This window comes from Rhinolophus sinicus, chromosome 13, assembly GCF_057876585.1.
Source record: "Rhinolophus sinicus isolate RSI-liver-muscle chromosome 13, RSI-T2T, whole genome shotgun sequence".
NCBI classification, from domain to species: domain Eukaryota; kingdom Metazoa; phylum Chordata; class Mammalia; order Chiroptera; family Rhinolophidae; genus Rhinolophus; species Rhinolophus sinicus.
Window position 1 is genome coordinate 8020595 of NC_142513.1, and position 243793 is coordinate 8264387.

At 44.2% G+C, this 243793-nt stretch overlaps 2 protein-coding genes across 3 annotated transcripts; both read left to right on the forward strand.

Annotated features, from left to right (window-relative positions):
* The first annotated feature begins 97185 nt into the window (after window positions 1–97185).
* On the forward strand, window positions 97186–113013 carry SALL4 (spalt like transcription factor 4). Its single transcript, XM_019726109.3, has 4 exons — window positions 97186–97442; window positions 105835–108168; window positions 108975–109252; window positions 110964–113013. The coding sequence occupies exons 1-4, from the start codon at window positions 97313–97315 to the stop codon at window positions 111381–111383; spliced, it is 3162 nt and encodes a 1053-aa protein (XP_019581668.2). The 5' UTR covers window positions 97186–97312; the 3' UTR covers window positions 111384–113013.
* Window positions 113014–120413: 7400 nt separating this feature from the next.
* On the forward strand, window positions 120414–236031 carry ATP9A (ATPase phospholipid transporting 9A). 2 transcript variants are annotated; one of them, XM_074318096.2, is made up of 28 exons: window positions 120414–120765; window positions 138189–138333; window positions 139430–139543; window positions 146990–147098; window positions 158685–158743; window positions 160051–160102; window positions 161725–161819; window positions 165195–165275; window positions 166033–166108; window positions 172689–172765; window positions 174350–174510; window positions 176457–176599; window positions 177615–177727; window positions 187234–187446; window positions 203389–203550; window positions 211262–211354; window positions 212594–212677; window positions 213731–213901; window positions 216330–216428; window positions 218518–218607; window positions 218716–218860; window positions 219689–219753; window positions 222513–222668; window positions 225772–225836; window positions 227260–227368; window positions 228280–228337; window positions 230014–230217; window positions 231608–236031. In XM_074318096.2, the coding sequence occupies exons 1-28, from the start codon at window positions 120479–120481 to the stop codon at window positions 231742–231744; spliced, it is 3363 nt and encodes a 1120-aa protein (XP_074174197.2). In that variant the 5' UTR covers window positions 120414–120478; the 3' UTR covers window positions 231745–236031. The 2 variants fall into 2 exon arrangements, with proteins under 2 accessions (XP_074174197.2, XP_019581635.2); XM_019726076.3 differs by lacking the exon at window positions 120414–120765 and adding an exon at window positions 126334–126381.
* Window positions 236032–243793: the final 7762 nt, after the last annotated feature.

The window sequence follows — 243793 nt, forward strand, 5'->3', positions numbered from 1 at the left end:
TTCCATCCACCTTTCTGAGCTCTCTTCTCAGAGAAGAAAAATCTCGTCTTGGCAGGAGAAGGTGGTTCTCTCCAATTCTTTCTCCATGCCTCCTGCCGCCTTCTTGTAGAGGCTACACATCTGATGTGTATAGTTCACGTCTCTGTACCCTTTGGGAGGTTTCTTCTCCATTTCCAGGCAGTGTCTTTACTCCGCAACTGATTTTCTCAGACGCTGCCCTACGTGCGTGCTCTTGGTGTAACCCAGGCAGCATCTGAAGTTGCAGCCACAGCTTCCGACTCTCACTCTTGAGCTGTGAATTTTCAGGCTGTGAAGGCGAGGCCAACTCATTTTGAAGACTTTTTATCTGTCCTGTGAATGCTCCGTTCATTTGATTTTCTTCACACAGTTTTCTGGATGTTTCTTTTTTTTTTTTTCCTTCTACATTCCTCTCACAGGACACTTTTGAGTTAGCTGCAAAAATGAGACCCTTCAGATCAGCCTCCAGCATATAGACGGGGCGATGTCTACTTCCCACACATCTCTTTTCCTTGGCTCCCTGGCTGCCAGCCTCTCGACAGGATCCTCTGTACGGAATTCAGGCGAATGTATAGCCTTCGGCGTGGTTTCAGTCAGAGAATGTATTGGCTCCCTTTATCGTTCAGGATCTGTTGCATTCGTGTGTTTGAGTGTTTCAGCAAATCATTTGGCCCCTCAGCTCCTGCGTTCTTTGCTTCCGTCCCTCAGTTTCTCGGGGGAGCAGTTCTAGACTTTTCTGAAGACGAATGCCTTCATTCAAGCCATCCTTTATTTGGACGGTGTTGAACATTGTTCTGCAATATTTTCCAGATGGTCACTTGGGAATGGTGGCATTCTGGTGTCTTTCCAAATGACCATATGTCTTCATGAAAGCGACCCATTATAGACCCATAAAATGAAAGTTGAGGGGGCTTACTTTCCTGTTCTTTTTCAAGGAAGTCTTCCATGTCCTCAAGTGATGACCTGCTCAGACTTTGATTCAGTGTCACTAAGCACAGGTTCTGTGACAGGGGCACACTGGCCTCCCCGCAGGGCATTCGAGGGCTTTGTAGACTCGCGTCGTCTGTCTAGTCTTCTCCCGGACTCTTCCACAGACTTCGTTCCGGGCAGAACACCTTCTCACCAGCTCTTTTCTTCTTAAAGTATGTTGGCTCTTTACTATAAAATTCACCACAGCAGCCCAGAGCAGAACCTCGCAGGAAAACCCAAGAGATCTGGGACTCGTCTCAAAGTTTCAGACACCAGCATCAGGGACATGTCACAGTTGCCCCAAGACCAGCTGGGAAGACGTTTTGGTGGCATGCGGCAGGCCCTCCCTGGATCTCCGGGCACCATAGCTCTGCTTCTGATCACCTGTGTCCTCTGGGCCGCACCCGACCGCCCGGAACCCTGCATGGTGCTCTGTGCCTAACACAAACACGTGCCAGGTAACCGGGCAAACGTCACTAGGGCTGGGGGAGGAGGAGGGCAGCTGGCTTCTAGAGAACAGTGCTGACTGCGCACAGAGGACGTGATAGTACCTGTACAGTACATCTGGGAAGTGGAAAGGGCTGTTTGCAGCCTGGAGCGTATGGGGCCATACAGCAAACCTGTGGGTTCAAAGCAGTGCCATACGATACCCCTTCTCTGCACATGCGCTGCCAGAGCTGAGTGGTCAGGGCCTCACCCCTGCATGAGGCTATCTCCTGATTTCAAGTTTCCTTTTGCCACAGGGAGGCTGATCCTGTCTACAAAGGTCCCAAGGGTCTCCCTCCTCTAAGACTCCTTCCTCTGTCCTTATGTTTGGTCAATGTTTGGGAAGGAACAGAGGACCAACGGGTCTCCCCAAATGGACTGAGAGACCTGGATTCAATGGTGAGAACTCAGGAGAAATCTATGACAGCTGGCAGGTCTTAGAAGCCCATGGATTTTCTGTGGAGCCGGTGTGACCCCATTCAAACGAGGGGTTCCTGGATGGGGGTGACTGAGGGAGCCAGGCTCCTTCCCAAATGTGTCCCTGCCATCCTCAGCTCGTGTCCCCCAGGGTTGCCCTCGGGACCGTCTCCCACCCACTGAGTCATCACCGGTACTTCTGCAGAGGCAGGGGTCCTTGTTTTGGTTAGCTTTGCCACCTTTTGCTTTTTCAAACCCAAACTCCCTCCCCTAGTGTCTGTCCAGAGTCAGGTTCAGAGCTGCCTGGCCCAGTCCCCAGGAGTCTGCCATGAGCCGCCAGTGGAGGGTTTAAGCAGAAGAGTGACAGCATCTGACTGATGTTTAGAACAAGTGCGGAGGAGGGATGGAGGGTGTCGAAAATGGAAGCAGAGGAAGGGGTTTGGAGACCATTGCGGTTAGTGGTCTAGGTCCAGGTCGACAGTGGCAAGCCTAAGGAGGTGGCCACAGCGTTTGAGTCTAGGGACTGAATTCAGGATTATGGAAGGTGCATGTGGCGTATAGGTGACACTTGACAACGGTGTCATGACTGTTCAGTTTCTGGGTAGTTTCCCAACCGTGTGATAACTGGTGTGATCTGTCCCCGCCTCGCCAGCCAGTCTCCTGAAAGGATCCCCGTGGCCTTTGGGGTGCATTTCTTCCCAGCACTTGGCCCACACTGTCTGTGCCAGAGTCCCTGAGAGGCCGAGCGGAGCAGTTCAGAGAAGAGGGGCTGGAAGCCAGGATGCCTGGAGGGCAATGCGCCCATCCTGTGTCGGCCGGCTCTCTTCAGTCTCAGTTTTCCCATCTGTGAAATAATTGGGCTGGTGGCAAGGTACTCGTACTTCGTAAACTTGTAGGATGATTTTTTTTTTTTTTTTTAGTTGAATAGGTCATATATTCATATGTTACAAATTCAGAAAGTGCAAAATAAAAAAAGTAAATTTTTCTTTCTCCACTGCCCCCCCCAGCCACCCAGTTCCCCTCCCTGAAGCCAATTGGTTTATCACTTTGTTGTGTATCCTTCTAGAGCAATTCCTTGCATACATAGGAAATAAATATGTATAAAATCTTAAAAATGATAACTACAACGACACCAGTTTGTACCGTGCTTTTTTACTCACCTGTACATGATAGAGGACATCCATATGAGCTTATTAAATGCTTTCTTGTGCTTTTTGATGGCTGCATAATATTCTCCAGTGTGATTATTCCACAATTTCTTTGACCAGTCATCTAATGATGGACAGGCAAATTGGCAATATTTGCTAAAAATAATCCATGTATATTTGACTTTTGATCCAGCTATTCCATTTCTAGAAATTGACTCAACAGATGGTCTCACTGTTGTGAAAAATTCAGTATGTTTATAATCTGTCGTAATATGTATTATGTAATTAAATACATGGTACATTTTTAAACATTTCAAAGAAAAGGAGTCTGAGATGACAGACTATTCGGTTTGGAGACTATTGCTTAAACTGCACACTGTTTAAGAAATAATCCAGATTTGAAAACCAGCTTTAAGATTTCCTGGATAAGCCACTTTCCCTCTCTAGGGCTCAGTTTGTTCATCTATAGAATGGGCACAATAGTCATGCCCACCTCACAGGGTCACAGTAGGGGTTAAATATTAAGCATTCAATAAATGGTAGCTGTTATTATACTTACTGTTATGATTGTTACTACTTTAATCTTTGTTTTGGATCAAGTATATCTGGTAGGTTCTCAGATTTGGCAGAGTCAGAACCCTGAAATGAGGAAATCACTGTTGCACAACTTCCTCGAACATCAGAAATCCTCACCTTTTCTCTGGAAATATGAGTGTGTGTAACATGTCACATGTTCACAGGCTCCGGGTTTTTGAGCTGCAGTGTACCTCCACGTTTCCTAAGAGGTCAAATGACCTCCAGATTTCATTTAAGTTTTCTATTATTCTCTTCTGAATGGGACAATGGAGCTCTTGTTTGAACAGCTTTGGTGAGCCCAAAGGAAAAATTGGTCATTATAGAGGAGCACAAAAGATTCGCTTTCCATACATTAGTTTGTCAATTGCTTTCTTACTGCAAAGTTGGGTAAGAGTGTATAGACCATGGAGGAGAAAAGAAAAAGATCATTTTGTGTCCATGGTTGGATGTCAATATTTGACAGGAATAGATGGAATTTCATATCCCATCTTTGCAAAAATAAAGTCCGTGCGAGTAAGAAATCCTGCTAAGTTGCCCATCTCCCTTGCACTGGCTTTCAGCCGTTACTGTGCTGGGTCTGGTTATGTTTGTTAGGTTACAGGAAGATGGAACGGAGAGAGAGTTCAAGGAATTGACTTTGTTAAAATGTTAGCTATCACTCTTGTCCCTTCAACCTAAAACATACACAACCAAATGAATACCCCCGTGGATTAAAGCTGGAAAGCACCACTGGTGAAAAGCTCCACTGGTAAAAAAAAAAGAGTGGCATTTTCTAATAGGCTCAAGTATACAGGTTTTGGCTTTATCAACTTTTATATCAAAAAGAACGAGTCATCAAAACTTGTGGTTTTATATTAGGATTTTGTGTTGATATTAAAAAGAAAACGGGGGAAAAAAAGCTGACAGATGTCTTCTCTCTTTTTAGAAAATAATTGTTCAAATTAATCCACTTTAAATGGTGACTGAAATTCTATAATATATTAGGCAGAAATGTTTGATTGGGGCTTTAGCTTAAAAATTAAAAAGCTATAAAAATAAGTTCCTTTTGTATTATTTTTAACCAAATGCAACTCTGCATTAATTCCAAGGACGTACTTAAGAAGGAGTAAAGTGTTCTTTTGTTTTGGAGTTGGCTAATTTTCCTGACGAAATTGGCTAGTCTGGCAGGATATTTACTCTATATTCTAGTTTGTGCTAGATCGTAAAGACGGTCAGTTTTGAAAAACACGAGTATACAAGTATTTAAAAAGAATTATTCAGATGCTTAATTAATGTTTCCAAGGGACTCTTGTGATCCTTTATATTGAAACTGTTCTCTTTCTCTCTCTTTTTTAAACTTTATGATGGAAATTTTCAAATATCTACAAAAGTAGACAGGCAAGTATATGAATCCCCAAGAACTCCTCAGATTCAATAATTACTAATTCATGTCAATCTTACTGTATATAACCCCCCCAATTTCCACCCCAACCCCCATATTACTTAAAACAAACCCCAGACATCATAGCATTTGATCTATACACATTTCAAGATGTATCTCTAAAAGAAAAGGACTATTTCCACTATAGAACCACAACACCATTATTACATAATAATTCCTTAGCATCATCAAATATCCAGTCAGTGTTCAAATGCCTGTCTCAGAAATGTCATAATTATTTTTTACAGTTTGCTTAATTTGAAACAGGATCCAAATAAGGTCCAAAAATTTGCAATTTTAGCTTTCTTGTGATCTACGAGTCCTCCCTTTATCCCTTTTTTTATTCTTGGGTTGTATTTATCGGGAAAACAAAAAACAAACTTTATCGTCGTTATCCCTGTTGAGTTCTCCCACACGGCCAGATCGTCATCTTTAAGTGGCTTTGCCAATAAGCGGAGTGGCTCCCAAGCATGACTTTCACAGACTTCATGAAATCTGGCATTTTTTGTAAGATCTGCATTTTTACACTGCAAGCGATTAAACCTTGGTTTCAAAAACCTTACCTAAAATAGGGACACACGCAATATGTGTTTTTTGTTTTTTTTTAACTTTTATTTATTTGTTAAGTGTGTTTTTCCAGGACCCATCAGCTCCAAATCAAGTAGTTGTTTCAATCTAGTTGTGGAGGGTGCAGCTCACAGTGACCCATGTGGGGATCGAACCCGCAACCTTTTTGTTAAGAGCACTGCACTCTAACCAACTGAGCTAACCGGCCGCTCTCCTCAATATGTGTTTTCATTTTATGATAGATTTTGCTTCTCAATCCAAGTACCGTCCCTACTGTGGAGACCTGATTAATAAACACTTGAAAATTCCCCTCACTCCCTCCCCACCGTGAAAAAAGACTGGATGAAAATGGACCAAAATATTCTCTATCTTTGCAGGTGGGTTCCCGGGTAGAGTCTTAGTCAGACTGTCCTATATTTTTCAAATTTTCTTCAGTGAACCTGCATTAACTTTATCATTGGTATTTTATAATGAAATTTTTTTGGTTTGTACAGATGGGAGGGAATCAACTCTTTGTCACTTTAAATGGATTTAATCCTTAATAAGAAACTGAACCCAAGAAACTGAGGTCAAGTCAGGGCGTGATCTTTCTAAACTTGAAGGTTCCTTAATACTTTTATCAAATGCCACTAATTTCATCAGGAATCTTCGTTTTAACTGCCATTTGAATCCAAATACAACGGGGAAAAGTTCACCTTTTCTGTGTTTGTGCATGTGTGTTTGTACGTGCGCGTGCATGTCAATTTTGAAATCATCACCTTACTGCAGGGCATCTTACTTTCATTACATCTTATGATTGCTACCATCCTCATACACGGGGAATGACTGAGTTCCCAAGAAACGAGACAAGAATAGCTTTCTGTGCATTGACTCTAGCTTTCCGTTGATTCTCTTTATAAAATCAAGCGTTAGGTTCTCTTAAAGGAAATCAAATGATTTTCAGTGCGACCTTAGAGAAATCCTGGCCTTTGAGACCACACACCCAGGTTAGAACCCCACTGTCACAAATTACATGATGTTGGCCACACACGTCACCTCGCTGAGCCCCAGGGTCTTCTGGAACATTGTTGTTCTGGATGAAGGTCAAAGAGTTTTAAATAGAAAGGGCTCAGGGCTGGATGTGGTTGGGGACATCAAGGTACTTCTTTTGATACTGTTTTCATAATAAGCCCTCACTTTATACTTAAATCGTCAGTGTGTTTGGAGTAGCTTGTGGGAGGGTTGAGTGATTAAAGAGCAATAGAAAAAAGGGGAACATGTTGTGAAGTCCTTCCAAGATACCCCTGATGCCATCACTGATCTGGAGACAATTAAGTGGGATGATGGGTACAAACTGACGGACACGTGATGATAACCAGTAGCTATCGGTATCGATTATTATTTTACGGCACATTACATATTCCTGCACATACAAATTAAGAATGTCGCGTGCAAATTTGAATGGAGGTATGTATAAATTGTTTTGGATGAGTTAAAAATTCATGTGGTTCAAAACAAAACAAAAATACGCAAGATACAGAAAGGGATGAAGGCTCCCTGCCAACTAACGTCTCTAGAAACACCAATTCTGCCAATCTCTTATTGGTGCTTCCAGAGATATTTTATATATGTGCAATCTAATAGATAGATGTATTATTTCTCTTTAATATAGAAATGGTAGCATGTACTATAATTTCTGCACAGACAAGTAATATGCCTTGAAGTTCATTTCATATCAGCACATAAACAGTCTCTTCGTTCTTGTGCAGATGACCAAAATTTATTTAGCCCGTTCCCTACTGATGGCCACTTAGGTTGTTTCCAATCTTTTGCTATTACAAAGTATGCTCATCGACGGACACTTTTTACATAAGGGATTAGAGTTTTTTACACATGTGTCAGTATGTCTGTAAAATTCCTAGAAGTAGAGTTACTGGTTCAAAGGGCATACGTGCTTGTAAATTTGATAGCTGATAGGTAGGTAGGTAGACAGATAACTGATAGATAGATAGATAGATAGATAGATAGATAGATAGATAGATAGATAGACAAGACAGATAGATAATAGATAATGAGACTGGCTGTTTCACTGACCTCTTGCCCATGCAGTATGTTATCCAACTCTTTGATCATTTGTCATCTAATGGGTAAAAAAAAAACACAAAACACAATATCTCAGTATAGTTTATTTTGCATGAGAAAGACTGACCACTGCTCTTAGGTTTAAAACCCATTGGTATTTTCTTTACTGTGAACTATCATCTATATATCCTTTGTCAGTTTTTCTGTCAAATTCTTGGCCTGTTTCTTATTGATTTGTTGGGACACTTTGAATATTAGCGAAATTCATGCTTTGTTACATGAGTTGCAGTTTCCACCCCTCCCCCCCAGATTCTTGTCTCACTTATGATAGTTTTTGCCAAATGAATCTTTGTATTTCAGAGTTTCTGAGTTACGTGTCTTAGTGAAAAACACCTCCCCCACTCCGAGGTTATTTTAATATCCTCTGATAAGTTTCTTCTAGTGCTTTTACTTTTTTTTTCTTTTTTACATTTCAGCTTCTGATTCATTTTGAATTTATCCTGCGGTATGATTCGAAGTATAGCTCCCATTTCCTATTTTTTCTAGACAGCCACTAAGTGATCCCATTCCCATTTATTGTATAATTCATCTTTCTACCTACTGATTTGAAAGGCAATCTTTATCACATATCAAATTCCAAATTGTACTTGGGTTTATTATATAGGATTTTTAAAGACTATCCTATAAACTAATATGGCCAAGCAGGGGCATCTGTATGTGTGTACTTTGTTTAATTCACTGATTTAAAACTGCAAAGGAAAACAGTGACTACTTAACCAAATCAGAATACTTTGGAATAAGAAGTCTTTCCTATTAATTTTAGATGTACTGCGTGTGTGTATGCGTACATACCCCCATGGTGGTCTCATTTCTCTCGCCAAGTCATTGGCAACTTTGACCAGCAAGACATGAATGGGAAGCCTGCTGACAAGACTTCTGGGAAGGTTTCCCCATCCTTAAAGAAGGATGAAAGGCAGGGACTTTCCTTTTTGCCCCTGGTTATCACCCTCTCCCTGTGACTCCTACAACTCTGCAGCCATCGTGGGGACATTATGGGAGGCAGCCCGAGAAAACAAGCTGAGAATGAGGGAGTAGAAAGAAGACGAAAAAGAAGAAGAAGAAAAACCTGGCTCCCAAATTAACTAACTAAATCACCACCCCTGGAGACATCCTAATACCAAACTCCTTGATAGATGGTTAATCAATGACCTTATTGTTCAAACCCTGCTGAGTTGGGTTTTCCGTTATTTGCAGCTAAACTGTCCTAACATTCCAGCTTTCCCAAGATACTGAAAAATCTAGAACTTTCGCTTCTCCTTTGCCCAGTTGAACAGACCCTATCCTCTCTTTGAAGTCACTGAGTGTAGAGCTGGGTGAAAAGAGAACTTCGTTAAACTCAATAGGTCAAATAAAATGATAGAAACACAGGGTCTCATTGGTATTGTGCTTTAGCAGACTGTGGCTTCTCGGAGAAAAAGCTATTTGTTTCCCTAAACAATATATCCCTACATCCTCCCTGCTCCTAATATATAATTTTATTATTTTTTTCTTATTACTTGAAAGATGATTTTTTTTTTTAAGAAAATAGGTTAGAAATCACTCCAAGTGTCTTAGAGCAGAAACAGGAAATTACTCTAAGATTTTAGAAAGTTAAAACTAACAGGACCTTTTGAGATTCTCTAGAGTTGTGGTTTCAACCTTGCAATACATTGAAATCATCTGGGGAATTAAAAAAAAAAAAAATGCTACTGGCTGGGTCCCATCCCCAGGGATTCTGACTTTATTGTTCCAGGATGTAGCCTGAACATCAGGATTTTTAAAAGCCTCTCGGGTGTATACCATTTTATATTTATTTTATAATATTTTTCCTCAAGTTTTTATTTTGGAAAAATTTTAATTGCATGAAGAGTAAAATGAGCTTCACTTAGATTCACCGATGGCTGACGTTCGGCCAGATTTGCTTTGACTAATTCACCTTTATGATTCATTGTAGTAACTTCTATCCACGTTAGTATATTTATAACAACAACAACAACAAAAAGGAATCACAGTCAATAAACTAAAATTCTTGTCTTATGGCTTTTTCTCCTCCCCCAAAACATTTTTTTTAACGGGTAACATATTTGCACCTTTCAAAATTTAAAAAGCATAGAAGGGTGTACAGTGATAGTACTTCCTGCTGTCCTGCTCCAGCCATACTGCTCTCTTCCCTGGGAGAAACCAGCCTAATTATTTCTTGTGTGTTATTCTGGAGATATCTTATGCTCTAGTCTTCCATCTGGAGCTAAATTTGGCCAGATCACATGTACTTTTCTAAGGCCAGATGACTTATTCGCATTGTTATCCTCCCAAAGCACCTCTTTCTTTAAAAACAAAAACAAAAAACAATTTTCAATGAAAAGAATTCCTTGCTGGTGGTTAAAAATTAATCAACTGCAGAAGGGCTAATAATGAAAAGCAAGACTGCCTGGCCCCGCCCCCAGGCCCATTTTTCTGAGGAAACCACTTTTAACTCTTTCTGGTTGTCGTTTTTCTAGCTCTTATTCCTGAAATCTTAACGTTAGATTTACACCCCTGGTTGTGGAGTACCGACTGAGGAATTTAATCTCTTGATGTCCTGCTAAAGGCAAAAGCTCCGCTGTCTGGAGTCCTTACTTCCCCTTTCTCCCTCCCCCACCCCCACCAGAGATAGAGGTGTATCACTGTTTTTTGTTTGTTCCTAAAGATTTTTCGTGTTTTTGTGTGTTTTTTTCAGAAAGATACAAGGTAACTATTTGCTGGTAGCTTAGGAGCTAGGGATGATTAGTATGTTGAATGAAAAGCAGTCCTCTTTCAAATGTTTACCATCTACCAAAATGCTTTGGGGGAAAAGAATCACCTCTTCTCATGCTTAAATAATTTAGATAAGTACGTTGTCTGGTGGAGCTATGGTAGTAACAAACCAAATCTCAGCCGATTCTTTTTTCCTCCGGGGCTTGAGGGATGACCCTCTTGGGTTATCATTACGTGTGGATTTATACCACGGGCTTTTGTGTTCTTATAGCCCAACAGATCAAGGTCCAAGAAGTTGTTATTGTAGTCTTAAACCATATCTTTATTCATTCATTCAACAAGCACCAGGAAGAGCCAGGAGCTTGCAATCTCAGGATAAGGACGATTCAGCTGTTTAATGAGTACAGGGTTTTATTTTGAAGTGATGAAATGATTTGGAATGAGATAGGGATGGTGGTTGCAGCACATGGTAAATGCACGGAATACCCCTGAATTGTTCACTCGAAATTGGTTAATTTTATGTGGTGTACATCTCTCCTCAGTGGATCCAAAGGGGGGCGAGGTGTTCCATGGTCAGATAGGTTAGAGAAACGTTCCATTATGTAGCCCTCAGGACTATACCCTGCGTCAATCTTAGCAAAGTATCGGAGATGTTGTGCAGCCAAGTTGTGTCACCAGGGTGTTCAAGTTACTATCCTTTTGGAAACCACTTTGGGAAACACTTTTAAGGAAATTTGTTTATTGACATGGAAAAGATGTTCATGATGATTTAGTGCACAGAGTAGTCACAATGATCACTTTTTTGTGTGAAAATATGGAAGTATATTTAGGTGTAGAAAGTACACTGAAGTGATGTATACCTACAGTCACAAATTTATTTTTGTTTGTTTATCTGTGTTTTAAATTTTGTCTACAAGAGTATCTGTTATTTGTGCAGTTATTTTTTTTTTTTAGAAAAGAAAAGAACCTTCCCTTTATATATTTCACTTTTGCCCTGTCCAACCTACAAAAATTCCTGATTTGTGTCCTGGCATTGTTACAGACTTTAGAAATTGGGCTATGTATTCATTAACATAACAGACAGACTGAAATTCCCGGATGTGAACACAGCTTCTGACTCTGGTTCTTTAAAGAAGCATGAATCTGCCGGTGCCACTGTTTTCCATTCTCTGCAGTGGATTCAGCTCTTAAGTTGTTATAGATAGTGATTAATTAACAATTGCCTCGTCCACGTAAAATCATTGGCTCTGAGCAGCCCAGTCGGTGCAAGGAGACACATTTAAAGAAGCAAATAAGGCAACAAAAATTTAATTTACAAAGAAGTCTTATCTTTTTTCCTTATCTAAAAAATATTAAAGAGGGCTCAGTGCAAAACTAGGAGCATTAAAGTGTCCCTTTTCTTTTCTCCAAGCTCATTCGTAGTTCTGATATTCACGTAATCCCTGTAGCTGCTATAACAAATTATCACAAATGTAGTGGCTTAAAACCACACTAATTTATTCTCTTATGGTTCTGGAGACCAGAAGTCCAAAATTAGTCTCACTGGACCAATGTCAAGGTGTTGACAGGGTTGGTTCCTTCTGGAGTCTCTAACAGAAAATCCTTTTCCTTTTCTAGCTTCTGTAGGGCACCCACATCGCTTACCTCCTGGGATCTTCCTCCCATCACCCAATCCCTCCATTCTGTTGCTACATCTCCTACCTCCTCCTAGGACCTGCCACCTCCCTCTTATAAGGACCCCTGTGATTATATTGGGTCCACCCGGATAAACCAGAATAATCTTTGATGATCTAAAGATCCTTCATTTTAGCACATCTGCAGAGTCCCTTGGGCCATGTCAGGTGGGATACTCCCAGGTTTCCGGGATTAGGATGGGGACATCTTTGGGGGTGGAGGCAGCATCACTCAGCATACCACAGTCCCTACACGTTCCCTGGAGCCGCCTGCTCTGCCAAGCCCTGTACATGTCTTCTCTTTCCTCCCCCGTGCTCCAGGGAGACTTCTGCTCTTAGCGACTTGTCTTGCCCTGCACTGTTCCTAGCAGAGGACTTGGCATCTGGAGGTCTGCCTTCCACCCCATTCTCCCTTCTCCTAGTGCTCACAGCCCACGGCGGGGCCTGGTTGTTCTCTTGATCCGGCTGCTTTTCTTGTAGGAAATCCTGATTGCTGTAGTAATTCAGGTTATCTGGTGCTCTGTGATTCAACGCCTCCTCCACATGTGATGCTGACCTTTCCCTATGTATTGGTTAATAATCCAAAGGCAGAAGTATATTTGTGACATTACAAATCATTTTACTGATGACGACGATGAGGATGTCTTACGTTTCCATCCTGAAGCAACGCAAAGCAGTAGTGGAGCCAGATACTGAAGCTACACTCTCTGGGTTTGAAGCCCAGCCCCCCAACTTACCAGCTGCAGGACCCCCCTTAACCTCTCAATGCCTCAGTTTCCTCACCTGCTAAAAGAGAATCAGAAAATATCTACCCAATTGCATTGTTGTTTTGAGGAATAAATAAGATAAAGGATGTAATGTGTCTGGCACATAGTAGGTCCACAGCATATTTTCATTTCCTTCCCCTTAGAGGTCAGGCAAGGCATATCAGGCCAAGCTTTCCCCTACAGTGTTTGCAGCCAATTCCTAACAATGAGATAATAAATGGTCTTTATTTCCATGTTCACTGATGAAAGGACTCATGATTTAACCAAAGGAGTAAGCAGTGAGTGGAGAACTTGTCTAGAGCAAAAATTAAGTACGTATACACACACACACACACACACGGATACATATATATGAATATATATGTATGTGTGTATAAGTTTGGGGGGAAAAACTCAGAAAAGCACAATGAATGAAAATACACTATTAAAAGCGATGCATAGCACAATTTTTTTTAAAGTTATGTACTAAAAACTACCCCCCTGCCCCACTCAAAGCTTCCATCTAATGATAATGACTATTAGCACTTTGGCAGCCTGCAGTCACATGCGTCTCTGAGCATATGTGGACCATTTCTCTGGATGCCTTCCGTGTATACATTCTGCTCTGCCATCTGCCGCTTTGCATTTCAACAGTATGTCAGGGACATCTATTTTACTAATCACTTGACTTTGTTTTTCCTCTTTCTTATTTCATTTTCAAACTAATAAATGCCCTTTTTAAACTTTTTATTTTGAAGCAGTTATAGATCACAAGAAGTGTAGAAATAGTACAGGCAGGTCCCCTGTACCCACCCCGCTACGTCCCCCAATGGTGGTATGTCACCATGCCACATTAGCAAAACCAGGAAATGGACATTGGCATAATACAGTGAAGAAAACGCTAGACCTTACTCAGATTTTACCAGTCTTTACCTGCATCCGTGTTTCGGTCTTCAATATGCTTTGATGTGTAGATCTATGACATTTTATCTCTACGTGCCCTTTTTAATAAGCGCCATCAATACAGAAATATCAAATGCAGCATATTCCAACCCACTGTGATGTTTGGGATCTTTTCCCCCAGGTAATTTTCTCTGTGTATATGCTGGGGTTTTTTGTTTTGTTTTGTTTTTAAACAACCACAACGAAAAGGATCTTCTCAGGTTGTACATGATTTTATCATGTGTCTTTTTAAAAAAGCTGTGGACATTTTTCCGTGGAACCAATTGCGATCTGCTGCAGTGGGAATGTTTTTAGGATAAAACATCTGTATTATAGCTGTTGACACTCCATGGGAGTAGAAACCCAGTTTATGCCCAAGCTCAGAATCTCTTTGGAAAACATGACGTGCTCCAACTGTCAGAATTCCAGAACCTGAGCCCTGGCGGTTCCGGAGCTGGGACCATGCCCCCTCCCTGGCACAGAGGAGAGGAAATGCTTCCTCTTGGAGAGGGCAGGCGCCCTTGTTCATCTCTCACTGCCCTGGCAGTGTGTTGCTGCCACACCTACTCAGGCCTGAATTACTGTTAACATTTACTAAACATTTTTATGAGACCTTCACCTTAACAACTTCCAGTGCAATCATTCTGCCCTCCCCCCGCACTTGCCTTCCCCCACAACAGGGCACCTCATTTCGGGTTTGATGTGAACGGTTCCATTTCTGCTTTTATGCATTTGGCATAAACATTTCTTGCAGCTCATAAACACCTTGGTCATTTTACCAGTGTCATGAAAGATGTTTATGACCCAAATATGAAAACTTTGTGAGAATTAGCGTGTAGGCAAACAGGTTTACGTTATTCTTGGAAAGAATTATCTTCTAAAAGAAGACCCAAAACAGGCAGGGCTGGTTTGTGGAAATACATTTATGTTGGCATACCTATGTTTAAAATTCTAAAGATTGTCTATGACTCAAACTCTTACTGCTTTTCAGTAATGGGCGGGCCCTGTGGTTTCTAATGGTTATCAGCTTCCTGTTTGGGTGTTTTTATAGCATTATTATGTTGCAAAGTGAATGAGGCAAAATAAAGTAGGAAAAGAGATGTTGGACCAGGAGGTTAATAAAAATCCATTTTGTCACTCGACAGCCTCCCCCCACCACAGCTTCCTTTTCCAGGACCTTCTGAGTCTCTTTGTATTGACAGATGCCATTGCTCATTTACGATGTGATAATAAAAACCTTCAGCCTTACTCAGTGTTATTCTTTTCCTCCCCTGACAGGAGGGAACCAAATGGCTTGTAGTCGCCTCAGCAGGCATTTTTTCATTAAAGATGATAACTTTACAGGGAACAACATTCAAAAGACGTTACAGAAAAGTAACAACATTTGGTCAGGGAAGGGAAGACCTGTGGAAACATACTAATCACTCAGATGGACCCAGAAAGAGTTGTGTTTGTAAAATGACCCAGATTTTACACAAATGAAGACTATCTAACAAACATAGATGGGTACTGAAGTACATAGATGAGCCTGAACTGCAAACGACAACATCATGGGTAGCTAATATTAAATATAGGCTCTGCTTATTTTTACAATGGTGTTACATGCATAAAAATACATTTAAGCCATAAGTGCCTAACTCATATCAATTTGTAATTCATCTTCTAGTGTCTTACCCAAAAACATTTTCTTCAATTTTTAATCATTAATCTATCCTTGGTATTTGACTCTGAAGAGAATTTGAAATGCTATTTGAAGGTCCCATAGGTTTTTATTCCAAAAATTTACATTTACAAATTTTTTTTGCTATCAATCATTTTTGAACTTGAAGTTTTTAGCCAGCAGAGCTACATATGGCTTTTTTCTTAAAATGTATTATTATTAGTGTTTCTTTGTCACTGGTTCGAACCATATATTAATTAAACCCACTAGTTTCAATCGAAGCCATATTAGATAGTTGTGACTCAAATTGTTCCATCCTATATATGTCATAGACCATAAATGAGAATTGTTGGTAGATGACAGATATCTTTAAAAGAATGGAAACAGATTGATCTGCTGTGTTTTAACATTAACCCTCTAGAGTCTAGATGGAAATATTTTTATAGACCACCAATTCTCATGTATCCTTCCTGAAATGTCCTATCTTCAAATTAATCTGTGTTAAATATGAGGCATGTTCTTGGTTTCAAAGCACGGAAGTGATGGATTATATTGTACATATTCTGTCATTTGTGCTTTTTTAAATTTTTTATTTATTTATTTTTTATTTTTTAAATTTTTTATAGACATTTCAGTACGTATACATCAACTTCAGTCTTTTAAAAAATATGTTGGCTTCTATTATTTGGTAACACTAAAAATCATGCATAAAATGATGGAGCATGTATTGTGTGCCCATCCTCATTGTAAACCCTGCCTGAGCATTAGCTCATTTAGCCCTCACCATTAACCAGTAAGCATTCTTAATATTCTTGTGTTCCACAGATGGGGAAATTGAGGAACTCAGCAGTTAAGTGGCTGAGATGTAATTAACAACAGCCCTACTCACGGAAAGGCTGTTTCCAGGTTTTTCTATCACTGCAGTGGTGAGTGTCCTTGTGCGTCTATTTTTACACTCCTGTTATTATTTTTTGTAGGCTTAAATGCCAGGTGTGGAGTTTGCTGTGCCTAAGGCCAGGAGCCTTTTTCATACTGAAAAGTATTGCTGCCAAATTGTTTAGGCTTCGTATGTATTTGTTCTTCCTGTTGGGTCAGGCTGGTTTCAGCTGAAGTCATCATTTCTTTACATAGTGGGTGGATGGATGGATGGATGGATGGATGGATGGATGGATGGATGGTCAGATAGATAGAAACTGTTTTCTAAGGGTCTTTGAATGAATAGCATTTTAGGCTAGTTCTTCCCCCACGCCCACTTCCACCCGCACCCAATGTAGAGGCTGGATAAAGGATTGAGATCATTTTCCTAAATTTGTGGGGAAACTATTTGCAGGGTACGAATCTCAGCTCTTTCTCATTTGATCCCCACTTCGTTAGCACGTTCCAGAAACTTCTAAAATTCATTTATTTTGTTTTAGATTTTATGTTTGTGGGTTTTTTGGTCATAAATTCATTCTGAGTGGCAACCCACACATGCTACGTGGTGAGTCCCAGCTGTGGCCCACAGTGGGAACAAGGAGAGACTCCCTAAGTTTTACGCAGGCGTTGTTCCCCGGAAAAGCCCCTGGTGAACACCGTTCCTGGTTCTCCCCTTTCACAGTGAGCCCAGAGCAGAGGTAAACCGCTTTTACTTCAAAAAACCAGATTGATCTGAAACAAAACAGGGCCTTCGAAATTCACAGTTCAACGCTCATAAAATCGGATAGTGAGAAGGGAGGCTGTGAGTCTCTGCGCACCTTCATACTCAGTGAGACAGAAAGTCACTTTAGCAATTCCTGATGTCTTGTGGGCAGACTTGTCATCTGTGAGCTGGGAGATCAAAGGCTCAGCTCCAGGACAGGAAATGGGGAGAATTAGTGTCCTACTAGGAGCCTCTCACTCCTTGGTAAGCCTGACGGTTCTTATGAGCATGAGCTATTTGGCTCGTAATTTGGGGTTTCATTAAGGACATATCCACACTTGAATAAGGGGAAATGGAAGTTTGCAGTTTCTTTTGAAGTCCAGCTGTTAGAATGAGTCGTGATTCAGAACTGTCCATGTTTGCAAAACTCATAGCTCAAGGCCTGGCACACACAGTAAACCCTTGGTAACATTGTCCATTATTTTTATGATCAACACATCTTGATGGCAACATTATCTGCATGATTCAAATAAATTCATCTTCTCCTGCCTTTACGGAATGTTTTGGAAATTTCTAGAATGGAGACTGGTACACTGAAGAGCTCAACAAATTTTTACTGTGTGAGCCATATAAACACTACTGGTTCATTATCCTGGTGAGAAGCTGGGGATAGCCGACACTATTTGCCTAAGGTGGGATTTGAACCCAGGTCTTTAGAAGTTTGTCCTGCCTTTACTCTTCTCCACTCCTAAATCAACATGGCTGAGCAATTGAATTAGCTGAGATTTCTGTACCCTTTTTCTGAAACCAGTGAGTAGACGAGATTGTTCTTCATGTGCTATTATTGATAGCCAAGCTTAGCCCCCAATTCTGACGCTATAGCCGTGTGATCTGAGTAAGTAACTTTATCTGTCTAAGCCTTACGATCCCCATATGCAAAATGGAGATTATGTTATGCACATTTTGGATCCGTATAGGATTCAATAAAAATAACATCTGTAAAAAATCTCTATCCTATCGGATATGAAGACACAGCTCTCTCTATAGGTCACCAGGCCCCCCAAAGATGTACCCGTCCTAAGCCCCAGAACCTGTGACTATATTGCATAGCAAAAGGGAATTAAGATAGCAAATAGAATTAAGGTTGCTACTCAGCTGACCTTGAGATGGGGAGATTATCTTGGATTTTTGCAGTGGGCCCAACGCAACCCTGGGAGTGTGTTTGTTAGTTTAGTATATACCAGAGTTCAGCAAATTTTTTTGTGTAAAGGACCAGATAGTAAATATTTTAGGCATTGTAGGCCAAGAGGCAATGTCCTCAACTCCTCAAACAACATTCTTGCCAAAAGACTGAATAGTCTTTATTTACCCTTTACATTTCAAACTGTAAAAACCATTCTGAGCTAACAGGCTGTAGCAGAACCACCGGGGGCCTGATTTGGCCAGTGAGCTCCAGTTTGCTGACTCCTGGTATATACATCTACGCATGTATGTCTTTTATTTCCAAGAAGAGGCTAATGCTGTATATATAGGTTTTAATCCATTTTTAAAACTTACCACTTGTTATGAATATTTCCTTAGAATAAGTTATTTAACAATTCCATTTTTATAATTGCATATTTTCTCATAAGAAATGTGTACAGTGTTCGTTTTTATCTCTCTCTGTTTTTTCAAACTACTGTACATATCGTGATGCTGAAACCTTTGAACATAAAGCTTTGTCCATATCTCTGATTATTTCTGAGAATCAGTTCCCAGAAGTAGAATTACTTCTACTTCTAAAAGGATACTTTTAGATTAAAGCCTTTGAAAAGGTTAGTGGAATGAGAGGTGATTTTGGCAAAGAGAACAAAATCTTCCTATGGAGAGAAATGTAGAGGGAAAGAACTAGTCGACAAGGGTTCTGGCTCAGGAGACAGCACCAGGTTCAAATCCTGGCCCTGCCACCTACTCTGTGTGACCTGGTGCCTGCTGCTTAACCTCTCTGGGTCTCAGTTTCCTCATCTGTAAAAGGGGGATAAAAATAGAATGCACCTTCCTGGCTAAATGAGATCATACACACGCCTGGCCAATAGCAACTGCTTAATAAATAATGGCTTTGATTGTGATTATTACCACAGCTGCTGCTGATCTCTAGCAAGACCCTGAGAGGAATTTGGATCTATAGTATATTTCACTGACAGCACTCCGATTTTAACTCTAAATTAAAATTTAAAAAACACACACACAAAAAACAAAACATCCAACAATACCCCTGCTACTAATTCCTAGGGACCTTCCAGTGTCAGCAAGCCCATTACGTACTAGGTTTGTCCATATACCAAGTTCTAGTCCTGTGCCTTTGGGAGTCTGGACAAGTTGCCTAACAACTTGTGAATCTGTGCCTCAGTTTCCCCATTATTTAAACTGGAGATGATCGTGTCTCCTCCGACTCACTCATAAGAATAAAATGAAATCATTAGTTTGGAGTGCAACTAAAGAAAACAAGTCGTGCAACTAAAGAAAACAAGCACAGGAAGTACAGGCCCATCAGCGCCAGACAGATTTTTGGAATTCAAACTGTTTCCATTTAGAAAGGTGATACATGCATATACCATATATTTGTAGGGGTCTGGAACAGCAACCTGTCATCAAACACACTGATATTTCTGCAGCAAGAAAGTATAAATATTCACACAAATAGTCACCAATAGGAATCCCAGATATTTCCTTAATCCAGCGGTGGCCGACATCCCCAGCTATCGCTTACACTCGTCAATACCTGAAGTTCCAGGACTTCTGAGACCCACCACTAGATAGTCACTACGTGAATTCATGAGGAAACACATGTGTTACTAGGTCACAAAATATTAGAAATACTTTGATAACTGTATTTCAATATAACTGATTTCCTCTGTGTTTTAATTTGCTGAAGTGAAAACATAACTCTGAGAGAGGGTCCATGGGTTTCCTCAGAAATTCCAAGGGTCCCAGGGCCCAGAAAACATTGAGAAGGCCTGGCAGAGAGCTGTGCCTAACAACTGCGCCCAAAGGATTTAACTGCACATGCGTTGACAAAAAGAGCGGAAGTGGGACCTAAAGGCATTATTGGTCGTGGGATAATGGCTGATTTCTTTCTCTGTATGCATGATGGCATTTCTGAAATCGCGTACAGTGAACTTGTATGATTGAACCATTTGGGAGGGAACACAGCAATTTAAAGACACAGAGAGCGTTTTCTTGAGGCTTGTAAGACATCCCTACCGGATATCAGTTACCACTCAGCCACTGATACAGGAAACCCAAAATTAAAGCGAATGCTGTGATCTGACTTTAAGTGAGTGAATGAGAGCCAGTTGATCACATTTCTCCCACTTTAACCTTGAAAGAACAAAAGGTCCTGTCCTCCCTACCAGATGGCAAGTGATCGATGGGAGAACCCAAACCACAGGTGCCGTGGATATGCCCCCACCAGGAGAGAGGGTCCTATTTTTACCCTGATTCGACTCTACCAGTTCACAGAAACAACTACGGCTGAAGCAAAGATGGCTAAAGAGAACGTCTTCCTCTTGATGGTGTCCTGGGAATAAGCACGGTGAGCCCAGGGTGACTTTCATTCTTCACCTCACACTTGGATCTCAAGCATCGTTCAGTTCTCTTTGGCAGTTACTGTGGTCTTGGCTTAGTCAAACAGGATGCTGAGCACCGGTGAGAATGGGTGTGCGTCCTCTCCCCAGCCGGTGGGTACAAAGAAGGACACGAATGCAGTGGGGAGAGAGGAGAGGTCTGAAGGAGGAGCAGGGAGCCGGATTGGGGTGATGTAGTAAAGGTGCTTAGTATAAGGCCTGGCTCATAATAAATACCAAGCTGATTATTACCTCCTCACAGTCACGCCCTGTGTGACCCACAGAAGACTGAGAAATGACAGTGTGTGAATTCCCAGACGAGGTCACAGGAGATGTTGTAGCTTCTGCATTGCCCTCTCTTGGACCACCTGCTCTGAGGGAAGCCTGCTGCCATGGCCTGAGGACACACAGCAGCTCGGTGGAGATGCTTACAGGGAGAGGAACTCAGCCTCTTGCCAACACCCGGAGCCAACTCACCAATCACGTGTATATTCCACCTTGGAAATACATTGACCAGACCCAGTCAAGCCTTCAGCAGATGTAACCCTGGCCAACAACTTATCTGCACCTTCATCCAGTTAAGCCATTCCTGAATTCCTGGGAGCCCCACTAATGTTTTTAAAGAAAAGTCTTGGCAGAAACACAGCCAGTTTGGAACGAGCAGAGAACAGTAGAAGTGGAAGGAGGCCTTTGAACCCTCAGGCTTCTACAAGCAAGAAGCAGGCTGTGAAACTACTCAGCAGCAAACAGGAGCTACCTTTCATGAGGAAAGAAGAATGACTCAGAGGATAGACCCGCGGGTCCAGAGGGTAGATCCAAGAGATTTGGTCACTCACTCGAGGCCACAGAGCTAAGAAGAGATAGGGCCAGGTTTTAAACCGAAGCAGTCTGGTCCTGCAGTCCATGCTCTTCCCCTCTGCAGTATCTGCAGTATGCCATATCGCGGATGGATGGATGGATGGGTGGGTGGATGGATGGATGGATGGATGGATGGATGGATGGATGGATGGATGGATGGATGGATAGGTGAATGGGTGGGTCGGTGGGTAGATGGATGGATGGATGGATGGATGGATGGACGGACGGACGGACGGACGGACGGATGGATAAATAGTATAATTTTGGTTCTCTGCATTAATATTTTTAAATAGAAAGTGGTGATCATGTAAATACACATAGGGTCAGAATTCCAGACACCCTGACCAAGCATAGGCTTGATGACCCCCATTGCAGTTGCCTCAAGGAATGGTGCAGCCTCTGATCTCGAGCCTTTTCTTTGAACACAAAGAAAAATGTTCAGGAAGGTGTGAACGATAAGGAAGGACAATCACCTTACTGCACCAGGTGTAGAGGTTTGTACCCCACACCCTGGAGTGTGTCTGCCTCCTCAGCCTTTGTCTTGTGCATCAGTCTTATTTTCTTTCTTCTTTTTGTTTTTCTTATGCAGTTAGTTATAATCTGCATGATCATTGTAGGAAAATCAGCACTGACCAAGAAGCAAAAAGAAAACAAAGATTGCCACCAAGAAATAGTCCCTGCTGCATTGTTGGTTTTCCTTTCTGTTTTGTTTTGTCTTTGAAATGTGCATTATAGTTGCATGATTTGTTACCAAGGATCCAGTTGGGTTGTGAACATTTTATTGAGAAGCCTTCAGCTTCTTTTTTTCCAGAGAGATTCCTACACCTTATAGACATTTAATTTCTTCTTTCTTCCTATAATCAAGTTAAATACACAACAGCATGTTTTCACCCCTAGGTAGGTTCCAAAGAGGATTAAATGGAAATATCTCCTTTCAAATCTTCACAGTCTTTTGTTCTGCTACCAAAAGTATTGCCTGCCACAGCATCTATGCAATATAAGCATAACTAATTCAAAAGTAGATTTACTTAGTCAACCATTTGTTTGGATTACATGACAAATGGCTGACTGATAATTTTCCCCTGTATTGACTAGATGGTTGGTGCTGGAGTTCTTTTTTCCCTACCAAATTGACAATTTGTTTTGAAGTTGTGTGGACACTGACTAACCACTTCATCTCGGGGAAAACTCAGTTAATGATGGATCTTTACAGATAGCCACAGACTGTGTGTATGTTTATGCTTGCTACTCTGCTTTCTATAGTGAGATATTTGGAACTGATATGAGTGCTTTAAAGGTTTGCCCTGAATTCACTGTTAACCATTACATTTTTTAACTTAAAAACTGATTCTTACTGGGTTTATCTTTGCCTTAAAAAAAGAGATTCAAGCTTGGTTAAAAAAAAAGAGAGGAAAGAGTACAGAAATACACAATGTAGAGATCTTCTCTCAGCCGCCCCCCCAGCCCCGCCCCCATTAATTAGTGTTACCATCATTTATTTAGATGTTTTACATTGTGACCTACTGAAACCATTTCTGCAGCAGCGGGGTGGGGGAACTATATTGCAACTAAACTAGAATAGCAGCATGTTAAAGTTGGTTATTTCGAGATGATGGGATTATGGGTGATTGTTTTTCTATTTCCCATTTTCTATAACAAGTGCATGACTTGTGTGTTTTTTTTTTAAGTTATAAAGAAGGTAAATGGGTTCCAAAACTCAATTTAATTCATTATATGCATGTGTTTGTTGTTGTTTGTGTGTGAACCAACTAAGGACCATAAAAGACCAGCAAACTGCAATTGTGAAATGTACACCGAGCTTCCGGTCTCACCTTCATGAGATTTTGCCTTCTTCCCCTTCTCCCCCACCTCTGCCTTCTTTATTTTTTAAATGGCATTATTAGTTGCCATACTTTCTGGAAGATCTTAAAGCATCAAAATCCTGCTTGAAAAATTGACAATCCAGAAACTGAGGAATGCAAACCCTGCAAAATCTATCACTTTCCCCAGAATACCACATTTTGCTGTGGTAGCAGCCCCTCCTGAAAACGTCAGTTAAATAAACACTCCACAAAGGTCAGATTTGAAGGATCAGCTCAGGTACCAACTAATTTGTTTATTTCTGATGGCTTGTGATGAAAATTAATAATGGCAACACATAATTTTTTGAAGGCTCGCTATTTTCCAGGCACCCAGATAAGAACCCTACCTCCTTTACACTCAAAATTACCATGTGCAGCAGTAGCTCTACTATTAATACTTCCTGGCTGTGAGACCTTTAGCAAGTTACTTCACCTCTCTGTGGTTCTGGCTCCTTACCTATAAAATAGGGACAATCATAGCATGTACCTCGTAGGATTGTTGGGGGCTTAAATGAATTAATATATTCAAAGCACCTAGAACATTGCTGGACACATTGTAAACACTCAGTGAACTTAGCTATGATTGAGTTTATTATTCCCATCTGAGAGATGGGAGACTGAGACGTAAAGATCTGAAGTAATGTGCTCAAGATCACACAGGTAGGCAGGGCTGGATCCTCCTTCTGGCCTGCCTTACTCCATCATTCAGGGAATTAACTGAGCAAGAGTCAGCACACCTTTTATGTAAAGGGCCAGATAATATTGTAAAGGCTTTGCAGAACCAACTGTCTTTAACATAACTACTCAACTCCACCTTGGCAATGCAAAAGCAGCCATAGACAATACATCAAGGAATGGGCTTGGCTGCTTACCAATAAAACTTTATTTACAAAAGCAAGTGGAGGGCCAGGTTTGGCCCATGTGCCTTAGGAGTCTACAGTGTTCATTGAGTTCCAGGCTTTAGCTGCTCTGGAAAGAATCACTTTTATGGCATGAATTTCTTTCTGCTTCTGCCATGTTCGAATTTTACATCAGCAGAGTGAAGGTTTCATGAATACTCAGGGAATGCAATATCAGGCTGGTAACTATTAACTTGACTTGTCTCCCTTAGAAAACAAATTCATTGCTGTTTCTTTTTGACTCTACAGGGAAATATATAGACATGCATTCTATACATTTTCATTAAAGCATGTGTTTAAAAACAATACTGCTATAATAAGTTAGGCAATGCTATGTTGATTGACAGGGCTAACCCATCAGCCTGCTAACCTCAAATAAACAGAGATAGGTCAGACATTAGATTTTTTTAATCAATATGGCCTTTTCTTGGCAATGTTTAATTCCACCCATCTGTGTCAGCTCTTCAAGTTCCTCTCGAATGAAAATTGTCAGCACCAAGTTTCTTTGTCAATACCCATAACCATGGGTTCTTTTTCCCGCGGGTGAGTTTTGGCAAGTATAAGAATAGAGCCAATCTTAGAAGCGCTTTTGATTTTTTTGGTGTTTTAAGATACTAAGTTTGTTTTGAAATTTGAGTCTGTCCCAGTTAATGGTGAACCCCAGATCTGAGTGATAAGCTGGAATGTTTGATTCTATGCTAAGGCATTTCATTGTATGGAAGCCTGTAGACTGTTGTATCCATGGACTTTGGTTCTTCATCAGTGAAATTCCTTCCTCAAAAGGGAAATGAATTTGATGTCTGTGTGTCACAGGCTTTCATGACCCACACAGTCTTCCCAACTTCAATATTAAGGTATAGCTTCAAGTAGTAAGTTTCAGAGGGCGATTAGAAATCTTGGAAGAAAGGCAAAGAGAAAAAAAACACAAAACTATGGTTATACTTTTACTTTCTCAATTCCTCTCCTTTATGGATGACTCCACCTAGGAAGTTAGCTATTCACAGCACAGATAATACAGCACAGATAATACAGTGAAATGTGATCACTGGAACTAACAGCAGTGGTTTAACTGGTGAATCAGCCTCATCTCTTATCTCTAAACTCACCTTCCTTCTCCTATTTTGAAAACTAAACAGAGGATTTTTGAGAAGTTGGGTGGGTCCCTGGGGGCATTCTAATATCTGTGTTCTGGAAGAATCACTGTCAGGGTAAAATGAAGGATGAAAAAGAGAACAGCCACCAGGAGCTATCACTGGGACATCACGGGAGCCACTCAGCTGTGTCTTCATGTTCACAAAGGATCTAAAAGGTGGACTTTTGACATTATTTTCAAATGAAGTGATACTCAGAGAAAAACACTCGCCAGACTGAAGGGAGACAATGTTTCTTAAACACTTTTTCCCCAAAAAAATATGCCTGTGTCCTTTTAATCACTCTCATTCATAATACAAATGAATACAGAGGGCGCCAAAAGAAATGTATACACATTTTAAGAAAGGAAAAGAAACTATTAAAATTATGCTGATGGAACCACTTTGAGCACATCTTGTCACTGCAGAAGTCAAACGTGACTTGTATTCATCTTTTGTTTTCGGTATATATTGAGTATTACAATTTTAATACAATTTTTTCCTTTCTTAACTTCTTTTGACACCCTCAGTATATACAGAATATATGTTATATATAATTATACAAGTATTTATATATAGATTATAATTATAGATATAGAATATTCTGTATGATATATATACAGCTAATATCATATATTCTGTATACAATTTATGCAAAATGTATATATGCTATTCTGTGTATATATAAAATGTTTGTATACAGAGAATCTCAAAAAAAAAAAAAAAGAATGTAATTTGTGTTCCTGATAGCTGCTGATGATACGCGTTAAGTGCCGGGGTGGATTATTATGAAAGAAACAGCTGATTTTTGAAAATGTGACGTTAATTGCTAACATTGAAAACGTGGGTGCACTCACATAAGAATTCAGATCATTGGTTCTTTTGACTAATCAGAAGGTCTGACCATACTGGGCCAAGGACAGGTGACCCCTGTTGGCAGGACTGAACTTTCTCCTTGGCCACTCCCACTTCTCACATTGCAGAGAAGGAAGCAGAAGCCCCTGGAGGGCCATGTAGAGTCACCCAATAAAATGTATCGGACAACCACTATGCATCAAATACAGGAGTCGCAAGAACAGATCGTAGAAGATGAAATAGATAGTAAGCAAGTGGGCAGACATTAATCCCTCAACAAATATTGATTGAGCCCCACCATGTGCTCAGCACTATTCTAGCAAGAGATAGAGCAGTGAATGAGGCAAAGTGCCTGATCTCCTGGAGCCCACAATGGGAGGTGAGGGAAGGGAGAGAGACAATACACAAAATAATCTGAGTAAAACATAGCATCTGTCAGATAGCAGTAAAAGCTGTGGATTAAAAACAGTAAAGAAGGGAACCACAATTGATGGTAGGGGTTGCCATTTTATTTCCAGAGGTCAGCAAAGGTCACAGAGAAGGTGACTTGAAGGAAGAACAGAACAGGGAGAGAGGGAAGGAGGCATGGAAATGTCTGGAGGAAGGTGTTCCAGGTTGAGGGAACAGCCAGTGCAAAGGCTCAGAGGTGGAATCATGCCTGGGGACCCGTGGAGCCGGGCGGCCAGGATGGCTAGAGGAGCTAGCAAGGGTGGGGGTGGGGGAGCTGAGGTCAGGGAGGTCGTGGGGATCCAGACTTCTGACTTGAGCAGATCGGCATGTCATCTGACTTGCGTTTTCCCAGGATCCCTCTGCCCACTCTATGTAGAACAGTACATGGGCAGAAGGTCCCAGGAGAGCAGCTAGTAGCCACCACGGTCCCCAGAATAGGAGCAGGATGAGAGCAGTGGGGAGAGAGAGAGAATGGTCAGACTCTGAATGCATTTTAGGGTTGGAAATGGATGGGTCGATTGCATGGGGACAGCAGAAAAAGAAAGGAGTAAGGAAGTGCTCTGTTTTTTTGCCAAGTGGCAGGATAGAGTTGCCATGAAGCACACTGGAGAATCCTGTAAGAATAGCAGGGTGAGGGAGACCGGGAGTTCGGTTTTGAACGTGGTACGTGGGAGAGCCTCTCTGGCCTAAGTGGAGAGGTCCAGAGGGCAGTGGCTGTTTGAACCTGGAGTTCGGTGACAGGTGGGAGCTGTTGCGTTGTTGGTGGATGGTTGATGTTTAAAGCCCTAGAGGCTGAATGAGATCATGAACAGAGGGAGTGTCAACAGAGAAGAGAGCCAGTGCCAGGACTGAGCTCTGGGCACTGCAGCGTGAAAAGGGTGGGAAAATGAGGGAGAGCAGGAGAGATTAAGGAGGGACCTGCAAACTGGGGGGAAAACCAGGCAAATGTGATGTCCTGGAAACACAGAATGTGTTTCAAGGAGGACGAATTGTGTTGAATGCTGCTCGTAGGATAAGAAAGATGATCTGGAATTGATCATTGAATTTAACAAGGTGGAGAGTCTCTAGTGTCTGGTTTCATCTCCCGTCAGTTAACAAAATAATTCATTCATTCATTCATTCACTCAAAATATATCAAAAGCTGTGGTAACCAGGCTCCAAAATGGTCCCCAGTGATTCTTCCCTCCATACTGAAGAGGGCAGACCTATTAGCCAATTGGATGTTGCAGAAAGGAAGGTGTGTGACTTCTAAGATTAGGTCATAAAAGTCCTGTGTCTGGAATTAGATGGTGATGGTGTTTGTACAATTTGGTGAATATACTAAAAATAAATACTGAATTTTATCCTTTAAAAAGGTGAATCTTATGGTATGTGAAGTTATCTTCATAAAAGAAGAAAATTATGTATATATGTGAAAAAAGAAACTGAAATGATGTGAATCAGATCAGTCATATGAGTTACATGTGAATAAAATGAGTTATTCTACTTTAAAAAAAAAAAAGACATAGTGACAACCAGCCTGTTCTCTCCCCTCCCCTCTCTCAGTCTCTCTCATATCATCCTCCCCCACCACACTTCTCCTGTTTTCCTTGGTCTCCCCACTACCAACCCCCACTCCCTTCTCTGCCATGGCCAATCCAGCTCTGCGGAAAACGGGAACACAGTTGAGCCTCACTAGTCACAATATGAGAAAAAGCTAAAACGACTGGAGCTCGCATTTATGGAGAATTTTCTTCGACATGCTACCTATCCATATATATTTACAGATATAAACTACCGCATGTGTGTAGTTGTGTACATGTATATCCTTAAAGCAACCCAATGAGGTAGGCACTGCTGTTAGCCCCATTGTATAAATGAAGAATGAAGGTACAGAAAAGGTAATGAACGTGGCCAAGGTCAAGGTAGAGGAAGCCTGGGTTTGGACCCCGACAACCACGTTCCTCATTTCACCAGCTTAGCCACTATGCAATCCATGAAAGGGTTATAAACAGGTGAGGGGCATCATTAGAAAGCTTTTTAAAGACGGGCGCCTTTGATCCAAAATACGTATGCCTCTGGGAATATCTCAAGCCACTGATTCTTCTGATTTTATGTTCTTTAATAGTAAAATATGGCAGCAACAAAAGTATCAGTATTGCAGTTCTTAAAAATAGCACCATATACAAGGATATTAAAATCTCCTAAAGTGGCTTTGCAATGAGTCATTGCTAATTACCAATAAAATTTAAAAGGAGAGGAGGGTGGCTGTTTGAGTAAACACTGTCCTAGACACCGGGTGTGTTGGGGAAAGGTTTGGAATTCCACAGAAGTCTTTTCAGCGTAGCTGTACAAGAAAAGGGAGCCCTTGGCCTGCTATGTTATGTTTGATCATGCCCTCCTGTTAATAAGCTGGCAAGGCTCCTATTGGCCAGGCTCCTGGCCATGCTGTAAAAAAGCATTGTCCCCAGAACATATTTAAATTTCAAATGCATGCCTAATAAACCCAAGCCCAGGGCTGACGAAATTCTCTGCATAACTCGAGGGGTGATTTCATTTCATTCTATCTCTTTGGAGTTCTGCAGTGGGTTTTGTCCACTGCCCCTTACCCCTAAGCCTGTCTGTCTCTCTGCAATCTGCTAGTGGCAATTAGCCTAAAAGATGTACCTCTGTGCTCTGGTTTGGTTTAAAAAGACATTAATCTTGGTTATGGGGAATACTCTATGCTAATGTGTGTTTTATTTTCAGCAAGTCTTATTGATCTGCACTTTCCATTCTTCCTTATTAATGTCCAGCAGCCTAACTTTTAAAGGGTCAAATTTCAAAGAGACTGCATCCTCTCCTTAGGATGTACCCCCTCTGTCGCCCCCCTCAGATTTCTGGAAACACAAGTAGAATAGCTGGCCCCTGATCCATATTCATGCATTGAGTCCTGAGAGCGTCCTGTGCTTCAAGGGCCCTCAGTGAAGCCCTGGATGCTAGGGTGCCCCAAGGAGAATTTCTTAAGGTCACTGTAAAGATTTTTATAGACCGCTGGGGGGGAGGGGGGGGTCCAAATCACTTCTTCAGAATTTGAGAATCTCTATCTCCTGCTTTGCGACTGCCTAAACTTAACATTTCAATAGTTGCCTAATCCCAGCGGTGTTCTGCTATTTATGGAAATTCTAAATATAGTCCTTTCAGTGGCTATTGCTAAAGATAGCAACAGAGACTTAAACGCAAAAAGATCGTTCCAACCTGTGAAATTACCTTTTTAAAATCATTCTTATTTTGGAATGATTTTAACTTTACAGAAAAAGTACAAGGATAGTATTAAGAGTTCCCACATACTCTTCGTCCATTTCCCCCTCATTTTAACCTGTGAGGTAAAGACGGCTTAAAGGAGACTACTAAGTGATGATACGAGTGACTCACTGATAAATCAAGTACCGGGAGAGGAGTTCTTCAAGACTGAAACTGGTCTCTTTTAAATCCTTCCTACGCACATGAGGAAACCGAGGCCCAGAAGGGGAGTGGCTTGTGCCCCATCGCTGCCAGGCCCAGTGCTTCATCACTACTCCCCCTCCCCCGGTAGCCCCTCCGCACTGACGCTCACCTCTATCAGAGCCATGGCGTGGGTCCTGGGTGGTCCTGAGCATCCTTCCAGGTGATGATGGATGCTGTTATGGGCTTGAGATCATTCTGGTCCATGAGACATGAGAGCAAATCTGCCAGGGGCTTTGGGCGCGTTTTCCTCCTTCTAAATGAAGGACACAGGCATCAGTATTGGGCAGGATCAATCCACCATGGCACCCCCACGCAAAGGAGTGCCACACAGCCACGAACAAGAGCAAGGAACACCTATTTCTCTATCCCACTACAGAGGGAGCGCCAAGGCATGTTGTGAGGTGATAAAAACCTAGGAAAAGTGTATATAGTATGCTAGTATGCTACTGTCTATCTAAGAATGGGGGAGGGTTACAAATTCATATAGATATTTGCCTATATTAAAAAATAAATAACGGAAAGATGAACCAAAAACTGTTTAAAAAAAAGAAAGCTAATTACCACTAGGGAGAAAAAAGAACAGAGAAGTTAGGCCAGAACCTTCTCCAGAAACTACTTTGTTTGGTAAATTTTATTTTGGTCCTACCTAAGTATCTTACGTAGTAAAAACTTAAATTCACCTTTTAAAAAAGCAATACCTAAAATTTAAAAACCAAATGAACCTAAGAACATATTTCCTTGGTAGCATAACTACACAAAGAGGAAAGATTTTAAGGGACTTAAAACACAATAATTTGACTATATATTCTTGGTGGGATATATATGCTCTAAGAACAAAAAAAACTACAAAAAATGAACTCCTGTGGGAGTAGGGCCTTTGAACAATATTTTTCCAAATTTATTCCTGTACCCTAATCTCAAATTTTGCCATATATGTATAACACATGTACAATTATTGACTCAATATTTTCCTTTCAAGCAACTCATTTTTTTTCCTCTTAGCCTAATCTTATGCAATTATCTTCTTAAAATTATAGTCTTGATAAGCTAGTTATGTATTCTTCTAAAATGAATGAATATAAATGTGTAACTAATACAATTCAAATCTTCATCTATGTATGTTTGCAAATCACCCTGTGGACAGCCAGAGGTGTGTGTACCACGTTTTGACAAAATTCCATAGCATCGTATTTCAAAGCTAAGATTTTAGATTTTTTTCATTATTGGCTCCGTGTACATATATCCATTCTAGGAGTCTTAACGCCATATGAGAGTTGTGCAACCACCACCACATTCATGATACAGAATAGTTCTGTCAGCCCCCAAAATTCCCCCCTGCTGCCCCTTTGTAGGCCTCGCCTCTGCATAGCCCACAGTCTCCTACTGTTGGGTCATCAGGTTGTTCTCTTGTTTTCTCTTTGATGATTAACTTGTTTCCTTTGAGTATTGTTGTGTTTGAAGCCCTCTGGGATAGCTTCAGATTAATCAATCTGGTGTTTCTATGCACTTAGAGAAATACCCAGACAGACGTAACTTATTTGGCTTTCCTTCTACTTTAATTCTCTGTCTCCTTCAAGATTTTATGTATTTATAAGGAGGTCATGGTTTCTGTTGTTTCTGAGCACAATTCAACAAAGACAAATGGTACAAACATTTCAAAGATGGAGTATCTCATATCTAATACACAACAGATCCAACTGGGGCTGGGAATTCTCTGTTCCACTCCCTCAGGCCTTCTCCATCCTCTTGTGGGAGGCGGTCCAGCCCTTATACTAACAATACCTCCCAGAACAGGTGCCACTTCTTCACTAGCCTGTGCCCATGACAGACATCACTAATCAACTACTGCACTCTTCAACTGATCCCTGATATGCCTCAGAGCCCTTCTCAACCCAGCTTTCCAGGCAGTTGGTCAGAGTTACCGCACCAGATGACATGTATTTGCTGTCCTCACTCAGTCTCAGGTTGAGGTTGAAATCGTGTCTCCATCTTGCTCATCAGTCTTCAGTCCTCAGACCTGAGTTCACTTATCTCCAACTTGTAGACCCAACTCCAGTCTTTGCTTAGGGCTGGAAAGAGGGTGTGACCATAAATGAGTAGCATGAAGTAGTTCTTTTGGGTGATGGAAGTGTTCTGTAGCCTGATTCTCGTCATGGTTCCACAAATTGATCCATGTGTTAAAAACATATCAACTTGTACACCCCCAAAAAGAAAAGTCAATGTATAAAATGCTAACACAAGTGAGAGTGGGTGCTGTTATTACAGAGGTGCCTCTGATCCACTCTAATGTGTAAACAAACAAAAAGTAGTGAACCTAGTTCCCACTTGGGTATTGCACCTCATTCGGCAGGTCGACAGGTGTATGTCTTATACATCAGTGAACTTATGTCCTGACAATGCTAAGGCTGGAAAGTATTGGTCAAGGGCAACGCGTACTGTCTGACTTGGAGCTTTCCTATTTTGATCACAGGTGTCTTCATTTCTTGGCAAGCAGGGCCCTTCATAGCAGGGTAGCTATTAACTGCGTGGGGACCTGAGAACTTTCTCCGTGCCTGCGTCATTGCTCTCAAACTCTGCTCATACAAGCCTCTTCACTCCTCGACTGCCTCTGGAACTTGGACCACCCGTGTGCTAGGTGAGCCACCTTTCTCCCTTTCTCCTTGCTTTTTCTGGTCTAAATCCTACCCATCCTTCCACATCCCTTTCCACCCCTGGCCAACCCAGAAGAAAAGATGACTCCCATTCGAATTCACATAGCACCTGTTCTGGTCTGGGCCAGGAAGCCTTTCTGGAAATGGACTAAATCAAGGCTATGCAGGGTCAGTTCTTGGGGGGAGAATGGGCCTCCCAAATCAGACTCCTTGGGGGTGCAGCCCAACCATCAGCATTGGCACAAACTCTCCATGTGAGTTTTGCATTTGCTAAGAAACACTAAATTTTGAGAACCACTGGCCTAAAACACTGGTTCTCATCCTGACTGCACATAACAGGGTGCTGTACATTACAAGTGGGGGTGGGCCTGACAGTCTTCATTTCTAACAAGCGCCCACGCAATGCAGGTGCTGGCCAGTGGCCCGCACAAAGCAATGCAGGTGCTGGCCAGTGGACGCCAGCTTCTGAGCCGCATCAACCCACCAGGTTCCCCCGATCATGTCCTGCGAAGTCAAAAAGGAAGTCCTGCCAGCATTACCTTGAATATATCCAAAGTCTGACCACTTCTCACTCCTCCACCACCCTAATCCTCACCATCATCCATCACTTACCTGGATGACAACTGGTATATCCCCACTTCCGTGCTTCTCTACTAACGATTGTTTTCTGTATAGCAGCCAGAGTAACCATCTTAAACTTTGGCTCAGATCATATAGTGTCATTCTATGCTCAACTTCCATAAGTGGTCCTACATAATCTACAGCGCCCCCCTCTCCCATCTTTCTGACCTGATTTCCTACTGTTCTCTCTTTCCAGCCGTGCTGACCTGAACCCCAAACATATCCCTGCCACAGGACCTTTGCACATGTTCTCCTCTCTACCTTGAAAGCTGTTCCCTAAATCCACATTGCTTGTTCCCCCACTTCATGCAGGTCTCTGCTCAGCCAAGGAGAATTTCCTGACCATCCTATTTAATTAGCAGTCACCCTCCTGCCATCCCTCGCCTCATATTCTGTAACAGATTATCCCAAAACTTAATGGCTGAAACCACAATAATGATTTATTATCTCATTTGGTTTCTGTGGGCCAACAATTCAGAAAGGCACAACAGGGACAGCTTACCTCTGTGCACACGGATTGGGACCTCAGCTGAAAGACAAAATGGCTAAGGACTGAGATCGTCTAACAGCACGTGAGCGCATGTGCTGGCTGTCACCTAAGAGCATAGCTGAGGCTTTCACCTGCAATCCTCAAGCATGACTTCTCCATGGGGCCTGGGCTTCCTCCCAATATGGTGGCCAGATTCCAAGGGCAAGGGTCCCAAGAGATAGAAAGAGGACCAGGCAGAAACTGTATCCAAACTGTATCCACATTGTATCACTCTGCCACATGATTTTTGTTAGATATGGCACTAAATCTAGCCCACACTTGAGGAGGAATTAGACTTCATTCTCTGAAGGGAGGAGGGTCGAGGAATTTGCAGGAATATTTTATTTTTTATTTTATTTTATTTTTTTATAAATTGTATTGGGGAATATTGGGGAACAGTGTGTTTCTCCAGGGCCCATCAGCTCCAAGTAGTTGTCCTTCAATCTACTTGTGGAGGGTGCAGCTCACTGGCCCATGTGGGAATCGAACCGGCAACCCTGTTGTTCAGAGCTCGTGCTCTAACCAACTGAGCCATGGGACATCCTGCAGACCTATTTTAAATGAAAGCCCCACATTCTTCCTTCCTTACCTTGCTTTATTTTTTTCTTAGAGCTGTCTCACTTCCTGACATGTTATGTATCTATGTCTATGTGTGTTTGTTCTCTTTTTTCCCCCTGTCCAAATGTCAGCTCCTTGGGAACAGGGTCAGTATCTGCTCTGATCCGTCTCCTACCCGCTTTGCTCAAGACCATACCTCATACATAATAGATACTCAATATATATCTTTTTGAGTGAGTAATTTACCATGTAGTCATACCTACTTGATTTGGAAAACAAACTGTTTGCTGGAAATCCAAAGAATTTACATGAGGGGAAAAAACATTCTGCTAACAGAGAAGGAGACCCGACAGGCTTAATAAAACTGTGCTCTGTGAGGGAGAATGAGGAATGGCTAATGGAGACGTATGTGTCTAGGTGTCTACCTCATGGAATTATTCCTGATCTGTTGTTCAAGTGAGAGACTCTGGCTTTCCCAAGTGGGCTGCTTGTTCCCAAAGGGGAAGGCCTGCATCTTCTTTTCTTGGTGTTCCCCACAGAATGCAGCATACTTAAAAATACCTAGCTGAGAGACACCAGGTATGATGGAATAATAATAACAGCTATTGTTTATTGACTGTGTGCTGGGTGGCAGGAACTGTGTTAAACATTTGATGTGCATTGCCTCTTAATCTTCAAAAAGAATTGCATCCGTTTTATGATGAAGACACTGAGAATTAGAGAGATAAAGAACGGGTCTAACACATGGAGGGGATTCAGTCAGTACCTGTAGAATGATTAGATTCCTGTTACCTGGTTATGCCTCTACATTGTGTACACCTGACCACTATATACTATGTAGAGATATATCATTGAGTCTATAATTTGGAGGTAAATAAATTTCTCATTTGACCTTAGGCTGCCAGCTCTGGATAAGCTACATCCAAACCAAAGCAGAGGAAGGCACATCACCCAGAGATACTGAAATGGAGACAGGTAGAATCCCTTGGCTGTTGAGGTGTCTTCTACTGGCGTTGGGTAAGTCTGTTTTACTATACATTAACACTGGGTGACGAAGGGAACATTTTTGGGATTTTATGCAAGGAAGAAGGATGCCTGTGTCTATATGATTCTATGAGAATGGCGGCCACTGAAGTTGTGCAATAAATTGCTCTTGTCTTCCCAGAAAGGTTTTTCTTCCATGGCCACCCTGCTTCCTTTGGGGAACTTCCTTCCCACTCGTGGGATTATAGGGAACCTGCCAATCAGGGTGCCTTATTGTATATGCCCCCACCCACTCACCATAGAGCAGCCAATCAGAGAACTCTTTCCACCCATCTACTATTAATACTGCCTCCCTGATTGGTTCAGAGATGAACAAGGGATTACTCTAAGCTAATCAGAGCATTCCTTGGGACTCCTCAGCCAGAGTTAGCATGGAGAATAAATTTACCTTTAAAGTTAAGGAAAATGCCTCGAATCAAGTACCTTTACATTTATGTTATCCTCACCTCCTCTGTTCAAGATAGAGTTGGTCTCCTTAATTACATCTATCTTAAAGGGAAAGAGAGATTTCTGTTCCTTCCCCTAATGGCCATCCTTACAGAGGTGATCCACGTGTATCAGATACTGGACTTTTGGATGGAGAGGCGCTGACAATTGTAAGGGGAAAAAAAGTATTGGCCTCCTTCCTTTATATTTAGAGGGGTTTTTTTAAACAAAAATATCTTGGTTGTATATTGGTACCGATAAAGACCATGTTTAAATTTGGACGCTGAATTCCTGGTAATGAAAGGTTTGAATCATCCGCTCATGCTTTCATGTCTGTTGCACAGCGATTCTATGCTAATCATTGTGATAAGCACTGGGGATCGAACAGGGAGAAGACACACTGTCCTGGGGCTTTCAACCCACCAGCACAGCAGAATATTAGAGGTCAGCTCTTCCTTACCATGAGCTATGAAAATTATTTTCTAAACTCATCTACCAAGAGCCTCCTTGGTACCCTGGTAGCCCCAGCTCAGTGGCTTCAAACCTGGCAGCCCCATCCTCTTCCTCAGGGTACTTGAAATTCTGATAAATCCTCCAGAAGATTCTCTCAGATTTATCCTTCAACCTTGTTACCTGTTTGTTCAGCTTGCAGTAATATGAAATTTCAGAATTTGATTTTGTTTTGTGGGGTTTATTTTTTTAATTCAAATTCATTGTGTTCCTGATATAAAAATTCCAATATTGTGTGACTATTAAATATTGTTTCACTATTGAAAGTGAAATTGTACAGCATGTCCCAGAGAAAGCCACTATTACTAGTTTGGTATATTTTCCATCAGACTTTCAAAAATGTATAAATTAACATATATTATTTTAAGGGAATCATAGTCTTCACGTTATTTTCCACTCACCTTTTTTTTAAGTAATACATTCTAGATGTGTGCTATTTAGTACTGGGCTTCATGTGAGTATTTAAATTTAAATAAATAAAAAATTAAATAAAACTAAACTTTCAGTTCTTCAGTTGCACTTACCACATTTGCAGTGCGACATGTGGCTAGGGGCTACCATATTGGGCAGGCATAGGACATTTCCATTATCACAGAAAATTCTATTGGAAAGCACTGTTCTAGATAAATTTCTGTGTATGTGAACTTTCTACTTTTTTTTTACCCTCCCATCTTTTGTTCTTTATATGGATATACAACAACATACTTAATCATGTCTACTGATAAACATTGAGTTTGTTTCCAATAGTGTGCAGTTGCAAACAACACTGCAAGGCACATCCTCATACATAAAACCTGGGTTCCTTGTACCAAAGCTCTGCAGAATTAAGTCCAAGAGGTGTTGTTACTCAATCAAAAGCTATGAAAGTATTCACATTTTTGTTTTAAAATAAAACCTTTGTTCTCTAGGAGCTGAGACTGAAAGTAAATGTTCATATTAGTTAATTTGTCTGATTACATGTCAATATAGGGTAAGAGAAAGGAAAATGGTCTGTGGCTTGGGTAATTGGGTAGTTTAATATCCAGAAATCATAGCAGTACAATTTGTGATGCTGCATCTTAAGTGGAAGTTGCATCTTTAGTTTTGAAGCCAGTGTGGAAAGCAAACGATACACGTAGTCAAAAAACTACCCTCAAAAAATCCCTTAAACTGAAAATAAAATACAGTGCTTGTGTGCATTATAATAGAACTTAAAAACAGAAGGCCAAAGTGAGAGGCAACAAGCATTTATTTACTTGAGATCAAAAGGAATGGCTATTCAGGAAGCACTGATACAGGCAGAAACCCAAATAGTGCTCCAATTAGGAGACAAAGGCAAGCGGTATTTACAAGAAAGGAAAGGTGAACAATTACATCAATAGAAAGTAGGCATTTCTATTGGTGCAGATAAATTAACATAGAAATGCTAATTCTAAACAAATGTTTTTAATTTTTAGTCCAGTAGCCATCACTCCGGTAGTCATAATATCTGCTTTCTTACTACCGTGCTTCCCTGAAAATAAGATTGGGTCTTACATTAAGTTGTGCTCCAAAAGACGCATTAGGGCTTATGTACAAGGGATGTCACCCTGAAAAATCTGCTAGGGCTTATTTTCCAGTTAGGTCTTATTTTCAGGGAAACACGGTATCTTTGCAAACAGTTCTTTGGGACACAATGTTGCTTTAGACCCAGCCCAAAGGTTATTTTGCCTGTTTTAATCTTCCAAAGGTTTGAGACATGAGATATGCCAGGCAGTTCCTCCAGGGTGGCAGCTCCGAGTCCATTTTAAAGTGGCTCTATTTATATGACTTTTTGACATACGTTCTCCTAATAAGTCTGACATAGTCTCTCATTCCTCTATAGCAGGAAGCGCTGAGTGTTTGATGGGCCAAGAGCCAAATGAGGAAGTGGCCTAACTTCGGGTATCAGTTTTCTCATCCACAAAATATGTAGGTTGAAACTCCCAACACCTTTTCAACCAAAATGAGCTATGACTCTAAGAAAATACTGGCCAGACAACAAGCAGTTAGTGACTGCCTCTGAGAAACAAATGTAACACCATAAAAACCAGACATATAGAGAAAGTAAATAGTCGTTCACTCACGAAATGTTGACGAATCCAGTATTTTAACACAATGCTTCTCAAGCCACTCACTATTTAAAAATACTCAAATAGATGGTACCTATGCGGATTTCTACTTCTCTCTTCTAGCTGTGATAGAGTAACAGGGACTGGATTTATCTTCGTTTTTTAATTTAAAAACTGCACTAACTTTGTGAAGCCTACATTTTCAGACATTGGGCAATAGGAAGGTCATGACTGGGTTGTCTAAGAAAAAGGGAACAAATTAGATGAACCTTATGATTGCTGGATTTCTGCCTGGAGGCTCGTGCAAGAATGCAGAATATAGAGGATAGCCTGCACAGCATAGCTGTCTCGGTAAGTTAAGAAGACAGATATTGGAGTTCAGAAAATCTGAGGTGACTGGGAGTTGTTGGACAGAATTCCGGAAAGGAACAACACAGAAAAAAGAACTACAGTAACAAAAAGAAACAAAAGAAAAAAGAACTACTGTAAACTATAGCAGCGTCCCCTTCATTCTTTGTTGAATACTCAGATGTGTGTGCATAGGGCGATATTCCACAACATTGGGCAAACAGTGACTGAGAAGATACAAGTTGAACAATTCTAAGATCTCAGGGCTGGAAATTTTTCAAGTTCCTACCAGCCCGACAGGAGAGTTCTCATTGATCACTCAGGATATGTAGCAGATACCACAAAAGGGCCACATCGTCAAAGTGTGGCTAACCTATGCCTAGATATACCTAGGCTATTCTAGTTCCATCCTAACAAAGCTTAAAGGATCTCGCTGAACTGCAGGTACCTTAATTGCGTGCTAGAACAAAGTCCAACACTCTTTGGAGGAAGACAACAAAATGCAGATATTTAATAATCTAAAAACACCATGTGCTGCACCTAATAAAAAATTACTAGACAAACCAATAAACAGGAAAATATGACCCATAACAGGAAAAATATCAGTCAATAGAAACAGACCCAGAATTGAAGAGATGATGGAATTTGCAGATAAGGGCATTAAAACAACTATTATAACTCTGTTCAGATATTTAAAGGAATACATGAACAGTGAGGAAAGAAATGCAAGATTAGAAAAGCAACTAAATGGAACTGCTGGTGATGAAAAATATAACATCTGAAGTGGAAAGTTCATTGGATGATGTTAACAGTACATTAGTCGCTGCAGAAGAAAAGCTCAGTGAACATGAAGATAGTTTTTATAGTAATAAAGGACAGAAAAAAGATTGAAAAACATGAATAGAGTCACAGTGACCTCTGGGACTATATCAAGTTGTCCAACGTATGTGTAATTGCAGTCTCAGAATAAGAGGAGAGAATGGGGAACAGAAAAAATATCTGAAGAAATTATGGCCAAAATTTTTCAAAATTTGATGAGCATTCTCAATTCACAGGAGCAAGAAACTAAATGAACCCAAAGGAAGGTAAAAATAAAACCACACCAAGATACATCATAATTAAATTTTGAAAATCAATGACTAAGAGAAAAATCTTAAAACCACCCAGAAAACAACAACAAAAAGACTCATTGAATATACAGAAAGAAAAATAAGAATTATATTTTTTGTCAGATATTATGAAAACCGTACATAGTGGAACAACTACTTTAAAGTGCTGAAACTATCAACCTAAAATTCAATGCCCAGTATAAATATCTTTAAAAAATAAATGCAAAATATTCTTTCAAACAAACAAAACTGAGAGAATTTGTCACCAGCAGAATGCACTGCAAGGAATGATAAAGAACATTTCTCAAATGGAAGGAAAATGATACCAGATAGACAATTGGATGTACACAAAGGAACAAAGAATGCTGAAAGTAGTAAATACGTGGATAAATATAAAATACTTCTTTTCCCTCCACTCTATTTTTAATGTTCTTAAAAGATAATTGAAATACAGCATGGAAGGGGGTAGGGAAGAAATGTTACAGTGGAGAAACCTCACAAACACAACCTCAGCCAAGTGATAAGTTATGTTGATAGAATGTACCCTTGATATGATGTGATGAGAATGGCTTTATCTCCATGGTCTTCCTCCTACAAACATATAACATCAGACAAATCCCAATTGAGGACATTCTGCAATACACCTAACCAGTACTCCTCAAAACTGTCAAAGTCAAAAAACATGCACAGTCTGAGAAACTATGACAGCCAAGTGGAGTTTAAGGAGACATGACAACTAAATGTCATATGGTATCCTGGATAGGGGTCCTGGTACAGAAGAAGGACATTAGATAATAACTAAAGAAATCTTGATAAAATAGGCACTTTCGTTAATAATAGTGTCTCAATATTGATTCATTAATTTTAATAAATGTACCATCCTAATGTAAGATTTTCATAATAGGGAAACAGGATGTGAGATGAATGGGAATGCTCAGTACAATCTTCACACTTTTTCTGTGAACCTAAAACTGTCCTAAAATTGAGTTCATTTTTTATAATCAACTGTTTAAAGCAAAAATAACAAAATAGTTTAGGATCTATAACATAAATAATAGTAAAACTTATGACAAATATAGCCCAAAAGACATGAAAGAGAAATGGAACAATTTTGCTATAAGGTTTTTAGATTACATATGAAGTGTTTTACGTAATATCATTTGATGGTAGACTGTGATAAGGGAAAGATGCATATTATAGGCCCGAGAGCAACCAAAAAAATAAATAAAAAGATATAGCTAATAATCCAAGAGTAGAAATAAAATGGAATCCTAAAGAATAACTCAATCCAAAAGGAGGCAAGGAAAAGAAACAAAGAAACAAAGATGAGACAATAGACAACAAGGAGCAAGATGGTAGATTTAACTCTGACCATATCAAATATTATTATAAGTGTAAATGACCTAAACATCCCAACTTAAAAGTCAGAGGTTCTCAGGCTGCATAAAAAGGCAAGACCCACCTATATGCTGTCTCCAAGAAACCCACTTTAAATATAAAGATATAGATAAAAAAGTGAAGAATTGAAAGAGATACACCCTGCAAATACTAAGCATAGTAAAGTGGAGTGGCTATCCTAACAGCCGACGAAGTAGACTTCAGTACAAGAAATATTACCAGGGATAAAATGGGACATTGCAAAATGAAAATGGGATCAGTTCACCAAATGTTATAATCCCAAATACGTATGTCCTTAAAAATAGAGCTAAAAGAATTATACATGCACATGGTATGGAACTCCAAACAAGCAAAAATACGAATTGTTTGACACATGGACTGGGAGTTAGTCTGGGGGATAAATTCCTATAAGTTGAATGCTGGGTCAAAGTACATACTGATTTAAAATTAGATGAATACTGCCAAATTGCTTTCAATGGGAGATGGTCAAGTAAAGGAACGATTGCAGTGAACAATAACCTAATAAAAATAATAGCTAAGATGTTTTTTTGGCACCAACTGTGTGCCGGGCTATTCCCATTGATTAACTTTTTACTCTTATCAGAGAGGCACTCTGCTTCTTTCCTATTTTATAGAAAACTGCTGGAACGAGGACTATAAAAGGAACTGGGGATGCAGGGAAGGCAGACACTGCAAGTTATAATTCTCACAAATCCTGGAAATCTTCACTTACAAACATTTTAATTTTTCCCGCGTGGTTGGGGAGCTAAAAATGGAGACTAGAGTAGTCAATTCATCTTCCATGTTTCCCTCTCTTCCGTATACTAATTTTTTGGCTTTGCTATTGGAGCTCCAGAGGCCGGAAGCTGCCTTGCAATTAAGTTTTCTTAATGGACTTTGACATGTGAATTTCATATAGTTTTCACATCCTAAAATAATCTTCCTCTGATTGTTTCTCAGCCATTTAGCCAGAAAAAAAGCACTTCACTTTTGTGTGTGTGTGTGAGTGTGTGTGCTACACGCAAATTGAACACTGCACCCTTCCCTTTCAAAGATTTTCAACCACCTTCGCACCCCCCACTCTACCCCCACCCAGCTTAACTTGTTTCCCTTCCATTGTGAAAAGAAAATTGCATGAATGCAGAAGCTGAGACTCATGGATTTTTGTTTCTCCTCAAGGTGCTTACCTAAGATGAGCTTTGTGGTTGGAATGCAAACAGCCATCAAAAGGAATCTCAATCGCATTAGAGAAGGATAAGTAGTTATCAGATGGTTGGACTGATTGGGCGGTTAAGTATTTTCTTAAGGAAGCCACTTTCAATATTGCCATCAGAGGGGCTTCATCAACGGGTTCTGGCCTGCTAACTTTTGCTTTCCGTATACTAATTTTTTCCCCCAATCACAGCCAACGCAAGTTTTGATTAACAAAATTAAAGGGCTGGGAAATCTTCCTATTTTGTTGCCCACCAAGGCAAGGCAATCCACAAATCACTGAATGTGATAACCAGTGTAATCACGGGGTCATCTGTTTTCTAAAATGAGGGTATGGGACAAAAATACGGTTACCGGGAGGTTTTCTTCCAAGATTGCAACCTGCCATTTCCGAATGTAAAATTCCAAGGCAGATTGAGAGCCAGTGGTAATGGAGGCATCGAAAATGAAAATTCTGTGGACTTAAAAAAAAAAAAAAAAGTCACAACTGACCCCCAAAGCATACTAACCATTTTTAATCAACTTTTTTCTTTCTTTCTGGCTAAACACATTCTCAGCATTTGAAAAAGCCTGTTTACTGGGCAAGTTGTAATATTCATCCAAATCATAAAAATGACAGGATTTAAAAAGCCAGATGCCAAACCCATGAGAAAGAGCTGTTTAATAGGACTTTCTGGCAGAGGAGCCCCGCCCAGGGAGATTTCATATCAGTGGTAGGTTGAGGGGAAATCCTGACTCCAGTTATAAAGCAGACAAAAATCCCTTGAATCGTTTCAGTACATCCATCTTCTCGGGCCAAATTGTGTTCTTTCTCCTCTCTCTTCCCTTCCCCCTCCCACATTTCCATAAACAATATGACTGTAGGCTGAGTCTCTTGGTCAGCAAATAAAGGCAGAGAGCTAAGTAAATTTGCTTCCCAGCAATTATTTTTGTGAGGTCACGGAGTTAAGCATTAAAAGAATCGTACTGCAGCCAGGGGTATTCAGTAACTGTGTGATTTGTACTGCAAAACTGACAGAAGAACTCAGCTGCGCTTTTACTCTCATACCCACAGACATCATTGGCCACTGGGCCTTTGTTCCCTAAATTCATCTAAGAGGAATCTTTCACGTGAACGCCCCTGCATTACAGATAATCCCCTCCTGCACTCAGCTTCCCAAAGAGAGGCCATTCGGTCATTTGGTCTGAGTCTACACCTGCAAATTATCAGGATAATTATGATCTTTAAAAGAAAAAGTGAAGGAAACTAGAAAGAACAAAGGGAAAAAAATAAAGAAAAATCCATCAATATCTTTAGTCTCCAGAGTGGGAATTAGAAATTTTTTTCTGTAAAGGGACAAAGAGTGAATATTTTCAGCTTTGCAGATCCCAGGGTTTCTGGGCTGACAGTACCCAACTCGGTGTTATGGAATGAAAGCAGCCACAGACAACACTTACGTAAATGATGGTGGCAACAGCGTCCCAGTAAAACTTCCTTTATGGACACCGAAATGTGAATTTATATAATTCGCATGTGTCATAAAAAGATTATTCTTTTGATTGTTTCCTGACTGTCTAAAAATGTAAAACCAGTTCTTAGCTTAAGGGCACATTTGGCCTGGGGGATTGTAGTTTGCGAACCCTTGATCTAGAACACGCTGGCCTTGGAAACACTTTTCGGTTAGAATGATGTGTGGATCCTATTTGATGGGTCTTGCTACACTCACAAGGAAGGATGAGCTTGAAAACAAAGCTGGGCAATGATTTCTGGGTTGTAATATTCTATTCCAGATATAATGAGGAATTTAAGCCAGGAAATTGGACTTCATGCCACAGACGCTGAAAAATTCTCATCGAGCTTCTAATTGCAAATGAACCATCCAAATCTTAGGACATTGAACATTCTGGTCAAACAGAGAAAACTGTCACCCAAGTACCTTCCTGTAAGACATTGGCACTATTGACATTTGGGGCCAGGTCCAGTGCATTCTAGGATGTTTAGCAGCATCCCTGGCTCCCACCCATTAGATGCTAGTTGCATCCCCCCAAGTGGGGACAACTGAAAATGTGTCCAGAAATTGCCAAATCACCCTCAGTTAAGAATCACGGATGTAGGGGCGGTCAGTTGGCTCAGTTGGTTAGAGCACAGTGCTAATAACACCAATGTCGCCAGTTCGATGCCCACATGGGCCAGGGAGCTGCACCCTCCACAACTAGATTGAAAACAACGACTTGACTTGGAGCTGATGGGTCCTGGAAGAACACACTGTTCCCCAATATTCCCCAATAAAATGTTTTTTAAAAAAGAAAAGATTCCATTTAAAAAACAAAAAAAAGAATCACTGATCTAAATCTGCTCTGTCAATAGAACCCTCTGTGATAATGGATATGTTGTATCTCTGGGCTGTCTGCTAATTATTAGCCACTGTGGATACTGTGTGCTTGAAATGTGCTAGTGCCCCTGAGCAGCTGAATTTTTCATTTTATTTAAGTTGAATTACTTGAAAGTTAAATTTAAGTAGCCACATATGGCTCGTGGCTACCATATTGGATAGCACTGCTTTAAATCAGATCTACCACCACCCACCCCCTAAATGGAGGACAGGAGAGAAACACAACTTTGTGTTAAGAGCAGGGATTACAGTCAGCCACCAATTCTGACATTCATGCATGTATTCAGTTAACAAACTTTTATTGAGCACCTACTATGTGCCTGGCACTGTGCTGAGGACACATAGATAGATAAACAAGAGCAATAAATCCGTGTCCTTATGGGGCTTTCATCCTAGTGGTGAGGAGAAAACAAATATAAATTTAAATGAAATAGTTACAAGTCATGATCAGGGCTCTCTGCAATAAAAAAGCCAGTTGGAACAAGTTCTTTAAATCAGATATCTGGTCGATGGCTCTGTGAAACAATATTTAAATTTAAATTGCGATGTGAATTGCTTAATACAGTACACACTGCCTGGAATAAAATAAAGGCTTAATGAATGTTAGCTGCACTTTCTCTTAAAATCCAACATTTTACCTTTCACAACCTTTTCCTTTTGCGACATTACCTTTCACCACACTTGCCAGGCAGTCTTCTAATCTTCACAATGTTACATCTGTTACCCCATTCTACAGAGGAGGACAACAGAGGCGCGTGACCTTGTTCAACGTTGCACATTTAGGACGTGAGAGAGCTGGGATTAGAACCCGGGTAGCCAAGTGGAATCCGTGCCTGCTGTTATATGGACATGAGCAACTCATTTGAATTTTCCAGAGCACTGGGGGATCAAAATATACTAGCATCAGTTTTTAAAGAGCCAGGCCTTACAAACTAGAGGAAGGGAGATACTAAGATGTGCTTTCCTGTCCTGGGGAAGAAGGACTTAGGCATTTTTCATTCTTGATTGAAATCTAACCAATGAGAATTCTTTGACTATTATAAGTAGTCTTGGGTGTGTGAAATCTCTGCTTTCTAGGTGCTATGAAAAACACTGCCGTCGCTTCATAGTTCCTAGTGAAATATGAGGCAGCTGCAAATTAGTGAGAAATTTTAACTCACGTTTCTGCAGCTATAGCACTGAAGCCTTGGCAGTCAGAATTAGGAGGCTGCCTACCTTGTTGGACTACATTCACTCATGCCAAGGTGGTTTTCAAAAGAGGTGACCCTTATCATTCCAGAATTATGTATTTTAGCTGACCCCCTAACGTGTATTTGTAACCCCCAATCAGTACCCTGGTTCTTTCTTGGTCATATGCAGAGTGGTACATAAACCCACATGTGCTCTGCCGTCTGGTTTCAGCTCTCCGGTCGTAAGCAAGTGTCCTTTTCTGGGTGTATTTAGTGCCATGTTTCTCACATCTTTGTGCTTTCTGTTGGTGATTTCATTGTTTAAAATGGTCCCTTAGGATAGTGTGGAAATGTTGGCGACTGTTCAAGTGCAAGAAGGAGGAGATATGCCTTAGAGGGAAAATATATTTTGGGGAGAAGCTTCCCCCAAAAAACCAGTATCCATTAGCAGTCATTCCCCATCCCCCTCTCCTTCTAGCTTCTGGCAACACTAATCTAATTTCTGTCTCTGTGGATCTGCTTATTCTGGACATTTCATGTAAATGGAATCCTGCAGCGTGTGGTCCTTTGTGTCTGGCTTCTTTCACTGAATATGTTTTCAAGGTTCATCCATGTTGTAATATGTCAGTACTTCATAGCTTTTTGTTTGTTTGCTTATCGGTTTCTCTTTTTTTGTTTTTGTTTGTGGGTTTTTTTATGAGGTCTGACAATTATGTTCATGAACTTGCCACCATGTGCTTCCATTGGCAGCACTGTACAAACAGCTCGGTAAGGTGTTATAACCTTGGTCTATCAGTGTCTCACAGCTGTGTTTGTGTCGATATGTGGCGGTGTCTTGCTGAGTGGCGTTCATTATTGTTGTTGCGTGTTTTTATGTGCCATCATGAGAATGTTCGAGCTTGAATTAGAGCAACAAACAAACATTAAATTTCTTGTTAAACTTGGCAAGAGTGGAAGTGAAATCAGGGATGTGTTAGTCTAAGTTTATGGGGATAATGCCGTGAAGAAAACGGCAGTGTACAAATGGATTAAATGTTTTTCTGAGGGAAGAGAATGTGTCACTGATGAAGAGAGGTCAGGGCGGCCAGTAACGAGCAGAACTGATGAAAACATTGCAAAAGTTCACTGAATTATGTGTCTAAATTGTTGGCAGACTGTGAGAAGCATAGCAGACCCAGTAAACATCGATAGACAAACAGGAAAATCTTAACTGAAAATCTTGGCATGAGAAAGGTGTGTGCAAAAATGGTCCTGAAGGAGCTTTTGCATCATGACAATACACCAGTTCACACTGCACTGTCTGTGAAGGAGTTTTTAGTCAGTAAACATCCTCCCTACTCACTTGATCTGGCCCCCAGTGACTTCTTTCTTTACCTGAAGATAAAGGAAATATTGAAAGGAAGACATTTTGATAACTTTCAGGACATCGAGGATAATACAATGACAGCTCTGACAGCAATTCCAGAACAAGAGCTCCATAATGGCTTTGAAGGGTGGACTAGTTGCTGGCGTCCATGCATAGCTTCCCAAGGGGAGTACTTCGAAGGTGACCATAGTGATATTCAGCAATGAGATATGTATCACTTTTTCTAGGGTAAGTTCGTAAACTTAATTGTCGGACCTCATATCCATAAGTAGATAGACGTTTGGGTTGTTTCCACTTTTCGGCCATTAGGAATAGTGTACAACATTCATGTACAACATTTTGTGTAGACATATGTTTTTAATTCTTTTGACTGTATACCTGGGAGTAAAATTTCTGAGTCAATGGAAATTCTTTTTAATATTTTGAAGAACTGCCAAACTGTTTTCCAAAGTGACTTCACCATGTTACATTCCTACCAGCAATGTATGAGCGTTGCAATTTCTTTATATCTTTTCAACACTTGCTACTGTCTTTTTTTATTTTTTTTTTTATTGTGGCCACCTTAGAGGATATCATATGGTATCTCAGTGCAGTTTTGATTTGTATTTCCTAATGGCTAATGATGTTGAGCTTCTTTTCATGTGCTTATTGGCCATTTATATATCTTCTTTGGAGAAATGTCTATTCAAATTTTTGCCTTTTTAAATTAGGTTATTTGTCTTGAAAACAATAAAGTTAGCTTATAAGGGTTCTTTATATATTTTGGATATGAGTCCCTTATCAGATATATGATTTGCAAATGTTTTAAGGCAAAATGTTAAACAGGCAGTGAATTGATCAATTCGCGATTTACAAAGATGATTTGTAGAGGTTCGTTCATCCTTAGCTACCGTGTTTCCCCGAAAATAAGACCTAGCCAGACAATCAGCTCTAATGTGTCTTTTGGAGCAAAAATTAATATAAGACCAATCCTGTCTTACTATAATAGAAGACCAGGTCTTATGTAATATAATGTAATATAAGACTGGGTCTTATATTAATTTTTGCTCCAAAAGACGCATTAGAGCTGATTGTCTGGCTAGGTCTTATTTTCGGGGAAACATGGTATTTACCAAGGGATAAAGTTGATAATGGTACCCATAGCTATTTTGTACGTTCAGCTCATCAACTAGGAATGGTACAGTTTTTAAGAATATTAGTGGTGGCTAGAAAAATGATACATTTACAGGTATATAAGTCACCATGTGTTACACACTATCTTAAGCATTTTACATGTTTTAAACTCATTTAATCCATCTGTAATCGCTCTCGTCCCTCCAATTTTATAGATGCAAAAACTAAGGTATAGAGGATTTGTGTATGTTGCCCAAGGTCACACAGCTAGTAATTGATGAAGCCCAGTCTTGAACCCAGGCTTCTAGCTCTCAAGTCTGAGGGTTGAACCACAGCACTGCAGTGAGTTTCGTGGACAGCTGGGGATCTTTCTTCTCATCTGAAATCTCTTTCCTAGTTTGTGACCCAAGGTAGATGCTCAGCCTCATCATTTTACGATGGGGTTGTTCCCAGTGCCTTTTTCTTCTAAAAAATCCGAGGTGTTTTGGTCACATCTCTCTTGACAAGGAATTTAGGGATGGCTTTACAGCTCACAATCTCATTTACATCATCCCAGGAAGGCAGCTTGACATTGAGTGATTTGGGATACAGTTTTTACATTTCCATGTTCCTGGGTTCAAATCCCAGCTCTGCCCCTTGGAGGCTGTGTGACCGTGGGTCAATCACATAGCCCCTCTGAGGCCCAGGCTCACCTGTTACGTGAGTGTGTTAATAACTGTCCCCATTTTATAGGGTAATTTCGAAGTTAAGTGACATAATACATCCACAGCACCTTGTTCATAGTTTACACCTAATTAAATGTCAATTACAACAAAAATCAATAATACTAATTTAATAATCAGCGACATAGGTATTATTGGTTTCATTTTACTAACAAGGATATTTGGGATCAGTGACGATGAGTGACAGGATGGACTCAGGACTATTACTAAGTGTCAGGACAGGACTTTTACTCTGGCCCTCTAACAGCAAGTCTTGTGGGAGTTTTCTCCTATAATATCTCCCCAGAGGACCTAGGAATCAAACATAGATTTCATGTATGAATTACGTATTCAGCCGGATTCGGAAAAAACGTAAAATCTTGTATGACAAAATATATATTTGTACACTTTTCTTTTTCTTTATATTTTACTAAAGGGAAATATAAATATGTATTTGCAAGTTAAATATAACTTGTATTCCATTCAAAGGAACTATGAAAATCAAATAGGGAGCATGTAAAATGCTATTACAACTTAATAGCGGTGAAAAAACAACAATTTAAGATTCAATTATAAGATTTTTATTGAGAGATAATTGACATATAATATTATACGACTGACAATTATATAGGTCTGACAATTTTGCGAACTTGTTGCAATGATGTTGCTAACCTTTCTTGATATCAGAGGGATTATTCATTATGAATTTGTACCAACTGGACAAACAGTTAACCAAGTTTACTATTTGGAAGTGCTGAAAAGGGTGTGTGAAAAAGTTAGATGACCCGAACTTTTCGCCAACAATTCATGGCTATTGCATCATGACAATGCACCAGCTCACACAGCACTGTCTGTGAGGGAGTTTTTAGCCAGTAAACAAATAACTGTATTGGAACAACCTCCCTACTCACCTGCTCTGGCCCCCAATGACTTCTTTCTTTACCTGAAGATAAAAGAAATATTGACAGGACGATATCTTGATGGCATTCAGGACATCAAGGGTAATACAATGACAGCTCTGATGGCCATTCCAGAAAAAGAGTTCCAAAATTGCTTTGAAGGGTGGACTGGGCACTGGCATCAATGCATAGCTTCCCAAGGGGAGTACTTCGAAGGTGACCATAGTGATATTCAGCAATGAGATATGTAGCACTTTTTCTAGGATGAGTTCACAAACTTAATTGTCAGACCTCGTATACGTTTAAGGAATATAATGTACTTATTTCTACATTTATATATTGTAATATGACTACCACCATACCTTTAGCTAATGCTTCTATCAGGTCACTTAATTATCATTCCTTTTTTGTGTGCACAGGACATTTAAGATCTAGGTCTTAGCAATTTAGAAGTGTTGCTGTTGACAATTATGAGGGACAATTTTGAAGGGTTATTGACCAATTATGACTGAATTTAATAAAGTCAGGGAGGGTCAATATATATTGTGACATATGGGTTTTTGTTTAAAAACAGAAAAGGTATGAAGGACTAAATTATTTCCTTTTTTCTTCAAATTCTAGATCCCAAAATGAAACCTGAGGTTATCTGTCCCCATCAGAGGCTGATTTGTTTTCATCACTGATAGGTAGCATGTCTTTCGGGGGGGAAAAAAAAACCCTTCAGCCTTAAATGAGGTCTATTGCAGGAAGAATGCTGACTGATTAGTAAAATACCACTGTGTTTATTTGTTGAGGGACTCTTCTCCCTGCTGAGCAGCAAAAGTTGTTGCCTTTTTTTTTCCCTCTAGCAACATCACTGTTAAATTCCTCATCAGTCAGGAGAGACATATGAACATTTCATCTCTAGGAGCTTTCCGTCCATACTTCAGGGAAAATGGCATTCTTGACGGGTGGACCCGCCAGAGTTTCTCAGAGGCGAGCAGCTTGACGAGAAAAAGCCTCTCAGACATTTAATAAGGTTTAATTCCGTTTGTGGCTGAAGCAGCTTGGGCGTGTAAATTGCAGGAAGCGGCCTTAGAACTAAAGATGCCCCCTCAGAAGCTTTGTCAGGAAGGGGTGGTATCAGGGATCATAAATTGCCCTGTGGCTTTTCAGGAGTTTCTGGCTCCCAGGCCTCCTCCACAATAGGTTGCAGGATGACTCTTAACACCTCATTAAGGTTGTTGTTGTTGTTTTTTTTTTTTTTTCCCCAAATGTTAATAATAAAAAGGAACCCTAAACATGTGGCTCATTTTTATTCAGAATCCTCTCCTCTGGAATATATATATATATATATATATATATATATATATATATATATATATATATATATATATATATATATGTCATAAAATGGAAATGCAACAGAGAGCCCACATCTTGGGGAGACTCATTAAAATGTTCAGGTTGGCAGGAGTTCTGGGAAGTCAAAGCTGGGCCCCTGGGGTGGGAAATGGTCTTCCCCTCCTTGGAAAGGTGCCTTACTTCATCTCCAACTGTGAAATATTATTTTGAACATCTTCTTTCTGATCACAACACAGTTCTGCCACGGGGGCCTTTTCATGAGCTGTCTCTGCAGCCCTTTTATTTATTGTATAGTGCGTGGCATCTATTAGGGCCAAAACTAATTTTTTTTTCTTTTTTGTAATAAAGACAGGCCAGTGCTAAAAAGAGGAGTGTGTTCATAAAGTGCTCAGGACAGTGAGAAAAGTTGGTACATATGAGCCCTGGATGTTGTTTTTTGTTCCTGGAGACAATGGTGTGAGATAAGGCAGTTAGAAGTTAAACTTGGACCCCCCCCCCCCGCCCCCTGCCACTGGGGACCCACTCAGTCACTGCCCAGCTCTATGACCCTGGCATGGGACCGCTCCTCTCCGTGTCCTGCCTTCTAACCTGTTAACTAAGATCGTGCGTGGCAGTAGCTTCCTCTGAGACAGGTTCTCAAGACTGAAGGAAGGGAGGCCAGTAACATGTCTGGCTTGGGGCCCTCTATGAATGGTACTTAGTGCTCATTCATTCATTCATTCCACAAATATTTACTGGGCAACTATTTTGTGCCTAGCACTATTCCAGCATCAAACAGACACAAAGTCCGCCCTCCTGAGCTGACTTTGGTAATTGTTCTTCGAGGTACAGAAAAGCCAGGGCAAAGGGCATTCTGCTTCTTGCTGGCATTGGGCTATAGGTGAATCCCTCAAGCTCTGGGGTAAGGGGGTCCCTCAAGAAGCGTAGGCCTTATCTTGGCTTAGAACAGAATTTCTCAGCTTCAGCACTGTTGACATTTACGGATAATTCTTTGTTAGCAGAGAAGAGGGTTGCCCTGTGCATTGGAAAGTGTTCAGCCGCATCCCCTGGCCTCCAGCCACTAGATGCCGGTAGCACCAATCCCCCAAGTTGTGACAACCCAAAATGTCTCCAGACATCCACCCCTACCTGACAGCCACTGCTCTGGATGAATCTTTCAAGGTCTTCACACCTCAGTTTCCTCTCTGAGCTGGAATAAAAGTCTTATCTCTTTCACAGATAGTTAGATGTGAGAAGTAAATGAAAGGCCTTGCCTGGCACACGTAAGCCTCAATACAAGTGATGTATGAGCCCATATGGATGAGATCATGTCTCACCTCTGGAGAGGACCTGGGTGAAGGCAGCCCTTCCCTTTGGCCGCAGGTGCTCAGAACTCTGATATGCCCAGAATTTGGGGAAATCCCACCTCACCCACCCTGTTCTGAGTGCTCCCAGGCAGTGTGCCCAGCAGGACGGGGTTTCCACAGCCACGGCCGATGGACATCTGTGAGTCATTTATTGACCATCCTTCCAACTTGGCCTTTGCCAATGAAAAGGTCCAGACAGTTATAGAAAATTAGACTTGACTTTTTCACACGGAACCGCAGTTCAGCCACAAGTCCGAGCCTTCTTGGGGCGCGTTCCTACCCTCCTGGTGAATAAGGAAAGTAGGCTTGCTTCTGTGTGTGTTTTCATGGGAAGCATCCAAAAGCCCCAGAAATCCCCATTTGTGCAGGAGACAGATTAAGAAAGGACAGGAAGGAGAAAAAGAGCAGTTCAGAGCATGGGCTGTGGAGACACAGGCCTTGTCAAAATGTGTGACCTTGGGCCAGTCAGTTCAGCTTTCTGAGCCTCAATTCCATCGCCTGTCAGATAGGAATAATCATGATGCCAAGCCTATTTGGTTGTGAGGATTAAAGGAGAAAAAGCAAGGAAAGAGTGATCTTGCCTGACCCATGGTCGAGCCCGATAAATGGTAGCTAAATATGAAAAAAAAAGTCTGTTTTTCTACTGAGTCCCAGGTTTTTCTTGTCCCCAAGGTACAGAGGAAGTAGGATACCATTTCATCCAGGTTTGCTGGGGACTTTCCTGGGTTTAGCCCTGAACGTCTTGAGTCCCAGGAAATCCTACCATGCCAGGCGAACAGGGACAGTTGGCCACCGCCAAGAATGACTTTGGAAATGATTTTCTGGTTCAGTGTCCTGGGCAGAGAACCCAGTAGGGTTAAACTGTGACTATTTGGTGGTTTGGGAAAAGCTTTAAGGCCCTGGCCACATGGGCCGCTCCGGGAGAGGAGATGCTTTGTGAGTTTTGAGGGAAGGTTTACGAGCACTCTTCTTGAAGGTTTAATGGTCCCGGGTGATTTATCCTATCTGGAGAGTCATTGCTATAAGGAGAAAGCTGCTTCTCCGAGCTTCTGCTTTCCTTTACCATCAAACCTTTCATCTTCCCTGAGAGTTGTCTCCATCCTCCATAAATAACCTTATTACGGCCACACAAAGGCAGGGCCCCGGCTGCCTGCAAGACTGGACTTCTCAAATCATGGTTTCATAAACCAGTTTGACCAGAACATGAAATACTTCATAGGATCTACTGGGGATGTTTTAAATGGGTGGCAGGTCGGTGGAATGATAAGCTCAGAATCACACATGACCCGGTCTCGAAAGTGGCAGCCTAACAAAGGGAAATTGTCCACTAAATTATCTTCGCCGGGACATCTCTGAGTACGTAGAATACAAGAATGTCGTCCCATGATAAATATCCTATCAAATGTGGTGAGCAATAATAATGTCTGTTAGAACTTTCCACATTGATGGAAATATTCTAGACTCCGCACTGTCCAATATGGAAGCCGCAAGGGACTACTGGCTACTTGAAATGGTGCTCGTGTGAGTAAGGAACAAAGTTTTAAACATTATTTCATTTTCCTTAATTTAAATGTGAAAAGCCACATGTGACTGCTGGCTACCATATTGGACAGTGGAGTTTTAAAGTAATAAACAGAGATTTACAATAAAATATATCATTGTGAAGGCTGTGGTGATAATTTCCCTTTCTGGTCCCAGAAGGGAAGGGACCAACAATATCAGAGCAGTGGTCCTACACTCTCACAGTATGTGTGTCCTGGTCGTGTCAGAGTCACACATGACAGTCCGGGTCATTGGAGCCTGGCTTGTTCCTCAGCCCTGTGATGGTGAGCCAAAAGTTTGGATACTTAGAATGAATTAAACCACAGAGAAATTTTTGTTAATGAGTTCTAAAAACATCGACTGACAGAATGAATGCATCCTGTGTTAAAGATTGAAGAAAATATGCCAACAGTTAAAAGGTGTATAAAATGAAAAGTGAGTGATAATACATACCATCGCTACCTCCCCCGTCCTCACCACCACTCAGCTCGGAGTCCTCTTTCCTCACAACCACGCTCAACAACTTCCAGTAAATTATTCCAGGCCTTTTTCTCCACACAGTTTAAAAATGAGGTGTGTTTACGGTTTGTTTGTCTTACAAAGATGGGATTAAGTATGCATACTAATCTGTGTTTTGCTTAATTTTTATTGGGTAAGATGTATATGAAAACCTTTTTTGTTGCAAAGATATTAAAACAGAGTCCACTTCGAAGCCCTCCTTTCCCACTCCGTTCCTAGAAAAGCGGCTGACGTCATTCCGGAGTGTAGATCGTTCTCTCTGCCTTCATGCCCGTGTACATATACATAGCGTTACATTTTGGTGGATTTTTAAAACACGTAAGTTGGGTCAAACTGCATCTATTGTTCCCTCCCTCCCTTTTTTGGCCTGAACAAACTGCTGGTGGTACTCGGAGTATACGCAGTGTCTTACAACACTTACAGATTTCCTTACTGTGAATGGCATACCATGTTTCCCCGAAAATAAGACCTAACTGGAAAATAAGCCCTGGCATGATTTTTCAGGATGACATTCCCTGAACATAAGCCCTAATACGTCTTTTTGGAGCAAAAATTAATATAAGACCCGGTCTTATTTTGGGGGAAACACGGTAGTTTGTTTAGTATCTCTGTCAGTAATGGAGAGTGAGGTGGTTTCTAATTTATCATTACCAAAACAATGCTGTCATGCATACTTTCCACCTGTCATGCTGCATACATGGGGGATAGCCCTTACAGATATGCACCAAGGGTGGGGATGGCCAAGGTCATGGGATCCGCCTTCCATGCTGGATGGCATACTGGGTTCCCAATTTTTTTTTTCCTTCCCAGCACCTCAGAAGGTGACCTTATTTGGAAGTAGGGTCACTGCAGATGTAATTAGTTAAGATGAGGTCAGACTGGAGTAGGGTGGGCCCTTCACCCAGTGGCCGGTGCCCTTGTAAGAAGAGGAAAAGAGACACAGAGAAAGAGACTCGAGAAGAGAACACTACGTGAAGACAGAGGCAGAGAGGGGAGTGAGGCAGCTGGAAACCAAGGGACAACCAAGAGGGCCAGGAACCACCGGAAACTGGAGGAGACTCTTTCCTTAGAGTCTTCAGAGATCCTGGCCCTGCTGACACTGATTTTGGACTTCCAGCCCCCAGAACTGTGAAGGGATAAATCTCTGTCGTTTTAAACCACTTAGTCTGTGGTCATTTGTTGCGGCAGCCCCAGGAAACTAATATACCCTTAGCAAGATTCAATCAGTTGGCATTCCCACAACCCAGCATGTGAGAATTCCTGATACCCTCACCAACATTGAATGTTATCCCTCTCTTTTTTTTCTTTAAATATGCTTTTAGTTTTGGAATAATTTTAAATTACAGAAAAGTTGCAAAGAGGAGTACAGAGTTCCCATATGCCCTCCATTCAGCTTCTGATGTTAGCATACTGTGTTTCTCCCAGTATTTATTATAAGACCCAGTATATATTATATTATATTATATTATATTATATTATATTATATTATATTATATTATATTATATTATATTATATTATATTATATTATATTATATTATATTATACCTGGTCTTATATTATAGTAAAATAAGACTGGGTCTTATATTAATTTTTGCTCCAAAAGACGCATTAGAGCTGATTATCCAGCTAGTTCTTATTTTGGGGGAAACAGGATATTACCGAGGTGCCTTTGTCAAAACTAAGAAATCAGCATTGGTGCCTTTGTCAAAACTAAGAAATCAGCATAGAGACTTCATTTGGATGTCACCAGGTTTTCCATTATTGCCATTTTTCTGTTCTAAGATCCAACCCAGGAAACCACACGACACAAAACCTCCATTGTTTCATATATACTCATATGCAACAAAGTTTTAAAGTGTGAAAAATCACATTTTAGATGATCATTTTATGAACACCTATGTGTCTAATTTGAAAACTAAGATAAATAAATGGATTAATTCCTAGAAAAATGTAACTTGCCAAAATGCACTCAACCTGTAGAATGAGGGTTTTTAAAGAATTTAACAAGCTAAGATTTTTATGACAGAGCAAGTGGCCAACACGAGCCAAGGAAATTCCAATGGAAAAACAAGTAGAGAGAAATGTGCCCTGACAAATATTAAAGATCATTTTATAAATCTATAATTATAAAGACAATGCAATATTGGTGTAGGGAGACAACACAAGACCAGTAGAACAGAGTGAAGTGCTCAGAAACATAGCCAAGATGATATGGGAAATTATTATTATAATAAAATTTAATTTATTATTAAGTTAGTGTAGATCTGCAGAGAATGAGAGATATTCAATAAATGGTACAAGAGAAATAAAAATGTTCAGTCATAGGGAAAAACATAAAATTGGATCTCATCGTCATGTCATACATAAAAATCTATTCTAACAGTTGAATTTTATGGTGTGTGAATTATGTCTCAAAATCAAAATCTATTCCAGGTGATTAAAGACTTAAAAGTGAAAGGCAAATGTTTAGGATAAAATATAGGAAAATATTTTTATAAACGAGTTATGAAATTGTATCTTACATAAGGCACAAAAGGCAGAATAAAGGAAAAAAATTGATAAACACAGCTACATTAAAACACAACAAATTGATAATTACAACAACATCAGGAGACTTTCACAAAGAAACTGAAAAGATGAACTAGTATTTGGAAGAAGATTACAATGTTTACAGTTATTAGAAGATTGTCTAGAATACGTAAAAAAACTTCTACAAGTCAACAAGAAAGAAAAAAAAGAATTTAATAGAAAAATGAACAAAATACTTCAATGGACATTTCATAGAAGAGGAAACATGAATGCCCAATAAATGTATAAAGTAATGAACAACCTCACTAGTAATAAAGAAATGAAAATTAAAACCACCAGATTTGGGGGGAGGGGGGTGAAAAAGAGGAAAAAAAGAAAAATAAAGAAAATAAAAACACCAAATTGGCAAAAATTAATAAATTTGAGAGCATCAAATGTTGGTGAGGATGTAGGACAACCAAAACGTTTTCACACTGGTGGTGAAAAGTGTAATTGGTACAACCACTTTGAAAAACAATTTTGAAACATCAGCTAAAGCTGAAGATGCACATAGCATATGACCAAGTAATTCTACTCTTAGGTAGTGTACCCTAAAAATGTCTATATATGTACACCACGAGCCATGTACAAGGATGCTTCTGGCAACCATGTGAGAAATATCAAAAAATCTAGAACCAACACAAATGCCCCTTCATGAGAAAATGGGCAAATAAGTTATGTGAGAGTCATACATTAGAATACTATACAGCAGTGGAAATTAGCAGTGTTCCTGGATGAATCTCAGGAACATACAATTCAGCAAAAAACAGTAAGTACAAAAGAATGCATGTAGTATGTTTCCCAAAAAGTCTGCAAGAACTGAAAAAATAATAGCTTGAGGATGTGTATATGGGCAGTCATACCACAAAGAAAAGCAAGGCAACAATAGATCTAAAATTCAATATACCGATGGTGATGGAAGAGAGGCTGGGAGTAAGTTATGAAGGGTTCCATGGTAATATTTCATTTCTTCAGCAGGGTTGTGTGTAAATAAGGATCTGTAATGTAATTCTTTTTTTTTTTCCTAATTGGGGAATGTTGGGGAACAGTGTGTTTCTCCAGGGCCCATCAGCTCCAAGTCGTTGTCCTTCAATCTAGTTGTGGAGGGCGCAGCTCAGCTCCAAGTCCAGTTGCCGTTTTCAATCTTTAGTTGCCTGGGGCGCAGCCGCCATCCCATGTGGGAATTGAACTGGCAACCTTGTTGTTGAGAGCTCGGGCTCTAACCAACTGAGCCATCCGGCCACCCCTGTAATGTAATACTCATCATATAGAGTCTGACGATTACGTTCGCTAACTCATCCTAGAAAAAGTGCTATATGCCTCATTGCTGAAAATAGAGATTTCTCCCTCCTCCTTTAAAAAAAGAAAAGAAAGAAAGTGGTGCAGTGACTAAGAATACTGGTTTTAGCATCAGACAGGCTGACCTCACCCCCCACTGCTACTGTTCTTTGACCCTGGGCCCAGTGATTCTTTTTATGACGGGGCCAGCAAACTTTCTCTGCAAAGGTCCAGATAGCAAACATTTCAGCCTGTGTGGCCCACCGGGCCTCTGTCGCAACTACCGTGTTTCCCTGAAAATAAGACCTAGCCAGACAATCAGCTCTAATGCGTCTTTTGGAGCAAAAATTAATATAAGACCCAGTCTTATTTATATTATATTATATTATATTATATTATATTATATTATATTATATTATATTATATTATATTATATTATATTATATTATATTATATTATATTATGTAAGATGTGGTATTATATTATATTATACCCCATATTATATTATATTATATTATACCCGGTATTATATTATATTATATTATATTATACCCAGTCTTATAGTAAAATAAGATTAGATCTTATATTAATTTTTGCTCCAAAAGATGCATTAGAACTGATTGTCCAGCTAGGTCTTATTTTCAGGGAAAAACGGTATTCCATTCTGCCATTGTAACGCGAAAGCAGCCGCAAAACGGGTGTGGCTGTATTCCAATAAAATGTTACTTATGGACAGTGACATTTGAATTTCCTATTGTTTTCAGGGATCATGAAATATTATTCTTTGACTTTTTTCCCCCAACCATTTAAAAATGTAGAAACCCTTCTTAGCCCACAGGTCATACTAAACAGGTGATGGGCGGGATTTGGCCAAGGGTCTGTGGTCTGCCAACCCCTGAGCTTAGGCAGTCCCTCGGCCAGAGTCATGGATTGAGGGGTAGACGTGTGACCAAAGATGGTCAACCACAGGCAATCCTGGCATTTCTGTTGAAACCCTTGGGAAGGAGAAGCTCCTTCATGTCCTCCAGGATTGCTGAGCAACCTGCAAGCCTGATGCTCCAAGGGGTCTGCAAGGGGGTGGCCTGAATGAGCCAGGAAAGCAGGTCCAGGGACTAGGAGACGTCAGGACCCAGTGATACCGTGTCAGCCCCTGGATCCAGCCATACCTGCAGCCTAGTAGATTTTTTAAGTGGTACTTATTTTTCCTGTGGTTTAAAAAATTAACGTGAGATCTACCTCAATAATTTTTTTAAGTATACAATACAGTATCATTAACTATAAGTACCACATTGCATAGCTGCTCTCTAGATCTTGGTCATCTTGAATAACTGAAACTTTACACCCACCAAAGAGCAATTCCCAGTCCCCCTTCCCCAGCCCCTGGCAGCCACCATTATAGTCCTTATTTCTATGAGTTCAGCTACTCTAGAGACCGCCTAAAGTGAAATCAGGCAGTATTTGTCCCTTTGTGACTGGCTTATTTCACTTAGCATTTTGTCCTCAAAATTCATCCATGTTGTATATGCTAGGATGGCTTATTCTGTAAGGCTGGATAACAGTCTGTTGTATGCTATCCCATATTTTCTTTATCCAATCATCTACTGATGCACACTTAGGTAGCTTCTGCCTGTTGGCTACTGTGAATAATTCTGCCGTGAACATGGACTCTCTTTGGGATCCTGATTTCAATTCTTTTGGATTAATACCCAGCAGTGAGATTGCTGAATCATGTGGTAATTCAAACTTTAATTTTCTGAGGAGCAGCCATGCAGACTAGAGTTTTGAAGGGTGAGGGAAGTGGTTGTTGTTGGATTCTGAAGCCTGACTGTTTCTGTCACTTACAACCAAATCCACCATGTGACTCCGGGCAAGCAGGTTGACCCCTGTGAAGTTCAGGTTTCTTACATGCACAATATTGTGTGCTATGATGTTTTAGACACAGGGGAGGGAGCGGTGGACAATATAGAGAACCCCTGCCCTCAGGAGACACATTCTCTTTGAGAATATAAGTAGATTAAAGGAAAGGAAGTAAAATACACGGCAAATTTAATGAATAAGTGCTAACAAAAAAATTAAAGTAAGAAAGAGTTACAGGAAGCATTGGAGGGGAATACAGTTGTAGACAAGATGATCTGGGAAAGTCTCTAGAAGCTGAGTTTTGGGTAAAAACCTGCAGAAACTGAGGGGCAAGCCATGCAGATAACTGGGTAGAAAAGGACAACAAAGGCAGCAGGTGCAAAGGTCCTGAGGCTGGAGCATATTTGGAGGTTTCAAGGAACAGCCAGGAGTCCAGTGTGGTGGAATGGAGTGAACGAGAGTAAGAATATGAGGAATTGACATCAGAGAGGTCAGGGGAGCCAGATGAGGTAGCATCTTGTAGACCACCGTCCAGATTTTGGCTTTTATTCTGAGCGAGGTGGGAGCCATGGGAAGGTTTAGAGCAACGGACGGATGCAATCTCACTTAGGTTTTAACAGAATCCTTTTGGTTCCCTGTGGAGAACAGACTGTGGGGTATGAGATGGAAGCAGGGAGGCCAGTGAGAGCTGACTGCGACCTCCCAGTGAGAGGTGCTGGAGACAGTCCTACAGGGTTGTCATGAGTGGGTTAGTGCATCTTCCAGCCATCCCCCACTTTATAAACTTAAAAACCCCTTGATCTGTTTCTGCCACAACCAAAAACTAAACAAAACAGGCCCAATACCTTTCGTTCTGATACTTAATGACACTGCGTGGTCATTTCAAGCTTCTTTCTTAGTCTCTCTCAATAGACCTTGAGCTTCAGGAAGACAGGGCCAGTTGTCCAGGCCTGGCTAAGGGCCAAGATGAAAAATGACAGCTCCTTGGAGCTGAGGCAAGAGGTTGTGCATGAAATGCTTCTCTGCAATCAAACTGTTGCCAGGAGGGAGATCTAAGAGTCAGTTTCTCTGGAGAGTTCAAACAGCCCCCTACCCCACTGCTCCACCCTCCCCAAGAAACCCTGGAATTCCTTTCTGTGAGAGCTTTCCTTTGCAAATGCTGTGACTCCGAGGAGTCCTGTTTTCTCTGTAAATAAGGCAACAATCCTCAGTGTGGCTGCAGCTATAGCATCCCCATGCATACGGTATTTGGTGAAAAATGGAAGAGAGGGAGTTGGTGGAACGAAGGGAGGAAAAGAGATAGGAAGAAGCTCAGAGGAGCCTTTTTTGTTTTGAAGAGTGTGATAGACGGCCACCCTTGAACCCAAATTATGTTGTGTGTTTGTTTGGTGGGGGGGCATTTGACAAAAGGCTGCCTTTTGTCACTGACTGTGTTGATCAAGCCACGTTCATTCACTGAGCTCCTAGCCATCCAGAGCCCTGGAGGACCAGTGGGTATCACATGTCTTCTAAACAGTCCCCAGGGCTCGGACAGAAACTAAACACTTTCCCAGGTTTTCTCTCTCTATTTCCTTTAGAATCAAATAGTCCCTACAGCCAGAGACCTAATTTTGTCTTTCCATCTAACCTGGGGTCTCCACGAAGTCAGGGGTTACGTTGTATTTGTTTCTGTCATCTCAGCAATCTGGCATAGAGCATCAGGCAAGGGGGGCAGGGATAAGTGAGTCGGTAGATGAATGGATGATGGATAGATGGATGGATGAATGGAAGGACGGTTGAATGGACGGATGGATAGACGGATGGATGGATAAGTGTATGGACGGAAGGTAGGTAAGAAGGAAGGAAGGAATATTGTATTCTCTTTGCAAAAAGCGAAAACATTACAGATAAGGTTCAAATCCCCTTTGAAGACCTGCTTCCCAATTTCTTCTCCCCCAGTGGAAACCTCAGTCAATTTGGAATGTAGGTTTCCAGGACTTTTACAGTGCACATCCGTACATAGCCATGCATTTGTAAAGGATACACAGAATTGCTTTGTTTCCTGTGTTTTGTCTTGCAACTTGCTCTCCTCACGCAGTAATATATGTAGAGCTTCCAAAGTCATGTCGTATAGACCTCTTTTTCTTTAACTACGGTACGGCAGAATATTTCTATAGTTTGGATAGATCCCAGAGCTTAATTATTTAGTTCCCCGTTGATTGATATATAGTTGGTTGCCAATTTTTCTTACCGTTAATGCTACAGCCCTCATCCCTCTCCAGGTGCATATGGGTCATTCATTCATCAGTTATACGAAAGCCGTGTATGTGATACAGAGAAACCAACTAAATGAAAGCCCTGTGCTCATGGGACTTTAAATTTAGGAGTCTTTAGATTCTGTTGTATTTCTTCTCCATCAGTTTCGAGGTGACCCTGTGGAAAGAAGGAGGGATGCAGAACCAAATAGAACTCCTTTTAATCCCAGCATTTGACTACCAGCTCTGGAAGCTTGGGCAGAGTTACTTCTGTTTCAGAGTTTTGGCATGTCACCTGCACCCCTCCTAGGACTATTGTGGAGACTGACTTAATGAGTGTGTGTCTGGCACCTGCCACTTAGGGAACCCACAATAGATACAGATGGGCCACTGTTCAAATACAGTCTATCTCTTTCTATCGTCCCACAGGATCTGAGGCATCCCCCTTAGACTTTTCATGCTGTTAACTTTTCAAAAGTTAATTCTGGCAACTTCTCCCTAAAGTGACACTAAAATCACTAGCCAAATTTAAGAAAAATCTGAATATTTAGATAGCCCGCCAATTATAAACCAGCATTCTGTGGTGAAGCATGGCACTCAAGAGAGGACACTTCTAGGAGGCAAATTCTGACAAGATTTTGGGCTTTTCCCACTCACCCCACCCCGATAATTAATAGGAGCCAGGAAGAAGCCCCTGTATTTCTAAGTGCCGATTCCCGCTGTACTGGCACTCCAAACATCTGAAGGAAACAGTTTGTTAATTGCTGTCTAGACAGTTTATTGCGGCAATAAGATCAAAACCCAGAATGCTAAGGTTTGTGGTATGAATCATGCAGACTAAACAATTGTTTTATTGCATTTACAGAGAAGTTGATTTATAACGTCACTGGGTAATAAAATTCCTTCATGGTTTATCCGAAATAATTTTGCTCCTTTTACACCACTCTGTGATAAGTCCACCTCTCTGGGCTGTTGAAATGTGTTCTCTGTCACATCTGAACAGTTTCTTATCAGATGTCTTATTGTCATCAAGGGCCAGGGTTCATTCCATCCTGGCGGAGCCCTTGTGGGCACAGGGAGCCTGGCTGGGGTGGCCTTTACAACTCAGCTCTCATTGCTGCATCTGCTCACGCTAAAACGAGTGGGTAGTTCCTGAGCCCCACCGCCTTTTGTATTGTTTGTTGGCAAAGGCCAATTTGATGGCTTCCCCTTCAGGACCAGGTCCTGGCTGAAATGGACAGAGCTGACCCGTTCTTTCATGCCGCTGAGACCCTGGGGCTGACTTTCCCTCCTGCTTACAGCCCTTCTGAACCCTGATTGCCGGTGGAATTTGAAAGAAAGAAGGAACAGGCCAGCGTGCACACATCTATTACTTCCCCCAGTCCCCACAACTGTCCAGTGGAATGGAGCTGCCTCCATGAAACACGAGTTCAAAGCTCAGTAGTCTAAGTGTCTCACTCAAGGTCAAATGTTGGGAAATACTGGTTCTTCAGGCTCCAAGTCCAGTGCGCTTTTGTGCCAGAAGCCAAGTGACGTGAGAGATTAGCATCAAATAAACAATATCTTTCCTAAAGGGGCTGTGCCCATTTTGCTCCTCACTTTTTTCATCCCTGTGCCCTCTATAGTAAAATCATGGCAAGGGGCAGCTGGTCTCCAAACCCCGGAATCAAATGCTCATTGTTGAAATTGATGTGAGATTCATATAACAGAAAATTAACCTTTTTAAAGCGAACAATCTACAACTTTCACAGTGTTGTGTAACCATCACCTCGATCTACTATGAAAACATTTTCATTCCTTGAAAAGAAAACCCCGTACCCATTAGATAATTGCTCTGAATTCCCCCGTCCCACCAAAAACCCTGACAACCACCAATCCTGTCTCTGTGAATTTACCTGTTCTGGGTATTTCGTATAAGGGAATCATATAACACGTGACGTTTTTATGCCTGGCTTCTTTCACTTATGATAATGTTTTCGAGATTCATCCACATTGTAGCATGTATCAGCACTTCATTCCTTTTTCTGGCCGAATACTATTCCGTTGTATTTATATAGCTCACTTTGTTAATCCATTCATTAGTTGATGAGCATTTGGGTTATTTACAGTGTTGGGCTGTTATGAATCGTGCTGCGCTGCCCATGTGTGTACTGTATTTGAATCCCTGTTTTCAATTCTTTTGAGTCTATACCTAGAAGTGCAATTGCTGGATCATATACAAATTCACTGTTTAGCTTTTTGAGGAACCGCCACACTGTTTTTCATAGCAATTGCACCATTTTCCATTCCCCCCCAGCAGTGTACGAGGGTTCCAATTTTTCTACATCCTTACCAACACTTATTATTTTTCATTTGTGTGTTGTCTTGACGTATAGCTGTTTGACTGGGTATGAAGTGGTATCTCCTCCTGGTTTTGACTTCCAATTCCCTAGTGACTAATCATGTTGACCATCTTTTCATGTGCTTGCTGGCCATTTGTACATATTCTTTGGGAAAATGTCTGTTAAAATCCTTTGCCCACGTTTTGATTGGGTTATCTTTTTGGTGTTGAATTGTAGGCGTTCTTTATGTATTTTAGATACTAGACCCTATATCAGATATATGATTTGCAATTATTTTCTCACATTCTGTAGATTGTTTGTTCCCTTTCTTGATGATGTACATTGATGCCCCAAAGTTTTTAATTTTGAAGAAGTCCAATTTATCTATTTTTCTTTGTTTGCTCATGCTTTATTCTTTCTTTTATTGCTCGTGCTTTTTGTGCCTTAGGTATGAATCCATTGCCAAATCCAAGGTCGTGAAGATTTACCCCTATGTTTTCTCCTAAGATTGTTATGGTTTTAGCTCTTGTGATTAGGTCTCTGATCCATTTGGAATTAATTGTTGTATGTGTGAGGGGACGGTCCATTTGTTTCCCTATGAATATAGCCAGTTGTCGTAGCACAAATACTAAATTTTGTGGATACCATTCAAGTCTGATTTTCAAAGGCATCTCTGGAGCCTGAAAAGGTTTAAGAGCACCTCCTTTATTGCTCTAGGATTCAAAATTCCATTCTTCTCCACTACAGACAGGCCTGTGACATTTGCAGGCCAGTTTCACCACTCAAAGCCTTCATGGCCTTAAGCTATAAAAGGGGAATTACACTAATAGCGTAGGGTTTCTTTGAACACGCAATGAGAATGGATGTAAAGTGCTTGGTGTGATATGTGGGACACGTTGGACAAAGGTCGATTATTATTATCATTAATTATCTTATAATGGTTATTCAGTTCCTACCACTGTTATCAAGATGATGAGTTGAAAACACCTATGTCCTTTGAAATTCCAAACTCTGTTCCTTGCTAATAATATGGAGAGGAAGTCTGAATTATTTTCCTAAAGGGAATTCATTGGCTTTGGTTTTTTTTAGCAGTTTATATAATTGCAATGTACAAGGTCAAAGGGGAAGAAAAATTGAGTCCTGGACACCTTCAGAAATCATTTCTTCTCAACATCACGTATGCTCTCTCACCTTCCATGATGCAAGTGGATGCGACCAGTCTGGACACTGGTCTCTCTTGACCAGTGACCAGACTTCGCCAACCCTGGGCCCCTCTATATCCCCTGTTGCCAGCTCTGCCTTTGTCTTTAGATGCTCTGGAGAGCATGTTTGGGAAATAATATAAATGGTCAAAGTTTCAGAAACAAATGGAGAAAATCTTCAGGATCGAGAGCTAGGCAAAGGGTTCTTAGACTTGACACCAAAAGCACAATCCATAAAAGGACAAAGTGATAAATTGCACATCCTTGAAAGTAAAGGCTTTTGCTCTGTGAAAGACCTTATTAAGATGCTGAAAAAGACGAGCTGCAGCCTGTAGAAAATATTTGCAAATCATGTACCCGACCATGGAGCAATATCGTAGTGGTGGGATATAGAAAGAACTCTCAAAACTCAACAGCAACATACATATCCCCATTAGAAAATGGGCAAAAGACAGGAGAGTTCACCAAAGAGGATACACAAAGGGCAAACAAGCACATGAAAAGGGGTGCGACATCATTACCTATCAGAGAAATGCAAAATAAGATTGTAAGGAAATATCACACACCTGTTGGACTACCCCCTAAAAAAGATAGTAACGACACCGAGTGCCAGCGAGGGTAAGGAAAAGCTGGTTTACCCGTACAGTGTCAGTAGGAATGTCAAATGTGACAGCCTCCCAGAAAACAAGTATGGCCGCTTCTTGAAAAACGACATATGCACCTACCATCTAACCCAACAATCGCACCCCTGGTCGTTTAATCCCACAGAACTGAAAATGTAATGTTCACACACAAAACTGTACACGAATGTTTCCAGCAGCTCTGTTCACTATGGGCCCAAACTGGAAATAACACCGATGCTCTTCAACAGACGGATGGTTCAAGTGGGGTACGTGCACAGCATGGAGTACAACTCAGCAATAAAAAGAAACAAGCTGTTGATACACTCAACAGCCTGGATGGACTCCAGAGAATTACATGCAGGAAAAACGCCAATCCCAAAAGAGGACATACTGTATGATTTCATTCATGGGACATCCTTGAAATGACAAAACTATAGAAATAGAGAAGAGATGAGTGTTTCCGAGGGTGAGGGACAGCGCTGGGGGTGGGAAAGGGGGTTTGGCTATGAAAAGGCAAGGAAGGGATCCTGGTGGGAATGGGAGTATTTGTAGCTTAACTGTTTCAACGTCAACACCCTGGCTGGGATATTGTACTCCAGTTTTGTAAGATGTTACCGTTATAACTAGGAAAGGAATACATGGGCTCTGTCTGTATTCTTCTCACTGAATGTGAACCTACACATCTCAAAATTAGACGTTTAAATAAAACGATATACATATTATATTGAATCATATCCAATTGTTGTGTTTATATGTCAAAAATGGTCTAATATAGGCACTTTCACAGAGTTCGACCTAATTTTTTTTTCTCCACTCAACTGAATTGGTAGCATCTAGGACAGTTTGACAGCTTGCTTTTTCATTTCACTCTACCGCACATAGAATATTCCATATCAGTACAAACACAGCTGCCTCCAGCTGCAGAAATACAATGCCATATTACAGATGACCATAACTTATTTTGACAGCTACCTCTAATGGACATTTTGGTTGTTTCCATTATTTAGCTTTCACATACGATGTTGCAGTGTATTTCCTTGTACATACATCATTTGTCATGTGTTCAGCACTGAGTCTGTCTGATAAATCTCCAGCAGAATAATTGTTAGGGCAAAGGATATATACATCTTTTACTTTAGTAAATGTTGCCAAATGCCACCCCCGCCCCCAGGAGGTTGAACCAATTTAACTCCCACCTACCAAGGCCAGGTATGAGAAACACTGTTGCCCCACACCTTGCAAAAACAATGCTATCAGACTTGGATATCTGCTATTCTGATAAATGGGGAAAAAAAGGGTATCTTATAGTAATTTATATTTGCATTTTTCTTATAATGCCTAGGGATCAAGAATTCTTTCTTACACTGCCTGTGACCCTAATCTACAATATTCGTTTGCAATCTCCTAAAGAGATTTTGTTTTATATTTCTTTTTACCACATAGAGTATTTGCATGCAGGGTGTTTGCATACAGTGCAAGATTAAGAAATATTTGAAGATTAATTGCCACACCTGGAGAGAAGCCCCCACCCCCGCTAAGCCTCACCCTCACCTCCTCAGCCTACAATGGATAGAATGACAATGAGAAATCAGAAATGTGCTTTAAGATGACTAGCAAATGGCATTAGACAGCAGGTGGAGTCAGTTTGCAGTGTTGCATGAGCCAAAGAAAACCATAAAATTCATAAATGGCTACAAAATGTATCAGGCTAACCGGCACCCTGCGCTGAAGTGAACTTACCTTTTAGGCGTCTTTCGGTCCCAGGAGCAAAATAGTCTGTTGTCTACAAATCAATAATTGCACGCTTAATTTTTGAACATTTCACAAATTACCTGTATATTATAGATTATTTCATATATATGTATATTATATATAGTAGCATATACATAACAAAATGTAAAGGGTTGTTTATTTTCCCTGGTCATTTCACATGAACAATGAGACATTCATTGAAACATTTGTTAAATCAGTCATTGAAAAAGTATTTATATGAATTTACAAATCTCCAGGAGCAATGACAAAGACCCCTCTAACCCAATAACAGATACACAAGAAAATGGCAGAAGCTTCTTATTTGGAAAAGTGGGTGGGACTCAGGCTGATAAGAAGCCTTTCATGCGTTCATGAATGCTAACTGGGAAGATAGTTTGGAACATTGCAGATGTTTATTCCTTCTCTCTCTCTCTCTTCCTCCCACCTCCCCCCCTCCCACCTTGGGTACTCCTCGATAACCATCGTGGCCCTTGCAAACTTCTTTTATTAAGCCGTCCCATTGTATGCTAAGTTATGGTGAGCTCAGGACTGATCCCTTCACAAAAGTCCTTTGTTTGGGGATTCCCTCTATAAACTGGGGCTCAGTGAATTATGCTCCTTCTAGGGAGACTTCCTTAGCTGATTCTGTTTACCTAAGCAAGCAGTATTTTCTGTCTTGTTTTCCTTTCTTCTTTTTCTCAAGCATAATTCAGATCTCAGGGAAGCATGAGAAAGATAAGGAAATTGCTAGTAAACAGTAGGTATTTCTGGCTTCTATATTATGTAAATGATTGAGGTTTTTTTGTAATATGCATGTGCCTCTTTTTCAAAAATTCTATTTCCCGGGGTGGGACTGTGGGCTACCAGAGACCTGTTTCTCCCCGCTGCCCGCCCCCAGCCCTGAAGACAACATGATATGTTGATTTTGACCAATTTCCCTTGTCTGCTGTTCCTGTTCGCTTTCATTTTTATTTCATTTTATTTCAGGCGGGGGGGATGAAACCCGCTATTTCCTATTCACTTTTATCCTAGAATAAAATCTTTATATATATATTTTTAAATGGGACCATTGGGAGGGGGTGGTTTAAAAAGCAAAATTACAGGAATTTTTATTTTGGGTACTCTCAAGACAACTGGTGAGGCTTTTTAGAGAAGAGACTGAGCCACATAAAATGAGAGCTGCAAAGGACGAACTGGCAATAAAGAGAGCATTGGGGGATGTGTGCTTGTCCCCTTAGGATGGAGAATGTCCCCGGCCTTCCATGAAAAGCCGCCTTTTCATGGGAAACCCAGCCCCTGGGTTATTAGGTTCACAATGAGTTCCCCAGATGTAGTTCCCATGAGTAAGGATTCTCAGAGGAATAAAGAGAACCCTAGAGGCATCTGTTTGTTTTGTTTTGTTCTTGTTTCAGGAAAGTTTTGAATAGGTAATGCTTCCAAGTGGTTCGAAAATCACAAAGTATAACAAACAGAGAAAAGTCTCTTAACTGTTGCCCTGCAGCCACCTGTTTCCCTTCTTATAGTTGACCACTACTGGTTTATTTTGGATGCTATCTGGAGATACAGCGTGCATGCAGAAGCACGTACAAATAGATACTTCGTTGCCCTTCCCCCGCTTTTTACACAATGTTAACATAACTTGCAGATTGTTAGGCACGCCTTCCTCCTGGCCTGACCCATGGATTTTGGCCATTGTTCCACCTCAATACCTGTAGAGCTCATCAGTCTTTTCTATGGCTACATAGTGTTCCACTGTAAATGTACCTTAATCTAGTTAACCGTTCCCAATTGATGGGTGTGTTGGTTCTCTTTGATCTTTTGCTATTACAAGCAGTGCCCCCTTGGTGGACATCATTTCACACATGTGTGAGTAATTCTGAAGGGCGCATCTCTCCAAGTGGAATTGGTTGGTCAAAGAGTTTATGAGCCCATTTGTGGAGAGGAAGGACTTACGGTTTCCATGGTATTTACAAGGCTCGCTTTCCATGCCTTCAGTTTTACACTGCCTTCATATTTGAAGTTGAGATGCCCAAGTAATGCAGTAACAGGTTCTCCCTGTGGATGAAGCCAATAAATAAACAATCCAGAAGGATGTAGGGTAACATGTGAAAGTCCCCCTTGAATTCCCAACCCCCCAGCTGTCACCACCACGTTCTCTTTCTCAAAATTAACCACTGTGAGCAGTGAGGAGGGCATAGAATTCCAGACCTTTCTATGCATTTGATATTTCTATTCAGTCATCCCGTGGTATCCATAGGAGATTGGTTCCAGGAGCCTCCTTGGATACCAAAATCTTCGGAAGCTCAATTCCCTTAAATAGCGTGGGGTTTGCATATAACCTACACACATCTTCCCGCACACTTTAAACCAGCTCTAGATGACTTCTAATACCTACTACCATGTAAGTGCCATGTAAATAGTTGTTACACTGTGTTGTTTAGGGAATGAGGACAAGAAAAAAAAAGTCTGTACGAAAAGTCTGTACGTTCAGTCCAGGCGCACCATCTTAGGCCTAACCACACAGAACACGTCAGCAACAGTGTAACTTTTTTCCAAATATTTTCTTCCTGAGGTTGGTTGACTCCACAAATGTGGAACCTGAGGCTAAGGGGGGCCAACTAGACCTATTTCTGTGTCTGTCTAGGTGTATGCACAGATAGATATAATACACACACAGGTGTTTGTGTACAAAAGGTTACAGTAGTGTTGGTCAAACTTCTCTGGGCTGAAGTCCCCTGTGGATGTGTTAAAAGGCAAGTTCTGATTCAGTGTGTCTGGGATGGGGTCCGAGAGGCCTCATGTCTGACGAGCTCCCAGATGGTGACAGTGCTGCTGAGTCTGGGTGTTTTTTTGTTTGTTTGTTTTTGATTTGTTTTGTTTTGTTTTGACACACCTACTTACTGTTCGGCAACTCACTTTTTTTCCCCCAAGCCAGGTCATTTGGGAAGATGATGTGGATAAGGCCTTGCAAGCCTAATGTGTGGTGTGTACATATTGATACTATAAACGTTTTTGAAAGAAAAATCACTCTAATTGCTTTTCAACCTGGGAAGCCTCTGAGACCTTCCCCAGCGGATTAAATTGGATCAGTCGTGCTACCAGGGGCAGTTTTTCTTTGTTAATGAAATGAAGCCTCAAGTGACGTGAGCATTGTTTCTGTTCAGTTTATTAGCCTATCCTGGCGCGCGGCTGAGCCATAGTGTGTCTTGGGAGAATGTAACAGACTTGAGAGGAGAGGAGACCCTAGTTTCCCACCCTAATTCACTTCACTGGTCAAAAACAATGTTTCCATCGGGCGTTTGAATTAGCATAGAGAAAAACAAATAGGACCACAAAGTCCTTTCTTCAGTGTACAGAATAATTCTATGTCATTTCTCACCTGTGCAAAGGAGCGGAGGATGGTGTGAATTCAGGAAGGTCACCGGAAGTTCTCTGCAGGGTCTGTAGTTGCTCTGGTGGCTCGCACCGGAAGCCAGGGGTCCCTCGGTCCCCTGCTGGCCCCTCATTCACTCCATTACCAAATCTCCAGACTACATCTTGAATCCATTCATGTGTACCTCCATTGCACCCATCAACCCTCGCAGGCTGGACTTAAGGTCTTTCCCAAGGAGGCCTCCATCTTCTTCTCCAGCCTCACCACTGGTCCCTCCTCCCTGCTCAGCACCCTCCGTCACCACGGGCTTTGGTTCCTTTTACTCACCCAGCTACGCTCTTCCCTCTGCCTGGAATACTCTGCCTGCTCACTTCCCCCATTACCTCATCCTACAGGTTTCAGCTCAAAGGTCCCGTCCCCAGAGAAGTCCCCTTGGACTAACCCCAACTCTCCCAACAGCACCCTGGACCTCGTCTTCATACCAGTTACCCCAGAGTGTAGTGGTACCTCTCCACATATTTGAGAATGACTGTGTGATTGATATCCCTCTCCCTCCACTAGACCATGGGTTCCATGAGGACATGCATCGTGTCTACTTTTGTTTATGGTTGTATCCTGGTGCGAACCACAGGGCTCGGCGTGTAATAGGTAGTCAGCAATAATTTGGTGTTCAAAGGAAGGGAAGAAGGGAGAACTCAGGGCCTGTTGGCTGTTAATATTGTTGTTCACGTGGTGGCTGAATTGATTTGATGAAGATGCTAAAGGGCCAGGTGATGGATTGGGGCCGATTGGGTTGCGATCGTGGAAGGGGCCAGAAAGCTAAGCTAGAACCTATCTCTGCAGCTGAGTCAGAAGGTAGGATGGTGGGTAATAATGGTACTTCGGGGGTCCCCTGGGGTGACTGAGTCCTGTCAGGGCTGGCACCTGACAGGAAGAAAGAATAGCCCCTGCCTACTTTCAAGGCAGTATCTTGACCCCAGCCCACCTACAGAGAAGTAAGAGTCAACTAGATTTGACCAACCTTAAGGAACAGTGTGGAGTGGTAAAGGGCACCCAGTCCGGGGTCATTTGGTCCACCCCAAGTTTGAATCTGGTCTTGGTCAGATTCTTTGGGGGTGACCTCTCCCAAGTTACAGACTACCTATGACCTCAGTGTGGAAAGATGGTGATAATCAAGGGTCCCACCTCATGGGGTATTACAGAGATTAGGTTGGTCAATGCATCTATAGCATCAGGCATTGGTAAGCATCCAGGAAGCAGGATGTCCCATCCTGAGCCCCAGAGGACAACCTGGGGATGCAGAGTGAGAAATCAACCAAAGCAAGACTGCAGGTGAGGCCAGTTAGGAACTCCAAAGTGAAGGATGGGCAAAACCTTCTGTTTCTGATAGAACCGAGCAAGCACCCAATATTCAGCCCTACGATGTGAAGCCTTGATCATTTGTCCAGCTTTTCTTTTTTCCATTTATTTTTGTTCACTGCTATACCCTCAGGACCTGGCATGGTGTGGGGATGAGGAGGTGGCAAAGGGAGCGCCTTACATGTTGTGCCCGAGGCACCCTCCTTGCCTCACTCTGGTCCTGTCGCTGGCCTGGACATACGACAGGGGCTCAATAAATAGTTGTTGAGTGAACGGATCCAAATATGTGGAGACAACCAGACCTTTGAGTTAAACTTTCTCCCAGATGTTTTGACTTTAGGTTTGAGCAGCCTCAGGCTAACTTGGTGACAGTTTCTCTGACCCCTGTCTCCCAGGAAATAGACATTACGATCACCAAAACATTGGTGATAATTTCGATATTCAGCCTTTCTGGAGCCCTGCATCTCTGCCCTTTACAGTTCTTGCCAGAACGTTTGAAGGAGCCATTAGCTTTTAATGTGCCAAGACTGTGAAATAGGTTATTCCAGTAAGTGAGAGAAAGAGAGGGGAAAAGCTAACTGACTACTGTTGATGAAGATAATTTCCATATAGAAAAGGCAATAGAAGGACCTTCTTCTTCAATGTTTTAATCCTGCTCTGACCTGCTTGTCAGCTAATTTAATTCTACAATTGACCTTTACATCAAAAGCTTGTTATGCTGTTTTAAAACTTTGGGACATGTTGTCTTTGCATTCCTGAAGCTTTTTTTCATTTCCTATTGTTGATTTAACCTTTTTTTTATTGTATTGCATTTTTAAAAGCTTTTCAATGTACATCTCCACAGAAGTTTTTGTTTTTTTTAAATAATTCAAATTGTTGAATAGATAAGACATTCACATGATTCAAAACCTAGAAAGAATGGGCACAGTGGAAAGACTCCCCCCAACTTTTGTTCCTCCTTTACCCAGGTCCCCGCTAATTTCTTATGGATTCTTCCAGAATATCTCTAAGCAAATGCAAGTATGGATTATTCTTCCCCTCGTGTTTCTTTTAGATCTACAACAACATACTGTACACACGTTTTTAGGCAGCTCGTCTTTTTCCTCTTAATCATGTTCTCTTGATCATTTTGTATCATAGCCCAGAAGCGTCCTCATTCTTGGGGACAACACACTATATTCCATTGCATGAAGGAACCATAAACTCCACCCTCTACTGATGAATATTTATGCTGCTTCCGTCTTTTGCTATTTAGATGATATGTAATCTGCATCCCCAAAATGTTTTACATGTTTATGCAGACATATTTTATTCCCTCTTGTTTGTTTTCTGTTTTCTTATAATACAGTGCATGTTCATTGTAAAAAAAATAACTCGGGCAAGACAGATGCATATGCAGTGAATACCTCACATCTCTGCCTTGCCCCATTTCTTACTCTCTGGAGTCTTACATCACCATTGTTAACAGTTTGGTGGCTATTCTTCCAGACCTTTTTGCAGTCACACACAAATATATTCAAATGATTTCGGAATATTTTTGCCAACAATGTATCAAAAATACAAATTTTTTGGAACTTCCTTCTCAAATGTAGTAACTTACCTTGGGCATGCCCCCCTCCCCCCATCATTACCTACAGTTTTAGCTTTTCTTAAAGTTTGGTTTGATTTTTGGACAGCTGCATAGTATTCTAGACTATGACTGGAGCACACTTTCTCTAACCATTCTTCCAGCGATCAGGCCAAACTTTGAATGTAATTTATTGCATAAGGAATAAAACCTTCAGCATGCTGTGAAGGGTAAGTACAAGATGACAAAGGAGGAATTCCGTGCAGCCGTCATAAGGAAGCAGTCACAGGGAGTATCACATTGAGTGATCAAGCTGAAAATTATTAGGTTGGGGCAAAAGTCCTTGCGTTTTTTGCAATTTTTTTCAACCTTTTACGCTGCAGTGACTTTTGCACCGGCCTAAGACAATGACAGCGCCTTCACCAACAGGCCGAGGTTAGCATCACTAGTAAGACGACCCATCAACAACACGAAACCCTTGATAAGATGCGCTGAGAAAGACACATAGTAGTATGCTTGTCCCAAGTGCATAACCGCTTTTTAATCATGAGGAAATGTCGGGTAGTCTCAGACTAAAGGGGCATGTTACAAAATAACGGATGAGTATTGTTTAAAAGTGTCAAAGTCATGCAAAGATGGTAGACCTCGCACAGGTACAGTATGGGATTGTGCACTGGATCCTGAAACAGAAAGAAAGAAAATAAAAAAAAAACATCAGTGGGAAAACTGTTGAAATTTGAATAAAGTCTGTAGTTTAGTTAATAGTATTGTACCAACATTAATGTCCTTATGTTAATTTCCTGGTTTTAATAATTATAGGATGGTTATGTAAGATATAACAAGGGGCAATTGGTGAAAGGTAGAAAGGAATCTATAATATTTTGCAACACATTATTTGTATACATTAAACATACACAAAACAATGCTATTTATGGACATGCATACATATATGTATATTTAAAGATCTATAACACAAATAAAAGTAACTATATAGAAAACAGATTGGAAGGACTCATTTTAAATACACGATAATAGCTTTATGTGACAGAGAAGGAAATCAGCTTGGAGATGGAGATGAAGGGGGAAATTGTAAAATAATATTCAAAATAGTCCTGTATATTGATCCCATAGACATATTTACACATGTCTGAAATTACATGCACTCATACATGCATACAACAATTACACATAATACTCCCCAAAACACACACCCAAAGCATTCCTTATAATCACAAAATACTTAGGTGTAGGGTGAGGGTTCTGACCACACCAATCACTCCATTCATATGGGGAAATACTATGCAGCCATTAAAAAGAATGGACTCACTCTGTAGGTGAGGCTATGGAATAGACTCCAGAATACAGTGTTAAATGAAAAAAGCAAGAAGCAAGACAGTGCGTAAACAGAAAAGCATTTGTGTATGTGTACGTGTGTGTTTGCGGCCTAGACATAGACCTTCACTCTCTAAAGAGACACAAGGAAACTGATCCCAGACGGACCTGGAGGCGGAAGGTGGGACAGCTGGGGCAGAGAGAGAGGGAGAATTTCTTTTGCTGTCACACCCTTTTGAACCTTATAAATTTGCTAAGGCATTCATGTATTGAGGATATAAGTAAATGATTAATTTTAGAAAAGAGTCTTCTTGCACAAACCAATGAGGAAAGCATGACTGGAGCCATGTGCACGCTGGAGGCCCCTCAAAATAAATCCCAAGGTTTCGTGACAAAAGGCAGATGCGAATATCGGTGAGCATTTTCCTTCCTTCTCAGTAAAGAACGCCTTTGAAGAGCTGAGACTGTGAGGCCCGGCTCCAGCTCTAATGAGCTCTGGGAACTTCAACAAGGCATCCCACTCCTCGGAATCTCGGTTTCCGCATCTGTAAAATGGAGACAGCAGCGGTTTCGGGAGGATGAAACGAGGTGGTGCGTATGCAGCTTTTAGACCTGTGCCTGCACAAAACATGCCCCTAGTGACGCCACCTCTCCTCCTTCTTTTTACCACCTCTAAGTATTTCGACGTAAATGATTCCAGGAATCCAAAGCATTAAGGGTTAGAAGAAAGGAAAAAAACATATGCTTAATTCCAGAGATTGTGCAAGAATCTGCCAGTGGTGGGGCCGCCCCACGGCTCGCCCTCTTTGTCTCTGCCTCCTTTAAATAAAGACCTGGAGACTCTGGGTTTCTGCAGGCTGCACAAGTTGCCTAAAGCCACCGGGGCCAGGGCAAACTGGGCCATTTATTCTCCCTCTTTCAGCCTGTTCCTGTGTTTATACTACCCTGTTTAGTTTAATGCACATCCCAAGATTACCCCTAATACACATCCTCAGAAATGTTTATGGAAATTCTTTATAAGCAAACGGCTTTATTTCCCTTGAGTAGCTGCAGATACAAAGCAGTGGTCACTTTTTTTTAATTTTTATTATTGACAGGCTTAAACACCCCTCAATGCCCCCGACTCCCACCCTGAGTGGATCTGTTACCCCAGCCCACCCACGCTCACACCGTGGATGGATACTGCAGTTTTAAGGCACCAGTGCTTACCCACTCCGGGCCTGTCCTGGATTCCCAGCACCTAGCCATCTTTCCAAAGCAGGAATCCTGACAGCTGGTTCTTTCCTCTGCTGGTGGTTTTGTTCAGGTGGGGGGAGGAGGAGGGAGAAGAGAAGCGCCTATCATTTTGTATTTGTTTCCCCTCTCCCTCCCCACACAGTTCCTCGATGCCTCTCAAGTGCCTGGCTCTGTTCTAGTTCAGCAGTGAGCAAGGGAGTTCTCTACTGTCCGATAGAGAAATTGTATTCTAATGACAGAGGCAAACAATAGATAAACAAGTGCATAAATATGAAAATTCTGGAGACTGATAAGTGCTATGAGGACAATACTATAAAACGATGCAATTAAGAGTCAAGGGAGCACGAGAACCAACACAATCTAAGAGGAGTTCATGCTTGAGCAGAAACCCAAATGAAGTGGGGAGAAAGCCAAGGTTCTGGGAGGGGCTTTCCAGATGAAGGGAACAGCACGTGCAAAGGCCCTCAAGCTGGATCTGCTTGTTAGGTTGGAGGAAGTGCTGGAAGGCCCATGTGGCTGGAATGGAGTGACGTTGGAGAGGCAGGCAGAGACCAGCTCATGGGGGGCCTGCAAAGCCAGACCCAGGACTATAGATGTTGTTCTAATTTCAATAGAAAACCACCAGGAGCTTTAAGCAGGGAAAGACGTGTGATCTATGTTTTTGAAAGACCCCTTTGTAACTCTTGATGGTGGGTGTGAATTGGTCCAGCCACTATGGAAAACAATATGGAGTTTCCTGAAAAAAATTAAAACTGCATCTCCCATATGCTCCAGCAATTCCATTTCTGGGTGTTTACCCAAAGGATACGAAAATAGGATTTTGATGAGATATCTGCACTCCCGTGCTTATCAAAGCATTATTCACAGTAGCCAAGATATGGAAACAATACCCATCAACAGACGAATGGATAAAAAAAATGGAATACACAAATGGACTATTATTCAGGCCTGAGAAGGGAGGGTATCCTGTGATTTGGATGGACCTGGAGCACGTCATGCTAAGCAGTATAAGTCAGACAGAGAAACACATGTACTGTGTGCTATCACTCACAGGTGGAATCTAAAAAAGTCAAACCTGTAAAAAACAGAGAGTAAAATGGTGGTTACCAGGAAAGGAGGTGGATAAGATTGATGGTGTTTAAGGGCACACACTTGTAACAAGTTCTAAATAAACCACAGAGATCTAATGCATGGTATAATGAATACAGACAATAATAATATACTATATAATTATGTCATGTGCTACATATCACCACGATGGCAATCATAGTACAATATATAAATATCAAAGTAACACCTTACACTTAACAAACTAATAAATAAATGAATAAATTAATTAATTAAAAGATCCCTTGGGCTCCTATATAGAAGGTGATTTCCAGAGGAGAGAGTGAAAGAAGCAGGGAGACCAGTTAAGTAGTCACCGCTTTGTTCAAGAGATTGTCCGAAAGAACACGATGGTGGCTTGTTCTGAGATCTAACTAGTAGTGATGGAAAGAAGTGAATGGATTCAGAATACAGAGTGTCTTTGGTTGGATAACCAGTGGAGTGAGACTCAGTGATGGAGTGAAACGGGGAGGATGAGACGAGAGAATCATGAGTATCTTGAGCAACTGGGGTGTTAGGGTGCCATTTTCCGCAATGGTAAGATTGTTGGGGTGTTGGGTGCCATTTTTTTAATACATGTATTTTTAAATTACATTTATTGGGGTGGTGATGGTTAGTATAATTACATAGGTTTCAAGTGTACATTTCTTATAATACATCATCTATATATTACATAGTGTGCTCACCACCCAGAGTCAGTTCTCCTTCCATCACCATATATTTCACCCCCTTTACCCTCTTGTACCACCTCCCTCCCCTCTTACCCTCCAGTAACCACTAAACTGTTGTCTGTGTCTGTGAGCTTTTGTTTGTTTGTCTTGTTCCTTTGTTGCCTTCAGTTTTATATCCCATGTAAGAGTGAAGTCATGTGGTTTTCAGCTTTTTCTGACTCATTTTGCTTAGCGTAATAACCTCAAGATCCATCCATGTTGTCACAAATGGCACTATTTCATCTTTTCTTATGGCAGAGTAGCATTCCATTGTGTGTATACACCACATCTTTTTTATCCAATCATCTATCGAAGGACACTTTGGTTTCCACGACTTGGCCACTGTAAATAATACTGCAATGAATGAACGTCGGAGTACATATGTCTTTATGGATAAATGTTTTCAGGTTATTTTTTAGTAGACACTCAGGAGAGGGATTGCTGAGTTGTATGGTAATTCTATTCTTAAATTTTGGGGAACCTCCACACTGCCTTCCATTGTGGCTGCACCAATCTGCATTCCCACCAACAGTGTCTGAGGGTTCTTTTTCCTCCACGGCCTCTCCAGCACTTGTTATTATTTGCCTTGTTGATGATCGCCATTCTGCCTGGGGTGAGGTGATATCTCATTGTGGTTTTGATTTGCATTCCCCTAATAGCTAGTGAAGTTGAGCATTTTTCATATATCTGTTGGCCGTTTGTATGTCTTCTTGGTAGAAGTTTTTGTTCAGGTCCTTTGCCCATTTTTAAATGGGATTGTTTTTGTTGTTGAGTTATATGAATTCTTCATATATTTTGTTTGAATATTAGCCCCTTATTGGAGGTGTTGGGGGTGCCATTTTCCATGATGGGTAAGACTGGAAAAGGAGCCAATTGGGTGGGGGAAATTTGAGATGCCTATAGACATCCAAATGGAAATGGCATCTAAAAGTATAACACTGTTGCATTAACAGTGGTAAAAGCCTACACTTCTTCCACCTTTGTCACAGGCCAGGCACACTCTTGACACATTCTCCCACACATGATGTCATAGCATCCTCACCATCATCCTATGAAGTGATTATGGCCATATCATCTCCATGTTTCAGATGATGAAATAGGAACACTGAGCAGTTTACATAATTTGTCCAAGATGACCCAGCCTGGATTGAACTTGTGTACGTTGGGCTCTGTTACGGGTTAAATTATGTCCGCCCCCAGAAAGGTATGTGGTGGTCCTTCCTCCAGTGCTACAGAATGTGAGCCTATTTGGAAATAGAATCTTTACTGAAGTTATGAACTTAAAATGAGGTCATTAGGGTGAGCCCTGATCCAATATGACCGATGTCATTTTGAGGACATTTAGACAGAGACAGACATGATAGAAGGAAAACAATGCGAAGAGACACAGGGAGAAGATGGCCATCTACAAGCCAAGGAGAGAGGCCTGGAAGGGATCCTTCCCTCACAGCCCTCAGGAGGAACCAACCCTGCCGACACCTTGACCTTGGACTTCTGGCCTCTAGAACAGAGATGAGACATGCCTGTTGTTTATGCCACGCAGCTTGTTACAGCAGCCCCAGAAAACTTTAATGCCAGTTCCCTTAACTGCTCACCATGTTCCTGCTACAGCATGACTGCTTACTGAGTCGCAAATCTTTTGTGCTAAGATAGATGTTTTCTGGACACTCAAACTCACGTATAGCTTGCATCTCTAGTACCTCCCATGTAAAAGGCAGCTCACAGATAGTAACTATTTGTCCTGTGGCTACAACGTTGAACCTGTAAGGATTACCTTCCCACTGGGACAGGAAGCCACTGCAATATAAAGGCTCAAGCTCCTGTAAGGTTTTGATCTCTAACCATAACATGATACTAATACGTGGGTCCATTCAGGGCAAGAATTAGAAGGCTTAAACAGGTAACTGAGGAGAGGTGAATAGGTATTGACATAGATGCAGGCAGGGTGCAGAGAAACCAGAAGAAGTGGAGAAGCACCGTGGGGCGACCAACCTCAGGTGGCCCTTACCTCCTCTAGGTCTGAAAAAGCAATAGGAGGGAGTAGTTACCAGGACCTGGCAAAAGCTGTGGGAATGGGCCACCCCACAGGGGCTGTGTCCTGGCCAAACCATGGCCAACCAGGGAGTCAGTATCTCCAACCTCACTCTCCCCCAATCTCCCATCTCCAGCCCCTGCTCCCTATGGACTGAAGCCACCAAAAACCCACATGTCACGGGAGCCAGTAAATGCAGTCCCCACAGGTCAGCCTCCTGGGCTGAGAAAGGGGAAGCGAAAATGAACAGTGAATCCGGAAGAGCAAATAGAATATTCTGCACACTCAGGATGTCCACTGGCGAAACGACAGACCCCCGTTTCTTGAAAATCACCCTATCCCTGCTGGTTATTTATGTTGCTACCCTTTTTGCAAGAACCACATAAAATATTTTACATGCTTTTAAAACTCATAAATGTAATGAAGCCAAGATGTTTCAGCAAATGTACGTGACAGACAAATCCTGCCAAAGATCCTCCCTTAGCTGACGTCAGGACCAGAGGCACAGCTCATAACCCGCAGAGCTTTGGACATGGAAGCCAATAAACTCATCCCCTCACCCACGCGGCTTCCAAGATGTGCAAGCTGTCATTGGGTCTTGAGAATGTCTAATCCCTCATTCCCCGCCTGCCATCCATCGCTTGCAGATATGTACTGCTCTTTGAAAACTGTGTTTGGCCAGTTGGAAGTACATCAGTGAAGAAAGATTCCTATACTTTGTTTGGACATTCTGCAAACAACCTCTGATCCGAGGTGCCTGAGACCTTAATAAAACTGTGTGCGCCTGAAACGTGGATTGATAATCTCTAGGGGTTTAGTGTGAAAATCACTAAGAGCTTAGTGCAAAGCCTGGCGTGTGAAAAGAGTAGCGAATTTGAGTACACGCCATATGTCGAGCAAGGTTCTAGCCTTGTACATGGAATAGTCACATTCATTTTTCTAATAGATGTATAATGCATGTGTTACTGTCCCCATTTTACAGATTGGTAAGTGAAGCCCAGAGGGAGCAGAACCAACTTGACTGGGGCCACATAGATGACCAGTGGAGTCCAGGCAGTCTGATTCCAGAGAGCACTCTTTGCCTCTGTGCAATACCAAATCAGTAAAGGAAGGGTATTCTTGGAAAAATAATTTAGGGCATAGCATATGTGGAGGACGTGGGACTGGGTGGTCAATAAGTGGTGGATTGATGGTATACTTTGAACCTCAGTCTTCAGCTCTGGAGTTCAGGCTGAGAGCCACAGTTCTGAGGCATAAGTATGCCCAACGGCCATAGCTTGGGGTCCCTGCTAAGTGCCTGGCACTATACCAGACTGTGGGAGCGCAAGATTGGGTGAAAAGATGTGGCCCCTACTTAGGTGGCATCTGCATTCTTGAGAAGAAGAGAAGTTTTGGTCAAATGACCTCCCACATTAAAGCATAATTGTAATTGTGATAAATGCTAGGGAAGAGGGGGCCACCACTCCAAGGGCCACGTGTGAGGGAGCCAGATCTAATCGTGAAGGAAGGGGGACAGGAACTGAAGGCAAGTTGCCTGAGCAAGGGCTCAATTTGGAGTCACTGACAAGATTAGAGAAGACAGAGTCTTGGGCAGGGAAGTGCAAAGCTCCTGTGATATGGTGCAAGGTCTGAAAAGAAGCTGCTGGATAATTGGAGGTTGAAAGTGAGGACATCATGAATATTTGATGAGAGCTGTCACCTCCTCCCCTTTAAGAAGAACACGCAGGTTTGCACAAAAGTTCTAGGGTAGCAAAGGGTTCAAAGCAGACCTTAGACCTCAGGTTAAGAATCTGTTGCCTTAAAGAAGAACTTCATTTACATATATAAAGGGCTCAAAAGCTTTGACCAAGAAACAATTATCACAATAATTGTGATATTTAGTCACCTGACAAATTGAGCAACAAGCTTCCAATGGAGATTTTTTTTTTTCCAGACACGCCCAACAGACCCCAAGCAGAAACAGCAAAGGAATAAAATAGAGGCCAGTGGGGAGGAGAGAGAAGTGAGCTGGAGAATATTGGAAAACTAGCATAACAAAGGGATCTCTGAGTCCTGAAATCCTAGGAAGAGACTTTGTTTCCCCTACCTTGGGACACACTTAAAACCCCTTCTTGGAATGCTTCCCTTGGTTTTCTGGCTCAGAAACCAGAATCCTTGAGTGACTGCCCTAAGATTCTGCCTTACAGCCAAAGCAAGGCTTCCGTACTTGCTATATGGTTGATGAGTCCGGATATGCAGTGCGGCAGATTTGGGTTCAAATGCAGACTGTCATTGCCCCGCTGTGGGAAACTGGCAGGTCACTTTACCTTTCAGTGCCTTTGTTTTCTCACCTGTAAAATGGTAGCATAGGAGGTACCGCCCACCCTCTTCTTCCTCCTTTGTTGCTTATGCTGAGATTTTCTGATATTTCTGCCAAACCAGCCACTGCTAGTTCTTACCCCTCCTTGTCTGTCTTGCAGGGCTTTCCTTGTAACACTTGTCAAGACCCTCCCAAACTCCCTTGCCCAAACCCCAGATGCACAACCCCAACTAAACCCACTCTCCCTACCATATCTCACATGTCCTCAAATATCTAACTAGCTCTTCCCCACCCTGTCCCTACAATCCAAGGCTCCAGCTCACTCACTTACTCGTACAGGAAGGGGACGCCATCAGACGAGGACAACCCCAACTTGCCCAACCAAATAAATGAATCTGCTCATCCCTAGATTCATTCATTCATTCATTCATTCATTCATTCATTCATTCATTCATTCATTCCCAAACAATTCCTGATCACCTACTGTCTGCCTGGCACTATACTAGGAGGTGGGAATACAGCCAGGCTTAAACTGGACACGTTGAGCATGGCGCTTCAAGTCTAATGAGAGGGGACAGATGACAAAGATAAATGCGAAATGCATCATACAGCGCTGGCTCGTGCCATGCAGAGAGAGGAGAGCGGGACAAGGGCCTTCTGCTTATGGTCACGGGGACCTTGATGCAGGAGGACGCTGTGACCCATGGGATGCTCAGGGAAGATCTCTGGAAAAGGGACAGGAGTGTGGAGACGCGGTGAAGCAGAGACCGAGGCACGTGCATCTCTGCTGCCAAGTGTTCCAGGTAAAGGGGAAAGGGAGGCAGAGGCAGGCGGCTGGAGGACTTGAGGAAAAGCCGTGGGGCTGGTGGCGGAGCAGAGTGGACCGTCCGGGAGGCACTGCCCGCCCCGGAAGTTCTCTGGCTTCGCTCATTATCGGTCGCTTCTTTCCTTCTGTGGATGTCTTCCTTCTACCTAAGACCAGCCCCATCTCCCAGCCCCTCCTGCCATCTCAGTAGTTTCTCCCTCTCGAGTACTCAAGCGTTCCTTTTGAACTGTATCCTTCTCTCCAGCATTTCAAGTCTCTCCCGTCTTTAAAAAAGAACACCCTCCCTGCCCCTCATTCCCCTCCAGCTATTGTCTGTACTTTCCTTAATGGCCTCACTTATCAAAAGGCTCGTGCCACCATTTCCTCGTTTCCCCTCACTTCAGTCTCCACTCTCCATGGAAACAGTCCTTGCACGTGCAACCAAGAGCTCTCCCTGGCCCCCCAGCCCTTATCTCTAAATCCTCTAGGCATGTTCTCCAGCCTTTATCTCAATCTCGTGCAGCATCAAGATACTAAGGAGTGTGGGCGAGTCCTGCCTTCCCTCCAGAGAGCGCCCCTCCGTTAACCATTCCTCACCGTCCAGGCTCAGCCTCCTTTCTGTGACCACTGTCCCCTAGCACCCTCCAAGGCCTGCTTCCTCAGGGAGGCGTCTTGTCACACTGCTTACTGAATACTTTCTCTCCAGGCAGGTCGCTGCTCCTGCCGTTCCTAAGCCATCTACAAACCGGTGTCTCCCTAAGTTCTTTCTCCACACCAGGCTTTTAAGGTCCAACAGCCTTCTCAGAAAATCCAGTGGGGTTCCCTGTAGTGAGGCAAGCCCTGTTTAAAGGCTGGGATCCAGAAATGAAAGAAACAGCCCCCAAATCCCAGCTTCTGCGGTTCTCGTGGACAAGACAAATAACGTGCAAATAATACAATGGCCAGTATGACAATTATCTTCTATAAGAACAATAGGGCAGAGTAAATGGAGATAGTAATGATGGGGGTGCACTGTGGGTCTCAGTGCCTGGCACACAGTAGGTCTTCGGGAAATAGCGGTTGAACAAGGGCCATCGCTGTGGTGTTATAAGGAGAACTGTGAGGGACCGATACAGTACATGTGAAATGCTCATGCCTAGGAAAGGGGAGGTGCCCGGTGGTCCAGTGAAAAATATTGATTGACGGGATATGTAGTTTATATTTGTATAATAAGTGTTTATGAGAACATTTTATGTTTGTGATGCTATTTATCATGATTCTTGTGGTACTCTTACTTTCCTGAGTGGCAGCACACACACAATCTCCTCTGATCCTTTGAAGAGTTCTTTCAGTTGGGTCAAGAGAAAGCATTGTTCGCTTTGTTATGACTCAGGGCCCCTGGTGAAGGACGGTGGCTCCGAGAGGTCTTGTTGAAACCTGGGGAGGAGAGTAGCGCTCCAGGTTGCATGGCCCAGGTACATAAGAACTCAGGACTGGCAGCTGCTGAAACATTTTATGCCTTAATGTCCCCATGGGGAGTGGATCACCTAGAGCAGAGGTCCTCAGCCAGGAGTAATTTTGCCCCCATCTCCGGGGACATGTGGCAATGTCTGGAGATGTTTTGGTTGTGATACTGGGGTGGGGGTGGGGTGCTACTCGCATCTAGTGGGTGGAGGCCAGGGGTACTGCTAAACGTCCCACAATGCACAGGGCAGCCCTGCAGCAAAGAATTACGTGCCCCTAAATGTTGATAGAACCAAGGCTAAGAAACCCTGAGCTGGGGTTTAGATTTAGGATGGCAGGGGGTGGGCACAAAGCCCCTTTGAGAATCCAGGAAAATGCACCAAATTTGGCATACAGAGTCAGATGGCTCAGTAGTCCAGGGAACCTACTTGTGGATGACAAAACTAAGAGCCCTTGAATTCACGAAGGGCCTCAAGTTTACAGGTAACACGTTCAAAGTCTTGGCTACTATGTTGCAATAAAAAAGGCAGATTTTATGTTTTCCCAACAATTGAGCAATTCACTTCAACATGGATTATCCTCCTGTAACCAGTGAGACCTCGGGTCCAAAAACAAAAGAGAGGAAAAAGAAAAAAATGGCATTGAAGAAATGATTACCAGTAATAAAAGAAACACCAATCGCAAAGGAGACCAGTCTAAACCAGTTTTCAGCCTTTCTCAAAACCTGGATATGATTATTTAAGGACAAGAAGATAATTCACCCATAACTTCCATTGACAGGATAGGAGTATTTTCACTCCAGCCTGTTTGAGTGTTGGGCACACCAGTGGCTGTCACTGAATGAATGAATATCTGGTCATCTCCTGAGCATGCTGCATAATCTCATTTAATCCTCACACCATCCCTGGGAAGCAGGCACTCTGTTAGACACAGAGGCCTGGAGAGGTGCCAACCATTGCCCAGCTGCTAAGAGGTGGAACCTGTCTCTGAACCTTTGGATTCTCTGAACCTAATTCATTCATTCAATAGCTAATGTTTATCTAATACACACACACGTGCAGAGTTAATTTAATATATGTATGTACTGGGGGTGCCAAAAAAATGTATACACATGACTTATATTTATCTCTTGTTATCAGTATATATTGAGTATTACAATTTTAAAAAATGTTTTATTTATTTAAGTGTTTTTCCAGGACCCATCAGCTCCAAGTCAAGTAGTTGTTTCAATCTAGTTGTGGAGGACGTAGCTCACAGTGGCCCGCGTGGGGATTGAATCAGCAACCTTGGTGTTACTAGTAGCACCATGCGCTAACCAACTGAGCTAACCGGCCGCCCCCTCCGTCATCCTTTCTTTCTCCCTCAAACCATTCAGCTCTTTGGAGGCCCAGAATCCAGGTTGTCCCCTCCACACCCTGCCTCATCGCATCCTCTTCAGACCCCTGAGTGTCTGCCCCTCTGTTCAGACGATTTTGTTACCTGACTCAGTGTCTTGCTCACTGCTCGTGATTCTTGATGATTTCCATGTCTCTGAAGACGATCCTTTGGATTCCCTGGCTGCTCAATGCCTCGACTCCCTCTCCATTAGGCACCTAGTCCACACGCGTCTTAGCAAAATGCTCTTAGCCTGTGCTAAGACTATGAGGAGCGCTCATACTCCCCTCATTTCCAGGACAACATCGCCTCCACCACCTCAATTTCAAGCTCTCCCTCTGACCACTGCCAGTACTTTTCTGCTCAGTCCCTTTGGGACCCCAAGTCCACCAATTCCTTGACCTTCCCGCAGCCTCCACTTATACTGACTCTCATTGTTTCAGTCTCCTTCCCCCGCTGCCTCCCCTTCCCGGGCTTGGGTTCTCTGCTCCATCATTGTACTCCCTCACGTTCACCCTGAATGCCCTTTGTCTTTTCTTTCTCTGTTGACTTGCTTGGCCAAACCCCATTCTGGGTCAAGTCCAACTCTTAGCCCGTTCTGCACCTGCACCGGAACAGCTGAAGAAAGCTGGGAAAAAAACATACGACCATGCGAACTGGCTTCTTTAAATGTATGGCCACCTACGTGGACCCAGCCCCCATGCTACAGCATTTCCTTATCCATTCATTCTCCTTGTCTCCTGAAAGACTATTTCACCCCTTACTCTCCTCCAACACTCTTCCTTCCTTACTCTTATTTCTAGTTTTGGTGACATAATAGATGCAGCCAGTGGAGGACTTCCACACTCTCTCACACTAAACCTACTGACTTGTCTTGACAAGCACCCAAACACTGTCCTTCCCTGCTGTTCTGGATGAACTGTAAGTTACCATATCATAGGACAGCACCCCATCCCTTCCCACTTCTTAAGATCATTGTTCTGTAATTGTTCCTTTTCTTTCCGCCATGATCAATGACTCCTCTTCCCTTGGACCCTTTCTAGCATCCACACCTGCTGTAATAGCTCCCTGAAACTCTTATTCCCCCTGAAGCTCTCCTTCCCACCCCACTTGACCCCTCCCTCTCGTTAACCATGAAATATCTTCAAAAGAGTTGACACTACTTGCCACCTCCTTCCTTCCATTCTTTTTCAACCTTCTCCAATCAGCTTTTGCCCTTGTGACCCCACTGGAGTCTCTCTTGATGACCTGCCTTCTCTGTGTTGCCCAACCCAACAGTGAGGTCCCAGTGTTCGTCTTCCTTGAAACAGCAGCGTCCTGTTCAGAAAGTGGATCCCTCCCTCCCAATGAAATACTTTCCTGGGGTGGCTCTCTCTCTCCATCTTTCTGATTCACTAACTGCTCCTTCTCAGTCACCTTTGTAGGTTCCTCCTTAACTTCCTTCCTTTAAACTCCAAGTTCCCCAAGCCTCATTTTTGTTCTTGTTTCTCCCTTATCTTCCTTCACTCTCTAGCTGACCCCAACCAGTTCTGAGGCTTCAAATACCATCTCACGCTGATGTCACCATACTCCTGAACTTCAGACTGGTCTATCCAACTCCTGATGTGACTGTTCCACTCAAAGGTCAAAACTAACATCTCAAATATAACAAGTCACAGATGAGTAATGAAGCACCCTCATCACCAAATTGACTTCTCCCAGTCTTCCCTATTTCTGTACATGGCACTTGCATCCTTCTAGAAGCTCAGGTCAGAAATTTAGGAGCCATCCCTTTCTCACACCCATATCCGATCTGATAACAAGTCCTATCAGCCACACGATCACAGTATATTTCCCAATCCAAGCAGCTGTCCCACTCCACCACCTCCACCGTGGTCCATGCCTCCATCGTCGCCCTCCTGGCCCATTGCTGTAGCATCTTCCCTGCCCTTCCCAAATTCACCCTTCTCCCTTGAGCCACAGTCTAGCATAGCATTCAGAGTTCTTCTAAAACTTAAGGGAAATTACATTATTCCTCAGCTCAAATCCCTCCAACAGCTTTGCATCTCACTAGACAAATAGCAATGCTCTTTAAAAGATGGTAGGGGGTGGGGAGTAAACTGTCTTACTGCTGTTGTCTTAGCAGCCATGTTAAGATGAACCTTATCTAAATAATTCAAGTGTTAGATGTTTTTGGTGCAGGATGATTAAGACTTTCTTCAGCATTCTACTAGTCACCCCTTTGAGTTATTCTTTACATCTTTGATCTATCCTAGTAGTGATTTGGGTATCCATCTGATAAGATGCCACTGTGATATGACATTTAACATAAATGGAAGGAAGGAAGAGGTAACAACAGCTTTTATTTGCATTGCGAGCATTTGGGTTTTTCATCCTGAAATTCTCAGCCCCTAGCTCAAGGCTTGGCACATAGTGGATGAAATGACTCATTGAATGAATGAATGAATGAATGAATGAATGAATGAATGAATGAACGAACGAACAAATGAATGACCCAATAAACAAAATAACTGACCCCCAAACTATCATGTTTGTTGGGGTTTTACTTAATATTACGAGAAACCTTAGATAAATATTCTGCTATAGCCTGCGACAATTTGTATGATAATTATAGCTGTTTCCTGAACACCAATTATATGCCAGAGACTTGAGGCAAATCGTTTCTAATTTTCTCAGCAATGCCACAAATAGAGAGTAGTCTCCCCATTTACTGGGGAGGAAAACAAGGCATAGAGAAATTGAGTCAACCTGGAGGGAAATTGCAAAGGCAAGTCCCACACCCGGCTCTGTCTTAATGCGTTTGTCTAGGCTGCCGAATTTAAGAAATCAACTCTCAGATCACCTGGAGTGTGAAAAATGAATGAAAACTTTGTCATTCCCTGTGCTTAATTCTCATTCTGTTTCCTGAGTTTAATGCCTCCTCTTTTGGTGTCTTTATTTACTACCCTGCGTTTATCAGACCCCCTCCCCCCACACACACACTTATTTTTCGTCTTCAGCTTCTGCTGTCTTCAGCGTTTGTCTGCCCTCTTGGATTTCCCTCTTTCCCGCCATTTCGGTGCCTCATCTCAGTCTCTTTGTAATTCTGACCGGAGTAGGGCCAAGTCATTTGTTTATTTGGGAGTCTGAGCTGAGAAAAGAAGTTAAAATCTCTCCACACATTAAAACAAAGAAAAGAACATTTTATATTCCCTTTCACGGTCAAAAGATGATCCTTTCTTCCCCTTCACAAAATCCATTTAGGTGTTTATAGACCAGTTATCTTAACAATGACCGTCTTTTGCTTTTCTCTCTGTGCCAATTAACATTCTTAATTGCCTCACTCTAACTGTCTCACGTTTTGTGTGTAGGGTAGAGTTCTCTGACAAGTTTATTTTCAATTATAATTTATACTACAAAGATGGATAGATATTTATGACAGTAAACTCTCCTGTGTGCCGGGCTTTTAGCTCTTAACGGTTTGTTATAATAAAGAACGCTGTAGCGAATTTACAGAAGTGGCTTCTCAGTGATATTTTTTAAAGACAAAGTTCAGAATAGGCACTTTATTTGAGAGGGGGAGGCAGGATTTGTGTCTGGTAGATATCCAAAAAACGTTTACAAATTTAAAAAGCAAGAGAAAACTTTCAGGAAAGGTTGTGGGTGCCAATACAGAAATGTTTAAGTGAATCAGACCTGCTCAAAAGGGGAATGAAATGGAAGCAGAAAAATTGTTCAATCAATTGGACCTTCGACTTGTTTTTGAAAATCTATACATTTCTCCTGTACAATTACGAAATCTGTGAGCGTCCTGATAAGCGTCTTTATGAGCTGACCGATGCAGCTTGACCACTCACATCACTGAGGTTCACGTTTTGCATGAGAGCCCGCAAAATGGAATGAAGATGGTATTTGAAAAAAGCTCTTGCAGGGTTGTGAATTTGGGAAGCACCAACATTCATTTCAGAAAGACTCAGGACCTGAGTGAGACCTTAAGGAAAGAAATCCAAAATTTGGACCGGATGTTCACCGAAATATAATGTGTGCTAAAGACAAACAACTCAAATGTTTAACAGGCATTGGTTAAGTAAATTAGAAGTTCATACAAAGAGTGAAAAATTACAGGACACATTTATAATGTGTTTGTTTTAATGCGGTGGGAAAGGCTTTTATGGAATCCTGTTCAGTGAAATAAATAACTCCAAAATGTATTTTCAAATTGATCTCAGTTACGTAAAAGTTACGCTGTTCATGGAAGAAAGATTAGAAGAAAATTCACTAAAATGTGATCTTTCTTTAATCGGCAGAGGAAGCAGAGAAATTACTCAAATCAACCCAAGGAGTGAATATGAGATTGTGCAAGCTTTGAAGAAAGGGCCAGAAGGCAAGGCTTAGATTTAGTTTGGGGCCGTTAACAAAGCTCCCTTGGAGAAGATAAGAGGATTTAATTGTGATTTAGTACTTTATTTAAAAAAATAGGTTGATGCTAATATGGTCTTGAAATCATATTTCTGAAGCCCGGCACTATTGAAATTTTGGGTCAGATAAATCTTTGTTGTAGGAGGCCATCCTGGGTATTGTAGGATGTCAGCATGGTTCCTGGCCTTTACCTACTAGGTACCATTAGCACTTCTGAGTTGTGACAACCGAAAAAACAAAAAAAAACACGGCTCCAGACATTGCCAAATGTCCCCTGGTGGGGGCGGGGGCAAAATCACCCCCCCATGGAGAACCAGCGCTGTGGATTTAGAGTCAACATTCTCTACAGTGCACCAGAGCCCAGATTGACCTAAAAGCTGGTATGCATGGGCTTGAGTGAGCTAGTCAAGTGGCTGAGGGACGAAAAAGCCAGTGCCACCAACTTTTTCATGCCTAATCCATCTCATTGTCAACTGAATAACCCACATGAGAAATTCTTGTGTTCTGACAGTTCGTTCCTGCTTTCATGAGCTTGCTGGAGTATTATATTAATACTTTTTTTTTTTTTTTTAGTACATAGTTGTGGACTTCAATATATTAGTGGCAGCTGGGAAGATGAATTGGAGCTAGAAATTCTTCAATACCAATTTGGGATTGATACAATGGTGACAAGCAGAGATATCAAAGTGTGTGTGTGGGGGGGTTGCATCCGCTAAGTGGTGATTATTGCAATTAGCCAGATTTTGCAGTGATAAATCAGCCCCACAGAAGGGCTCTAGGCCAGGACTCTCAGAAAAGTGGACATTTGGCCCCATAATAAAGCATTCTCGGTGAATTACAAGCATGATTTCTGAAACAATTTTAGCTCAACTTCTAAATCTCTAGAACTTGAAGAGTTCCTTCCAGACATAAAGACTTCCATTTGAGGCAGGAAGAGATCAAATCGATGAAAGTCCGTGGCCTCCAATGGGTTGGTCCATGTTGAGAAGAAGGCTGCTCTTTATACTTCCCGAATCCAAACCTTACGTTTCCCAAATTAAAGCAGAAGTGGTTATCATGTTGGGCCACTTGGCCATTTCCTGGCATGAATAATTAGAGACCCAAAGGGGCAATCCTTTTGCAATGGCAGATCATGACTTATAGATACCAGCATGGCCACTTTAGTCTTTTCAAGCTTGAGATGCTGGGAATACCACATAGGAAATACCACTCACATAATTATGGCCCTTTCAATGATAGGGATAGCCATGTATTTAATTGTCTGCTTAAAAATAGTTTCATTTAGGTAGGCTTTACATATCATAAAATTCATGCACTGTAAGTGTACAGTTTAATGATTTTAAATAAACTTATATAGTTGGGCAACCACATAGTTTGTAATGGCCTTGTTTCTTCCCCCCAATTGTGGTAAAATACAGGTAACATAAAATTTTACCATCTTTATCAATTTTGAAGTGTCCTGTTTAGTGGTATTAAGTTCATTCGCCTTGTTGTGCAATCTCCAGAACTCTTTTCATCTGGTATAACTGAAACTCCATTCCCATTAAATAATAACTCCCCATTCTCCCCCCATCCAGGCTCTGGCAACCACCATTGTACTTTCTATCTATGAATTTGACTAATCTAGCTACCTCATATAAGTGGAATCATACAGCATTTGTCTTTTTGTGACTGGCTTATTTCAATTAGCCTAATGTCCCCAAAGTTTATCCATATTATAGCATATGTCAGAATTTCCTTCCTTGTCAAGGCTGAATAATATTCCATTGTATGGGTAGGCCCGATTTCATTTACTCATCTGTTGATGGACTCTGGGCTTCCTGTCACCTTTTGTTATTGTGAATAATGCTGCTGTGAACATGGGTGTACACATATCTCTTCATGTCCTTTCTTTCAATTCTTTTGTACATATACATATATTCAGAAGTGGAAATGCTGGATCATACCGTAATTCTATGTGTAATTTTTTGAGGAACGGCCATATTGTTTTCCATAATGGCTGCACCATTTTACATTCCCAAGAGCGGTAACTGCCTTCTAATACTTTATTTATATTCAGGCTCCCAAAGTCATTCACCACTGACTCACTCATTGTTATTTACTGTAACGTCTGTGTTCCTTACTGTGTGTGATGAAATGCTAGGGACACATTGGTGAAGGTGTCTGCCTTCGTGGAGCCCGCAGTGTGAAAAACAAGCAATACGGGGATATACAATTAAATTTGTAATTATGAATTTTGAACTGTGCTGTAAAAGGAAAGAACTGGCTTCTAGAAGATTCACACTTATAGGCAAAACCTCATTTGGATGAGGTAATGCCCAGTTTAGGAAGAACATTCCCTGCAGAATAGAGCAGAGGTGGGACTTTGTGGAAAGAGAAGATCTGCGTTCCACTGAGGTCACCATCCGTTAACTGAAAAGTTACTGAGTCGGTACAATTCAGCACGCATTTGTGAGTACTGGAAAGGTACTGACAGGAGATCCGAGCTTGTTTTCCCACCTGTGAAATGGGAATAAAAAAGGATTTTAATGAGGATAAAATGGGATTATGTATCCCAAATAGCCTTATAAACAGTAATGCCTTAGTGTTCAGAGACTGCTTGCTGAAAGATAAAACAAGAAGTGAATTTCTGCCTGGGGCAAAGAATGAGAATGACTGGATTATAGAAACCCAGTCACCTAACAAAAGGCACTAACAAGTTTAATATAATCCTTTACTCAGATCATTTATTTCCCCCAACTCTGGTCCCACCCAGATCTTTTGGTTGTTTAAGGAATATTAAATAATGATAAAAAAAATTACCTTTGATTAGGGACTTGTCTTCTACCCCTCCACCCTCAGCTTTGTTCTAGGATCCATCTTCACCTCCCACTTATTAGCTCCGGCTCGTAAATTGGAGGTAGGTTCAAAATGTGTACTGCATCTTTCTTTTCTTGATATGATATTCACCGGAGGGGTCCACTTGAGGAAAATCTCCCTTTGATTTTATGTATTTGTAGAACTGACGTCTACAAACCCTGGATTTTCTAGGACAGGCTTAATTTCACACGTTTTCGGTCACCACAATTTTTTCTTATTTAGCCATCTTGTCTACATTCAGCTACAGCTGGATGACAGGCAGGGGGGTGTGATAGGAAGAATTTTGGAGTCAGGCTTAGGGATTGACCACCAGCCCAGACACTTCCTAATTAAGTTACTTACCCATCTTTGAGCCTCAGTTTCCTCATTTTCAAAATGGACAATGCCCATCTCCCTGGGAAAGTCAAATGGGAACGTGTGCATTTAGTGAGTCTGTGGCACATACTAGGGGCTCCATCAATTATTATTATCATCACCACTTGGAGACTCAGTGGCACAATTTTATTACCTTGTTCTAAGTAGAAATGGTGAGTGTGTTTTAACTACTACCAACTACAATAAATAAATAAATATAAACAACTATATCTTAAATGAAGTTTTCCTTAAACCACTGATATTTCTTGAGTTGTAAACCTACTGTACATTCATATAGATTGGTAAATCACATCTCCTGCCACACTATCCTACACAGAAAAGGTGTTGTGAATATAAGCAGATTAGTCAGCAAAGCCGGCGTTAATTGGCCTTTTTACTCAGAATGAGAATTCTAAAGGCTTCCATATATTATTAAACTAAATTCTTGCCTTTCCAACTTTGGCTGTTGACTGTAATTCTACCTTTTTTTGCTTTAGGGGACTTACATAAAACAATGCACAACATTTTCAAACAGAGACTCAAAAAATTAGAGGTGAGCCTTCCTTTCTTCAAATAAGTTTTTATTGATGGCCTTGAATATCAAAAAGATCATCAAGCTGATTTATTTTCTGCCTTGGGTTGTCCAAACACCCAGGTGAACATGCTTATGGGCCCCGCATTGTATTTTGCTTACATTCCTGATGAGCTTACAAGAAACTTTTACAAGCTGGGAAGCTGATGAATAACTAATCAAGAAAATGCAATGCACAAATGTGGAGGAAGGGTTTATAGTTGCAGTCTCTTACAATAAAGTAAATGCCAAATAAACACGAATGCCCAGAGGCACCATGGAAACACCCATCAAAGACAAGGCTGAAGATTTCACATTTATTCAATACTTATTGAGCATTTACATTGTGCAAGGCAGGTAGTGGAATTAAATACATAGAGATTTACTGTTTAGCCGTGTATGCATATAATATACTCAAACACACAATTTTAGAAAATTCCAAATATCGCCATAGTGGGATGGTACAATTACTTTGAATTATACACCTTTTTCCATAATAAAGTCTGTATTGAAAAAAAAAAATTCCAATAATGTTTAGTTTAGTAGCAGCCAGTTACTCTGACACTGCCCATTGTGTTTCCATGGGATATGGAACAGCATTCTTAGTTGTAAAGTATGATGTTATCAGACATTTATGGCTCCCGTGGGGGAAAAATGCAATTGCTTGCTGTTTTGATACTATCTGACTGTACTCGCTTTTAATCTGCCCTTTCTATATTTAATATCCCATCATTTAAAAACAAACAAACAAAAGAACCAGAAAAACTCCCCCAAACAAAATCGAGCTCGAGTTGTAACAAAAAAACCCCAATCCTTGTGAATATGAATCCTGGGGGCTATTTAGCATTTAACGCAAATAAATCATGGTGAGGGGATAATCTGAAATTTTGCAAGTTCGAAGGCCAATTTTAGAGTTGAGATGGACCTAGAAGGTTGAATAAATCACCCTTTCCACTATTCTTCAGTCATCACGAATGTCAATATAAACACTTCAATCAAAATGAAGATGGAAGGGGACTCGGGTCACATCTCAGTTTTGTTTGTTTTTTGGTAGATGTAAATACTGAGCCAAACTATGCCACTGAGAAGACCTTCCTCTCAGGCTTGTGCGGATATCAACCTTACAAAAGTAATTTTTGGAGCACACTGCCAAATACGCTCGTTCCAAAACTTTTACGTTAAGTCCCTACTTTTTAATAAGTACACAATTCTTTTTCTTTTTCTCTCCAAGAATTCAAATAGCTGGGGCGAAGGATGTGTCGCCCCCCACCCCCACCCCCCCGCATTTCGTCCAGATTCAGCCAATCTGAGCCCGGATGCTAATTAGTTGCGCTCCCCCGACGAACACGCCTTTGTCGCAAGTAGGGCCGGACTACAAAGCCCAGAATGCCTCGCCCCTCCCTGATCAATGAGGGCTTATTTAAATGATCTCTGAGGTCTTGGACTCAGGCCAATCAGCTGTCAGGGCTCATGATAAATCGCAATGCATTATTGATAATAATAATTACTGGGACATGCGCGTTCCGGCCGAAGGGGGGTAAATTTCCAACTCCAGGAATTTGTGGCGGAGTGGGCAAATTACCGCAGCTCTCCCGGCGCCCCGATGCTCGCACCATGTCGAGGCGCAAGCAGGCGAAGCCCCAACACATCAACTCGGAGGAGGACCAGGGCGAGCAGCAGCCGCAGCAGCCGGCCCCAGAGTTTGCAGATGCGGCCCCAGGGGCGCCCACGGCGGGGGAACCGGGTGAGTGGGGCTGGGGGCGCACAGCCGGGGCGCGCAGTTTCCGGCATGTTCGCGGGACCCTCGAAGGCGCGGGCTTCGGGGAGCTAGCGGCTTCCAGTGCAGATTCTGGAACCGAGATCTGGGGACTCAGTTGCAGAGAAGAGAGGCAGCTTCATTCCCCGCCCCCCCGCCCTTGTTAATTTTACATTTTTATCGCTTTCCCTCACTTGTGTAAGTTTCACCCCCAGGTCTCTCCCTTCTTATTGTAAAGTTGACCCCCACCCTCTCCTCTGTCCCTCTCTTTCCTGAAAGGTTCCCTTCTCCTTGTCCTCTGCCCTTCTCTTAATTGGTTCCAATCCCCTCACTGGTAATCTCCCCCCCACTTGTAACTTAGGTTCCCCTCCTCCCTCCCTGGCGCCGCTTTTAAAAGAAAGACCCCGGGGGTCCCCACCCTTTCCCTCTCACCCCTTGGGGGCTTTTCTAGGAGGTTGGAGTAGCGGCGCACCCGTGGAAGACCCCCCCCGGGGGAGGGCGATCTGTTGCTCGCGCCCCTCCCTGGCCAAGGGGGGGGAGGGGGCGCGACCTCTCCCCACCCCCAGGATCTGGGGTGCCGGCCACCCGCGCTGCGGAGAGTATTGGAGGGTCCGAAAAGGTGGGGGAGAAGAGCCCAATATTTCCCTTTTTGAAAATTTCTTTTTTGGTTATCTCTTTTTCTTCCCGGGCTACGCTGCCTGCGGATCTTCGCCCTAACCTTTCGGGGCCTGACCTCCAGCCATCTTTGATTTCCGACTTCCTAAAATAACCGCGGCAAGCCGGAGGGGTGCGGGCCCCCAGGGGTCGGGGTCGCAGACGCACTGCATCCCGCTGGGGTGCACCGGCCTGGCATTTTGCATGACTTTTCTGGGGCGCCCGGCTTTCCACAAGCGCGCCTCGGGGGCCAGAGGGGAGAAGTCGAGCGAGGGCTGGGCGATTGCGGCCAGGGCGAACTCCCTGGGCTGACCCGGCCCACGTTTCCGCAGCCAGAGTCTCCCCGGTCCTGAGGAGTTCGGGACCCCAGGTCTCTCGGCCGGGAAAACTCCCCTCCTCCTAGTCACTTAACCGAGGAGGGCTTAGGAGCGAGTCGATTTCCCACTATCTCCCCTCTGTCCTGCCCGCCAAATTGTCGCCTGATAAATTTAGCGGAGGCATGGGGGGAGGGGGCGCTTTTAACCTCTTGGGCCTTGTTGGTCGCTTCCCTCCTCTCCCCGCCTGCTTTCTAATTTCTCAACCGTTGGCCGGAGTGTGTGCGGCCACCCCAGATACTCCAAGACAGAACTCTGATGGGAAGACGGCCGCTGCTTTTTGACTACTGTTCTTTTTTTCTTGGAGGGTTTTAATATATTTCCCAATTTTATAATAGGTTAATGTAAATCCCTACTTCCCCCAAAATAATCTTTTTCGAGGGCGAATTAAAGAGATGATGGGCCCGATGAGGGGGAAGGCTGTGCGTTTTCGGGACGTCTGATGGTCAGGGCAGCGCACATCCGAGGTCCCAGGAGGGTGGACTCTCTTTGTGCCTGGGGGGTGGGGTGGAGGGAGCGTGGAGAGTCTTCGTCGCCTGGCCCACCTGGAACAAAAGGGTTAACCCTCCTCCTGCCCGCTTCCTCCCGAGGGGAGGGGCGAGCTCCTGGCTCTGACCCCTCCCCTGGTCCTGCTCTGACCTCCTTTCCCCTTCCCCCTTCATTTTGGGTGGGCGCACACAAGTGGGACTTTAGGTGGTATTTGGCACCTTCACGGGGAGCTTGTTACGCGAAGGTGGGGGGCTTCTTAAATTAACGCTGGCTGGAGTTTGCAGTCAGTTAACCCTAGCTGGTTAGGGTCTCAGGCCTGGCAGTGCGCTCCCTCCACTATTTGGGGGTGGAGGGGGGGTTCGCTATTGATCGCTTGGGTTGGAGCGGACTGCGGAGTTGAGCGTGGGCGCCCCCTGGAGGCCCAGCTTGGATCCGCAACCTTTGCTGAGAGGCGGGTCCCCTGGCAGGTACCGGCTCACACCTGATGGGACGGGTTGTGGAGGGGAATGGAGAACGGTGGGCTGGGCCAAGGATGGGCGTCCCTGGGGACTCCAACCAGTTGCTTTCGCGATCCCTGCTGTGCTTGGTATAATATGCCATTGGCATTCTTGGAAAGAATTTCTCGATCATAGAATGTGTTTGCAGTCCCCAGTTGCCGCCATGGGACGGAAGGTAGTTTTCCCAAGCAGTACATTTTAACGGCTGCATTTCGAATTTGAGCAGCTTGTGTTTGTATGTGTGTATATAGGTATAGATAAGTAGATAAATATGTGTAATTCTTTTTAAATTAAGGTCGGCCGGTCTAATTTTGCAAAGCCAATTTGAGACACTTGTAAAGAAAATAGTTTTTGAGGGAGGAAAATGAAGTTTGGTGACCAATTAGTAGATCAAAAAATCTGCAGGTGGTCAGGGGACTCATAGAGGAAAATTAGCATTTTCTCCAAAGACTTTCAAATGCCCTTTGTGCTAAACTGGATTACAACCTCCAACGATTAAGGTTCCCAAGTTTCAAATAACTGCCTGGCCCAAGTTTCTTAACTGAAATGACCTACATTGGCTGTAAGGATTCTGAGAATAGGGCACTCGGGGAGCTCCCATTTTAATTGAGGGAGAGGGGAATTTGTTGATAGCGTTAGTTAATGTTTCAGGCCGACTTTTCTGTGTTTCGATCTGTTTCCCAAAGGCAGAGGGGCTAAAATTTGCCCACAGCCCCTTTTGTTCCGTTAAAAAGAAATTGCACAAGCCAAGATAGTTGGGCATTCAAGCAGAGCTCTCTGCTAGCTTCCTCACCGGTGGGGAGTTGGGGACCCATCTCGGGAGGCAGGAGATTGAGTTTGCACTTCCTCTTTTTAAATGAAGTAAGATTTTTGGTAAGATTTTAGAGTGAGATGTGCCTTCCAGTGTGGGTGTGTGTGAGTCAGCGGTGTAACCTTGAGACCCGCTTGGGTCTCTGAGCTTTGGGGTTTTGCTGGATACAGTGGAGATACAGTGTCCTGTTTAATTTCAACTATAGAAGAGGCCTCACTGTGTCCCGGGAACACGGTCACTAACTTATGTTGTTCAAAATAGCATTGTTTTTGTTTTTATTTACGTATTGTCTCAAGATGGGGCTGAACTGCCAATTGAGATAATTCTGCAGTTTTCTCTGTAGCTACTGTGTGCCAGAGACCAGGCAGGGGATCTTAAGGACATTATCTGTAATTCTCATTTGTACTCATTTTAGAATAAGCTGTAGCCCGGTGGTTCCCTTGTCCTGTTGGATTGTAGCCTTCCTCTGAATCCAAGGGGCTGTGTGTTGGGAGGAATTGGTTATGAGGCAGGATTTTGTCAGTTCCTTTGAGGGGGCTGGTTAAGTGATGGTCTCTCTTGCCTTTTAATTTTTTGAGATGTGCCTTTGGAGGCTTTAGGTGAAGAGGTCCCTGTGAAGCAAGTTGGAAATAAGGCAGTTTGTATTTGGTGCTGTGGCCTTTTTCCCCTTGGCGGGGGAGTCAAGAAGTTCCCTTTTTCATCACCCTTAACTTACCTGTTGTACTTTTGATTATTTTTGTAAAAGCATCTGAACAATTTTAAAAGCGTCTACATCTAGACAAGAGCTATACTTCTAGTCACCGCCTTTTTTATTTTTATTTTTTTTTAAATTAATTGAGTGTCTGTGTCAGGCTTTGTTCTGGGGGCTCTGAAGGAGGGCACAGAAGCTCCTGCCTGCTTGGAGTTTACAAATTTGCTTAAAAGATGAGATCCAGTTGAGGCACACACCTCAGCTATACAGCCTTCTTTAATTCTTTCATTCTTGTATTTTTTTATTCCCCCTTTTCAGTGGAGAATTTTGATCCTAGACTGGAAGAATTTTTTTTAGCTCCTTATTAAGTAGAAACTTAATTATTGCTCTAATTAGCCATCAGTGTATTGAGTTAAAGTCTTGTGACTTAAGTGTTTCTTGGATTGTGGAATCCAGGTGTAAAATTAAACTGGTAAAAAGGTGCTTGCTTTCAACTGGTTCAATACTTATGGAGGTCTCAATTTCCTTTTGTTTTTTTGGTAATTACCCTTTGGGTGGGGAGAGGGTAGAAATTGTTTAATTTAGATAATCTACTCATTATGGTTCTTTGTAATGTAGGAATTGGGAGGGGGGAGATAAACTTGAGTCCTAATGCTTTTCTCAAGATAAATTTTTTTTTTTAAAGCATTTCTCATCCCCAGAATTTGATTGGCCTCTGGTAGATGAGCTTTTCTTCCTATACAATGGAAAGGGTATTTTCTATCCATTTGGCAGTGATTGAATCTAAGACCCCTGCTGGGTTTACTGCATTCTTCCAACTTATTGGATAACTAGATGCTGGCAGATAACATTCCTAAAATTCGGGGTGGGGGTGGGGTAGGAGGGTGGAAGAACTAGTTGCTGTGTCATCCCCCTGAACTTTGCTTTTTTTCCTTTTGGGAAGGGTTCACTTAAGCATACCCAGCAATTGTTCATAAGAGAGTCCTCTCTTGGGCAAATACAGTTTCAGTATTTGCCAATGGTGGTCTGGATGTAGAAGTACTTTTTACTGCACAAGCAAACAGAGCTCCTGCTGTTTTAAGACTCAAGTGGGATGTGGCTGGTATGGTTTCGAGGCTACAGAAGAGGCAAGCCTGTGTATACAGTGAAGGCAAGCTGGTATTCAGGTTGTAAATCACTCCTGGGAACTGTTAGATCCTTCTAGAGCGGGGGAGCTTAACCTTTTTTGTGCCATACACCCCTTCTCAACAGAATGTACTTAGATGCATAAAATGAAATACATAAGAGATACCAAGAAAATAAATCGCATCGAGATACAGTTATCAAAAATGAAAAAGTTTGTGATAAAGTGACACGTGCTTTATGAACACCGGAAGATCCAGGTAACCTAGAATTTCCTGTAATGCAGCAGACAGATTAACATCGAAAGAAAATCTGCTTTCTATTGATGACAAGCTCACAGGTTCTGTGAATACCACTGTGGTATGTTGCTACACTCGTAATTAAATGTTAAATTTTAGTTCAGATTAGTGACAGTAAAGAACATTTTTTCCTAATTTCATGGACCCCAGTTTATGAATGTCAGCTTTAGAACCTGCATTTTCAATGAAGGAACATTGTCCCCCAGGAGGTGGAAACTTTCTTGGGGGAAGACAAAAACATGGATGTTACCGTAGCTTGTGGCCTCCCAAAGGACCACAGTGCATGAGCAGATACACAATATATTTGTGGCATTAAAATTTCATGGTGGTAGGGGGAGAGATTAGGAAAAAATGCCTTAAAAGCCTCCATAGGAGGAATGAATTGAAAACATGTTTGAGAAACTTTGCTCTCAAAGAAACAATGATAAATTAGGCCACTAATTTTAGTGTTCTTCTTAAATAGTATTTCAGAATACAATACCTGCTCTTCTGTTCTGGTTATCAATTACTTTGAGCTACTTGTTTCTGAGCCTCAGTTTCCAAATCTTCAAATTGGGAACAAAGACTTATTTGATCATGTGGCTGCAAAGATAATGAGTTAAGGTACCACGAGTCTGAAGTGTGTTTTGTTATTTGGAGGAGGTTGGTAGTTTTTCTTTGGACCCTTACAAAGTGGAATGGGCATTTTTACATGAGCTTTACTGGAGATTTCCAGAAGTAGAATGGCTAAGACAGACGGTGTAAACATGCTAATTAAAAAGAAACCATAGTACAAAAGTGTACACAGATTAAAGTTTCTCTTCCACCCCAACCCCCAGGCTCATGCTCCAATAGCTAGAGACTAGTCACAGTTTTTCTTATTTCAGAAGTTTCCCATGTACATAGTCACATTTTATCAGCAATATAAACGGGAGCACATTATATATACATCCTGTTCTCTCCCCTTTTTTCCCTCCTCCTGAAACAAACCGTGGGCAATTGTCTTATGGAGCAGCACAAAATGTAAATCTACTTTATTTTTGTAGGCTACAAGTGATCATCTTTTTCGTTCCTTTTTTTTTTTAACTTTTATTTATTTTAAGTGTTTTTCCAGGACCCGCCAGCTCCAAGTCAAGTAGGTGTTTCAATCTAGTTGTGGAGGGCGCAGCTCACTGGCCCATGTGGGGATGGAACCGGCAACCTTGTTGTTAAGAGCACCGCGCTGTAACCAACTGAGCTAACCGGCCCCTGCCCATAATCTTTTTTCTATACCCTAATTTACGCCATCGGAACCTTAATGATAAACCAAAGTGTATCCATTTTTATTTTTGCTGTTAATATGAGAAATGTATCCTTGTATTACAGAAAGTAAATTTCTAACAAGGGAATTGCTGGGTCAAAGGAGAACGGCACCAAGAGGACGTTGCCAGCTTGTCCTCTGGAGAAGTTGTATCTATTTATATGCACCTACTAATACCTGTGTTTCTCTCCCAAGACCAACTTTTTAAAAAGTTCAACTTTTTAAAGTTCTTGACACATAACTGCCTGAATTGCTTTTCCAGAAAGATTTTATGCCACTTAACACCCCCACCAGCGCAGCATTTCAAGTCTTGGGAAAGTGTACCCATAGATGGCTATCTATGAGTTCTGGGAATTGATGAATATTATTATCTTGATTCTTGAAAATAGCGACGGTTGCTGAGCTCCACCTGGAAGTACAGGGCTGCCTCACGTCCTAACTTAAAGTGACTTCTGGGCCTCCCAACAAGGTGGTAAAGGGTGTTCTAGTCTCCCCCCCCCCCCCCCAACCTGATTCCCCAGTCTTTCTTGTCCTGCGCTGGGGTTTCTGTGAGAGGAAAGATAGTTGCAGTCTCAACAGAAGAAACATAATAGGAAGTGTAAGAACAAAGGAAGAATTCAAACGGAGGTGCTGGGCGCTACATGCCTGGGTTTTAATAAATGTAGAATGTATATATGGGCAGTTAGAGGTGCCCAGTCAGAATACAGGAGGCTTACCTATTTGCCACGGGATTTCTAGCCCCAGCCTTGCGCACAGTAGGAGGTGAGAAATAGTTCAATGAATTAGTCATTCAATGACTGTTTTGTTCTCAGTAGCCCTAATGGTAGTTGCCCAGCTATGTAACCTTTAGAAATAGAAGAGGTGGAAAAACTGAGGTTCACTGAATACTAAGAGTTTCTACACCTTTCCGAGATCCTAGGATGGGTGCCAGGTACACGGTAGGCATGCAAGCGCTTAGCCCAGACAGCTGCCATACGAGGTTGTCACGGTTATGCACGTGGAACAGGAATTCGGAGGCTTAAGCCCACCACGTGAAATCGGTTACTGACAGGTGCACAGTGGATTGGCCCTAACTGGTTTTCTTGACCCTGGCAGGCCAGACCTTTGCAAAAATGCCCTATTTATTACCCGATCTGAAACTGGTAAAGATTAAAGTCAATTTACTAAGGCCAAGCTGCTGTGTAAATGTGAAAGAACCACTTTAGAAATAGAAGAGGTGGAAAGATCAAATCTGCTGATCTTCTCAAGAGAAAGACATTTTGTTTCAAGGTCAACCCCTCCTCAAACTCTCCCTGGACTTTTCAGTAAAAAAAAACCCATGGTTTTAGGAAGTGGAATCACCCAAGAAGAAATAGGGCAAAATATGTTAATTTGCTTTAAAAAGTAGTAATTTATTTGAGGGATGTGGATCCTTCCTGCCCCCCCACCCCCATTTGTACGTTTCAAACAGGTTCTGTTTTAAACAAAAACGGTTACATTTTACGAGCTATTCTACAGCCTGTTTCACCTAACTTCTGTTCACGTCAGGGCATACAGAAATTCTCCATAGTTTTGCACTGTGGGTGAACCAAGACTTAACTTTTTGCTGCTGTACATGTTTCTGTAAAAATTCCCCTTTGGCTGGCTTAAAAACAATAGAAATTGATCCTCTCGCTGTTTTTGAAGGCTAGTAGTACGGAGTCAAGGTGTCACCAGGATCGGTTCCTTCTGCAGGTTCTGAGGGAGAATCGGTCCCCTGCCTTCTTCCTGCCTTGTTGGTTCCTACCTTCCTTACGCCAGCAATCCTTAGTTTAGAGCCACGTTACTCCTTCCCATGGCCTCATTCTCTGTCTCAAATCTCCCTTTCGTTTTAAGGACAGCAGGCATTGGGTTTGGGTCCCACCCTAGTTATATTTGTAAAGGTCCTGTTCCAGATAAGGTCCCTGCACAGGTACTGGGGTTAGTACGTAGCCATATTTTTTTTGGGGGGGGGAATATTAGTTGACCCACACTACACAAGTGGCTAGTCCATCCAGACCCTTTGGATGCCTAGTTCCCTTACACATCTTCATTCTGCCTGCTGCACACTGACCCCCAAGACTGTGAGTAGTCGTGGTTCTTCCTGAGACATTGCCCCTCCAACCTTTTTTGGGCAGAGTGCTTAGCTTTTGCTTTCTTGTCACAGGTGCTCCAATGAACCACCCAGGCACTGGTGATGACGTGAATGGGGACCGAGCGATGGTAAAGAGGCCTCGTCGGGAGGAGACTCACGTCTGCGAGAAATGCTGTGCGGAGTTCTTCAGCTTCTCTGAGTTCTTAGAACACAAGAAAAATTGCACTAAAAATCCACCCGTCCTCATCATGAACGACAGTGAGGGGCCGGTGCCTTCCGATGACTTCTCCGGGGCTGTGCTGAGCCACCAGCCACATAGTCCAAGCAGTAAGGACAGTCACAGGGAGGAGGCCGGCAGCTCAGGGGACATGAAGGAGAAGCCAGGGGCGGAGTCTGTTCTGTACTTGAAGACGGAGACGGCCCTGCCGCCCACACCCCAGGACTTAAGCTATTTACCCAAAGGCAAAATGGCCACTACTAATGTCACTCTCCAAGCACTACGGGGCACCAAGGTGGCAGTGAATCAGCGGAGTGCGGACGCGTTGCCCGCCCCCTTGCCTGGTGCCAACAGCATCCCGTGGGTCCTGGAACAGATCCTGTGTCTGCAGCAGCAGCAGCTACAGCAGATCCAGCTCACCGAGCAGATTCGAATTCAGGTGAACATGTGGGCCTCCCACGCCCTCCACTCCGGCGTGGCGGGAGCTGACACCCTGAAGACATTAGGCAGCCACATGTCCCAGCAGGTTTCTGCGGCCGTGGCTTTGCTCAGCCAGAAAGCTGCTGGGAGCCAAGGGCTGTCTCTGGATGCCTTGAAACAAGCCAAGCTACCTCATGCAAACATCCCTCCCGCCACCAGCTCTGTGTCCCCAGGGCTGGTGTCCTTCGCTCTGAGGCCCGATGGGTCCAGGGGGCTTCCCACCCGCCTCCCAGGTGCTCTGCTACCTCAGGCCCCGGGCTCCGTGCTTTTCCAGAGCCCTTTCTCCACGGTGGCGATAGACCCATCCAAGAAAGGGAAAGGGAAGCCACCCAACGTCTCCCCGGTGGATGTGAAACCCAAAGACGAGGCCGCCCTCTACAGGCACAAGTGTAAGTACTGTAGCAAGGTTTTTGGGACTGATAGCTCCTTGCAGATCCACCTGCGCTCCCACACTGGAGAGAGACCCTTCGTGTGCTCTGTCTGTGGCCACCGGTTCACCACCAAGGGCAACCTCAAGGTGCACTTTCATCGACATCCCCAGGTGAAGGCAAACCCCCAGCTGTTTGCCGAGTTCCACGACAAAATGGCGGCAGGCAATGGCATTCCCTATGCACTCTCTGTACCTGTCCCCATAGATGAAGCGAGTCTCTCGTTAGACAGCAAACCTGTCCTGGTAACAGGGACCCCCCACGTAGGGCTACCTCAGAATCTCTCTTCAGGGACTAACCCCAAGGAACTCATGGGTGGCCCATTGCCCACCGACCTGCAGCCCGGGCCTTCTCCAGAAAGTGAGGATGGATCCATACTCTCTGGGGTGGGGCCAAACCATAATTCCCCAAGGGTTGGTGGCTTCCAAGGGAGAGGGACACCCGAGCCAGGGTCAGAGACCCTGAAGTTGCAGCAGTTGGTGGAGAACATTGACAAGGCCACCACCGACCCCAACGAATGTCTCATTTGCCATCGTGTCTTAAGCTGCCAGAGCTCCCTCAAAATGCATTACCGTACCCACACTGGGGAGAGGCCATTCCGGTGTAAGATCTGTGACCGAGCCTTCTCCACCAAAGGCAACCTGAAGACCCATTTCGGGGTTCACCGAACCAACACATCCATAAAGACGCAGCACTCGTGCCCCATCTGCCAGAAGAAGTTCACCAACGCGGTCATGTTGCAGCAGCATATTCGGATGCATATGGGGGGTCAGATTCCTAACACCCCCCTGCCCGATAATCCCTGTGACTTTACGGGTCCCGAGCCAGTGATGGTCGGTGAGAGTGGCAGCACAAGTGCCATTTGTCACGACGATGTCATCGAAAGCATTGATGTGGATGAAGTTGGTTCCCAGGATGCCCCCAGCAGCTCCTTGAAGGTCCCCATGCCTGTTTCCAGCGTCCACTCAGCATCACCCACTCTAGGGTTTGCCATGATGGCTCCTCTAGACGCCCCGGGGAAGGTGGGCCCTGCTCCTCTTGTCCTGCAGAGGCAGACCAGCAGAGAAAATGGTTCGGTGGAGAGTGATGGCTTGACCAACGACTCATCGTCCTCAGTGATGGGAGACCAGGAGTATCAGAGCCGAAGTCCAGACGTCCTGGAGACCACGTCCTTCCAGGCACTCTCCCCGGCCAATAGCCAAGCAGAAAGTATCAAGTCCAGGTCTCCTGATGGTGGCGGCAAAGCAGACGGCTCGGAGAACAGCCGCACTGAGATGGAAGGTGATAGAGCTTTGGATTTAACTTATGTCCATTTTGGGCACGAGGTCGTCCGAAAGGAACCTGGGTTGAACTTGACAAACGGAGAGTATGATATATGTGAAGCAGCTCCTCTGTAGGGCATTTAGCCTTTCTGTACTTCTGGGTAGAGGGGAATAACAACTTCCTCTATCCTAGTAGTGACATGCCTTTATTTATGACAGTAATGCATACTGGCTATGGACAGCGTACTTTTTTATTGATTTTTGTGTGTGAGCCCTATGGGGACATGTGGGTAATCTTAAGAATAGAATTTTGAGCAAGTGGGCACTGGTTTTTAGCCATTGAGATAAACCAAACTTGCTTGATTCTGAGGTCCCGTTCCCTAATGCAAGGTAAACAAATGAATAACTCTTGAGGGGTAAAAAAGAATCTAACCCACTTGAAATGCACATATAAACTGGGGTGCCTGTTGATGTCATTAGTGGTAAAATGGGGGAACAGCCGCATCGTAGAATCTGAGGATGGCGCCTGGGCATGACTTTAAAAGTAACTATGTAGGAACTTGAACTTGGATGCATGTGTTTATGTGTTGCCCATACCTTACACCCAAGTGGTCAATTTCCCTAAGTGTTTATTCCCTAAGTGTCATTATTCTCTCCTCAGGTAAACAAGTCAAAAGGAAAGCTGCTTGTGGTGTAAATTTCCTTGAAAGCCTTTTCCAGGCTCTCAAACAGTGGGCACTTGTTTTCAAGGCTGGTTTTTTTCTTTTGGTTTGAAGAGTGAATGAGTGGGATGATAAAGGTTCAGGATTTTTTTCTCTGTCCTAGGTCGGAGCAGCCTACCATCAGTATTTGTCCGCGCCCAACCAACCTATGTCAAAGTTGAAGTTCCCGGTGCGTTTGGACCTGCCACCATGTCCCCAGGCATGACACCTTTGTTAGCGGCCCAGCCACGCCGACAGGCCAAGCAACATGGCTGCACGCGGTGCGGGAAGAACTTCTCATCCGCGAGCGCGCTTCAGATTCACGAGCGGACTCACACCGGCGAGAAGCCTTTCGTGTGTAACATATGCGGGCGAGCTTTCACCACCAAAGGCAACTTGAAGGTGAGTTGCTTCAGGGTGTCAGCAGGGATGGGGGCTAGGTGTTGAGCAGCATCTCGGGGTCAAGAGATGCAAGGAGCTATCATTCATCATGAAGCCTCCATTAAGAGCGAATGGGATATTCTCTCAAAACTGGCTCCTGCCGTATTCTTTTGTAGCAGTGTATTTTCTCACATCACAACATCTCTAAAATTGGCATGCTTCTTGCGGGCGGTGTCTGTAATTGTTTTTTGCCCCCCTAATCTTAGTGGCACATAAAATGATGATGTATTTTACAAGTGATGCCATCTAGGAACAGGAGCCATGCTCTCTTCTGGTCCTGTCTCTTAGTATAAAGTTTGGCTTGGGTCATTGTCCCTCCAATTGGGCAGACCATAGTACCCTTCAATCATCGTTTAGCTAGGTGTAGGAAATCCAGTCTGGAAACAGATGGTATTGGTGATGTGTTGTAATGTAGTTATCAATAAATCATTTGTGGATTTTATAGCGGCCAGGCTTGCTGGCCACTCTGTACTGTATGTTGGTTTTGCTTTCCTAGCCAGCTCGGTTGAAATAAATACCACGAGTTAAACATACCATGTAGTACAGTACCACTGGAGTTAAAAAGGAAAAGGTCTTCAGGTTATCAGCCTTGCTTTTAAAACCGAGCAGCTGGGTCCTTCCTGAGAATGGCCTATTGTTTGATAAATTGGTTCCACTAAGATTTCATGGGGGGGAGAGGAAGAGGAGACCCTCCCTTGTAAGGACTGAAAGGGGCCTGCGTAAGAGCGGAGGATGGGAATTGGTTTTCATCTGGGCCCTGCCTCCTGTGTGTGCCAGGTGTGTTCCTCTAGGGACACCTCGCTCCGTCTCCAGTGAGTAGAACACTTACTTGTTGAATTCTTGGTAGTCAGAATCAAGGTTGAAACTTCATCTTAAAGTTGACCTAAAAGACTGTAGTCATGTAAATTCAAAGTACTTCTTATGACAAAAAACAACCTATATTCTTTTTAGTCTAGTTGCCAAAACTGCCAGAGGAGGAACATGAAGTAACTTCATCTCTAATACCGACTTCCAGAAATAAAGCTTAAATTAGTTCACAGACCCTGGGATCAACCCAGGAAAGGTCTGGAGCTGCTCTTGCTGTCCACGTGGTGCCCCGGGCCTCGGTTCCCCAGGCATGGGGGTCATGGTAATGACGACTTCCGGTTGTCCTGGAGAGTAAATGAGTTACGTAGTAAAGTGTTTCAAAATTATGCCCGGAACATCTTAATAGCTTGTTATAATGATTTAAGAGGAAGTCACTTCTGAGCCCGATGAGATAATAACTATTAAACTTCTAAGGATGTCAGTGAAGATGAAATGAGAAGGCCTGAGAAACCCAGTACCTACCACATTCTTCAACTCTTTTTGAAGAAGCTGAAAGGGATTTGAAAAGTCAAAAGCCAGACTGGAAAAAATAATTGCAGAAAGGAGGCCAGGGGCTGAAGAAGCAGTAGGTAGTAAGATCATCTGATTTTTTTTTTTCTTTTTTTTTTTTTTTTCCCTCCCCCAAGAGACCAGATACTTGGATTTTTTTTTTTTTTTTTAAACATATGGAGTCTCATTTTTAAATATAAACTATGTTAAAATACTGTCTGGGTAGAACCAAACCCATATGCAGGCTGACTGTGGCTTGCCAACACACAGTCAAATCTCTGTTTGGGTGGAAACCTTTCTGTCCCTCTTCCCATAGGTCCATTATATGACGCATGGGGCCAACAATAGCTCTGCACGCCGAGGGAGGAAGCTGGCCATCGAGAACACCATGGCTCTGTTAGGAACAGATGGAAAGAGGGTCCCCGAGATGTTTCCCAAGGAAATCATGGCCCCTTCAGTGAATGTGGACCCTGCCGTGTGGAACCAGTACACCACCATGCTCAACGGTGGCCTGGCCATGAAGACCAACGAGATATCAGTCATCCAGAGCGGAGGCATTCCTACTCTCCCAGTGTCGCTGGGGGCCAGCTCCGTTGTGAATAACACCACTGTCTCCAAGATGGATGGCTCCCAGTCCGCTCTCAGTGCCGATGTGGAAAAACCAGGGGCTGCTGACAGCGTTCCCAAACACCAGTTTCCTCACTTCCTGGAAGAAAACAAGATTGCAGTCAGCTAAGCTAAAAGAGAGAGAGCCCGTGCGGATGGAGAAATGCAGTGACCTCTCTAGAACTGGACCTTTTTCTGTTTGTTTTTAAAGAACCCATCTCCTCCTGTTTGGTTTTTTGTTGTTGTTGTTGTTTTTTTTAACTGATGTGCAAATGATGTTTACAGTTGTGACCACAACCTCAGGCAAAGTCCTACAATCACGATGTTGCTATGCTGCTTTGCAAAAAAACAAAAACAAAAGAACAAACAAAAAATTCATACTAAAACATACAGACTAATTTTTTTTTTTTTTTAATTTTGGAAAGAAGCGGGTCTTGCAAAGTAGCTTTGTTACTTGCGACAAACTAGACATAAAACTTTTGTACATGCTGGAGTAACTATTTCCAAAGACTTAACCTATTTCAAGTTGGAACTTATTGACCCACAATGGAAAAGACAGCTGCTTAGCCTTGTGGGGGATTGGGTAGTGTACACTGCCCTGGTGATTGTGGGTAAATGGACAAGGTCTGTTGTCTTTAGGGGCCTGCTTTGTGTGCCCCCAAACCCTGCACCCATCTTTTATTTTTCTTTTTTTGAATGTACTTTTTCCCCCCAAAAAAAACTAAGGTTGTAGAATGACAGTTCCTTCAACCTTGGAACCTTAAATAGGATGCCCTCAGATGGACTGATTTTAGTCCTTAGGGAGTCAATGTGTGTTGCTGCTTATTTAAATACAGTTCAGGTGGAGCCCTCAGTGCCAATATACTCCCTATGCTTTCCAGATGCCACCTTCTTCCTGACTGCCAGGAGAGGTGGACACCTGAGCAGGGAACCTCAGGTGACTTAATTTAGTTTGCCAGTGCCTACTCGATTGAAGAACTGGGTTTTCATTCTTAAAGAAACTCACGGAAGGGCATGTTTCTTATTATAGGTTCACATACTAAATTTTAAAAAAATTTCCTTCATGTGACTTATGCCAAGTAACTATGAAGATTTTTTCCCCCCGAGTATTGCATGAAGGCTACAAAGTTGGAACAGGCACGTCCTGGGTATGAAAGCTTTAATTTATCTACCTCATTTTTATTTTATTTTTGTAGCCTTAGTTTCTCTTTTCCTATTTGATAACCCTGAAGTGTTCCCAGGCCCCGTCTTAAACCTAAGAGTTGATGTATTGGTGGGAGCAGCTGGATCTTCAAGATGTTTATGTGATTTTTTTTTTTTTTTTAAATCCCCTTTTTGTATATGTAATATTAAGCAAACGATGAAACGTTGCTTTAACGGTTTAACGAGGAAGGAGAAGGAAAGACCACTCCTCTCTGGGTGGAGAAGTCTTTCCCCCCTCAGTGTGGAAATGTAGATCAAGACTTATCAAAAGTTTGTCTCTGAATTAATTATTGCACCTGACTTTAGGTTCCCCAGATTTTTTTTTTTTTTTTTTTTTTTTTGCCAAGTTGTGCCTTTCCTTCTGGAATTGTAAGGTGAACACAATAATAGTACCTGTTTACACTGTGAAGTGGATATTGTTACAGAGAACACACCGGAGGCTTTCTCACTGTTACGGTAATAACGCCTTGTGAATGTATGATCTATGGAAAGAATCCTGTAGTTTTACCTGCTGATGCTGACTGTTGGAGAATAAATTTTGGATATTTTTTCCCCCACCCGGCGTGTATGCATGTTTTTCTGGTAGTTTCTGCTCTAAATTTGAATCCTTACTTGGTGCCTCATGCAACTCCCCGCAGCTCCGCTCCCAGGTCCTAGAATGAAGATGCACATCTGGTTACATCCATGCTTGACCCATGTTTCAAGCACGCAAACAGCTACTTGCCGCTTGGAATCTTTCCTGTTCAACACATAAAAGTTTTGTTCGAGTAATCTCATTCTAGAAAACTTGTGCGTGTGTTTGCTTCGGACCCTAGAGGATTTATGCCCTAACTATCTTACATCTCAGCCCATCCTGACTTGACACACGCCACTCAGCAGAGAGACACAGTTTTTTAACCATCTCATACTTATGGGTTGCTTAGAAGGGAAAGGGCTGAGAGGCACATAGGAGGTGGCATTTGATTGCAAGGGAAGATTCTTAGAAATAGTAGTGGGGAAAGTGCTACTGGGGAAAGACAAGCAGAAGACCAGGTTCATGTCTGGACCCTCTTGCCCACGGTTCTGTTTGCCTTTGTGAACCCGATAGCAAAACCAGCATCAGGCCCCAGGACAACCTGCATGGATGGAGGCTCCATAGCGTCCTGGAGTGTATTCTTTGACCTCCAGGGAAGGGCTGGAAGTTGTGTTTGATGCCCTTTGACTGGTTGTGAGCTCTGCATGTCAGTTGCCTTTGCAAATGGAAGTCGTCATCCCTACCCCCACACCCCCGAAGATCTGTCTGTCCTTTGGCCTCGACTCATCTAAATTTAGGGTGAAGCAGCCACTCCACTGACTAACCCAATCCTTTAGATAAGTGAAATGGAAGTACCTAATTGAATATGCCCTGGTCCCAAGTGTCTATAGTTTTCACCTTTCTCCGTCTTGATTACTAATTCACAGTTAAGTTTTATGTCTACATTCGAATGTATGAAAGTTATTTTACTTAAAATTATGTTTCCCCCTCTCCAACATACATTAGACATCTTTGCAAGGTAAAACGCGTTTTCTGGCTAATCCTTTTTAAGTATCTGCAATACTACAAGGATGTTTACTTAGCTATTGCTACAGTATTCCTGTTTCCCTCAAACTGTTAGCAATTTTGATCATCTTTGTGGCATAGTTTCTCTTGCACTTGAACTAAGGTGACGTTCCTACTTGAGGGATTGCTAGGACAAAGATGATGAATGTTCCTATGTGTGTTTGTACGTGTGTCCACAAGTGTGTCTTCTCAGCCCTAATCTTGGAAGCCCATTCTGGAAGAGTAGGTTGTGATGTGAGCACACCCTCACCACAGTGCAGCATCTGAGCTGATGGAGCCCAGAAGTTCAGCAATACAGCTGCTCCAGAACTTACCCTTTTAACATAAGACCTGCCTGCCTTCCTGCGTCTTCCTCTGTGCATTCCGTGTATTCAGAACTCTGCTCTGATCGGTGATGATTTAAGGGAATCTCAACGTCTGGACTTGAGAATAAACAGCCAGTTATATGTCAGTTATGTCTCAGTACAACTGGAGGGGATGAAGAATAATCTTCCCCCTTTACCCTTTGGCCCTCTGCCTTCACTCGGCACCCCCAGAACTTGTTTAAAAATAAGTGTTCTGGGAAAGAAATTGTTTGCATGGTGTAGAAGCATTTGGATACAGGGCCCCCTCCAGGCGGAAAAGTTGCACCCTGGGTGGGCACAACTTAACCCTAAGCCATTGCAAGTGGGATTGGCATATGGGGAGGGCTGTTCGTTCAGTTATGTCTGACAGTGCCAGGTTCTCTCAGGTGACGGTGTAACTAAACCACAACAACAAGGAAAGTACTGAAGTAGCTGCACGTTAGCAGGAAGCTTTTCAATAGTTTCAAAGGCAACTCCGACAGCAAACATGACCTGTTAACAACTCAGCAGATGGCTTGAGCCCAGACAGGAAAGTTAACGCGTGTCAGCATCTAGAGCAGGGGTGTCCAAACTTTTTTCAACGTTTTTTACCAAGGGCCATATGCGGTAAAATACACAAACAGCTGGGCCACCCACTCGAGGTGAAGTACCTATTGCCTCACCTGGTTTATTTAAGTAAACTAAATATATTTTTGGAATTTGCTGCGGGCCAATTAACAATGGATTGCAGACCGCAGTTGGCCTGCGGGCCGCAGTTTGGACACCCCTGTTATAGAGGAAGTCCAGAAACAAGAAATTAATAAGGAGATGATACAGGAACATTTCACATCGGTAAAGGATGGGGTCATGATGAGATAACTGGTCCTTTATTTGGGAAAGAAGTCCCAGGTCAGCACTTTGGCTGGATGCCCTAGGGCAAGATGATTTAAGGAACTTCAGATCACTTCATCTGCAAAACGCATGTTGGATTCATAGCATTATGGTGCGATTAGTTAAGAGCATGAAAACACAATCTGGGGCATAGGAAGCATTCAAATAGGGTAGCCATCACTTTGGCTCAGAAAACCAACACTGTCCTGCATGGTTAGGCAGAATTGGTCCCAACTCTGGGTCAGGTGGATTCTCTAGGTTCAATCCATGGAGACCAATGGAGGACGTCACCTGGGTCGAGAGGCTCCCAGTGGTGGGCAGTTCCTTTATCTTGAAGATAACAGTTCATTTTTCTTTGCAGCCCATAAACTAGGGGAGCATGCAGGCAATAGCATATTTCATCATTCCCTGATCAATTGCTTTAAAATTATAAAACTACAAAAAAATTAAAAGCTAGGCTAGTAGGGGTAATTTTTATGTGTCTTCAAATAAGTTCACATAAGCAGCAGAGAATTTCAGCAGGGGCTCCCATGTTTCATTGATTCCTTCAGGTACATTTTTTCCACCTCTGCCTCGGACAAACACCCCAGGACATTCAGGTGCAGGTGGGCAGAAGTTACAAAATAAGAGAACCCTGCTGGTTCTAGTCCCTTGGGTGTTGGGGAAGCCCATTTGGGGCCCATCAAAAAGCTGTATTTGGCTGAACCCGTGATTAAGGTCAGAAACACTACAGCAGCTAATTCACACCTTTTCTTACTTCTTCTTGGCATCACTTATTTTTATGGATTCTGCACCCACTACATATTCATTTAAAAGGGGCATTTTTTCCAGTGGAGAAAGGACGTTTCTTACAGAGTAATTATCCTTGGTCCTATCATAAATTCCCCTAGTTCTGTTCTCTTGTTTCCAAACAAAGTAATCAAGCACTTAGGAATGCCTATGTCTTTTTTTTGTTTTTTACTATTATTACTTATACATAACAAATATACCTCTGGCCACCTATTTTATTTTCTTAAGTTGCAGGCAGTACATTACTCATGAATGGCAGAGACTGTGTCCATTATTTAGCTTTCCAAAGTATCCAAAAGTGAAGGAAGCTTGAACTGAGGGCAAAGGAGTAAGTATAAATTTAAAAGTGAATTACCTAAGAAAAGCTGGGATATGTTTGAATATAAAATTAAAGTACATTTTACCGTAAACTCACTGTTCAAGTGGCATGAACCCAAATAGGAATTATGATTAGGTAGAATTTGTATTTCTTTTTAAGCTGAGGTATATTTGACATATAAGTCATTAGTTTTAGGGGTACAACATAATGATTTGGAATTTGTATACATGGTGAAATAATCGCAATGCGTATGAATGCCCATTTCTGTTCAAAGAAAATGGGTTGGCTTTGAAAGCTGTCAAAGTCCTAAAAAGCCCAAAGAAGCAATTACTTTTGGTCAAGTATGGCTGTTGTCTAGGGATTTATGTTCTTGGTACCCATGAAAATTCAGACTTTTGCCTGAAAAGAAACAACAACAGAAAGCCCATCCCTTTGCTGTAACCATTTCCAACTATTTCTAAATACAAAAAAAAAAAAAAAAAAAAAGCATTAGTTAAACCAGGCTAACATGAGACCAGGAAGTAAATTTACCTCTTAAAAGTGGGCTTCACAATTGAGATGATAAGACCTTGCCAACGTGTTCAAAGAAAGCTTCAAACTCTATTTAAAAGTCCAAAGGATGTTTGGAAGTGACCCTGGGAGAAGAACAACTTCCCAAATAACTTGCATTTCTTCCCTTCTGTTTTCCCTATCATTTCCACCCTCCAATCTTTTGTAAACTTATTGTAAGCAAAGAAAAAGTAAATGGAAAGGAATCTTAGTGCTCTAGGCAGGAAGCAAAGGATGGGAAGGTTTATTTTATCCTGATGGGATAACTAGGGGGGGTCTTTAAAAGCAGTGAAGCAAATGACCTTCTGTATCAGGTGGGAAGCTATAGGTACACATGGTATTGAAGAAGCTTTTCTTTCCCCTTCTATTTACTTCATTTGTTTTTGTTTTTCCCAACGCTTGCTTACTACTCTGATGGCTTTCAGGCCATCCTGATGGGAGAAATTATTTTCGTTGACCTCCCTAAAGGTCCTGAGTAAATTGTCCTTCCAGAGACCCACTCTGCCTTCATCCCGTCACTGCCCCTGCTGGGCTCCTTTCCTGGACCCTGCTGCTGATTCTAACTCACTCAAGCGTCTGGATCTCTCTCAGGATGAGATAAAAGCCTGTAAGTGCCTCTCTTCCAGGGGGACTGCCTTGCTGGTAAGGAGTCTTTTAAAAAGTGTCTGCTCCAACCATTATAAAAGCGCACTGAAGAAAATTTGGAAAATGCAAAGTCAATAAAAATTACCCCTCTCTTTTTATAAGAAAATGTTATTGCTTTTGGAGATTAAGAGGGGGCTCTCTGGTCTTTAAAAAATGTATTTATTTAAAGAAAAACATTGTAAAAGTGATACATGTTCCCTAGAGAAGAAGTAGAAAATACCAGGGGTGCCCAAAAAAATGTATACAAGTGGACACTTTGGTCAGTATTGTTCAAGCAGTAGTTGGCCGTAATCAGAAGTGTCTGGACGCTGATGGGAGCTACTCTGAGCACCTCTTGTAACTGCAGAAGTCAAACATGACTTGTATTCATCTTTTGTTATCAGTATGTATTGAATATTACAATTTTAATACAGTTTTCCTTTCTTCAAATGTGTATACATTTTTTTGGCACCCTCTGTGTAGACAAAACAAAAGGGAAATTTCAAGATTCAGCTGGATGTACCACACTAACGCAAAATATTAATAATAAAGGAAACTGCTGAATTTGGGGTGAGGGGTGGATATGGGGCGGATACATAGAGCACTTTACTATTTGCTCAAGTTTTCTGTAAGTGAATAAATAAAAACATAATAAAATTATTAAATTATATTTAATAAACCTACCTAGAATCTTTTTGTCCAGCGACATCTGATAATACTATGGTGTTCATTCTTTAATTCAGGTAAAATAATATTCTTAGTGGTAGGAGGAGGAATTGCAATGGCTAACCTTTGATAAGTATTTACCATGCAACATTCATTCTACTAAGCGCTTTCTGTGTTCCCATTACTGCACTGAATTCTTACAACAACCCTGTAATAATAACCCTTTCAGAGTGCTTTCTCTGTGGAGGCACTTTTCTAATTGCTTTATTTACATGATGAACTCATTTCATCCGCCCAACAATCCAATGGATCCCTTTTACAGATGAGGAAACAGGCCCAGCAGTTTGTAAGTTGTCTCAGGTTCTACAGCTGGGAAGTGGTGGAAGTGATATAGGATCCCAGACAAGGAAGCTACTATTATTACTCTGTATTTTAGAAAATGAGGGCACAGTCTCATGTGGGTGGCCACAGGTGGCCTCCACAAGGGCTTGAAGATACTCAGAATCGGGATTAGTTGGTGCCTGGAGTGTCATAACTGATTTAATTGGTCACAGGAGGCCATTTGTCCTGCCCTCTAGAGCAGGAAAGAGCAGGTCTGAAGCCCAGCCCAGTTCCTTTCTAGCCGTGTGGCTTTGCACAGGCCTCTCTGACCTTCTATTGCCTCACCTGTAAAATGGGTGTGATTATTTAGACTTAGCTGGCAAGGCTGTTGGGAAGATTAAATGTGTGTTTTAGGTGCTTGATAAAAAACAGTAGCTCATGGCTTTTGAACCCCAGCTGTTTTGGGTTTGGGGTTCCTGGGTTAAAGGGTCACCATCTCTTTTGCTCTTTTCTGTTACCCTGTGTGGTAGGGGAGTGGACAAGAGGATCTGGGGTTTTTAGCGGATCTAAGGTGGGTGGGGTTTGAGAGGGGACAGGTGATAGAGGGTGGGGCCTACTCTGATGCCATAATGGGGGGGGGGGTCAGGGTGTTAACCATTTCCTCCACTCAACAGGCATTTCCTGAGCACAGACTCTGCCATGTACCATCCTAGATGTAGGAGAGAAAGCAGAAAGCAAAGCGGACCAGGTCTGTTAGCTAAAGAATGCTGTTTTCCTTTCAAAGATGCAATGCAGCAACTCCTAAGGACATGCTTCTTTTCTTGAGGAACTTCATCAGGACATGAGATAAGTCACACTTCTTGGTTTGGGATCCGCCCAGCTCCTCCTTCCTTCACCCAGGGCCCCTGACACAGATACTTGGTGGTTTCACTTATAGCAATCATATTAAAAGGCACCTGCACCCTACGTGAAATATACAGATGTAACTACGGACTTAAACGTTTACTTTAGTTGCCGTAGTTTCTTTTATAAGGTGTCACATTTAGAGAGGCTCTTTAATTATGTATGGATTTTTAACTTCCCTCACTCTTCTTTCACCACTATTCATTTTCTTTCTGTTCTCAAAATTTTACCAGGCCCTTGGAAAGTCAGTGGCTCCTGGACACTGTGGGAGCGTGTGGGAGAGCGAATGAGTTGTGGATGTGGGTCTGGGTGAAGGAGTTGGGGGTGTGTGTGAGATGTGAATTGTGGTTTGAGTGATGGAGAGGGGCCCATGTATAAGCCCCCGAGGTAGATCAAGTGTGAGAATGAAAGGGTGCAGGTGTATGTGTGCATGTGTGATTATGACCCTCAGGGATCCAGGTGTGAGAGTGAGGCTGTGCACTGGTGAAGGATGGTGGGTGAGGGAAAGTGGAGGGAGGTAGGGTGTGCCCTTCTGCGATCGTGATTCCTGGGGGCGCACGTGTGTGAGGCCTGAGATCCAGGGTGGGTACATGAGGGTGACCCATGTACCCTCATGTGAGTACATGAGGGGAGTGTGGCAGGGTGTGTGTGTGCAGATGTGCGTGTGTGATTGTAAATGTCAGTTGTTGGGGAGTGAGCATGGCAGGTGTGTGTGCAGGTGTACATGTGTGATTATGAATGTCGGATGCTGGGGAGTGAGCGGCTGAGAATGAACGTGTGTGTGCGTATGAATGTGCATGTTGGTGCAAGAGTGAGCATGTGAGAATGTATGTAATGTGATGGGTGAGTGTGGCAGGGGCTGCGTGAGTGCTGGCGACTGTCAGATGCTGGTGGGGGCGCGGTGGCCCGGCGCGCGCGCGCACGGCGAGGCGTGGGCGGGGGGCGCGTGGCCGGGTGGGCGCGCGTGGGGGCGGGGACACTGCGGCGGCGGCGCGGACACAGCCGGCCGCCCCCCCGGCTGGCGCGGGGCGAGCGGGCGCATAGCGGAACTCGGGTCCATGGTGCGCCCGTGTCCGTCGGTCGGGCCGCGCGGGCGGCTCCGCGCGTGGCCCGGCGCTCGCGAGCTCGCCCCCTCGCTGCGGGCCAGGCCCGCCCGCTGCCGCCGCCTCCTCCCCCGGGGCGGCGCGGCGCCGGCGGGTGGCGGCGCGGAGGCCGGACCGGGCGGCGGCCCAGGCTGCGCGGGGGGCGCGGCAGCCAAGGCGGGAGGCGCGGGCGACATGACGGACAACATCCCGCTGCAGCCGGTGCGCCAGAAGAAGCGGATGGACAGCAGGCCCCGCGCCGGGTGAGCGGGGCCCGGGCCGGCCTCTTTGTCCGCGCGCGGCCGGAGCCTGGCGCTCGGGCGGGTCTGGCCGGGCCTGACAGGTTGGCCGCGCCGGGCGCCAGGAGCCCGCGGCCGGACGGGCAGGCGGGGAGGGGGGTCATCTCGGCTCCAGCCCCGGGCCGGGTCCCCCGCGCGACCCAGTTCCTTTGGGCCCAAGGGCTTGGCTGCCTCGCGCCCCCGCCCACCTCCCTTTAGAAACACCGAGAAGCTGGGCCTGCCCAGCGCTGTTTACAGGCGCGCGGAATTAGGATCGGCCATGCCTTTTGACCGTTGTATTGTTTCCTGATTTCTCCTTGTCGTTGTGATTACGGTTTGGTTTATAGCAAACCGTGCTCTGCGCGTGGAGCAGTCGTCGGGTGCCCCGATATGCTCGACTTATTGGGGTGGGAGACCGGCTCCTCCGCGTGCCCGCCGCGGGGTCGGGTCGCAGCCGGGAGACGGCCACCTTCCTCTCCCGCCCGGGGTGGACCCGAACCAGCAGCCGCAGGAGGGTGGGAGGGGCGCCTTCTGGTCTGTGGGGGTGGGGGGAACTCCCCCCGTTCCCCACCGTCTGAGGAAAGGAGCCTCCTAGCAGGCGGGGCTTGCCACCTGCTGTGGCTTTCCCGCATTGGCAGCCCCAGGGCAGCCGAGGCGCGGGCTTCCCTCATTCGGAGAGGGGACGGGTAGATATTTTGCGTCTTCTATTCGGAGATGGCAATGACCTGTTGAGGTTTTGAGGGGCTGTGGCACTGCCTGCGACAGATTTACCGAGTGGTGAGGGTTGTGAGGAGCTGGTTAAAATGCAGATTTTCAGGCTTCCTCCCAGACCCGCCGATCAGAGTTGGGGGGGGGTGTAGGGGGGGACCTAGAAATGTGCATCCCCCAGGCTTCCCAGGTGAGGCTGAGGTCCCCTGAAGGCTGAGAACGGCAGCTGGGCGGGGCTGCAGCCTCGGGCCCGCCCTTCCCCTCAGCGTCCAGTCCTCGCAGGCACTTCCCTTTGGCCACTGCTTCTTGCAGCGTCAGTTGCATGGTGCACGGGGAGGGGAGGGTGGCTTCATCAGGTGGCGTGGAAATAAAGAAAAAAAAAAAAAAGAAAGAAAAAAGGAATGACGCCAGCTGCCATTTTGTGGGGTCTTTTGTCCCTGTCTTCCTTGAATCTTCCGGGGAGGCGGCCTCATTGATGTAACACGGAGGAGGAAACCAGCACAGCCAGGTTAAGGATTGCTGGGAAGATGCTGCAAAATGGAGGTCGAACTCAGGATCGTCTCACCCGGAGACAGATGGGCCTCCACCCCTTCCTTCACTGTTCTCCTGCGTTTTAATCTTGACCACTCAAGGCTAAAGAATGATAATCAACGTGAGCTCCTTGCCGGGAATAGTGCTTGCATGTCGTGTACATCCTCAGTACATATTTTAATAGATTTATATGATCGTTGGACTGTAAAGGTTAGTTATTAATTCATGCCCCAAACAATTATGAAATGCCTAGTATGGGCGGGGTTCATGCCACGTGACCGGAATGCAAAGATTAATTATGCACAACCTGCCCAACAGGTGCAGGTGTCCTAACCTTGGTTGTGCCCTGGAAACACCTGGGGAGCTCGACAGTTACCATCGCTGCCCCATCTTAGACCTTTGAAAAAAGAATCTGTTGGGGGACCTTGGTACCTATTTAATTTTCTCAAAGCTGCCAGATGATTTTAATGTGCAGTCGTAGATGAGAACTTCTGATTCACTGCGTGAGAGAAAATGCAAATAATGACTTAAAAATGGTAATCACCATGATAGAAATATGCACGGTGAATGTGGGGGCCCAGAGGGAGTGGTACAGACAGACAGAAAGAAAAAAGTTTGGTGTTTGGGATAGAGGCTCACACCCCCTTTAGAATTTGTCACTTTGGAGCTAATTTATTTCCCAAACAGTCACATGGATTCAGGTTCAAATCGTGTATCGGAGAGCCAGGCATTTGTAGTTGTGTTCTTGTATTTAGCCTGCATTTTTAGGAGGAGGCACGGCAAGGTGGGAACCTTGGTATATGGAAAAACTTTGGAAGCAAAGCGATGGTGAAGCTTCCTGAGATATAGTGGAGGGGCGAGTTAAGGGAACAGGAAACTAATAGGTGACATGTCAGGCTCTGCCGGGCATTTGCGATCAAATGGCTCTGTTTTAATCCTCACAGTGACTGTGAGTTTTGGGAATTAATTTCCCCATTTTATGGACCAAAAAACCAAGATTCAGTGATATTAAATAATTGGCTGGAGATGATAGTCATTGTGAAGGGGTGGATTTCAACCCAATCAGCTCATTTCACCTAATGGCTCTAAGCTGTAGGATGGTTTGGGGATTTTGTAGTTAAAAGATCAAAAACATGGGTGGAATGAGTCCCAGGAGACAGTGTCACTCGGCGTTAAGGATGTCATGTTGCCAAGGCGTGCAGTCTGTTTGCTGGAGGAATGCCGTGGCCCCCATGCGCACTCTCTCTTGAGAAAGTTCCACATCCTGCTGTTGAGAAAACTACTATTGCTGTGGTTTAGTTAGGAAACAAGGCATTTGCCCCATATTGCCGGAAACCATTTTCTGACGTCACGTGCTTTGCTTGTGGCTGAATGGAGTTCCCTTCTTCTTGGTGAAACACCAGAGATTGGTTGTTGGTTTTGGGAGCGGAGCTGGGCTTGGACCCAGGCTCCACTCCTTACCAGCTGTGTGTCTTGGGAAAATTACCTCTCTGGGTCTGTTTTTTCATCTATAAAGTGGGAACACACACATCTCTCAGACGGTTGTTTCGAGACTCAGTCTCTGTCAAATTTTAAACACGAAGCACTCAGTACACCTTAGTATATACTGGTGTGGTGAGCAGAATAATGCCCCACCCCAAATGTCCACGTGTGGCCTGCGAATATCCTGCCTTACATGGCAAAAGAGACTTGCCAGACATAATGAAGTTAATGGTTTTGAGATGGGGAGACCATCCTGGATGACTCAGGTGGGCCCTGCGTACAATCGCAAACTCCTTGAAACAGGCAGGAGAGTGAGTCTCAGCTGGAGAGACTGGAAGATGCTAAGCTGCTGGCTTGAAGATGGAGGCGGGACCAGGAGTAAAGGAATCCAGAAGGAATCTAGAAAAGTCGAGGAAACAGGTTGTCTGCTGGAGCCTCCAGAAGACTGGTACTGCCATCACCTTGATTTTAGCCCCATGAGACCCACTGTGGACTCCTGACCCCCAGAATTGTAAGAGAATAAATTTGCAGTCATTTCTTACAGCAGCAGAGGGGGAAGCTAATGCAGGGGTGTATCCTATGGGCCTGGGGACCGGATTCTCTTACTGGCTTCCTATCCCAGTGAGGCCGCTGGGCTTGGACAGGGAGCCACCTGCCTGGTGGGTACAGCAGCGGCATCTCAGGGCTCGAGGGTGCAGCATTGAAGCCGAGACGCTCGCTGCATGACTCGTATCCTGATCACTGAGGAGGAGAGTATTTCTTTAGGATTTGCAGTGTTTTGCTCTGAACTAGTGTTGTCTCACTCACGCTACAGAATGAGTGACGTTAGAAATTTTTTTTTTTTTTTAAACCGTTGTTTCACCGGTTTAAACTCAGGCCCAGAAAGATTAAGCAATTATTGGGGGCCAAGAATGCATGGCAGAAACTAATAAGAACTCAAGTGGTCTGACTCCAAATTAAGAGAACTGGGGAGGGTTTCTTAGAGCAGCCAGGGCTGACAACTGGAAGGCATTTATTTGATCACTTCTGTCGCTTTAATGTCATCTCCCCGAGCTTATTTGTTTCTTTGTCCCACCAGTAACAATGAATTCTTCTTTTGCCAAATGACCGCAGGATAGAGGATTTGGGAGTGACAGTTAAGGTAGATCGCATTTTGAAAACTGCTGTAAGAGTAAAGATAAGAATGTCGTATGTCGGCTGCAGTTTGAAGTACCCAGGGCAGGATGTCGGCTTGTTGCTCTGTGGTTAAGAGTTTGGATTCCAGAGTCACACAGACTTAGATTAAAGAGCAGTTTTGCCATTTTACTACTTGTATAACTGTGCCACTGTCTTTCCCCCTCTAGGCCTCAGTTTCCTCTTCTGTGAAACGGGGACACAGTAAGAATGCCTGTGTGGTTGGGCATAATGCATGCAAAGTAGCATATGAGCCCTCAGAGAACGTCTGAAATTGTTCTCAAAGGCTGGAGGGTGGTACTTGTACTGGATGGATACCGTCATCTCTTCTTCCTCGATCTTTGTAGCGGGTCTAGTTGAGGAAGAACTCTGGCTGGGAAATGGCCACAAAGGACTCGACTCTGGTGGAAGCTATCGCAGACCTCAAATTGCTAAGTGTCTAGTGACAGGGCTGCGGCAGGCTGTGGCTCCTTTGCAGTGGCCCTTGACCCCAGGCCAGGACCAGGCGCCATCAGTGATGTGGATTTCCCCGTGGATGGGAACTAAGAACAAGAATACCACCGCAGGAAGCTCTTCCTACAGAAACATTTATGGAATGGACAAGTGTGAACGTTTTTATCGAAGCTGCCTCTTCTGATTTGTGGGGTGAGCGTGCCCTTTGTCTTTCGACGTGGTGGAGGATGTTTGGTATATAGTCCAGCTGATTCTCATTCTTCACTGTAGTTACCGTCTACTGAGTCCCCTCTAGTGCTGAGTCAGTGACTAGTGAACCATTGCTCCTCGGGAAACTCCAGGCGTAGGTGCCTGCGAGCCTGCCTTCACAATGTTTGTGTCAACTGATCACTACAGACCCTTGTGTTAGGGTGGATTTCTGTTTAAAAACGCTATATTGGGTGTAGATTGTTGATTCATTAACACTGAACTCACGACCAACAGCAGTACAGCGCATACCTGAAGGAAGCTTATCTCGTGTTTTCTCTGAGGCATCACCTCCCTCCTGCACTTAGGAACACTAGCCAGCACTTCAGCCCTGTGCTGGGGGCCATTTTAAATGGTGAAATCGCTAACAGAAAGCACACAAATGTGAAAAGCATGTCACTAAGTAGAGAGGGAAAAGGACACTTGCTTACAGCAGGAGAGCTGAGCCAACACGCCAGGGCGTCACCTTGTTTGACCTCCACTGGGAATGTGTGTGGGGTGATTCAAACGTTTTGCACTCTGCCCATCCGTGAGTGACCACGAGAGTGCTGTGGGCATTGATACCGAGGTTGCAAATTTTAGGCAGTAGGTGAATTTGCAAATACCGAAACCACAAACCATGAGGATCGACTGTACACAGTGTGTGTCTGTGTTTTCTCACTGTCTTTCTGTTGATACAGTGGAAATGGTGTTTCACATAGAGCGTATAGGGGTGTGTTTGGGGAGGGTGGGGAGGATTGTGCTGGTGGGTGAAATGCAGAGACCCCAGCCCTTCCCCACTCCCTGGTGCAGCAGAGAGTTACATAAACAGCTCTGTGCCCCCTTGGAGGAGCACATTCAGAACAAGCCCTGGCAGTGGCCCATCGGGAAGTGCTCTCTGTCCCCTGCCAGCCAGCCCAGCTGTACTTGTGCCATCCGTTTCCCGTGACAGAGTCCCTGCCACCGGCCCAGCCCTGTGCTGACTACTCACAGGCAGCGATGCCAGGGGATGTGGAATTACAAACCCAGGTAGGGACGCCGAAGGTGACATGTGGGTATAGGAGCCAGGTTTGCTGGGGCTTCCCGAGGAAGGCCAGGGAGTCGAGGCCCTGCCTACCAATCCCCAAGGAAAGGGAGTGGCCATTTGACCTTGAGCTCAGCCATGCAGGCAACAAATTAGAAGGAGAAGGCCAGGTGTTGAACAACTATCTTGGGACTTCAGTCTGTCACTTTTCAGGTCATTCTTTGACTATCTACCCAGATGCAAATGACGAAAGTCATTAATTAGGGCTTGTCATATTTTATGGCCACCTTTGGAAATGGACGTGAAGCGTCCCTAGCTTCTCTTCTGACAGTGAGTGGATTCGGTTTAATTTAGAAAGAAAAAGACTAGTTGTAAGGTTTACGTCGATGACTTTTAACCTAAAGAGTTAGGGTGGTGCTGATTTCTTAAGCTAGTGTCTGTTTTCTCTCCTTTGTGTGACTTTGAGAGATTAATACAGGTGTTCAAAGATTGGCCTGTGGGAAACGTCTCCAAAGATCACTGTAAATGGCTCCGGGGCAAACATTGAAAGGTTAGCAATTGTTTTAATGGTTCCTTCTGTTTGTCCCAAGTGATACTTGTGTTTTCTTTGTAGCAGATAGAAGTTTCCTCTTAAGATACATTTAAGAAAAAAGAATATCGAGTTAAAGAAAAGTATGAAGTCAGTAATAGTTCATCAGGTTTGTAGGTGGCCCCATGTCATGCCAACTGCCACTTAGGAAGCGTTGGTTTAGGCCTGTGCTAACATGGGGCTGTCAGCCTAAAAATATAATATTACTACAAAGAGAAAGACATGGGATAATCTGGTTGTGCTGATAGATGAAATTTTTTTAAAAAAATTTTGTTTTGCCAAGTTATCTATGAAACCATGATTTTTAAACAGTGGTTAGTTTACCAGGTAGATTGGAGATCTTAATGTTGCTTTTATCATTGTCTAAACAGTTTGACAGATTATGGGAGAGCACAGTTGGAAGTGGTCCCACGGAAGGAAAGGCTTCTTGTGGGATTTGGAGAGAGAGTGGACTGGTTTCTCTTGCCTCCTCCCAGTGAGAGCTCTGTGGCATTTGCCAAATGCCAGCGATGAGCCTGTTGGCTGTCCTCCCTGCAGAAGAAGCAGTGTGAACAGTGCATCCTTCATAGAACTGGACCTGGCAGAATCTCCTGTCCTCTGCTGGGCCGTCTGGTGTGACACAAGGTGAAGTCAGACTTGGCCTGGTTAGACCTCAGGAGTCTCAGCTGTGGCACTATTGTTATTTTAGGTTAGATCTTTCTCTGGTGGGGGCCATCCTGTCCACTGTGGGATGTTTAGCAGCGCTCCTGGCCTCTACCCGCTGACTGCCGGTAGCACCCTCCCTCCATTTGTGACAGCCAAAAATGTCTCCAGACATTGCCAAGTGCCCCCTGGGTGGGGGTGGGGAGTGGGAGTGGGCAAAATCACACCTGTTAGGAACCACTGGACTAATGGAATGAATAGGCACTATGACTGGCCATGTCCCTTGTTACCTTTTTAAGGTGACTCATCCTGTTTTTAAAAAGAAAAACCTGTTAGGCAAGAAATTCATGTTTAGACTCTGGTTCTTAGCTATGAGTTCAGCTTTCTGAATTAATAACTAAGGAAGCCTTGGGCTGTTAGAATACTTGGGACGTGTTATGGGCCAACTTGTATCCTCCCCAAATTCATATGTTAAAGTCCTGACCCCCAGCACCTCAGAATGGGACTGTATTTGGAGAGAGAGCCTTTAGAGAAAAGAAGTTAAGAAGAGGCCATTAGGAAGGCCCTAATTCAGTCTGACTGGTGTCCTTACAAGAAGAGATGAGAACACACAGAGAGACGCCAGTGGTGAGAGGCAGGGCCATGTAAGAACACAGCAAGAAGGCAGCCGTTGGAAGCCAGTGAGAGGGGCCTCCGAAGACTCCAAACCTGCCAACACCTTGATCTTGGATTTTCAGCTTCCATTTGCCACTTGGCCATAGAGGCCCGTTTTGATTCTTATTGGCTCCCAGCAACTTCTGCATCCCCAAGATTTCGAATGTTTTCAAGCAGTTGCATTAGCTGGGGCTGAGCCTTTGTCACTAACATGTCACTAACATCCCCCCTGAGTAGCAGCGGGGTGTTTTGTGCCAGATGACGGTATGCTCGGGGGATCAGTTATTGCTGGAGAACGACCCCGGCACAGCCAAGCCAGAGAGGGCCCTTGTGGCCCAGGAGGGAGAGGACCCACTCAGAGTCCTGGCCTGTGCTCCATCCTCAGCTCTGGGGCCCTGCACAGGGCTTTCAAGCACTAGAGTTTTCTTGTTTTCCATTATGAAAGCAGTAATTTCTGTTACAGAAAAGTAGTGGTTCCTATTATAGAAAGAGGCAGTCAATGGAATTATTTAAAGCCCTCCCTGCTATTCTTAACATTGAGGTATGTTTCCTTGGATGTATATTTTTATCGAATGGCTATTAAGTGACATCATTTCAGTTCATTTTTACTATTATAAATTAGACCTTAGTCTAGAGAGGGTATCTCGATGCATGAACTTTCTCCTGTATTTTGGAGACTTTTCACAGGCTAGAATCCCAGTTCACTGGGTTAAATGGAACATATGGGCATTCAGGGACTCTGACCTTGTATTACAAAGCGGCGTTCGGGAAGGTCTCTGCCGTTTCGCACCCAGTGAAAGCCAGAGTTGCCCCATGTTCCAGGATTACGATACAGGTGATGACCTTCTCCACCTTCCATTTTAATTTTGCCTTTTGCCCAGTGCGTGCTCACGAGATGGGGAAGGTTTAAAAAAGAGAGAGAGGAAGAAGTAGAAACACATGCTTTTCTTGCTCAGTCTACCACCGACTGGGCTTCCTGTTTATTAATGAGTGAGATGGGGGGGGTGGAGGACACGCTCGCTACACAATAAATGCTCTGTAGATGGACTCGGTGAACGTAACCCCTCGTGATGGCGCGTTTGGTCGTCATGTAAGATACGTTCGGGGGTCTGCAGGCCCTCAATACATGTTTGTTGAGTGAATAAGAGAGAGTCTAGATACAGTGTCTCCTGACAAAGCTGTGAGTAGACAACAGGGCCAACTGCAGGAAGGTCTGGCTTCCCTGCGAAGGGTGGAGGCTGGCTGCACAGTTGTTGGAGCCCAGGGCAGCCTTCCTCTGGAGCAGTGACATTAGGAAAGGTGTGAACATGCTACCTGGTGAGTGCCCTTCCACACCTGAGCTGCCATTGTGATGTTCCCTCAACCCCCCACTGCCCGTTTCTGGAGGGACAGATGTTATAACCTCTGGTGTTTTTACAAGCACCCTTGGAAATGGTTCCCATGGCCTTCCTGAGGCTGTTTCAGTGCCAAAGCCACGCCCGAGGTGGAGCCTGCTGTAGCCTTGGCTGCTGCCCAGGTCTCCACGGGAGCAGGGGAGGAGCCGAGTCGGGAAGGAAAAGGGGTTACTACCAGAGGTGATGGCTCCCCAAGACCAGGGTTGGCTGCTGAGGATCTGGAAGGGTTGAGAGTGGGGGGTTGCTCCTGGATGTATGACCTTGGGCAAGTGAGTTTAGCTCTTTGTTTTGAGGACTAAATGAGTTAATGTATGGAGAGCGCTTAGATCCCAAAGCTGGTGGCCCCTGGAAAGCACGATAGCAGTGTTAGCCATTGTTAAGGCCAATGATGGGTTGGAGGGAGGATCCAGAGGGGCCTGGGCAGTGCCACTGGGGACCCTTGGTGTGTACCTGCTTGTGTCCCCGTCCTTTGGGTTCCTCCCCAGGTTGCTGTCTAGACAACTCAGAGGCGGCTCTCAGATTCTACCGTGGGGTGAGGTCTCCGAACGTTGTGGTTAAGAGCGCTGGTTCTGCGGTCAGCCTGCTGGACTCTGCCCACAGCTGGCTCTGCCCCCTCCTCCAGTTGCAGGACTCCCCAGGGTGCTGTTTCCTCATCTGCGGGAGGGAGGGTGAGGAGGAGGACTGGAGCAGCCTGGAGGATTGTTGTGAGGAATCCGGGAAGTAATTCACACCAAGGCCTTTGCCACAGCGCCTGGCACACTGGGTGCTTTATAAATGCTCTTGCTTATTGTTTTGGTATCTGAGGAACTGCCTTCGATTTAATCATTTAATTCCGTTTTCTGGTGTTTTGTGGGCTACGGCTGCTGGCTGGGTGCGGTGGCCCTAGACCCATTTTAGAACCCATGAGCAAATGACCTAGATCAAATGTAAGTGCGTGAGGTGAGGCAGAAGATCCCTGAGTGCGGGGTGCCTGGGGCAGGTGAGAGGCCCAGGAGAGAGTCATCAGCCCACACAGAGCTACTGAGCACTGTCTGTAGACGAGGCCTGGGGTGTGAGGTGAATAGTCTGTGGTCTCTGGCCCATGAGCTCCTGGCTCAGATCCAAGGCTGCAGACTGAGAGCCGTGTGCTGTCTGGGCAGCAGCGTAGGGGTCTTTTGTTTCTACATTTCAAAGTTGAATCAGTCACAGTTCAATATTTAAAAGGTATAGAGGTGTGCACACTGAAAACTCAGTCTCCTCCCAACCGCTCCATGCAGCTGCCCCTCCTGAGAACCAGTCATCAATTCTTTCTGGGTCATTCTAGAGAATTTTAAAGCATTTATCAAAAAGAGCCCATGTATTTATTCCCTCCCTCCCTCCTTTCCTATCCGGACACGCACATAGATTTTTCCCTTTTTTTCAATTGTTAATATGCCTTACACAGTACAACATATTTTTTCCACTTAATAATATACCCTGGGCTTGTTCCATACATATCAGTACATAAAAAGCTTCCTCACCCCTCTTCCCCTTTTAAATGGCTTTATAGGATTCCAGTGAATAGATATAACACACTTTATTTAACTATTCTTGTGATGGACGTTTAGGTTATTTCTAGTGGTTTGCTATTACTGGCAATGTTATGGTGAATGGCCTTGGACATAAAGTCTTTGTGTCAATGTTAGAACAAACGTGGGGATATCTTGAAGGGGGTTCAATGTGCTTTTGTAATGTTGATAGTTACCATCAGCTTGCCCTCCCTCCACATAATACTGAGTTAGGCCCCTCCCAGCAGTGAAAGGGCCTGTGTTCCCGCCCACCCTGACCAACCCAAGTGCTCTGCTCTTTGATCTTGGTCCTCGTGCTAAATAAAAAAAATATCTCAATGGGGGTTTTGTTTGGCATGAAATGTAAAAGTTGACTCAGTGCCAGCATTGAAAACCTGAGCATCTGTGTGTCAGAATCTGTTTCATTGTTGTCTTGAAGAATTGGATGGCCTTTTGCACTGGGCTTGTGTTAGGAACAGATCCTGACAGCAGCTGGGGGCTGCCGCTTCCTTTCTACAGTGTGCTCCATCCCTGCGGACCCAGAGTTTATTTTTATTTATTTATTTTTAAAAAGGTTTTATTGGGGAAGGGGAACAGGACTTTATTGGGGAACAGTGTGTACTTCCAGGACTTTTTTTCAAGTCAAGTTGTTGTCCTTTCAGTCTTAGTTGTGGAGGGCACAGCTCAGCTCCAGGTCCAGTTGCCGTTGCTAGTTGCAGGGGGCGCAGCCCACCATCCCTTGCGGGAGTCCAGGAATTAAACTGGCAACCTTGTGGTTGAGAGCCCACTGGCCCATGTGGGAATCGAACCGCAGCTTTCGGAGTTAGGAGCATGGAGCTCCAACCGCCTGAGCCACCGGGCCGGTCCCACCCAGAGTTTATTTTTGTTCGTTTATTTTTTTATGTTGCTTGCTGGGCTTCTGTAGATTTGAGGTTGCTGGTCTGGTCAAGAGAGAAACCCGTGAGTTAAGTCTAAGGGAAGGCAGAGCTGCTTCCCCTTCTCTTTGGGAAGAGCAGAGGTGGGGTTTGAAGGGTGAGAAGATGAGGGATGGGTTTGCCTGAGGCATTCTGGTATGAATGAGTCTTGCAGAGGGGTTAGGGGTTGGAGTAAATTGGACCAGAGAGGGAAGAACTGTGCACGCTGAGCTCTGGAGCTCACCTGCTGTGTCTGGAGTCCATGGCTCCATAAAGGAGAACCTGGGATGCAAAGGTAAAAGGCTGAACTTAAGTCCACATTACTGAATCATCGTGGGGGTGGGAAGCAACATGAGTCATACTTTTGTAAGAGTCATTGTGTACTGCTGAGCAGAAAGAGACCCATAAGGAAAGAACGTAGGGCAGGAGGAACAGGGAAAGGCAGCGGTTCCCACCATCCATGCCTGCGCCCTCCCCCCAAGAGAACCAGAGTTAATGGTCTGGGGTGTGTGTGTGTGTGTGTGTGTGTGTGTGTGTATGTGTATTTGTTTCCCAGTACTTTCCCCCCAGGCATATGTTAGCATATGATATTTTAATTAAAATGTAGCATAATAAATTGCATACCGTTAGCGTTATGTTTTCTTCTTCCCATTTCATCATTGGGACCTGCCAGTGTGTGGCCTCATTCTTTTATTGCTATGGGTCCATTGTACAGAGTGCCCCTCTGTCATGGGCATTTCCAGGTTTTGCTCTCTCTCCAGTGCTCCTGTGAGCGTCTTCGTGCATTTCCTGTTGCTCCCCACTCCCTCCCTGTGTGGGTGTAGGATGCGTCCCTCCAGGTAGACTGCTGGGGTCAGTGGATCTGAGCTCTTCGTTTCAAGAGAAGTGGCCAAAGTGACTTGGTTGTTTTTACCAATATAGTCCCATTTCTCTCCCATCCAGGACCATTCCTGTGGCCAGAGATGTGGTCAGACCTCTGTGAACTAGCTTCCTTATTTGGATTCTTTCTGACTTTAGTTTTTACACTATCCCAGTAAAAAACAAAACAAAACAACAACAACAACAACAACAACAAAACTAGCCACTTGGTTGTTTTTAGAATAAAGAGTAAAAGTTTCCCTTCATACCTCCCTTCCACTTTTCCCATCACCCCCTCTTCTTCCCCCTCAGCATCTGCGCTTAACGATTTGGGTTCTAGCCTTCTAGATCTGCTGTCCAATAGGGTCGTCACGAGATACACGTGGCTGTGTAAATTAATTAAAGTAATGGAATGCATTTCAATTTTAGTTTGAGTACTCAGTAGTCACATGTGGCCAAGTGGCCACTGTGTTTGACAGTGCAAATACAGAACATTTCCATCTCCGCCGACATGTATGGGATGGTGCTGCCGTCACCAGGGGCCTCAAACTCGGGATGATTTGGGGATGGATCAGCCTCTGTGAGGGACTGTCCCGTGTGCTGTAGGATGTGGAGCAGCATCCCTGGCCTCTACCCACTAGGTACCAGTAGTACCTCCCTTTCTTGTACCTGCAGTGTGACAACCAAACATCTCTCTAGACATAGGCAAGTGTTCCCAGGGTGGGGGGGGGCAGATTCACCCCTCTCCCCCACAAATGCAGTAGACTGTTTTCTCCATATTGCTTTCAATTTTTCTTTACACATTTCCTGGATCTTTGCAGTGTCAACCCTGAGACTCCAGCTGCCTGGACTCTGGCTTCAGGAATGGTTGGTGCGTCACGCAGGCAATTCAAATATTTACCAATGTTTGCTGATTGTGGTGGCACCCAGAGCAGAGATGAGCGTTTCTTTGGAGGCCAGCTCCTTGTTACAGTAGTTCCCTTTTCCAGAAACATTGTTGCTTTCCAGAAAGCAACCTCCCCCATAACAGTTGCTTTTCCCTTGCATTCCAGCTAGGCTATGTGAAGCCACTGAGCATCTGTCAGCAGGCTAGCCGCTGTCCAAACCTTCGTTTGTTTTAGCATCAAAGCATAAGGAAATCCGTTCTGGTTTTCCTTTGTTTAAATGGTCTAAGCTAGAAGCCGCGTAAGCTAAATTGTTGATAGCCTTACATCTTTACCTAGTTGAATAGCTAGCTGTTGCTATCAACAGGTGAGAAAATTGTTTCATGTTTTCTTTTTCTGTCTGGAAGAATAACTTGAGAAGTAGTGTCTACTGTTAATTGTATGCCTGTTCTGTGCTAGGTACTGTCCTATCTATGCCTTTCATACGTAGAATTCTTAATCTTCACAGTCTTATTGTGGTCATTTTACAGAGAGGAAAAGTGGGGGTCAGAGATGAGTAGCCCAAAGGCACGTACGTAGCTGGTGTGGGGCAGGGCTGGGATTTGCACCCAGGTTTGTCTGGCTTGAAAGCTGGTGTTTCTTCCTCTGGTAACGTGATCCTGCTGGTTTGAAACTGTGGCTCTCACTTGTTACTTCTTTTTCAGCCTCTCCCTTAATTTCTCACTCTTAGGGATTCTGTCATGTAGCCCATTTCCGCAGTCTGTCTAGAGCAGTAGGGTAGGAATTACTTTGGCCGGGCAAATGACAGCTCAGTTTGGTATTAAGAAACAACAGTAGCAATCCATGACATCAGGATGACAGCTGTCACAACGTAGCTCTGAGCAGCTGCCCCTCTCAGACCTTGGAGGGCTGATGTCCACCCATGAGACAGACAGGGTGTGGTGGCCGCCGGGAGGAAGAGATTCACAGGTTACAAATCCAGATGTTGAGCTGGAGCCTAGCTGCCACCTCTTCTGTTTGGACAGATTGGGCTGTGGGTGGGGGTGAGGGGAGACTTGGTTACTTGTAGATTTGCCACTGAGCCCAAGGTTTCTACTGCAGGACAGTAGTTCCCAAAATATGGGTAGACGATGGTTTTAGGTGTTGTGGTGGGTGTGATAAAATCGAAGTAATTCATGGACAGGAACTAAATCACACTGAGACATGTAGCAAGACACTTCCTTTTTTCATTTTCCTTCACTATTTCTACCTCTGTTAGGGCCCACTTTTTTTTTTTTTTTTTTTAACTTTGACCACAGATATTTGAAGATTTATATATGTACACTTAAATTTTTCTTTTTTTTTTTTTTTTTTTTTTTTTTTTTTTTTTACGGCCCACTTTTTAACAGCAGACACCTGCTAGTGTTTTCATCCTTAAGAAAGGAGAAGCAGCAAACAGGCGAGGTTGCAGGCTCAGAGCCACTGCATCCAGAGGGAATTCATTCTGTCACATTGTTTTCTTTCCATCCTGCTGATTTTGGTGGTTACTTTCTGTGTATGGCAAATGATACTGGTGATCCATTTAGGGTAGAGTGAGGTTACCTTTTGAAACAAATTGATGTAAATGGAGTTCTCATCCTGGGCACTGTTGGATGTTTAGCAGCTTCCTGGCGCCTTTACCTGCGGGATGCCAGCAGCTAACCCGCATCCCCTGGCTGAGAATCACTGACTTAAGGTTTGCAAATTTAGGCAAAATCATGACCTTAGAAAGGAGAGGTAGATGGATATCGTAGAAATCCCGTGTGTGTTTGAAAACAGCTGAAATTTGGGAAACCGCTGAGGCAAATTTCCTTCTGTTGTGGAATCTACTTACTGACGTCTGTCCATCCGTCCGTGTGTGTGTGTGTGTGTGTGTGTGTGTGTGTGTTCGTGTTCGTGGGCTCTGACATCAGTTCACATGTCAGGTGGAAGGCGGTGTCCTGACAGGGATGCTCTAAGGCAGCTTTCTCTCATGCTGGAATGTTCTGAGTCTACGCAGTCCAGTCCGTAGCCCCTGGCCCCATGGGGCTGTGGAGCGCTGCAGATGTGGCCAGTGAGAATGAGGAACTGAGTTCTTTTATTTTAATTAATGTAACCCTAACTAGCCACAGGTGGTAGAAGCTACCCTGTTGGATAGCACAGGTCTAACGAAATCTGAGTGGAGAGGTCAGGATGATAGAATGCAGGCTTTAAGGTGTAGATTGCACTCGTTAGAAGCTTTGAATTGAAGACACAAAAAGCCAATAGGAATGTCTATTTAAGGAAGGTCCAGCCATGTGGCGGGCAGGACTGCCAGATGGGAGGTTTGGGATAGTGGTTAACAGATACCCACCTAAAATTGGCTTGAGCAAAGTAAAATAAGACAAATGTATTGATTCCTAAGACGGAAAGCCCAGAGAATGGACAGACCGTCCTGGAGATTTTTCTGCATGTGTTTCCTCTTGCAAAGCATAGCCTCCTGGGTACACCTTTCAGCCCTTGCTTTTCGACTTGGCATATCTTGCAAATGGGGTCACTTAGTATGCACAGCTCCGTGTCATTTTTTCAGGATTGTTGGGAAATCCATTTCATGGATGTTGCTGGTGATTTAACCAGCGCCAGTCGGGTGGACCGTCAGATGTGTTTCCAGTCTTCGGCCACCGCAGTGCACGCCACACTGAGTGCCCTGCTACTTGGGGCACCTGCACACACTACGGGTTAAATAATGGCTAGCGGAACCTGGCAGCTTGCTGTGTGGGACCTTCTGCTAAAACAAAACGGACAAAAACTCATATCAACAGTCACCCTGGCGGTATGTGGTTCTCTGATGTCTAAATGCCTTCTTCAGCTTTCATTAGAAACAGACAACTCTAGGATCTGTCACTACAGGATTATTATGAGATGGGGAGAGCATTTATGCTTCACAAGAAGGCATCATGACCATCAGGAAGGTGTGCTGCAAATAGAATGCTGTGCTTCCTGTCAAATGAGCCCTCCCTCCCACGTTCATTTAACACTTAGTGTTCGCCCAGGGATGGGGTTAGACCTCTCAAGATTTCTGTGCATCTCTCTGGCCTTTGGACAACTTTGGTACCAACACGATTGAGTTACTAGAAATGAAACCTGCGCAGACCAGAGGCACACTCCACCATGAGCAGCAGTTTACTGGAATGAGGGTGCTATTTTTAAGAAGCCGCATCGTGTTTCATCCTGGAAATGTTGAGCGTCCTAGCAGGCAGCTTGCTGGCTTGCTAATCTTCTAATCTTTAGAGTCCTGAGGCTCAGGGGCTGTGTTTGCCCAGCCCTGCACCCCAGCAACACCCCCTCCCCACCTGCCTGGCCCAGAGGAGGAGGAGAGAAGGGTGGTCTGAGGCAGACAAGTAATTGTGTGAGTTGTAATGGCTGAGTTTGCTTGGTTTCACTTCGGCTGGCAGTGTCCCAAGGAGCTGGCAGGGCTGGGCTTCTCCCTGCAGCCTGTGTGTTCCCGGTAGCAAGATGAACAGGTCAGCATGGGGTGTTTCCATCGCAGCGCTCACGAGAGCTCGTAACTCCAAACGCCCTGTCTGTGGACTCTCCTGAAGGACAGGCCCTCTCTTTGGGGGGTTCTCAGAGTAGGTTTCTTTCACCAGAGCCGGCTGTATTCCCAGGTGTTCCCTTGCCTCTCGAGGGTGACCTGGGAGTGGACGTGCCTAACGAGTGCCCTCTGGGGACACAGCCAGGTCCTGGGCAGCCCTTGGGGCCCGTCTGCCTACAGCTGGCACGCTGGCATATCTCTAGGTGACGCTGCGCTCTGAGCCATTCTCTTCTTGGCTTGTCCCACCAACGTGCTGCTAAAAAGGAGAACAGGGTGGGGAGGGGTGTGGAGGAGATTCTTCCCCTTCTTTACATAGTAATCTTGGTTGTAACCAGAAACCTTGACATCAGGGGGTGGTGGAAAGATACCAGGTTTAGAATAAGACGGGCATGGTTCAAGGCTAGACTCCTATTTCCACATCTCGGCGACCTTGGGTACTTTATTCAACTGTCCTGAGCTTTCTCCTCTCCTCTTTAAAATGTAAAACTAATAACAGTACTCATTGCTGTAGATGTACCTTTTTTTATTAAACTTAAATCTTACTATTTTAAAGATGAATCTTACTTTTTGAAATAAACAGTTTGGGCCTGGGGATGAAACCTCTTTGATTTGGACCATAGCTTCTTAGAAGCCTCAGCTGTATGTCACCATCTCCCTGGAGGATGAAGCCCCAAAGGTGGCTGTGGTCCTGACGCTGTGAAGATGCTTTAGAGAAAAACACTCTGAGAAGGTGGGCAGGTGTGGACGTGGCCTTGATGGCATGGTGTGTCCTTCCCACAGGTGCTGTGAGTGGCTGAGATGCTGTGGTGCAGGGGACCCCAGGCCCCGCACCGTCTGGTTGGGGCACCCCGAGAAGAGAGACCAGAGATACCCTCGAAATGTCATCAACAATCAGAAGTACAACTTCTTCACCTTTCTTCCTGGGGTATGTACGGGCAGGGACCACACCCGATGTTTCTTCCCACACCCAGTGTATGCAATGGGGCCGGGCTTAGAAGACTGAGGTTCCCACGGCAGGTTTTGGGAACACCCCGTGTGTTTTCCATGCCACCTTAACCCCTGGCTGTTCATCTCCTGGTCCTGAGCTCCTCGAGGCGGGTGCCTGCTGTCTGTAAGGCTGGGAGACGCCACCTGCTCAGTTACAACAACTTCACGTTTATTTGGTGTGTTGGGCCTAAGTGTGAAACAGGTATTATGGGAACCTAGCACAATAACCAAAACACCAAAGGCAAAATCAGCAGTGCCTAAATCCCCCTCCCCATCATCACAAAATACATATTCAGGTATAGGAAAGTTGGGGAATAAGAGTTTAAAGAAATCAAAAGAGATACATTTTGATCCTACCCTCCAGAGAATTTCTGTTAACATTTTTACTAATGAATGTTTCCGTGTTGCTTGGTGTTTTACTCTGGAGTCATAGCATTTTCACATTAACTTACCAAATCCATGGACTTCTACTCCTCACACTTTTCCCTTATTGCCCAGTGGCCAGCGAGTCATGTGGTGTGAGTCTCCCTGCCAGGGTACATGGACCAGTGAAAACTGCCAGAACCCTCTTGCCACACAGGGTGGGACTCCATATGTAATTTGCGGCATTGAGAGCGTATTGCGGAGCGGACAGTTTTTCTTGCTTTTTTGATCAATCGTGCAGCATAACGCATTTTCCATTAAAAGCTCTTCTTAAACAACATTTTGAGTGGCCTGCCTATACTTACAAAATAACTTAAGGAATCAAATATAACAGATATAATTGAAGCCCCAGCATGCCCTCTCCACACCAGAGGCAACCACTGTCTTGAATTTGGTGTTTACGATTTCCATACGTATCATTATTTCCATTTTTACTTCCACAAAAGGTATTTTATTACGTATAGAACTGTTTAAACTTTGTGTGAAAGGTATCAATGTAAGTTACATTCTTCTGTGGGAAAGTTTTTCAACATGACTCGCCTCCCCCTAAACCCACCCAACCTCACCAGCCAGGCCTGAAATGCCTCCTTTCTTTTCTCTCTGTATTCTAGGTGCTGTTTAACCAGTTCAAGTACTTTTTCAACCTCTATTTCTTACTTCTCGCCTGCTCGCAGTTTGTTCCCGAGATGAGACTCGGTGCCCTGTATACCTACTGGGTTCCCCTGGTGAGTAAGGAAATCTGCATTCAGTGACCTCAGAGGTTTGGGAACAGGCGGTTCTTTGTGTCTCTCACCCGAGCATCTGGAGTGGGAGAGGGGCCTTTTCAGGGAGAGGATGCCCTCAAGCCAACACATGGGCAGTGCCCAAGATAAGGTCCATTGCATACATCACCAGGCTCCGGCTCTAATGAGGCCTGTGGCTTCCGTCATTCTGTCAGTCAGCGCGTCATTCAGTATTGCAGCAGCTGTTTGTTGCGTGCTTACTGTGTATCACCCGGTTCTAGACTCCGGGGACATGGTGGCAAGTGAGAAAGCCAAGGCCTGTATCTTTGTGGATGGTGCTATTTGAATGGTTTTCTGAGATCACATTTTCTCTTTACTCGGTGTAGAGTATTTCAGCATGAGGAGTTGAAAAGGAAACAGATTCTGTGCTTTAGTGTGTCCGAAGTATGACCGACGTGACCAGAATACCCCTCCATTCCTTCCTTTGCCTCCTCCTCTTCCTTCCTTCCCTTTGGCATATGGTTATTGTATACCTACTGTGTGCCAGGTACTGTGCTGGGTGCTAGGCATGCAGCAACGAACGAAACAGGTACAAATTCCTGCCCTTGGAGAGTTGATTTTCAGCGGGGGTAATAAACAGGTTAATCAAATTGTGAAAAGTGCTGTGACCTAGTACAGATGGGGTATTGCCAACACATTGAGTGTTTGTTGACTGGGTGAAGGTGGGGGCTGGGAGATGTGGGGGGACAGCGTGAGCCAGGGTGGCCATTCAAGTCCTCTTGAGGAGGTGATGGGAAGGAGAGGAGGAGGATGGGAGTATTCCAGGCACACGCAGCAGCCGTGCAAAGGCCCTGCGGTGGGCACGTCAGAGCATTTGAATAACAGAAAGAAGCCCAGTGTGACTGGGGTGTAGAGGGCAGAAGGGATGTCTCTTTTTCTCAGGCAGAGATGTAATGAAATATAACTGCTGCTTGTTTCTCATTAAGCCAGACTCGGGGGGGCGGGGGACCAGTTAGATTCTCCGTTTATAAAGACTCTTAAAGTTTTAATTCAGAGAAGATTATGAAAAGATTGAGCCCTCCTTCAAGAGAGAAAAACAAAAGTTTTTACTGGCGGTGGGTGGGCGACGATAAGGATTTGGTGCACGGGCGTTTCTGGAGTTGAGGGAGCCAGTTGCTAAGGGAGCCGTGAGTGGGTGTCCACACACCGTGATTGTGATTGCCACGTTGTCAGACACGTCATGTCCGCAGCTCTGGCCCTGAGAAGAGATGGGTTTTTTTATTTCTTCTACACAAGCATCGAAGGTGCTTTTGGATTGTGAGGCTAGTTCTTCCCTGCCCTGAGTCATTTGTGGGTGAGCTAGGACGCTGGGAGCTGGGTCGAACCTTTGCTTATCACCCTTCCCTTGGATAACAGACATCCTGTCTGTGTGCTTACACTTTTGGACACTGAATGTTGTGAACTCGAGGCCGGGCTGATGGAATCAAGCCCTGGGAAAACTGGGGAGCCCGTGTCTCATCCAAAAGTGGAAGGTGTCACTCCATGCCATCAGGTGCAAACAAGGGCCTGGAATTGCCAGACCCAAGAGTCAGGGACTTTACCATTTTACATGGAATACCTTAATTTTGTTTTAATTTTATAGTGCCACAACTGTTCACTACATATGTAAAGTCAAGCCATAAGTTACTGATTTAAAAAAGGGTTAGTCTGTATTGTATATAAAATACCATTTATCACACTGCCTTTTATTGGTCACCTTTTTAAAGTATAATTATTGGAAAGGTAATACATTTATGTAATTCAAGAAGCAAAAAAATGGCACTAGTAAAAAATCTTCCCATCCAGTTCTGCTCCCAAAACAGTCATTTGTTTATCCTTCCATAGTGTATGAACAACAAGCACAATGAATAAAAAGTCTTGTCTTTTCCCTGCTTCTCTACACGTCTTTTCAGACAAAAAGTAGCAAGGTATACATAGTTCTGAATAATTCTTTCTTTCCAATTTCTATTGATTTTGTTTTTGTCAAAGTTGACAACTCATGTAAAATATGTTAGGGGTGGCCAGTTAGCTCAGTGGGTTAGGGCATGGTGCTAACAACCAAGGTTGCCGGTTCAATTCTCGCATGGGCCACTGTGAGTGAGCTGCACCCTCCTTAAAAAAAATAAAGCAAAAAAAAGAAAAAGTTAAAGCACTGTGTGACTCGAATACACCCCTTCTCCTGGGCGTCTGTCTGTAGTCTGCCAGTTTGCAGTCTCTGCTCTGCTTGAAGCTGTGAGGGGTTCCTTGGCCCCTCATATTGGTGACTTTTAGCTCAGGGCCCCCCACTGGGAGCCTAGAATGCTCCAGACCCTACTTACCTTTCAAGTTCTGAAACCCAGATCTGCTGCTCTCTACTGCCTCAAAAGTGGCTTCTGTTTATTTTTCTTTTCCCTTTTTAATTACAAAAGGGCTCTTGATTATTGGAGAAAATTTGAAAAACAACCAAACAACAACAAAAAAGAAAACCAAAACCCAAACCCCCAAACCACCTGTGTAGCCACTCCCGAGATACCCCATTTATGTTTCTGGTTAATTCAATCTCTTCTTGCATGGGCCTCTGTTTTATATACATTCTAACATATACTGTAGTAATTTATACACATTATGTAAAATCATATGTTTTATAAATTGAGATCCCAAGCTGTCCACAAAGGCAGCTGTGTGTCTCCCCCTCTCCCTGCCTTTTGCATGTCAAGCATGATATCGGCTGTCTGGTCTGTGCTCTCTCCCCTCCAGAGATCCATCTGCCCAGCCTGTAGTATAAACCCATCAACCAAAAGGTTCTTGGGGTACAGCCCTGTTGGCACCCCTGCAACACCGTTTACCTTATCATTGGCGTCTGTGGTGGGGAGGGGTCTCTGGCCACATTTGGCATAAGTTTTTCATTCCCTTAACCGAGATTCTTGTAGCTATGACTAAGGGCAGATGGAATCACGCAGGAATTTCCTAGCCTGAGAAAGTTGGGTAGGAAATGAGATCAGCTCTGTTGAATTCTTCCAAAGGCGGTCACTGGAGGGTCCTGAGGCCTGGAGGCAAAACGTGGACTGGTAGGGAAAGGATTCCTCACTTGCTGAGAGAGAATGCAGAGCCAGAGAGACGAAGGAAACTGCTTGAGATCACACTAGGATATGAAGTGTGTTGGTCTCACACACGGAGACTCACTCTCTTCAAGGAGTGGCTTATCAGTTGGAATATCAGAAGGGCTTTGGGATGTATGTGTATGGTGCTGTGGGTACAGGGATATTCCTTGCAGCGTGGTGTGTGTTAGCAAAATGCTGGAAACCAACAGACGCCCGCCAGCAGTTACGGAAATGCTGGCGTCGCGAGACTCTGGAATGTTGGCCAGGTATGAGAGAGAGAAGGCGTCCCACCGGTGTTGGCCTGAAGACGGGAATCGTAGTTTTCTTTTTTTATTACTTTTATTTTTACCCCCTTCTTCCACCTCCTGGCCCCCCACCCCTCCCCCACTCCGGTTCAAGCCGTTGTTTCTCAGTCTAGTTGTGCAGGACACAGCTCCATGGCCCGTGCTGGTGTTATGAGCCTTGCCCCCCCCCCCCCCCCCCCCCGCCGCAGTCGGTCGCCAGTTGGTTGCTCACGGCAACTCTCGCCGTCTGCTGGCCGCTCACACTGGCCGGCGGCCACTCATGGCAGCACACGGTAGCCCATGGCAGCGCTCAGCAGCTCGTGGCAGCTCATGCCAACCTCTGGCTGCTCACGGCAGCTCAGGTTCAGGGAGAGCCATTGTTCACAATCTTAGCTGTAGAGGGCACAGCTCACTGGCCCATGTGGGAATCCAACTGGTGACCTCCGCATTAGGACACCGGTGCTCTAACCACCTGAACCACCGGGCCAGCCCCGTTTTTTCTTTATGTAAAGAAAGTAAGTTACAAAACAAACAACATGGACAGTATGCTCCAATTTATATGACCCTCTCCCTCCTCCCCCAACAAATATTTCTACATACTTATGTCTGGAAAGTTCTTCACCAAAGCCAGTGGTTGTCTTTGGCGGTGGGAGTTCCTTTTTCTTCCTGTGTCTTTGATCAGACTGTACCGAGACTTCTGTCTTAAGTCACCTCAGTGCCTTTCTGGAAGTTGGAGAGTTACAGGCAACTAAATGGATCAGATGTGCGTGTAGGGTGCAAAACACTCTAGAACAAAGTTGCTCCTTATTGCAGGGGGAGGCCAGATTGGTACTTGGGGTTGGTGACCCAGGACCAGAGTGTGGCAGGCGACTTGATTGTATGAATACCCTCTTCCATAACTAGTGTTCTTCAGTCAGCACCTGTGATGGCAAACTCGTGTCTGCATCAGCCCCTCTGGGAACACAGTGGGGTGAAGCAGGGCTGGAGGAGTGGTGGTGACTGGGGTGTTCTGCAGGGCTCCCACGCTTCCAAAGAGGGTCCAAGCCCAGGTCCAGCCCTTGTCTCCGCGCTGAAATGTTGTTAGGATTTTCCAGGAGAAGCCAGAAGGCCTGGCTTCAATGCAAGCAGTTGACTTGCCTGGTTTTCCTCGGACTGTGGCCGTAGATAGAAGCCAGGTGGATTAATAGCAGACTCAAGCCGTCCTGAGGTGTCTGTGCATCACGGCCCCTTTTCTAGCCAGCTTTTCCTGGGACGGTTCCAGAACGGGAGGGGATGTTTGTGTTGGAGTAGTTCTGCCTCTCTTTCTAGATACAACAGAGAAGGGAGTTTGGGGTCAAAGACGAATTAGACGGCATCTAGGTGACTGTAGCGGATTCCCTGTAGATCCCGTAGATTTTTATGCAGAGAATCAATTTCCGGTTCTTGGCCAGGACGCATTTTGAAATGTCCCTGCTCATCCTGAAAGTCCTCTCATTTCAAACCCAGCCGTGAGTGAGAGGCTCAAAGTGAGGGCTTTGGAGCAAAATCGTTTTGGTGCAGCTCTTGGCTGCACTTTGGTGAGGAGTCGTGTCGTGTAAACATGCTTTTCTGAGCCTTAGTTTCCTCACCTGTAAAATATGGGCCATTGTGTCTATTTTCTTGGCTTGTTGGGAGAGTTAAATGAAGGACTGCACATAAAATGCTTGCTGTAGAGCTCCTGACGTATAGAAAGTTCTCAGGAAATGGTCTTATTTTAATTTCTAAATTCTGGTACTTGTTCATTGTCTGGATTAAGTTTTAGCTTTTAATAGCTTCCCCGCCCCCCCGGTACTACTATATTAGAGGGAGAAATTCTGCAGGAGGTAGCTGAAATAATCCATGAAATCGTTTGTATGAAGACCAAATAATAAAGCTAGATTTTTGTTGTTACTCAGATATAATCTGTACACCCTAAAATGCGCAGATTCGAAGTTTTCAACTCAGTAAGCACTGCCATTTGTCAACACCCGTGTAAACACCACCTCAGTCAAGACAGAGAACCTTTCTGTACCCCCAGAAAGTTCCCATTGCCCCTGTCCTGTCAGCCCTTCCCCAACCAGCGGCAACTGTTTTTCTGATTTCTGTCTCTCAGAGATAGTTTTGTTTTCGTAAATCTAGTTTTGATGTACAGCTTTACCGGAGAGGCTTATTGACACCTTCCGAATCGCTTATCTGTGCCCTATCTCAGCCTACGCTTTCTTTCCAAGCTCCCCTTGCGCTCAACAACCCCCCACCCCTCCCCCCACCCCCAAAGCCTCTTTGTAAATATCTGTGAACATGAAGGACCTCTGAAGTTGGACTGTTGGAATTTATTTCTGGACTTAATTTGCATCTCTTGTAAATCAGATTCTAGCCTAAGGGGTGGCAGCGTGTCCCCTGGGATTAATGAGACCTGTGTGTCTGTGGGGGTAGATAGGGTAACTTAGGAGGCCGTATTTATCTGCAGCTGCTCTGTCTTTGTCTGAGCACACACTTTCCATCAACATCGCTGGGACTTAGCTAGGCCTGTGCAGAGAGAAATAGGAACTGGAACATTTGAAAAAACAAATAACAAAAACCTGGGTTCTGGCCCAGAAGCACAAAACAGCAGCATGGGGGGCGGTGGGGTAGCGGTTCTGTAAACCAGGTCTGTGCTTTGCAGAAACAGGTTTTCTCGCTCCCCCGTATGTGGTCCGCTTATACTTTTGTTCTGAAATGGACCCATTTTGCTTTGGCTGCAAGTGTGTCCTTTACATCTGATTGGAAGCAGGAGGCCGGAGGAATCCATTGATTGCAAAGACGTCTGGGGCTTTGGAGCAATTTCACAAAGCAGCACCTCTCTGGCTGGGTTTAAGGAGAGAGTCCAAGGTCTTTGAATCGAACTTAATGTATTTTTTGCGGGGTCAACAGTATGAAAATGAAATCCTCAAAGAATCACCGCCACTGTTAACATTCGGGGAGATCGTGCTTTCCGTATTTTTACGAAATGACGAAGAGGACAGATGACAAGGCGTTTTGTAAGAAAAATGAACCCATGTTCTTGCCTTTCTGGATACAAGAGGAAAAATCTAGGTGAAAATACTCTTGCTGTGGGTGACACACACCAACCCCCACCAGATTTTGGGAGTTGGGGTACCTGACTCGGGAAGATCGGGCAGTTTCAAATGTTCTCTGTGTTAGTTAGTACTCACACAATTAATACTTTAATGTTTTCTTTATAAACATTTTAAACAGTACAGGTAAGACTGTACTGCCCAGTCCATGCTAGTCCCTTCCTCGCTGAGGAATCTCACCAGAAGTTAAGGAAACCGGAAAGTTTTTAAAAGTTTATGGAATCTTTGTTGTTCGTATGAACAGTGTTACGTCGTATGTTCTGAAAGCTTGGTTTCCCCACTCAGCTGTGTCTCATTCTTTTTAACTGTCTATTGGTGGTTCATCTTATTGGCTCCACCCACCCGGGTTTCTTTAGATGCGCAACAGAAGAGCAAGGACCCTGGAGCCAGCTTTCCTGCCTTCAGAATTTCTGCTTATTATCACGTAGGAAGTTTATTACTCGGCCACCGTGTGCCTCAGTTTGCCCATCTGTAGCGTGGCGATCTCAGTAATACTGACTTCACATAGCTCATCTCGTAGAGTTGTTGTGAGGGCGAAATGCACTAATGGATGGGAAGCACTTTGAATGGCACTCAGCACACGGTGAGGGAGATACAAATGTTAGTGGTCGCCATCACTCAGCCTTTGCCTGTGGATGGATACTTGGGTGTGTCTGTGTTTTTCACTCTTGGAAACCCTGTAGAGGTGGTGAATAGAGGTGTTCTTGTACATGTGTGTGAACGAGGGTTTCTCCAGGCTGTGTGCGTGTGTGTGTGTGTGTGTGTGTGTGCGTGTGTGTGTGTAGGAGAGGTTCAGGGAAGTGGGCTTGCTGGGGCATGTGTGTTTGGCATAATTAGCAGGTACCGCCCTGCTGCCCTCTGGCCTTTTCCGTCCCGGGTACCAGGAGCGGAAGGTGGGTTTCAGCAGGGCTCACCCCTTCTCCCCTCTTTCCCCAGGGCTTCGTGCTGGCCGTCACCATCATACGAGAGGCGGTGGAGGAGATCCGATGCTACCTGCGGGACAAGGAAGTGAACTCCCAGGTCTACAGCCGGCTCTCAGCGAGAGGTCAGCCTCCTGGCTCCACTGCGGCTGCCTCCTGCCGCCTCGGGCCCCGGCTGCATGGTTGCAACTCAATCATGGGTCCTTGACAGGCAGGGAGCAGAGTTCAAGGCCTGGGGCCGGCGCGCGTGTGTCGGTGCCACGTGGCAGGACAGTCACTCAGTTGCCATTACCGGGGAGGCCAACATAAGCCCCGGGCCTGGGGGGACTCAGGTTGCATCTGTGGGCTGCCTTGTTCTCTTAGTGATGGTCCTGTCAGCTCACTTGGGTATCTTCAACCTGGAATTAAATTCTGTGTTTCTGGCACACTCTGCTCGCTAATTCCTTACCCTTATCCCGTCTGGCTAAGGGGTAAAGAGTATATGCGGCCCCTTCAGGGGGAGGCTGCAAACTCTGTCCCACACCCCTTCCCAGCGAGCATAGCTTTATAAGATACGCTCTCAACATTACAAAACTAACGGTACAACTTTGCAACTTTAGTTTCTATTTATCTATATACTTTTAAATTGCATTATAGTTGACATACAGTGTTAGCAACAATGGTTTTAAAAAGAGAACAGATTTCTGTGACTACTGCATCTGTGAAGATTGCTTTGCAGGCATTTTATAAACGTTAGAAATTGAAGAGTGGATATAGTATGACTCGAAGAGAAATGACCAGATAACTTTCAATCATTGAACCCCTTGCAAGACACGTGCATTTTAAGTGGTGGAATTAAAAAATCCCATCCAATCACATTGTTGACAACCTACAAAACAACTCAGAGTTGACTTATTTCCAACTACCAATTCTACAGTAGGGACTTATAGTCCCTGTACGTTTGTATCCAGAAAGGAGAGTGTTACCTACAGTTCCCTAAGATTACTGACCCCATTCAGGGATTAATAACGTTTTAGGACAGGCTGAGGGGAATAAAAGCTGTGCCTTGCTATCAGGAAATGGAGAATTCTGAAAGAGATAATATAGATGCATCGGAGAGCTGGTCCCTGAGCCAGAGTGTGAATTGCTTGTGTTAAGTGTGTTTGTCTTTCAAAGAAGCCGCCCATCCGTGCTTTCGGGGTTTTGAGTAGAATTTTCCTTTTGGGGAAAAATGTGGGAGGAATATGTTTTGGCCTCCAAAGAAATTGAAATTTTCACAGAATTCTTGGAGGGCATGAAAGTATTTTGTTTTAGTGCATTGAATAGATTTTCATAGTTCGTGGGCTTAAACATTTGCACGTCTCTGGGAGAAGGGGGGATTTAGAGTTGCTAGAAGAATGCTTTATTATTGCTAAACTACTGTATTTAGGACATTTTGTCACCTAAAGATTAAAAACCCAATATAATTGTGGCAAAGGCAGGTGGCTTGGACTTTCCACGTGGGTAATCAGAAGACCCCTCTGGAGGGTGTTTTTTTTGTGGTTCGCATATATTAAATCCTTGCTTAATAACATGTTCTGACTATAACATGTAAAATGCTTGGCAACCGACAAAAGCCCATCGGAGAGGGTGCGGTGAATCTATTTAGAGCTCGTGAGGAGCTGCCTTCAGACGCTGCACCCCCATTCATCCATCCAGGCACATACCCTTCTTTGGTTCTTTTCATATTGCAATTGCTTTACCCGTGAATGATTTTTGAGCCCTCCCCTGCAGACCCCCTTCTCAGCTCCTGCTTTAACTCTACTTGGTTCTTGAAAAGGTCCTAAGGAGAATTGGCAGATGGCTCTAGCATTAAAAACTTGTCTTCCTTTGTTGGTCTCCTTCTGCGGCCCGTGGGTTCCATTGTCATGCCAATGTGACAGTCGGGGCAAACAGAGCAGAGCTCTGAATATTAACCGAGACCCTAGCCCTGCAGTTTGCTTTGAAAACCCCCCCAAAAAGCACTGAAGAAACTGTCAGCTTGGAAAGTGATCGAGGAGAGTTTAGTTATTTGATACACTTTGGGGGGAAGGGCCAGAGAGAGAGAGAGAGAGGCCAAACTGGAAGGTTTCAGAGAGAGGAAGAGAAAGAAGCCTTTTCTGACCTTATTACTATTTAATTACTTAATATTTTCTTGAGTGAGGCATTTCACCAAGAATTTCATTTGGTTAAGTTCAAAAGCAAAATGAAACAGACATAGATATATATAGATCCGTGCAGGACTGTTTTCTTTTTGATCACATGACATCTTAAAATGTACTTTTCAACACTATTTTTAGACTTTAAAAATGTTTAGAAACCAAAATATCAAGTTCTTGATAACTAGATTATAGGACATGAGATTTTACCTACATTCTGCATCATTTCTTGATCAATAATACAGTATTTGTACTAATACAGTTAAAAGAAACTTTCTTGGTAATAATTTCTAAGTAGCAAAATGGTTGCAGAAATCATGCAGAGAACTCTTACATGCCTCTCATCCAGATTTCCTCAATTGTTAACATTTTGCCACATTTGCTTTTTAATATTCTCTCTCTCATTAGAGAATTAAGTTCCAGGCATCATTCTTTTTTGTCCCTAAATACTTCAGTTTTTAATTCCTAATAGGACATTTCTCTTGCATAACAGTACAATTAGCGAAATTGGGAAATTTAATACAAGGCATAACTATTAATCTAATCTACAGTCCTTACTCAAGATTTGCCATTTGTCCCTAAAATGTCCGTTAGTAGCATTTTTTTTTTCATGGTTCAAGAACCAATCCAGGTTCTTGGCAATTGCCTTTTCTTTGCCTCCTTTTTCTTTGCCTCCTTTAACCTGGCATAACATCTTGGTTTTCTTTGTCACGACACTGACATTTTTGGAAAGGACAGGCCAGTTACTTTATAGCTTTTTCCTCAGTTTGTGTTTGTCCGATGTCTCAAAATTAACAAACTCCTATGCAAGAGTTACATTTAAGCAACTCTCTCAAGGTAGTTACTGTTATAATCTCCTATTACCGAGGAGTTAAGGCATCTGCCCACACAGCAGGGAGGAGATGGACGCTGGAGTCCGAATCCAGGCACAGCACAAACTCAGAACCATTAACTTCCTTCAACTGCCAGGAACTGTGTATTTTTAGCAGGAATTAATATTGTTTCAAGAACATCAGTGGCACAGATTCTTGTTGGGATATTGCCATAGTTTTAGAGGCATTATTTTAAATTGAAGAAGTTTCAAACTTCGAGAAAAAAGAATCTGATTTTAAACAATTGACCTAAAAGCCCTGATAAATAGGGAACTCACCATTGGGAGGAAACCCAGATGGCAATTTTTTAAATAGCAGCTTCCAATATTTTAGATCCTATCTCATTCAAGGTGTATCTAAAACAACACATCAGTTAGATGAAATTTTAGTGTAATTGTCATGGTCTAATAAGTATCTGAAGTATTTTAATAATACAATTAGCCATATACGTGGGAATGACCTTTTATTCATTCTTTTAAGAATATTTGAGACTCTGTCCTATCCCAAGATTACAGTAGATGTTGACTTTAAAGAGAAACACGAGGGGCTGGGTTTTAGGAAATTCTTAGTCCAGTGAGGTATCCAGACATATAAGTAGGTAACTTTGAAAACCTAACTAATAATTATACTTTATTGGCGTGAATGTGGGGCCCTTACAAGGAATGTCCTCTTTCTTGACCACTGCATTCCTGGTGCTGAGCACAGTTCCTGGCAGTTGAAGAGAGTAATAGTTCTGAACTTGTGCTGTGCTTGGATTCAAGACTCTAGCGTCCACCTCCTCCCTGCTGTGTGGGCAGATCCCTTAACCTGTCAGTAATCAGGGATTATAACAGTACCTACCTCAAGAGAGCTGCTTAAATGTAACTCTAGCATGGGAAGAACCCAGCACTGTGTTTGTGATTTGATGAGTGCTCAAGAAAGGCAGTGCTGGTGGTGTAGCAGGGGTTCGTTACGTGTTGGGGGATGAATGAATGGAGGTATGAGCCAGGGGTTCTGGGAGGTTATGGGAGCCCATCAGAGGGCAGCTGATGATGTCTTCCTAGAAGAGAGGATCTTTATCCTGAGTCTTACAGGATGGAAAAGAGCAGGACTGGCCACGCGATTTGTGGTGCCTAGTGCAAAAATGAACATGTGGGGCCCTTGTATAAAAATTATTAAGATTTTCAAGTTGGTGAGAGCAGAGCATTAAACCAAATAAGGGACTCTTGGAATGCTGGGCCCAGTTCCAGTGCCTGGGTCATATGAAGTGGCCCTGGTAAAGAGTTTTCCAGAGGTCGCAGGTCATGATGGTGGAAGGGTGGGGGACAGAACCCCAGTTTTCAGCTCCATCTTGTTCTTCCCAATTAGTCTGCATTTGCTGAGCCTTTTCCCTTCCTGGGAAAACAGAAGAAAAGACTATGTAGGCCAGTGAGGACCCGAGACTCTGGGAACTTTGACTCTGTGACCCAGGAATCTGTATACAAGGCATACTATGGGGGAGAAGGTGGCATTGGAGCTGTTTGAAAAAAAACGCCGTCACATTGGAAAGCAAGAGGAAAAAAGAAAAGTGAAGATTACCTCCCATAGCCAGCCAGGTGCTGGCTTAGGTCTAGCCTGTTATTTTTAAACAGCCCTGTGGAGGGAGCTTTTATAGGGAACTGCAAGGTTCAGAGATGGAAAGCACCTTGTAGGAGATGATAGCTATTTAGTGACTCAAACCCTGGCTTGTCTGAATGTAAAACCTTAGCCTGTAAATCCAGGCACCTACTACGTGCCAGGAGCTCAGCTCAGCACTTTGGCCCAGACTGTCAGGATCGCCTTAAGACATATGCTGCCGAAGGGCTTTTGAGATTTAAGTAATTTAACATTTCTGAGTCCAAAGAAACCTTTCAATCCAGGTTTCTCACTCAAAGGTGGATAAACGGTTGAAAGCCACGTTAGGGATAATGAGTTGGATAAATAAGCCTCCCCTTTCCTCCGACTTGAAATCCACGTTTCAACCGTGATCAGAGGCTTAAGAGAGGTTCGTAGACCTTTCGGAGTTTTATGGCTCTAATTACAGAGCTGTCTCCCCAAATTAGTAGCATTCAGTGGCCCTGGAAATACCAAAGGCAGCAAAGAGAGATGCAGAAGTAGGAGCAGACCCAGCAAAACTTCTGTTACTGGAAAGATTTGGCTTGGGCCAGGAAAGAAGAATTAGTAAGTGCTTGATTTCTCTTTATACTTGTCTTCCCCCAACCAACAGTTTAATTCTGGAGGGAGGTTCTGCCTTGATCACCACAGCGGGTGAGGGCAGTGGGGTTTGCATTTTTCACAGGATGAATTCCAGGGTCTTCATACCAGGAGTGGTTTCCAGGACCGACTTGTGATCGAGGAGTAAATGAAGCAAGCCGAACCTTAGCCTTGAAAGAAAGTGTAAACAGAAGCGTAATTAACACAATGGCTATTGCATCTTTCCTGCTGGGACATATGGGCATCCCGTGAACCATAAGTCATAAGCCAAAGGTCTATGCAAAAGCCGGTGAATCCCTCCTACCTTGAGCCTTTGTAGTACATATGCGGTATAAGAACTGGAGATGCTATCTTTCTTCCTTACCAGTTCTTTCCAGATCCGTAATGCCGCTCTGTTCACGTTTTCCCAGTTACAGAGTAACCTCAAGCGTCCCACCTCCAGTGGAGAGTGATATCTTTCTTTTCAATTCAATTTAAAATCCACTTTGGACCATTATTTAAGGTGGCCATGTGACTAAATTTTGAGGTCCAAGGATATACGTGTTTTTCTCTTTGGCATTGTGTTCCGATGGAGTTCATCAGAAGATAGGCTAGTGTAGGGAAGATACGCTCATTAATGGGGGAGGGGTGGGGGGTAGTTGAGCTAATATTTAACTAAATCGAAACTCTGTATTCCTAAACACAATTACCACTTAATGTTTCCAAATATAAACTCTGTTCAGACATAGGAGAACACTAAGATATGCTTTCTACTTTTCTTAGAGGAGAGAAGGACAATAGTGGTTTTTGTTTTTTTGATATTACTGTTGCAAAAGATTTGCAAAGGTTCTTTACGAAGAATCTCAGATACAGGTCAGTAAGCAAAGAATTCCCCTTCCTCAGCTTCTCGCGTTAAGATTCAGAACATTTGCTTTTACAAGTCTTATTTAAAACACTCGCATGCATCCTCTGACAGATGCAGTTTAGATCCCTAAGCTACTTTTTTTTTCTTCCAAAGTACTCACTTTCACTTTATTACAAATCATTGGTGAACTGATCTATTGTTTACTTAAAAAAAAAACTAAAAAAAACACCCTGGAAAAGAAATCTCACATACAAATTGTGCTGTTATCTTCCGCAGAAGGTATTTTCCCCCCTGCCGGGGGTGTTGGTCTATTTCATCATGATTGGGCACCGGAAGCAAAGAGGACCATTTATATATTTATTTTTAAAGCCTCTGTTGGGTATAAACTTGTCACATTTAAACTTCAGCCCTTCTTTTTTAAGTTCCCACTCTTTTAAACAAATGCCTCAGGAGGTGACCGTGCAACTTAACAGTAATAATTTTCAACCCTTTGCCTGTTTTCAAATATCAGTCTTTTCATAGGCTTTGGGGGACATGCAGACAACTGTATTGGAATATAAAAATTTCAACTTTAGACCTATGAACTCTGCTGGGTCTGCAGAGGCGTTTTAATGTCAAACCCAGGAAATGTACACATGCTGCAGAATTTACAACTCATCGCTGTCGCAGTCAGATTAGAGTGTGAGTTAAAGAGTAAAACATTAACCAGGGTTAGTGCATGGAGATTGCTGTTTTAGATCTACAAAAGCAATCCCCATCCTGCATGCATAGTGAAAAACATAGACGTATAGCTGGAGGTGTTCGGGGGTCACAAAATAGGCCCTCACATTCTAGTGCTCCCGGAATTTATTTAACTTTTTTTTTTTTCCAGGCTGTTCTGCATTTTGACTGAATTGTCATTTGCTTGTTTCGACTTAAGGGAAACATCTGGTTTCTCCCTGCAATGTAGACAATCTGCTCTTATTCTGAAGCTGTCATCCATGAAAAGCATGGTTTGGGCTCAGTAGGTTTGCTTATGAAAGGCTTGGGGTCCATCTCTACAGAAATAAACAGCTCTAGTAATTGGAAGTTTGTTCCCTGTTATAAACTCTGACTCAGAGGCGGCTTGGGTGAAGTGGTGAAAGCTGAAAGGGATAAATTTATTTTATAGAGGCATTTAATGATTGACGATGTGGCCGGTGGAGAATTTTCCACTTAACCTTTGTGAAAATCCCTTACCCAACTTCTGTAGAGTTTCTGCAAATGCATGTAAAAATCCCAGTGCCTAGAGATTGGAGATTGGGGTGTCCCAGGGTCTAAAAGAGAAAAGATGTCTGAGGCGGGAAAAAATTAAGAGTTACGTGGCATCAGTTCCTAGGACAGGGCCAGGTTTTCCTGTGCACTTGACAAAGAAGATCTTACTGGGTACCTTTACATCTCTTCAGCGACGTGATTCGTGGGGCCCAGTGCAAATGAAATGGGGGTGGGGGGAGACCTTGTTCAGAAGTTGCTAAGAATTGTGAGGACAATAGTAGGTCATTCACCCAGGGTTTGGCAGGGGCACACAGGTCACACTTCTGTTCTAGGAATCTCTGGGGGTAGGTGAGAGAAAAAAATGAAACCAGCCGTGCTTGGGAAGTATGTCTGCTAGCTGTGCGGTATCGGGAGAGTCTGTTCTTCCAGCCAGGTGATGGACTATGGTGAGAGTGCCTTCTCTGTTTTGAGACGGGTGATCACTGTAAACATGCTGTTTTGTTTTTTTTCTCCTCATGTTTCTTTGTTAGGAAGACACTTTGTTCTTCCCTCTTTTACAAGCACGATGATAGAAAACTCAGAAGATTGGTTAGTGTAAGGTTAGAAATCACGTGTTTTGGGTCCTTTCCATAATTTTGAGAGGTTTTTTCATTCTGTGACTTAATCCCAGCCATGGGGCCGACCCTTCCTCTAACTTTGGTCCCTTTTCTCTCCCTCTTCCTCCCGCCCTGGCTGTGCCGTCCCTACCAATGGGAGAGTCCCTTAGATAGGGACATTTATTCACATGTCGGCCACCAGCCATAGTGTTGGAAAAATTCCAGTCAGTGTTGGAATATAAGCTTCAGTATTTGCTTTTCTTCCTGCCACTTTTCCTCGTTTTCATTCTTTTGGCTTTATTTGTCCTTTCTCATTCGGAACACACACGTAATACAGACGCCCACTCAACATGAGTCCAGCTCACAGGCCTGCACCACACATTTCCGATGGCCAAAAAAATGGCAGCAAGGGACAGGAAGTCCACATTGATGGTCAGGACCGGTGTGAGCTCATTCGAGCCAGAACCTCTGAGAGTCTCCCTTTTTTGAAGCTGCAAAGTCAAGATTCCTTTCCACCCCCCACTAAAATGCTAGTGGGGGAGCCATGGTGAAGAACCTCATGGGGTGGGGATGGCTCCCATTGCCTGCCTCTTGGCCTGCCTCTTGAGACAGAGCTGGAAGCCTGTTGGCTGACAGACAGATACAGTAGGAGAGCTCATCTGAGGGATGGGCCTGCTGGGGTTAGTCAGAAACTGCTCTGCAAACACAGCAGATGACAGGGGTTTTTGTTGAGGTAGAGCAGACGGACAGTGAGAGGCCGAGTTCAAGTTAAGTCATCGTAAATCAGGACTCCCTTGAAAAATTTGGGCCTGGTCGCTGAAAAGTTTGAGCTAATTTAATTATTTTTTTTTCTTAGGTGAAAAAGAACCTCATGCTTAGTATTAAAAAAAAAATCAATATGAAGAATTTAGAAAGTGTGTATGCGGGAGGAAAAGATATATCCCCCACATCCCCAGAAAGAATCCCTGTCACCTTTCAGTACAGTCCTCTTGATTTTGTCCTCTGTTCTGATACCCTACACACATACATGTAGGTAATTATTTAATAAGAATTGAAACACGTGGTCTTCTTTCAGCTAGGTATTAAAACTTGGATCTAGGAACACCAGTGTGATCGTTTGGGTCAGGCCACCAGCATAAATTTTCGTAATAAAACCAACGACAATGTGTAAATTTATGTTTGGGAAAGTTGGGGCAAGCTCCGGTGAAAGAAAAGCTCCCTGGCGCAGAGGGCAGGGCTGAATTTACGAGCTTCCTTGCAGGAATGTCTTGATAAGCTCCCCCGAAAGATCGCGGCGTCCGGGCGCGGTTGTCCTACTGCCCCCTAGTGGGACAAACAGCATTGTGCAGGCAGGCAAAGAATTCTGCACATGGGGGGACCCTTTCCATTTCTAATGACCTGTTTGGATCAACGGATGTTCTCCATTCCCTCTGTAAATATAAACATAACGAGCGTGTGAGGCTAGTAGGTCTCTCTCTGGCATGCCAGGATTCAGACCATTGGACTGAATTTCACACTGTTTTATGGAAACGAGGCACCATTAAATTGCTTACTTCGTAGGACGAGAGACTCCTCCTTGGAGAGGAACTGAGGGTTGGTCCAGCCGATCACCATTTGCTTCGTGCTTTCTAGAAATCATTGGTATTATGGTGCAGATCTTTTCGTGCCAGTGTTACTTATCATCATGACATAATTTAATTAAATACAAAAATTAGTTAAAAATCAAGCCCAATGGAACCTATGAGAGCTGTTTGAATAGAAATAATTGGAATGCTTTGAAAAACCTCAGTGGTGCTGACTTACTGAAAAAAAAAACACCCAACAACGCATACGGCATTAAATTATGTGAAATAGTGTGCAGAAGTGTAAAAATTTAGAGTGCGCACTCAGGTTATTTCGTTAGTGTTTTAAAGTTCTTTTTAATGCTGAAGAAACTACATCTAGAAATCCTGCGACAGTGAATGTGGTGTATTTGCTGAATGAATGAGTAGTTGGAGGGAACAGCAGATTCGTGGTCCCCATTTGTCCCTTTTTCTGGACATATACTTTATTGAGGAGAATTGCCTCATTATTCTTACTTTTTTTCTCCGTCTTGGCTGAACATTTGTAAGTTAAATTGGGCTTATTACGAGACACCAATAACAGAAAGATTTTATGGTATCGCTCCCTCACCAGAATAAAGGCCCCCCTCCTTTCTGGGCTTGCTCTGGGGGTGCTGGGCCTCCTGGCCCTTCCGCCTTCCTCTCCTGTTCCCTGCCTTCATGCGGTACTTTCGGTCTTGTTAAAGGCGTTCCAGCCCGTTTGCCACGCACAGTGGACATCCTGCTCATGTACGTTCGGCTTTTGTGCCATCCTTTCCTGTTACTGGTAACCAGTATCCTTCACCTGGTTCATTCTGGCCAGCTCTCCCGGATTGCCTTTGTTGACACCTTCCTGCACCCCACCCCCTTCACTCATTACTTGTTCATTGCCTCCTTCCCTCCACTAGAACGTGAGTTCCAGGGATCCCCACCTTTAGAAGATGACTGGTGCTTGAATGTTTAGTGAGTACCCACGTGCCTCCTGTGTGCTGGACGCTGTTCTAGGCCCATCTTCCAAGAGGGGAGATTTCCCTCCGTTTTGCCCCCTTAGCACACTGACTCACTTCCGTCATTTCACACGCCACTTCGCCTAAACAGCACCTGTCTGGCTGCCTGTCTTACTAGCTCATGGGCTTGCAAACTACAACCGATGGGCCAAATTCAGCCCACCTCTTTTTTTTTTTTTTTTGATACAGCCTGGGAACCGAGAACATTTTCATATTTTAAAATATAAAATGTAAATGTACATTAGACGGCTAGCCTCTGTGGGGGACAGTTGTTGGGAGAGTTGCTAACATTGTCTCTTGGCCTGTAAAACCTAAACGCTTCACCGTCTGGGCCCTTACAGCACGTGTTTGCTGAGTCCTGCTTGAGACCTAGCAATCTTGGGATGAGGGGACTGGCTTTCATCTTTGAATTCCCAGGACATAGCCCTTAATAAATGTGTTTTGAGTTGAACTGAACTCCCAGGTTTCTATTCCATCCTCTGGAGTCAGATGTCGATGTGAATCTGACCTGTTATAACTGTGAGACTGAGACCAGCCATCTCTGAGCTTACTTTTCTCTTCTGAAAACGAGATAGTCATACTGCCTTCTTCTAGTGGCCGTCGCGAGGCGTGAATGAAGCCGTCAGTACGTCAGGATCTGTACAGTGCTTAGCACAGAATTAGCTTTTAACGTTAGCTGTTTATCCAGATAAACATCCAGCAGAAGTACAGTCCGATCGTAATGGCGTAAACCAAACTATGGAGCAGTTGCGTATTTAAAAACACATCAGTCGTTTCGGGTTAGCTTCTTTCTTTATGGTTGTTTCTTTATGGAAAATTGAGTTGTCCTGCTGTGCATGGACCTAACTCTTCATTCTCTTCCCCATTCCTGTGTGTGTGTGTGTGTGTGTGTGTGTGTATTTGCTTTTTTTGAGGCTGAATGGGTCTCTTAAGGTGCGGATTTAGAAAAGCCTGTGAGGCACTGTGAAGACAGAAGATCTCATCTGAGGGTGTGAGCACTTCCCAGCGCTCTAACCAGGGGGATTAGTTTCTGGAGCCTGTCTCTGGAGCAGGTGCACCTTGTCTCCGAGAGGCAGGGAGGTGATGACACTGTTGTGTGGGGGGGTCCAAACTTCTGGGGTACAGTTGCAGGCTAGTGGGTGCGCTACAAAGACATGCGGGATCAAAATGGATGCAGACAGTGATGTGTCTCTGGGCCCCGTTTCTTTGCAGGGACCGTGAAGGTGAAGAGCGCCAACATCCAAGTTGGAGATCTTATCATCGTTGAAAAGGTGAGTGGGGTCTGGCCGCTGTGTGTGCGTGTGTGTAAATGTGACGCCATTGCCACCACGTCGCGGAGCCTAACTTGTGTGTGGAGCTGGTAGACTCCTCGAATGGATGCTGTTTGCGAGGCTATCCAACAGTGCTGCCTGGGGAGAAAAACCTCTTTGCTGGGAGACACATGCGCAAAACATGTTTTCAAGGTTCGTGTGTGCTGGTTAAGCCAGAAATCCTGCTTACAGACTCACATTTTGATTTTGATTTCCTGTTTGATGTGGTTTTTATTGTGTTGGGGTCTTTTTTTTTTTTTTTTTTTTTTTGACTTACCATAAAGGCTGTCCTAGAAATCTGCTTACTACATAAGCACATAAACATGTCTGTGTCATTTACCTTTTGAGCAGTTTTTAGCTTGCGTTTTTTTGACTGAAACAGTGTGCTTTGCTTTCATTTTTTGGGGAGTAGGGGTTAACATGAGAACAGTAAAAAGACCCAAAATGCATTTTTAAGAATAGCACTGTTAATTGGTTTGTTACGTTAGCACATACTCAGATCTCGTTTTACAGTTATTTGGAAGGTATTGGATTTTGGGGGTGGTCCTGGAGAGTCTTGGAATAATATTTGATTAGAAAAGGATTGTGTCTTAACTTGTTTCTGTAGGAAGTGAACTGTGCTCTTTTAAAAAGGATTAAATCCAAGAACTCAAAGGTGATTTGTGGTAAAGTGAAGCTCTTCTGGGTGGCAGCCCAGAACCACACAAACCCCTCTATGTTTTTACATACTTTTTTCTGTCCATAATTAAATGAGGACTGCTGCTGGCTTTTCTCTCTCTCTCCCCCCTCCCCTCTCTCTTTCTGTCTCTCTTTTTTGAGAATGGCTTTGTTGCTTCTTACTACTTGACTTCCTTATTAAAATCCCACTGGAAGCCAAACATCAAGCCGGAAAATTGGTAGAAGCAGAAAGCGTGAGCCGGGTGTGTGTATGTCTTTAGTTCCAGCAGCCAGCCTGGAAGAAAGCCAGCGAGGGTAGCTGGGTTCCTCTGGCTGGAATTTCGGGAGGTAATGGTCGGATTCACCAGAAAACAAGAAGCTCTCTTTCCGAGATGAGATTTCAATAGGGGATTAGTAACGTAACAGTAGCGTGCAAGATTTTTCAGATTCAAAACAAAATAAATCCCCCCAAGTCTGTCTGACAAAGGCGGATGCTCACAAGAAGCTGTGGGTTTTGGTTGCACCCTCCCCACCGAGGGGGTTGGGAGCGAGGGGACAGAAACCCCACACATGGGTTATTCACAGTAACAGCCTTTCTTTTCCTGACACAGAACCAGCGGGTCCCTGCTGACATGATCTTCCTGAGGACATCAGAAAAAAACGGTAAACATCTGGGATCAATTTTGAAAATAACCATTAACCTTTCAGTGGTAATTTGGCAAAATAATCATTTGAAAATGTAACGGGAGTCCAAGATCATTTTGGAGCCATGGAGGCGAATCAAAAGCAGCTCTTTTCATAGAGCAGTGGTCTTCAAGAAAAAAAGTTTTTGGTGTGTGCAGGTCAATAGATGTTGATCATTGCAAAGATACAGTTAGTTGGACCCCTGCTGAATCACAGCTGGTGAAGACACACACACACACGCACACACACACACACACACACACACACACAGGCGATGGCTTTCCTCTCTGGGCTGCCTTAAGCTCAACCTCAGGCCTTGCTGGGAGGAGGGAGTGTGTCTAAGAAATGGAAGCACATAGAAGTCTTCTGTCTGCTGAGAAAATACCAGGACATGTGTGATGAGATAGAGAAACTGGGGAGAGAGGTAGGTGGCCCTTTCAACCCTTTAGTCATGAGTGGCAGTGCCCTGCCCGCCCAGGCCCATCAATTTTATTTATTGTTATGGCCCATGTGGGCTTGAGTGAGCTGCTCACGTCTTTACAAGACCCTACTCACGGCGTTGATTTCCTGGTGTGGTTGCCACGGCCACCCTATCAGTTGACTCAAATCGCCTCTTATTTTTTTGTTATTTAAGCTGTTCTGAGGAAACAAGGCCGTTTTTCTCTTCCCTATCAGGCACAATCAGAGATCGCTGACCCCCTGAAAAGTTTGCATTTCTCTTCCTTTGAGGTTGCTGCAACCAATTTTATTACAAATGAAATAAAAGTATAGGTGAAATTTTATACTAGTAACATATTGAATGATGCTGAGAGGGGGTGGAAGGCACCAAATTAAAAGTCTTCTTTCCAAAACTGCCGCTTTGTTCTCAAACTGGTTCTTGTGTCCTAGTCAGTGAATATGGAGTATTATGGGTTAGGGCTCCTGATGTGCTCTGTAGCTGACCGGTGGCTCGGACTCGTAGGTCAGACTGAGCTATGTATGGGTGGGTGCGATGTGCGAGCTGGTAGTAACAGCAGACGTTTATGTAGTATTGTCTGTGATCTGAGCAGTTTGTACGGGTCACCTCTTCAGGTCTCGCAACACAAGGCTGGTGCTATTGTTACCTTCATTTTTACACTTGAGGAAACTGAGGCTCAGAGAGGGCCTCTTAACTCAGCTAGTAAGGGGTGGAGCCCAGACTTGAACCCAGGAGGTCTGCTTCTTGAGAAGGTGCTCATTATCCTCGCCCAGAACAGAATCGAATGCTGGTTACCCCATGCCAGTCACCTTGCTGGGGGTTCTGTCACCCACCGAGTCCTTACACCAAGCTCGTGAGGTCTGCATTTCTCCTCATTTTAATGAAGGACACACCGAAGCGTAGCAAGGTCAAGAAGCTAGCCCCGGCTTCCACTGAGTGAGTGCTGGAGGGAGGATTTGAACCCAGATCTTTCTGACCCTAGCACTTACGGAGGAAGTGGGAAATCGGGTGTTTATTTTCCCTTTTGGTTGCTGGCCATCGATTGGCTATTTTTACAAGGACTAGTGCAGGAGCTACCCAGAGCTGCCAGGGGAAGGCTGCTCGAATTGCAGGTGACTAGATGGTGCCCAACCTCCTTCCACAGGGTCTTGCTTCCTGAGGACAGATCAGCTGGATGGGGAGACGGACTGGAAACTACGGCTCCCAGTGGCCTGCACGCAGAGGCTCCCCACGGCCGCCGTGAGTAGCTTTCCCTGCAGAAACACAAACTGGCAGCTGTCACAGCAGATGCCCTCAGGGGCCAGACGTGGGATGCCAGATGTGAAGGGAGGCTGGAGTGGTGGTGGTGGAATGGGGTCCTGGGGAGCCTGGAGTGCTGGTGGGTTCCTGTAGTCATGTGAAACATGGACCTGGTGTGCAGGATGGAGCGCTTTCGAGGGAAGCTCAAAATTTTAAACCCTGACAAGGTACCTAGCTTAAAGTTGCAAGGTGAGCCGGAGCGTGCTGTTCCTCTGCTCAGAACCTCCAAAGGCTTCTCAGTTTCCTGAGAATCAATCCTACAGTCCTTGCCATCATCCCCAAGCCCCATATGATCTGTCTGTCTCCTAAGGCCCTGACCTCTGTTTCTGGCCCTTTTCCCTCCCCCACCAGCTGCAGCCACTCTGTCCATCAGGCATGCTTCTGCCTTCCGCTGTTTGCCCTTGCCATGTCCTGCACTGGGAACAGTCACAGCCCAGTGTCTGCTGGCTGGGCACCTCCACCATATCCGTACGTTTTGTGCACAGGCCTCCTTATCTGACAGGCGTTTTCTGACTACTCTTTCCTTTCATTCCCACTCCACTCACTTCAAGGCAGTATCTTCGAGAGCAGTGTTCTGTCTGGTATACTGAGGGCATGAATACTGTGTGCATACTCAGGGCATGGAACAGCATCGTGACCGTGTGTGGAACAGCACACAGGCCCTCTAAGGGGGTGGTCTGGGTGCTCAGAGTGCCCCACCAGTCCCCTGTCACTCACAGCATGATTTGTAGAGTGAGGGAGGGGAGAGAGAGCCAAAGAGTAAGTTTAAACACAAGCCACCTGGCTGGACATGGCCCTTGGACTTGGTTATAGAATCACAGAATGTAATTCAAATGCTTAGAGACCGACATGCCCCATCAGTTGTCTGAAAGCATTAAGCGGAACTCGTATGCTTTTCCTGGGCTTGTGGTCATGGTGGTTGATGCTGCTCTTTACCACGTTCTGTGAGGAAGGCGTGGGCAGGAGAAAGTTCTGTGTTTTAGTCGAGTTAGCACAATAGTAAGCGTGCCCATGGGACGAATGATTTTCACCTCTAATAATAAGTGAACCAGTGCCATTATTGTTCCTACAGAGGGTGCCAAAAAAATGTATACACATTTTAAGAAAGGAAAAAAATGGGATTAAAATTGTGTAATACTCAATGTATTACCGATAACAAAAGATGACTGCAAGTCATGTGTATACATTTTTTTGGCACCCCGGGTAATTTTTTAAAGCACGAATTCTAGACCAGTGAATTTCTAACTGTGCTCGGGGGCCCCTCGGAAGCCATAGAAGGCACCGTCATGCCCCTGAGATGGGGCTTATCTAACAAGGGGGTTCTGATTTTATCTGGGTCACATGTTTTACTTCCTGGTAAGATTTTTCCACGGAAAGGATTCTGGCCCTCAGATGATTTGAAGGACTCCCTTTAAGAGGCAGTGTAGGGTGTCGTGGGGATGTCTGCCTGTTCCGCAGCCGAGAGCTGCGTTTGCCCGTGTGTGTTTTGGATGCGTCACCCAGTTTCATAAACACCCTCTTTGCCCCTGATCTGGTCCAGGCCTGGGGTCCAGAGAAAGATAAGATAGCACCATGTCTATTGTCAGGGAACTCTCTTAGTAGCTGAAAGGGTCTGAGGGGGGAAGCAGCATTTTAACAGTTGTTGATTAAAAGATTGTATGAAAAGGTTTCCTGAGTAGTATGTGAAAATATTCTTGTTTTTTAAAAAAAATCAAGTTGTATGGAAAGCTCTGAAGGAAAAAGTGAAAAGCCTGGCTCACAGCCTCTGTGCCAAACTTACCTTCTCCCCGCAGGTGACCACGTAAGGTCAGAGGTGATCTTTCCAGGTGTTTCCATCACTCTTCCTCCCCACAGACACCTACAAACTTGCTGGTGGGTGCGGTTGTACCTAAATGGGATCTTACTGTTTCTGTCATTCTGCAGCTTTTTTCTCCTCCACTTTGAAGGTGCCAGTGGGCCTTTTCTTATCAGCACACAGAAGCCGCAGTGCAAACGTATGTGCATTTGGGGCCTCCTAGTAATTGGTGCAGAGCTCAGGCCCTGCCTGAGGGGTGCCCAGTGGCCTCTACTCTGGGACTCTGTTGCCAGGGGGTATTAGGGCCCAAATTTGCCTGACGACCTGAGTGGTTTTTGGTGTTTTTTTTCCCCCCAATTTATAAAATTGTGATAAAATTCCCATACATAAAATTTACCATCTTACCATTTTTAAGTGCACAGCTCAGTGGCATGAAGTACATTCACATTGTTGTGCAACCATCGCCACTATTTCATCGCCAGAACGCTTCATTGTGCAAAACTAACACTATGTCCGTTGAACAATCACCTCACGTCGGCCCTCCCTCTAGCTCCTGGCAGCCACCATTTCCCTTTGGGTCTCTATGAATTTGACGACTCTAGGGACCTCATATTAGTGGAATCCTACAGGATTTGCCTTTTTGTGACTGGCTTCCTGCACGTAGCACAGTGTTTTCGAGCTGCGTCCATGTCGCCGCATGTGTCCGAATTTCCTTTTTAAAGCTGAGTAATACTCCATTGTATGTGAAGGTCACACATTTTGTTTATCCGTTTGTCTGTCACTGGACCCGTGGGTTGCTTCTACCTTTTGGCTGTTGTGAATAACAATGCCCTGAAAATGGGTGTACAAATATCTCTTTGGGATCCTGCTTTCAGTTCCCAGCAAATGGAATTGCTGGGTCAAATGGTAATTCTATGTTTAATTTTTTGAGGAACCGCCATACTGTTTTCCACAGCAGCTGCAACCATTTTTACATTCCTGTCAACAGGCGCAAGGATTCCATTTTCTCCACAATATTTATCCCTCCCCTCCCCTCCCTTCCCCTCCCCTCCCCTCCCCTCCCCTCCCCTCCCCTCTCCTCCCCTCCCTTCCTCCTTCCTCCTTCCCTCCCCTCCCCCTTAACCCTCAGCCCAACTGGTGTGAAGTGTGCTTGTTCACTTTTTCACCTCTGCCCTTTCCAGGGCTCTGCACAGAGTAGGTGCCCAATAACCATTTGTTGAATGAATGAATAGTTTCATTGCTATGACTACATGTAAACCACAATGTTGCAGAAGGGGGTCTGTGCCATCAAACAGGTTGCAAGCCGGTATCGTCACTGTAGCATCTTGCAGTGTCTCGGGATAGTACCTGGAGCAATGCCTAAACTTAATGGAAGATTTCCCCCTCTTTCCCTACCTGCCCTGTGATGTTAAGAGCCTGTTGGCTCTGTTCAGGAAATGCAGTTGCTTTTGAAAGAGTGGCTGCCTCCTTAAATCTCTCTAATCCTAAACTGCCTTCTTTCCGTTACCTCTGCTGAACAGGACCTTCTGCAGATTCGATCGTATATCTACGCGGAGGAGCCAAATATCGACATTCACAACTTTGTGGGAACGTTTACCCGAGTAAGTCAGCTCATCTCCACGTAGAATCCTGCCTTAGTGTGTGTTTGTGATGAGAGCCTGCAAGGATGTGTGGATGGGTCTCTGTCAGGAAGTAGCTTTCGTGCCAGGTGTGGTGAGATTCCCTCAGGTAGGCCCCACCTTGAAAGCTGGCATTTGTTTCTCAGTAAGATTCACGACGGAACTGGGACTTCTTCCAGCCTCTGAACAGCTTGAATTATCTACGACTTGGAGCCAATTTTTTTAACTAACGTTAACGCCGATGTCTGAAAGTTCCTCTTTCTGTCTCCCTCAGATGGGCCCGTATCTTCTTTTGTTCGTACAAGTGCCGTCTGCCATTGTTAGGCCACTTCTCCACTGTTCAGAATAGAAATTAAATTTGGATTTAAGTTACTTTAGGAATCTAGGACTATAGGTTGGTAGAACCCAAATTAAATGGCTTGAGTTCTCTTCCTATAAGCGAGAGACTGCTCCTGTTGGATCTGTGTCTACATTTTAGTTGTCACCTTGTGAGAAGCACTTCTTCAGGGTTGCAGGCTTGTACTTCTTAAATCATGAACCAGCTTTTTCAAGTATTTCCATGGGGATGAAAACTCCATGGACAGTAGCTTACGGGCTGGGCCCTTCTCTCCTGGCTGAGCTGTTGGCTTCTAAACGGGTCATCCTTCTCTTTCTGTCTTGAGAAGAGCAGGGTAGAAACAGGCTGGGTATTCTTTCAAAACCTTGGTAGGTAAGTGTGTGTCCGTCTGGTCTTTTCCAGGAGGACAGCGACCCTCCGATCAGCGAGAGCTTGAGCATAGAGAACGCGCTCTGGGCTGGCACCGTCATCGCATCAGGTGAGACGCCCCTTTTGAGGAATATGTTAGCAATTTGAAAAGGAAAGAAAATCCTTTTGTGTAATTAGAATAATCATCTGTCAGTTGGGAAAACGAGTTGTTGGTCAAATGGTGTTTTCCATTTGTTCCTGCACCCCTAGGGGATTAAACTGACATCTGATTGCCCCTTGGACACTTAGAGACATCGAGAAGAGAAGCAGTTCTGGCCTGTGGACTTTGCTGCAGTGTCCACTCTGGGAATAGCCCTTAATTGCCACTGCAGATTGACATTCTAATCTGTACCAGAAATCGGGCCAGCCTGGATGTTCTGGCTGGATGAACCCTGCTGGTTCAGGGGCTCCGGTGTGCAGGAAAGGGCCATCGGCCTAAGCTGGAGCCTCGGTGTTCAGAACACCATGATGACGTGGGAATTGGTGCCTGTCAGTTTTGAGCCCTGGGAAGAAACTGAACAGAAGGGCTTCCTGGGTTGAGTGCAGTTTGCCACAGCCCTGGCTGATACTGGTGGGTGCTGCCCATCTGTCAGGCAGTGTGCCAAGCCCTTCATGTGTGTTAGACGTTTCACTCAATCCTCCCAACGGTCCCACGAGGGTAGGTGCTAGTATTTCCCCCCATTCTGCAGATGAGGAAACCAAGGTTCAGTGACGTTCAGTTACTTGCCCGAGGTCACACAGCAGCTAAAAAGCACACTTTACTCCAGAAGCAGAACTCATTGTGCAGCTATTATTATTATTATATTACATGCATAATAAAATATACCGTTATTAACATACAACTCCACTGCTGGCAACTTTGTATCTTTACCATTAGAAGACTCAATCTCCTCCCTCCCCACCCTCCACCCCCTTCAAGCCTATCTCCCTCCTATTAAACCCATTTTTCCTCCGCTTGGCGCTTCTTTGTGGCTGTTCAGTACAACAGACACTTAATCTGCACACTCCATGACAAGGGAAGGGAATGACCAGCACCAGCGACACCCACGCTGCCTTGTATCGCTGTCCACAGACACACTGCTTAATGCCACTGGGCAGAGAGGAGCAATCTCTTTAGTTTTGTGCCATGTTTCTTTCCTGCCCCTGCCTGTCTTTGCAGCATAATCTGCAATGTCTCTCACTTACCCTGTTGACGAAAGAAGTGAGAACTTGGTCTTTAAGATTCTGCGTGGCCACTGCCCCTTGCTCAGTCACACTGTCGTGCGGGGTGGCCTGCGGGGTCTCTGCTCCCGCTCCCCACATAACGCAGGATACGGTGAGGCCAAAAAGGAACACCCACGGAGCCATAGGTAGGGGGATCATACCACTATAGTCTCACTGGCCGCTGGGTTAGAGACACAGGAAGCAGGAGCCACACTGTTCGCAGCCCTCACTGCGCCGCTTGCAGGCTCAGCCACCATCGTCTTGCTAGCCCCCATTTTCTGCTAGCGTAGCCACGGCAGTTATATTAGTGGTCAGCGGCTCAGTGGTTATAGCTGATGGCCAACTAGTCACAGCTGATGGCCACCCAATCACAGTTGATGGCCATTTACTACGTGAGCCAGCACCTTTCCATGTGAGGCTGAGAGCCTAGAAACTGCACTCCTGGCTCTGTCCCCATTCTCCACTGCTACAGGGTTGATGTTTGCTTGGCCCTGTCCGGCTGCGGATCAGAGGCATACAGTGGTCGCTCTTACACGGCTATGCACCCCCTATGACCCCAAGTCATTGAAAGTGACAGGGGTACCCATTTTACGGGGCAAGAAGTGCAGCGCTGGGCTGCCAGGATGGACGTGCAATCGTTTCATGCTCCGTATAACCCACAAGCAGCTGGCATGATTGAACGCTATAATGGCCTTTTGAAGCAAGGTCTCCGGGTGTCAAAACACCCTCCCACGATGCGTGACTGGGCCTCTCGTCTATGGGACGTCCTGAGAGTCCTGAATGAGAGACCACGGAAGGGAGGGCCCGCGCCAGTAGAAGCTCTGCTACATCGAACGGCCGCTCCCATTCAATTACAAGTTACCACCAGTGAGACTCAGTTAAAGCCAGGCTACGGCAGAAATGGGAACATTTTGCTGCCAGCACCCACATGCTTGAAAGCAGGGGAACGGCAGCAATGTACTTGGCCCTGGCAGGTCAAAAGCCCCCACTGTCGATGGTTGGGCCTGATAGCCCCATGCGGGGCCGGTTTGACTCATGATTTGCAAGTGACGCCAGGGATGGTTGCTGAGTGGCCATCGCAAGTGACTGTAGTATACAGAGGTCCCGATACCGGGATAATTTTGCGGGGAACCTATGTGCTCTCACTATGGCCTATTATGGGGTCCCCTGTTCTGTTACATATTGAAACTTTGCAAGGGACCCCAAGCCATAAAGATCTGGTACCACAAACCAGGAAAGGTGCCAGTGGCAGCGGCCCTCCTTTCCCAGGACAAAAAGCTAGCGTGTATCCTCCCAGATGGAAGGGATTTGCCATTGTTGGTTCCTAAGACTACTGTTTCTTTCCGTCCGTAGGTGCCGATAGGCTAATATGGTACAGGGACCCTCACGGAAGCCGCTTGTCGCGTAGATTGTGAGGCGAGACTCTGTAGGGGTGGAGTGTGGGGACAGAGCCCCAAAGAGCAGTTTCCAGGCTCTCGGCCTCACATGGAGGGGTGCTGGCTCGGGTAGTAGATGGCCGTCAGCTGTAACCATTGAGCCATTGGCCACTAATATAACTGCCGCAGCTGCGTTGGGGAGTGGAGTCGGGAGGGGCGTGGAGGAGAGTCGAGGGGAATGGAGGAGAGTCAGTAGGTTGGCAGAAAAGCGGACAGCAGGTCGCACGTCGTGTGAATCCAGCCTCCAGTGAGACTATAGTGGTATGACTCCCCTACCTATGGCTCCGTGGGTGTTCCTTTTTGGCCTCACCATGTCCTGTGTTCTTGTGTGGAGAGCGGGAGCTGAGACCCTGCAGGCCGCCCTGCACGACACACACCTTGACTTCTAATAGCCTTGATTTGTTTGGTTCGGCACTTGTGTTGGGCATATTATTTCAGTAGTAAATTCCTGTTCATAGATCTGTTTGGTTTTCATTCTGGTGATTTTCCTCCTTCCTTCCCGCTTTCCTTCTTTCCATGCTGCAAGCACTTTCTGAACACCTGTATCTAATAATGCCCAGCTCCATTGCAAGCTCCTGGTGCTACAGTGGTGTGCCAGAAAATCCTGGTCCTCACTCTACTGGGACTTAACAATAATGTTTTATTTATCAGGCACTTTTTGTTTACAAAGTGCTTTGCTGCCATTCTTTTCTTTTGGTCTAACGGCATTAAATGAGGACATTTAATGGAATGTAGAACAGAGCCTCAGAGAAGGTAAGCAACTTGCCTGAGGTCACACAGCCTTGGAGAGGTCATCTCCTGAGACGAGGAGAGTGAGAAGCAAATTGGGATCTTGAAGATGGTGGAAAAGGTTTCAAACAGTTCATGGGAGATGCACTGTGGAATTAAAACATGCATTGCCCTCCCCCGCCCCCACTCACCTGAATTACTGTTTGTGCTTGGTGATGGGGGGAGAGAAAGAGAGAGAACAGTGATTCCAGTGATCCAGTGGCATTGACTACCCTGTCCTTCAGCAGGTATATGTTTGGGAGTGAGTCTGAGTTGCCGGGAATTTACCATTTCCATAGCTGGCCTCAGTTTCCCTGCCTTCTCACTGAGTAGACATCTGACCACATTCTGATTCTAATGCAGAGGTGGAGTTAAATGCAAGCTGTTTTCTTCTTGTGCTCAACTCAAGAAACAGCTATCCAAAGTGATCTTAATTTATGAGATTTTGCTTCCGTGTGCCCTTTAGATTCTAACTCTGGTGTCTTGGTCACTCTGCTGTTATCAGTTGAAAGTTTAAAAAATAAGAAAGCTTGCCAGGCAGGTGCTGAGGGTCCAGCATCAATCTGGGGAGGGTGCAGTTGCCATGGTAACCCAGCACTGTGCTGCTAGGCTGAGGAGTCCCGGGGTGGTGTTAGGGAGGGAAGGGATAGGGGGCGGCTTGGCAGAGAAGGTGGACTGGATGTGACGGAGCCCAGGGTTCTAGTCCAGTTCTTTTCAGACTCTCAGTGGTGAGGGACCAGTTTGTTGGCTTCCGCCGAGCCCTCCACCCCCAATCTGTAGCAGATCAATCAGTGGCCCTACTGTGCATGAGCAGCTTGCAGGTCAAGCCATGTGCACCATGCTACACGAGTTTGATAATGGCCGGCTGGGCTGTCCCCTGTTCTGTGGGGCTTGTCCTGTGACCGCACGCTCAGGCGTCACAGCAGTGTCTAATTGCCATAAACATTTCTGAACGCTCGCTCTCCGGGGTTCAGCATTTATCTTGTTGCGGCCAGGGAACAAAGGGGTCACCGTGAGGTCTGACCCCAGGACCACACTGTTGGGGAGAGTTAGGAAGAGCTTCATGAGATGCCAGCCACGGCGGCCTGGCTCCTTGGAGATACCGGCTGGGGGCCAGCTGGGAGGATGGAGGATTCCATGGTCTGCAGGGTGGAGAGGGTGAGAGTAAAGAGAACTGGGGAGAGTAAGGAGGGACGGCAGAGGTGACAGGGTAGGAAGCAGGGTTCGGGTCTGGGCTGGAGAGGCTGCGGTCGCGTGAGGAACACGGACCCAGTATCACTAGGTCTTCCGATTTTTCAGGATAAGCCAGAAATCTCAATTTTTTAAAAATGAAAGCTTCTCTATTTTAAAAAAATGAAAGCTTCTCTATTTAAAAAAATTAGCATTAATCGAACACCTTGAAAGCTCTGTGCAGACCAAGGCAGGTCACCTCTGGTGGCTGAGGCCAGGGCTCAGATCTCCTAGAGATGGTTTTGGTCTTGAGCACGGGGAGATGTTGGGTGGGGGTGGGGGGAAGGCCACATCCAGCAGCCTTAAAGGCACCAAGGTTGGTCCGTGCTAGTAGGGGGACCCTCCCTTTGGGGACCCTTGTTACTAATGTAGGTTACAGAGGAGATGGGAGGGAAGACAGTTCTATGAACTTCCTCTGAAACCTCTCGAACCCTGGATATGGGGCATTGAGACCCAGAGAGGCGTGAATGAGCTCAGCCCAGGCTCAGCTCCCACTGTCCACCCGTCATGGGCCAGTGAGCTCTCCTTGACCTGCCATCTGCTGGCAGCCTTCCTGGAAGGGAAGGCCGTGTGCAGAACAGTGGGCATTAATCGTGTGTGTGCGCGCGCGCACGTGTGTGTACAGTGCCTCCTCCCGGGGCTCTTTGTCCAGGACATAGCGCCCCAGCACTCAATCTGGGGTTGGCCTCCTGTACCGAAACTGTGTTTGAACCTCTGGTTTTTGTGTATCCCTCTGTCAGTGCTGTTGGACAGAGAGGGGCGGGAGGACAGAAGGTTAGATGTGTGCTTTTTCCAGCAAAGACCAGATTGTTTGTATTCCCAGCGTCTTCCCTGAGGGCTTGGTAGGGATGGCCACTTCATGGTTTAGCTCAGATATCCTCAATTCAGAGACAGCTTCTCTGACACTTAATACCAACTGAAGAGGCCTCGTCTTCACCTCCTCTTCCCTGGCCTCCTCTCCCGCCCCGCCTTTCCCTTGGCTTGTTTTCACCACAGTACCCAGCACTCTCGCAGTTACTGCGTTTCTTGTTTTCCTTCTTAATTGTCTGTCTTCCCCACTGTGTTGAGCCATCTTCTTGGCACATACTGGAGACAGGAGAAAAGCGCAATTTTTGATAGCTGTTGCCAGTTCCCTCCACCTCCTACTCCCAAAGTAGGTTGTGCCAGTTTACACTTAGCCGTGTAGGACAGGGTCCATTTTCCCACCTCTTGCCGAACACTGGATGTCAGTCTTTGGAATTTTTGTCACTGTGCTAGAGATAAAAACGGTTTATTTTGCATTTTTTGATTATTCACTAGGTTGGGTATCTTTTCTCATGTTAACTGGGCATTTGTCTTTCTTGTGTAAATTGTTTAGTTTTAGAAGCATTAATGTCTTTCAGTATTACACTGGGGTAGATGGGAAGGGGGTGGGGACGTTGTCGGGAAAGAATTGTCTTCTAGACAGACACCCCCCTAAACATACTCGTCAGACACAGAATCTGAAGGGAATCGGACTCAGCAGGAAGTATGTGCTGTAATAAGACAGGTGTGTTTGTAAGTGTCCGTAATAGTTTATGCGGATAGGACTATTTTGGCACTTCCGGAAGCCTTGCAGGCCAGTGGCATAAACGACAAAGCACCACGTTCCCACCTCTCCTGCCGGACCTCACAGACGAGCGCTGACCAGTAGAACTTTCCGCCAAATGGGAATACTCTCGATCTTTGTTGTCTCCCATGTCAGCCACGAACTAACCCCATGTGGCTCTTGAACACTTGAAATGGGGGCCAGTGAAAATGGGGAAGTGTATTTTATTTTATTGTAGTTGAATTTAAATGTAAGCAGCTACATTGGCTAGTGGCTACCATACTGCTCACTTACGTCATTGGTGGGCCCCAATGTAAACCCTCGGACGTTCCCACAGTGTGGGTGTGGGATGGAGAACACGTCCTCTCAGGTGGGTCAGGCTCTCCTTGGAGTAAGCCCGCCTGCTTACGCTAATGTTTCTTTGTGTTGTGTTTTTCCCGCTTTAGGGACTGTTGTGGGTGTTGTTCTTTACACTGGCAGAGAACTCCGGAGTGTCATGAATACTTCCAACCCTCGAAGCAAGGTGTGTGCGTGGTCACAGGTTGTGCTTCCTTGTCAGACTTTTCTGACCTGATGTATTTTGATGATTAGTGTTGGTGGGATGAGGAGCTAGATTTAAAAACAAACACCTAACAGTGTTATTTTATTTCTACAAACTTACTTTCTTTTCATGTATGTATATATGTAGATGTATGTGCATATATCTATTTACTCGTATGTAGAGGTATACACACACACATAATGCATGAATATGTATTCATAAGTATAAGAATACATAACATTTAAAAATTGTTTTTACTTTTATTTTTAAATTGAACTTCATTTAAAATTTTTTTCAATTTATTTTATATGACCAAAACATTGTATTCCCATTTTTCAAATACATAACATTTTAAAAGCTTTGAAGTTAAAGCAAACAATTGAGCACAGACTGTTTGCCATATCTTGTGCTGCGTCCTTCACATGCATCTCATTTAATCCTTATATCAGCCTGTGGACACAGGTGCTTAGAGCCTCATCTTATGGATGAGAAATGGCCTTGAGATGCCCCATGCTCACTCTGAGCTGCTCAGTGACAAAGGGGCAGGCCAGGATTCAGAGCCCCGCTGAGCCACTGGCTGTGACATGGCGTATGGGGTCAGATCTGTGGTCTGCCTAATGGCCCTGCCATTGCGCATTCCATGCTATAACCCTCCCTCCCAGCCTCACCCCTCCTCCCTTTTTTAAGAGTCAGAATATTGCAGAATGCTTCCCTTTGTCAATACCATGAACGGATGGTATGTTTCCCAAACTCCAGTCGTTTTCACCCCACCACTATACCTGCCATTACAACTATAAATGGCATGTAGCTGATGTTTGAGCCTTCGCTTGACCACGTTTCTGTGAGGTTACGGGTTTGATGTGCTACCGTGTTTCCCTGAAAATAAGACCTAGCTGGACCATCAGCTCTAATGTGTCTTTTGGAGCAAAAATTAATGTAAGACCTGGTATCATGTCATGTCATATATCATATATAATGTCATATCATATCATAAAGACCCGGTATTATATTATAGTAAAATAAGACCAGGTCTTATATTAATTTTTGCTCCAAAGAGGTATTAGAGCTGATGGTCCAGCTAGGTCTTATTTTCGGGGAAACACGGTAGATACACGTTTTAAAAATATACACTGAAATAAATAATTATTAAAATAGTCACGTTCATGAATGTGGCACCTGAAAATCAGGTGCCACCTGACTTTTCAGGCAAATCTGAAGTCGTGTGTGGTCCAGTCTAAGTGGAGGCCTGAGTCACTTTACAAGCCACTGTGTCGGATGGTGGAGGCCATGCAGGGCATAGCGCCACCTAACGCAGTGGTAACCTGCTTATATATTTCCAAGTTTAAATCTCAAGTCATTAAAAAAAAACGGAAGTCAATTCTTTGAGGTCCCTGAGATGTCTGTTATGACCTCCAGCTGATGGCACCCAGTGTCCTCAACCAAAGCCGTGGCGGTCAATGGGTCCCCCGCTGTCTCACTTGGGTGGAGTTGTTCACAGGTGAAGGACAGGTGGGCTGTGGGTTGTACCAGCTAATCGCAAGCTCCCTGGTGTGCCTTGTCCCCCAGATTGGCCTGTTTGACCTGGAAGTGAACTGCCTCACCAAGATCCTGTTTGGTGCTCTGGTGGTGGTGTCGCTGGTCATGGTGGCCCTTCAGCACTTCGCCGGTCGTTGGTACCTTCAGATTATCCGCTTTCTTCTCTTGTTTTCCAACATCATTCCCATCAGGTAAGCTGAGAATGAGCTGGTGTTTGGGTGCCGTGACATTTCCTTCTCTTTCCGAGCCAGTCCCTTAGTAGAGTGGTGATCAGGAATAATCAGAGTCAGCAGCATGAGCCACACTCTGTGGCTGTAGCATCGGAAGAGCACGTGCCTCCATGATCCATCTTTTTTTGAATGACTCTGCTCTAACGACCTTGCTTTGCCCAGTCTACGCTAGGGATGCTCTTCGTCTCATCTGTCAGCCCCAAGAGGTTGGTACTAGCTGTTGGGAGTACTGTGTTGAGAAGGACCCTGAGACTGAATCTGGGCTCAGAACAAAATAATACTGTGATTGATTAGCACTGGAAGCTGGATGGCACATGCCAATTGTTTGCTTGCCTCATTTGGAGGCCGAATAAATGGTTTAAAAAATGATGCAAGTAAGAGATTATCATGGTAGAATAAAACAGAGATTCACAGTAGCAGAAGAATAAAATAAAAATCACCTCTAATCTCTCAACTAAGTGATAATTACTGTTAATATTTTGGGATGTATGTTTTTATAGACTGTTTTCTATTTTAGTGAAAAGAGATTCTGCGCTACATAAAATTTTCCTCCCCCCCTTTTTTCACAGCGTGCATTGCACATAACTTCTCACATTAAATATACTCGTACCCCATCGTTTTTTAGAACTGCCCTAGTATGAATTCTAGGTTTAACAATTTATTTGGTCCCATATTGTTGGATACTTGTTTCTACTTTTTCTCCATAATAAATGATCGGTAAATAATTATTAAAATAAGCAATATCTGTTTTCCTGAAACTTTTAATACTCATAATTTCTATTTTACACTTGATATATTATGTTTTGTCTTGCTCTTTTGCACATTTATATCATCCGAGCTAGAATTTGTCTTTTTCTGAAGACAGAGATTGTAGTTTTGGTACAACTGTGTGACTAGTAGAGGAGAATTGAACTCCTAACCAACATGCTCTGGATGATGGTTTCAAAGAATAAATAAATCTACTTTATTTCCAGCAAAAAAAGTGTTTGTGGTATAATGTTAAGTGAAATTGAAGTCTTTAAAGTTCTGTCTACTACGTGATTGAAAATTAGTGAGTTGAATTTTCATATGGCCCAAGGCTAGCCATTAAAATAGTAAGCACTTTGATTTGTTTAAAGGATTATGAATTAATTTGAGGATATCTTTTTATGGTTTTGCAATAAAATACTGTTTGAAAATGAGTAGAATACATACAGTGGAATACTAGTCAGCTTTAAAAGGAAGGGAATTCTGACACATGCTACAACATGGATGAACCCTGAAGACATTATGCTGAGTGAAATAGCCAGTCACAGAAGGACAAATAAGTACTGTATGACTCCACTTATGTGGGGTACCTATAGTTGTCAAATTCCTAGAGACAGAAAGTATGTTTCCACAGGGCAGGGGAATGGGTAATTACTGCTTAATGGGTATGGAATTTTAGTTTGGGCAGATGAAAAACTTCTGGGGATGGATGGTGGTGATGGTAATACACAACATTGTGAATTACTTAATGCCTCTGAACCGTACACGGAAAATGGTTTAAATGAGACATTTTGTGATGTATATTTTACCACAATTTAAAATACGAGTAGAGTGTCCGAAATACATTAGCTCAGAGGACCAGTAACGTTTTTCTTTTTAAAGTAAGACTAAAACAACTATCCTTTCAGTGTTTTAAGTGACCTTGGTCCATGAGAAAATATAGCCTCATGAAAATAAGGATTTGTGTCACGTGTTATTTGATCGTGGTGTTGACTCTTGTTCTGTCTGTGCATTCATCCCCAGCAATGGCTTCTGTAGGGAGTGATTCCAGATGTTGTGGCACAAAGGATGTGTATTTTGAATCCTTGTTGTTTACAAAGAGAGACACCAGGGGCCTTGCGTAGATCCTATTAACTGGTTTGCTCTGATTTTCCGACTAGTTTGCGTGTGAACCTGGACATGGGGAAGATTGTGTACAGTTGGGTGATTCGAAGGGATTCAAAAATCCCCGGGACCGTGGTTCGTTCCAGCACAATTCCTGAGCAGCTGGGAAGGATTTCTTACTTACTCACAGACAAGACAGGTGAGCTTCCAGGGGTCCTCCCAGGATTCAAGCTGGGCGAAGGTGCTTGGATCCTCTTTCTAGCGCTCCTAAAACTGTCTGCTGCTGCTCTTGTATTTTCTTCATTTCTTGATGAAGATGGATTATTTGGTGGCGATGGTGATAATGATAATAGCAGCTAAGCCTTACATAGTGCTATTGAGGTGTAAAACACCGTTCTGGGTGTTTATATATATAGTTACGTAGTTAATCATTACCCTAACCTTGTGAGGTACCGTGTGAGGATTTTGATCCCTATTTTACAGATGAGGAAATGAAACATGCCAAGTTAACTGACTTGTCATAAGCACATACTGGCAGAAGCAGGCTTGGAACCAGGCAATTTGGCTTCAAGTCTGGACCTCATAACTACACCCCAAATTACTACTCCACAATTTAAGATCATAGTGGTTAAGAACAAGGACCAGGGAGTGGGGAGACCTGGGTTTAAGCGTCATCTCTACTATTTAGTGACCACGGGATAAGAGAGAATCTATTGCAAAGATTCGGAGTGGCTCGCCAAACAGAGAAAAACTGGGTATCAGGGAGGACAGGACCCAGGAAAGTTCTGGATATGTCAGCATCAGGACCTTGGGATGGTCTGTGTGGGGTTCTGTCACTGGGATGACTTGACCCTACTCATTTATGTATTTGTCAGCTCAAGGTTCGGGTTCCTTCAAGATAGAATCTGATTGGCCTACTATGTCATGTGCCACCCTCTTGGCCAATGGAATGAGTCAGGCACCCTGATTGACACTCCCTGGACCATCCCAGGAAATGAGGGTGGTAATTCCCTAGGAAGACCTAGGATGTCATTTTCAAAAGAAAAGGAATTGGATTCTGGGCTGACAAAATACTACTGATGTGTACTCCATCGGAGCAGTGTTCAAACCAGTGTGTGATATATAGTAAACTCAGAAAAGAACAACTATCATTACTGCTAATACTGATAAAAGTTTGAAGATGTAGGCAGTTACTCATTTGTCCTATGTTTCAGGAACTCTTACCCAGAATGAGATGGTTTTCAAGCGGCTCCATCTGGGCACAGTGGCCTATGGCCTTGACTCAATGGATGAAGTACAAAGCCACATATTCAGTATTTACACGCAGGTAAAGCTTTCTGTTTTGATACCCAAAACAATCCCTTTACATTTATTAACTCATATATTGCGATACAATTCATAATACCATGTGATTGACCCATTAAATGTACAATTCCATGGGTTTTTAGTGTATTCATAGACTTGTGTAAGCATCATCACAAGCATCAATTTTATTTTCATCACCCCAAAAGAGACCCCAGTGGGGAGTGACCCATTAGCAGTCACTCCCCACTGTCCTCCCCGCCCCCCAACCACCTCTGCCTCGGAACCTTTGGCAACCACTAACCTTATACATTTTGAATAAAATTGCAGCTGAGATTTCCCCCCATCTTTCTGTTTTCCGGAGTTAATCTGCTTTATCGAAATAATAATGAATATTGGGGAAACATAAGAGAAAATTGTTTGCCCAATAACTGGTGCCAGAAAGACCTTTGAGAACCTACTGTGGTTGGTTTTATGAACAAGCTTATTTTTTTCCTTTTCCCTGGTTATGAGCCAAAGCAGTAATAATTGATGGTCTATTTATGACAGAATCATGGAAGTACTGATGGGCTTTACTTGTCTGTATTCAACTCAGCAATCATGTTGAATAAATTAACTTATCAGAGATGACTTCCAACTTATCTGCGCTCACAATTTTTTTTCTATGTAGTTTTTCAAAACTAGTCATTTTTCCCAGTAAGATATTACTAGTGGTCAGTGTCCTGGTACACCTAGAAAATTTGACCAGTGGGTCCCGGTCTTTGCTGCTCATCAGAATTACTGGTGGTAGTTTTAAAAACAGAACAGAAACAAAATGAGAGATACTGACTTGGGCCTGACACCCGACAGATTCTAATTCATTAATATTAGGGGAAGTCTTGGGCTTCTGTGTTTTAAAAGTAAGACACAACCAACTAACAAACAAATCCCTTGGTAATTCCGAGACACATCCAGGGCAAGGATGGACTGCATTAGACCAGGTACACGTTATGATGCTTGCTTGTGTACAAGAGGATAAAGAAGCCATACTTTTGCTTAAATTGGTCAAAAGAGATAATAATTCTATTATTGGAAGGCCAGTGAAAAATGTGAAGAATGTCTTTTTTTTATAAGCGTTAAAGGTGGATTCCCTGGATATTTCATGACACAGTTATATTCGACATTTAATTTTCTGGAACATTTGCTTAGCAGGCGCACCTGGATTTCTGGGGTACCTGCTGAAAACAGCCCAGCAGGGGAGAAAGTGGGGAAGTGGGAATGGACTTTAAATTGAGAACAGTTCATTTGATCCATATAATGTCATTATCCAGAAGCAACCATGAAACTCTTGTAGCTTATGAAACACATGGCTTACCTCCAAGTAGATCCGTGGATCTTTTTCAAAGATGTTTTTTCAGGACTATTAAAAAACCATGAGGACTTGGTTGGACAGGGAGGAAAAGCCGCAGTCAGCCCCTGGCTCCTTTCCCTCTTTCTGACTTATCTTCTTCGATGTGGTGATGCTGTGTTGGTGTCTCCCGGGCTCTGTGAGTGTCTCTCCGTATGTCATTCTCGAGGCGGTCTCCTCCTCCCCCCACCTTCCATCAGCCTGTGGGTGCTAATGGTTCCTCTCTCTTGTCTGTGGCCTGACCTGGCGCTTTAGACAGGAATACACCTGTCTGCTCGGCATCGCTGCTGGTGGATCGTTCCGCCCTCTTCCCCTACACCTGCTTCTCTTCCACAGGTTCTTGTCTTAGTAAGTGCCACACCCATTTACCCCGCTGTTCCATGCGAGGTTTTGGGAAACACTCCTGCTTCCTCCCCCATCACCCGGCCTTCGTCACAGGCCTGCTCCCACCCACCAGATCACCTGTTTGTCTTCGTCCGCCCTCACGCACCTGGCCTGCTGTCTACCATGACCTTCCGCATGGTTTTCCTGCTGTTCTCCATGGTCCCTTCCTAGGGGCACAGGTTCACCCTGGGACTGTCGGCTCCCTTTTGGGGTCTGAGACTTCCAGCGTGGTCCAGCTGTGGCCTGTGTCCCTTCCCCATGCCCCTCCCACTGTTCACCCTCTGTTGCCACTCACCCCATTTACACCACTGCCTTCAGCATTTGGGGCCCGGTGAGCTGCCTCGTTTCTGTGTCTTGGAGTAGATTCTTCTTTCTTAACCATCAACCCCAAGTGCCTCCCGGGCTCCTTCCGAGGATCCGAGCACCGGCTGGAGGCCTCTCAGCAGTGCTGGCCTGCTGATGACGTTAGACGGCCTCAGAGCTGTGGTGGACCCTCGGCACGAGACACAATCTCATCCATTTTGGTGGTATTTTTTAAGAGCCTGTGGTATTTACAGAAGCCATTGTCACTCTGGATCTATGTGTGGTTCAGCTTTTATGGTCCATTTTTGGTTTAGCACAGATAACACTCTCTGTAAAGTGTTACAAGTCAGAAAACGACATTTCCTACCCTGAACTCTTAACTCCTAACCCTTCCTGTGTGGATGCTCATAAATTGATTTGCCCACCCTGGCCTTAGGTTTAAAATAGCTGCGTGTTACGGGCTTAGGTCATCTCGAGGTTGGTGTGAGCTCAGAATTACAGTTTAACGTGCATATATATATATATATATATATATATATATATATATATATATATATATATATATATATATATATATATAAAACCTCATCCCCACGAAGCCTGTGCTTCCTTCTGTCATGACATCTAAAAATCCTGCAGGAAACACAAGAATACTTTCGTGACAAGACATAGGAAGGCTTGCTTGTATTTTTTAATAGCTCTTCTGAGGTATAATTTACATACCATAAAATTCAGCTATGTTAAATGTACAATTCAGTGATTTTTTTTTTTTTTTTTTTTAGTAAATTACAAAGTTATAGAACCATCACCTGAGTTCAATCTTAGAATATGCCCACCATGCCACAAAGATTCCTTCCAGACCATTACATCATTCATCGGTTAGATTTCAATAACTGGATTTTATAACAGTGTTTTGTAAAGGTACAGTGCTTGGAATTCCTGGTTCTGATCACTAGCCATGGTCGGAATCTCTAGACGCCCAAAGTACAACAGAGTTTGAGAATAGCTACCGTGAATCTAAGGTTCGCCCCTATTTTTCAGATCATCAGCCTTTGTATCTGGGGGCTCCAAAACAGAGTTCGCAAGATGACCTGTTGGGGTACATAAAGAAAAGATGTGAGCATTTGTTCACATTTTATTTTCACCTTCCAAGTTAAAGCAAAATTTAAATATTATACTAGTAATGTTGAGAGTGACGCAGGGACCCTCACTCCTTGTATCAGACGGACATTTTTCGGGTACGGTCCTTGAGGTGTCCTGCGGAAGGAGTCGGAATTCTGTGATTGGTTGTTTTCAGAACGTTGCGATGGAGATTGCGGTTTATAAAATGTCCAGATGACTGGTTTGAGGGATGTTATTTAAGTGACCCTCATAGAGACAGCAGCTGGCTTTAAACGATTGCTACAGGAGAAATCCAGGTGACTAATATAAGCCCAAGTGAACCACAGGAAAATGGCCAAACATTATGAGATCAAACCATGATGTGCTAAGGAGATGTAATGATTTTTTTCCTCTGGCTTATTTATTTGTTGGTACCTTTAAAACAAAATTGAGATATAATTCACAAACCATAAAGTTTACCCTTTTAAAGGGCACAATTCTCAGTGTTTTTTCGTATAGTCTTAACATTGTTTGCCACCATCACTATTACATAATTTCCAAACATTTTCATCACCCTCAAGAGAAGCCCCATATTTATTTACTAGACTCCCACCCCTATTCTTCCTTCCCTCAGCCTTTCGCAACCATCAGTCTACTTTCTGTCTCTGGGGATTTGCCTGTTCTGGACATTTCGTAGAAATGGAGTTCTACAGTACCTTTTGCACCTGGCTTATTTCACTTTGCATGATGTCCTCAGGGTTCCTCCAGCTTGTAGCATTAGCACTTCATTCCCCCTTTGATTAAATCACAGATACGACAATTGGAAATTTAATTTGAAATCTATAATTCGTGGTGCCCTGTACGCTGAGTATATGTTGTTATTTTGAGACAATGGCTAATGCTGTGAAAAATGCTGTTTTTTTATTTTTATCATATCTTTTTAGAATGTCATCGTTTTGTTGTTTGATAAGGCAAAATACCGTATTTATGCAAAGTTAAATATATATGGAGGGTCCTCAAACATTTCCCCCCCACCCCCAGTGTGTCACATGATCAAAATATTTTGTGACAACTCATCTATACTACCTGGAATATGTAGTCATCAATTTAATTTTACTTCCCACAGCAAATGGACATATCTTCAACTCTTGTTAATAGATGTGTCTTAAAAAAAAAAAAAAAGACTGTAGGAAACGGGAGCCTCATGATGTCCTGCTTCTCAGAAGACCAAGACCAGCGCTTTTGCGTGTCCTAGGCTGTTTTGTACTTGTAAAATTCATGTTTTGCAAAAAACATAATTGATATTATTCCACAGATTTTGGTCTGTGAACTGTCATTTTTCACAGTTCTAATATTTTTGTTTCTGATACTGTTTTAGGATTTGTTGTTCGAGTTGGAATTTACGGAGCTTTTTTCTTTTTAATGAGTATGGTGGTGAATGTGTGAGTTTCTGGTTTATTTTCCTGCACCTGATCCATTCAGTTTGTCAGTACTTACTGTGTCCCAGACAGCGTTCTCGCTCTCTGCATCCGTAGGAAACATAGATAAGGTTAATTTTATGTTTTCTTGAGGAAGAATGTACTGCTTTTTAACTTTTCTGGGACAAAGCTTACTTTGTTTTTTTTACTGTTCTATTATTTCTTTATGATACTTTTGTTGTTGTTGTTGGAAATAAAATAAACACTGTAGATAAGTACAAAGAAAAAATATTGAGGTCACCTGTATTCGCATCACTCAGAAATAACCAGTGTTAACATCTGAGTGTTTAAAATGCCAAAGTATTCTCGGCCTTTTGTGTGTCTGGAGAAATGTATGCTGTGTTTCTCTCTGTGTGTTTCTTTTTTTCTTTACAACAAGAAGGCATCATACTTTCATAATTCTTTTAAACTATATATTCGTATGCCTGGGCCCTATTGCATTCTTTAGGTGGGGGAGGCAAGCATATTTCTTAAAATCTTTGTTGGCTATTCTGAGAAGCATTTCTGGTTAAGAACCACTGTTAGAATAACACTATCCAACTTCCTTTTTCTCACGTCAATGATTATAATCATTTTTAATGGTTTCCTAACAGGGCCAGGATTAAAGTAAGAAGAGTGAGTGAGGTACGTGCCCATGGAGCACAACGGAATGGGGTGCCAGAAAACTGCAGTGATTAAGATAAATCATAGTGCAACATTCTAAAAACGTTAATGCAAAAATCCAAGATGAACACCTTACTGACATTTTAAATTGACAGGATCCAACCTGCACAATTAGGCCTCTCCTGCTTCCTGGCCCTGGTTTTATGGTGTCAGTGGCTTTATGTCATGGTTTTCAGCTGCAGCCTACGAAATTGGGCTGGACAATTTTTTATTGCGAGGGCCGTTCTATGCATTGTAGGATTTTAACAGCGTCCCTGCCCTCTACCACCTAGATGTCTGTAGTACACCCTCACCCCAGTTGTGACAACCAAAAATATCTCCGGATATTGCCAAATGGTGAGGAAAATCCCCCAAGTTGAGAACCCCTGTGTTACACGGGGGTTCAGTGTCAAGGAATTGAAATTTGTGGCCTTTGTCATGCTCTAAGATGTCTACAATTAAATAGTAAACGTTACTTATTCAGTCACATAATCAGCCTGTAACTTGGTTGATTCGTTTGGAAGTGGGAGATCTCAGCCTGTCTCTGTGAGGGTGCCCCTTCAAGGTTAATGAGTTACCAGCTTTGAGCTTTATTTGGGGAGTGAAGAAGGGCTGTGGAAACAGAAACTCCTTCAGTGTTGTAACCCATCCATACTATCCCCTAGCATTATGAATGCCCGTGAGTGATGGTGAAGTTTTAATTGCATTTAGAAAGAAAGCTGATATTCAGGGCGACTCAATATTTAATTTTTGTCCCAACCTTCCCTGATACGCAGATAGGAGTACTCATTGAGAAATGCCCCTGCCATGGGTCATTAATGAGAAGCAGAGGCCTATTTTTCATTGATTCGCTCTGTCTCATTTGTTGGCTGGGACGCCGTGCAATGACTCCAAAGTATTATATGGTGCGAGATACCCACCCAAGGGCCCAAGTCAGGGGCCTTTGTATATGGAGAGCTTGATTCCTGTCCCAACTTCTGACCTCACGTGGAGCTGTTTTGGCCTCCCTCCTTAAGGGGACCAGTGGTTTTCTCCCCCCAGGGCAGAAAGAGTCAGAACCTGCCTCTGTGGATACCACATCTGTTTTTATTTTCCCCTGGTATTTTTTAAGTAAGAAGAAATGTGTGTAGGTTAAAGGGCCTATAGGGAGGAGGGTAGAGATAAACACTGTACAATGTGAAACTCTTCCATATGGGGAATGTGAAGACGTTTGAAGACAGGACCTAATACTAATACTAGCTGAGCCCCTGGTAATTACCAGGCCTTAATGATATATGGATTACGTATATCACGTATATAAAGACTCCTATGCATTTGGTGTGCGTAGGAGCCTTTTATTTGAAAAGTAAAAGAGAATTTCAGAATCAATGGTTGTGACCCCTGTTCCCTGAAACAGTAAGAAAGGGGATACGTATTTAAGAGAGAAATAAAATGAACATGGAGATATTCAACCAGTCGCCTGTGATGTTGGTCGGGGCTAATCACCCTCCTCTTCTGATCTGTTCCCTGATCGGAAAGTGAGGTCCTTGTGAAAAATCTGGGCCATCCGTCTGTGTTTCTGCCTTTTTCTGGACTGGTTTCACCTGGAATTCAAAACCCCAGAGCTCTGTGTTACTCACGTTTGAAATAGTAGTGGAAGTGTTTGATTTCTGTAGACACGAAATCAGATTGCTTATACAATCCAAAAGTTTGTGAAGAATGCTCTTAACGCGGCCTTTCATTCAAACCCACAGTTACTAAAAACTTGCCGGCCAAAGCAATTACGTTGTCAAAGGTCTTGTTATTGCCCTGAATGTTAAATCATAATTTGGTCCAGGTGCTGAGGAATGTGGGCAAAAACGAAGACACACATCCATGGCTAGAACATAAATTATAGAACTTAGAAAAAACGTTCTTGATTTCGTCTCTGCAGCGGAGAGAACCTTTCTGTAAATCTTCAGCCCTTGTTAGAATTTTAGAGTTAAATCCTTTGTAATCAAAAGCACTTGGCAAATAATGATTCATTTAAACTGTAGTTGTGATTCATTACTCTAATTATTGTTACCATGCAGTGCCCTTTGGCCTGGAAGTGAAACTCATGTCCTCTTGACACCAAAGGTTAACAGAGCAGGAAGCCAGAGCAGTGTGTGTGCTGGCATGACCAGAATAATTTAGTAATTGTCTAATTACCTGAGGAGTCTAATGCCACTGCTAAAAATAGTATTAAAAATTAAATGAAAGTCATTTTCTTGTTTTTCGTAACCCATCTGTTCTCTATTTTGGGCAACCATGTGTTCATGGGTATAAAATGCGATTCATTCTAAAAGATCAGATCGCTTTTCCTCTGTTGGATAAAAAATGTTTTTAATGGAATGTAGTATCCAGTAAGTCCATTAACAACTCTAGCTTCTGGGTCTCAGCTGTGGAGGCAGGAAGACTCTTACAGGTCCTTTGTCCAAAACCGTGATTTAAAATCTGGAACCGATGTTGGTCAGTTTGCTATTCATTTCTTATTGGAGATGGAAAAAAAAAATCATGTCAAGTGAGGACCCCCCCCCCCCCCCATCACCTTAGGAATATTAAGTTGTTCATTTGTTCAGTAAATGTTTCCTGCTCAAGGTATTAGGGATGCAACAGACAAGCTGTTTTCACGGCCTAACCGGAGAATCATCAGGTAAACAAGCCAGTTTTAAACAGGACAGTAACCGCAGGACAGGGACATGTGGAAGCATGACTTCGGTGGGGAGGACACGTGGGGCAACATGCGTTAGGGGGCTTTTTGAGGAGGTGACATTCAAATTGAGACCTCAGGGATGAGATGGAGTGAGCCAGCCCTGCAGACATGGTGTTCCAGGCAGAAGGCACAGCAAGTGCAAAGGCCCTGAGGCAGGAAGAAGCTCAGCAGTGCTCAAAGAGCAGGCCAGTGTGGCTGGAACAGAGGGAACGAGGAGGAAGATGGCATGAAGGGAGGTTGCAGAGGTGGGCAGGAGCTAATCAGGTGAGCCCCAGGGGTTATGGGAGGGCGTCTGAGTTTTACTGAACACTGGGCCATACACTGCTAACAAGTGGCCTTTTCTCAGTGGTCTTATTTTTATTATATTTCAAGGCACCCTTACTTCAAAGGAAGGCCTTCACGGCACCCGATGTGTAACACAGATCGGGGCTGCTTGCCATCCACACTGGCTGATGCTGAGCGGGTTTCTGCTTCTCGGGTGTGGAGTGTGGGTTGAACACCCCTCTCTCCCAGCCCACGCCCCTCATTTGCAGGAAACTGAGGCCCAGAGAGCAGACGTGACTTGCTCGAGGTCACACAACTGTTCACAACCCATCTAAGAATAAAGCTCAGATTTCTTAACCTTCAATACTCTTCTTACCATGTTGCTTGAAACCATTTCCCCCAAGACTTAACCCATTCAGGAGGTCCAGCCATATGTTGAAGGGTATGAACAAAGGGATGGGGTGAGGGCCAGGTTGGCAGTAGAACAGCTGCTTGGACAGGTTAAGGGGCCAGAGACAGCAGAGAAGGCAAAAATTGAGCACATTTAAAATTACTCTTGAAAATCGGCCTTAAGTGAAGTGCTAGGTACCACCGTGCCCTACGTCCATCTGGCCAGGTTTCCTTCTGCTTGTTCCTGATAACGCCAACTTGTCCCTGCCCTGGGTTACTTGTCACTCACAGTTGTTGCTCCTGTAGCGCGCCATTTGAAGTTGTTGCCTATTATTTTAAACCCGAGATTGTATGTTTAAAACAGTGTTTTTAAACCAGGAGTGGTTTTGGTCTCCATGGGACTTTGGGCAACATCTGTTGTTACAGCAGGTGGGGGGAGGTGCTTCAGGTGAGGCCAAAGATGCTGCTAAACATCCTACGACGCCCAGGATTGTCCCCACGACAGAAAACGGTCTCCCCCAATGTCAGTAGTGCCGAGGCTGAGGAGCCCTGGTTCAAACACCAGGATCGCTTTCCATGTGGCGGCCCCTTGACCCCACCCCAAGGAAGACAGATGCACATGTTCACAGGTAGAATCACCCACAGTCGCTAAATTGTATTTTTTTCCTCTATTGATGTGGCTTTTTTTCCCAAGCATAAATGATTGGGTTTCTGAAAATGACATGCCATTGATGTCACTGTAGATCTATTGTAGAGTTACCGTTGTTACAGCCCTAGTAAGGGAAGCAGTAACTGCGTGGTGGTTTCCCCACACTTCCGAGACCTTTCTGTGCCTCCCTCATCTTCCTGATGGTTTCTCCTTCCCCCAGCAACCCCAGGACCCACCTGCTCAGAAGGGCCCTGCGATCACCACCAAAGTCCGTCGGACCATGAGCAGCCGTGTGCACGAAGCTGTGAAGGCCATCGCGCTCTGTCACAACGTGACTCCCGTGTACGAGTCCAACGGCGTGACCGACCAGGCTGAGGCGGAGAAGCAGTACGAAGACTCGTGCCGCGTGTACCAGGCATCCAGCCCGGACGAGGTAAACACCGCCGCGCAAGCGCAGAGATGCCCTGCTGTTCATCCTCATGCTTCAGGTGGGGCTCTGGGAGGCAGCCACCTGTTAGGGCCGAGGAGAGCCAGGGTGATGCAGGGCTGCTAGGGAGACGCGCTTTGAAATGCGTGTGGCAATTGAGCTTCCCTAGAAGAAATAGTCATGGACTTAAGATCTGCCTTGACTTATGGAAGAGCAAGAGATTTTTATTTGTAATTTAGGTGGCCAGCTGATACGGGCACAAGGTCCCATTTAAATCCTATCCCCTTAAAAAACAAAACAAAAAACAGCTTTCTTAAGATAAAATCCACATACCTGTTTAACATATACAGTTCAGTGTTTTTTTGTTCTTTTTTTTTAGTATATTCATGAAATTATGCAACTATTACCACAATTGATTTTGGACCTTTTTTTTCACCCCAAAAGGAAGCACTCCACATCCATTTCCCCCTAGACTCCCCCTACCCCTTCGCCCGTGGCATCCACTAACCTACTCCTATCTCTATCCATCTGCCTATTCTGGACATTTCATACAAATGGAAACATACAGTATGTGACCTTTTGTGTCTGGCTGCTTCCACTGAGCATGTTTTGAAGATTCATCCATGTGGGAGCGTGCATTAGTGCGACGGGCCAGCCGTCACGAGTCGGTGGGTTCCCGAATGGGGGAGTGGGAATGAATAAAAGACACTCTCACATATGATGGCGATCGCGGAACTTCAGTGATCCTGAAGACCCTAAGTTTATTTTACTGCACCCATATAAGCAGTTTGAGCACGTGCAAGTATGTATTAACATAACAAATGTAAATTCTTTAGCTTTCACATAGAGGATACAAAATTCACGGAAACTCACAAGTAATTATCTTATCAATTGCCCTGATAGGCATCAGCCTTCTGTGTCCGGGAACTGGCCGCTCCCACCAAATTCCTCAGCAGCTTACAAGCTCAAGATCCCCTCAGGTGCAGGCAGAGACAATTGCCTCAGGGGGAGGAAACAGGTAGCATAAACCGAGCCATTCTGCAAAGCTCAGAGTTTCCTGTAACCATGGCTCCCCACATCTCCCCCTTTTTTATTTTATATGAACAAAATCCATCCAGCCAGGATGGTGAGGTGACGGCGCCTGTCTTAGGCATCCCAGGACGCCTGCCTCAACTTACCCGTCATTGGTACTCATATTTTATCATACAAGCCCTGTCTTAGGTGTTGAAGCGGCTCCCAAGTATTTGCCCGTCGTTGACTAACCCGCCCCTCATAAATGCACAGGGGTGAGAGTCTTAAGACTTGCCTTAAGCTCAAGCTGATGGATGTCTAATGAGGATGGGGAGTAGGCACAGAACCGAACAGACACAGAAGCCCAATAAACCTACTCAAAGCATACTCAATTTCTTTAAAAACCTGCAAACTTCTTTCAGCATACCAAGGTCCAGAAATATTAACAGGAAGCATAACAAAAGATGGTTGTTTAAGTATCATAACATGAGTTCCTAATGGTACCCAAGAAATACAATTTGCTAAAGAACAATTACTACAGGATATACTAAATTGATTTCCTATAAAGTGTACATTAACATTTCCAATCAACAGTGCATAAGGAGAAGGAACACAAGCAGATATATTAACAGTCTTAGCAACAGTAGTCCAATCTCTAGTCCCATCTTTCAAGACACTCACAAGACTGCAGGGAGTGCCTTATTTACAGAACTCAACTATTTGAACAACTTCACCTATTACTCCCATAAGTCTCCATAATGAATTTTGCTGATATTGTGTATCAGAAGTCCAAAGTCCAGAAATCAGTTCTCGGGCCCATCCTGACTGGTTACTTCTTGACCAGTTAATGATGTATCTGCCTGTTCCAGGAATGTCATAACGAATAGGATCATTGCCAGGACAGTCTCTCCATGGGACAGTCTCAATATTTAATTTCAATCTTTTATTGCAAGATGGATGTGATGGAGGGATGGGCAGATTTATTCTGCGTCCTCCTGACCAATCACCTAGCATGTTAAGACGAACAGTCCATCCAACTAAAGAGTCATTAATGTGCATAGTGACAGGAGAACTACGCAAGCACCAAGATGTTGACCTATTATTTGCAATACAAATAGGCAAACCTGTTCCTATACCATTATAAGTGAAATTCTTCTCTAGTTGTTGTTTTATGTGTCCATCAGAGGGCAATCTCATTAACATAGACTGGAATCTCAGGACGTCCCACACAGCGAGGTGGAGGATTGGTGGATCAGGTACATAGGCCCAATACGTCTGGTCAGGTTCCGCTTGGCAAAGCATCAGTAGCATCATCAATGGGCTGAGGGTCCACATGTCGCACCAATCTTTCTGGCAGCCACCGAGGGCCTTCTGCATCCTGTGGAAAAACACATACATGTCCTCGTCCCCATATGAGGACTGGATCTGGGCCTTGCCAAGAGCCCGTAAGTGGGTCTTTCCATTTGACCAAAGCCTGTGGGGCAGTGGAAGGATGCCAAAAGCGCTCTGCAGCACTCTTGCCATGGGCATCCAAGGTCAAAAAATTTTGAATAAAGAGAGAATGAGACAAATAATTATGAGGTGTCAGGGGATATAACTCCCCCTTTTTTATTTTTTGCAAATTAACTTTTAATGTACCATGAGTACGCTCAACAATCCCTTGTCCTTGGGGATTGTAAGGAATGCCAGTAACATGATTGATCGAAAATTGCTGGCAAAATAGAACAAATTTTTTGCTGGTATAACCTGAGCCATTATCTGTTTTAAGTTTTTTAGGAGTTCCAATCATGGCAAATGCAGCAAGACAATTGTTAGTAAACTGCATCAGGCCTTGAATCTGTGCTTTTGTAAAAGGAATAACAATAGAATCTGGCTCCTTTCCATAAAATTTTCGAGCTTCCAAGCGGCTCTCCTGAATTAAACTGGCCACAAATTCATAATAAGGTGTAAGATTTTTTTGTGCAGCCACATGGAGGTGTATCCATCTAAGTGGCCCTTCTTGCCACAACACTGCTGTGGGTGTATGTTTGGTGTCTAAAACATACACATATAGAGGTTTAGAATAATCTAAAAAAGAAACATGCTGTTGCTGAATGGCTTCCTCAACCTTAGAAAGAGCCTTTCGTGCAGGCTCAGTAAGAGACCTGGGCGAGGTCGGATCAGAATCTCCTTTTAAAATTTCAAACAGTGGTTTAAGATCTCCAGTAGTTAGTCCCAAAGAAGGGCGCAGCCAATTAATATCTCCCAACAGTTTCTGAAAATCATTAAGAGATTTAAGATGATCTTTTCTAAGCTCTATTTTTTGTGGAGTGAAATACTGAGCAAATAACTGAAATCCCAAGTAAGAATAAGGCTCACTTCTCTGTACTTTCTCAGGTGCAATAATAAGACCTGAGGCTAGAAGGTTCTTTTTTATATCTGCAAAGCAAGCTAACAACATTCCTTCTTTCTTACAAGCCAATAAGATGTCATCCATATAATGAATGATATACACAGATGGAAACTGTTTTCTGGTGTTATCAATTGCTTCACTAACAAACTTCTGACATAAAGTGGGGCTGTTTGCCATACCTTGGGGGAGGACTCGCCATTGATATCTTTTTATAGGTTCCTGGAAATTTGGACTAGGAATACTAAAGGCAAATCTCTTACAATCTTGGGGATGGAGTGGTATATTATAAAAGCAATCTTTTAGATCTAGCACTATTTTATAAGTATCCTTTGGAATAGCGGAAGGATGAGGTAATCCTGGCTGGAGAGCACCCATAACTTCCATAGTTTTATTTACTTTTCTCAAATCCTGCAACAATCTAGTCCTCTGGAGGGGTGGCTTCAGTAGACAGAACATCCAAAATTGCCATGGTGAAAGGGGCAATAGGTCCATACTGCACACAAGCCTCTTTCAATTCTTTTATCTGCTTCCACTGAAAAGGCCTCCAATCCCTAACCCTACGTCCTGCCTGATCATATCTTTCAAAAATAGGATATACGCCAAACTGCTCTGTAGATTCCCCTTGTTTGTGAGCCTCTTCACAAGCTATTTGAAGAGGGGATAGTACAACAGAGTCCGATCCTGGCTTAACATAACTTGGCGAAGGCTCTGCAGGCATGTCCCAAACCGGGGACTGCGGCGGAGGTCTCCACCTACAGGACTCCTCAGGAGGTGGTGCAGAGGGATCAACTATGGGGGGATCTTTACCCCGAGGACAATTTCCTCCGTCTACAGCAACTTTAAGTTCTATCAACTGTCCCTGAATCTTTTTTATTTGATCTGCAAGAGAAAGTGCAGTATCTGCAAGTTGCTGGTCCTCCCGAGCCACAGCCACTAAAGGAGGGTTTTTGTCCCTATCATATTTGACTCCCTCATCTTCTAATTTTTCCTGATCCTGAGGTTTTAAATCTTCCCGGTGCTCGACCGGAGTTTCCTGATAAACAGGCTCTTTATTAACCTTAAGAACTCCCTCTAACAACTTTGCGCTCTCTCCCTCCTCATCACCGGCTTGTTTCACTTTCTCTAATTTGCATTCCTCATGTTTAAGGTTCAAACAGTCTCGGATCAAAGTCCACAGTCCAAATGTTTCAATCGGAACCTGCTGAGGCCCGTGGTCAGTGTAAAAATCCTTTAACTGTTTTCCCACTTTCTGCCAGGTTCCCAGACTGACCGTTCCTTCTTCAGGAAACCACGGACAAACTTCTTTTACAAATTCTAAAAACTTATCTAACTGTTCTCTGCTCACCCGACTGCCACGGGCGGCAAGCAATTTCTTAAGTCCTCTAACATACAGGTCCTTGCTGCTGGCGTGACCCATTCTTTTCCCTAACTCGGTCCTTCTTTCAAACAAAGAAACAATCAGGTGCCCTTCTGGATTGGGGCCCAATCAAGCTCCGTGACAAAAAGTCGTGGAACTATCGATCATTCACACATTCATTCGACCGAGGGGATCGTGTCTCACTCACCGTGCATCCACTGATTCAGCTCTAATGAGCCGGGGCCCTTTCCACGCGGTGTTCCTCACTGTTACCCCCGTATTCGAGCCCCACGTTGGGCGCCAAGTGCGACGGGCCAGCCGTCACGAGTCGGTGGGTTCCCGAATGGGGGAGTGGGAATGAATAAAAGACACTCTCACATATGATGGCGATCGCGGAACTTCAGTGATCCTGAAGACCCTAAGTTTATTTTACTGCACCCATATAAGCAGTTTGAGCACGTGCAAGTATGTATTAACATAACAAATGTAAATTCTTTAGCTTTCACATAGAGGATACAAAATTCACGGAAACTCACAAGTAATTATCTTATCAATTGCCCTGATAGGCATCAGCCTTCTGTGTCCGGGAACTGGCCGCTCCCACCAAATTCCTCAGCAGCTTACAAGCTCAAGATCCCCTCAGGTGCAGGCAGAGACAATTGCCTCAGGGGGAGGAAACAGGTAGCATAAACCGAGCCATTCTGCAAAGCTCAGAGTTTCCTGTAACCATGGCTCCCCACACATTAGAACTTCATGACTTTCTATGGGTGAATAATACTCCATTGTGTGGTTAACACTACATTTTGTTTATCTGTTCATCGGTTGATGGACATTTGGATTTGTGTGTGTGTATGTATGTATGTGTGTGTATGTGTGTATTTATTTTTTAGTTTTTATTATTTGCTATTACTGATAACGCTGCTATGAGCGTTTGTGTACAGGTTTTTGAGTGGACACGTATTATCATCTCTCTTGGAGTATACCTGGGAGTGGAATTGCTGGATCATATAACTCTGTTTAACGTTTTGAGGAACTATTTTCTAAAGCGGCTCCACCATCTGACATTTCCACCAGCAGTGTCTGAGGGTGTCTGTTTCTCCGCATCTTTGGCTATACTTGTCGTTGCTGGTCCTTTGGAGTCTAGCCATCCTAGTGGGTGTGAAGTGGAGGCTCGCTGGTTTTGATTTGCGTTTCCCTGATGACTAAAGATGCTGAGTATCTTTCGACATGCTTACTGGCTATTTGTGTATCTTTTTTGGAGAAATGTCTGTCCATATCCTTTGCCCACTTTCAGTGGTGTCATGTGTCTTTGTGTCATTGAGTTATAAGAGTTTTTTATATATTCTCTATAAGTCTTTTATAAGATACACGATTTGCAAATATTTTCTCTCATTCTGAAGGCTGTCATTTTCTCGATGGTGTCCTTAGAAACACAAAAGTTTCTAATTTTGATGAAGCCCAATAAACCACATTTTTAAGTTGCTGTTCATATCTGAGCATATTCTCTGGCTAATAACAAAGGGATTCATTTGATTGCATGTTCAAGAGCAGAGGGCCTGATAGCACAGTTGGCCCTTTAATGTTTTCTGTAACAAGCCCTGATTTCTTTGCCTTTTAGGGTGTCGTGTGATAGGAACGCCCTCTGCGTGTGTGTCGGCAGAGAACTAGCCCAGCATGAAAATAGTATCATATCCTTTGTCCCCCTGACCTGAATGTAATTCAGACACAGGTCTGTGTTTCACCAATCTGTTAACATTTTGGTCATTTTTTCCTTCCAGTTTTCCTTGTTTCTTTTCTTCCTTTAAAATTTTTTAATTCTGATTATGAAAGCAGGGTTTTTTTTTTTTCTTTTTTAAATTAAAGTTTATTGGGGTGACAATTGTTAGTAAAGTCACATAGAATTTAGGTGTACAATTCTGTATTACATCATCTATAAATCATGTTGTGTGTTCACCACCCAGAAAAAGCAGGGTTTTTTTAGTGTAGAAAATTTGGAAATTGTAGAAGACTATAAAGAGGAAAATTAGTCAATTGCAATCTCACCTGGATAGAGTAACAATAGGCAACGTTCTTTGAACATTTGGTTCCTATCAGGTCCCATTTGAAGTACATTCTGTATTATTATCTCATTTAATCTTCCCAGCAACAAAGAGACACTGTTATTGTCCCCACTTTCATAAGAGCAAATTCAGAGATAGAGAGGTTTCAACATTTAGCATAAAGTCAGCTTTTTTTAAAAACTTTATTTTGAAATAATTTCATACTTACAGAAAAGTTGTAAAATTAATACAAAGAATTCCCATATGCCAGAACTTCACTCAGGTTTTCAGAAATTAATATTTTCCCATCTTTTCTTTATCCTTCTCTTCCTTATCTCTGAAGAGTAAGCTGCAGACATCCCCTTTCACTCTTAAAACAATTTACTTTTGTTGCTGGAAAATGAGGACATTTGGAGCCAGGAAACGAACATCAATACATGTTATTTATTATCTCACCTGCAGACCTTACTCAAAGTTCATCAACTGTGCTTCTAACTTTCTTACCTCCACAAAACATACATTTCCCCAGATCAGGAACCCACACTGCATTCAGTTGTCACGCCTCTGAAGTCTCTCTAGTCTGGAAACAGTTTCTCTGCTTTTTTTGACTTCTGTGGGCTTGACCCTTGCAGCATACAGGCCAGTTGTGTTGTAGAACGTCTCTCAGTTGGGGTCTGTCTGACATTGTTTTATGGTGCAGACTCAGGTTTTGGGCACTGTCCTTCTCAGTGCTGTCATCAGGAGCCACGTGATACTGACATAGCCCGTTCTTGGAGCCGTGAACTTCGGTCACTGGACCAAGGTGTTCTCTCCAAGGTTTCCTCATGGTAAACTTACCATTTGCCGTTGCTAATGAATCTTAGGACACCAGCTCCGTAAGTGACAGGGCCAGGGTTCCAACCTAGGGCGTTTCATTTCAGAGCCTCAACTCCGTCATTTTACCAAACCATTTTTTCAGAAGCCACCAAGAACATTTTGATACACAGCCTTCTAATATCTTACATTTTTTTCTTAAAAAAAAAAAAAAGAATTTTAATATAGGTATGGTTTTGGATCCTCTTTCTTAGTGTTTGTCATGACTGTTTCCCAATTTTCTTGAATATTATTAAAAAGCAAAGTTTCAGAATTACTGCGTATGTATATATCCTAATATCTATAACTGTTCTCATGTTACTGAAATTTAGGCTATTTCTCATTTTTAGCGGTAATATTTATAAACATTGCAGTGAGCGTCCTTATACCTAGTATTCCTAGAAATGGTGTGATTGGGTTCATTAATGTAGTAGGTATATTTGAGTGCCTATAATGGGCTAAGCTCTGTGGTGGCAACATCTTGCCCTAGGGAGGTGGCAAGAGTGAGACAGTTGAGCCCATGAGTCTTAGGTCCCAGGTACACACCTGGGCCGGTTATACTCTGTGCCTCCATGCGTCTGTGACGTGGGATCCACGAGCAGGTATTGGGAGGACCTTAGTAGGCAGTCAGTACGTCCTGTGGGTGAAATTGGGTGAGTATCTTTAAGGCCCATGATAAAAATGACCCGAGTGCTTCTCACAATTTTGTTTAAACCATTTGACTCTTCCACTGATGTTACAAGGACTCCCAATTCATTTTTTGTTCATTTTAGGAAGGAGAGGGGCTTTGCTGAGTAATGAAGTGTTTTAAACGTCTGGGCTAATCTGAATACCACTGAGCCACTGGTTAACGATGGTTGGCGGGGAACAGCCCAGTGAGATTTTTGCCAAAGTTCAGAAACGACGCTTGGGTGTCTCATTCCCTGTCTAGTCACTTCTTTCTCCTTTTTTGGGGGGCAATGGAATGTGTCCCCTGGGAGACTCCCCTTCCAGTCCACATGGTGTTTGTGGAACAGCTCAAGCTATGCAGCCCAGTTCATCCGTGACCTTTGACATTTGAACCAGGCTTTTAGGGGTGAAAAATGTGGTAACCCTGGGCCGAATTCTGAGATGGGAATTGTGTGCTGACTGAACAGAGGTCAGGGAGGGTAGGTATGGATGATCCTATTGACCTACGTGGACTTGGGCCATAGTAACCAAGACCTTTTCAGGTTGGTCATCGTTTCTTTACCAGGTTTAGTCTGTTTGATCTCACCTTTGCATTTGGGAGCGGGAGGACAGTACCATTCAATGGTAGATATGAGAGAGGACCAGATTCTTGGTAGTTGTGGACTGGGAACCAGCAGCTTATGGGTATTTGATGGAATTTGAACAAGTTCCAGATGTGGGGGATCTGATCAGTCATCACTTCTGCCCCTGAGCTCCTAACTCATCTGTTGGCTATGACATGTATGTGGGGGGTCTTCAGTGCTGGTCCCACACCTCTCTGCTCCCACCAAACTTCGATATAGTTGTTCTGGGGCTGCGCAGAGATTTTTCTGTGAGGGTGATACGTCCATGGAATGCTTGGTGCTTCTTAGCTCTTTTTTCTTGAAGTGAATAGTCCTTTATCTCTTCTGTCCATTAGCTGCACTGGGATTCAGATTTGTCTTGTTTTTCTAAGATTCTGAGTAATGAATTAAAAAAGAGGTATTTTCTTTGGGCCTTTGGTGTCTTCACAGAGATCCGTATTACCTTATTGATATCTTCCCCCACACACACAACTATTATTTTTTATTGCAGTTATTTCACATATATGGTAGAATATATGAAAACAGAGATAAGAAGGGAAAAAAGAAAACCATAATCCTAGGAACAAAAGGTATAACCACTGTTAACATTTTACTGACCAGCCTTCTAGACTTTTTCAAAAAATGTGTACCACAAAATACAAATGTGTTTCTATAAATTCACCATGTGACAGAAAGGAGGCTAAATCTAGTTCTAGTGAAATCTTTCAGAAAGCTGTACTGTGTCCAGACTACTGTGGAATTCCACATAGACGGGACTGGAACTGGAATCCTACCTTTGAAATTCTATATCAATAAAACATTGCTGGTCAAAGCAAGCTCAGTTTACGGAATACACATAGAAGCCAGTATTCGTTTTGCTTTGGAGCCGCTGAAATAATTTCTACCAGTTGGAGTAGGATTCATTTCCTGTAACAGAAAGCAGGATTTCCTCAATTTGTTTCCTGTGCACATTCTGCTTTGGAAACCTTGAGGGTCTTTATTCAGTTATGGATTGCAGCATGAGGGGGGCCGGGCCCGCCCTGCTACCGTACAGTAGCTCCCCAGGGAAACGGAGGAGGTGGAGTCTGGCCGGGGGCAGTGCTCCTGAGATGCTCAGGCAGGCGAATTTCAGCCCTGACGGCATTCCATCATTTCCAGGATATTGGGGAGCATTGGAGGTGTGAGGACAGTGAGAGCGGGAGGGGGCGGCGGTGCCGACAGAGCTTTGAATATCTTTGTTTCGTGGTGTGAGTGGTCAAGGAGGTGTGTGCTCCTATGAGCAAGCAGAAGCCACCTGGTGACTCCTTTATTTCTCTTTGCCATGAATTCTGTCATATGAAAAAAAAATTCCTAAAATTTTTAAAATCACAACTACTAATGTCCTCACTTTAGCAAAAGTAGACATTGTAGATTCAAAAAGAAGTTGATAAACATAACCTGTACATCGCGCCACCTAGCGATAACTATGTTCTAATGTAGATTTTCCCTAAATTCACACACACACACACACACACACACACACACACACACACACACACACACACACCCGTGTTTCCCTGAAAATAAAACCTAGCCGGACAATCAGCTCGAATGCACCTTTTGGAGCAAAAATTAATATAAGACCCGGTCTCATTTTATTATAAGACCGGGTAATAATAGGATATAGGATATGATATCATATAATATATATAATACTGGAATTTGGAGTGTCCCAGTGTTGGGAGTTATACAGACAGCGGTGTACAGAGAGAAAAGTACAGTGAACATACAGCTAATCTAGAAGCAGGTTTTATTTTCAGTTTTCCCTCTTCATTATAAGAGCAACGTAAAAATTAGAGGGGAAACCCCCTCCCCCAAAACATTTTGATGTGTTTCCTTCCTCTCTTCTGTACATACAATTGAAGTTTTAGTGTCATTTCACGGTCCATCTTGATTGGTTCACTTAGTCTTAACAGATCGTGTTACTCTTTCCAATAATTATCTATGATAAGAAGATGTTTAGTGGCTGCATGATATCTGATGCTTAGACACACCACAGATTATTTATTCTGTCTTCCCAGCGTACCATTCGGTGGTCTCTCCCACTTTGGGCTGTCATAAATAATGTTATGATAGGTAGCCTTACCTAGTCAATCTCTCTGCATCTTGGAGCATGTGTGTAAAAGTCTGCAGTTTTCTCGTTTTGCATTTTCGTAAGCCTGTTGTGGAGAGTGAGGATAAAAAGCACCAGGACAGGTGGGGCCTTGAGGTGGGCTGGAGGTCTCATATTCCATTTGCAGCTGGGAGGTTTTTTCCCTGCACGACATTCATATCTCCGGTGTGTGCAGTTCCCCCAAATGCCTCCTCGTACCCTGAGCCTCTGCTCCAGGCCTTTGGACAAGCGCAGCATTCAGGCGTGTGCACTAATGAGCTTGGAGTGTTGACTCAGGAAGATTTAGGAGGCTGGTGGGGTCTCCCATCGCTCTGCCAGGCCTTCAGACCCGAGGGTGAGGTTAGAGAACAGAAGTCGGGAACATAAGGAAAAATTCCTCCATCAATGTTATTTATGAACCACTGGGATAGAGTCTTAAAGCAGGGTTTTGGTTGCTCAGTACAGTGGGGGCTGTGTGAGCAGGACCAGAGTGTTTTAGGGACACTGTAGAAAACTGTCATGTGAGCCTTCCTTGGACTTAGCTCATCCTTGGGCCACAGATGTGAAAGTTCCATCCCACTGAATATTAGTATTGGCCCAGAATGGACCTCAGTGAACAGTGGTTTCTAAATGGCTAAATTTCTATGGAGATGATGCCATTTCTCCTTCTCAAATATTAATTTGTCTCAGAGTTAAGTGATAAGAGCGTGAAATTCAAGTACAGGTTCAAGGAAATTTGGGTCAGGGAGTAAGTAGCTTTTTATTCCATTGCGTCCTCTGATTCTTAAACATAGCGCATGTGCTGTGTTTTGTTTGCTCTATGCTGTGTTATATAAAACAAAAACTTTGCAGTGATATTTAAAAAATTACATAATGTTATATAAACATCAGCTTCTCTTGAGAAAGATCAGATCTGAAAATAATGTGCCCAGTTTCCACCTGGGAGTAGTTAGCCAATCTGGGCAGCTACTGCCTCAGTTTACCCCTGGCCTCCAGCTGGCCTGCCCTCCTGTCTCCTACCTGCCCAACCCCTGTGGGCATTCGAAGCTGCGACCACCCTGAGGTGTAGCGTTGAATCCTGATTAGGTAAAGAGTACTTTAGGTCTGTGGGTAGATTGGTAATCTTGGAAGGCTGGGTTAGGGCAGACCGGCTGCTGTGTGAGCCTGGCTGTTTATCTTACTGAATGCCACCAAAAAACCCCTTTAATCAGATACCAGATTCATGCATGCTCTTAACGCTGAGTACGTATTCTGCTTTTGACAAGAACTGAAGGCTCTTTACCCTGATCTGGCATATTTCCCAAGCTCACATTCCCAGGTACAAAGGGAAAATTATGGAAACTTGTCACAGGTGGTTTATTGCTGACCCCCAATGATGAAGCCCTTTCATGGATAATTCGGGCATGAATTGTTCAGATGGGCATTTTAGGGAGGGAAAGTAGTGGCCTTTTTTCTGAATGAATCTGGAACACACAGCTGACCCATCAGCCAAGCCTCCCCTCTCCGCCTCTTCTTGGTTTCTAGCCTTTGATCAATTTTGCATCTAATTTGTTCATTCATCTTAATGAGGTTTCTTTTTCTGCCGCTGCTCTGACCTCTGGATATTCCGACCCAGTGCTTCCTGAGACCCCCAACTCTGGCTGTTAAAGACAGTGAGACCCAAGACCCTAAAATCCCTTATCATTTGACGATGTGGAATGATTCTTTTGAATAGAAGCGCGGACCTGCCAGAATTAAGAAGTAACCTGATTTTATACCACCTTGTTTTGGAAAGGAATGCGGTTGTCTCATCTTACCCCTAAAATGATCGTCCCTGCTGTCGTCGGGAAGGGTTAGAGAGCACCCATTCTAAACGTGTTCCTGCTCAATAGGACCTCAGGGGTTTTCTGTGTTCTTAGAAAGGAGCTTTAAATGGATGCTGACTTAAAGTCTAAGTAAGAAAGTGGAAGGTGAAAATGAACGGCCCCCCGCAGGGCTCATATCCTGTTGGAATCAGCCCCCACCCCCACCCCCAGGAGACCGATGAGGTTTTGATTAGGACGTGGGGACCCAAGGGGGTGGAGGTAGGGAGACAAGTATAGTCTTAGTGTAGGTCATTTAACTCTGTTGAGAGGTTCACTGTGAAAGAGTTAGTAAGCAGGTTTAAATGATGTTTACCTACAGTTGTGATTTGTCCTTCGTCAGGAACGTTTGTCATTGTTGGTCATTGCAGATTTACTGTTCAGCTTTTCCTCTAACACAGCCCTGTGGGGTCCATGGCAGGGGGGCTGGTGAGCTAAGGCCAGAACAGCCTTCATCGCTCTGAAAGCCTCTTCCTGTTCTGGAGTTCCAGAGTCTTTTTCGATTGGATTCAGAGCAAGTTTCGGGGGAGTTAGTATATCTCCTTGAAGCCCAGTATCACAGACTTTTCAAAACTTTTCAGAACAACGAAATAGGTTTTTAAGGGGTGAAGCAACAGCTCCTTGAAAAGAACAGTGAAAAAAAAAATCCTTTCAATGACATATTTGAAAGCATCCAAAGAAGAATTTTGCTGTTTTTTTTTAAAATATAAAATTGGTATGTAAAAGTTTAGTAAGGCTTTTTGGTCTTGTGTATACCTGGTTATTTGTAATATCTTGCATTGTGTTGGGATATTTATTTACTTTTATTAAAAATTAAAGAAATGCATATACATGCTAAAAATATTTCAGTAGTATAGAAAGATGAAAGTAAAAGCTAGAAGCCTTAGAAACATTTTATATACAGATGCGATAATTTTGTATATACAGATCTTTACAGGTTTGTTAATTTTAAACTTTGCAAAGAAGGTTGTTAGCAGGTAAGACAGGCCATATTGAAAGTCAGAATTATTGAATTAAATAAGCAAATGGGTTTTAAAGACTTGTATAGGCTAATAGCAAAAAAACAAAATAAAACAAATCATTACTGATTAGCTCTGGATGGGGGGGCAGGTCACTGTAATGGCTTCTTCCATTGGTCAGATTTGAAAGCTAGTTCGTCCTGGTTGACTTGGTATGACATAATCAAAACAGGGTAGAGTTTCCCATTCGTGAAGAATAACTTCTTTCTGATGTAAATTCCATTACTATCAGCAGCGGAAACCTAATTAGATATCTGAGCACAGCACCAACTGAGGACATATAAACAAAACATTTAGAGCTGGAACAGAAATGAGAAATAATCAACCTCAGGCCCCGTGTTTCAGAGGCCTAGGGAGGAAGTGGGGGTGGGTGGTAGAGCTGGGCTGGAACCACGGATTTGGGCTCCAGTGCGATCCCCCAACCCCGTCAGGGGGTAGCACTTCAGTGGAGGTGTCCCCTAGGGGTTCCAGAAACAACAGAACCGTGGGCAGCAAACTGCAGGCAACTTCCTGATGGCTTTTGCTCTCTTGGTGAAAGGAGTGGGGACTCAGGGAGGATGCTAATAAAACAGAGATGCTGGAGGCAGCTGCTGCTAGGAGATCTCCTGGAAAACTGACTTTCTTTACCTACCACCCCCTCAATGGAAAAAAGCAAAAAAAAAGAAATATCTCAGACAGGCAGATAGTTACAGAGAGTAATAAATGCACACCCATATACCCACTACCAGGCTTAAAGATAATAAAACATTTCAGGTGGAATTGATGCTTCCCGTGTACCCCTTTCTCTGTCACGTTTCCCTCTCCTCAAGTCTCCTAAAACCTCCCTCCCTTGTTTTCCCCAAAGATTCAGCTTTATAAGGAAAAAGGGGGTGGGATACTTTTTTTTTTTTGCTTTTTAGACACCATGCTCTTTGGACTTGGATCAGAATAAAATGGCAGCTTGTTGAGCATTAAAACTGGATGCCTCATCTGTTCCAGCTCTTAGAGGCCTTGCACATTCCTTGCTCTGTGGTCCTTTCCTCCGTCTTCAAATCCAGTGATGTCCCGCGTCTCTGACTCTCCTGTCCTCACATTTCTCTCTGGCTGGAGCCAGGAAAATTCCTCCGTTTGAGGACTCACGTGATTACGTTGGTTCCACCTGGATGATCCAGGGTACTCCCCCCATTTCAGGGTCCCTGATCTGATCACATCTGCAGAATCCTTGTTGCCACGTAAGGAACACAGTCACGGGTTCTGGGGATTAGGACGAGGTTTGGGGGCCATTATTCTGCCCATGGCACTTGGCCATCAACATTCTAATGGTGTCGGGTGGACGCCTGGTAAATCTATGGCTCTGGGAGTGCAGTGTTGGGTGGCCTGGCCTGTGGGACAGGCCCAGCTATCAGGTGCTCGCCTGGCCTGGCCTTTGCCCCCTCCCAGCAGCAGCAGCATCCTGGGTGTCTGTCTTACCTTTTCCGAGCCTGGGCTTCCTCGTCAGTATGACCAGTGTTCTCTGCATCGGCAGCACTGACATTTGGGGCGGGATAATTTTCTGTTGTGTTTGGCAGCCTCCCTGGCCTCCACCTGCTGGATGCCAGTAGCAACACACCTCCTCCCCCAGTTGTGACCACCCAAAATGTCCCAGACGTTGCCAGATGCCCTTTGGGGGCAGAATTTCCCAGTTGAGAACTGCTGTGGGCACCCACTGGCTGAGTATCTGCGAGACAAAGGGGAGCCTGAAGGCCAAGCCACCTCGTCCTCGTAATTGTTTGGCTTGGTGCACATTCTTCCAGAAGCCACGTAGGGTCTATGCTAATCACTCTTAATCCTGTGTGGTTCTCGCTGCCACTGCTCTGCTATTCGGCCTGCTTTGGGGCCTGGGAGAGAAGGTGAGTCGTGCCTTACAGGGGCAGGTGAGAGAGCAGAGACAGCCTCCCTCAGGGACACACATTGCTTCACCTGCCTGCTCCCCCTTCCACCTTTGTGTTCATTTGCCGGCCCTGGGAGCCAGCACCCTCGCCTGAGTGTCTGACCTTCTGCTCTCCGTTCTGTTCAGGTGGCCCTGGTACAGTGGACGGAAAGCGTGGGCTTAACCCTGGTGGGCCGAGACCAGTCTTCCATGCAGCTGAGGACCCCTGGCGACCAGATCCTGAATTTCACCATCTTACAGATCTTCCCTTTCACCTACGAAAGCAAGCGGATGGGCATCATTGTGAGGGTGAGTCGTTTTTATCGATGACTTAAAATGGTAAAAACTCCTAAGTATGTGGTGAACGTCCCTGTGGCTTGACATTCTTTCTTACCCCTTTCTAACCATCTTTATTCTGTTGTCTGTTGCCCAAACTAACAAGGGAATAAACTTCCCTAAGCAGAAAGAATATTAGTTCGTCCATTGGACAGAACCTCGGATAGCTGGTCAGCTTCTGGTGGACCCAGTTCTAGAGTGAAAGAGCTAAGGAATGAAGCTTGGGCATTTCTTGATAGTAATACATTTCCCATTGTATGCTCTTTTGTTTAGTTCAATGTATATTTTTTTTATTGAGGTGAAATTCACATAACATAAATTTACCATTTTAAATGTATAATTCAGTGCCATTTAATATAGTCACAATGCTGTGTACCACTTCTTTCCAGTTTCAAAACATTTTAACACCCCAAAAGGAAACCTTGTACCCATGAAGCAGTCCACTCCCCCTACCTCTTTCCTCCTAGTCCCTGGCAATCACCAATCTGCTTCCTGTTTCTATGGATTTGCCTAGTCTGGATATTTCATATAAACGGTGACCTTTTGTGCCTGGCTTTTTCCACTTGGCATAATGTTTTCAAGGTTCATCCACATTGTAACAGGTATCAGTGCTTCATTGCTTTTTATGACTGAATAATGTTCCATGTTGCTTATCCATTCATCCATTGATGGACATTTGGGTGGTTTTCACCTTTTGGCTATTGTGAATAATGCTGCTATAAACACTCGTGTACAGGATGTGAATACCTGTTTTTAGTTCTTTTGGGTCTCTATCTGGAGTGGAATTGCAGGGTCAAGCTGGGTCAGTTACTCAATTGCTGGGTAATTCTGTGTTTTAAACTTAAGAGGAGCCTCCAAACTGTTTTCTACCATGCTGCCCTCTGCCCTCGTTTACGTTCCATCCAGCCAATACATGAAGGTTCCAGTTTCTCCACATCCTCCTCATCACTTGTTCTTCTTTTGGTTATAACCATCCTGGTGGTTGTACAGTGGCATGTCGTTGTGGTTTTGATTTGTATCTAATGATTAATGATGTGGACCATCTTCATGTGTTTATTGGCCACTTGTGTGTCTTCCATGGAGAAATGTCTGTGTAAGTCCTTTGTCCACTTTTCAATTGGGTTGTTTGTCTTTGTCGTTGGGTTGTATGAGTTTTTTGCAGAGTCTGGATACTAGAGCTTTGTCAGAGATAAGCTATACAAATATTTTCTCTCAGTCTTTAGGTTGTCTTTTACTTTACTGGTGAAATTCCTGTGATGCACAGGAGTTACTCATTTTGATGAAGTCCAGTTTATCTATTTTTTCTTTTGTTGATCTTGACTTGGTGTCATAACTAGAGTCCATTGCTGAATCCAAGGTCATAAAAATTTACCCCTGTATTTTCTTTTAAGAGTTGTGTAGCTTTTGTTCTTTAGATCATTGATCCATTTTGAGTTAATTTTTGTATACGGTGTGAGGTAGGGGTTCAGCTTCATTCTTTTGCATATGGATATCCAGCTGCCCCAATACCATTTGTTGAAGAGACTATTATTTCCCTGTTAAATGATCTTGGCACCCTTGGTGTAACTAAATATTTTCAGTGGTTTTTTAAATATTTGGACAATCACAAAAGTTACTGAAATAAATGTAGTGATCACTCAGAATCATCATTTTGCCGTATTTATTTCAGATTTTCTTTTTTATATATTTGAAACTTTTATTGAACTACAAAATACACAGAGAAAAGTGCAAACATCATAAGTGTATACATCTCAAGTGTTTATAAAGTTACCATACGCGTGTAGCCAGCATCCAGAGCAAGGAACAGACTCTCTCACCCACCATCATCCCTTAGCTCCTTTGTGCCTCATTTCTGGTCATTACATCACCCCTCCCTATAAGGATAGAACCTGTCCCCATTTCTACCATTGATTCATTTTGTCTCTTTTTGAACTTTATATAAAGAAAATTGTACAGTAGATAGTCTTTTGTGTTTGAGTTCATTTGCTCAAATTTATATTTGTAAGATTCATCCATATTTTTGTATGTATTGTAGTTCAAAAATTTTCCTAAAGCAGTAAAATATTGTGCATTGAAGTACCATCTGCTCCTCCTGGACGTGCTTCTTCTCCATTTCTACACCAAGTCCATCATTCTGAGGAATTTAAAAATACTATTATCAGACACGTTTGGGTATAAATAACATTATGGTGTTACTTATTCTCTGCTTAAGTGGCATTGTAGTATATGTGTCATTTTTCTACTTCCTGTTTTTGGTTTAGCATTAAAAAAAAACTACGTTCATACACTGACTCCCACTTCATTAACTGTAGCTGATTTTTATTACTGCATTGTATGTGAATATACGTCTCTTCCATTAGTCTATTGCAGTTCTCTCTTGATAGACAGTTAGGTGGCTGCCGCTAGAAAGAGCACAGCTGTGCATCGCCTTGCAGTTCCAGGCTCCGTTGTATGGATGTCAGTGTTTTTCTGTGGGCTATTCCCAGAGGTAGAGTTGCTGGATTGTAGACTATGTATGTCTTTAACTCTACCACATGCCGTCAACTTTTTCTGCAAAGTGCTTGTACTAATCTCAGTGCCACGTTCCTCCGTGTCCTCACCAACAATTGATAGCACGAAACTTTTTACATTTTGCCCATCTGAAGAGTCTGAATTGACATCTTGTTTTCCTACTTGCTCTTTTACTCATAGAGACCACACTTTGCATTCTGGGAAGCCTGGAAACCCTGTGTTCATAGGCCACTTTGTTCAGTAGTTCTTAAGCCTGGCTGATATCAGAATTACCAGGGGAGCTTTAAGAATGCAGACTACTTGGTTCCATCCCTCTCCTACTTTGGCATTGGGATGGTTCCCTGGTATTTTTAAGGTTCTTCACATACTTGGTGTGGCTAGAGAAACCTCTACCTCAGATCATGTGAATCTTTGGAGTAACAGTTAATCATCTTCCCTAGATTTTTGTTTGTTTGTTTAAAACAATTGAGGATCCCCTCCATTGTGTCTACACAAGTGTTTCGTGCCTTAGGGATCTGAGTTGTAGATTCCATTATTGTAAATTAGTAAGAGTAGTATTAGTAATTAGTACTAGAGTATTAGTAATAGTAGTAATGAGTAGAAGTAGTGCTGGCAGCAGTAGGAACAACAGTAATAGTAGGTCCCATTTAAATCGTGCTTATTGTGTGCCAGTCGCTGTTCTAAATGATTTGCAGAAACTGACTCATTTAATTCTCACCATAACCCAGTGAGGTAGGTACCATTGTGATTGACATTTGACAGAGGGGGAAGGTGAAGTAAGGCTGAGAAATCTTCCTAAGTTCACGTAGCTGGAAAATGGTGGAGCTGGGATTCGACCCCAAGGTTGTCTGTCTCCCAGGTCTATGGTCTTTACCACTAGGACCTGGGAGTTTGGGTGAGATGAGAGGGGCGTCAGAAAGCTCACAGAGCACCCAGAGTAATGATGGGGCAGTGTATGAATTATGTATTGCTGCGTTACAGATTACCCTCCACTTAGCGACTTAGAACAACAGGAGGTGCCTTATTACCTCACAGTGTGTGTGGGCCAGGAGTCTGGGTGAGGCTCAGCTGGGTCTGCAGTCATCCAAGCTTCCACTGGGACAGGACCCACTTCCAGATAGAATCAGTGTTGTTGGCAGGATTCAGTTCCTTGTGGGCTGAGGGCCTTAGCTCTTCACTGGCTGTTGGCCAGGGGCCACCCTCATTCATTGCAGTGGGCCTGTCCGTGGGTCAGCTCCTGGGTCAGCTGGCTTCATCAAAGTGAGCAAGTGAGTGTCAGCAGGATGGAAGCCACAGTCTTCTGTAACCTCATCTCGGAACTGACCTCCCATTATGTTTTCCTTGCTGTTATTAGAAATAAATCACTGGGTCCAACTCCTGGCTCAGTGGGAGTGGGTCATACAAGGGTGTGAATACCAGGAGGTGGGGGTCACTGGATGCATTTTAGAAGCTGCCTCCCCGAGTAGAAGATTGAAACAGCTCCCTGAGCTGCTGTTCTGATGATCCAGTGACAACAGCATGAACGTACTCTGACAATGACACGTTAAGGGATTTTTATGTCCCTGATACCAGTAGGAACTTGCAGGAATTACGTCCTTGGCAACGAACGCTGGGGCGGGAAGGGGGCTTTTTCTCTCATGCGGCTGCTGCTTTTCCCATGGTCCACACCTGGCCTGACCCATGGCTTCTAAACCATATCTTGAGTACACATCTGATGTCAAGAATACCCATGGCCTGGAAGCAGCAGCATAAATCCTGCGGGTGGGTGTTTCCTGGGGAATGAGAGTCATTATCTCCGACTTTAGTTTTGTTCCAGCCTTTATGTTTTCAAGTTCGAGGGCCATGGGCTCTGCTGAAGTCATTTCATGGTTGAATCATCACGGAAGAGTTCCCAGCGTCAGCCATCCTAGAATCAGTGGGCAGCAGTGTCCCCGCCCTTCCTTTAAAGGTCTCTCATTCCCAGACACGCATCATACTTGATGAGATGTGACCCTTTGTCTTCCCACAGCAAGAGTAGGACTCACACCTGGAAGTACAGGATACTGTCGAATGGGCAGATCTACCATTATTTGCAGTGAGCAGTCCCCCTTCCCAGGTTACTGAAAAAAAAAAAAAAAAAAAAGAGGCATTCTGTTAAGACATTTAGAAGAAATAAATATGTAAAGACGGGGATCAAACTATGCGTCTTAATTTTCCTACCCCAAAATAGCCACTCTTACCTTTTCAGAAAATTTCCCTTCAGTTTTTCCCTGAGCATATATGAGTGTAAATAGCTGCACACATTTTAATGAAATTGGCATTGAACTCTATATAAAGGGTTTCTCCTCCCCGCCATTGAAATATATTGAAAACATTCTCATATCATTAAACGTGGTTTTTATGATTTTTATGTGCATGGTGTTTGTTGAAGACATTATTTAACTTTTTTTTTTTTTTTTAAATGTTTAAGTTGTTTTTCATTTCTCACCGCTAAAGATACATCTGTGAGCATCCATCTTTGCTAGGCTGTCTTTAATGAAATGCATACTGTTTTGCTAAATTTTCTTGTTTTCTGACCTGCCTCCCTCTTTACCATTGGTTTTGATGGGTGGAAGTCAGCATCCAGAGCGTGTGGACCAGTTCTCCACCTTGCACAAATCTCACTCTGGGTTCTCTCATCCTGGGGCTATCGTGCCCCCCGGGGACATTTGAGAGTACCTGGAGACATTTTTGATTGTCACAGCTCAGAGGGTGGTGCTACTGGCCTCTAGTGGGTAGAGGCCAGGACAGTCTCTTAACAGAGAATGATCCACCGCCATTGTTCATTGTGCTGGGGGTGAGAACTCAGCTCTCACGTGTCCATATATCTCATCTGTTACTGGAAAATAACTGTCCATTACCTGATGTGAGGAAGTTTTAACTCGGTATTAAGTATCTCTTGGTTTGGTTTCGTGACTGTTGGCAGGGTTTTGCTTTCGCCTAGTTCGCCAACCTCCTTAAACGTGTGAACGCATGGGCAGGACTTGGCAGAATCTTCTTGCACTCACAAAGCAAGGTCTGGTCTGTGCGTGAATCTGTCTTCTGAGAAGGTCAGTGAGGGTTAGAGAAGCCAGTTTCTTTGGGGCTCGTGCGGTTATCCTTTCTGAAGGGAGGCCGTGTCGCCCGTTTTGTTTCTGCTGTGCACAAGATGTTCCACTGCCCTCCCCACGTGGAATGAAGTCGGGTCGTTGGTGTAGGTCATCCACTTGTCATTGTTTGAATAGAGGAGGCCTTTGAACAGGTGCCAGAATCAGACCACAGTGGAAAAAGATGAGGCCCCAAAACAATGCAACCCAACCAGCAGATCGCTGTAAATTTATAGCGTCATCTTGCCATAATATGGGAACGAAGTAACCTTGTGATGAACTCGGTGGGAGGAAATGACTAATGGGAGGAGACAGTCAATATAGTATTTATATTGGACAAGATGTCTCAGCTCTCTGGAGCCCCTTCTGGAGTAGAGGAAGCTGGGGAAGGGACCTTATTTCCCACAGCTCTGTTGTTCAGCACCATTTGAGTGAAGGGGAAGGGAAAAAAACGCCCTCTGATGCTTTCATGTTCAGACCCCACAGCTATCTTTGGCTTGAGTCACCAGCAAGCCTCGGCACGATCTGTCAGAGATAAAGCGTGCAGTTCTAACGCTTTCAAAACGCAGGTGCCTCTTCATGGTCGGCGGGTGCTTTCATGAGTGAGCATGTTGTTCTAAAAGATTGTCAGTGATTAGAGGGCATTTGAAAGTTGTTTTGAAAGAGGACGCTTGCTGTACCACTAATTTGGCTTTGGGTCTTTATTTCGTATTCAATGAAGAGTTGACAGGCTTTCATTCTGGGCTTCGTGGAGTAGCCAAATTTAGGCAGGAGGTGATGCCATGCTCAGTTCCCTTGTCCATCTCGACTGCCTCCGGCCTCCCTGTGACGCGCATCATCGAGGAGAGACTCGTGGGATGAAAACCAGCGATTTCACCATCATTCCTCAAAGCCAGAATTTCTCAGCCTCAGCACAATTGACATGTGAGGCTGGATGATTCTCGGTTGTGGGGCCGTCCTGTGCACGGTAGGATTTTCAGCTGCATCCTTGGCCTTCACCCACTAGATTCCTGCCTCCCTCTCCCCAGTTGTGACAACCAAAAATGTCTCCAAGCATTGCCACATGTCCCCTGGGAGGCAGAATTGCCCCACTGAGAACCTCTGGGCTAATTAGCCTCGTTCTCCACGTACAGTATGACTGAGGGACTTGGGGAGTTACTGTCACCTGAATAGGAATCGCTACACTGAGTGACATTTTCTGTGTCTCTGGCCCTTTGCTACGGGCTCTGTGATCTTGTTTAAGCCACAACAACCTATGAAGTAAGAGTTGTTAGTATCCCTGTTTTATAGATGAGGAAACAGGTTCAGAGAAAAGAAGTAGCTTGTCCAATAGGGAATCAGCCAGGAGCTGGTGCCAGGTCCAAGCATTTGTGACCCACTCCCCAAAAAATCTGGTCAGTGCGAACTGAAAAGCCAGGTAATTTGATCTCTAGCTAAAGTCCTCAGGTACACATAGGGATTTGGAATTTTCTAGGTCATCGGTTCTCAACTAAGACAGTTTGCCTCCCAGGGTACATTTGGTAATACCTGGAGATATTTCAGTTGTCACCCCAGCGGTGCTGCTGGCGTCTCATGGGTAGAGGGCCAGGGATGTGCTGCAAAAAATCCCACAAGGCACAGGCTGACCCCGCCAGCAAAGAATTCTCCAGCTAAATGTCCATAGCGCCAAGGCTGAGAAACCCTGATCTAGGTAATTATCTTACTTTCCAGTGCTTTCGGGTGGACCACAGTTGGGTGATACTGTCAGTCCAGTATATAAAGTTAGTGATCTTATAGCGTGGGAGTCCGTTCCTGTTGGAATGGGAACAACTTTAAAAACAAAGTTCTTAAAAATCCTTTTGATCTTGCTTTCATCATTTAATAATTTTTCAGATGCTTTGCGTTGTCTTCTGTTTTCTGCGGCCTTTGACCCAGAGTGAGGCCCCTCTCTTGCTTTTTAATCTCTGGCCAAGTGAAAAAACTGGCGTCTGCTAAGTACACTTTGTACACCATCTGTCATGGGAAGCGGGCAGTGGTGCAGAGAGTGGGTGTTCCTCTTGGTTATTCATGCCTCCGGCCTCCCTTTCTAGGATGAATCAACTGGGGAAATTACATTCTACATGAAGGGAGCAGACGTCGTCATGGCTGGCATCGTACAGTACAATGACTGGCTGGAGGAAGAGGTAAGTGTGACGTGGGGAGGGAAAACTGGGCCTTGGTAGCACGTTCTGGAGGCCGTCCCTTCCATGGTGTAGGGAGGTGGGTCGCTGTATTTGTTATCCATCACATAATACATCACCCCAAAACATTGTGGCTTAGCATAGCACACGTTTACTTCTCAGTTAGTGTGGGCCAGAAATCTGGGCACCGCTTGCTTACATCCTCTACTCAGGGTCTCTCACAGGCTGTGGTCAAGGGGTTGACTGGGGCTGCAGTCTCATGTGAAGACTCAGCTGGGGCAGGACCCACGTCCAAGTTCACTCAGTGGTGGTTGTGGGTAGGATTGAGCTCCTTGGCTGGAGGCCATCATTTCCTTGCCATGTGGGCCTCTCCATAGGGCAGCTTACAGTGTGACAGCTGGCTTTGTCAGAGTGAGCAAGTGAGGGAGCAGGAAAGGGTGAACAGACGGAAGTCACCTATTCTCGAAAGTGACCTCCCCTCACTTGCACCACATTCTGTTTGTTGGGAAAAAGTCACTACGTCCGGCGCATACTCAAAGGAGGTGATTATACAAAGGTGTGAGTACTAGGAGGTGGAGATTATTTGGGGCCACGTCACAGGTTGCTTGTCACAGGGGTGACAAGACCACTCAGGTTTATCAGACCGTCTGTATTTTGTCCCTCAGCTCCAAGGGGGGGGGAATTCACATATTGCACTCATTAATATTATATTTTCAGTTAGTGAGTTGTAAACCCAAATGCTGACCGGGGCCAGGCAGGTAACTCACATGAATGAAACTGGCCGGGAGATGTTTTTTCTGAGAGGGTCGCAGCTTGTGTGTTAAACAGGTTGGCATATTGTCTCCTTGACAACTATGTTTTCTGGCATGGAAGTGGCATTTCAGCTGTTGTTGATCATAGTTATTTGGGAAAGCACCCTCTGGTTTGTCAGAGGTTCAGTTTCCCAACAAGCCAGAAAGCCAGATTTGTCTGTGAAATCTTAAAACATTGACTAAAATTTCGAAACGTGTACTATGCCAGTTACAGGGAACTATGTGCAGGCCGTGCTTGGCCCACAGCGGCCACGATGCACCCTCCGCTTAAGAGGGGCTACTTGGAGTAGATTGCTTTAGGGGAAAGCAGTGTTCTGATTTGCCATTTCACTATCCCCTGGGGTGCGGCCTGTCCACTTCAGTGTCCAGCCCCGCTCAGTGAGAGTCAGGGACTAGTGTGGCTCTCCACTGACCACCATCTACTTTTCAGTGTGGAAACATGGCCCGGGAGGGGCTGCGTGTGCTCGTCGTGGCGAAGAAATCTCTAGCAGAGGAGCAGTATCAAGACTTTGAAGTAAGCGGTCCTGTGACCTTTCCATTATTTTTTCAGCTCCGCCCACCTCTCCAGTCATATCTCCTCCCATCTCCCCCTCGCTCATTCTGCTCCAGCCATGCTGACTTCATTTCTGAGCACTTCAGGTTCACGTCTGTCCCGGGGCCTTCGTACTTGCTCTTTTCTCTGCCTGGAACTCTGTCTTTCTTCCCAGAGCTCCATGGCCCACCCCCTCGCTTCCTTTGGCTCTCAGCTCAGATGCCACCTCCTCTGAGAAGTCTTCCTGGACTCCCCATCTAAGGCAATCTCACCTCATCACTTCCTCCCATCACCCTGTTTAACTTTCTTCATTGCACTTACCAATATCTATAATGACCTTGTGTATATGTACACACACACACACACACACACACACACACACACACACACACACGGTGAGTTTGGGGGACAGGCTCCGGAGCCCTTGTCCAGCTCCACCCAGAGAAACTGCTTGGGTCTATGTCTTTTATGTGTTTGAGTTCTTTGTAAAGTTTTATTTAAAAGGAGTTCTAGTCCTGATCAGTTCCACCTCCCTTTCTGTTTTAAAGGCATAAGTTTTGAGTCAGTCCATTAGAGGGTTTTGATTTTCATCTTTGCCTATACTATAAAGAGGGGATAAATAGAAGTGTTGGGTCAATGATCTTAGGAAATGGGACTTCGTCTTTAGAAAACCCGGTCAAGGGTTTTTGATTACTAAGTTGTAAGTTTTGTATGGGAGAACCTACTGTTTTTTGAGATCTTGAGTTGGGCCAATCCTTACAACAACCCCACGGGGTAAGGGCTGTGATTGCTGTTTCATGGGTGGGAACAGTGGAGGCTCAAGAGAAGTTCAGCGACTTTATGTGGAGGTTGCACAACAGGTGGGTGTAGAGCTCAGGGTGGAGCGCGGGTCGGTCCAACTGCAGTGTGTGGGCTGATGAACGTGGAAGGAGGCCGGAAGCCTCCGTGTCATCCCTTCGAGGACCACCCCACATGTCAGTCTGCCTCGCACCTCCCCAACCCTAAGCTGTGACTGTGTCCCCTGGTGTGTCCCAGGCCCGCTATGTCCAGGCCAAGCTGAGTGTGCACGACCGCTCTCTCAAAGTGGCCACTGTGATCGAGAGCCTGGAGATGGAGATGGAGCTGCTGTGCCTGACCGGAGTGGAGGACCAGCTGCAAGCGGACGTGCGGCCCACCCTGGAGACGCTGAGGAATGCCGGCATCAAGGTAGGGGGCGCCTGCTGGCTGCTGAAACAACCCGCCGTGCGGAAACGAATCCCAGAATCATACCAGGTAGCCCTTCAGCAGAGTATAAACATGACAGAAGGGAGAGACCCAGAAGTTGTAATAGAATGCAGGGCCCGTGACCTATAGCCCTGTCTCAGATGGGCCAGTGTGGTCACTTCCCACCCTGAGAGCCCTGGTTTTGGAAGACATGTGTTCACTTTTACTGGCTGTCCCCTCTCACCAGGCCGGGCTCCATGAAGGCAGGCCCACGTGCATCTCCTTACCACTAAGCACCAAGTCACGTCCAGCACGCTTGGGGTATTCATTATATTCTTGTTGAGTGACTGACCAGCCAGCCAGTCGTCTTTCTTTTGATCTGGGTGAATGACTGACCACCTAGTGGAGTGACTGCCTGCCCCAACTGACTGCCAAATTTACAGTCTGTACTCTGCTGTATGGGGCCAAAATATATCTCTAGTTTAATCAGGAGAGGCCAGTAGAGGGCGTCTGAGGAGCAGACTACAACTAATGGATCCAAGCAAAGGGACCAGCAAACTCAGTGGCTTGAAGCTCCTGAGAACATGTGTGTGTGTCACCTGCCTCCGCCCGGAAGCAGCTCTCGGCTGCGTCCTCAGGCCTGCATTTGGCAAAAACGCGTGTGAACGGGGCTCTGTGGGTATGTGGATTAGGCCTATAGTAATAAAGGAACTCCAGGCAGGGTCAAGTCTGTGGGGTCTCACACGCGTGTGGGCGTGGACTTTTGTAAACCAAATTCTGTCACGTGCCTTTGGCTCACAGGAAGTTACCAACAAGATCCCCTTTTTGGAGAAATAGTCTGATATCAGAAGGGCCAGTTGCTGCTGCATTGTGGTCTTTAAAATTTGTCGCTGCCCATTTCTCAGACCTCTCCTCTCAGAGTTTTGGAGATTCCAGTTTTCTTTTTCTGGCTTGGTCCTGAGGTTTTTCTTCTTTCAACACCGTTCTTTCCAAAAGGCGCCATGTTTTGTATGCCATGGTTTGGACTGGGCTTCTCCTTCCTGTTTCCCTTGTTAAATGGGAGGGAAGAAGAGTATTGGTGATGGGTCAGGGTAGTTTATAATTAGGGTCTAAGGTATGATACCTCACAGGCCAGAAAAGGGTTAAAACTTGGAAACTTTGCATTTCAGCCCATTTCCCTGATGCAGCGACTGAGGCCAAGCGAGGTGGCTTCAGGTTCTTACACTGGGAAGTGTGGAGCTGGGACTGGGCATTTACCTGCAGTGCCCTTCCTATTGTCCCCACGTGGGACATTTGCTGTGTGGTGTACTGATGACTTTCCATGGTTTTCTAGAACTTGAGCCTTCAGTTTCTTTCCCATTGTTTGCCCTCTTAGAGCAAACCCTGAAAACTAGTACCCAACTGGGATCACTTAAAACAATATTGTTTTTAAGGCCAGATGGGACATTGAGGGAAAAGGCTGGCACACCCCAGGGTCAAAGCCAGAGGCAAGGCCCCCAGGAAGGGCCTGGTGCCTTCATCCTCGCCACCGTACTGTCTAGGTTCCAGTCCTACCTCTCCATTGATAACCTCTGTGGCCCTTGGCCAGTGGTTTGACTTCTCAGTGCTTCCGTTTCTTGCCTCAGAGTTCCCACAAAGGTAAAATACATCAAACATGGGCGGCACTTGATGGGTGCCTGGCATGGTGAATACTCGGGAAACCTGCCTTGTTATTTTCTTCCTATACTTCCCTCACCGCCCAAATTTCCTTTGTCTGATGACTCTAAGGCCCCTCCCTTCCGGGAGCCAGGAGAACGAAGGGTTAATGGGTGAACCCAGCAGAGCACAAAGCACATTCCATTTGGACTTGGAAGACCTGGATTCTGGTCGGGACAGCTGCTAGCTGTGTGGCTTCAGGGGCAAGTCACCTACCCTCTCTGAGCCCACAGCAGTGACACGCAGAGTGATCTGTTGCAAGGTGTGGAAGAACCTGGCACGTTTATCACCAGCGTTTTATCATTCGGCTTAACGCCCATGAGATTCCTCACAGACCTCCAACCAGCTAGCGAGACCATATGTAACGAGACAAATCAGTGTTGCGTGTGGCACATGGAAGTGACCCCTCATCCACACAGCTTCCCCTTCCTTGAGATTATTTATTGCTTGAAGAAAAACTCCCAGAAGGAGGGTTATAAGGTCAGAAGCCGAGCTTCACGATGTCTGCCTAAGCGTGCAGCCAAACGGTTTTCTGACAGTGTCGCACTAGCGTTTGCTGACCCCCAGCAGTGGTCACTCAGTGTCCTGAAGCCCGTGAACTAGGTGTTTCCTGTGTTGTGTGGGGGACACTGGGCCTTGAGGAGGTAAATGGGGCATATCAAGTTCAGCCGACGCAGGTGACACACGCTGGCCTCAAACACTAACAAAGAGGGCCTCTCTCATGCTGTAATTTCAGGTTTGGATGCTGACGGGGGACAAGCTGGAGACAGCTACATGCACAGCGAAGAATGCACATCTGGTGACCAGAAACCAAGACATCCACGTTTTTCGGCTGGTAAAGTGTTCTCTGCGTTGGGGCCTCATGGGGTGATGCTGCAGTTTGCCCTGTAACCTCATAACCTCGAGTGGGCCCCTAAAGGGGAGAGGGAAGCTTGTTAACCACCTAGGGTCAGGGCTCACGTCAGTTTGGGTGGAATTACTGGATGACCCAGGTGAGGCTAAAGGGTTCCTTCCGGTGGTGATTCCGGAGAACCTCGTTACAGCCCTGTGTTACCACCATGTCCTTCACCTGGTGGGAGTCATGGTCCCTTTGAGAAGCTGAGGAAAGTTAGGCACCATCAGCGTGAAGGGTGCAGATAAGCTCATGCACATGAAATTGTATGTATCAGTCCAGGGTTTCCCTGAACCCTTGCAGGCCAAGTCTTTGGATAAGAAACAAATTCCAGATCACAGATACTGGCCTGTCTGCCTCCTGAAGGAACACCTTTGTGAGCCTTTAGAAGGTGTTTTGGGTGGGCACAGGAGAAATTTCCTGCGCTTGGGCTGGCACTTGGTCCACACAGCGCAGGAGGCATTAGGTGCTACGCCAGGGCTGGGAGTCAAGGGCTGTGATTGGCCTTGTTGAGTTGGGGGGTGAGGAGCACTGTGTCCCCCCGGGGCAGGATGTGATTGTCCCACTTACCTGAAATCTGAGCCCCCATGCCTGACAAGTGCCCAGGCTCTAGATGTTATGGGACCTGCCGTCATCCCTGCCTTTGGTCCGTGGCACACAGAAGCTTCAAGAAATCCAGCAGTTTGGGGAATAACACACACAGCATTATGTAGAGGCAGATAGAGTCAATCCTCATTATTCATGGATTCTACATTTGCAAATTTACCTACTCACTACAATTTATTTGTACCCTGAAAATTGATGCTCAAGGTGCTTTCAGAGTCCTTTATGGACACGTGCAGAACGGTGAAAAATCTTAGTTGCCTGACGTGCACGTTCCCAGCTGAGGTCAAACAAGGTGACACCCTGCCGTGTTGTCTCAGCTCTCATGCTGTAAGCAAGAGTCCTTTTCACGGTCTATTTAGTGCCACCTTTTCTGGCATTTTTGTGCTTTCTGTTAGCGATTTCATAGTTTAAAATGACCCCCAGCACAGGGCCGAAGTGCTGGCTAGTGTTCCTAAGTGCAGGAGGGAGGTGATGCCTCAGAGAAAACACGAGATAAGCTTCCTTCAGGCATGAGTTGTATTGCAGGCACCTACCCCTTTTTCCGCTATGAGCAAAGGTTTGGTGTTTGCTAATTCTGTGCTCACAGCGACTTTGTAGAACATAACTACCGTGTTTCCCCCCAAATAAGACCAGGTCTTATATTACGTTGTGCTCCAAAAGACACATTAGGGCGATGTCATCCTGAAAAATCATGCTAGGGCTTATTTTCTGGTTAGGTCTTATTTTCGGGGGGAAACGGTATTGCAGATAATGAGCATTGACTGTATGTTCTAAAATTTAGTGGCTGCAAACTATGGCCCGTGTGCTGGTCACCTGTTTTTGTAAATAAAGTTTTGTTGAAATGCACATACACCCACTGTTTACGTACTGTCTGAGGCTGCTTAGGTGGAATGGACTGTGAGGTCCGCAAAGCCTCCAGTGGTTAATTAACATCTGGCCCTTTATAGAAAAGCCGGCCACCCCTGCCATATGCCTGGCTTCTCTGAGGCCTGCTCCACGGCGTCCTAGCTGTGTTAGGCAGGCTAACAAGTCTCGCCCTACTTTAGTTTCCGTACGTGTAAAGTAGAGCTGTTATTACACACCTCGTAGAGTCCTTGTGAGAAATAAATGGGGAAAATCTGTGAAGAGTGCTGAGCACAGGGCCTGGCACAGAATGAAAGTGCAGTCATTTTCAGCTCTTATTTTATTATGTGGGTCATGGCCGTCTTGGGGGAAATGCAAGGTGATGGTTGGTATATAGGCTCTCCCAATTCCCACAGAATCATAACAAACAGGATTTAATTTGGCTGTCGGTCTGGTGGCAGGGAAGGCGTAGGGGTCCTTGGCTGGGATGGCCATTGTCTTCACGCCAGTTCCAGGAAGCCACTGTTTGTTGTTCTACCATCTCTGGAGAGCAAAGCCTCCTCACCTCTCTCTTCCTTTCCAGGTGACCAACCGTGGCGAGGCCCACCTTGAGCTGAACGCCTTCCGCAGGAAGCACGACTGCGCCCTGGTCATCTCTGGAGACTCGCTGGAGGTGGGCACAGGGACTCCGCCAGGCGGGTCCTCCTAGGAGCACAGGCTCCTTCCTGCTGCCCTGGGGGAAATGACCTTGGCTAACCCATCCCCCTTCCTCCCTCAAAAGGTTTGCCTCAAGTACTACGAGTACGAATTCATGGAGCTGGCCTGCCAGTGCCCGGCGGTTGTCTGCTGCCGCTGTGCCCCCACCCAGAAGGCCCAGATCGTGCGCCTGCTCCAGGAACGCACCGGAAAGCTCACCTGTGCAGTAGGTAGGTGGCGCTGGCTCGGCCTGTTCCGCTGGCGTGCTGGATCCGTTTTCTGGAAGGATAACTAGATTCTGCTGCTGTGCTCCTCAGATTCCCCAGGCCACTTTACTCAGGTCAGGTTTTTCCTCCACAGACTTGGCTCTGTTTTTGTTACAATTATTATTTTTACTCTTTCGCTTTGAGAAAGAGGAGAGAAGTGTGCCCGAGGGCTTTTCTCCTCAGCTTGCACTTCCTTTCCCAGTGACACAGGACGCAGCATGACAGCGGTGAAGACCACACACGGAGCAGTTAGATCTGGGTCCCACTCTCTGCCGGTTTTTTCTGGCTGGGTGCCCAGTGGCTTCCCCCACCCGTCTGAGCCTCAGTCTGCTCATTGGTCGAATGGGATCATTCCAGGGGTTTCCTCCAGCCGTGCTTGGGAGGATTAAATGGGGTAGCATTTAAAAAGTGCTTGCCACAGTGCCCAGTAAATGTTCAAAAGTGCAGTGTGAGTCATCGCTGATAAATAATGACACAGCCCACCTCAGAGGCAAGGCTTGTGGCACTGGTGGGGCGTGGACACGGTCCCCCTGCCGCCGATCGATGGCTGGGACCCTCGGCCAGTCTCCTGGTCCCTCTGACTCTCTACTCCTCCGCCTGTAAAACAGGAACCTGATTACCTTAGGCTGTCGGTGTGGTAAGTGGAGGGAGCGGTGCAGAAAAAGCAGTTAGCAAGCATTCATTGCATGGAAAACATGCACGATTATTGAAAGTAAGAATGAAATGTGGGAGTCATGTTTCTTGCCTCTCCCCAATTTCCTGGCCTTTCTCTCTGGTCTGGGTGACCCACAGGTGATGGAGGCAACGATGTCAGTATGATCCAGGAATCTGACTGCGGCGTGGGCGTGGAGGGAAAGGTGAGTGGTGAGCGGAGGTGCCCGTGGCTGATAAAAGTGAACTGGCATCTTAGGATGCTTAACCATAGAGCTGGGAGGACCAAGGGTGGAGCTGGACCCCTTGTTAACTCTCTTGTCTTGACTTCCTGTTGAACTTTGTGGTAACTTTCTGGGGAGGGATGTGAATACAGGGGGAAGCCATGGTCTTGAGGCTTTTTTTCCACGTGGGCGGCTGGTTGGGACACTGGCTGGCCCGTATGCATATACACACTCCTTGGTGGCTTTGTTTCTTTTTTTCCCCCCAAATAAAACGTTCTTTTGGTGGATTTTCTGGAGAGTTTTTTGGTGTTTTTTTTTTGCCGGTCGACACAGCCCAGCGCTCCGTGTGAAAGTGTTGGGTGGTGTGTTGTTGGTCTGGGAGCTGCTCTGCTCCACCAGCTGGAGTTTCTTCTTCCCTCAAAGATACAGCTTTGATGCCTCTGGAAGTTCTAGATTAGAAGTACAAAGCCTAAGAAACCATGTAGCCTAATTACCTAGTTTGATTATCTGAAAGTCAGAATCCCTATCACTGTGTCTTATAGACACATGCTGATTTTTTTTTGCTTACGAAAACCTAAGTTACAAAAAAAAGTGTTTTGCTCTATTCTTAGGGTATGGTGAATGGACTTCAAATTTTTCCTTGGTGGTGGCATTGTCAGTAAAAACATTAGTTATCACAGTGTGTGTGTGTGTTGTTCTCTTGGGGATTATGGAAGAATGTAGCATGATTTGCCCCTTGCTGAAGGGTCTTGGCAGCTGGTATTATTTCAAGTGTGTTAGAACGTAGTTTTTTTGTTTCCTTCCTTGTCCACTGCTTGCCTCTGGTAGTTTACTCTGCTGCCTCTAAATGACTATCGGCAAGAATATCGGTCACCAACTTGGTTAGAACTTTGTGTAAAGTAAGAGTACAGAGGCCCTGAGTGAGGGCCAGAGATGTTCCCGTGTACATTTTGTTCCATATTGTCATGAGTTTGGCTAGTCTATAGGCCTTTTTTTCCTTTTCCACCCTTTCTGGTTTTGGGGTTCTCCTCCAAGGTGGCATTTATTTGAAGTGGCAGAGTGAAACGATCCTTGAATGAGATGTTACGTCTGAAATCTGTGTAGATTCCTTTAATGCAGGTTTTAAGAAACACACTGAGTTTAATAGATAGAATTCTTTACACGTTTCTATGTAGAACTAAAATATTTCCTCTTAAAATTATATTCTGATTCCTTTGATTTTGGAGTCTAAAAGGAGTAAGTGGTCACTTATAAGTGGTAAAGAATTAAAATAATTTAGAAATGGGTAAAGCATGTCCTTTCTTATAGATAGCTGCATCAAACCAGTGACATTGGTTACTCTTCCAGAATTTTTGTCTATATGTGTATTATTGGTTATGGGCATGTATATGCTGTATACACACACGTGTATATATATGTATGTGCACATATACCTGTATGCATACACACATACATATATGTATGCACATATCTTATATATGTTTTATTTTCATGTATAATTTAAATTAAAAACATTGTACAATGCATCTTGCTCAAATCTGTTACATCTTGGATTTCTTTCTACGTCAGAACATACAGAGCCATCATTTTTTTACCTTCCCTCAAACTTTTTATTTTGAAAAACATCACTCCTCCAGAAAAGTTGAAATAGAACAATGAAGACCAATCTACTCTTTGCTTCAATTTATCAGTTATTAACATATGTCACCTTCTCTGTCTCCTCCCCCCAGCCCTTGAATCAGTTGAAAGGCAGTTGCAGATACATTAACCCGAAATACCTTAGCATGGACCTCTTAAGGACGAGGACATTCGTCTATACAGAGAAAATAACATCATCTTCCCCCCACCCCCCACCAAATGTAATGTTGAGACCATAATATTACGTAATTTTCATAGTCCAATTTCCCCAGTTGTCCTTAAAAAGGTTTTTTTTTTTTTTTTTTTTTTTTTAATCTCCAGGAACCAATGAAGAATCACACATTACATTTGTTAGCATGTCTTCATGTCTCTTTAAATCTTCTTTAGTGTAGACGCGTTTTCGGGGGGCAGGGGAGAGGGCTGTTTTTGATGACGTTGATACTTTTGAAGCATTTGAGATGGTTGTAGAATGTCCCATGGTATCTGTGATTAGAGTGACTGGATTCAGGTGCTGTGTTTTTGGCGTGAGTAGCACCTACAGGGAATTTGCGTCTTCCTATCACATCATATCAGGGAACCCTGATATCCGTCAGTCCTGTGAGTGGCATCCATTGTGTACCTTTTACAATGATAAAATTCCATGATATGGTTGCACTATAAGTGACTTCCACTTTTATAAATGTGCAAAGCTGTATGTTCAGGAATATTCCGCTACTACTAGTATCGTTAGTAGCGTCTGATTGCCCACCCCCTCCCCGGGAACCAAGTGTTATAACACGCCTATCTTTGAATGATTCTTCACTTCTCAAACACATTTTGGGGTGGGCCTTCCCCTCAAGGCTTAATACTAGATCCACTTGACCTCCAAATTATAACTGTCTGTGATTAAAAATTTTTTTATTTAAGTCAATTCCTCTTTTAAAAATCAAATGTAGACTTGGACCACCAACTATGTATAGCTTGGAACCAAAGAATCTCTTTACTGAAGTTCTTCAAAGATCTTCTTCCAGTGTCTTGCTTTTCTAATTAAAAACAAAACCAAACTCTGCTTGCCTTGACCTCTTCTTGTGTTTCTGACGGTGCCCAATTTCCTCGGATTTTAGGAAGGAAAACAGGCGTCCTTGGCTGCAGACTTCTCCATCACTCAGTTCAAGCATCTCGGCCGGTTGCTCATGGTCCACGGCCGAAACAGCTACAAACGCTCAGCGGCCCTCAGCCAGTTCGTGATCCACAGGAGCCTTTGTATTAGCACCATGCAGGTGGGTGGGCAGCTGGCACCTCTGCACAAGTGCGCATGGCTAGCCTGGAAAAAGCCTGGGAGTGAGGCTACGCTTTGGAGCTATGACCCCCCAGCAGGCCACACTGCCACTGACAGACCTTGGGTTGTCCCACAGCCCCCGTGTTGGGTGCTGAAGCCGCTCCCGCAGTGGGTGTGAGTGGTAGCAGTGCTGCCTGTTCAGTACTGGGCATGAAGTGGGTGCCACGTAAAGGACTGGAGTCATGATAGTTGGGAGAGAGTTTGCCAGAGGGGAAAAAAGCAGAATAGAATGTCGAATGAGTACTAAGTTTTCCACATGCAGAAATAAGGGCCAACAGAGAAGAACGTCAAAAGAATAACTTGTTTTTGCGGCGTGCTTCCTGCATGCTGGGCGTCAGGCTAAGTGTTCACAATGCCGTGTCTTATGCGATCCGCACAGTAGCCTGTGGCCATTTTACAGATGGGGAGTCTGAGGCTCAGAGTGAGGGGTTTGTGCGGTGTCCCTCAGGGGTTTCGTCTACCCAGGCAGGGGGAGTCCAGGCCTGTGCTCTTTAATCGCGGTCTCCTCCTCCTCCATATAGAGGGGCCGTAGGAGTTAACTGCATACTAGGAAGAAGGCCAAAAGGAAGGAAAGAAAACTTTGTGGGTGTTGAAAAATTACTGACTGATTTTCCTCCATGGGCATTTAGGTGAAAATATCCCCAGTTAAGTGGTGAGAACACTGGGATGATGGGTCTTGGAACCCACGTCTCTTTCTGACGATGCCACCTAGTACAGCAGGTCCCTGAATAACGTCAATTTGTTCAACATCGTTTCATTTTAGCATTGATATGATGCCGTGGGAACTTGGTGTGGTGCTGTGCGAACTTATTTTTAAATCAACTAGCCTATGGGAAAAATAGATTTCGTTGCAATAATGTCGATTTTTTCAGTATCGTTTTATAACGTTGATGAGATGCTGTGGGAACGCAGCTTTTTTTTAAAATCAGCTAGCCTCTGGTAAAAATTAGTTAGGTTATTCATCTTTTCACTCAAAGTCGCAGAACCTATCGACAGCATTAAGTGAGGGCTTACGATATTTGTGAGACCTTGAGCAAGCCACTTGACCACTCTAGGCCTCAGTTTTTCCGCCTGTAAAATGGGGATGATATGACCTGCCTTGCCTCTTGGACAGGGCTGCTTTGAAAAACAGAGTTTTCTAAGGGATCAAGTGCTGAAGGTACCCTTACCATTATTAATAAAAACAAAACAGGGTAATGTATCAAATCAGGTGACATTTTCATTGGTGGGAAAGGTGTTGAATCACACAGGAAGGGCATACCATCCTGCCTTTCAGAGTGAGTCCGGTGGTGCTGCTCTATGTTCATGAGAATTCACCCTCCACTGGCCTCATCCATGCCCTTTGGGGGGGACTGTATGTTTTTAATATCGACTGCATTTAGGAGTGTAGGGGCCTTCAAGTGATTTTCATCAAACCCAGTGATCTAAACCCAAACAGCTGGTATGGTTCATCAGACCACATCTGTACTTGTAATTTACGTTAGCTCATCAATTGAACTGGATAGTACTGTGGTTTCAATCACTGGGAGATTAATCAGCTTGTCCCTGGGCAGACACACAAAAGCTGGCTTGGGTGAGCTGACTTCTGTAATGCCTGTGCGTTACCATAAATCTCGATTCAGAAAAAAAATTCCTCGATGAGAAATCGTCCTTTGTGCGGTAGAAACATGCCCTTAACCTCTGTCCACTGTGCTGAAAGTGGCTGGCGGAGAGCAGGTCCCCGTTAGAATTGCCTCGTGGCATGGGTCTCTTTGATAGATAAGGACATAGCATTTTTATTTTCCCCAAAGTGTTCTTTCTTTCCAAGATGAAGGCTTTGTGGCCAGCTCTGCCCTGGCAAAGAAAGAGGCTCTCGATGTTGATTTACAAAACCAAGTACTAGGATTTTGACATTTTATAATCATCCCAGCCTGGGTGAGAAGTCATTTGAAAAATGGCTTTCACCTTTCAATTCTGAAATCATGATCAGGGTGCAACCAGGGCTGCCCCTGACCATGGCCCCAGGAGGCATCTGAGCTCATGCGTTCAGAGCTCTGTGCCAAGTGAACACCCATAGCAGGTGATAAGGGGGAGATGTCTCTGGTTAGACTGTCTTTCTAATCACTAGGCTGGCTGGCTCAGCCTTTCTCTTGTGTTGTTTTTATAAAGCCTCAAGGCACAGTTGTCCCCGGCCTCCTTTTGGTTTCATACTAGTAGGAATGAGCTTTGAGACCACTTTCCGTCTGTTAACCTGTAGATGTCCAGAGAAGGAAGTGCCACAGCATCAAGCCTGATTTGATCAGCCTATTTTCCAGTGTCAGTAGCTAATAATTTCCCAGTTAGGTAGCAGACGTTTCAGTAAGGGTTTGTAAATGTCTTCATTGCTTTTGTCTAATCGCAATTTGTAAAAATTTCAAGATACTAAAACATATAGTATAAGAGGTAAAGCCTTCGTTGCAACCCCGCCCTCCAGGAAGACTGGTGTATGTCGTCATGGTGCAGAATATTTTTCCATGTCAGTCACCATACTTATGCCAACTTATATATCGGTTGCACACCCAGAAAGGCAGGAATTCTGAGCTGTGAGGAGCATGGGCTCTGGAGACAGGTGGGCTAGAGTCCCAAAGTGCCATTTACCTGCTCCATTTCCCCTTCTGTGAAATGCAGGTGACAGTAGGACTCAATCTCATGGTGGTGCTGGAGATTTCACTGAGCTCATATATAAAGCGTTCTGGGTCCAGCTCATGGAACTTAATTAAATATTCACAAAGGGGCTGAGCGTGGACTCTGGAGCTAAACTCCCTGGGTAGGACTCCTGGCTCTGTCAGGTATGAGCTGGGTGATCTTGGGCAACTCACTTAAGCTCTGTGCTTTATGTTTCTCAGCTGTAAAATGGGGGTAACAGTATCTACTTCATAGGGTTGTTGTAAGAATATATTGAAAGTACTTACAACAATGTTGGTGTAAAATAAGTACCTTGTAAGAGTTGGGTGTTGTTTTTATAAACATAAACATAGGGCTTTTGTCATGATTTTTGGTAATATCCTCCTTTCTCTTTGGCACAGGCTGTCTTTTCCTCCGTGTTTTACTTTGCCTCCGTTCCTCTCTACCAAGGATTCCTCATCATTGGGTAAGGAAATCCAGTAAAAGTATTAGTTTTTTATGAAACGTCCGTGAAATGATATAGGAGAGAGAAGAACCATTGTATAAAGACCCTTCAATGCCCAAATAGCCAGTCAAGGCAGGTCCAGCCGTGCAGTTTAGAACCTTCTTGAATTAATAAGATTTTGCACTGCTAAGCCCGTAACCAGAGTGAGGAAGTAAGTCTGGTAGGCTTGTGGTCCATAGCACTTCATTTGTACCTGGTGAGGGAAAAACGCTCACCCATGAGAGTCTGAGGTTATTGGCTGATGGGCAACCAAAGCAAGAGTGAAGGTTTCCAGACTCAGCGATTCCATTGGCGTCTTAGAAAAAGAGAAAGAAGGGAGGTCTGGAAAGTACCCTCCCTGTGTGGCTGACCCCCGTGGCATGTCCTGATGTTCGGTCTCCAAGGTAGGCCAGAACCTTGTTCTCTCGGCGGGTGGACCTTAGAGCTTGACCACCACGTGCTATGGACCCGTTAGACAAAGTGTCACTTGGACATTTACTGCCATCCAACCCATCCCCATTCCTGACCTGAAACTCATGACGTTCCTTTTGACCTTTCCAGAGAATGTGCTCAGTCTTTCAGTTACCAGGTAGGTGGAGTTTGATTACCCCATGCCCTAGATAGATGCACGCAGGGCGCATACTGGTTATAAGAAGTGCAGAAAGGCCGGCTGGCCCCAGGAGACAGTCTGATAAAGTACTCCCACCATCTTTTTATATTGTGCCAGTTCAGCCTGAGAGCAGCATTGGAATTCTGCCTGCTTCTAATTGGAAAAATGGACTGTCCTTTGTCGGGTCCTGGAAGAGAGAAAAAACATGCCTGAATATAGCCAGGGCTTCCCTGAGCCATGTGCCACGAGGCCTCCCATGACCTGGCCCCCCATTCCCTCTTGGTTCTTACCTCCTGTCTCACCCTCCCCCACTCAGCTCCAGCCGCTGCCCACCTACGGTTCCTCAAACAGGACAACACATTCCCGCCTCCAGGCCTTTGCCCTCAGTGTGCATCCTGCCTGAGATGCTCTTCCTGCTGATGTTGGCATGGCCGCCCCCTCACCTCTGTGGGTGTTTGTAACTGTCATGTCCCTTGGCCACCTCTCTAAAATTGCACCCCACTTTGTGTCTTCTTCCCTCAACCCCATTATACTTTCCTCCCTAGCACGTACGCCAACGTACAATATAGTTTACAGGATGTGTTTATTTACTCACTGACCAGCAGCACTCTGAGGGCAGACATGTCTGTCTGTTGTTCATCTTGGATCTCCAGTGCTTTACTGGCCCTGGCACATAAGAGACACTCAATACATAGTTGGCGAATCAATGAATGGAAGTTGGGCTCCAGAGGCTGGGGAAGCAAATTGCTCACCTTCCACTGGCTGGGTCTTACCTGGGGTGATTTTCTCTCCTAGGTACTCTACCATTTATACCATGTTTCCTGTATTTTCTCTGGTCCTGGACAAAGACGTGAAGTCAGAAGTTGCCATGCTGTATCCAGAGCTCTACAAGGATCTCCTCAAGGTTCACTGAGCTTCTCCCCCCTCCCGCACCCCCCACCCTCCCTCCCGTCCTTCCTCCATTTGCCTCCATTTCTCCCTCCCTCCTTCCCTCACTCCCTTCCCTCTTCCTTCCTTCCCTCCTTACCTCCCTCCATCTTTCCCTTCTCTTCCTTCTCTTTCTCCATCTCTACTTCTTTTATATGTCATATAAAAGATACCTGTTTTGAACACACTTGAACTGGTAGCTTTGGGGAGGAAGGCATAAGAGTTTCTTTTTCTTAAAAAAGTAACACATGCACATATAAAGAAAATTAAATAGTACAGTAATATATAAACTGAAAACAAACCAACTATCAACTTAAAAAAAATAAATTTTATTGGGGAATATTGGGGAACAGTGTGTTTCTCCAGGGCCCATCAGCTCCAAGTCGTTGTCCTTCAATCTAGTTGTGGAGGGCGCAGCTCAGCTCCAAGTCCAGTTGCCGTTTTCAATCTTTAGTTGCAGGGGGCACAGCCCACCATCCCATGCGGGAATTGAACCAGCAACTTTCTTGTTGAGAGCTCGTGCTCTAACCAACTGAGCCATCCAGCTGCCCCCAACTATCAACTTTTTAAAAAGCCCCTGACAGTTCCAGTTTGAAGCTGCAACTTGTGTCTGCTCCTAGATATGTTCTTGTGTACACTTCTAAAACCATGTGGTGGTGGTGGTGGTGGTGGTGGGTGTAATTTCATTTATTTGTCCTCAAGGGGATTTTACTAAAGGGCAGACTTACTCCTATCTATTATCAAGTCTCTTTAGAAAACATAATTTATTTAATATATTCAGATAAGTGTAAGCCACTTATTTTGATGAAAACAGGCAGGTGCCTCCCTCGTTAGTGGAAAGTGGCATGAAGGTAGCTGGCATGGTAACCTGTTCTTTCTCTCATTTAGGGACGGCCGTTGTCCTACAAGACATTCTTAATATGGGTTTTGATTAGCATCTGTCAAGGTAAGGAAGGGTGAAACCACCTCTTGTCTTGTGCTCTGGCCTTGACCCAAGGGTCAACTTTACTGTCTGCTGTCTGTAGAACATGAAGACGCTGGAATCCTAAAACAGCAGTAAGAAGCGTGACAGTGTGCCCCAGGGGGGGAACCCCACTTGGCACGTCCTAAGGACTTGAAAGTTCAGCACAGTGAACGTCCCATATGTGAGGTGGTGCTGTCAGCTTAATGAGATGAAGTCAGAGAAAAATATAACGAATACTAATCAAAACCTGCTGAGGTGTTCAAGCCATTGTAACGAAAAGTGATTACTTTCTGGAATGTTCTGATACTTTTTCTGAGGTTGTAGTTTTTGTAAAACATATTTATTTCAGTGGTCCCTCAGACCGTAGAGGCTTTGGCAGACAATTGATTGGAGTATGAAAAGAGAATAGCAAAGCCTTTATTTGTATTTATTTTTTTCTCACTCTTTTTGGAATTGATATCTTTATGTATGTTTTCTAATGTATATATTTATACAGTGGTCCTAATACTTCTATCCACGTCTGCACATGTCTAATTTACAAATATACATTGTATATTGGGGGATCATTCTTAATTTTTTGACTGATGGGATGCACAATCAAAAAGTGTAGAGACTGTTGAATTTGTTGGCAGGAGGTTAAATTGTCATTACGAAAAATTGAGGGGCGTATTTTAAAGGAGTACATCAAAGTGTATAATATATGCATCTAGTTAAAGAAAGCAAGTCCTGCATAAAAGTTCATAATAATATGCAGTGATGTTCCATTCCACCCCCTCCGTCTTCCGTCCTGTTGTCATGGGCTGTCATGTGAGGACTTGGAGTTTCAGATCTCCTGGCCCTGCGTCTAAGTATTATTTTTTATGTTGCTGGTGTTTTTGATTGACATGAGACGCTGTCCATTCAATGCCTGTCATGCTAGATAAAGACCTTTCTGCTGCCTTCCTCCACTTTCCTTCCTCTCCTCAGTAGAGATACATAATTCTTTGAATGCCCTCTTGGTTATGTCTCTCATTTCATAAGAAACATGGAACAGAGCATTTACCATCTTAACTCTTTTAAAGTGTACACAATTCCGTGGTGTTCAGTCTATCGACTGTGGTGAAACAGATGTCCAGAATTTCTTCAGCTGGCAAAGCAGAAACTCTGTACCCATTCAAACAACAAACTCCTCAGCCCCCGGTAACCACCAGGGGCTTTCTGGCTCTGTGAATGTGACTACTTGAGGAACCTCGTATAGGTGGAGTCATACATGTTTGTCTTTTCGTGACTACCTATTTCTGTCATTTTTACTAATATATATTTAAATTTATTTTTCTTGTTTCCTCTTGTTCTTTCTTTCCCTCACTTACTCACTTAGTCAGTCACTCTCCACCCCCCCCACCCAAACAGTTATGGCCTCTTTATTATATGAAGTCAAAGGGGAAAATAGGAAAACTAGAATGTGATGGCTCTTTAAAACCCCCATAAAGCACCACTCACTTAACAAGCGGTACCTTTCGTGTCTAAATGGGAAAAGAACACAATAACAAAACAGGAGTCGGATGTGACTGAACAGAGAGTCTGCAGTGGGGAATGTGTGGGAAGACCGGCGCCCAGTAGAGAGGGCTGCGTGGGGCACGGCAGCCCCTCCCCACCTGGACCTTGCTCTGCGTTTCCAGGGAGTACCATCATGTATGGGGCGCTGCTGCTGTTCGAGTCAGAATTTGTGCATATCGTGGCGATTTCGTTCACATCACTGATCCTCACGGAGCTGCTGATGGTGGCCCTGACGATCCAGACCTGGCACTGGCTGATGACGGTGGCCGAGTTGCTCAGCCTGGCCTGCTACATCGCCTCCCTGGTGTTCCTACACGAATTCATTGGTAAGACCCCCCTCTCCCCCCAGCATTTGAAGCCTGTTCGTCAGGTCCAGAGGTCTCACCAGCTCATGAAGGAAGGCAGCCTCCCCAGCCTGCGGGTCCTGGGCTCTTTGTCCGACCGGCCTTTGCACTAATTACCTTCATGTTCTTATTGGTGTGTCCTGGGGACGAGTGGCAGTTGTGCATCCACTTTCTAGAACAGACTGTCAGGCATGATCTCAATGGAGTGTTTTCTTTTAGAACCACGGCACACTACCTGGCTTAGAAGGGGATTCTGTTTAATTCAGGAAGGACCTGATGGGTTTCTCCAGGGGGCTGGCCACTGTGCTGGGCTCTGTGGAGCTGTGGAGTTATCTAGGTCTTGCCCACGAATGAACGATAGTCGGGCAGGACTTATCATTATCGTTTGGTTGACCAACTGCCTTACCATGAAAGCATCTTTGATCACGTCTCTTGTGTATCAGCAAACACTCCTTAAAAAGGTTTTGGTAAAGAGAAAGCATCCTCGTGAAAAGTGAAGTCTTAAAACAGTTTCACACTTGTCCCTCAAAGTTTCTTAGAGTGGGTTTTGTGAGCACCTACTATGTGCTCAATGACTTGAAGCTGCTGGGGGGATGGGGTGGGGGGGTGGTTCCAGAGGCTTAGAAGGTGTGAATTCTCAGGAGCCTGCAGTCAGTCAGTCGCCTTAGACGTGGACCCGCCACAGGACCGGCTGAGCAGCACATGGTGGGTCCTAGGCTTGGCACTTAGTAGGTACTTACTCAATGCCAGCTGCGTTTTCCCCATCCTGCACTCAGGCAGTATGGAAGGTATACTGTTGAAAGCCACAAGCTGTCACTCCTTAAAACTGCAGGTTTTACCATCCTGCAGCAGGAAAAACCCCCGAGGTGACTCTGTTTCTGTTCAGGGTGTCTCAGTTTGCCTCGTGTCACCCTCAGATCCATCTCGTGGCTTTCTGTGACTATCACTCAGACGAAGGGAATAGTTGGGAAGCAGAAACGTGTGTTTGAGGGTCACTTCCTGCTTTCCGGAGGCTGTGTTTAGGAAGAAAAAACTCCCAACTGTCAGATTCCAAATCAAAAACACCTGTGCGAATTGTTTTTCACCCGTAGTTTTCTTTTCCGAGTTGTTGAAAAGAGCATTTCACTGAATATCAGGAAGCTGCAGGAGCAGGTCAGGGAGGGAAGGCGAGAGTGAGGAAAGTCAAGCTGACAGCCTTTATGGGCTTTTAGCCGGTGGCATGTCCCCTTAAAGGCCGAGTAGAGGAAAGGAGCCAAGGCCAGGAGGCCGTGTGTTTGTGACAGGGTGATAGCTGGGACAGCTGTTTCTGGACTGTGTGCACCTTCTGGAACATTCCTGCCCGCTCACCGCTGTCTTCCCTGTTTGCTTACAGATGTGTACTTCATCGCCACTTTGTCGTTCTTGTGGAAAGTCTCTGTTATCACTCTGGTCAGCTGTCTCCCCCTCTACATCCTCAAGTACCTACGAAGACGGTTCTCTCCCCCCAGCTACTCGAAGCTCACGTCGTAGGCTGGGCGCGCGGTTGAGGGGACTCCGGTCTCTGTGTCCCTGACGGACAGAGTTCAAGTTCCGTTTATCTTAGCCTCCACCTGTGGACCTTGCAGTAATTGCTAACACGTGCGGTTTGGAGGTGACAAGGCTCTGCACGACGTCCGAACACTGAATACACAGGAGGGAGGCTCCGAGGAGGGGCCCACGCAGGCCCGGTGGAGCCCTTGGTGATTCATGTCTGAGCGAATGTCAATATGTTCAATCTGGTGGCTCAGCCAAGACACTTCTATCTGGGTCACTGTGCAAGCTTCCTTATGACTTGAATTTTGTGGTCATGTGATAAAAGTTTCTGTCTAGTGGAAGATTGTAGAGGATTTTTTTTTTTTTTCTTTTTAAACAACCCTAACGTGTGTACTCTTTACGTCTTTCTCGCTCTCAAAAACTGGTTTCGGAGAAATGTGCAGCTCTTGGCGTAGGTTTGGGGGAAAAGACACTGACATTTGGTAAAACGTTATCCAATTTGGAAATGCTAAATACCCTCTCTAAGGCAGCCCTGCTTGTTGAAGCTGAACTGGCTTCCCAGGATTAGAAAAACCAAATGAGAGGCAGGGACAGAGAGTGCCGTAAATCCAAGATGTTACCCTGCGTCTCCTTCAACATCCACCACCCTACAGTTAGCGTCACCTGCCACCTCGTAAAAGAATTTCAAAGGCGTTATCCTGCTTTGTTCAGACCTGGTAACAATTATAAAGCCTGTGGCTGTCTGAGGACACCCTCAGACGTTTACAGCAGAGTTGTTTCAGCAAGAAACGTGCCACCGAACAGCCCCTAAATGTTGTCGACAGGGTGATAAGAGACTCAAGTAATTCTTTAGACAACACGGCACATGTGGCTGAGACCCTGGGTCCAAAGTGGAAAGGTCAGGATTGGGTCTCTTTACTTGCACAGAAACCTGTTTCCTGTTAGGAGGAATTATTGAGGACGAAGGGACAGAGGCAGAGGCATCTTGCTGCATTGTCATTTGTGGTGGCAGCTTCAAGTAAGGAGCCCCCGTGGGAGGAGGCCCGGGCTACAGCTCTGGGCCCTGGGCTCCAGCCTACAGATTTCCCCGGGAACGTACCGAAAGGGAGCCAGTTGTAAAGACCCCTCCCCCACCAGGATGGAGTACATGCATGTGTGTTTCTTATAAAGCTGTGGCTTCTCGTTTCAGAGGAAGAAGGGAGTTTGCAAGCACTGGACGTGGCAGGGCAAGACGTTCTTGGGTTTTCCCAGTCACTTCTTGCAACAGCCACATATGCATGCCATAAGGGTTGATTTTCAAGAGCTGACTGTGTTTGATATCTTAGGTTTGTGATTAATTCCTTATGAGTACATACCCTTCAACCCGTCAGCATGGCGCTTCCTGTGTGTGCTTCAGAAATGTAAGGTCTGGCCTGGTTGCTGATGTCTGCCCGCTACCTGAAGGCAGTCTTGCTCTCGGAGGGTTGGGGATATGGGGAGCCAATGGTTTCTTGCCTTTGGAGCACCCTTGATATGCTCGTGTATTTACGTTGCCCTTTTTAAAACACGTTATAAAATGACAGTGAGTCGGAGGCGCTGGTAAATTGGTTATTGGCATCGTGTCTGTTGTATTTTAAGATTCTGCAGTTTCTCCGCACCCCTTTTTGTTCCAGCCATTTTTACCCTCCAGAAAACAGCTACAGAGAATGTACATGGCAGTGAAGGAGTGGTTATTGAGGAATAGAATCTTCGCCCAGAACTTTCAGGAAGGTTGAGCAGGTCTAACTTTTTCACTGCGTGATTTTATGCAGTTTTGAAGGTAGAAGCAGAGGCCGTGGTGCTCAAACTGTTTGCACCTCAGTTTGTGTTCTTGGAAGTCAGACTGTAAAACTGGAAATCCTAAGTAGTTCCACTCTGAGCTTGCAAACCCTGAGCCTGTCCTTGTTCGCAGACAGGCAATGGCCCCTGCAGGTAGGTCTCGCGGATTCCTTTTTAGGACATTTTAGTGGTTCCAGCAGATGCACGGGATGAAGTTGGTCTCTTTGGTCTTTGCCTTAATTCCCAAGTTTGATCAAAAAGTGTGAGTTGACTTTTAAAGTCAGTGCCTAAGATACTGCTTGACATCTCGAAAGGGAGAAAGCTTCTAAGGGGGAGCTGAAGAAGACGTCCCTGGAAGACGAAGGATGCTCGTCAATGCCACCAAAAACATCCTTGTTTTGTTGTTTCGGCCACACTCTGGTGTAGGCAGTCCAGGGCGAGAGGGAGACCACCCCCTGTCACTGTCAGTCTGATCACACCACCCGCTGGGGTCCTTGGGTGTCTAGGAATGCACACGTGTGTTTTCTCAAACTCTGGAGACCCAAAGAGCGGGAGCTGCAGTCGGTTGAGAGTGCGTGATCCTTACCCACAGACATCGGACTGTAATCCCGACAGAGCCAGGGTACATGCGGGCACTTCCGGAAGTTACCTTATTTGTGGGGGAAAGACCAACCAACCAACCAACAAAACACCTGAGCTGTTTTACAGGAAACTCTTGAGTTCACAAACCTTAAGTGTAAGGATTCTGTTGACGTTTTTCTTGGCTCGTCAGTCTATCTGGAACAAACTTAGGAAGCACCACTGACACCTTCCCCTCACCTTGGGACTCAGTGGGACCAGAGTCTCCAACAGCCAGTTGAATTGGAGGCCAGAGGCCCCATGGCCACAATCAACTGTTTAAACACCTCCTTCAAGTGAAAATTACAAGTCCCCCTCACTGCCCTTCCACAACACTAGGTTTCTCTGTCAGAGTAAGCATTTTCATTATTTGATGACATTTTTTGTATCTTTTGGTGGTGTGTGTGTGTGGGGGGGCAAGATGGGATCTGTTGGTTTCTCTCCCCACCCCCCCTTCTTCCTCCCTTTTTCTAAGAAAATGGCCAGACAAGCTTCTTCCTCTTGAGTGATTTCTTATCTGACAGTTTGGATTCTAATTTTGAGAGCGTGCCCGCACACGTGTGTGTTGCCGATGGTGCGAGGTGAGGCTGCTTGCATTGACTCGGGCTGCCTGGGACAAAGGACTTCACCACAAAACAATGAAGAGCACCTCGACATTGGAGCAAGTCCCCTGTTTACAGCTACCTGGAGCTGGGAGGCCAAGAGCTGGGATTTCTCCCACTTTTAGTATTATTCTATCCAGATCACAGACTAGCTTCCCTTAAGGGAACCCCCCCCTTTTTTTCTTTTTGGTAGTAGTAATCTTAAATACCAACATCTGCTTACCCGTTCCTCAGTATGTTCTCTGCCGGAAATTTAGGGTATTTGGACAACTTTTGAATGTATTTTGAGTTTTGTGCTCATTGGAAATTGAGATGATATGCCTGTTTTTGTTCCTCCAGACTTTTGTTTTTATACTTTGTTTTGTTTCTGCTGGGGTGAGGATAGCAACGCCCTCACGCCTTTATGGGGCAGTATTTTCAACGTTTGCCAAAATTGCAAATGGGACCTGCGTGTTCTTCCACTCCGTCCTACCCAAGGCAAACACCTATCAGCTGTTTTTATCTTTAATCTTTTGTGTGTGTTTCAAAGTGAGTTTGTGTGTGTGTGTGTGTGGTCATCCCACGTTGTTTGAAGAGAGATTTGGTTTGGGTTAAAATTCCATCACTCCCAGCTTTTTCATTAAGAAAATTACAAGGAGCTTTGTAAATACAACAGATTTTCTTTCTCCCCCTTTCTTTTAATGTAACACTTCGCCTTGTATGTATACTTCTTATGAACTATTTCCATTAATTACGTTCGTTTCATCTTGGAAAAATTATGTTTTTGGATGGAACTGAAGAGCGTCACATTGTGTGAGCAGCGCTCGTAGCATCTTCTTATGCCAAAGCAGCGTTACCTGCGAAACTGTCTTTTCTGTCACAGCCAGGCTGGGGATGCCGTTGGAATGTCACTGGGCAATGTCAGTGAATATTGTGTTTGGGGGGGACAAGTGGGGGGTGTGGTATTCGCAAAAAGAAAAACCGTGGCTAATTTATCATTTGGCTGCGATGGGGCTAATGGTAAACTCTTCTGGGATTTCACCGAGTTTCTCATGAGGTCTCTGTATGGAATCCTCATTGTCAGTGTTCATTCACCAGGACGGCGTTTTTTTGATTAGAGGGGGCTCTGGTGCCGTGTGCTTTAATTTAGCAGGAAATCCCAGATGATTTAAATTCTCTCGATCCCGTGATGACACACATGTGATCCCGTGTGTGATCTGAGCGGTTCTGCTTTCATTGTCTGCCAGCGTGGCCCGTTGCTGTTGCCCAATAAAGCTTGTGTATTTGATGCCTTTGGAGGTCATTTTAATTGGTGCGGAAACATGAATTCTGGTGTCACAATGGGCGCTTTTTATTCTACTACTTTTGTTTTGTGTGTAGCTCATGATATATAAACGGTCAATGGGTTTTTCTCTGGTTAAAAAAAAATTATTTTGATTTGGGGGGGGGAACCCTACCCCAAACCCATGCATTATTTATTATTCTGTACTGTTGTCTATTTCAGATATTTCAGAATGTCAAAAAATGATCGACGTATACAGAAAAAAAGAGACAAACATTCTTTAAGGTTCATATTATAGCAGTCCTTGATTGCTTTGGGATATCTTTCTTTTTTTAATCAAGTGATAGAAGACTTAGGAATACGGTCACTTAAGTTTTAGGCAAACGAGGTTTTGAAGCTGTTGTGTAGGAAGCAGAGGCCATGTTTTATTAATTTCATCCAGTGACTCTCAACCAGGGGTGATTTTTGTCCCCAAGGGGACATGTGGCGATGTCGGAAGTCATTTTTGGTTGTCACAACTAGAGTGGGTTTGTGTTGCTGGCATGAGGAGATCTCAGGAATGCTGCAGGACACCCTACAATGCACAAAACAGCCCCCACAACAAAGAATTATCTGACCCCAAATGTCAATAGTACTGAGGTTCTGACACCCTACTAGAGTCTGCTCGGCAGTGTTACCATGTGTAGCAGCCGTTCCTCCTGTCCAAGGGAGTTCAGCAGTGTACACTCCTGTGTCTCAGGAAAGCAGCCTGTGTGCATCCAGCTGGCCAGATGTTTTCATTAGTAGCTCTCTGCAGTGTGGGCTGCTGGTTTCCTCTCCTTGGTTCTTGATTGAAAGGGCCATTTTCAGTTATGGATTAGAAAGAGAATTGTAAATTAGCTTTGTTTCTGTTAACAGTGGCTCCCCTGGGCAAATGGGGGACGCATGCTCTCAGCTCTGGTGACGTGGGCTCAAGCTACGGACAGTACTTTTCCTTAAACGTGTGCTATAGGTGCAAAGTTACAGACTATATGCTTTTGCTTGTAGTGAAATTCCATTAACTTGCAGACGCCCCTCCAGTCGAGCCACAAGAGGGAGCTTGAGGATTGAAAGACATTTCTGTTTCCTGTTTTCAACCACCAGGCAGGCCCAACGTACCCAACTGCTCTGTTTCAAGACGCTGCTTTCATAGCTTCAGAATTTATTTCATGGCCAAGCAGCTCTGTTAAAAACAGACATTTCTTTTTATGTTGTTGACCAGACTCTTTTGCTGGACTTAAAAAAAATAAAAAAATAAAAACGGCGTGGGGGGGGGGGGGCGGCGCGGGAGATGAATATTTATTTGATCTTGGATATTTGTAGTTTTGAATAATTGGCAACTGGGAAGGCTTGCCCTCCTTACTGTTCAGGCTAATAAGGTTTTGAGACGCAATGTTCCAACACCCCAAGTACTTGAACTGTTTTTGTTATGAAACTTGTAAGGGTGACATGAAACCCTGCGGTATTTGTGAGGAGATCTATAAATGATGAATTTGCTCACCTCAAAATAGAACTGTAGTCGCTCCAAACTTTCCAGAAGTCGGAGCACAGTAACAGAATTCATTCAGGACTTGCTAATTTCCTACTTTAAATGGGTTACATAACAGGAGAGTCCCGCCTTCACGCCTCTCAGAACTACCCATGAAGTGATGCTGAGATGTATCATTAAAAGCTAGAAATAGCTTTGCTAACCTCTGGGAAAAAGATGAGTTTTCTTTTTCTTTTTTTTTTGATATCTCCCCCTTTTTTTCACCCAAACATTGCATAATGTTAAAAAAGTCAACTCTTTCCGTGGGGTTTAATTTCATCTTCCATGTGGCTGTGGTCAGAGGGGTAACTTAAACACTTTGGGGGCTGGTGGATTTTTGGAGGATCACGCATTCCCGGATCAGTTTTCATCTGAAGCCTTAGCAGACAAATCTGCCTGATGCTGAGGCTTCTCCTTTTCCCTCTTGCAGTGCCCCCCTTCCGCCCCCTTTGTGGATGAGTTATCTACGCAGCGTCTTTTCAGAAAGCCTGCCTTCTCGTAGGGATGCCAAAACAAAGCCGACCTCAGCTTTCCATATTGAGGTTTTGATTTTGAAATGGATCCCCCCCAAATTTGGGCTAACTGAATCATACGTGAAGTCACCAGCCCCACAACCTATGCCTGAAGACCAGCCAGGTCTCATTTCTTAGAACTCAGCCTGCAGGTTCTGCTTGCTCACCCTAAGAACTTGGTGTTCCAAGCCTCTGTTGTCCATTTTCAAGAGATTTAAGAGAAAAACATCTTTTTTCTTTTATTGGGTCCAGATAAGCCCAAGAATTTTTATTTTCTTCAAGAAAGATTATCGACTCTAGAAAGAGAACGGAGAATAGGGGTTGTATGGAATATGCTGACATTTTTGTTCATCAAATATTTACTGGGTACCTACTGTGTGCTGGGTACTGTTCTTTGGGTTGGATGTACAGTGTAGGATAAGATAGGCAGTCTCTGCCCTCATACTGATCATATTCTTATACCCTGTTTCCCCCAAAATAAGACCTATCCGGACAATCAGCTCTAATGCGTCTTTTGGAGCAAAAATTAATATAAAACACGGTCTTATTTTACTATAAGACCAGGTCTTATCTAACGTAATATAAGACTGACTCATATTAATTTTTTCTCCAAAAGACGCATTAGAGCTGATTGACCAGCTATGTCTGTATTTTCGGGGAAACACGGTATGTGTGTGAGACAGCAGACTCTCATATCTTCCTAAGATAAGACAGGGTGAGGGGTGGGCAGAGGGTAATGATCAAGGAAGAGTGAAGAAAAGTGATGGGGATCAGAAAAGGGCCCTTTGGGGTTGGGCCAGTAAAACAGAAACCTGCAGGATGAAAAGGAGGGTGCCACGGGAAGCTCTGGAGGAAGTGACATTCAGGAACTAGAATGTGCAAAGGCCCTGGGGTAGGAAAAGCTGGGCATGTTGGAAAAGCAGAAAGGGGCACATGGTTGGAGTGCTAAGACCAAGATGGAGTGTGGAGGAGATGAGGGCGGGGAGTAGGTAGGGCTCGCAGACCACAGTGTTCAGGCTGAGTCTTGAAGGAGAACCGAGCAAGCATTATTAAAGTTAGCCCATTGCACTTAAACTATATCCAGGGGTCCCCATTTCACTCCCTCCCTTCCACTCTACCTCACTGACCCATCCATGTTCCCATTTCCACCTCAGTGTTTCAAGGGGGCTCAAGTGAGAGCCCTCCCCTGCCTGGTATTTCTGCATGATTTTATTGGCATACATGACGCTAACTATTAAAGGTCCTTGGATGAAGTTTCTTGTTTTCCAGCAAGTACTACGAAGGGTCTCTGTTCAGCCCTGCCTGAGGTGCTGTTGGCGGAGGTGACAGTTTGCTCACGAGTCCTGGCAAGCAGGTCACCTAAGAATTGGGAGGTGAGTCCGGGGGGAGAATCGGTAGAGAAAAATCAACTGGGCCATGTTCTTCCGAAACGGCCACATTTCCAGAATATGCCCACTTGGGTCAGATTGGGAAGAGGAAGCCTTTGCAGACATGAGCTGCGTGCCGGAGCCCAGGCTGCGTTCAAGTTCCTCCCGAAGAAAAATAATAACGAGAACAGGCTGTGGAAAAGAATGTAGTTAGTGTCTTAAAGATGGGCAAATATTCATTCTCATTTGTCCTTTTATGTGAAACAGATTTTTAAAAAGGCAATTGGAGTAGCTAATGACATCCAGAATCCTGTTGATTCAAGTGGGGCTTGGGATGGGGGGTGGGGGTGGGGGCTTAAATCAGCCCAAATGACTAATCAGACCCAAAGAAAGAGGTGAGTTGATTACCCTGGTAATTGCACAGGAATTCTTCAAAGACATGGCCAATAATTAGAGTGTAAGATGTTATTCTCTATGCACATAACTTAGCATAATTTTATTAGGCCGCTCGTCACCACCAGAATTAGAGAAAATCTGCTAGCCAGGCTGACTTATGCAAACGTGGAGACTGTTGCTCTAAAATGGCCTCATGCTTGAGAAAGACACCAAGGAAAAGCACTACCTTTCTTCTGGGCCCTGATGGAGGGTGGCAATAGAAATGAATGCGTTGTCATGTGAGGCGATGTGCTGGAATTTGGGGGGTGGCAGTATAGGGCACCTTGCCATGGACCCAGCTGGCATCAAAACTGACTTGGTTTGAATACTAATTCCCACACTTACTAAATGATATGGGGCTGATGCCTTAACATTCTCTGAGATTCGGTTCCTCGCCTGTTACTAGGGGTGGGAGCCCCACTTGTGAGGGTCAGCAGTGAGGCTCAGAAACAGAAACGGCAGCTGTTGACATCACCGTGTGCAGGGCAGGAGGCATCGTCTCCCCCAAGCTCCAAAGTCCTTCATCCAAATGGGCTCATCCGCATATTTTCTCCCAACACTGAGGCCACTCCTCTGGAAAGAGTTCTTAGAAGATCTTGAAGTTTGGGTGCAGAGGTTAACACCCCACCTTGAACCTACCCACCCACCTTTCTCTGGCTGCAGGCACTCTGCCTGTCCATGCCCATCGGGCTCCTGTTCCCCCTGTGCTTTTAGTGGGAAGTGAACCTGCCTCCATTATTCTGGGCTGCCTGGGGCCTCCCTCAAGGAGCTCACACGCCTTCAGGGCTGGGGGTGGGTGTGGCCAAGGGAGAAAGGGGACTTCTGAAGACTCCACTGACACTTGTCTGGGTATGGGAGGAAGAAGGAGAGTAAGTCACTGAACTGGCAAAGCATTTAAAACATTTTTTTTTTAATGAAAAATTCATTAACAGAATAGAAGGAAAATTTGCTTGAGTTAAAAAAATAAACCACAAGGCTTGGGACAGTGATGGGGGAGGGGTGGCTGGTGCCCATGTGGGTGGTGCTTCCTCCCTGGCTTCTGCAAGGACAGCTTGGGAGGAACTGCCTTCCGGTTCTATCCTTAGCCAGCCCAGGGACTGGCCCAGGGTGAGGGCTCAGTAAACCTTGGCGACATTGAGGGTTTTTTTTAAATTGTAAAATATACGTAACAAAATTTACCATTTTAAAGTATACAGTTCAGTGGCAATGTCGTAGCATTTTAAGAGTAAATTCTTGAAGATGGAGGAACCTGACTGAAGAAAGCGGTTTTTGCCTTGTCATGGCATTGTTAGTGGCAAAGTTCATTCCCACTTATGCCTCATCATCCTTTGGGGCGGGTGTTATTATCCCCATTTTGCAGATGAGAAAAGCAACCCTGAGAGGCTGAGGTGGAACCAGGCCCACGTAGCAACTAAGAATGTTCATAGCAGCATTATGCACATTCGCCACAAAGTGGAAGCAACCCAGAAATGTCCGTCCACTGATGAAAAGATAAGCAAAATGTGTATCCATACAATGGAATACTATTCAGCCATAAAGAAAAGAACGGAGTACTGGTAACAGGTTACAACATGGATGGATCTTAAAAATGCCACACACTATAGGCTGCATATTGTATGATTTTATTTATATGAAATGTCCAGAGCAGGCCAATCCATAGCGACAGAAAGCAGAGCAGTGGTTGCCTAGGGCTAGGGAAGACCGGGAATGAGGGGGTGACCCCTAATGGGTCGAGGGATTCTTTTTAGGGTGATGAAGATGATCTAAAATTAGATTGTGATCATGGTTGCACAACTTGGCACTGAAAACCATTTCACTGTACACTTGAAAGGGGTGAGTCTTATAGATGTAACGTATATCTCAGTAGTATACCCGCCAAATTATTTTCCAGAGTGGCCGTATCCTTTTTGCATTGGTGTCAGCAGCGAATGAGAGTTCCTGGTGCTCTACAGTTTTGTTTCAGGCTTTCTAACAGACCTGCCGCGGTGTCTTTTCATGGTTTTAATTGTATGTTCTTATTGGCTGATAACACTGTCTTTTCATGTGCTTCATTGTCATCCACGTATCTTCTTTGGGGAAGTGTTTGTGTCTTTTGCCCATTTTTTTTTTTTTTTTTTTTTGAAATCAGATTTTGTTTTTTATTGTTGAGTTCCGAGAGTTCTTTTTATGTTCTGGATACAAGTATGTTGTTGAATGTGTCATATGCATTCCCCCCCACCAGTAGCTTGTCATTTCATTCTCTCTATTGTTAATACTTCTAATTCTGAATTGTGGTATCTCATTGTGGTTTTAATTTGCATCAGATCATTTCTTAGTCTGGATTGTGGGGTCTTGGTTAAGCAGCTCTGGCGGTATGCAAAGTGCTCTCCACATGGAAGCGTTTTGAAGAGGGGGAGACTGTTGTCATCTTTCCTGCAGGCAAGGCTTTAAGAGGTTCAGTGACTAGCTCAAGGTCACACAGCTCCTACGTGAGAAGTGGGGCCAGGATTGGGACCCAGGCCTGTTGTCTTACAGGCAGCTGTCTCTCTTGAGCTATAATCTTCAGCCCTCAACTTCAAGGCTCCTGGTAAAGGCAACAGTCTCTCCAGCTGCATTCTTTTCTGGCAAGTCACGAGAGGTTGAGAAATGTCAACAAAGATGACAAATGAATGCTCTGTTTATCTGACTCTCATCATTCCCTAGGACTCTCCTCACCTCCATCCCTGACATAGCAATTCCCGGGGAATTGCCACATTCTCTAGCTGCTGTCATTGTGGCTGTACTCACCTTCTAATTATGAGCAGAGTCAGCCTTGGGATGGGGTAGAGGCCTCAAGCCTGAGTCATCACAGGGATGTCATCACCCAGGGGGAAGGGACCCCCCCACACACACCCTGGGGGCACCATTTGACATCCATAGCTTGTATATTTATGGAGCACCTACTGGGTGCCAAGCAGCTTCTGAGCACTGCGGATGTGGCGTTCATGGGCCCTGCTCTCTGATGGACTTCTGTCTCAGAAGGGGGAGAACCAAAAAAGCATTATTTAGGTCTTTGCTCAGGTGTCCCTTCTCAGAGAGGCCTTCCGTAACTACCCCATCTAATATTATAGCCCTGTCACTTCCTGGCCTCTTACCCCGCTGTGTTTGTCCTCAGGCAGTTAGTGCTATCAGAGCATTATTTTCAATCTCATCCACTAAAATGTATGCTCTGTGAGGGTAGGGCTTTAACTGATTTGTTTTCTGGAGACCTAGAAAAAGGTGGCACACAGTGGATGGTCAATAAGTGTGGAATGAATAAATGAATTAAACAAATATGGTAACTGCATTTCACAGTGAAAAATACTATGATGAAATTAAATCAGGATAATTAGGGAGCCTGACCAGAGCAGGATGGAGGTAGGGGTGGGGAGTATGCGTTGTTATTTTAGACTATTTGATGGCCAGGGAAGGTGTCCTTGACTAGGTGGATTTTAAGCTTAAATCTGAAAGATGAGGGGAGCCAGCATTCATGAATATGAGCAAAGAGGAAATAGCATGTGCAAATGCCCTGTGGCAGGAAGGGTTCAGTGTATCGAGGAAGAGAAAGAAGAGCAATAGTGGCTGGTGCTGGTGTGTGGCAGGAAGTAAGTATTGTTGTCTAGTAGAAAGGGATCTTTCTATCCCCCTGGGCCTGACTCCATCATGCCACAGCTTGCTGCCATCTGACGTTTCCAGGTCAACTGAGAGACCCACTGTGTGTCACGTTGAGAGTCTCCAGGTCTCAGTCTCATGGATTCTCATAACCAGAGATGTCAAGGGTATCGCTCATACGCCAGACCACATTGCCCCAAGTATGATTTCTTTCTCCAAGTGTAGGGCTGTGGCTTTTGGTAGTTGGATCAGTCCATGAGAAAGCTCTCTTAATTCTTGAGAGAATCCCCCCGGGGCCC

Excerpts from the sequence above, each read along its gene's own strand:
- SALL4 (XM_019726109.3), top strand. The coding sequence starts at position 97,313 with ATGTCGAGGCGCAAGCAGGCGAAGCCCCAACACATCAACTCGGAGGAG. Across the intron at positions 97,443-105,834 it reads GCCCACGGCGGGGGAACCGG|GTGCTCCAATGAACCACCCA; the intron begins GTGAGTGGGGCT and ends TTCTTGTCACAG. Across the intron at positions 109,253-110,963 it reads CCACCAAAGGCAACTTGAAG|GTCCATTATATGACGCATGG; the intron begins GTGAGTTGCTTC and ends CTCTTCCCATAG.
- ATP9A (XM_074318096.2), top strand. The coding sequence starts at position 120,479 with ATGGTGCGCCCGTGTCCGTCGGTCGGGCCGCGCGGGCGGCTCCGCGCG. Across the intron at positions 187,447-203,388 it reads AGGCATCCAGCCCGGACGAG|GTGGCCCTGGTACAGTGGAC; the intron begins GTAAACACCGCC and ends CGTTCTGTTCAG. Across the intron at positions 213,902-216,329 it reads TGAGGAATGCCGGCATCAAG|GTTTGGATGCTGACGGGGGA; the intron begins GTAGGGGGCGCC and ends CTGTAATTTCAG.